General features: G+C 35.7%; 1 protein-coding gene across 4 annotated transcripts; it reads left to right on the top strand.

The window, feature by feature from the left end:
- The first annotated feature begins 74,799 nt into the window (after positions 1–74,799).
- EPHA7 (EPH receptor A7) lies at positions 74,800–240,293 on the top strand. Of its 4 annotated transcripts, XM_027090317.1 has the most exons (19): positions 74,881–75,134; positions 79,517–79,581; positions 83,286–83,955; positions 133,425–133,580; positions 134,402–134,737; positions 208,435–208,559; positions 211,376–211,544; positions 216,399–216,507; positions 217,158–217,213; positions 219,917–219,923; positions 220,843–220,844; positions 221,605–221,730; positions 222,558–222,743; positions 223,325–223,386; positions 224,863–225,072; positions 225,827–225,976; positions 234,397–234,590; positions 236,028–236,183; positions 238,333–238,922. In XM_027090317.1, exons 1-19 carry the CDS (start codon positions 75,038–75,040, stop codon positions 238,445–238,447), a joined length of 2,991 nt encoding a protein of 996 aa, XP_026946118.1. In that variant the 5' UTR covers positions 74,881–75,037; the 3' UTR covers positions 238,448–238,922. The 4 variants fall into 4 exon arrangements, with proteins under 4 accessions (XP_026946109.1, XP_026946090.1, XP_026946118.1 ...); XM_027090308.1 differs by lacking the exons at positions 219,917–219,923; positions 220,843–220,844 and having other exon boundaries at positions 74,800–75,134; XM_027090289.1 differs by lacking the exons at positions 219,917–219,923; positions 220,843–220,844 and having other exon boundaries at positions 74,817–75,134; positions 211,376–211,559; positions 238,333–240,293.
- Positions 240,294–288,358: the final 48,065 nt, after the last annotated feature.

Raw genomic sequence — 288,358 nt, forward strand, 5'->3', positions numbered from 1 at the left:
TATCTTTATCTAGTTTTGATATCAATCAGCGTAATGCTGGTCTGAGAAAATGAGTTTGGAAATGTTCCTTCCTCTTCAACTGTTTTAGAATAATTTGAGAAAAATAGGTATTAACTCTTCTTTAAATGTTTGGTAGAAATCACCTGTGAAGCCATCTGGACCTGAACTTTTATTTGTTGGAAGCTTTTTTGATTATTGATTCAATTTCATTACTAGTAATCAGTCTGTTCATATTTTCTGTTTCTTTATGATTCAGTCTTGAAAGAGTGTTATCCATTTATTCTAGGTTGTCAAATTTGTTGGCATATAATTGTCCACAGCAGTCTCTAATGATTCTTTCTATTTCTGTGGTATGGATTATAATTTCTCCTCTTTCATTTCTGATTTTATTTACTTGTGTCTTTTTTCTTGGTGAGTCTGACTAAACTTTCATCTAGTCTATATTTTCAAAGAACTAGCTCTTAGTATTATTGATCTTTTTCTATTTTTTAGTATCTATTTCATTTATTTCTGCTCTGATTTTTATTATTTCCTTGAGTCTAATAACTTTAGGCTTTATTCTTTTTCTATTTCCTTTAGGTGTGTAGTTTATTTTGAAATTTTCTTGTTTCTTGAGGTAAGGCTGTTCACTATGAAATTCCCTCTTATAACTGCATTTGCTTCATTCCATTGATTTTTTAAAGTTCTGTTTCCATTTTCATTTGTCTCAAGGTATTTTTAAATTTTCTCTTAGATTCTTCCTCTTTGATTACTGAATATGTGATTATTGACAGGTACATACTTGCTGCCATTTTATTGTTTTCTGGTTGTTTATGTAGTTCTTCTCCTTTTCTTTCTTCTTCTGTTAGTCTCTTCCCTTGTGGTTTTATGACTTTTTTAACGTTATGCTTGGTTCCTTTCTCTTTTTTGTGTGTATATTTATTACGTTTTTGGTTTGTGGTTACCATAAGGTTCATGAATATTGACCTATATACATGTGGTTTATTTAGGGCTGCTAATCATTGGTTTGAATGCATTCTAAAAGCACTATTATTTCTATTCACTCCCTCCCACGCTTTACCTTTTTGACGTGATATTTTACATCTTTTCATTTTGTGTATTCCTTAATTGTAGTTACTGTCAATTTTATGACTTTTGTCTTTTAATCTTCATACAAAATTTGTAAGTAGTTGATCCACTGCCTTTACTATATATTTAAATTTACCAATGAGATTTTTTTTTCTTTCACAGATTTTCTTATTTCTATTTATGGCCTTTTCCTTCCTGCTTAAAGAAGACCCTTAAACCTTTCTTGCACAGCTGGTATAGTGGTGATGAACCCTTTAGTTTTTGGGTTTCTGGGAAACTCTGTCTCTTCTCAATTTTGAACGATAATCTTGAAAGGTAGGATATTTTTGGTTGTAAGTCTTTTTTTCCTTCAGTGTTTTAAACACATCATGGCACTCCCTTCTGGCCTGCAGGGTTTCTGCTGAAAATCAGCTGATAATCTTATGAGGGTTTCCTCGCATGTGATTTGTTTTTCTCCTGCTGCCTTAAAATTCCTTATCTTTAAACTTTGTCATTTTAATTATAATATGTCTTGGTGTGGGTCTCTTTGGGTTCATTTGTTTGGGACTCTCCATGATTCCCTAGGTTAGGGAAGCTTTCAGTCCTTATTTCTTCAAGTTTTCTGTTCCTTTCTCTCTCTTCTCCTTCTGGGACCCCCATAATGTAAATGTTAGTATGTCTGATGTTATCCCAAAAAGGTCCCTTATACTACCATAATTAATTTTTTTTTCTATTTCTGCTGTTCTAATTGGGTGCTTGCCACTACTCTGTCTTCCAGATCACTGATCCATTCTTCTGAATCATCTGTCCTGCTGTTGGTTCCCTCTAGTGTATTTTTCATTTCAGTTATATTCTTCAACTCTGATTGGTTCTTTCTTATATTTTCTAACTGTTGAAGTTCTCAACACGTTCCTCCATTCTTCTCTCAGGTTTGGTGAGCACCTTTATGATCATTATTTTAAGCTCTTTATCAGGTAAATTTCTTCATTTCATTAAGTTTTTTCCCTCCCTGTAATTTTGCCTTGTTCTTTAATTTGGAACGTATTTCTCTGTTTCCACATTTTGTTTGACTTTCTGCATTTGTTTCAGTGAATTTGGTGAAATGGCTACCTCTCCCAGTCTTGAAGGCATGGTCTTGTGCATGAGCATCCTCTGTGAGTATTGCATGTGCCAGGCAGGTTTGGCAGGCAGGCTGGAGTGGGTGTGGATGGGGGGAATCCTGGGGTGCACGTGTTGGGGCCACGTTGGCAGAATGGATGGAGCTGGAGAAGATTAAGGCAGTGGGAGTGGAAGGGGGAAGTTCCAGATGCACTGGGCTGGAGCTGCCTCATCAGGACAGGTAGAGCTAAAAGCAAGTGCAGCCAGGGGGATCTGGGGCATGCCATGGCCAGGCTGTCTCGGTGGGATGGCTGGAGCTGGAGTAGGTGTTCTGGAACACCTTAAGGGCATGGGTTATTGTTGGCATGGCCAGGGACATGCTGGGATGGCCTTGGCAAGCTGGTTGGAGCATGTGGACTGGGTTCCTACCTGCACTATCAAAGTGTAGGGGGAAGGCAATAAAAATGGTGTTCTCAGCTGCTTCTGACCCTGGAGAGAGTTCTAGCAGTTCCTTGCTTGTTCAGCAATACCCTAGGATTAGTAAATTTCCTATACATATAATCTAGGTGCCCCTTAAACCACTGGGTTGTTTCTTTTTTTCCGCTGTGCCTCAGGCCAGCCAAGTCTGCACAAGGGTCCCTTAGTGACATCCCTCCTTTCTGCCGGTCAACAGGTCAGTAGTGGTCACTTATCTCTGTCTCTCCTACTTATCTCTGTAGTCACTCTGTTTTTTGTTGTGCAGGAGCTGTTCAATCAGCCCTCCAATCTTCCTCAGTAGGCATTGCTCTATATGCAGATGTAGATTCAGTGTGTCTATGGGAGGAGGTGAATTCAGGGTCTTCCTATGCTGCCATCTTGGACCCACCCAGGAGAAACACTTTAAAATTACAAAGTTTTCTATTAACAGTGTTATGAGAATTTAAACACTCTATAAATATTATAGGCAAACTCAAATTTTCCTTTCACTGGAGATATTCAAATTGAAAATTAACAATTATTTATGAGGAATATTCTAGAGAAATATACTAATACTATTTGAGGAATCTACAGTAACTATTGTCCAAGAATATAATTAAATAATGTTGGCACTGGAGTGGGTCTTATGTAATCTAGTCTACTTAAATCACTCTATAAATGAACAACTGAGACTACGAAATTTTGTAGCCCCAAGGTTAGTTAGTGACAGGACCAGAGCAGAAACACCCTTTAATGAATGCTCCACAAACCTAGAACAGATTACAACACCTACAATGAACAGAGGAACATACTAGTTCACAAGCAGAAACACTGGATAATATTAGTGCTTAATGTCAAAAGCTTTTCTGACAGGCTAAAGCTATGAAGTTTGCCAGAGCACTCTGTTCTGACGTGGGGAAATAGCCTAAGCTGGCATTTTTTCCACTAAGGCTAATAAATATTTATATAGTGTTTAAATGTAAAAATAATATAAAACAAAACAAAAACATGTAGAAAACAGAAGAAAAATCACTGACAGCCCCACTCAAATACAACTATTTTGGTACTATGGTTTATCTAATTCCAATATTTATTACTTTTGAATATGTTTTATGTGGCTTATATACACATACTTTCCATATGTAAAATTCTGCACCTTTATTTTTACTTTTCCTCCTATATATTACCACACACTCTTAAATAGTTCTCTACATTTCCTTTAAAGGAGTTATCAAAGAACAATTTTAAGAAAATATCTTAATGAAGTGATTTTTAAAAGTAGCAGAATACAATTCCATTTTTTCTCATATTATAGCAATGTTCATGTTGTACAATCACCATATGTAACTTGAGAAGATTCTCTAACCAGTTGGGATGAAAGGCTATGTCTTTCCTCCACAGTCATTCTCATCTGTGAATAATTTAAGGCAGAGCAGATTTGTGACTATACTCCCACCAATATCTTAGCCATATTATCACAAGTTCTTTTCATAGGTAATACTCCTCTTCAGAGTGATAGTAATGCTTTTCCTCTCCAGAGGGATACATATGGTGCATTACTCCCCACCCCAGTAAATATTGCGAATGAATGCAAAATATGTTATGTAAACTTGTATGTGCATTTAAAGCCCATATAAGATTCACATATTTTCCTGTTTGGGAAACAAATATCTTTTTGTTTTCAGAGGTGAGCCTGCATTTTTGCCAGAATGTTATCTTTTAAAATTTAATCCCTTGTGATAACTGAGCAAGAAATGTCAGGAAATTGTTATTCTGGCGAAAATGAGCACATGAACTATATGAAGGGCCGTAAGAGTTCAAAATAACCGAAAGAGCATTCAGGTTAAAGTTAGAGAAAGGAAGAAGATGATACAGAAGAAGATTTTTATTTTTAATAGTATTTTTAAGCATACTGGAATACCAACACTAACTGTGGACAAAAATATCCAATCAATCATCCTTTATTAAACATTAACATACGTTAACTATGTGTGTGACAACGACCAAAGCACCTCTCTTACTCTGAGTTCACCCATCAGTGCACTAAATGATACAGCTTGTAAGATTCCTTCCTGTTCTTCAAATCTCACTGCCACCTCCAACAATATATATTAAAACCACAAGATTACCTTAGTGGGAATACAAACGATTATTAAACATTGTCCCTGCTGTCAGTGGGCCTAAATCTATAGTAGTGAAACATAGCTAAATCAGGGATTATAAATAACAATAATACATAAATTAAACATTTTATTTTAACTTCACTTATACAAATGATCACTCATTCATCAAACTTTTCAGGTAAGAACTTTTAAAAATATGGGTCTCATGATTGGAATATATTCTTTATAATTTCTAGTCTCTGTTTCTTTGAAGTAGAGTGAAGTAGAGTGACGATCTATGTGTAAAAAACCTTCCAGTATTGCTTTTCTTTTTCTAATCAGTTATTTTGGTCATACTTATATATGGTCTTACTTATATATAAATTTAAGGATATTTTCCTCTGGTGAACAAATATTGAGTCTTTCCAAAGCACTGGATTTAGTTTGCAGAGTCCAACTCTTGTCACACTTAATAATTAAATAATTACATATATATGATTATATATGTAATTGACATGATATGATATACATATCATATATGTAATTATATATGAAATAGTAATTATATGACTACAATTTTATATGTAAATATAAATATGTAATATTTATGTAATATAAATTATATATGCAATATGTAATATACATAATTACAATTTTAGTTATAACTGTTATAAGCATGTTTGAGAACAAATTCAACTGACTCTTGTTAAGCATACGAGCACCTCATGGGAGCCAAAGTGCACAGGTGCACTAGAGAGAGGCCTACAAGCAATGAATATTCACTACGCCTTGGACAGCAGTCAGTGTCATTTGTAGATGGGTTGTGAGCACCCGTTAATACAGCAGTTATACTCAGTGGAGACTGGGTAAGAAAACTTCTCCTCTATTTGGGGACAACAAATAAGCATATAGAGAAGTGTGTAAAAATATGGTACGAATTACTATAGAACAATGTAGTGAATATATAAATATATATAATCCAACGTCTAACAAATGAATGGAAAGTATATGAGTCCAGAAAGAACTTTTCAGGGTAAAAAGTGTTAGGAGGTAACAGTTGTTTTCCACTCCTGTTCTCTCTCTGCCTCTTTAATCTTCCCATCCCAGGGGAATGCAATGCCTTTTCTCATTGGAAAATTTGAGGTTAACATTTCCCTTCTCTTTCAGGGATGACCTGCTCATCTGGAGTGGGCTTGCTCTCTTAAGACTAGGCTCTGCCCCAGGTTATAGAGGGACCTTGCCCCAGCCCACAGCTGCCAATGGTTTGGAATTTGATATTAAGAAGCACACTTGCCTACAGACATAAGCCACATTTTTCAACCCAGACTTTATCAGTAATAAAGGTGATATTTTGGCTCCCATCTGCTTGTTATTATCTATTTTTTTTTCACTTGGTTCAGAACGTAAATGAAGAAGATAGTTCTAGAGAGTGGCTGGGCACTTCAAAGAACCCAGCAAGAAGATCAAAGAAGGCTTGAGGAAAGGTGTGGAACTTCAGGTGGAGACAGAAATGGAGAGTCCCCAGAACTCACGTTTCACTGAAAATGCCTTTTAATGGGTCTGTCATTCCCAGCTCTCCGCTAATAACTCTTTCCACTCCACTACGAGAATCATCTTTCCTAGAAATGTGCTTGTGATTAAATATCTCAATTACTTCCTTAGCATAACATTCAAGGCCTGTTATTATGAGGGTGACCATTTATCCTGTGTTGCTTAGGGAAGTCCCAGTTTGTTGTTTTGGTGTCATTATTTATAGCACCCCCTTTTACTCTTAAAAGTGTTCCAGTTTCAAAGTTTTATTGTAGCCGTATTTATGATGTACCTGTTACCTAGCCTTTCAGTCTCTTTTCCTACTTCTAACTTGCAATTCTAGCTCTACCCAATATAACCCACTCAGCAATTCCAAATAATGCACGCATGTTGTCTCCTATGGCCCTTTGTCACAGCTGCCCCTTTTCTATGGAATGCCTTTCTTTGCTCCCTCATTTGGTAAAATCCTACTTATTCCTCATGGTCCAGATCCAAGGTCACTGTTTCTATCAAGTCTTCCATGACCCCTCTCTGCTCATCCAAACTCACACTTAGTCTGTGTCTGCCACTGGAATGAAATGTACTTTGAGGCACTAAGGCACCAGTATATTTTGATCGATGTATACAATTTAATTTTTGCTAAAACAGAATATAAAGAATGTTAAACAGTGTCTAAAGAGTGAACACTGCACTGAGAATCCTTTACTGTGGTTCAGAGCTGGGCATAAGACATGCTCTGTAAGAGTCAAGCAGAGTTTAATGTTAAGCAGGTGACAGAGAATAAGCACAGGTCAAGCGGGATGTGTGAGAACTCTCCCTGGTGAGTATATTACTGTGCTTGTTTAGATGGGCAGTAAACAGTCCAGCTCCAATAGTGGCCTGTGCTAGAGAACTGTGGATTATTTTTATAGACACTGGGAGACATTGTTATGCTGTCACAGTGATTGCATTTTCATTATTGCTAACCTGTTTAGTGTTCTTTTGAGACTTTTAACCACTTCAAGTGTACTGTCAAAAATTCTGGTACTCAGAACTGTGCTGTGATGACAAAAAAACTGGAGAGCTACTGGTAAGGTAACTAAGAGCATAGGTGTTTTGAATAAAGAAGACCTGGGGATACATTCTGCACCCTCTAAATGTGACTTTAGACAAATTATTGAAACTCTCTAAACGAAGTTTCTGCATCATTAAAAGAGGGACAACCATATGATCCAGCAATCCCACTCCTGGGCATATATCCAGAGAAAACCATAATTCGGAAAGATATATACACCCCAATGTTCATTGCAGCACTGTTTACAATAGCCAGGACATGGAAGCAACCGAAATATCCATCGATGGAGGAATGGATAAAGAAGATGTGGTACATATATACAATGGAACGTTCTGCCATAAAAACGAATGAAATAATGCCATTTGCAGAAACATGGATGGACCTAGAGATTGTCATACTGGGTGAAGTCAGACACAGAAAGACAAATATCATATGATATCGCTTTTATGTAGAATCTAAACAAATGGTTCAAATGAACTTATTTACAAAACAGTAATAGAGTCACAGATGTAGAAAACAAACTTATGGTTATCAATGGGGAAAGAGGGGATGGATAAATTGGGAGATTGGGATTGACATATACACACTACTATATATAAAATAGATAACTAATAAGAACCTGCTGTATAGCACGGGGAACTCTACTCAACACTCTGTAATGACCTAAATGGGAAAAGAATCTAAAAAAGAGTGGATATATGTATATGGATAACTGATTCACTTTGCTGTACACCTGAAACTAACACAACACTGTAAATCAACTATACTCCAATATAAATTAATTAAAAAATAAAAATAAAAGAATAAAAGAGGGACAAAAATACCTATCCTATAAGGTTTGTTAGGTCAGTTACATAAAATCATGCTTGTAAAGGGCATTTAGATTAAGTACTCAGTAAATGTTAGCCACTCCTACCTAGAACATATTTGTGTACTCATGTAAGTTGTGTCATGATACCATGGGAACTAATCAACTGATGCAACTTTGTGTTTGTGGGGAAAAGTGTGCAGAAGAAAACTAACATGTTTGGTATATGTCTCCCCTAAACAGCTTTGCAGTCAAAACAGACTCTGATCCACCAGCCCCAGTTTTCATAATTTGGCTCAAGCAGGTTGGTCACCGAGGGACTGAGAGAGAAACCAGGTCCTCCTTCAGTGTACTTCCCTGGGGATAGTTTTCAAACTTGAATACCTTTTACGTCATTGCTTTCTCTCCCTCTCCCTCTCTCCCTGTCTTTTTTTCTTTTAAGAAACCCAAGTGTTTACCTGGCAAGGCTCTTTTTCAACCATTTTCCTAACAAAGGCCTCTATATCTTCTGAGTCATAACATGATAGAAAATAATTTCCTGTCTTCTCCCCTCCTCTATTCCTAAACCAAGTACACAACATAGTGAAGGTTTTATTAAAATGCTACTGTTATTAACGATGACAAAAAGAATAGAGGACCTTATTTCTAATGCCCTCCTCCTCACTATACTCTATGAAAAATAAAAATCAAGAATGATGTCCCTCTGTAAGGACTAATGGTAGATTTGGGTAGACAAACAACAGAAATATATCCCGTCCATTTTTGAGAGGAAAATCCTGCTGAGAATATCTGAGCATTTCTTCTACGCTAAGGTTGAGAGTCAGTGCCTGGGAGGGTCTCTGGGTAAAGTGCAGAGGAAAGGAGGGAGGTAACAATGGAGAGACAGCAGTTGTACTGACCAGCAGTAGTAGCAGAAGGTTAATGGAAGATCAAGTTTAGAGAGTTATTTCTCTTTCTTCTATTCTATTGTTCTTGCCCAGATCAATGTTAATCTTGCCTCACAAAATGTTCCTCCATTTTTCTCATGATAGAGATAATATCATCATAGAGTTGTTATGAGAAGTAAACATGATAATAGATGCAAGACACTAAATGCATTGCCCATGAACAAACTCAATGGTGTTAGTCATCATCATTATCATTAATTTTTATTATTGTCCTTATCATAGAGTGACACTAAGGTAGAATGAAATACTGGATACACTCTACTAAGAGGAAAGGGAGGTCTCATATCATTGAACACAGGGATATATATGTTCAGTGTTTGTTTGATTTCAGCCTGGGAGTCAAAAACACATGGGCTGTAACATAGTAAGAGGGCAAAAAGAATAATTGCGCTAGGGTGGAAGTGGAATCAGAGTAAGACGGAAAGCAAGATTGTGCAGAATACCAGGCACAGTGGAAGCTTCATGGAGACGACTCTGGAAATGGGCACAGATAATTAAGACAATTCTAAGTGCCAAGCTCCTAAGATTGAAGGGTGTAAGAGAAAATGGTTCTTCAGTGACAGGAATGTGGTGGCAAAGCAGTAACATCAGTGCAAAGCAAAGACAGTGAACTTAACAGAAGAGATTCAGGTCATCCTAGGAGACTTCAGAAAATTGAAGGAGATTGTGAGCGAAAAAGTATTCAGAGTTCAGTCCATGGGAAATGAATCAAGTTAAAATAAGAGAGAAGTATAACCTCAGTCAAAAGAGGCTAAGACATCAATATTCTTTAGGAACCAATGTGACATGAGCTCATAAAATAATGGGAGCAAGTAATTAGCCTAATTTCCCAGGGAGAGTTTTGAGACAGACCTTTGCCACCCAATCAGGCAGTGAAATGTTTCCAAGAACATCTTATGAGTAAATTAATTAACTGGCCCTTTATCTCCTAAGAAAATGAGCAGGCCATCCTGGGAAAAATAAATATGGAGACCTAGATATATCTGAACATTGCTATAATATGAGAAAATTGCTATTATAGTATACTGCTACTTCCTTTAAAAAATAATTAAGATATTCTTTTCTTAAAATTGTTCTTTGGGCTTCCCTGGTGGTGCAGTGGTTAGGAATCCGCCTGCCAATGCAGGGGACACGGGTTCGAGCCCTGGTCCAAGAAGATCCCACATGCCGCAGAACAACTAAGCCCGTGCACCACAACTACTGAGCCTGTGCTCTAGAGCCCGCAAGCCACAACTACTGAGCCTGCGCACCACAACTACTGAAGCCCACGCACCTAGAGCCCGTGTTCCGCAACAAGAGAAGGCGCCGCAATGAGAAGCCCGCGCACCGCAACAAAGAGTAGCCCCAACTCGCTTCAACTAGAGAAAGCCCGTGCGCAGCAATGAAGACCCAACACAACCAAAAATTTTTTTAAAAATTGTTCTTTGATAGCTCCTTTAAAGGAAAGGTAGAGAACTATTTAAGAGTGGGTGATAATACCTTGGAGAGAAGTAAAAATAAATCCACATACTTGAACGCCCATTTGACCCACTTGATTGGGGCAAAGATAATGAAGTTCCTTTCACACGCTGAAGCATTTACAGTCATAGAAACCCACTTACTGCAATGTTTGTCTGAGTATAAATGCTGAATAAATGTGGCTTGTATCTAAAAGAGTAAGTTTAATTTTTAACAATGTATTTTAATCCAAATATAGAGTACTGAATGATGGAGCGAGTTTCTAGTACATTGGCAGGACTAAGGATGGAGATATTTTGGAGCCAAGAAGTCCTTTGCAACTTTTCAAATCCCCCTAGAAACCTATATGTGCCTAGGACCAGAGTTCAACACAGGCAGTTTTTACACAAGTTTCTAGGAGTTGTGAAGGACACCACAATAAATACTGTCCACATCTCTGGGGAAAGTAAGTCAAATTACTTACTATTTGTGGAAAAAACAGTCTGAAATTGTGAGGGCTTCAGAAAGTCACCAAAGATCTGTCATGGGATCAGGTGAGCTCTCAAAATTTTATAATTTGGGGGCTAGACGATATACTAAAATTCTTATTAGCTAAAATGAGGGCAAAGGAAGTAGGGTGCAGAAATGTATATGTTTATATAGAAATTAAATATATATGCAATTGGGATAACAATACATTTGGAAGAACTTTCAACTTGTGGGAAGTTTAGAAAATGAAGTTCAGGGTTACCTGAGAATAAGGGGCTGGCTATTTTTACGCATCACTGCAATGCAGCCGTCAATATCTTTTCAAATAACCTTAAGTTCTCTGAACTCTTCTGGATTTAACTCAGATTTTTAATGCCATTTTAACATTTTACACAGTGGTTTAATAATACAGAGTCTTCAGCTCAAAAAAAATTAGGAACAGATGGTGAGAATGGACTCATTCCCATTCCTGATGTGCACTTTATTATACTCCTTTCAAAGAGTGACTTAAAGCACATTCCAAAAACGTACAGTAGGTGTGTGGCTTGCGTCTCTTGAGAAATGAATATTTTTGTGCAGTATTCCTTTAACTATTGCTATTCCAAGCTCTGTTTTGGCATGCAATGGGACAATCTTAGAAAACAAAGCAAATTAATAACTAGTGATGCAGATGTCCAACACAACAATTATTCTACAACCTATAAATGAATTTTAGTATTTAAATCTCTCTTTAAAATAAAAACTCTATTCCCTAATATTTAAAAAGGACTTTTTAACAATACTCAGTATCAACCACAATAGGATATTTTCAATTAATTTTATTTTATTATTTATTTATTTGTTTTTGTGGTATAATTGGCATATAACATTATATTAGTTTCAGGTATACAACATAGTGGTTTGATATTTGTATATATTGCAAAATGAGCCTAACAATAAATAGGATATTTTTTAAATTCCTGATTTCAGAAATTAATTATGAAATGGTGACATAAAAATAATAACAGCAGTAGCTAATATTAAGTGTGTGCTTGTTATTTGCCAGTCATTATTTTAAGTGTTATATATTTTAAAATCTCATTTATTGTTCAAGATTACCCCAGTTTCAGGGAATACATTTTTAGGGATAAGTTTATCCCCAATTCATAGATGAGACAAATGAGATACGAAGAAATTAAGTATTTTGCCTTCCCAAGGTTCATAAATAACATACTCTGTTAGATGGCCATTAATAGTAACATTTAATCACCAGTAGAATAGAAAATATTTAAATGTACACCTACAGAGTAAGATAACAATTGATTTTTTAATGTACTTACTACTAGATTACAGTACAGTTTGTTGTCTACCAGAAACATAGATAGCAATAAGTAAGTTTTCTCAAAGTATACCTCTGGCTCAATGTACTCCCACTATATCCCAACAAAGTCCCTAAAAGTGTGATTAAAATTTGATCCTCTGCTTCTTATGTCATAGATGTTTTACTAGAATTATAAACAGAGTGGAGAGGTTGGGAGAGGCTGATGCATTTCTACAGTGGTAACAACTTGCTATGAGCACTTGGCTTGGGAGTGAGGGAAGCTAGATATTGTAGAACATTAATAACAGAAATCTCAATTAAATAGGGTCAAGAGACCAGAAGGGGGAGCTCTCACACCCTATGAAGATAGCAGAGCCCATCAGGAAGACTCCTTTCCTGGCAAGGTCTCAGTCAATGAAAAACCATGGACTTTTTGTTTACTGTAACCCTCCCAACCCTTTGTTTACCCTAATGCCCCTCTGAAAAGGCATTCTCCTTTCTTTGCCATACTGGGACTTGCACGTGGCTCACCATGGTTGCAGACCCCAAATTGCAATTCTCTGCCAATCCTGAATCAACTCGTCTTTGCTAGAGAAATACCTGGCAGTCTATTTGTTTTAGGTCAACAATATATATGAAACAACAGTGATCCAGATCTGATTCTATAAGGAAATTCCCCACAAACGCTACTACAGTGATCTGCTTGGAGTATACTTTGGTGTTCTGGAGTCACACATCCTCTTAGAGAGATTTTCAAAATAACACCTTGTCTTTGATCAGTAAATCTTTTCTTCATATGACTTCCCAAAGATCATGCTTGCTTGAAAATTATGAGAGGAATAATGAAGCAAGAGATTCCTATCTTCATCTTATCAAGTGACCAAAGTTTGGCTTGTACTTCCTCTGGATTTACAAGTTAGGAAGACTGCATTGATTTCGGCTCTGAATTAGTTTTTGCCAATTTTGCATGCTGCATGAAGCAGTGGTTCTCAAACATTAGTGTCTATCAGAATCAACTGGAGGTTCGTAAAATTCATTTTATTGGGGACCCTGTCCCCAAGTTTTGGATTCAATAGGCCTAGGATGGGGCTGAAGAATTTGCATCTCTAACACATTCCCAGGTGATGCTGATGCTGCCAGTTGGGAGATCACACTTTGAGAAGACAAATCAGTGTGTGCTACACGAGTCTTAAAACCAAGCATCGACCATTTTGACTTGCATTAGATTTTTAATGTCTTTGGTTATTTTTTCTGAGCACTAATTGATATTATTTAATACTTTATAGTTGGTTGTTATGCTTAAATTTTATATCTTCCTTTTTTCAAGATGGTTGTTGCCCTATACATTTTTCTCTTCTGGGTACTTGAATTCTAAATCAAAAAAAAAAAAATGAAATTTTGTGAAGGCATACATTCATATATGTAAATCTTCCTTCTTATATTACCATTAGTTTTAGGTGGTGGTTTTGCTCAAATGAAAGGATTTTTTTTTTAATTAAAAGAATGGTAATATGCTTCAAGTTGATCTTCTTTCTAAATGGATAATATTACAAATAATCATCGGTAGTTTTCCAAAGTATATACAAACCATATAAAGTAACTGAGGCACTGTGCTAGATTAGTCCCATTATTTTCTCTTTTATAAAATACTCATTTCTTTAATAGGCTTAGAATATTATAAATAAAGTTTTGCATAGCACAATTCCTATCAGGTTTCAAGAAAAACTTTTTGGTGCTACTTAGATATGCCATCCCTTTTCAAGGAAGATTACCCTACAAACCTAATCTTGGAATTGAAGATGTTTATTGGCTAATAGTATAAAAAGAAAACACTAAAAGCTGGTAAGAAATTACCTTGCTTATTAAATTTTAATTTACAGCCACTCACGTCTGTGGCTTAATGTGGAACTCATTTTACAGACTGTTGACATGTTATTTTTAATGTAACCAATGAGAGATTCTCTATATCTGATAACTCTAAACACAGTTATGTTATTAAGGTACAGTATTTAAAGAAATGCTTACAAACTTAACAAAGTAAAGCCGAACATCTGTTTGCAAAGTAATTTTGCAGTCACTAAGAGTAAAACTATATTACTATTAGGAGACACAAAAGAAGACCAGAGGAGTTGTATTTTCTCAGCTTGTTTGTATTGTGAAGCACTGTTAAACAAATAGCATCTCCCTTTCATGGCTCAGAACCCCAGCCAATAATACAGCTGAGGCTGAAACTATTTGAGAGGGAGACTTGGCTTTTGTTGAGATCTGGCTGGAAGGTATTGCTTAGTAGAAAGCCAAAGTGCTGTTGCTCTACCACAAATACTTTACAAGGCAAGGAACTTTAGAGAGAGACGACAGCAGAAACTATTAGAAGATTAATGAGGAACCCCCTGGCCTGTTCTTTTATGGATTGCCAGGAACTCTTTCATCAACCATATTTATTGGGCAAGTAAATCAACTGCAAAAATATGTATATATGATATGTATCTGTATCTACCTATCCATCCATCTATCTATATTTAAAAGGATTTCTACAAGTCTGCTTTCAGGTAAGAGATCCTAAACAAAAGGTTTAATAACATTTTATCAAAAATGAAAGACTCAAGGAGAAAAAAATAAAAGGAAGGGGAAAAGCTAGGAAAACTTTCACTGTGCATGCCAATTAGACATTTTGCCCTTCAATGCCAACAAGCTTCTTTTGGATTTTCTCACAAACATAAAGAAAGTAATGCAGAATGAAAGTGAAACATACTAACAATGTATTAACGTATGTGTTAAATCATTTTAAAACTGCTTTACCAGTAGTATTTGTTATTTCAACAATCAAATATAGACTTATGAATGAATTCATTACATAAAATTAACAAGAAAAATGGGGATCATGTTTTTTAAAAAATTGCAACAAATTTGATATTAAGTTTATATACCACCCACATAAAACTTAAAAAAATAAACAGACCACAGGTTTTAATCTGCTAATGGTTTAGAGGAGCACAGTAAGTTTAAAACTTCAGATTCCAAGTAAAAATATCAGAACGATCCATGCAGTTCTGGATTAGTTTTAAAATAAACACCACGCCAAGAGAAAGAGCCCCCTTCTTTTGTAGCGCCACCCCTTCCCTTCCTTACTGCCTCTTAACAGGGCAGCATGTAGAGCTCTGGCAGAAAATATGCAAGTTAACCTAAACAGAACATATGATAACTCTCTGCTAAAGAAGGGTGCTCTGTTCCATTGACAGGGACAATTATAACAAAAGCCGAACTACTTTTAGGTAACTGTTTTGGGGAACCAGATTTTATAAAATTCAAATTTTAAATTTGGTATCATGTTGCCTCCAAACTACTTGGCATCACTTTACAACATTCCTAAACAAAACGGTATCCTAAATGTAGATGTATATAGACCCAGAACATAATTCACGTATGGAAAGAAACCAAATTAGAGTAATGGAGTGAGAGGAAATGAAGCAAGAATTATTAGTAGCACCATCAAATCTCACAATGTAACCTCAGCCACATACCCACAGTAAAGAATATCATAGTAAGAGGAATGTGCTGTATTATCATACATAGAAGACCATCACCAATGTCAACTATATAGACTTTGGAACAAAATTAAATACTTACATTTGAATATGAGTATGTTTGATCTTTTCAAAATTTATTTCATTTCAGAAATACTACTGCTTACAACTGTCACATGATATCCATTAGCCTCTGGTTCAACCAAATCCTAAGACCCTCCCATTAGGTGAATGAATAGTATTATTTACCAGATTAATGAAAAGTATAAACCAGCAAATCTGTCCTCTCCCTTTCTGAATCTTTCCTTCTTCAAAACACAGTAATAAATAAAATGTTTAGACTCAAAGACTTTCCCTGTTAGGCAGCAGGCAAAACACAAAAGTAATCACATTTACTAAGAATAATTGAAAGGAAGGTATATCTCTAAAAAATAATAAAGATAAATTTATTTATGGAATTAGAGTCATTTTAAAGATAATTTCTAGTACTGTTTTGGCCTTCTATGTAATAACATACTATACAGTATTTTAGTAAAAATGATTTAACCCCAAAGAGTATATATTCTAATTTTACTGTTAAATTTATGATAAAATATTTTAATGATATGAAAAACTACTAAAATAAGTCCAAGAATTCAACACCTAGATTTAACAGTTTTCAGTTTGGTATATTTGCTTCAGATATCTTTCCTTTCCTCCCTCCTTCCCTCCCTTCCTTCTTTCCCATCTTCCTTCCTTCCTCTAGATTAGTAATAAAAATAGATATTAAATGTATCATTAATAAATTAAAATTGTGATTTGGGCTGTGAAGAAGCTCATTATAATAAATTTTACTAATGATTAAGCAAATAAATTTAAGGATTAAAAAGAGATCTTACAAATATGTAGTCTAACTTCCTCATTTTTACCCAACTCTCAGTTCCCTCTTACTTGTCAAAAATACCATGGAACAAATTTTTTAAACTGAAACTTGTTTGACATATAACATTGTGCAAATATAAGATGTACAACGTGTTAATTTGATACATTAATATACTGTAATATGGTTACCACTGCAGAAATAATTAGCACCTCTGTCACATTACATAATGATCCTTTCTTTTTAGTGGTTGAAATCATTAAGTTCTAGTTTCTTAGCAATTTGATGATTATAATACAGTATTGTTTCTATATCCTCTATATTGTGCACTAGATCTCTAGGGCATATTTATTACTCATTGCAAGTTTGTACACTTAAACAACATCTATCCTATTCCCCACCCCCAATCCCCTGGTAACCACTATGTTACTTTATGTTTTTATGAGTTTGGCGTTTTTATATTCCACATATAAGTGATATTATATAGTACTTTTTCTTCTGTGTCTGACTTATCTCACTTAGCATAATATGCTCAAGGTCTACCCGTTGTCACAAATGGCAGGGGGTCCTTGTTTCTCATGGTTGAATAATACCATAGAACAAATTCTTAAACAGGTGGAGGAAAAAAATGCCTTCTAAGGTCACAATCAACATTAAATTCTATAATTCAAACTGAAATGTTCATAAGTTAGCTCTATTTTGGTGAATAGAAGCCATAATAGTTACCATGTTATACAACTGTGTTGAAATGCAAAGCTAGAGATCATGTAAGGAAACTTGAAAACGTTCATGTATGAACTGGTGGACACTGTTTTGTGGGTTTTTTTCCTTACCACAATCTTTCCTGTACAACCAGAGTTCTTGGCATACTGTAGATTTGTAGATTACAATACAAAAACAAGTATTTGCTGAACTAATAAAGAAAATAATAAAACTGTACATTGATTCTGTCTACCTTCTACTTAGTGGCCCATCCTGCATACATTATCCTTTAAATGCTCAATGAACATCTTACGTCTTGTGTAAATGACACTAGTTGGTCCCCCAAAAGATCTGTCCACTTCCTAACCCTGGAAACCTTTGCATATGACCTGATTTGAAAAATGGTCTTTGCAGGCATAATTAAGGATCAAGACAAAATTATATGGATTGTCCAAGTGGGACCTAAATTCCATGACAAGTGTCCTTATCAGAAACACACAGAAGAGCCACATAAAGAGAGAACAGTATGTGGCCATGCAAAGACAGAGGCAGAGCTGAGAGTTATTTGGCCATGAGTCAAAGAATATATGAAGCTACTAGAAGCTGGAAGAGGCAAGGAAGGCTTGATTCTCCCTTAGAGCCTTCTGAAGGAGTGTGGACCCCTGATTTTGGACTGCTGGCCTCCAGACTTGGGAGTGAATGCATTTCTACTGTTTAAGCCATGTAGTTTGTGGTATTTGTTATGGTAGTCTCAGAAAATAACATAATACAGTGACCAAGCAGCAAGTTCAAGGCTGGAAAGATTTACATTCTAATCCTGCCTTCATTTTTTTATTGGTTCTATGACCTTGAACAAGTGACACAGACCAGTGAACATCAGTTTCCTCATCTCTAGGAGAGGATAACAACAATTACTCTATGCTATTCCCAAATGTCAATGAAATAAAGCATAGAAACAGTAAAACACTATACAAATAGAGGCGTGTTTTAATGTCTCTTATAATCTCCTCTCAAAGATAAATCTCTCTGGGACTTTTACCTTTTTATCATATGGCATAGTTTCAAATCCTTCATCAAAATGGTTATCTTCTTTAAAGATAAAGAGAGGATTCTAAAGGCAGTAAGAGAAAAACAAATAGTTAATTACAAGGGAACTCCCATAAGGCTATTAGGTGATTTCTCTACAGAAACTTTGCAGGCAAGAAGGGAGTGGCAAAATATATTCCAAGTCCTGAAAGGGAAAAATCTGCAAGCTAGGATACTCTACCCAGCAAGATTATCACTTAGAATAGAAAAAGAGAGAAAGAATTTCACAGACAAGCAAAAACTAAAAGAGTACAGCAACACTAAACCTATCCTAAAGGAAATATTGAAAGGTCTTCTCCAAATAGAAAAGTAGCAAGAATCTGTAAGAAAGACAAAATCACAACTGGAAAGTAAATCACTTAAATAAGCCAGTACACAGATTAAAAAAAAAAAATTCTGTGAAAGAAATGATAACCACAATGAACAGCAAAAGGATAAACATGAAGATGTAAAAGAGGAAATCAAAATCATAAAATGTGGGGAGAAGAGTAAGAAAACGTAGATTTTTTGTTTTTCAGAATGCGTTTGAGCCTACATGACTATCAGTGTAAAGTAAGTAGATATACAAAGGGGTTAACATACTTGAAAAACAGGTAATCACAAATCAAAAGCTTACAATAGAGTCACCAAAACCAAAAAGAAAAGAATACAAGCATACTGCAAAAGAAAATCATCAAACCTCAAAAGGAAAAAGAAAAAGAAACAAAGAAGAATACAAAATCAATGGGAAAACAAGATTTAAAATGGCAATAAAGACATATCTATCAATAATTACCTTAAATGTCAATAGACTAAATGCTCCAATTAAAAGACAAAGTGGCAGATTGGATTAAAAAAAAAAAGCCTACACTATGCTGCCTACAAGAGACCCACTTTAGGGCAAAGGACACACTTAGACTGAAAGTGAGAGGATGGAAAAAGATATTTCATGCAAACAGAAATGACAAGAAAGCAGATGGCAATACTTATATCAGAAAAAATAGACTTTAAAACAAAGGCTATAAAGAAAGATAAAGGACACTATGTAATGATAAAAGAATCAATACAAGAAGATATTACACTCATCAACAAATATGTACCCAATATAGGAGCACCTAAATACATAAAACAAATACTGACAGACATAAAGGGAGAAGTTGATGGGAATACAATAATAGTAGGAGACTTTAACACCCCACTCACACCAATGGACAGATCTTCTAGACAGAAAATCAATAAGGCAACAGAGATCCTAAATGATATAATAGAACAGTTAGACTTAATTGATATTTTCAGAACATTACAACCAAAAAACACCCAGAATACACCTTCTGTTCAAGCACACATGGAACATTCTCTAGGACTGACCACATACTAGGGCACAAAACAAGCTTCAACAAAGTTAAGAGTAAAGAGATTATTTCAAGCATCTTTTCTGACCACAACAGCATGAAACTAGAAATCAACCACAGAAAAAGAAACAAGAAAACGATTACATGGAGACTAAATGACATGCTACTAAAAAAACCAATGGGTCAACAATGAAATCAAAGAGCAAATTTAAAAAATATCTTGGGACAAATGACAATGAAAATACAACCATACAAAATCTGTGGAATACAGCAAAACAGTTCTTAGAAGGAAGTTCATAGTGATACAGGCCTTTTTGAAGAAACAAGAAAAATCTCAAGTAAACAACATTACCTATCACCTGAAAGAATTAGAAAAAGAAGGACAAACAAAACCTAAAGTCAGCAGAAGCAAGGAAATGATAAAGATCATACAGGAAATAAACTAGAGACTTTTAAAAAAATGGAAAAAAGTCAGTAAAACCAAGAGCTGGTTCTTTGAAAGGGTAAACAAAATTGACAAATCTCTAGCCAGGCTCACAAAGAAGAAAAGAAAAAGGACCCAAGTAAACAAAACAAAAACTGAAAGAGGAGAAATCGCAACCGATACTGCAGAAATACAAAAAACTCCAAGAGGATACTATGAACAATTATATGCCAACAAATTGGACAACCTAGAAGAAATGGACAAGTTTCTAGAAACATACAGCCCTCCAAAACTGAATCAAGAAGATATAATTTGAACAGACCGATCACTAGAAGTGAAATACAATCTGTAATTTAAAGAACTCCCTACAAACAAAAGTCCAGGACCAGATGGCTTCACAGGCGAATTCTACTAAACATACAAAGAACTTTTACCAATCCTTCTCAAACTCTTCCAAAAGACTGAAGAGGAGGGAACACTCCCAAAGACATTCTATGAAGTCACCATCATACTGATACCAAAACCAGATAAAGACACTACCAAAAAAGAAAATTACAGGCCAATATCTTTGATAAATATAAATGCAAAAATTCTCAACAAAATATTAGCAAACTGAATCCAACAACACATACAAAAGATCACACATCATGACCAAATTGGATTCATCCCAGGTTCACAAGGATGGTTCAACATACACAAATCAATGTGATACACCATATCAACAAAAGAAAAGACAAAAACAACATGATCATCTCAACAGATGCAGGAAAAGGATTTGATAAAAGTCAATATCCATTCATGATAAAAAACATTTGTGAAAGTGGGTATAGAGGGAACATATCTCAACATAATAAAAGCTATTTATGACAAAACCACTGCCAATATAATACTCAATGGTGAAAAGCTGAAAACCTTCCTGCTAAAACCTAGAACAAAACAAGGATGCCCACTCTCACCTCTTCTATTCAACATAGTATTGGAAGTCCTAGCCACAGCAGTCAGACAAGAAAAAGTGTATCCAAGTTGGTAAGGAGGAGAAAATAGTGTTTATATGCAGATGACATGATACTATACATATAGAAAACCCTAAAGACTCCACACAAAAACTACTAGAACTGATAAACAAATTCAGCAAGGTAGCAGGATACAATAATAACATAAAGAAATCAGTTGCATTTCTTTACACTAACAAATATCAGACAGGAAATGTTAAAAAAAAAATCCCTTTTAAAATCACATCAAAAAACAAAATACTTAGGAATAAACCTGACCAAGGAGGTGAAAGACTTATATGCTGAGAACTATAAAACATTAATAAAGGAAACTGAAGATGATTCAAAGAAATGGAAAGATATCCTATGCTCTTGGATTTGAAGATATTGTTAAAATGGCCATACTACCCAAAGCAATATACAGATTTAATGTGATCTCTATCAAATTACCCATGACATTTTTCACAGAACTAGAACAAATAATCCTAAAATTTATATGGAACCATAAAAGACCGAGAGTTGCCAAAGTAATCCTGAGGAAAAAGGACAAAGTAGGTGGCATAGCCCTCCCAGACTTCAGACAATACTACAAAGGTACAGTAATCAAAACAGCAGGGCACACAAACAGATATATGGATCAATGAAACAGAATAGAGAGCCCAGAAATAAACCCACACACCTACAGTCAATTAATCTTTGACAAAGGAGGCAAAAATATACAATGGGGAAAAGACAGCCTCTTCAGCAAGTGGTGCTGGGAAAGTTGGACAACCACGTGTAAATCAATGAAGTTAGAACATCCCCTCACACCAACACAAAAATAAACTTAAAATGGCTTAAAGACTTAAATATAAGGCATGACACCATAAAACTCCTAGAAGAGAACATAGGCAAAACACCATCTGACATAAACTGTACCAATGTTTTCTTAGGTCAGTCCACCAAGGCAACAGAAATAAAAGCAAAAATAAACAAATGGAACCTAATGAAACTTATAAGCTTTTGCACAACAAAGGAAACCATAAAAAAATGAAAAGACAACCTATGGACTGGGAGAAAATATTTGCAAATGATGTGACTGACAAGTGCTTAATTTCCAAAATACACATACAGCGCATACAACTCAATAACAAAAGAACAAACAACCCTGTCAAAAAATGGGTGGAAGATCTAAAGAGACATTTCTCCAAAGAAGACATACAGATGGCCAATAGGCACATGAAAAGATGCTCATTATCGCTAATTATTAGAGAAATGCAAATCAAAACTACAATGAGGTACCACCTCACACGGGTCAGAATGGCCATCATTAAAAAGTCTACGAATAATAAATGCTGGAGAGAGTGTGGAGAAAAGGGAACCCCCCTACACAGTTGGTGGGAATGTAAATTGGTACAGCCCCTATGGAAAACAGTATGGAGGCTCCTCAAAAAAACTAAAAACAGAGTTTCCATATGATCCAGCAATCCCACTCCTGGGCATATAACGAGACAAAACTATAGTTCAAAAAGACACATGCACCCCTATGTTCATAACAGCATTATTTACGATAGCCAAGGCATAAAATCAACCTAAATGTCCATCAACAGATGAACAGATAAACAAGATGTGGTGTGTGTGTGTGTGTGTGTGTATACACACCCACACACATATATATACACACACACAATGGAATACTACTCAGCCACAGAAAAGAATGAAATAATGCCATTTGCACCAACATGGATGGACCTAGAGATTATCACACTAAATGAAGTCAGAAAGAGAAAGACATTTGCCATATGATATCACTTAAATGTGGAATCTAACACATGACACAAATGAACTTACCTAGGAAACAGAAACAGACTCACAGACATAGAGAACAGATTTGTGGTTACCTACCAAGGGAGGGGGTGTGTGAGGGAGGGATGGATTGGGAGTTTGGGACTAGCAGATGCAAACTACTATATATAGGATGGATAAACAACAAGGTCCTACTCTATAGCACAGGGAACTATATTCAATATCCTGTAATAAACCATAATGGAAAAGAATATGAAAAAGAATATATACATATGTATAATTGAATCACTTTGCTTTACAGCAGAAATTAACACAAAATTGTAAATCAACTATACTTCAATAAAATACATTTTTAAAAGCTTAAAAAATGGTTATATTCTTATAGAAGAATAAATTTGACTATTCTGAATATTAACTCTCTTTCTACTTATTAATTGAACAAACTTGGTCTCTTCCATTAGGATGCATAATCCATATTCTTGAATAATATACCTAAATGGCTACTCAGCATCTCTACTTGCATGACCAATATGCATCTCAAAATCAGTAAGTTCAAAACAGAAATCTTCACTCAACCTCGGCCTCAAACTTACCTTACCCCCAAGCCACTTCTCCTTTTAGATTTCCTCATTCATGGTCAATAGTTCCTAGATGAGCACACCTAGGCAATATAAAGTATAAAAGGCAAAATTAATTCCTTTCTTTGGTCACCTCTCACATCCAACCCACCAGAAAGACTTCATGCCTGTACTTCTCACGTATATGCCAAATCTGACCACTTTCATTGAACACTAACCACCTTGTTCAGTACCATCTTCTCTCAACAGGAATATTGCAACAGCCTCCTAACTCATTTCCCAGTTTCCATCATGGGTCTACATGTGGCCCATTTTCTACATGCTAGTCGGGCAAACTTTCAAAAATGTAAATCAAACCATGCTACTCCTCTGATTAAATCTCTCCAATGTCTTCCCATTGCAATTAGAATACAATTGAAATTTATTGTCTTAGCCCACAAAACACAGCTGGATTTGGCCTCTCCCTGCTTGTTTAACCATTCACCACACTCCAACCAAACGGACCTTCCTTGCCAAGCTCATTCTCTCATCAGGGACTTTACATATTCTGCTTAAAATGTCTTTGTTCTAGTTCTTCAAAAACCTGGCCCTTTCTAACAATTAAGGTCCCAGCTCAAAGGTTACCTCCTGAAAGAGATCTTCCGTGGCTATCTCATACAAAGCAGCTCTCCCTCCTGTTTCTATCCTAGCCACCCCTGATCCCAAATTCCAGTTTTCTTATTACAGCACTTATTACCATACAAGAGTGTCTTGTTTAGTTATTTGTGTATGCATTTACATCTGCTCTCTTTTTTGGAAGGTGATACCCACAAGAGAAATTACCTTTTGTGACTTTGTACACCACCTGGTGTCAACTACCAGACATTTCGTGAACACTCAATGAATGTCATTAAACACTTCAAAAAAGCAGATGGCAGCAATAAAACAACAAAAATATGTGACAACTGTGGGAGAATGTGCAAATAGTCACAAATAGATTTAAGTGTTCTGACTGAAATAGAGAAAATAAAGTGAGATAATTACTTTAAAATTCTAAAACTGTGGAAGAAATGTTAGTATTTTGAAGTATTGATTTAATATCCCTATTTTCCTTTCTAAAATCCTCTTTTCTGCACATTGAAAAATAGTACAGAATCTAATTAGCAATAATGAAGATATAATATTAGGCAATGATAATGTAATTATGATGATTTGGTTTACAAAAGAAGAAATATAAGCAAAATAACATCCCCTAATAAAATTTTAACTCACATAAACATTTAAAGATCCAAACAGCCATGCAGTAGGCTGATTCATATGAACAGTATGGAGTAATTCCAGCATTAATAAACTAATAATAGTCATTACCTTTAATGAAGGTCATACAATTTCCTTTTTCAAGTCAACATAATTTTGAAACTTTATACTCAAGGAAAAATTATATGAGGGCTTGAAAACTATTCAAGCAAGTCATGAATAGCAAGGGTACACACTTTACTCCTGGAAACTTTATCAGTGTAAAATGAATATGATTATGATCTGATTTGTGCAGCCTTGTATTTGTGATGACTCCAATGTTGCCTATTAATTCTTAGAATTATATTAAATGTACTCAAGGAAGATTGGTTAATATCTCTTGAGATTTCCATGAGAAATAAATGTCTTTTTCATTTGGCTAGTCAGGTGGGAAAATATGAAGACAAAGTCTATACTAATTTACACCGTATACTGTGTTGTTTCCAAAGGCTCAAGAATATGCATTTTTCCGGAGAGTAATAATCCCTTCCACTTTATAGTTTGCAAATCACACCACATACATTATTACGTTTGAGCCTCATAAAAATAAGTATAACAGTGTATTATTTCATTTTCATATCAACAAATGAGAGAAAACATTTACATAACTTTTCCAAATGGCATGGCTAGAACACGGACAAACCAACAAGAGCCCAGGGTTGAAATTTTCATCCTACCATCCTCCCTTGTTAATTTCTTGACAGGTAGGGCATAAAGTAATTAAAGAAAAGTGCTTTCAGCTACTGCTACCCAAGGAAGTGTCATGACATCCACATTTCCCTGCAACAGGAGAACCAGTTCTGACTCCAAGCAGGAAGTAACTCTTAAAAACAAGGGGCTTAGGGCTTCCCTGGTGGCGCAGTGGTTGAGAGTCCGCCTGCCGATGCAGGGGACACGGGTTCGTGCCCCAATCCGGGAGGATCCCACATGCCGCGGAGCGGCTGGGCTCGTGAGCCATGGCCGCTGAGCCTGCGCGTCCAGAGCCTGTGCTCCGCGACAGGAGAGGCCACAACAGTGAGAGGCCCGAGTACCGCAAAAAAAAAAAAAAGCAAACAAGGGGCTTAAAAACCTCTCTTGCATCACCAAAGTAAAGAAGAAAACAGTAGTTCTACGAAGAGAAAGCAGCTTCCAGCAGACACAAAGGTCTTAGAATAGAAGGGCAGAGAACAGCTGGAAACCACTCCTAGACAGCAGTTTCCAAAACATATTAAAGTGAAGCACCGCTTTCTGTAGAAATCAATTGATAAAAATCCAGTACTTAAAGATTATACTTTGAGGAAGAAAAACAGAAAAAGACTGACACTATTACATTAAGGAGGCTGAAGCTCGGTCAGGCAGATTTGGGCAAGAGAAACTTGAGAAAGATCAGAACCCAGATGGGACCGTATCACATTGTTGAATGAATATTACAAGTCTTATGTGAGGGGAATTTGGAAAAGTCAGAACCTCTGTTATGCCTATTATAGATCTTACCTTACCACACTGTAAATTGTATAACACTTTCCTTTGGCTTATGGGCTCAGTTACTCTAGACAAAGTTGCTACTGTCATTAAGTTTCAGTATGAAGAGACTTCTCTGGATATGTTTATATGAAGATACCTAGACAATGCAGTTCCTATTAGTGTTAAAATTCTGGAGCCCAGATTAGATTAGTCAGTGAACCAACTTTATACCTTTTTTAATGAGGTTATTTCTGTCTTAGGCTGTGTTCATCCACAAATGGTCACTGCTTCTCTCTAGGACAAGATTATACATGACTGTATCCCTCAGGCTCCCCAAACTTCTTCCTCCCTTATTCCTCCTGGGCCTAAGTATGGTAATAGTTTGTTTGCTAATATACCCAAGATTACTGCAACAGTCTTTGTGATTACCATACACCCACACCTTTATAATTAGTATCTCTGTAAATAAATCATTCTAGAATTAACCTATTTCAGGTGTGCCATCTGTTTCCTGTTAGTACTCCAGAAAATACAGATTCACATAGTACAAGACTCTGTTACCTGGTTCTCATCACAACCATGACAGATAATGAATTCCAGTATTTCCTACTGACACCAGTGCAACTCGGGGTTATAAAGTAATTTACCTAATGTCACACAGATAGTAAGGTAGCACCAAAATCTTGAACTAGAATAATCTGAGCCAAAACCTCTGGTATTTCCACGGTACTGCATTGACTCTTGAGTTTATTATATATCTTTCCACATATGTATACCTGATTTCTAACAGAATTTGCTATAAGGTGACAGGATGTTTGAGTGAAAAAGATAGTACAGATAACCTATCTTAAAAGCTTTATAAACAAATGAGGTAAGAAAACTGAGGAAAATGACGTAATTTGCTCAAATTCACAAAGGTACTGACTGCCAACCAAATTTCCCACACATTCTTTAAATAAACAGATATGTGCTATTCAATGACATACTGATATAGACAGGTGACATGACTTGCCAAAGGTGATATACTCAAAGGTTGAGACATGTTTCTTATTCTCAAACATCTCTTATAAGAATTGTAGGGGGCTTCCCTGGTGGTGCAGTGGTTAAGAATCTACCTGCCAATGCAGAGGACGCGGGTTCGAGCCCTGGTCCGGGAAGATCCCACATGCCGCGGAGCGGCTAAGCCCATGCGCCACAACTACTGAGCCTGCACTCTAGAGCCCGTGAGCCACAACTACTGAAGCCCGAGTGCCTGGAGCCCATGATCCACAACAAGAGAGGCCACTGCAATGAGAAGCCCGTGCGCCGCAACAAAGAGTGGCCCTGCTGCCACAATTACAGAAAAGCCCCACACAGCAATGAAGACCCAACACAGCCAAAAATAATAAATTAAATAAATTAATTAATTTTAAAAAAAGAGTTGTAGGGCAGAGTAGGTGCTCATACCTATAATAGAGAGGAAATCAATATTTTTTAAACTGAAATTATCCATCAATTGCTTTATCTAACCATCTTACAGTTTTGATTAGAAATAACGAATCAATTTCTGAAGGAAATGGTAATCTGGGGAACATATTTGACATTTTGAAATGCTATTATTATTATTATTATCCTCATATAGTATTTAGAGAATCACTATCTGGTCAAGTGAGGAATAATTCTGATATTTTAGGCAATTTTGAGTAAACTTTATTACTAGCTTTAAAATATAAAATAAGTTAGCTAAAGCATAGCTAACTCATACTAAATATAAAACACTAATAAAATCAGGGGTAAAAAAAGAATTTCTAGTAAAAATGTTATAATTTTCATGCCTTTGCAAGTTCTAACCAATACAACTTATCAAAAATAGAAGTTAAATAATAGAAGTGAAAATATGGGGAAAGAAACAAAATTATCATTTTTATGGATAATACGATTGTATAGCTAGGAATTTCAAAAGAATGAAGAGAAACTACTAAATTAACACGAAAATTCAATACGGTGGCTAGAAACAAACAAAATGACATAGTTTTCTTGTATATCAGTATTAATTAATTAGAAGTATAATTTAAAAACGTATACTAGTAGTCAAATATAAGGTACTCAGTAAGAAAATGAACGAAAAATATATGAGATCTACATGAAATCAACTACAAAATTCCTGAAAGCCATAAATACATTAAAAGTCATGCACTATTTCTAGATCAAAATACAAATTATATAGATATCTAATTGGTTCCAAACTTCAGTAAACTTATAATACAATTTTAATAAAAACTCTGAAGAGATCTTATCCTAATTAAAAAAAAATGATTATAATGTTCATGAACAGACAAGCAGAAATCAAACAATTTGGGGGAGGAAATTTACACAAAGGAATTAGTTTACATAAAGGAATATATGATATGGAAAACAATGAGGCAAGAACAGATTAATCGATCAATTATCTGGAACAAACGGTCAGCTAATTTTAAAATATCAGCTAAGATTCTATCTTTATAATACATGCAAAAATATAGTATAATTAAAATTTTAAATATAAAATATCAAGCCATAAAAAACAGAAAATATTAAAACTTTCTACTTTTAAAGTCATTGGAAGTAATCATGAAGGATACAGTTAATATACTGGCAAAAAAAAATATAAAACTGAATGTTGAAAGTATTATAAACATTAAAAGATAAACTGAAAAAATATTTGCAATAGAGAAAGGGTTAGTGAGTTTAATACATAGAGTTTAATCAAGCAATTAAGGAAAAATTTGAGACAATACATAAATGAAAAAAGGATATGAGAGAATTCATGAAAAAGAAATTTTATGTAATAAATATATTTTAAAAAGGCTGAATGTCAAAAGTAATGAAAGATATTTTACTTAAAATAAAAATCAACTTTTCGGGCTTCCCTGGTGGTGCAGTGGTTGAGAGACCGCCTGCTGATGCAGGGGACACGGGTTCATGCCCCAGTCCAGGAGGATCCCACATGCAGCAGAGCAGCTAGGCCCGTGACCCATGGCCACTGAGCCTGCGCGTCTGGAGCCTGTGCTCTGCAACAGGAGAGGCCACAACAGTGAGAGGCCGGCATACCGCAAAAAAAGAAAAAAATAAATCAATTTTTCAACAAATAGATTTGCAAAGATTTTTCTAAAAGTTAGTTTTACAAAGTTAAGTTATGTACATAGTACCATGTTTGAAAGTATAATGATATAGCCAGTAATTTCATCCTTGGTAATCCATAACAAGGATATACCCTGAAACACAAATATTTATGCACTAAATTCTTCTACACTGCATTAGAGTAAAAACAGCATTAATTTGCATATGGGATATGATATTAACTATGTTCTACCAGATAGGAAAATAGTAGGAAGTTTTGTAAATTGTGTTTCATGTTGATTCTTTTTTCCCTATTTTATTGAGATATAATTGTCATACAGCACCGTACAAGCTTAAGGTGTAAAGCATAATGATTTGACTTACATACATCATGCAATGATTATCACAATAAGTTTACTGAACATCAACCATCTTATATAGATATAAATTTAGAGAAAAAAATTTCTTTGTGATGAGAACTCCTAGGATTTCCTCCCTTAATAACTGTCATATATAACATACAGCAGTGTCAATTATATTAATCATTTTGTACATCTCTAGTACTTATTTTTTAACCAAAAATTTGTACCTTTATTTTTTTTATGCAATTATAAATTTCTCTAATAGTTTGTTGTTAATGTACAAAAATGCAACAGATTTCTGCATGTTAATTTTGTATCCTGCCAATTTACTGAATTAATTTATTAGTTCTAACAGTTTTTTGGTGGTGTCTTTAGGATTTTCTATATATAGTATCATGTCATCTGCAAGCAGTGAGAGTTTTACTTCTTCTTTTCCAATTTGGATTCCTTTTCTTTCTTGTCTGTTTGCTGTGGCTAGGACTTCCATACTATGTTGAATACAAGTTGTAGGAATGGTCATTATTATCTTATTCTTGGTCTTAGAGGAAATGTTTTAAGCTTTTAACTGTTGAGTATGATGTTGGCTATAGGTTTGTCACATATGGCCTTCATTATTTTGATGTATATTCCCTCTATACTCACTTTATGGACAATATTCTATCACAAAGATGGGTGAATTTTGCTCAAAGATTTTTCTGCATCTATTGAGATGATCATTGGATTTTTATTCTTCAATCTGTTAGCATGGTGCATCACACTGACTGATTTGCAGACACTGAGCCATCCTTGCATACGTGGAATAAATCTCACTTGATCCTGGTATATGATCCTTTTAATGTATTGTTTAATTCAATTTGCTAATATTTTGTTGAGGATTTTTGTTTCTGTGGTCAATAGTGATACTCTCCTGTAATTTTCTTTTCTGTGGTAACAAGAGATGAAGTGGAGTGACAGAGACACTCCAGGCTAGGACTCTGATATATGAATAAAAATATCTATAATAATTTGTATTTCCCTAATGTCTAATGATGCTGAGCATCATTTTGTGCACTTATTTGCCATCAGTATACCTTCTTTAGTGAAGTGTCTTTTCAAAACTTTTCCATGTTCCTATTGAATTATCTGCATTTTTATTACTGAAGTTTGAGTGTTTTAGATACACTCTGAATTATAGGCATATAGTGAAGTACGATTCCACATCTATTAAAAGCTATAATTAAAAAAAACTGACTGGGCTTCCCTGGTGGCGCAGTGGTTGAGAGTCCGCCTGCCAATGCAGGGGACACGGGTTCATGCCCCGGTCCAGGAAGATCCCACATGCCGCGGAGCGGCTGGGCTCGTGAGCCATGGCCGCTGAGCCTGCGCGTCTGGAGCCTGTGCTCCGCAACGGGAGAGGCCACAACAGTGAGAGGCCCGCGTACCGCAAAAAAAAAAACAACAAACCTGACTGTACCAAGTATCGAGAAGATGTGAAGGAATAGAAACTCTCATACACTCTTTTTTTTTTTTTTTTTTTTACTTTCGGCTGCGTTGGGTCTTCATTGCTGTGTGCGGGCTTTCTCTAGTTGCGGTGAGCGGGGGATACTCTTCATTGCGGTGCGTGGGCTTCTCATTGCGGTGGCTTCTTTTGTTGTGGAGCACGGGCTCCAGGCACGCAGGCTTCAGTAGTTGTGGCTCACAGGCTTCAGTAGCTGTGGCTCGTGGGTTCTAGAGCACAGGCTCAGTAGTTGTGGTGCACGGGCTCAGTTGCTCCGTGGCATGTGGGATCTTCCCAGAGCAGGGTTCAAACCCGTATCCCCTGCACTGGCAGGCAGACACCTAACCACTGTGGCACCAGAAAAGTCCTCTCAAACACTTCTGTTGGTAAGATGGTATAACCACTTTGAAAAGCAGCTTGGCAGTTTCTTAAAGTATCTACTATATAATCCATCCATACTACTCCAAGTATCTACCCAAAAGAAACAAAAGTTTATGTCCATACAAAGACCTGAATGTGACTGTTCATAGAAACTTTACTTGTAATACCCCCAAACTAGAAACAACCTAAATGTCCATCAACAGACCAATAGATAAACAAATTGTGGTAATTCCATACAATAAAATACTATTCAGCAAAAGATAGGAATGATACTACTTACTGATACATGCAACAATATGGATGAATCTCAAAATAATATGCTGAGGTGAAAGAAACCAGACAAAAACTATGTATATTCTATGAATCCATTTCTATAAAACTCTAGAAGATTCAAGATAATCCATAGAGAAAGCAGATGAGTGGCATGTGAAAACTGGGAGGGAGAGAGTAAGAGGAGTGTGAAAAGGATGCAAAACTGGAATTACAAAAGGTTATGAGATTAGTTTAGGGAATGAAACTTACCAAAATGTACATTTTGTATATGTAAAATTTAGTGTATGTCATTGTTACCACAATAAAAGCTGTTAAAAATTTACAGTGACCACGTGTTACTTTTCGTATTTAAATTATTTTTATTATTGTGAGTGCATTATTCAATATTCAGATTCTGATCATGTAGTAGTAACCTAGTGGGTGAAGAGTTTCCCTCAAGGGAAAGGTTTATGGAGGGAAGTCCTGTGTGGGCCAGTTAAGCAGGGAATGTTACACAGATATCTCTCTATGGTATAGGAGGGAAGACAGAGAAGCAGGAGGGAGGACGGGCCAGAGGATAAAGAAAGATGAACATAGCCTAGTGGGAGGAAATGGGTTTGAAAAGGTCCAGGAGGGCATGAGGCCAAGGTCAGCAGGTGAAGAGCCAAGAAATTTAGGTGACCAGGCTGGTCACCTAACAGGTACAGTCTAGAGAGTCTACTTAGATTTGGGGGACGAGCCTAGCATATTTCATTAGACTAGGGTAAGACAAGTGACATATCTATTCTAAGCTGGGTAATGAATTCACTGGTTAAACAAAGAAGAGATCTCACAGTGATGCTCTTTCAAAAGAAGAGAAGTCTCCATATTTGACTAGGAAGAACACTTCACATTATGTAAAAAGGACTGTTGATGAAGTTGGATTGTGGCTGGAAAGGAAGATATGTGAACACTTTCATTTCCTACTGTGTATAGAAAATAATTGCTCTTTGAAAAAGTAAAACCTCAATTTAGTGATAATGCTTAGGGATTAAGATGTCCTTGTTAATTGACTTTTTTATTTATACAATCGTTGATGACAATCATAGAATTTCACAGCTGGAAAGGACCTTGGAGATCCTTTAGTCCAACCTCACTTTATAGATTAGGTAACAGAGGACCAAGAGGTTAAGTAAATGGCCCGAGGTGGCAGTCAATTAGTGACAACTGGGATTATAAGAGAAATTTAACTAGAACATGCTTTTGTTTCAATCCTTGTGATTGAAACGTTTTCTTCAAGAATGTGTTCATCTATTTAAATGTTTTAATATGGAAATACAGGAACTCTGAACCTACAAAGAGGTGTGCCTCCAATTTCTACTTTTATCAATTGGTTTAACTAATATTTGTTAAATTCCTACTATGTTCTGGGCACTGATTAAGTTCTGAGACTAAAGAAATAAAATATAAATAAAAAGAGCTCATAGTCTAAGGTGCTGACAGAAAGTAAATGTGATTAATGTTATGGCAGATGTAAGCATAGGGGCTCTCAAACCACACCAGAGGGATGTCTGCTGGGATGGAAAAGAGTTGTGACAAGTATTGCATTAATACAAACAATATATTAATTAGACACAAAAAACATAAGAAAAACAAGGAAATAATTATCACAAAATTTAGAATTGCAATTACCTCCAGGATGGAGTAAAGGGAGGCCATTACCAGAAGCCCATTCAATTATATTGGTCGTGATCTATTTTTTAAACTGGATGGGCACATGTATGCTCATTCTAAGTGATTTTTCTAAGTAATAGTATATAGTTGTTTGTACACAGGCTACATTACATACAGAAAAAATCTTTTAAGCAACTGAGAGCTAGAGAGAACGAGAATAAGTGAAAACTACAGTCCCTCTAATGGTGAAAGGAAGAAAGGAGTTTCTATAGGAGTTCAAGGGGTATGAGGGGGAAAGAAATAAAGTATTTCAGCTTTTCTGCTGGCCAACAAGAAACAGATTGAAAATTACAGAGGACTATATCAATACATATAATTATGAAAATTGGAGAATGTAAGTTTTGCTTGAGAAAAGTGTCAAGCACTTTCTTCTGTCAGACGAAAGAAAAAGGAAAAATAGTTAACTGTGAGAAACATTAGGAGCAAATAAAGGCATTTCCTGAAGCTCCTCTTGAAGGCTCATGGTTTTCTTAGCAAAAGTAAGGATTTTATTCCTTACTTGCCCAGAGAGTAAGGGCAAGAGGTGGTAAGGGAGGGATAGGGGAGTGGAAGGGGTAGAGATGGGGAAGAATTGTTCTTAGAAGCTGGAGGGAAATGAAAAAGTATGAAATGGCCTCTAATGAATACAGACATTACCACTCAAGTCTATCTGAGGAGTAAGAGTAAACCTGCAGTTGATTATATTGGCAGTCTTGTGACTTTTTTTTTTTTGGCAATGATAAGCTGGCTGCAGAAGTAGAGAGCTCAGGTGGCTTAGAATAACATAAAGTGTTCTGTGGACTTGATTGAGGCAGCAAGGAAACATAGGGTGTTGGGACATGTCATACATTGGATTGGGTTATGAGATGTAGAGCTCCAAGCAGGCAAACAAAAGAGTGGAAAGGATGAAGCCATTTGGACCTTCATCTAACCCCACCAGGGCAGAACAGGTATGGAGGTTATGCTTAAGATTTAATAGTTAAGGTTTATTGTGAGTCTAACTACAAAGTGTAGTTGAAAGGGGAAAGGCGTGTAGGAGGTTGTGAGCCATGTACAAAGAATGTCAAGGACTCAATTTGGATTCAGACAAAAGTCAAAAGGGGGTTTGCAAGAGCAGGTGTTAGGTCCCAGCAGGAAGGCAGAGCACAGCTATATAATCTGGTTCATGGCCCAGGAAATTTAGGAAGAAAAAAAAGTCACTATTCAGAACCAGGTCTGTAGATGGAAAATAAAGGCCCATTTAGTAGGTGGGTGTTTACAAGCAACACTTTTGTACTTCTAGAAGGGAGTAGAAAAGGAGACAGGTTAAAAGGAACTAAGTTACTAATTAGCCATGTTCTGGGAACTGGACCCCTAGAGATAAGGGTAAGTGTGACTCTGAAGCCCATATATCAGAGTCTTTGGCTGGAAGAAATAACCAAGGCTAAATGTCTGTTAGATTGGTGCCTTCAGCTGTACAGTCGTTCTTTCATAAGTCAGTTGGTCTTGGAACTGGGGGAAAAGAAAGGTGTACTGAATGTATAAAAGTGGACGCAGTTCCATTAGTGGAGCTTGGAACAGTAGAGTCAAGAGAACTGAGGTGGAAGGATTAATTAGGAGTTTGGCATTAAAATATACACACTACTGTATATAAAATAGATAATCAACAAAGATCTACTGTATAGCACAGGGAACTATACTCAATAACTTGTAATAACCTATAATGGAAAAGAATCTAAAAAAGAATAAATTTGGGGGCTTCCCTGGTGGTGCAGTGGTTAAGAATCTGCCTGCCAGTGCAGGGGACACAGGTTCGAGCCCTGATCCAGGAAGATCTCACATGCCGCGGAGCAACTAAGCCCGTGTGCCACAACTACTGAGCCTGCACTCTAGAACCCGTGAGCCACAACTGCTGAGCCCTCCATGCTGCAAATACTGAAGCCCACATGCCTAGAACCCATGCTCCACAACAAGAGAAGCCACCACAATGAGAAGCCCGTGCACCGCAATGAAGAGTAGCCCCCGCTCGCTGCAACTAGAGAAAGCCCACACTCAGCAACGAAGACCCAACACAGCCAAAAATAAATAAATTTATAAAAAAATGAATAGATTTGTATATATGTATAATTGAATCACTTTGCTGTATACCTGAAACTAACACAACATTGTAAATCAACTATATTTCAATAAACATTTTTAAAAAAGAGAACTGAGGTGGATACTGTCAAAGAGAGCATGGTAAAAAAGGATTAACATCAGGTCTAGGAGACTGGCTGAATCTGGGCCCAGATGCTGATGAGATTTCTCTAGGTGTGATTAATACACTATGTTGGTGGACTTCAGGTTTCCTATTAGTTCATATCTGTACCCAGACCGTACCAAATGATTTAGAGTCACCTGTGTTTCTTCTTATAGATGGACTTCAAGATCACATTCATCAGACTGTCAGAGCATGGGTTAGTGTTTTCAAAGACTCGCGTTATCCTTAGGAAGCTTGAAGTGTTGCCCAAAACACATGAGCACCAGTGCTGTCAAAACTTCTGCAGTATATGGAAGTGCCAAATACACCTATACAACACCCCTGACTTCACAAAAAATTTAATCAATTTCACCCATAAGCCATGCTTAACAGAAAAATGACAAGCCAGAGTTGCCACCCTTGAGATTGTGGAATGTGGTTAATCATTTGGGAAGGTTAAAAAGAGAAGAGTGGGCAGAGGGCAGTAATACTTGTGAAGACAATTCAACGTGAAAAACAAAAGGAATAATGCTAAAGAAACTAGGAACAAATACTCAAACAAAATAGAAAGGTGAAAGGTGGATTTTCACTTTAAAATTTTTTCCTTGTTAAAGGAAAGTTACTTTACTTTAAAGTTACTTTAAATATAAAGGATTGAATCTTAAGGAGCTATGTATGGAAACTTCACTGTGTGACTCTTCACTTGGGAACTCTTCATTATAGAAGATTCAAGTCTATTTGGGTATCAACTGGAGAATGAGTATTCAATAAAATACCCAGAGGATCGCAAAATTATTTCACTAAAGGCAGTCTCAAAACAGGAAACGAGTATAGTGTTTTAGCCAAGTTCCAGTATATATTTGTATTTGTATTATTTCCTTTGGAATAAAAACTAGAATAACTTTCTCAGGAATTAAAACATAGAACTCTAAGAAAAACAGAAATAGACTCACAGACATAGAGAATAAACTTATGATACCAAAGGAGAAAGTGTGAGGAGGAAACTATATGTACTGTATGTATAGTACAGGGAACTATAGTCAAGATATTGTAACAACCTATAATGGGAAAAAATCTGAAAAAGTATTTTTTATATATATATATATATATATATATATATATATATATATGAATCACTTTGCAGTAGAAATACTTTAAATCAACTATACTTCAATTTTAAAAAACCCAAAAAACAAAATATAGTACTTTTAAGAATCTATGATGAGAATGCTAAGAAGAAAAATCTCTATTTTATTTTCCTAAAACATAAGGAATACTTTATAATTATATCACTATGAGTAATATTTTTAATCTTTACTTTTTAAAAACATATGTAAAAATATTTTTAAATTATCCAAACTTTTAATATCTCCCTTACTGTTGATTTTAATTGTTACCCACAGAAAGTTTAAAATTAGGTTTTCTGTGCTTAAAGCACAAAACTTTCATGAAAGCTTTTCTCAACCTTATTTACCCTGAAAAATATGTATCTTAATTTGATTTATGCTCTTGAATAAGTAATTCACTTAATAGGGAATTTTTCTTAAAATGTAAATGCTATTCAACTTCAATACACAAACTTTTAAACTATTGTTCTGCAATAAAGATACATTTTGCAAAAGCATTCCATGCTTATTTTTCAGTTCATTTTTAAATTAATCTTGCGCACACACACACACACACTTGCTTAAGGGTGAACAAAACTTATGGTTGTACAATGTAGGGAAAAAACAAAAGGGAAAAAGTCATCCTTATTCACTTTGAATTTTATCTATAGAATAAGCAATCATAGAAGTAGAAGAGAATTATATCTGTCATGTTCCCAACAAGAAACAGATGTCACACTCAAATTAGGATAATTCAACAGACTACCTGGATATGGGGCTATTTACAGAGATGGGAGTGTAGGGGAACCACAAAGTAGATACAGCAGTGCGGGCTTAGTAGTAACTGTGGAGCTGAGGCCCCTGACCCAAGGGAGAAGGGAGGGAGCGGTTATTGGACCATTGAAGAGAGAGCCAAGAGAACACATATCTGCTTCATCCTCTACCTTCCCCAGTGACCAGACCCAACCCGAAGCCTCTGGGCACAAGAACTCCATGGCTGTAGGGCAAGTTGTTCCCTTTCCTCAGACAGAGAACAAGGTAGAGAAGGGAAGAGAACAGAAAATCCAAAGGAATGAACCAACAATGTCAAAGCCAAAAATATATAACCATAGCAAAAAACTCTTCTCCTAAACTAATAGATAAGATACGTAAATTATAATAATTATTGAATAGTATTAGTAATTACAACCAAGCAGCACATGGTTGAATTGCTTATAGTTTCCATTACCATTAATGACTGGGTTCACAATCTGGCCTAACACAAATCCCATCTCTAAATCATAGTTAGAGGAGACACGGAGACGCACGCGCACACACACACACACACACAATGTAATATATTCAACAGCTAGGTTCATCATTCATTCTTTCAGTCATTAACATGTACTCTGCTAGGCACTAGGGATTAAAAAAGGAGATCTCTGCTCTCCAGAAATTCTCAGTGCAGTGAAAAAGACAAATTTAGCAAGTAATTAGGAGACAATAGAAGTGAAAAGTGGTAAAGACCTCAGAACAGGGAAGCCTTCATAAAATGCTAACTTTTGACCTGAGACTTGAAGGAATAATTACTCTAGACAGGGGATAAAGCTTGTACAAAAGCATGGAGTGAGAGGGTTTGGTATGGTTGGGAAACCAGGAAAAAAAATTCAGAGTGATGGGGAACAGTGTGAGTGGGGATGCAAGATGCATATGAGATAGAAAAGATGAGTTAGGACCAAATTATTAAGGCCCTGTTTGCTATGAAAATAGCATAAATTTCATCCTAAGATAATACTTTTCAAACTTTTCACCATAAAAATAACACAGAGAGAAGACAGTGAACTTATACACCCATAGATCTGTTGGCAACATCTGCAGCAGTTTGTACTTCAAGCAAAAACATTTTTAAAGTCTTAAACCTTACTGTGAAAACTAATGAGAATTTTGCATTCTACTCGTTTGTTTGTAATAACACAAAAGGGATATTTTGACACACTTAAAAATGAGTAAAGTGGATACTACAGTAAGCTCAGCCATGGTTAGTTTGGGGCTTCTAAAACTCCCAGGAATAACCTAAGAAAACACCCTCTCCAGGAAGTTTGAAAAGCAGATTTGAAAAGTCTCATGAGGCAATAGAGAGGCAATGGAGATTTTATATATATATATATAAAATATATAAAAATACAGACAGTGATACTACAGAAAAGAGAATGGATTCAAGAAATGCGAGCTCTAGCGTCTGGCAACACTAGGAGACGAAGAATGAGACAAGGATGATTTCAAGTTTTCTATTTTGGGTAGCTGGTCTCAATGGTAATGATATCTTTGAAAATCACAAAGAGAGGAAAGTTTGTCAGTGAATGTGGCGATTATAGCTTGGGAACATAGTGAGTTTCAAGAGGATGCCATACAGGTAAGTAGAGCTTTCCAGAGGAATGATACAAAATAAGGTCTAGAGTTCTAAAAATGGAGGTTGAGATTAAACGTCAAATATTAGCCACCCTGAAACCAAATCTGGTCTATACAAGTGTTGTGTTTGACGTGCATAGTGTGAAAATATGTTTTTGAACTAACATTCAAACATTTGGAGACTAATTTCAACTATTCTCAAAATACTTCAAATTCAGGGAACCCTGGACCAAATTACCACATGACAAATCTCCCACTTACGAAGTAAAGGCTGCCCCTTTTGAAGAGGTCTGCACCCTCCTCTAATCAAGGAGGCATATACACTTACCTCCATCTGCCTCACTCATGTATAGTGTTACTTGTGAGGCCCTGATGATGTTTATACTTGCAGTGTCTGGTCTAAGTGAAAGCTAAGCTTTTATAGTTAATGAAATCACTTGCATGAGAGAAGAGGAGGGAAAGAGAAAGGAGAAAGGAAAAGAGAAGAGAGACCTCGAAAGGAAAGGGGAGAGGAGAGAAGGAGAATGTTTTCCCTGAGAAACAGTTGAACACTTGCAAAAAGAAGTGCCAGAAAAGGATTGTAAGGATGGTCAAGCCAGTAAGAAAACTGAGACTGTGCTGTCGCGAGAACCCGGGGAGTAGAGATCTCCAATGAAGAAATGAGAGAAGTCCCATGCGGTCGAAAGGTGCAATTCAAATGAATTTGGAATTGTGGAGGTCCTTGTTGTTTCAACGCGAGTCAGACTGCAGTACATTTAGGGGAGTGGAAAGTGAGAAGAGAGATACAAGTAGCCCAAAACATCCTTTTAGTAAATGATTTTTTGTGTGTTCTTTGAAGTTTAATCCACATGACAAAGTGCATTCTAAAATGATTTCTGAGTTATTTTTTATATTTAACGGTTTGCAAAACAGATGAGAAATTAGTGTCCTAAATTATAAAATCTTTCCTAAACTTTAATTTAAATAAATTTTATTTTCAGGATACACATATCACCAGAAAAAAAGGGATTACTGGTAAAGAGAACAATGACTTATACCGTATCTAGAACATTGCTTGAATATGAGGACAGATGAGACTTGAAGTAACCCAACTTCATGGCAAGGCTGTGGTGATTTTTTTTTTTACTTGACCTTGAAACTGACTCTTCTCTATTTTAGAGGAATGAAAAAATATTAATAAAATCATGTATAATGGCCAAGATTTATGCAGATTATCCTCTCACTCAAATACTAACAAGTACATTTGTGGAACAGAAATAAATCCATTTACATCCAATGACCTGTCCTGCAGGTTATGGCAGAAAACCAAAGACACATTCAGAAGGAGTCTGTGATTGAAGAGGATTTATGGAAGGGACTGTCTTACAAAGGCTTTCACACAGTTAAAGGACAGCAATAAAGAATGGTATCAGATCCAAGGGCTCGTGACAGTGGAAAGAAGGCCAGCCCCAGGCCTGAGTAAGTAAGAAGAGGGAATATTTACAAGAACCCAGGTAAACATGTAACTGTAGGAAAAAAAGGACAGGAGCTTCCAGAGAGCAACGGCTACAGCCAACCTGAATGATGCCTGACAGGAAGGGAGCTGGGGGAATAAATATCTCAAACCCATTGTCCTCCAGATCTCCAATTTCCGGCCATTGTCTCCCATTTTCTAAACCCAGTCAGAACATAAGGGAGACCAGTTGACGTGACCATTAACACCAGCCTTCCCACTAGCACAGAGAAGAGGAGAGAAGGGGCAAAAAGATCTCTCTAGCATATCCTCAGAAAGTAAATAGTTTTCCCTCAGGCAGTTGCCTAGACCCTACATTACAGCATTTTCTTCAACCAATGGCGAGTTGGTCCCCTTCTGCAATAATAGTGATGTTTCATTTTCTCACTGTTTGGAAAATTGCCATATAAGGCAGCGTAATGGTTAGCGTAGTGGTTTTTTGTTGTCCGCTTATTTATCGCATCCAACCCCCTTTCTTATTTCCAGAGAATTTGTCATTGTTGACTGTCTCTGTGGGGAGGGGGAGAAAGGTGCTCCCGGCTTTGACTAGGAAAGCTTGAGGGACAGCCCCTTCCCCTTCCTGCCCTCTGCCCACAAAGGCAAGTCCCTGGACCTAAGAGCAGTGAATGAGGTGTGTTCTCCCAAGACCCTAAATTCAGAGGAGGTAAGCAACATTAACTAGAGTTAGAATTTCTTCTAGGCAGAGGAAGCTGTGCTCATTTCCTTAGCAACAGCAGTAGCAGCCTGGCCAGGTTATTCCTGTTAAGAACACTTGTAGTACTTTCTGTACTTTTACTACTGGGAAGCACTTAGTTCAGTCCATTCTGCTAACCTAGGCTTCCAGCTTCTGTGCAATTACCTAAGTTCCAAAGACCCTCCCAATAAACGCTCTTGTTGGCTTCTGTTATGTGTACTCGGAAACACCTTAACATGTATGATTACTGTTTGCAGCACTGAGTGGCCAGTTGGACGACACCAGGTTTTCCCCAGGAGCAGGTTTCCTTCACACCTCTGATGTGGACCTATCTGCATTTGTCCTATCCTCCTTACCCAGCCACTCAGTCCCCATCTCAGTACCTGACCTAGTCATTCCTTTGTCCTGACCCTGTCCTCAACTGGGGCCTTTCTCTCCCTTTATTTTAAAATTAGTACCATTTTTTAATCCTCATCTTCAGAAATATTTTAATTCCAAGTCTTTTGATTCCGATATTTGAATTCATTTAGATGTGTATAACTGATAGAAGCTTGACAGGACAAGCAATAGATTTTCAGATGTCAGAGGTCAGCTGTTAGTTGAGATATCTGAGGAACAGGTAGACTATCCCGGCAGTCTTAAAAGAATCTCAGCAGCTAGATGACTGACTACCCTGCTTAGAAATCTAAATGCAAGAGAAAAAGGGAAAATAACATTTTATATTTGTCTACTAAGTCAACCGCACCGAGCTAGCCACTTTTGGACATTTTCTTTCATTCTCACAATAAAAGAGTTTAGGAAACTTCCCCAAATAACTGCTATTTAGTGACAGAGCTGGGATTTGAACCTGTAACTCCTCCCTCAGCCCCTGCCACACCACCACTCTGCCTAAAAATGACAGCCACCTCTTCAAAGATTCTGACACTCCGAGTGTGAGAAAATAGTGGCAGCAGGCAGTTCAGTGACGAAGGTACAAGAGACTACATGGCATCGTACATTTCAAGATGAATTTCTGACAGCACAGGAAGCGCTTTAGAAGAAGTCATGAATTTGACTGGGTTAAGCTTAGAACATCTACTAGAAAACCATTTCTTAAATTACTATTTTCTATGGTATTGATGGAAAGGAAACTGTATAATTTGCTCATGTGTCAGAGGTAGTCTGCTTGTTTACTGTTAATGATAATCAAAATATCTGACATGTAATAGTGTTCGGGTAACACTTAAATCAACCTGATTATACTGGAAACCTAATAAATAATAACTACAGAGGTTTTTTTTGTTTAATATGCCTCTGGCTGCTGAAGTACTGCCAATCTGTAAAATATTTGAATTCCAAACCACAAATGGATGTGTATTCGATTGTATAATCAAAAGAGAGGAAATAAAAAACACAGCTTTGATGGAGTAGCCTTTTAACATGAAATTAAGGGAAAAAACCTGAAAATCATAAAAGTACACTTCAATTTTGAATGTTAATTTTAGGGAATTAATAATATTTTGTGGCCAAGATGAGTTTCTTTAGCATAATTGAATTCTTTTTGGTAATCGGGTTTCATAGGTGTGACCAGAAGCAGCTGCAAAAGCAAACCAGGTTTTCTCAGAAAGAATATTAATGGCGTTCTGAAATTCCTCATTCCCAAGACGAGAGTAAAACTTTAAGCTAAATACTTGAAAGAATACACATTTTACATGTTTCTTTTATTAGTGATGAGAGTTGCTTATTAATCAATGTTTAACAATGTAATTACAGCTGTTTTAGTCTCACCAGATAACACAGATTAATAAATGACCTGCAACTAGTGAAGTGTGCAGAAAGGGTAATGAATTCTTTCCAACAGCACACTAATATATTAGTAATAAACAAAGACATGATGAATTAGGAGTATTGTAGAGTTTCTGAATATTGAAATCAAATTTCCAGATGAAAGCATTTAATCACTCAGTTTTCCTTCATTTATTTCTCTTCATGTCTGATAATGGGTTGGGATTTGCTTTTCTGGACTGCATTAAATAGTGCATCTAAAGCTCATCTCTTATACTATTTTTGCAAGTTTACACTGATCCAACTCTTATTATTTTATATTAGTTTTACCTAACACTGAAAGTAGTGTAACTCTGATATCAACTAATCGAATTATTACGTTTAGAAAGCTCCTTGTTCCAGCTCAACAAGGCACTACTGGATGAGCCCTGTTTTTCCAAAACTGGCTTTAACTATGCAGAATTCTATTTGAAAAATTTAGTTAACTCAAAGGAGAAAGACACAAACATATGTGTTTTATGATAAATATCACCAAAATATGATGGGGAAGGAAAGTTATTAGTCATACACACACCCAAAAGTAACACTGTACAATGTTTAAGAGTCATTTCAAAATATTTCTTTGTTTTAACTCTAGCCTTTCTTTAACTTCTAGCCCTTGACGTTCTGTAGCAGAGAGTTGTTCGAATATGAACTTTACCTGATGGCATACTTATACTACGTGTTCCTTCAATTACATCCAATTACTACCAAATGCACCTTCCATATCATTTCTGGGGGGAAGACATTCTAAATCTGAGTTACTAAATTAGAAATGCAGTACTGTATTAAAAATAATTAGCAGCATGAGATGCCAAGCATTTTCTTAAACTATTTAAGAAATTATTATGCCTAAAATATATATATATATATATATTTTTCTGCTGAACTGTATTTTAAGATGTAGATTCTGAAAGAAAGGTATAAATCCCATTAAGACACAGGACAAAGAGTGAGCTACAAGTGGGAACAGTCAAAGGATAAGAATTTGAAGCAAAGTAAATTTGTGTACTTTCTGCCCATAATGGAAATGAGTTTAGTAAGAAAATTATTCTCTCCTGCTGATAAAGGCTAAATCATAGGATTTTTCAAAAACCCTGAGGGTTGACACTGCTTCCTGTATCCACATATTGTTGGAGATACCCTGTCTTTTTCTATCTTGACTCTAGCCTGGTGGAACAGAAAGCTTTTTCCTTCATGTAAAGGAGGCAAGTAAGCAGAGGGAGAACTACTTATACATGAGCAGGAGGTAACAGTGCTTTTTCTCCATGAAAACCTCTGAAGAAGGGTGTTAAAAGCTTCAATTTTAAGGCTAGAGAGTGTAGTGGACAATGGCTGGAGAAACTGGAACCATCCTACATTGCTAGAGGGGATATGAAATGGTTCAGGTACTGTTGAAAAGAGTTTGACAATTCCTCAAAAAAATTAAATATAATGTATACAACTGAGCAAATCCACTAAGTATATACCGAAGAGAAATGAAAACCGGTACTCAAATGAATACATATTCACGAATATTCATAGCAGCACTGTTCACAATAGCTGAACAGTGAAAACAACCCATCAAAGGATGAATGGATAGACAAATTATTACAATGGAATGTTATTCAGTAAGAAAAATAAATGAAGTACTGATACATGGTACAACTTGGATGAACCCTGAAAACATGCCGAGTGAAAGAAGTTAATAACAAAACACCACACATTGTATGACTGCATTTATGTGAAATATATGGGACAGGTAAAATCCATGGAGACAGAGCTGATTGATGTTTGTCAGCAGTAGGATGGGGAGTAGCTGATTGATGGGTTTCCTTTTGAGTGAGAAAAATGTTTTAGAACTAGATAAAGTTCATAGTTGCACACATTGTGAATGTACTAAATACCACTGAATTGACATTTAAAATCATCAATTTTATGTTACGGGAATTTCACGTCCATAAAATTAAAAACAAACCAAGAAATAGATAAAATAATAAACGATGGCTAAATAGTATTTATTCCAGAAAGAATGACCAAATCAGGATATCCACTTAAGTAAAAAATTCATATGATTATACGAAGACCAATAAAGTTTAATAGCCAATGCTAATAAAAAAACCTCTAAATAGAAATAGAAGGAAATGATATAATGTTGATAAACATTAATAACAGATATGTAACAAAAACTTACCATTATAGTGAATGGTGAAATGTTAAAATCGTAACACAAAAGTCAAGACAAGAATGCCTATGCCAACTATTGTGATTATGAAAATTATTTTGGACAATTCAGTTAATGCAACTGGACTTTAAAAATGGGAATCTTTTTAAATATTGGAGAAATAAAAACATATTTATTTACAAAACAAATGATACATGCCCAGAAAATCCAAGAGATACCAAACTTCTAGAATTAAAAATAGAATTCAGTAAGTTGGGTGGTATCTGAAAAACATACAAAGTTCCATAAATAATTCCCAATAACAAGTTAGATAATAGGGTTGCAAAATAAATGTCCCTGTTACAACTTTAAAAAAACTACAAAATACAATGCATATTTTTTTAAGTACAGCACCTACATAAAGGAACACGGGGCATTCTCACCACTCTAGCCACCAACACCATTTAGATAAGTTTGTGGTACCAGGCTCCTAGAATGCTGGGGCAGAATGGCACGGATCAACCCACTGTCCATTCCACAGAAACATTCACGGATTGGGCTTCTCAAACCTACCACAGACACATGAGGGTTCCAGCATGGCAAAGATCTGTAACTGGTCCCAAGTGAGAAACCAGGGAGACTGGAGAGGATGAGGCTTTCACTGAGATGTTTGAGATGGAATCAGAACCTGGCAGAGGAAGCTGGACCATGTAGCAAATTGTTCTCCATGTCAATTAGGCTGGTAAGTAATCCACAATAATAAGGAATATATATATATATATATATATATATATATATAATTTGTTAAAAGACTACTGACTTAAGTCTTTTCGCTATAAGACAACTTTTGTAAAATTTGACAAGGCACTGTGGTGAGTTATATTTATAATTTCAAATTGTTACAATTATTCTGGGAGATACATATATTTAATCCTGTTAGACAGATGAGGAAACTGATACTAAACAGCTGGAAGACACCTGCTCTAAATCACAAAACGGAAAAGAATGGGGACTGGGATTTGACCATAGTTGTGCGTGCATATATCATTATGTATCATTCAACAACATAGCCCAGAGTAAGACTGTAGTAATGTCTTTGATGGTGCTTCTTGAACAGTATTTATGTCCAAGATATATGCCTGGCACTAAGAGCTGGACTTACTACAAAGATCACATTCAATTAGTGAAAAGGCACCATCAACTCTTCTCCTTTCATACAATTTTTCTAACAGTGCAGTCTTAGAACTTAGGCCTGAGTTATTGAACCTATACTTATGGAAAACTTTTGAGAAAAATGGATGAAAGCAAATGGTGAGATGTAACAGAAAATTCAATTATCAACTTCTATATGATGGAAACACAGGGAATAGAGCAAGTGCTCAGAAAATTTAATAAGCACGATTTAAGGTCATGTGATGATACAACACATCTGAAAAAGGGACAAAAAGAAAGAGTTATATGGAAGCATCCTTTGAATTGAAAGAACCATCAAACAAACATAGTACTAAGAAATTTACACCAAAAAACCATAAACCAGGAAAGACCCTCTGCTGGGGAATGTCACCTTAAAACATACTTGCTTCCCCAGATTGTCCAGATAGTACACATGGCAGATCATGAGTTGATTTAATAATTCCTTTTATCACAGGTGAAAGTCTCTTTGTCTTTAATAGACAATGATATATTGACAGCATTTTGAAACTTGCCCAGCTGAGTTCAGACAAGGCTATTACAAATAACTCAGAAGCTGTAGGATCTGCAACGTGTGGAGAGAAGCTGTTTATGGGTGGCTTTTGGGGTATAAAGAAGAGGATAACCTGTTACAGTCATGTGGAGTGTGTTTCTCTGGTCAACTGAAGATAGACTGGGGATGGGGATGGCTTCTGTCAAGGCATAAATCTCTGATAAGCTAAAAGAATCTTGCTCCATCAAGCTGTGACAGGAAACGCTACTGGGAACCTCAGCCTCACATTTGTCCTTCTGAGATATTTTCCTTGCAAGAAACTTCAGCCTTGTCATGGCAGATGCAAAGGGAGTTTGTTAGTGGGATCTGACCATCTTACAACTCAAGAAGGGCTTAATTAGGACCTAGGACTTGAGCTTAATGCAATTTAGAATAACAATGTGTTTTTACTTCTGTACCTACTTTTTTTTTTAGTGGGCTGTCTTTTAGCTTCTTTTGTTTTTTGATTTATTCTACTACATGTTTAGAAGAGTGATCAATGAATACATGCATAACACAGTCTATTATGAGAGTAATTGAGCATTAAAGAGTAAAGCCAGATTTACATCACAAAGATATGCAGTCTCCTGAAACAGGTCCCAAATTTGGGCCTTGAACATGTTGCTGTGATTGCTTCATATTAAAAAAAACATTGCCCAGTCCTTTTCAGAGGGAATTCAGGCATGTACTACAACAACCCTGCTATCTGTTTTTCAGAAACACTCAGCATTTCAAACAAAAAAAAAATTAAATGAAACTCCTATTATAAGACATCTAGGGAGACCTTCAAGATGACAGAGGAGTAAGACGTGGAGATCACCTTCCTCCCCACAAATACATCAGAAATTCATCTACATGTGGAACAACTCCTACAGAACACTGGCAGAAGACCTCAGCCTTCCCAAAAGGCAAGAAACTCCCCACGTACCTGGGTAGGGCAAAAGAAAAAACAGAGACAAAAGAATAGGGATGGGACCTGCACCTCGGTGAGGGAGCTGTGAAGGAGGAAAGGTTTCCACACGCTAGGAAGGCCTTTCGCGGGCAGAGATGATGGTGGGGGCGGGGGGGGACAGGCACGGGGAAGCTTTGGAGCCATGGAGGACAGCGCAGCAATAGGGGTGCAGAGGGCAAAGCAGAGAGATTTCCACACAGAGGATCGGTGCCGACCAGCACTCACCAGCCTGAGAGGCTTATCTGCTCACCTGCTGGGGTGGGTGGGGGCTGGGAGCTGAGGCTCAGGCTTCGGAGGTCAGATCCCAGGTGGAGGACTGGGGTTGGGAGCGTGAACACAGCCTGAAGGGGGCAAGTGTACCACAGCTAGCCGGGAGGGAGTCCGGGAAAATGTCTGGACCTGCCTAAGAGGCAAAAGACCATTGTTTCAGTGTGCACAAGGAAAGGGGATTCAGAGCACCGCCTAAATGAGATACAGAGATGGGCACAAGCCGTGGCAACCAGCACGGACTCCAGAAACAGGCATGAGATGCTAAGGCTGCCACTGAAGCCACCAAGAAACCTGTGTGCGAGCACAGGTCACTCTCCACACCTCCCCTCCCGGGAGCCTGTGCAGCCCGCCACTGCCAGGGTCCCATGACCCAGGGACAGCTTCCCCTAGAGAACACATGGCGCACTTCAGACTGTTGCAGCGTCACGCTGGTCTCTGCCGCCACAGGCTCGCCCCGCACTCCATATCCCTCCATTCCCCCCACCTGAGTGAGCAAGAGCCCCCTAATCAGCTGTTCCTTTAACCCCATCCTGCCTGAGCAAAGAATACATGACTTCAGAAGACCTACAAACAGAAACGGTGCCAAATCCAAAGCTGAACCCCAGGAGCTATGTGAACAAGAAAGAAAAAGGGAAATCTCTCCCAGCAGCCTCAGGGAGAGCAGATTAAATCTCCACAATCAACCTGATGTACCCTGCATCTCTGGAATACCTGAATAGACAACGAATCATCCCAAAATTGAGGTGGTGGACTTAGAGAGCAACTGTAGACTTGGGGTTTGCTTTCTGCATCTAATTTGTTTCTGGTTTTATGTTTATTTTAGTTTAATATTTAGTGTTTATTATCACTGGTAGATTTGTTTATTGATTTCGTTGCTCTCTTCCCTTTTTTTTATGTATATATATATATATTTTTTTCCTTTTTCTGTGTTTGGGAGTGTGTATGTGTATGCTTCTTTGTGTAATTTTGACTGTATAGCTTCACTTTTACCATTTGTCCTAGGGTCCAGCTTGTCCTTTTTTTTTATATATATACTTTTAAGCGCTTGTTATCATTGCTGGATTTGTTTTTTGGTTTGGTTGCTATCTTCTTTCCTCTTTTTTCTTTTACTTTATTTTTTACTTTTTAATTTTTTTTAATAATTTAAAAAAAATTATTTTGATTATTTTATTTATTTATTTTTTCTATCTTTTTTCTCCCTTTTCTTCTGAGCTGTGTGGCTGACATGGTCTTGCTGATGTACCCAGATGTAAGCCCTGTGCATGTGACGTGGCAAAGCGGAGTTCAGGACATTGGTCCACCAGAGGCCTCACAGCTCCATGTAATATAAAAAGGCAAAAGTTCTCACAGAAATCTCCATCTCAACGTTAAGACCCAGCTCCACTCAGCGACCAGCAAGCTACAGTGCTGGACACCCTAGGCCAAACAACTAGCGAGACAGGAGCACAACTCCAACCATTAGCAGAGAGGTCACAAACACCCCAAAACACACCACCGGACATAGTCCTGACCACCAGAAAGACAAGATCCAGGCTCATCCACCAGAACACAGGCACCAGTCCCTTCCACCAGGGAGCCTACACAAGCCACTGAACCAACCTTAGTCATTGGGGGCAGACACCAAAAACAACAGGAACTACGCACCTGAACCCTGCAAAAAGAAGACCCCAAACACAGTAAGTTAAGCCAAATGAGTAAACAGAGAAACATATAGCAGATGAAGGAATAAGGTAAAAACCCACCAGACCAAACAAATGAAGAGGAAATAGGCAGTCTACCTGAAAAAGAATTCAGAGTAATTTTCGTAAAGATGACCCAAAATCTTGCAAATAGAATGAATACAAAAAATGATTAACAAGGACCTAGAAGAACTAAAGAGGAAACAAACAATGATGAACAAAACACTTAATGAAATTAAAAATTCTCTAGAAGGAATCAAAAGCAGAATAACTGAGGCAGAAGAACAGAGAAGTGACCTGGAAGATAAAATAGTGGAAATCACTACCGCAGAGCAGAATAAAGAAAAAAGAACGAAAAGAATTCACGACAGTCTCAGAGACCTCTGGGACAACATTAAACACACCAACATTCGAATTACGGGGGTCCCAGAAGAAGAGAGAAAGGAAGGGACTGAGAAAATATTTGAAGAGATTATAGCTGAAAACTTCCCTAATAGGGGAAAGGAAAGAGTCAATCAAGTGCAGGAAGCACAGAGAGTCCCATACACGATAAATCCAAGGAGAAACACGCCAAGACACATATTAATCAAACTATCAAAAATTAAATACAAAGAAAAAATATTAAAAGCAGCAAGGGAAAAACAACAAATAACATACAAGGGAATCCCTGTAAGGTTAATAGCTGGTCTTTCAGCAGAAACTCAGCAAGCCAGAAGGGAGTAGCAGGACATATTTAAAGTGATGAAAGGGAAAAATCTACAACCAAGAGTACTCTACCCAGCAAGGATCTCATTCAGATTTGACACAGAAACTAAAACCTTTACAGACAAGCAAGAGCTAAGAGAATTCAGCACCATCAAAGCAGCTCTACAACAAATGCTAAAGGATCTTCTCTAGGCAGGAAACACAAGAGAAGGAAAAGACCTACAATAACAAACCCAAAACAATTAAGAAAATGGTAATAGGAATATACATATCAATACCTACCTTAAATGTAAATGGATTAAATGCTCCAACCAAAAGACATAGACTGGCTGAATGGATACAAAAACAAAACCCGTATATATGCTGTCTACAAGAGACCCACTTCAGACCTAGGGACACATACAAACTGAAAGTGAGGGGATGGAAAAAGATATTCCATGCAAATGGAATCAAAAGAAAGCTGGAGAAGCAATTCTCATATCAGACAAAAGAGACTTGAAAATAAAGACTATTACAAGAGACAAAGAAGGACACTACATAATGATCAGGGTTCAATCCAAGAAGATATAACAATTGAAAATATTTATGCACCCAACACAGGAGTACCTCAATACATAAGGCAAATGCTAACAGCCATAAAAGGGGAAATTGACAGTAACACAATCATAGTATGGGACTTTAACACCCCCACGTTCACCAATGGACAGATCATCCAAAATGAAAATAAATAAAGAACACATGCTTTAAATAATACATTAAACAAGATGCACTTAATTGATATTTATAGGACATTCCATCCAAAAACAACAGAATACACTTTCTTCGCAAGTGCAAATGGAACATTCTCCAGGAGAGATCATATCTTAGGTCACAAATCAAGCCTTGGTAAACTTAAGAAAACTGAAATCATATCAAGTACCTTTTACAACCACAATGCTATGAGACTAGATATAAATTACAGGAAAAAAATTGTAAAAAATACAAACAAATGGAGGCTAAACAATATGCTACTAAATAACCAAGAGATCACTGAACAAATCAAGGAGGAAATTAAAAAATACCTAGAAACAAATGACAATGAAAAAACGACAACCCAAAACCTATGGAATTCAGCAAAAGCAATTCTAAGAGGAAAGTTTATAGCAATACAATCCTACCTCAAGCAACAAGAAACATCTCATATAAACAACCTAACCTTACACCTAAAGCAATTAGAAAAAGTAGGACAAAAAAGTGCCAAAGTTAGCAGGAGAGAAATCATAACAATCAGATCAGAAATAAGTGAAAAAGAAATGAAGGAAACAATAGCAAAAAAAAAATCAATAAAACTAAAAGCTGGTTCTTTGAGAAGATAAACAAAATTGAAAACCATTAGCCAGACTCATCAAGTAAAAAAGGGAGAAGGCTCACATCAGTTGAATTAGAAATGAAAAAGGAGAAGTAACAACTGACACTGCAGAAATACAAAGGATCATGAGAGATTACAACAAGCAACTATACGCCAATAAAATGGACAACCTGGAAAAAATGGACAAATTCGTAGAAAAGCACAACCTTCTGAGACTGAAGCAAGAAGAAACAGAAAACTATAAACAGACCAATCACAAGCACTGAAATTGAAACTGTGATTAAAAACCTTCCAACAATCAAAAGCCCAGGACAAGATGGCTTCACAGGAGAATTCTATCAAACATTTAGAGAACAGCTAACACCTATCCTTCTCAAACTCTTACAAAATATAGCAGAGGGAGGAACACTCCCAAACTCATTCTATGAGGCCAACCATCACCCTGATACAAAAACCAGACAAAAAGTCACAAAGAAAGAAAACCACAGGCCAGTATCACTGATGAACATAGATGGAAAAATCTTCAACAAAATAATAGCAAACAGAATCCAACAGCACAATAAAAGGATCATACACTATGATCAAGTGGGGTTTATCCCAGGAATGCAAGGATTCAATATACACAATATACACAAATCAATCAATGTGATAAACCACATTTACAAATTGAAGGAGAAAAAGCATATGATCATCTCAAAAGATGCAGAAAAAGCTTTTGACAAAATTCAACACCCATTTATGATAAAAACTCTCCAGAAAGTAGGCATAGAGGGAATTTACCTCAACATGATAAAGGCCATATAAGACAAACTCACAGCCAACATTGTTCTCAATGGTGAAAAACTGAAACCATTTCCTCTAAGATCAGGAACAAGACACAGTTGCTCACTCTCACCACTATTATTCAACATAGTTTTGGAAGTTTTAGCCACAGCAGTCAGAGAAGAAAAAGAAATAAAAGGAATCCAAATCAGAAAAGAAGAAGTAAAACTGTCACTGTTTGCAGATGACATGATACTATACATAGAGAATCCTAAAGATGCTACCAGAAAACTACTAGAGATAATCAATGAATTTGGTAAAGTTGCAGGATACAAAATTAATGCACAGAAATGTCTTGAATTGCTATACACTAATGATGAAAAGTCTGAAACAGAAATTAAGGAAACACTCCCATTTACCACTGCAACAAAAAGAATGAAATACCTAGCAATAAACCTACCTTAGGAGACACAAAACCTGTATGCAAAAACTATAAGACACTGATTAAAGAAATTAAAGATGATACAAACAGATGGAGAGATATACCATGTTCTTGGATTGGAAGAATCAACATTGTGAAAATGACTATACAACCCAAAGCAATCTACAGATTCAATGCAATCCCTATCAAACTACCAATGGCATTTTTCACAAAACTAGAACAAAAAATTTCAAAATTTGTATGGAAACACAAAAGACCCCAAATAGCCAAAGCAATCTTGAGATAGAAAAACGGAGCTGGAGGAATAAGGTTTCCAGACTTCAGACTATACTACAAAGCTACAGTAAACAAGACAGTATGGTACTGGCACAAAAACAGAAATATAGATCAATGGAACAGGATAGAAAGCCCAGAGATAAAACCATGTACATATGGTCACCTTATTTTTCATAAAGGAGGCAAGAATATACAATGGAGAAAAGACAGCCTCTTCAATAAGTGGTGCTGGGAAAACGGGACAGCTACCTGTAAAAGAATGAAATTAGAACACTCTCTAACACCATACACAAAAATAAACTCAGAATGGATTAAAGACCTAAATGTAAGGCCAGACACTATAAAACTCTTAGAGGAAATCATAGGCAGAACACTCCGTGACATAAATCACAGCAAGATCCTTTTTGACCCACCTCCTAGAGAAATGGAAATAAACACAAAAATCAACAAATGGGACCTAATGAAACTTAAAAGCTTTTGCACAGCAAAGGAAACCATAAACAAGATGAAATGACAACCCTCAGAATGGGAGAAAGTATTTGCAAATGAAGAAACTGACAAAGGATTAATCTTCAAAATTTACAAGCAGCTCATGCAGCTCAATATCAAAAAAACAAAGAACCCTATCCCAAAATGGGCAGAAGACCTAAATAGACATTTCTCCAAAGAAGATATACAGATTGCCAACAAACACATGAAAGGATGCTCAACATCACTAATCATTAGAGAAATGCACATCAAAACTACAATGAAGTATCACCTCACACCAGTCAGAATGGCCATCATCAAAAAATCTACAAACAGTAAATGCTGGAAAGGGTATGGAGAAAAGGGAACCCTCTTGCACTGTTGGTGGGAATGTAAATTGATACAGCCCACTGTGGAGAACAGTATGGAGTTTCCTTTAAAAACTAAAAATAGAACTACCATGTGACCCAGCAATCCCACTATTGGGCATATACCATGAGAAAACCATAATTCAAAAAGAGTCATGTACCACAATGTTCATTGCCGCACTATTTACAATAGCCAGGACATGGAAGCAACTTAAGTGCCCATCGACAGATGAATGGATAAAGAAGATGTGGCACATATATACAATGGAATATTACTCAGCCATAAAAAGAAACGAATCTAAGTTATTTGCAGTGAGGTGGATGGACTTAGAGTCTGTCATACAGAGTGAAGTAAGTCAGAAAGAGAAAAAACAAATATCATATGCTAACACATATCTATATATATATAATTTAAAAAACAAAAAATGGTTTTGAAGAACCTAGGGGCCGGACAGGAATAAAGATGCAGATGTAGGGGATGGACTTGAGGATTTGGGGAAGGGGAAGCTGGAACGAAGTGAGAGAGTGGCATGGACATATATACACTACCAAATGTAAAGTAGGTAGCTAGTGGGAAGCAGCCACATAGCACAGGGAGATCAGCTCGGTGCTTTGTGACCACCTAGAGGGGTGGGATAGGGAGGGTGGGAGGGAGACGCAAGAAGAAGGAGATATGGGGATATATGTATATGTATCGATGATTGACTTTGTTATAAAGCAGAAACTAACTCACCATTGTAAAGCAATTATACTCTAATAAAGGTTTTAAAAAAAAAGACATCTATTGTGTGTGCATGCACAAACTTTTTCATATGCCATAAACAATGTTTGAGAGTACATATGAACATTTTTATGTACATGATGAGGATAAAGTCAACTCCCCAGTAATCTTTTCTATGGATGTACAGGGGGAATGACAGTTGACCCTTGAACAACACAGGGATTAGGGGTGCTGACGTTTCTTATGGTCAAAAATCCGAGCATAACTTTACAGTCATCCCTCTTTATTTGTGGTTCTGCATCCCTGGATTCAACCAATGCAGATCGTGTAGTACTGTAGTACCTATTTATTGAAAAAAAATCTGCCTATAAGTGGCAGAACTGCCCATGCAGTTCAAACTTCTGTCCAAGAGTAAACTGTAGTTTATATATGTCAGTCCCAATCTCCCATTTCATCCCACCCACCCACTTCCCCGCTCAGTAACCATAAGTTTATTCTCTACAGCTGTGTCTCTATTTCTATACACACTACTATGTATAAAATAGATAACTAATGAGAACCTACTGAATAGCACAGGGAACTCTACTCAGTGCTCTTGGTGACCTAAATGGGAAGGAAATCCAAAAAACAGTGGATAAATGTATACGCATGACTGATTCACTTTGCTGTACAGCAAGAAGCTAACACAACATTGTAAAGCAACTATACTCCAATAAAAATTAATGTTAAAAAAAAGAGTGAACTGTAGTTGAAGATATATGTTTGTTGAATTAATTAATATTAATTAAAAATTAAAATTAATTAAAATTAATTAATTTAATTAATTAATTGATTGGTTTTATTTAATAAAATTTATTTAATAAAATAAAATTAATTATTAATAAATTAATAAAATAACAAAATAAAATTAATTATTTTTATTTAATAAAATTTATTTTATTTAATAAAATTTATTTAATAAAATTAATCTATAATAAATAAAATAAAATTTTATTTAATAAAATTAATTAATTAAATAAATTAATTAAAATTAAAAATAATTAATATTATCCTGGTTATTATCTCCATCTACTTCTACAGAGCCCCCATCTACTCCAAACTCCCTGCAATCCCCTCTTCCCAGCTACATCCTAGAACCTCCAGAGAATGTGCCACTCTCAGAAATAAGTTCCATCCAACAAACAAGAGGGGTAAAGTAAAGACAGAGGCAGAAAGAAAGCCTTAGGAGTGATTGATTCCCTGGTTCCAGTTAGTCCTAAAACCATCCCCACTCTTCAATTCCTTATATGAACCATATGTTTTTAGCTATTTAAGTTATGCTGCTGTCACTCCCAACCCTACAGATGCTACAGTATTGCAAAACTTATCCTGGAGTCAACTTCTCATCTTCTGCTTCTACTCTTCCTTCAGATGCTAGGCTAAGAGACAGGAGAAATTTCTGCCCTCATATTTCTACCGGCATAAAGTACCTGTGTGTAAAGCTCAGAGCACTTCTCTGTCTTATGCAAAATCTCATTCTGCTTCACCTCTTGTCAGCATTTGGCACAGCTGACCACTTCTTGAAACACATTGCCCTACTGTATTCTAGGACATCACACTCTCCTTTATGCCTTCTTTCTCACTGGTTCTTCTACTCCTTGACAACCCCTATATATTGGGAACCTTGTATGTCCTCTCCTATACCTATATTCTCTCCCGATGGGATTTCATCAAGTTCTAAGGCTTTAATTACTATATGACAAACGTGTGTGTTTATACCTGATCTTTCCCTTGATCTCCAGATTTGGATCTCCATTTGACTACTCAGCATTTCAACTTGGATGTATTGTAAGTATCTCGATATTAACAAGTATAAAACAAACACTGGATACTTAACACCTCCCAAATCTATTTTCCCCTAGTTTTACCCATCTCGTACAATTTCTCCTATCAAAACAGTTATATTTGATTCCTCCTCTCTGAGCTCACTCCATACATCTACTACATTTATAAGTCCTGTTAGCTCTACTCCAAACTGTAGTTGGAATTCGAGCTCTTCTCTTTATCTCCCCTGCTGTCACCCTCACCCTCATCACTATCATCTCTCACTGAGGGCTCTCCAAGAATCCTCTAGTTTGCGTCCTTCCCTTTGATTTCCCCACGTGTGACTTTTTCCACATATTAGCCAATGTGATCATTTAAAAATGTGAATCACATTACTTCCCTGTTTAGAACCCACCAATGTGATCCCATGGAATGAAAATAAAAGGCAAACTTCTCATCTGAGTCTAGAAGAACCCACATGATCTGGCCTCTGCTGGCCAACCCCAAAATGGTACCAAACTATCCTGCCCAACATGAGCCACACTGACCTTCTATGTCTGATTCAAAAAGGATGTATCTCAATGACAACAGGCCTTTGCATCACTGTTCCTTCAACATGGAACACTTTTGCCCCAGATTTTAGCTCAACTGCCTCCTTCTATCTCATTAATTCAGTATTCAAATTAAATAACACTTTCTGAAAAAGAACTTTGCTTACATCTTGATTTAAATTTGTCTTCTCTCCTAATAAACTTGATCATAATACCAGCATTTACTAGTCTCCAAACACGTATTACTCTCTGAGCCTGTATTATTTTTAGTTGTTTACATTATTTGTCTCCCTCATGCAGAGTGTAAGTTCCGTGAAGGTAAGTATAATTTGCAATTGCTACATCCCCAGGTTCTACAACCAAGTCTTGCTAAAAAGGTGAAAGAACAGGAGAAATATAAGAAGAATGAAAGGAAGATGAGGAGGAAGAGAGAGACGAGGGATAGAGGTGAGGTGGAGAAGAAAGTCAAGAAATGTACTGATAAATCTGAACCTCCACTCAGAATACTCAAATTAGCCAAACTCCAAATGTGTTAGTAAGTCTGGTACCTGAAACTCTTGAAACGAACTTCCTAATGACTTGTAGAATGCACCAGAAGAGAGGTAGATGCAAGAGTATTAATCTGCCAAAGTTTGTAGTGGTTTTTAAACTTGACTGGGAAGGTGTCAGCAATTTTTAAACTTTGCTGCAGAAGTGTTTTGAACAAATGGTGCTGGAGCAAGTGGAGCATAGTCCCCCCCCCCCCAAAATAAACCTTTACCTAAACCTCATACCTTATAAGAAAGCATTACTCAGAAGAATCACAGACTTAAATATAAAACTGTTAAACTTTTAGTTAAAAACATATGGAAGTGGGAAGCAGCCACACAGCACAGGGAGATTAGCTCGGTGCTTTGTGACCACCTAGGGGGGTGGGATAGGGAGATGCAAGAGGGAGGGGATATGGGGATATATGTATAGCTGACTCACTTTGTTATGAAGCAGAAACTAACACACCATTGTAAAGCGATTATACTCCAATAAAGATGTTAAAAAAAAAGAAAAAAAAGAAAATATATCAATGTAAAGGGGTCAAATGAGAATATCTTAGGGAAAATAACTATAGACCCTTCGTGAGATCTTTTATTCTCTAATAAGAGCAGAGCATAATCACATAGTTAAAACAACGGTAGGAAAATATATATATATATGGAAAAGTTTTAAGTCTCCAGAACAAGCAAAGAGATTTTAGACTTGATAACAACAGCACAATTCATAAAAGAAGAAAAATGAAAATTTGAACCTCACCAAAATTAAAAACTTTTTCCTTGTGGAATACCTTGTGAAAAGGATGAAAAAACAAGCTACAGATTGAGAGATAATATTTGTAAACCACATATCTATAAAAGGTCTTGCATCTAGAATATATAACACTCAAACTTCAACAGTACAAAAACAAAACAGTATAATTGGAAAATAGACAAAAGATACGAAGAGTCATTTCACCAGAGGAGATTTCACCAGTTGGCAAATAAGCCTATGGTAACATATTCAATATTATTAGATATTAGTGAAACGTAAATTAAAACCACAATGAGATATCACTACATACCTAAATTAGTGGCTAATTTAAACAAATTGTGATAACATCAAATGCTGGCAAGGATGCAGAAAAATTAGATCACTCATGCATTACTGTTCAGAATGTAAAACGGTACAGCCGCTCTGAAAAAGAGTATAGCAGTTTCAGTTTCCCACAAAACTAAACTTGTGCTTACCATATGATCCAATAGTTGTACTCTTGGGCATTTATCGCAAAGAAATGGAAACTTATTGTCATATAAAAACCTGTACATGAATGTTCAAAGCTTTATTTGTAATGGTCAAAATCTGGAAATAATCCAAATGTCCTTCAATGGATGAATGGGTAAATAAACTGTGGTATATTCATATAATAAAATGTTACATCAGCAAAAAGCGTGAACTATTGATATACTCAAAAAACTTGGATGAACTTCATGGATATTATGTTGAGTGAAAACAGCCAATCTCAAAAGCTCACATACTGTATGATTCCATTTGTGTAACATTCCTGAAATAACTAGATGATAGAGATGGAGAAGTTATCAGTGGTTGCCAAGGGTTAGGAATGCTGGGGAGAGGGGTTGAGTGTAACTACAAAAGAGGAGCATGTAATATCTTAGTGATAATGTAACAATTCTGTATCTGGATTATGGTGGTAGCTACATGACTCTACACACAGGATAAAATTGCATAGAACCACACACACACACACACACACACAGACACGAGTGAGTATAAAACTGGTGACATCTCGATATGCTGTGGATCGTACCATTGTCAATTTTATGGTTTTAGTATTGTACAATAGTTTTGCAAAGATGTTAACATTGAAGGAAACTGGGTGAATGGTATGGAGTCCCTCTGTACACTTTGTATACTCTGATTCTGTGAATCAATAATTCTTTAAAAATGAAAAGTTAAAAAATCGACTGAGAATCTTTTTAAAAACTCAAGCCCAGATTTCACCTCGAACCAGTTAAGTCAGAATCTCTAATTAAGCCAGGTAGTAGTATGTTAAAAGCCTCCCAGGTAATCCCAATGAACAGCCAACATTAAAAACCGGTGTGCCAAAGTGTGGTTTTCATGGTGTGATCCCAAAATGAGAAGCAAAAAACTCATCTGGAAATCTGTTAGTCACGCATGTTATCAGGCCCCACCCTAGACCTACCAGCTCAGAAACTGAGCAAGCTGTGTTTTAACAAAACTTCTAGTTAATTTTGATGTATACTATCCAATATGGTAGCCACTAGTCACATGAGCTACTGAGCAAGTTGAAATGTGACTAATGCTACATGTTGAATAATAATATTTTTGACGTATTAGCTTAAATAAAATGTATTATTAAAATGAATTTCACTATTTAAAAAAATTTCCAGCTCTATTGAGATAAAATTGACATATAACATTGTACAAGCTTAAGGTGTACATGGTGATTTGACACACACATATATATTGCAAAATGATTACCACAATCAGGTTAGTTAACACATCCATCATCTCATAAAACTATAATTTGTGTGTGTGTGGTGAGACCATTTAAAATATACTCTCTTAACAACTTTCAAGTATATGATGAAGTATTGTTAACTATGGTCACCATCCTGTGCATTAGATCCCCAGAACATACTGATCTTATAACTGGAAATTTCTACTCTTTGACCAACATCTTCCCTCACCTATTTCTTTTTAATATTTTTAGGGCGGCTACTATAAATTTTAAGTTACATATGGCTTACTTTATATGTCTATTGATCAGCGGTGCTCTACAGCAATTATTCTCAACTCTGTACGTATTCAGTAGACTCACTCAAAGAGCTCAAAAAAAAAAAAAAACCTAGTACCCCATCCCAGATTGATCTATATAAATCAAGTTGCTAATAATGAGAACCTGGGGTCGACCATTTTAGAAAGCTTCTTGGATGATTTTAATGTGTTGCCAGGTATGAGAATCACTGATCTAAAGCTGGGTTCTGAATTTCTGCCGCTTGGATTCCTTCAACAATTGGATTTGGGAAACTTCACCCAGAAAATACACATTCACAGACAATTTACATATATTTTCAAGATACTTCTAGGCATCATATAAAGTCCCCGCTTTAGGACTTTCACATGGTTTACTTTTTTTTTAAGATGTTGGGGGTAGGAGTTTATTAATTAATTTATTTATTTTTGCTGTGTTGGGTCTTCGTTTCTGTGAGAGGGCTTTCTCTAGTTGTGGCAAGCGGGGGTCACTTTTCATCACGGTGCGCGGGCCTCTCACTGTCGCGGCCTCTCTTGTTGCAGAGCACAGGCTCCAGACGCACAGGCTCAGTAGTTGTGGCTCACGGGCCCAGCTGCTCCGCGGCATGTGGGATCCTCCCAGACCAGCTCGAACCCGTGTCCCCTGCATTAGCAGGCAGATTCTCAACCACTGCACCACAAGGGAAGCCCCCACACATGGTTTACTTTTAAGAAATGGGTTTTAGAGAGTAACATTTTTTCATGTCCTTAGATCTAGACATTTGTTAGCACATTTTGCTTCTAAGTAGATAAACTGGCGTGAGGGTGAGCTATCCATCTTAATCTCAGAGATGATTTTTTTTAATTAACTAAGCATGTGTAATGAGAACGTATCCTGCTTAATTCTGGTTTATTTCCCCAATAATTATCTGCTATATTTTATTATGTATAGCTGTCTTTAAAAATGAATAAACATCCTCCGACATATTGTTCCCTCTTTTGAATTTTATATATTAGCTACTCTAATGCTTTTCAAAGATTTGAATTGTTATCATTAATGGCACTGCCAAAAATCTCACCTCCAGAAACTCTAGACTATAAGAAATATCCTTGTAGAACATTTTTCTAGAAATAACTTTACAGAGCTGATTCTAAAACACATGGTCAAGCTAACTGAAAACTATTCATTCACGTATTCAACTATCAAGTACCCAGTATGTATGTAAGCACTGTTCAAGGCACCATCGAAAGAAAATATCCCCACCTTCAGGGGTCTTACATTCGAGTTTGGAATTCCAAAGATAATAAATAAGGTAAGTAAAGACATGATATATGGAGTGATGATAAGATCTGTAGAAAAAGAAAAATGGGCATAGAGAAGTCCAAGGAAAACCTTTGTGAGAAGAGACATGAGTAAACCTAAAGCAGGTGAAGGAATCATAGATATAAATGTCTAGAGGAATCACATTTCAGGCAGAGGGAATTTGAATGCCTTGATGCAGAAACTTGCCTGGCCTGTTAGAAGAGCAAGAAATCAGTGTGATGGAAAAAAGTAAGAAAGGGGAAAAGAGGCGAGAGTGGCAGTCACAGGGGTCATAGTCTGCTGAGACTGCTTGGGTCATTACTGAGCTTGACTCTCATCACAAAGTGCGATGGGAGCCACTAGAGAGTTTCCAGTGGAGGAGTGATGTGTTCTGATACACGTTGTAAAAGGATCACTCTAGCGGAGGGTTGAGAATGAACTGAGGGTATGAGCAATTCAAGTAGAGAGCCCAGGTTAACAGAATCATCCAAATGCTAGGGGGCAGGTGATATATTTTAAACTTAAATGCTGTATTTTACACCTGAAGTTCTAAGTTCCTATAATGACTTTATTTATAATCACTCTCAGCCTGTGTATGTCCCAGGGGGGATAAAGCAGGAAGGGGAAGAACAGGAAGCAGGAGGAATGCATGGCTCCGGGTCCTTTTCTCTCTCTCAGAAAAAAATGGACATGCCTTTAAAAGCTTCTTTATTTTGCCATAATTAATAACATCACTTGTGGCACTGCATGCTACTTCCTGTCCAGTGAAACAGGAAGAATTAAGGCAGATGAAACATCTGTGGGCTTGCCTTAAGTAAGCAATCTATTTTCCAAAGATCAGGGTAAACTTCAAATGGGCAATAACTAGATATTGTCTCAAAGTATAGAGAAAGGTTTTTGAAGTCCTATCAACAAAAATGAGATCTTTGTGAAGCCATGTGATGGCATAGAATTTTAAATAGCACATTTCCCCACTACTCAGAAATAAATATGTAAATATTTATTCAGATTTCTGACTAACATGGTTTCTTTGACAATAGAATTTCACAAAAACTTAGTAGAATCTTCCACACATATAGTCATCCACCAGATTACGATCAAAGCTCTCTTGTACTACAATGCACAAAAGTAGGTCTTTCCAAGAAATGATGCTAGGCCTATTGTATACTCCATGGGAAAAAAAAGCATCTTGACCTCTACCTGCCACCAAAAACAAAACCCAATTCTAGATGGATTACAGATCCCAATATGAAAGGGAAAACAATACAGACTGTAGAGGAACACATAAGGAAATATCTCTGTGGCCTTGAATTCGGCAAGGAACTCTTGAACAGAATACTAATATTACTAATCTCAGAAGAAAATCATGATAAAATGCACCATACTAAAATCAAGAACTTCTTTTTATCAAAAGATTTCATTAACAGAGTAAAAAGGCAAGCCACAAAGTGTGACAAGACATGTATACCCAACAAAGGATGCATATCTAGATATATGAACTCCTATAATCTATAACAAAAAGACAACTCAGACAAAAAGGACAAGAATATTTAACAAACGCTTAACAAATGATGAGATTCAAATGGCCAGTAAACATACAAAGATGTATTCAAGTTCATTAGTCATCAGATAAATACTAAAACCACAATATGATATCACAGAACGGCAAAAATAAAAAAATAGGAAAAATATTAAGTATATGGAGCAACTGAACCCTCATACCTCCGTGCTCTGACAGATGTATGAGGAAACATAAACTGGGCACTTTAAACTGAAGAAACTTAATTGGGAAATTAGATGCCCACAAAAATTGGTGAAAGTCCTTGTATTAGTTTTGTACAATTGCATAACAAATTAGACCCAAAGTCAGCGGCTTAACATAACAACCAACATTTATTATCCCAGTTTCTCTGGGTCGGGAATCTCATGTAACCCAGGTGGACCCTCTGGGCCAGCGTCTTCCACAGGCAGCAATCAAGGTGCTCATCTGCCCTACAATCATCTCAAGGCTCTACTCAGAGGCTTTGCTTCCTAACTCACACCTGAGGCTGTCGTTAGGCCTCATTAAGATCTACTTTCAAGATCGTTCAAATGAAATTTCTTCAGTTTAAAATGTCCACGGAGTTTCTGTTTTTCCAGTAAAATATAACATATATGTACCCTGTTATGCCCTTTACATATTATCTCTGCTCTCTGAAATCTCCATCCCTCCATCACCTTCATGTGGCCAGCTATTCCTTACAACTCAAGACCAATATGAAACACCGGTTACCGCTAGGATGTTCTCCCCATTCTGACTTACTGCTCTGAATACATCTATCAAAGCACCTATCTCATTTAAAAAGCTCCATCTGTTAATTACGTTAATTATGTGTATTTCTGTCACATACTAAAATTTTTTGTGTGATATTTTACAATATATAGAAATATTGAATCATGTTGTACATCTGAAACTAACGTAATTTTTTTATGTTAACTCTACCTCAAAATCATAAACTATGATATGCTAGGAAAAATACAACATCAAAACTAGTTGTAGCTTCTGAAAACAGTTAAAACTTCGCACCATATTTCAATTCTCTCCTCCGCCGTCCCAATTTTTTGTTTGTATCATGCCTACATTCTCAGAACATAAAGCCATCATGAGATAGGCTGGGACCTGGGACCCTTTACCTGAGTGCTTGCACCTGGACAAAGGTCTCCTTGAGCAACAGAATACAAAGGGACTAAAAATAGCCGCACCCCTGGGAAGGCCGGGCAATTACAAACAATAAGATACAAAAAGGCCACAAACCAACTGCCACTTCTGAGGTACTAGGAGCAAAGGAGGGCACTGTGCATGACCCCTACAGACAGCACCACCAAGGGGGTGGGCAGACCACCTAAGGCACCCCTCCAGCCCGACCCACTGACCCACTCACACCCTCAAGCCATTTAAGGAAACAGCCTGCTCTCCTTCAAGAGCGAGCAAGGGCACCTGTTACTTATTTTCACTCCCTCGTGCTACACCAGTCCCAATAAAGCCTTGCCTGAAATCCTCATCAGACTCCAAATGATTCAAGGGTCCAAGAACCCGAATTCGTATCAATTACCTACTATACTCTCTTCTGTTTAACCCTCATTTAATCTTCACACTAATCCTTACTGTAATGTCTCTTTAGTTATTTTGATTTCTGAAGCGGGTTCTTTAGTAGTCCTCAAGGAGGGCTCCTGGAACACTCTCCTGAAAACACTAATAAAGACAGGGTCAGTACTACCGATTTTTCCTTTTGCCTAGGCTCCAGTATGGCTCAGCATCAGACTGTTAATGAGTCTACCTTTAAAAGTTTGATATTTTTCTCATCAAGGATTTTTGGCATTAAATTTGCTATTTGAAAAATTATTACATTAAAATCTCATTTATCTTGATTTCTGAGTTGTTTGGTGCCCCTTAAATTCTGTGCCAGAGACCTGTGCCTGTTTTCTTTTTTTTTTTGCTTCTCCTGGTTCTAGCCCTCAGTTGGAGCTTCTCTGGCTTTTGTCTTTACTGTTCCCATCCTACTTAATTTTGACTCCACTCCTTAGAGGTGATGTCCATTGTGGGGCCTAGTCCCAAGGGAGCCCTGGCAGCCCAGTGTGAGAATTCAAAGACTTTCATGCCTTACTTTAGACTTCTACCTCACTCGCTGGTGGAGTCAGCCAAGCTCCTCCGCGTCTCAACTGCAGGTGCTCGCCCAGCTCCTCCACCGCTCCGGCTTCTCCACGGCTCCGGCTCCTCCATGGCCCCACCTCACAGCTCTGCGTCTGGTCCTCATTTGGCACCTCCACCCGCGCATGCGTGGGGCTCTACCGCTAAGGGGGCGGGACAGGGGCGGGACAGGGGCGGGGTAAGGGCGAGGGTCGGAATCGGGGCAAGGGCGGGGGCGGGGCAAGGGCGGGCTCACTCTGCTGCTGTACTGAGTGTGCTCAGGGCCCTCGGGCATCCAGTTACACTGTTGCTTCCTTCTACTTTCCCCATACTTCTGACATTGGGCAGCTCTCATGGCTGTTTTCCACCCTTTGTATCTTGGGGTAACACGGGGATACCTTGTCATCTACTCTTGTTCTAAATATTGTCCGTGGGTTTTGGTTTTAATATCTTAATTGCTCTGTGTTATGTGGGAATTGTGGAAGACCCAAATTCTACGACCACTGCCATCTTCCCAGAATTCTTAAACTTAATTTATTTTTAAAAGGATACTTTAAAAGAAAACAATGGAGAACCAAAATTATTTTTTATGTACAGAAAGCGTTAAAAAAAAAAAACTACATTAAAAAAACCCCAAGACGATTTTTAGCTCAAGGCCTAGCTATGTTCTCATTGTTAACAAGGGAGACTACAACTGCTGGGCATGTGACAGCTCCTGGTCCAGGCAGGATGTTGAGTAGACAGTCCAAACACCCTTGTGCTACAAACACCCAGGCATGAGATGGCCTGGCCAAGCTCAGAAGAGAGGACGGGAAAGGCCTGGGGAGTGAAGAGGGAAGGGAAACCCAGGTGCAGGCTGTGATCCAAGGTTTCAGCTGCCAGGGTCAGGGTCCTGCTATTGGCCCATGGAGCCAGGTGAGTGAATGAGTTTCACTGCCTTTTGATGGGAGAGAAGGCAGGGATCAGGGATAGAGACACACACACACACATAGCCAGGTCTGCTGGTGGATTGTGCCCCTAATAGAAGGGAAAACATTCTACTCATTGAGGAGGCTTTGTTGGCTGGGCTCTGGTTGAGGAAGAAAGAGACTCCCGTGAGGGGAAAAATTACTAGGTATCTGCTAGGGACTGAATATTTATGTCCCCCCAAATTCATATCTTGCAATCATAACATCTAAGGTGATGATATTAGGAGGTGGGGCCTTTGGGAGGTGATTAGGTCACGAAGGCAGAACCCTTATGAATGAGATGAGTGCCCCTTGTAAAAGAAGCCTGAGAGAGCCCCCCTGCCCCTTCTGACATGTGAGAACACAGAGAAAAGATGGCCATCTATGAACCAGAAAGTGGGCCTTCACCAGACAACGAATCTGCATGCTCCTTGATCTCAGACATCCCAGCGTCTAAAACTGTGAGAAATAATGTTCTGTTGTTTATATGCCACTCAGTCTACGGTACTTGTTAATAGCAGCCCAAATGGAATAAGACAGCCTGGGATTCAGGCAGCCAGTGTCTGATTATAAGTGCTATGGATATAAGTAAAATAGAGGAAGGGGTGGAGGTGGGGAATGGGAGACATTTTGTTTTAACTAGGGTGATAAGTGAAGTTTTGAGTCAGGACGAACATTAAGGAAATGATGTCTAAGGAGAACACTATTTGTCCATCTCTATAGGGCCTGAAAATGCATTTGAGAAATTCAATAGTTACACTGTTGTGTAACTGATTAAAAACCAAAACAACACTTAAAAAAATGGGACCAAAAAAGCATATATATACATCAAAACCCCAAAGCCAGCAAGTATCCACTATCATCAAAACATGCCCTGATCTCACCATGAACAAGAGTCAGCAGATACTACAAACAGGTGGATTAGAACCTCAAGACCTTCATGAAATAGAATAATTTGATAAAACTAAAAAAGAAATTCCTGTAACTTGGTTAAAGACCTAAAAGATCATATTGTAACCCTAAGTGAATAAGATACTATGAAAAAATAACAGGAAACTTAGAAAAACAAAACAAGAAAAAAACAATTTCTAAAACCAAAAAAAGAGTTATGGAAATTAGAATTCTATTGAATGGATTAGATAGCAGATTAACCAAAATTGAGGAGAGAATTAGTGAACCAGAATGTTGCAGAGAGGTAAAGAGATGGAAAATAAAAAGGGGGCAAATACAATGAGACATTAAAGGGGTAAATATAGTGCAATTTTTAAAAACATATTTATTGTATTTTGAGATATCTGAATACATAGAACTCTAACATTGATCCTAAGCTTATCACTGCCTTTTTTTTTTCCTTTTCATTCAGTATCCTTCACCATGCTGTTGTGTAGCCTTAGGAACAAGTATAACTGATTGAATCACAGCCGTTATTCTCTAAAATGTACATAACTACCATTTAAAATGTGATGATCTACTGGACAGTTTCCCTGAAGTATCTGAGGACATGCATGTTATTATAGTATACCTTTATTCAAACTTGGAAGGTAGTTGTTCCCTCAAAAGTTTAACTCAAAGGTATATGTAAATATATGATAAATTGTTAAAATAAAGACAGAGATGTGACTGTATAGAAACATTAAATCCAAGTTGAGATCTGAAAGAACTCTAATGAGGAGTCTCGTCCTTCTTTATTGGAATGCAGGATAAATTTCCTTTCCCTGTACTTGTGAGGTAGGTAAAGTAGGTTTTGCCTTTTAGGGTTATCATCTATCCTTAAATGACGCAAATTTCTGTCATGTTTTTCACTTCTTTAGTTTCACACACTTTACCACCAGAGCTTGCTGGATAAAAGACTGCCGAGAGAGTGACTATCAGATATTAAAATACTTAATTAAACTGAGATAGACCTCAGTCATTTCATCAATCTAAAATCAACTAGAGAATGTGCTAGGTTAACTTTGTAGCTTTAGCTAAATCAATGCATCTGTAAAACCAAACAATGACAATAATAACCTCACAGAATCTGAGATGGAGTATAAATTTTCATGAATTTTTTTTATCTGATCTAAGAGCAGAGAGGGGAAAAGAAAACACCCTTGGACAAGCCAGATGATAAAATCCATATTGTACATTGAATCATCTTGCAATTTATGGCCAAAAGTGTGACTATGAAGATATCATTGTTGAAGTGGCCGAAATCAACACTGAGTAAAACTGGCTAGTTATCTATTTCTCTAAACATATGATTTCTCTGTTTCTAAAAGGAAACATGAGTTACAAAGGAATCCTGATGGTGTTAGGTCTTCTGAATATTGGGCTATGCCTTTTATTCCTCTGAATATGCCCCCAGTGCCTTTCTAAACATTTAATAATACTCGAAAATACTATTTTTAATCAAGGTTTCTATCAGTATTCTTTTTCTGAAATATTATGGTATTTAGATTGTGAACCTGTAATCTATTTGATCCACATCATCGAGGAGAAGCATAGTCACTTATCTCTTTCAATTTGACTAGTTTAACTTAAGGGGAAATCTAGCACCTCCTTCTTGAGGTTTTCTTTTCTCCATAATTGTCTAAGAATTCCTAGTGGTACAATCAGTCCAAAGGGATCAGATTTCTTCCCAATGATTCATATGTTTAGTCCACTAGTGACTTCATTTTCCTTACTGTCATACTGTATAACATTTGAAACCTACCTTTACACAGAATTGCTACAGTGAAACCTTGTTCTGTAGTGTCACTCAACATTTGAGCTATAACAGTATAGCTCTTTTAGTTCACACTTAGATAATTAGTACAAACACCATACCTGCGTTGCTGGGTTCAGAGGGCTTCTGAGCCTCAGGCATATGTGTTCACCCAGCAAATTTTAAGCCCAGAATTTTCATTCCCTCACAATAAGTACTGCTCTGAGGTATTTAGGCTTATTTACTTCTCAGAGCCCTTCTAATATTTTAGAGCTTCTAATATTGTTGAAATTCAAATGGGATTGCGTTAGGGACTTAAGATACCTTTCCTCCCAGGAAGGTCCTTGTCTCATATAAATGTGCCAACTTTCCCCACAGAACACACACTGCGGGCCAAGTTAAGGGGTAGTATAAGGCACCGCCTTTGGCAGTGTGCAGAATTCCACCCTTAGTCAGTGGAGAAAGTACCCACAGCTTTATATTTTACAGCTAGGACACACTATTCATGAATTCTTTTCCCCATAACATAGAAACACTATTTCTAAATTACTTTGATGCATAAAATTACTATTGTTGAGACTTTTCTTAGACCTCCTTGAGAATAGCCAGGCAAATTTTGACAGAATTTCATTTTTAGTATTAACCATGGCAGAAGACCGGGGGAGAAGAGGTCTATAAAATGTTCCTCAAGCTAGAGAGTCCTCGGAACATCACAGGATCCTTAAAAACTCAGAACTGTCAAGTTCAAGGGAATACTCAATCCCAGCCTGGCCCTGTTTCCAGGGTAAAAGACTTTGGGAGTAAAGTGGGTGGAAAGGAAGGAAGAGAATATCTGAGGTCTATCTGGAGACGGAGAGTTGCTCAGATGTTTGGTTTAAAAGAATTGAAGAGAGCTTTTCTGCAATATAATTCACCTTCTAAGGTGCCTTCAGAGCCTCTTCAGTTAAATATGGCCTGAATAGATTGAAATAGGTTATAGAACATCTCACAGATTTTTACAAAGGCCTTTAAGTAAGCTGGCATAGGTACAGAGTATAAGAAACTTAAAAGTGTCAAAGGAACAAATAGGTACCAATTATTATATATAAAGTTATATACAAATATATATATATACATATAATTATATATGTAGATAATTTCATAATTACCTCATTTTTATTCAGTGTGGACTTCGTTGGCTTGGACACCCAGAGGTCCTGATGCCCCCTGGTGGTCACTGAATTATCACAGCTCTCCTTGACACCTGAAAATCCACTGGGTTTGAAGAGCTAAAAAATTGCAAGATGGGAAACCGTGAAAGCATGTAGAAGTAATTTGCATGATTTAAACTAGTTCTTCCTATCAGTGCTGGTGATTTATAGAAAAATGAAGTATAAGTAGTGGAAAAGAAGAGCCTCCCCGGGCAAAATCAAATTTGAAAAAAAAAAAAAAATTCTTAAGCACAATTGGACATGTGTTAAGTGATTTTGAGTACAATGTGTCACATTTCTCTGCTATGTTTAGTAGTTCTCTTAATAATAGTCAAATAATAAAAGTTATTTGATTTAACATCTTTGAATATTTTAAGCGATCAGAAAATTTCAGAGTGACACCTTAGCAATATTCAATTGGACACATAATCTTGATATAAATTGTATTTTTATTTGTTAAGCTCTTTTGAATTAACTCAGCAATTGCAGTTAAAGGATTATAATTTTAATTTTCTAAGCCTCACCAATTTATCTGACCATACAAAAGTGAATGAACTCTTACAGAGGCACAAAATATAGTCTTGACTTATGATTTGATTTCTGAACTCTGACTTCCTATACTGCTAGATAAATCTGAAATTTCGAAGAATAAGTAAAATTATTACTATGTTTTTTATGAGCTTAGTTTATGTACATTTTACATTGGACTGCAAGTACATATTTTATATACACTACATAAATCACGCTAATGTAAATATGTAAGTGATTTTCCTGCACAGCGGAAAGACTATTTACATTTTGACTGACATCACAAATAGAAAACCTAATTTTCTGTAATATCTATTAACTGAGACATAATGTTTCTTTTCTGTTTATAATCAGTTTCTTCTGTATGGTACCTTTTCTAATTCAGTTTAAATTACCCCCTTTTCTGCGATGAACTTGAATTTTCACATTTACCACTTGTGAATGTATTTAGATAGTAAGTTCAAAAGTAGTAGGTTCAGAGACAGCCCTTTGAGTTTGTTGTCGTTGTTAACTACTTAGTTTGGCAGCCTTGGATTTGTAACATATTGAAGTCTCAGGTTCTTCCTTTACCCTCTAAAGGCCTGTTTAACACACACACACACAAAGGCTTTTATTTGAAAATGTATGGAGGTAATTCCCTGAAGTCATTAGAATTTACTCCTAAGTGACTATTTCTCTCTTAAAATCAGAAAATATCTTCCAGAGATAAACAGTGAGGTAAATATTAGTGTTGAAGCAAGTTAAATGAAGATAACAGCTATACCCTCATTTGGAATGTGTGTCTTGAATTTGTACATTTATTTTCATATATGTACAGTTATGTGTGATTATTAGTAATTAGATAGATAAAAATAACATGGTTCATAAATATTGGGCATGTCTTCTTTGCATCTGAAAATAGGCATTTTTCATCTTTCTGCTATACAATTATGACAGATGTTTCAAAAGAGGGTCTATAAATGGTAATATTAAAGTTTTGGTCTCTTTTTTCCATTTATTTAAAACTACCTAAATATAAGTTGGGTATTATATCAACTGCATTTCACAATGAATACATAAAACTGAAAAAACAGTTTTTAAAATTTCTGCTTTGGCTTACACATGTTGGTTATATATACACCATTTGGTATTGTTCAGGAAAATGATTTCTAATTCATTTTATATACACACATACATTTACTTTTCTAAAATTTGCCTTAGAGATAATATGCACAAATCATAGATAAGAAGCTAAAATAAACCATTTTAAAAGTGATATAAAGAAATTACCTATTAAAAGTTATTTTAAAATATGGAAGTTTTGTGAACTGATTATTTTTCATTTCAGTGGCTTCATGTACAAAGAGGTTTACATGCTTTGCTGTTAGTCAAATACAGTCTAATGCCAATTTATATATTATATTTATATATTATACTATATAATACAGTATAATAAACATTCTTTTCTTGACTAGGTCATTCACTTTTTATTTAAATTCCATGACTTCTTCATCACTATACCTAGATCCAAAAGAAAGAAGAAAAGGTTGGTAAACCTAAAAATGAGTATCACTGTGCAACTCTGCAGGAAAAACTGTCAGCAGTCTGGCACATGTGCATTTAATGTGAAGCCTCTTGTCTCTAAAAATAAAAGTGAAGCTGAACATGTCCCTATGTCTGATAGAGAGAGGGGACACAGTAAGGGGACTCCTTATACCACCTACACTCATCAGAGTGAAGGATGTTACTTCTTTAGTCTCCTCGTTTCATGGAAAGGTATTTGTATTCACATCACTGAGTATTAGTCATTCAATAGATGAAAGGAATGTTTTAAACTTTAAAGGCTACCTTGGTGTCATTCTAAGAAGTGGGGATGAGACCCTGGGGAAAGTGTTGAAATCCTGGAGAATTATTTTAACTATTAGAAGTGGTTTAATATCTGTGAGTATGTGAGATTAACAGTTTTATTGCCTATGAGTGGGGATCTATATTTTTAATTCTAATGTTTCACCTTACAATTTTTACTCCTTAAAGCATCTGTTTGTGTCAATACTGTTTGATCTCTGTAACAAGTGCACTCTACATCTTTTTGTCTATTTTCAAGGTTAATCTATTAAGCAGTTTACATTTTCTATGAATCCTCTAAAGGGCACTTAAGATGCTTTTAGATATAATTTCTAAAGTATTTAATAGGGGTAATGGCTAGGAACAAGTAACGTTTAAGAAATAAACTACAGACCCAAAGAGAGGTTATAGGGGAAGGAAATCTCATTTCTCTCTTCTTCGTAATTGCATTAGGCAAGTAAAAACTACAAGAGACAATTTTCCATAAGATAAAAATTTTAAAATTTGGGGATCTGTCATCTCTTTGCTATAAATACCAGAAACAACTCAATTTACTTTTCCAAATAGAAAAGATAGGGAAAGTTTGGAGTCTTAGGCAAAGTCAAACTTTTTGCCTCTCATAAATAGAGGCAAATCGTGAATGACAGATTTTTTTTTTTTACCGGAAGAAATATAGGACAGGAAGAAAATAAAGCTCGTCTTTGACATGTGATCAAGATACTCTGCTTGACCTTTGAATTTGATGATTTGGCAATTAAGGTTTTTAAGTTATTCCTCTTATTGTACTACCCACATCTTGAATTGCAAAGTGTCAGAAGCTGCCTAACGATAAAGGGATTCCTCTAGGCAGTCGTCCTCAATATTTAGTTAGACGAAATCAACTGTCGATATTGGTAACATTTTTTATTCTTAGTTTGCCTTTGAAAGATAATTATTGAATACTTATTGAAAAGTACTCAATATTTGCGAAAGAGGTCTTGATTTTTATTTAATTTTAATTAACTTAATGCATGGTAGCATTCTTTAAAATTAAATGTAATTTATGCAGCGAAATGGAAAACGATCAAAGTGTGGCAATTCCAGGAAAATCTCAGAAAATGATAAACATGTAGGAAAAACCATACGGAACCTTCAGAAGTTTCTCTTAATGTGCTACTTCGTCCAACCAACTATCGTTAAATGATAGGGCGGGAGTGAGAGGGCACATAAAACAAAAGACTTCCTTTCTCCACTCCCTTTTCCTCTGGTTCTTTTGCCAAAGCTTGTTTCAAACTCTTGGAAACATTGTTTGAACATAATACATTTGGTTACTTTTATTCTTCCAGGGATTGTGTTGGGTGGTACCTAGAGCTAACTGCCTTTGGAGTTACAGAAAAAGAGAAGTAGTAACCCTTCAAGAAAGAAAAAGAACAAAGTTACCCAACCCGCGGAGGTTGTGACAACAACAAAAAAGTAAAAGGCACTTTACTTAAAGGCACAGCTCATTTCACTGTCCCGGCTCCGTGCTTGGTAGCTGAGAGATGGCTTGCATCCCCTCTGGTTTCTAAAGATCGCGAGGAGCACCGCTATAAACACGACTGTAAATTGGGAGCGTTATTTTAGGATTGATTTTGCTCCACGAAAGCTGCGGTTGCTAAAAGCAAAGCTCCCACAGCAGCACGCACCTCGCTTGCCCTCCACGTCCTCCTTCTCGGAGCATCCAGCGCCAGCCCGGAGCTCAAAACCTGGAGGGAATCCTGGACCCGCAACCTGACTCCGCTGGCCGCCGATTGGCCCACGCCCCGAACCCCGCCCCCAAGGCCGGGGCGGCCGTTTCGCCGGGACCCGCCCCCAAGCCCTGGGAATCGCCGCCTGGGAGGCCGGCTGCGCCTGCCACTCAGCTCGAGTGGCAGAGGCTCTCGGCTCGGAGCCCCGCCCCCCTCCCCCCTAATTGATATTATTGGAGTGTGGAGCAAGCGGCCGGTCTGCAGTCGGAGACTTGCAGGCAGCAAACACTGTGCGGACCAAAGGAGGGAAAAATTTTTTTAAAAAGCTAAATGTGGAGCAGCCGGCCGTAGATCGAGAAAGGGAATCGATGCGTGGAGCGCAATAATTTTTGTTTTTTAAAAAAGCCCCACATACTCCGGAGCAAACAGCATTTAAAAAGCTGCGACTCAACTGAAACCTAAGATAAAACCTGCTCATGCACCATGGTTTTTCAAACTCGGCACCCTTCATGGATTATTTTATGCTACATCTGGCTGCTCCGCTTTGCACACACCGTGGAAGCGCAGGCTGCAAAGGAAGGTAAGGTGATGGGAAAGCAAAGTTTGTTCTGACATTTATTTAGCTGTCTACCTGCAAGAGCCGGCTGGTCCGCGGGGTTGCCGGCCGCGCCTCCGGAGCCGGGCGAACCTCCCCCGCCGGCTCCCCGCCCCCTCAACGTTCGGGCCGCTCCTGGCGGGCGGGTGGCAAGCGGGCTGCTCCGAGAAGCTTGCAGCCCCGCTCCCGGGGCCGTTCGCCCGACGGGAGCGGGATTTCTGGCGCAGACTGTACAGAGGGCGTGAGCAGCAACGGAGGGCAGGGGGCGGAGGTGTGGGAACGGCCGGCAAGCTCATTCTCCGGGACCCCGGGCGGGTCAGATCTCTTCCTCTAGCCCTCTCCTCTTCCTCCTCTCGCCGTTCGTCTCCCTGGGGGTAAGCTGCGGCCGGAGTTGGTCGGAGACTGGGGAGTGCAGTCTCTAGTATCCTGACCAGCCCGCCGGCGAGCGGCTGGAGTCCGGAGCCTTTCTAGAGGCGCCGTGACTTGGGTGAGCTCCGAACGCTCGGGTTACTAATGAAGTGCTCACTGCGTCCGAGGAGCCGGCGCGGGCCTGCGGCTGGCGCTTGGCCGCCTGCACGGAACAATAACGCCGCGGAGGTGAAGCAGCGGGCGGCGCGCGCTCCGCGCCCCGCGGTCGGGAGACATCTCCATTCAGCGCGCGCCGCGCGGGTCCCGGCGGCCGCAGGGACAGCGGCAGCCCAGAGGGCTCGGCCGGGCCGGGGAGGCAGGGGACGGGCTGGGTCAATGCAACTGATTACGATGCCTCCCGGGCGACCAGAGGCCCCCAAACCTCTGCCCCACAGTCCGGCAGTTAAGGAGTGCTAGTGGTCTAACCTTGAAAAAGACCTGGACCCCGAGGGCTAGCTCTGGTTGACTAGAGCCAGGATTCATTTGGGCAGCCAGATACGCCTGTATATGGCTATTCCCCCCACCCCCTTCTCCTTTGAACCATTAACAGAAAGTAAAATACCTTTCGGTGCCTGTAGTTGGAGCTGGGGAAAAATAAATCCTGTCAATGGAAAGGTCTTGCTTCTGAGCAGTGTCACCATCTACCCGCCCTCCTCCGTATCTTGCAGGCTGTAAGTCTAAGGTTGATTTCCTGATATTTAAAAGCAGACTACTAATAATTACTTGTTCCTAAAGTGTGGAGGATGGAGAAATCTGTTATCAGATTTAGGTCATGGTGGTCGGGAGTGGATACGTACCGGTACTCGCTCCATCTATCCCTGAAAACTTAGTTATTTAGTGCTGCTTTTTAAAATTCTCTTCGTGGACCCTTCTTCGGTCACTCAAAACACCCTCTCCCACAGCCAAACGCCATAGTCTGCTCCTTGATCCAGCCTGACCTTCTGACCCCAGTTTCCGCATCTGCAACCTGTGTTGATGCTGAACCCATTCAGAGAAAACCTTAACTTCCAGCTGTTGGTTTCGCGTTTGCAGATGAACCCACATCTGCTACAAACACACAGCCATACACACCAAAGCCCACACTTCTACTCGCGTGACATTAGCGATTAGGGACATTGAATCCTGGAAACTTGTATTGATGCCCCTGGAAGAGCGGGACCCGAGGAAAAGTTTGCACCGCCGGGGCGAAACCCCGCGCGCGAGCTCGCACAGACCCGGGCTGGAGTTTGAGCTATAAATAACTGCATCACTAGGGGGAGAGGTTCCTGCAGTCAGAATGGCTTGCTCGCCCGCGTTCCTCTTCTGGGTGCGAAATACGTGGAGAGGATTCTGATTCTAGGAGGCCGAATTCTTTACACGCAGAAGTGAGCTGTTTAAAAGGTGGGCGGGGGTGAGGAATGCGCTCCGCTTCTCGGCGGCAACGCACCCGGCGCGCCACGGTGGCCCAGGGCTGCCGTTCTGGGAACGAGCAAGCCCCGAGACGGCGCCGCGGCACCCAGGGGCAAGCGCCGGGAAGCGCCTGGAACAGGTGCCTGGCTCTCCGGAGCGGATGGGGGGTAGTTACAGGAAGAAGGGGCACCCCCCCTTTCTCCCCTTTTCCCGCACACGTTCTATCGGGGAGGTCAGTTCGGCTACTGGGAGCGCGCGTGTAAGTCAGTCTGACGTTTGGAGGCGAAGTGCAGCCGCCGTTTTTCCTTTCGTTAATACCGTCGCCGCGCTCCCTCTGAGGAGACGCTTCCCGATAGCCCCTCTCCTCCTCCCGGTTCCTTCTGGAGCTAGGGCGCCACCGGCTCCCTGGAGTGCCCAAGTCTGGCGGAGGCGTAATGGATGTTTCGGCCTGCGGGCGCGCCAGTCTGGCATCCCCCTCCCCGCCCCGCCCCGCCCCACCGGCGGCCCCGCCCCGGCTCCAGCCGCTGCCAGCCCGGCTCCGGGCTGGCTCCGCCGGGGGCGACCCGCATCTTGCTCCTCACCCTCGCCCCCACCCCCTGCATCCCCCACCCCGGCCCGCGAGGCAGAGCGCAGAGTCCCCGAACTCCGGCCCGCGTGCCCTGGGTCCTGGTTGGCCGTCAGGCTACGCCTCTGCGGGCGCGAAGGGCCGCTGGCGCTCGGTGCTCTGAGCGGGAAGGCAAAAGCGCGCACTTGCGGGCTGGCACAGAGAGCGGACGGCGGAAGGGAGACACGGTGAATCGTTCGAGCTGGTTAAACGCTCAGGGGCCGGTTTCCCTTTTGTTTTATTTGTTCATTTGTTCTCTCTTAACTTGTTTGCCATCATCACCGCACCGCCGGGGTCCCTGGTTCCCACCCCAGGCTGAGCTGAGGGGTAACGGAAAAGGAGTAAACAATCATCACAGTGTTTTAATTCACCCTCAAAAACGACCCAAGAAAGTTTCCAGGGTTTAAAATTCACTTGTCTCTTGTCACTGCGGAAGACCGAAAAAAAAATAATAATAATAAGTAATCTCAAAAGGAAAGTACCTGGAATCCATGTTGTTTGTCCACGTTGAGGACAAAAACAAAATAAACTTTAAAAGTTACTTAATGTAAGTTCAGTAATCTAAACATTTATGACTGTTCCTGGTTCGAAGTACAACTTGGTATTTTAAAAGTGTGGCTTTGAAATTATTATTTGAAAGGGAGTCAAGTGTTTGTAACCAAGGTTTGTGCTGTCATGGTCTCCCTGAGAGTCTTAAGTATAAAACATTTTGGGAAAAATGTGTTTCTATCTCCATTTTCAGTTATAGGGAATAACCTTGACTAGCTTGAAGGAGTTGAACACATAATCAACTGTTTCTTTTCTTAGCGTAACAAATTTTCGTTACCTTTAAAAACACATTTTTTCCCTCTGTTGGTCACTGAAAAGTTTATTTAAGCATGTATTTAATTTAAGTTCAAATTTTAACATTTTGCTGAGGATGATGGTAAGCATATTTACATACTTGAAAATGTATTCACCATTATTTCTGGACAAATTGATACATTTGCTAAAATGCTATAGAATCATAGAAATATTTTTAAAGAATACAAATTCATGTAACTCTGCAACCGGTTTGAGCAAAGAGTGAATGCTTTAGGAGGGGAATCGTCCTAAAAAGCAATAAAATATGTTAAATTGGAAGTATGGTATATATTAATGTATGATATTTGCATGCATTATCTTATATTAATACCATCAGGAGCATTAATTACATTTATATAAATATTAAGTGTATTATGCTTTATGGTAGCATAAAAGCAGAATACAACTGTTTTTTACAAGTCAAGTCAAAGTTTAAATATTCCATTTTGAGAATTACATACTGCTTTGAAATATTAAGAAATTAAAAAAATAGAAATATTGAAAACAAATGTTTGACTAACCCAATAATATATCTTGTAAATGATAGGAAATTTATTTTTCTCATGATAACATTGCTTAATATAGTTTTTAATTGTATTCATTTTGGCTTAAGAGAAGACACTGTGTGTGGAAAGTTTAAAAAAAAAAAGCTCCAATTCTCAAAAGGCACTAGGAAGTACTTTTGGAAGAATAGTACAAATTAATGACTGGCTGAGGAGTAATAGGGAAGTATGCTTTATTATGTTAATGTTATTATATTTGACAAAGTTTAGAGCAGTCAGTGGTTTACAAAATTCTTTACAATACATTATTACTATAGAATCAGTATACTTCACATATCAATTTTTTACCCTTGCTTTCATGCTACTTTTGAGTTTTTTAGTTAATTTTAATATTTTAATTAAAAACTATAATGCTAGTGTTTTAATATCTTTTTTCCCCTAAGAAAGTGGAATATATTTGTAAGAGGTAGGTATACATTTTGTCATTCATTAATGTAAATAACTCTTTATTTTAAATCATAAAATGGTAATTATTTTAAAAATTAGATCGACTTTAATAACTTTTACAAACATGTTTTCATTTTTCATCTGACATTTAGAAATGCAACTTTCTTTTTCAGTACTACTGCTGGATTCTAAAGCACAACAAACAGAGCTGGAATGGATTTCCTCTCCACCCAATGGGGTAAGGGCTTCTCCTCATAAAATATCAACCTTTATTTTTTTTAAGTAAGAAATAAAACCTTTTCCTCCTCCCCCAGTGGAATTATTCACATTCTTCATATTTAAACTGTTTTGATCTCCAATATCTTGTTCAATATTTTGTTGTGCTTATAATGAGGCATTGAGTTCTTTGAGTAGACAAGGTATATTTAGAACATTGGAAAATGGATAAAAAATAAGTTCTTATTGTGAGTGGGACCATACCTCAGGTTCCAGGCTATAACTGTTAACTAATTACAGAGAACATGCTTTTCACGAACTCACTTAAACCTCTTTGCTTTATACTTCCTTAGTATCATCACCAAGTAGGTTGTATGTAGTTCTTTAAAACAGTAGTTCTTTAAAACTGTTTTCCTCTTTTGAAAAACGTTTTAGCATCATTCAAAATATACTTGAAAAGATAACTAAAAATGTAATATGCTCAATATTTTAACATAAAATTTGCTCTAAAATATGATTTGGATTTTCTGAAATTTATATGTTGTGCTATCTGTTGTTATTAATCAGAAGTGATGGCACAGTACGCACATATCAGAGTAAAAATCTGTTATCATAAATGAGTGAAAGCTGTCCAATAAAATTCTATGAAAATATAAGTAGATTCTAAAAAAATTCTGACCGTTATGTTTCATATATCTGATATATTACTTACTTAAGATATATTACTAATATATATAAGATATATTACTTATATTACTTAACATATATTACTAATATATATAAAATATATTACTTATATTACTAATATATATAAGATATATTACTTACTTAAGTTTAGTTCAGTGTCTATGTCTTCAGGTCTTATTTTAATTGTGAGACAGGACACATACTTCATCCTTGACTAAGGAAGGGGGCTCCAAGAAAGGTAAATGTACCCCATTGTTACTTAAGTTAATCTTTGGTACAATAAAAAGTCTGGAGTCAAAGAGCATGAAGTATAAGTGAGGATATAAAAAGTGTAAGAAACTTTGCAAAGACAAGAATGAAAGTCTGAAAGGGATTTTTGAGTATAAGAACATCATAAAATCAATATGTCATAAGCTAGAAGTTAAAGAATGCAAAATGTGAACAATGCAAATCTGTTTAAAGTATTTAGGTTTTTTATTAAATTAATATTTGAGAAACGCTTAAGATCATATTGCAGCTATCTGTATTGGTCAGACAAAGCTATAAAAAATGACAAATATTTACAGATTAAATATAAAAAGTATGCTAAGTTTGAAGTATGAATGTCATACTTTTCTTGAAAGTGGAGTAGTTTCCATGAGTAAAATAATATACACTATAGGAAGACATTCGCAATAAAAAATGAAGCACCTTTCTTGCCAGTGACAGATGTGGCCCATTTTGCACCATCCATCAATTAAAACAAATAGAGATACAGCATGGTTTTTAATCTCTAAGGGGAAGTAAACTGATATATTATTGTAATATTTCATCCATGTAATCCATAAAATGATAAATTATGACTGTCTATGTTATCTTGGACTGAAATGGACATTTTATCAGTCCAAAGTATCTTGAGTTAACCGTTAACCCTACATATCTTTAGGAATCAACAGATAATATTAGAAAATGACGACTGACAATATATTCCATATATGAAATGGATTGGCTTACATGTGGTTAAATATCTAACTGGAAATAAAATGTTATTAAGATATAAGTGTCTAGAAATAACTTTATAAGCATACTATAAAAGCATGCTAGCCAAATTAAGACTTCTTTCCCAATGGTGTTGTTTGTAGAAATCACTGCAGTCTCTTAGAAAGTGAGATAATAAAACAAAAGTTACATTAAATGCATTTATTTCATTTCACTCTTTGTTATTTATGCAACAGTTATCTTGAAATTTTCCCCACAGGAGTAAATTTTTAATTAAACATTAAAATTAACTGAGTTTCATTGGTAGTAAAGTTGATTTTTCATACATTGAACAAAATAATATAATTGTTCTTGGAACTAGAAAAAGGAATTCTTGAGATATATTCCTTTCTCATAATTAGCCTTCGTTTCTTGTAACTAGGGAATTGTTCAAAAGAGCTCATTTATCCATGGAGCTTTTCATTTTTTGGTAGATGCTACTACTAGTTTTACTTATTTTAATAATTTCAACCTAATTAAGAGACTAAAATCTGCTTGTCCAAATGGATGAATTTGGTTATATTTGGCTAAGGGCCATTCAAGCAAATTATAAGCAGCTAACTGAAACAGGAAACTATGTACTCCATCAACTAGTCACAAACTCCAGTTGTGTTGAGTAAAAGCTGAACATGATAATTGGTTGTTTGCTGCATTTGAGGACCTTTGATGATATGTATAATAAAATTGTAGCAAATATATAATATGTCATCATAAGAAATTTCTGAATTACAGTATACTACTAATTTGTCTGTCTTGTTAGTTTTCTAAGAACTGCATTTAAAGTTAGAAATTAATATTTCACAGAGCATTTAAGTAAATTGATTTTTCTGATTGAGTTTTACAAATAAAACTCATTACCACATGCTTATTAGTTTATTTTCCCATCTGCTTTTTTTGAAACGATAGTTTAAATATTTCATGCTATGTGACTTTGGATTAGAATACTAATATAATTTTATATTTGGCATTTCCTGTTTGGGAAATGAATATAAGTAGGTGACAATTTCACTATTAAGGTATCATAAATACAAACTTGGAAATTTTGTAATAATGGTAAGAAAGGACATAAACAACTGTTCTCTTAGGCTTTTAGGTGAAATGAAGTTATTAACTAATGAGCAATATAGATAGATTATACAAGACTTAATCTTTAAATTGTTGCAAATTTGGCTAAGCTTATTGTTTTCCTTTTTTGTGAAAATATATGAGTTTGCTGTAGTGTACATTATATCAGCATATGAATGGACATTTTTAACCATCTGATATTTTTCCTGTCAGAAAGCTTATTACTGAAATATGATCCAGCATGCTGATTTGCCATGTACATTTGATTGTCTGTTGAAAGCAACTTATTTATAAAGATGTATCACACTTTTATAACTACTTATTTATAGTTATATGGCATTATGGATAGTATTGTATATAACACTGCAATAAATAAATAGCTCTGTAAAATGTTCCTCCCTTATATCTCATTTTGCAAAGATCGTAAAAGATTTCTCATTATGAATATCAACATGTTGTGGAATGCTTTTACATTTCAGAGTACTCTTGGCATTTTCTTCCCTGTGTTTTTAGGTACTCTCTAAGTTTAACATCAACACTTAAAATGTCAACGGAGTTATCAAGAATTCTGCCATGTATCTGTATGTATATGCATTAAATGGTAATTTAAGTAATTTTGTTATGTGCTTTAGTCTATAAAAATCCCAAGCTCAGTGGAGACATTGGCATAAGCAAACATTTAAAAAGCAACATTAATACACTTGCAAACAGATACTAAGCAAAATGAAAGATTTATTGTATGCATAAACAATACAAGCAACAAAAATGATGTTCTGACACCGGGATGAAGCTGAACTGAGACTCTGTTCTAAAGGTTGCAGTGTTCGTCAGGGTAGGAATTCACCTAGCTCTTTGAAAGATATGCATTTGTGCTACACTAAAGATTCCTCATGCACTTGCAAAAGCCAAATGTTATTTTTTTGCTGAATGACTGATGACCTTTTCTAAATTTTACAGTGGGAAGAAATTAGTGGTTTGGATGAGAACTATACTCCGATCCGAACATACCAGGTGTGCCAGGTCATGGAGCCCAACCAAAACAACTGGCTGCGGACTAACTGGATTTCGAAAGGCAATGCACAAAGGATTTTTGTAGAATTGAAATTCACCCTGAGGGATTGTAACAGTCTTCCTGGAGTCCTGGGAACTTGCAAGGAAACCTTTAATTTGTACTATTATGAAACAGACTACGACACTGGCAGGAATATAAGAGAAAACCTCTATGTAAAAATAGACACCATTGCTGCAGATGAAAGTTTTACCCAAGGTGACCTTGGTGAAAGAAAGATGAAGCTTAACACTGAGGTGAGAGAGATTGGACCTTTGTCCAAAAAGGGATTCTATCTTGCCTTTCAGGATGTAGGGGCTTGCATAGCTTTGGTTTCGGTCAAAGTGTACTACAAGAAGTGCTGGTCCATTATTGAGAACTTAGCTGTCTTTCCAGATACAGTGACTGGTTCAGAATTTTCCTCTTTAGTCGAGGTCCGAGGGACATGTGTCAGCAGTGCAGAGGAAGAGGCGGAAAACTCCCCCAGGATGCACTGCAGTGCAGAAGGAGAATGGTTAGTGCCCATTGGAAAATGTATCTGCAAAGCAGGCTACCAGCAAAAAGGGGACACTTGTGAACGTAAGTAAAGTGTGCTATTAAAATTTCACTTTGCACTTTCTTCTATATCAGAGATTTTAAGTAATAATGACTATTAAGTAATAATGACTATTTGAACAAGTGAGTCTGCTGTGTACCAGCAGCCCAATTGAGTAGATCTTAAGTAAAGTCACTATTGAACTTATCAATGATTCCCCATAGTGATATCTGCACTAAGGATTCAGTAAATATTGCAATAAATATCGGCGATAATAATATTTGTTACTAAAATTTAATTGGCCCTATGCTTGACATAGAAGACAACAGTTGCACATTGGGCTACGAGCTTTAAGAGAGGAGATTGGGCAGAGTGAGGTGAGATTAATCAGGATTTAATGATGTGTGATTCCTCCTGTCTTGAAACCCATATCCTCTGGCCTTGTAGATAACAGGAAAAGGATGTTAAGGGGTCTGCTAACAAGAGTTCTACTAATAGGCAAGACACATGCAAATAGATTTACAAACTTATAGAATTATTTTTTATAAGTACTAAAATTTTGATTAAAAAATCATCAAATTTCCCTTGCTAACTTTCTGAGGTTGCTTCTGCCAAAGCCATATTTCTTTCCTGGACTAAATAATTAAAGGAGTATTTCTCTGATAAGTCATATTATAGGTAGACCACATTTTTGTGGAAGTGGGCCAAAGTAAGTTTTAGTTATCGGAATACATCAGCTGGATGTTTTCTGTTTGTTTTGAAACAATAATAACATATGAATTAGTGAACCTTTTCCTTTGTATAGTAAAACTGAATTTTCTCTTACATAGCTTTATGTGGTCATAATAATTGGCCAGTATTTTTCTATTTAAAAGTATGTCACAGGGACCTTCAAAATTAATAGATATTTTTCTGTTTGTGGATATCCTGAAAATATAATAAGGTTATATTACTTATAATATAATATAATAAGGTTATATTACTTATGTCTCTTATAACTTAGAAAACATAATACGTTTCCCAAAATAACTTTCATGTATTCTTTGTACCCCTAAGCCAGCTGCATAATTTTAATATTTGTACATCCTAGTTAATTTAGAGGGAATTGTAGCTAACAATGATAACTAAATGTTTTTGCTAATTTACTATATGCAGATACTCTTCTGAGTGCTTTACACATACGAGTTCATTTAATAGATAGATAACATTATCATCTCTATTTTACAGAAAAAAAAATGGGGCTGTCAAGGGTAAGTTGCTGATTGCAGCTACTTTAGTCAGTAGTATTTGTCCTAGCTTAGATTCAAGCTCAGGGTGTTCTGATTCCAGAGCCGGGACTTTTGCAACAGTATTGCCCTGGTTTCCATCAGAAAGCAAGGAGAATCCTGGCAAATATTATTCTGTTTCATTGCTGAACTTAAATGCCTTGGTCCTAGTAGTTTGTTATGTAAATCACATTACTTCCCCATAAAAGTCTCATTCTAGTAGAACATTTCAAGAAATAATTTAACAAATATTTAGATCTGTGTTGTCTAATAAGGTAGCCGGTGGCCACATGTGGCTCTGAGGTTCTAAAAAAGTGGCGATTCTAAATTGATATGTGCTGCACGTATGAATTACATACTGAATTTCAAAGGCTTAGTACAAAAAAAATGTGACAAACATCATTAGTAATTTTCTATGTTACTTAGATATTGAAAGAATCATACATTAGATATATTTGGTTAAATAAAATATTAAAATTATTTCAACTGTTTCTTTTTACTCTTTTTTGATGTGGCTACTAGAAATTTAAGAATTACATATGTGGCTCACATTATATTTCTACTGCACACATTATTTAGGTAGAGTAACTGAGCAAGTATATTTTTTCTGTCCTGGTTGAAGAGTTAAAATACTTCATGTGGATGGTTGCTAGCATATAAAATGCCTATGACCCAGCACTCAATTATCATTCCTGCCATAGCTGACATTGTAAAGTGAACTCTGAGCTAAACAAATAGAGATGCTATAGGTTCTGGTCCCATTGACCAGTTTAGCAGCCTCCTTTGACACTCCCTGTAGGAATCAGACCTGTCTACCCACTGTCCTCTTCTCCTTTCCTTCACTAGTAGCATTTCTTAACAAGTAGAACATCCTGCAGGTTCCACATGTGTGGAAATCAAAAACTGATGGAGATTTATCACTACTAATAGGCAGAATGCTATTCCACTTGGTAAGTATAGAAATATTCTTAATGAACTAATTAAGTCAATGAAAAGGAATGTTTTTATTGACTGGAAATGTTTTTATTGACAAGTACTTGAAAATGACAGTGGATTCAACAGTAACTATTATAAGAACATTTTAACAACACACTATTACACTTCAGCTGTGAAAGCAGCCAGTTTCAGCAGTATGGAGATTTTGATTGTGAAAGTGGAATTTTAGATGTTTGCACAATTAAAAACGGGACACATAAAATTGCATATAAAAGGCCTTATCCACAAGGCCTTTAGACAATTACATTTGTCTAAAAAGAAACTAGGAAATAATATTAAAAGTCCTGTTCTTTTAAGGTTTAAAAAAGTTTAAAGCAAGTTATAGTCTCTTTTCTTTCATTTTGTGGATTTAACTCCATTGATTTCTACATTTACTTGTTAAGAAAAACAAACAGGAACTGTTTGAGTTCTACACTTCCTAAGTATAGAATTTAGTAAGAAAAGCAGTCTTTAACTGCAGTAAAGAGATATATTTACCATGACGACTCCAATTTCTTCCAAATGAACAAAATCATCTCATTAAATGTGGTACTATTAAGATTATTCACATTCATTTATTTTGGTTTCGAGAATTGGAACCACATTTGAGTACCAAAATTATTGTCGCCTGCAAACTGCACCAAGGTGATTAAAAATGAAGTAAAATTAGTTCACTGTCATCTACTTTAATCTGCATTGGAATAGGTAGAATTAGGTATTAACAGTGAGAGTTCATTAAAAATATGTGATTAAAGGACTCAAGATGCCTCCTTATGGTTCAGCCGAAAAAGGATGTGTGCACTAATTCAGGTAAATTGTCTATCGTGTAACGTTCTTAATTTTTAACCTTAGTGATGTTGACAAAGGAATTAAATACCTTATGCTTAACTGTGGCACTATGTTCATTTGCAAAAACACTTCCCTCCTGGGCATAATTCCAACGCATTGCTGTGAGAGTACTTGCCTCTGGAATGAGTTTAGGCCTGCCTTTATAAGTATTTCTCCTGTTTCCTTTCAGTGATCCTGTTAAGAGTTTGAAAATAAACTCCAGTCCCATATAGAGGAAAACTAAAGTGTTTGTGAGAGGATGTTAGTGAGCTCCTAGCCAAATGATGGTGGTTAGCCACTTAATGGCAAGTTTATCTGGGCACTTTCTAGAATGGCAGCCCATTGTGATGTGTTAAAGTATAGTTTGAAATATGAACAACTGTGAAAACTGAACACAGTTTTGATCAGTTGATGGAAAAGCTTTTACTTCTTTGTGATTTTGGAAAAAATAACTCAATTTTGAAAACCACATGTTTGTCAAATCTAATATATAGAGAACTTCTGTCTAATTTTTTAATATAGTGATTTTAAGAAAACATCTCTTGGGCTTCCCTGGTGGCACAATGGTTGAGAGTCCGCCTGCCAATGCAGGGGACACGGGTTCGTGCCCCGGTCCGGGAAGATCCCACATGCTGCGGAGCAACTAAGCCCGTAAGCCATGGCCGCTGGGCCTGCGCATCCGGAACCTGTACTCCGCAACGGGAGAGGCCGCAACAGTGAGAGGCCCGCGTACCGCAAAAAAAAAAAAAAAAGAAAACATCTCTTTACAGTCATTTAAAAATATAATTACAGATAGCATGCTTCGATTGTCAAACAGTCCTTCTGAAAATATTTAGCATATCAGTTACATCACAACTTCTATGCACAGTAACCAATATATTTAGATAAAAAGTGTAGTCATTTTAAAAAAATGAGAGCAGATTTTAGTTTACATATATAAATATTTTTAGACTAATAAATCGTATTCTGAAATATAATTTGAAATTTTTGGAACTTTTGTACAATTTTATTCCATTTTAAAAGTAGAATAGTATTTCTCAAAAGTGGAACTCAGTATTATAACTTGGATTTGTATAAGTTGTTCATAGTTTACACTGAAAAATTATGTTCATTTTTTCTCATTTAATCCTTACCACACCGCTATGAGGTAGAAAGTATTATTTTTTCTTTCTTTCAATTTAGGAAGGAACTGAAGCTCAGGGATATTAATAAGTAACAAAATTGGATGAGAATCCAGGATCCTGTTTATCAGTTCAAGTCTTTTTCCCCACTGCACCACACTGCTCCCTAAAATTTGTCCTGAACTTCAACCAGTGGATTTTAGTTACTGAAGAACTGATGAAACCTTATTCTAAGTAGTGTGACCATAAGTCTAGTTTGCTGGGGATAATTGTTTTACTTATTACACTGTGTCTTTTTGCTTTCAAAAGTGTTCTGATTTGGATGATAGAATATATGGTCAACCTAATTGTAAAAAGTCCAAGGATGTAATGCAGTTTACATGCACATACATCAGAACATAGAGATGTGAGCTGCTTACATTATTTATATTGCTTAATTTTAATTTTCTGGGTTAAAGATTTAGTAATTTTTTTGATGATTTCATGTAAAGGGGGACTCAAATAATCATAGATTTCTAGTTTTTATTATAAGGAATTTCCGTAATAGTTTCTTCTTAATATTTTCTATTATCAAGTTAGCAGATATATCATTAATAGTGTAAAACTTAGACATATAACATGTTATATGTTACTTCAATAATTAAAACATTCAACTTAATAGCATTAATAATATTGAAATCTGTGTGTGTTGATTAGATTTTTGAAAACCATGTGTTTTTTTCACAGAAAAGAAGCATGTAATTTGTACCATTACTTTTCATGATAACAAATGAGTTTTTGTGATATATAGTATTTATAATCAAATATATACAGAAATGTAAGGTACACTATAGGGTTAATAGCTCAGATGCTGGAGTCACAGAGTTTTTAAATTCTGGCTCAACAACATACCAGGTGCATAAACTAGGACAATCTCTCTAAGCCTTAGTTTCCTTAAGTATAAAATGGGGCTAATAAAAATAGTACCTCCCTCATATAGAGTTCTTGTTAGAAGTGAATGAAATAATGCATGTAGAAACCCTAAGAATAGTATCTGGGACATAGCAAATAATCAATGAATGCTTGCTATTTTCTTAGTATTAATAATGCAACAAGGAGTTGGCTAAGTAAAGAAATTTCATGGCAGTGAGTGAATGAACATAGATCTCAAAGGCCACAGATAGTTAAATATCCTTTAAGTCAGTAATTTCATCCCTGGTAATTTACCAGGGAAGATATTTCAGTGAAAGAGAAGAACTTTCTATATAACCTTTTTTCCCCTCCAGCAATGTATATAATTTGAAATATTGAAAATAACCTAAATATCCAAAGTTAAGTGCGTCATCTTGATTGAACTTAGTCCTTAAAGTATCAACAATGTGATATAGGAATTTTAAAACATCTTATTAATAATTTTGAATGAAAAATAAAGAATAAAATGTATACACTGATATTTAGAATTAAGCAAAGTATGCATAGGGAAAAGAATAGATGGGAACATAAATATCGTCACAATGAATGTGTCAGAATGGTGAAATAATGGGTGATCTTCTTTCTCTGTGTTTTTAAACTTTCTTGAGCATTAACCTTTTTTAGCAATATAATTATAAGTTTTATGTAACCTGGTAGCTCATACAAAGACAACTTGAACCATATCTCCAAAATATGGGTTTTTAAATTAAGTTAGCATCTGTATAAAATACAGGGCTCAGGCAATAGAACAGTAGTAAATGGCAGGTATAGTTTAAATGATTTAAAAGTGGGGAGAGTCAAGGCATTCAACAAAAACAGGTCATAGATTTTGTTTGTTTTTAAATTATTAATACATGGCAAGAGCTGTTTTAAGTGTTTCACATGTGTTAATTCATTTATTCTTACAGAGAGGTAAGCACTGTTATTACCCAGTTTAAAGGAGAAAAACATACTTAAAAGTATGTAAAACATAAAAGTGTTACATTTTACATATTAAATCATATTTACATAAATGATATGTATACACATTTTTATGTAAGAAAACTAAAGCACAGAAAGGGATGGCTTAAGTACCCACAATCACCAAGAGCATAGAGTGGCCGACTGCTGTTTAATCAAGGCAGTCTGGCTCCAGAATCCCTGCCCGTAACCAATACAGTGGACCACATCTTTATAGATGAGCATATATCTATCACAAGGAATTTTTAAAAAATAAAGTTTCTTTCAGGATGTCTTCATGGTGATACAAATCTGAGCACTTTCTTTCATTTATAATAATTTCAAAATACTTATATCTCTGTCTTTCCCAACATTCTAAATATTTCATCTGCTTTGCCATTTTCTTTTCTCTTCCGGTTCTTCTTTCATGGGGCGGTCAGAATGCACTTTGTAAAACACAACATAGACCCTGTTACTGTATTATTCAGAAAGCTTCAGGTTCCTGATGACCAATAAAAATTCTCTGTTTCTTAGGGTGGCATTTAAATACCTCCTACTTGACCCTAGTATTCTTTTCTAACTTTGAGTTACGTAATTTATCATCCTTGAGAGCCCTGTTCCCTCTGCTTGGTACTGACTGGTCTCTTGTTCTACCTGAAGCACATCCATAGATGTTTTTATGATGCCCTATCACTTAACCTTTGGTCCCAAATAAACAGAAAAACAAATAAACCATCATGACAAATAAACCATCACAATTACCTATTGTATTTTAATCTCTCACATCCCCAATTTCTTCAGTGACCTCTCTTCCAAATTCTGATGGTAGATACTGACTGTACCGTTCTCCTAGTTTTTCCCTTGCCTTACCTTCTTCTACCAGCAATGCCACCTACCCTATCTCAGGCTGTTGAAATTTTGCCTTTCCTTACATTTCAAATTAAATGGCACTTATACCTTGTTAAAAGATCTCTGTGGGTTCTTAAAAATACTTTGCCCTTTCTCTCTGGGGATCTTCATATGCGATCTGATTTTTATCAATGTTTGTAATTTCCTTTTACAGCTTCTAAAGCTTCTTAACAACCAAAACTTACTTATAGTATTCTACCTACCTACCATGGTACCTAGCACAGTTCCTTGCACCACCCAAGTCTTCCAAATAAATGTTTATCAAATTTCTTAAAGACTTTGAGAAATTTGGTTATACACTACCCACTCCCAAGGCAAATATTTTCTTATTTCAAATTCATATCACTAGTTAATTCCTTGTTGTGTAAGTCCAGTCTCTGTGATTAGTCTTAAACTTTGTAAGAGAACCCTATATTGTATTTCATTTTGCTCATAGCATATAGCAAGTTGATATGCTAAGAATTAGCAAACATGAACAGGAGTCTGCTCCAGATATGAGGAATTTATTTCTATGAGAATAATGTAAATATTTATATTTATTCATTATCATATTCCCATTTTCTATTTGTCCATTGTCTTTATGTGTCTTTCCTTTTAACTACTCCATCTGCCTCTTTTAATGAACAGAAAGCCATTTCCCCCTTTACTAATGTAATATTTATGTCTTGAGAAAGAGAGTTGCAAGAGCCTGATACATTTTCTAAAATAAGGTATTAAAGCTTATTTATCTTATATGGGAAAGTAGCTTTTGTTTTAAGAGTATATTGGTCTTCTTCCAAATTATATATTGTAAATATTATCTTGGTTTGCAAAAAAAAAAAACGAAAAATAAGAGAAAGAAACAAAACTGAGAAATCAGTCCCTAAACTAACATTACACTCTACTCTATAAATTGGAAATTATGTAAATTCAGTATCACATTCAAATATATTTCTGCTGTTTCAGTTATAACTACATTACATTGCAATTTTTATACTCTTCTTTAAATTATTCACTTCAGAAGCTTATAATACTTGTTTTTTTAAGATTTTGTGAATAGGTAATGTGCATAGATTTGGAACAAATGCCATCGCTGTGTGCTGCAGTCTCAAATACCTTTTTCCAAGAACAGCTACTGTTAATCAGTTTCTTCTGTCCTTTGCGAGATATTTGCTCATAATTCCTTAAAAAATATGGAGAGCTTCCCTGGTGGCGCAGTGATTGAGAGTCCGCCTGCCGATGCAGGGGACATGGGTTCGTGCCCCAGTCCAGGAAGATCCCACATGCCCTGGAGCGGCGGGGCCCGTGAGCCATGGCCGCTGAGCCTGCGCATCCGGAGCCTGTGCTCCGCAGCGGGAGAGGCCACAACAGTGAGAGGCCCGCGTACCGCAAAAAAAAAAAAAAAATCATAGCAAAATTTCCTTCTAGAACATTGTAGACTTCATTTAAAAATATACTGCTTTTTACTCATCTTCAATCAACATTGTATGTACCCATAGTACATTGAACATGATACCTATTCAAAAAATAAAGGACAGAAAGAAGGAAGACCTGATGAAAGTTAGGAAAAATGAGGAAAGAAGGAAGGCAATATGAAATTAATATGTGCGATTTAACTTCCTATGATTTAGAAACTCAGTACATGACTTCAGAACATTTCTGATTATCCTAACTTTGGCAAGTATATGGTCACCCTTTTATATTTCTAGTGGAAGTTTAAATTGGCATCAGTTTCTAGAAGATAATGTTAAAATATAAATCAGTGATACCTTAAAATGTTGCAATTCATTTGATTTTTGTTTTTATTGAGCTTCAAGCCATTTTCTCTAAGGTAATTATCACTAATCTACAAAAGCTTTTATTTATGATAATAGTGTGTATAATGTAGTTATTTTGTGCAAATAATGTTATTATTTTAATGGGAGAAATTTAACCCAGCTGTGTATTTGATATTTTTCTCTATGGGCATAAAAATCTGATGCAAGAATCAGAGAGGAAAATTTCTGACAATCCTTTTATTCTAATTTTCCTCACATTTAAGTTAATTCAGGTTATCTCATCCTATGCAAATTATCACAAAAATTTACTTTTATGGAAGCATGTCTTCATTAGGTTATCCACATAGTATTAATTTGTGTTCATTCCTATAGTATTAATACATGGGAAGTAGAAGGGCACATACACACATAAAACAAAAACAACTCAGCATTGAGTTTAGGTCAAATTAATGAGCTAAAGACATTCTTTTTTGTTTTCTACCTATAATATCAACTTCATTAAAAAGTTATAATCTGTGTATACACATCAAATATTAATCCCTAATAATAGCATTTCACAGGAACCCAGAATAATACATACATCAGTTGAAATAAATGTACATTATTTTTCTCGAATTTTGTGGTCTTATAAAGAAGTATGGAAGGTTTATTATTTAGTGTATTTTGTTTAGTCTGGGGTCAATGAATGACATAGAAAAGAGGGGAAAAAAAATTCTGGGGCATAGTAGTTTGAAAAAATTTTAACAGTTTAGGTATTGTGGATTTTGAATTTTTTAGTTTGGTTCTTTCATTTAAATTATTTACTGTTGATACTTATGTTATCTCTTGCTTCCAATATATTAGAAAATTAGGAGGCTTTGAAAGGACACATACTGTGGTTTATTTTTTGTTTCATGTGTCACCCAGTTAGCATCTAGTTTAGCCCCTCACCTACGGTGGTATCAGCCTCAGACCTGCACTGAAGCTATTAACACTGAATACAGAAACCTAGATCCGGGGAAGGGAAGGGAGCACTGTGATGCTTTTATTAATAAAATATAATATTGATCACATATAATTATTAGCTAGATATCTTGTATTTGTCATTTAGTAAAGTTGATTAACAATCTGTTATGTTAATATTACCTATTGTACTTTTTAAGAAGATCATTCTTTCTAAAAGAGAGAGATCAAGGGTGGGAGCAGAAAGATGTAGAATATATCTAAAGAATCACTAGATATAATAAAAGTTTATTCTGAGAAAAATAAATTGATTATTAGTAAGTTCACTATACTAATCTATGTTTTCCAATGATACATATGTTCTGTGTTTATTTTAATAGTAGTTTATTATTTTAGCTAAACCAGCTCCCATATAGGCAATGACACTTAATGGCATTAACTTACCTATGACATTAATTAATGACATTAATTTAAACTAGTAGATAGGATAAATAAGTAAACTTGATGATTTCAAAAAGTGTTTCTTTATATCTTCTATTTTTAAAAGTTGAAATAATTATACCACATAGTGTTCCTATGTTAGTTGACATTTTCCAGTAAAGTAGTTTTATCCTTGAAAAGAGATGTGAGATATGTATCTTACCCACTCAAATGTATAAATTCATTATAACATAAATGTTCTGTGGACATTCTTATACTCCTTGAGGGTACAATCTCTTCCTAGACAATTAGAATCATAAATTCTTGAAGGTTGAGTGTACCTTAAATTTTGTTGAAGATAAATTAGAAGGTCTTGGGGGGCTTGTAATAAATGGGACAACTAAGGACCTCATTTATAGTTCTAACAGTTTATTTATGACAGATTCCAAAGTAAAATCAGAACTTAACTGTTTCCTGTTTTCTTTCCACTTCAACATCACACACACACAATACATATACATATACACACATGTATGTATATACACATATGCACACATACAGATATAAGTACACACACAGACACACTGCCCACCTCTACTCCCACCAAAAAGAAAACATGCAAGTGAACACAATGGAACCAAAAATTAAGTTTATTGTTCTCCTTGATCCATTTTTAGATTGCTAAATTGCTGTGCACTAATCTCTTAATATATAAGTGCAGAAAGTTAAGGGTTTTTTTCTCTGTGGAAATCTCAGGTGACAATTATAAAGAGGCTGAATACTCATACAGGATATTCTTGGATTATTGCATATTTTAAAAAGAAAAAACAAGACAAAATAAAGCTCAGTAATGTCTTTAAATTTTGCTTCACAAAGCAAACAATTTATAAACAGATTTTTGCTTCCTTATTTTCAAGTAGATTGTTTATATTTCCTCTACTATAAGGGAAGATAAATTTCACTTTTTTTTTTACTTACTTTAAATTCTTGTAGTATTTTACCAAATCCTAAGAAGGTAAATTTTTGCAATTAGCGTGTTTTGGATATTGTGACTATTGTAGGTAAATGTGTTTTAACATGAGAACAGCGAACACCTCTGACATTATCAGAAACCTAGGATTTGGGAGGGAGCAGAAACTCCACTGTTTAACTTTGCAGTTTCAGTCTAGATCTCCCTCTGAGAAACCTACAGACTTCAGCTTTTCAGTCTTTTCAAGGACAGAGGGACAGTCAGACTTCAGTAAAATCTGTTTCTCAAACTGACCTCTTAAATTAACACATGCTAAGCTTAGACATTCAGCTGTGATCTGAAACTGGGAGAACCTGTGGCTCAGTATTTTAGTTTGCAAGAAAAACCTGATCGGAACTTTTAAAAAAATTGCTCTTTGGGCCATGCTTCTTGCTGTGTCTAATGTTTATTCTGCACAAACATTATGTACTTGAGCACTGTGTTTTTCAAGGTTGAACGTAGTGGTTTGATCATTTTACCCCTTTGTAAATCTTTCCAATATGATGACATTGCTACTCACTTCAAATTCAGACAGCCGTCTCATTGATTTTCAAGATTATTCACCAGGCCATCACTGTACGTGTAGTCATCCTTCTTTCTAATATACTTCATTCATCCTTCAGCGTGGTAAAGTGGATGTTCTTTCCCATCCCAGCTCCCTCTGGTTTCTCCTTTTCTTTCCCCCCTGCATCATTTCCTATAGTGGTATAGACTTGGCAATAGCTTTTCATTTACCTTTCAGAAAATTCTACAGTATTCCCAAGTTTAAAACTCTTTAGAACATACTTTCCCATCTATTAAGTGGACTAAAATAGTGAAAGTACATTTTCCTTCCCTACTCTGTCTTTATTGATGAAATATAATATAGCTGGCAACGTTTTGCCCTTTTGCCTTTCTGACATGACAGTAATTCTATATAACTCAGTATTATGCATATTAATAGGCAGTTAATAAAAAGTTTGAACCTTATTAATAACACTTTACTTGTTTTCATTGCCAAGTTTTGGTCTAATGATGGTATATCTTTCTGTTTTGAACTATTATCCATCCTTTCACATTGCCGGTAGAATTCTTCTTTTTTTAATATATTTATTTATTTTATTTTATTTTTTGGCTGTGTCAGGTCTTAGTTGCAGCACACGGGATCTTCGTTGTGGCATGCAGGATCTTTCACTGTGGTGTGTGGGCTTCTCTCTAGTTGCGGCGCATGGGCTCTGTAGTTGCGGCGTGAGGGCTTAGTTGCCCTGTGGCATGTGAGATCTTCCCAGACCAGGGATCAAACCCGTGTCCCCTGCATTGGAAGGTGGCTTCTTAACCACTGGACCACCAGGGAAGTCCCGCTGGTAGAATTCTTAATTAGGTGTAACAGGAAATCTAGTTTTTACCTCTTCTGTCATTGATGATGTTAATTATTTGCAAAAAGTATAAAATTAAGCTTGTACTATTGACCAGAGAAGGAGTTTCATAATGGAAAGGTAAAGTGGTAAATTAAAAATTAAAACCACAAATCATAATATATGGCAAAACGTTCGCAATTTGTATCCTAACTTGTTGAGTTAAGAACATAAACCACACTTTGATCAATGTTGAAGGTTATAGCCCCTCTTGTAATATTTAGACTGTGAGTATCTAATTCTAGAATTACCACTGACAGTACCAAAAAGGAACTCAGTCAAGATGTGTATATGAATGCTTAATCACTTAAAAGTTCTCAATCCTTATTTTTTTCAAAAAACTGTAACAGTTTCTGTTATGGTATGTTTAAATCTGAGAGAGAGAGATGGAGACTTAACAACAGAGTGTGTAGTAATAATTTAAATAGTTTTTCCTGCCAGGAAGGCAGATTAAGGGTGAATAACAAAAGAGGAGCAAGGTTAGGATACTGACACAACTTCTTCTGATATTTGGTTTTTTAAGGATTTTCTGTCCTATAATACTCTATTGTGGAGACAACAAACTATGTGTTAGGTCTGTAAAAGACAGCATAAATATTCAGGAGCCTGTGAATACAGCTCATTTAAGCTCATATGATACAAGCTGAGACAGGGTTGATTTGTCGAAAAGCAAAACAGTAATGTATACCAGAGATCACATTTAGCACATCTTTTATTGCAGCCACTTTTTTTTTTTTAACCAATTCCTAATATATGAGATGCAAAAACCAAGTCTGCTTTTGCATATAGGCTAATCTACACTGAAAACAGTATACATTTTATTCACATAAATCGAAAGGGCATGGTTATTTATTATTCATTAATGTCAACAGATAACTGACTATCACTTGCTGTCAGAGTGGAGTCTGATAGAATGCTGACATTGATTGATGGACATGGTCCTGAGAATCTGCATAGACAGACTGTTTAAGTCAGTTCAACATAAAACCCAGACTGGGCATGAGGAATCCTGTTAGTATTTTTATTTATTTTTTAAAAAGACATTGCCTAGTATCCAGAGCTCATTTGATTTTTAAAATTAATTTTAGATCTTTAGCACCATCATTATAAAATAAGCGTAATAACTGATTTGATTTTAAAAATAATTCAGGTTCCTGGTGCTTCTGGCTCACATCTTGGAGGAATAATTTTGATTTTGTTCAGTCTGTCTTATAGAAAGAGAAATCAATAAATAAAAATTGATAGTTGCTTTGCATATGCATACCTGAAATTACTGGAATTTGGGGGAGGAGATACTATTTACTTAAGACAATAAAAGTTTAGAGTCATCGATGTACCATGTATATGATATTAAAAATAAAAGGGAATTGTGTTCTTGAATTTCCCCTTGAATACCTGTCAGCTTATACATTTTAAAAGCGATTCCTCACCCTAATAGGTATACTTCCTATAGTGATAGTTGTTAACAATATTTAGAACAAAATGTTTGGCTGCAGAGATTTTAATTGATGGTTATTTTTAAGTATATTTTCTCAACTTGAGTGAAAGCACTAACACTAAAAAATAATATGCAGAATTAATAGTTTTTATTTCAAAGTATGGGAAAATGATTATATTATATTTTGTCTGCAATTTCACAGAAGGGTTAACTTGAGTTTGAATTGGTACATCCTTATCTTCATTGTTGTGAAATTTTCTTTTATTCTAAGTTTTCTCTTTTAGTACTGAGATTGGTATAGTTTATATATACATATATTTATTAGCTAACTGTACAATTCCAGATATGCAAATATGTTAAATTATATTTTGCATGGAATAATGTTGACAGTTATGTATAATAATATTTTAGAGCCTCTGAGTCATAAATCCATACATACTCAAAACAATTATTTTTCATAAAATGTGTTGCATGTAAATCTGCTTGTAAGAACTTTTCATCATTTATCATATATGTTTTGAACATTTGAATTTGAGGTAAGGTAATTTCTTTCAAATTATTCAAATATCAATAACAAATCTCCAACTTATTAAAATAGCTCACAGGCAGGATCTCAAAGAAACATGTAATTTATTACATCGTATAGCATCTTTGTTAGGTATCAAATATTTTAATGTGTTTTTTAGTCAGGGAAGGACATATTTCACAGTGTCAACCACTGGTAGAAGGCAAAATAGAGTTCTGAAAATTATGTAGAATATTTTCAGGTACATTTGTTCTAAAATATGGTTGTCAATAACTGCTTATATAAAATGACTGGGAAGCCCTTTTTTCCTACCCACTGAATAGTTCTGTGTAACATATATTACATACTAGTTAGTCATCAAAATGACAGAAGATTTTGATTTTCCATTTAGAAGTATACTATGAGATTATCTAAGGGTTAATTTCTTCAGACAAACGCCATATCACTTACATTAAAATGACTTTGGGAAACAGAGATAAATAGTTCAGCACTTTCTGTGCTGACATGAAGTTTGCCTGTCTGACTGCATCCTTTCCAATAGACAGCAGAGATGCAATTACAAAAAAAGACATCTGTGCCAAGGTTTAGCTAGCCAAAAAGGGCAAGCTCTTGTGCTTAAAAGGTAGAGAATCTAATCAATGAGAATGTCTGGACCTGTTATCACCAATAAAACTGAAGGCTACTGGGAAGCTCAGAGAGGGCCTTTTGTTGTAGAGCTAGAAAGAGACCCAAACTATGACACTTTAGGGGAGCAAGGTCAGCAAGGAAGATCATCCATCTTCTTCAGTGGCAGCTTTCTGTCAGATTCTAACCCTGTTCAGTGCAGGAACTAAGTCTCTACTGTTGACATCAACCAATTCTCAGCCAAGTGTAAATGAAGCTAATATTCACTGACCCTATGCATAGCAAATGAAGCCCTGTGTGTCACTTAAGAAATAATGTTATCTGACACTTCAAAAAGTGAATGATGGACAGAGTGTGTGTGTGTGTGTGTGTGTGTGTGTGTGTGTGTGTGTGCGTGTGCGCTTGTTGGTCAAGTAAACAAATGTATATCCCATAACCACTCCGTATTTTTAGTTGATTTTCACAGTAGCCACAGATTTGCCATTTTGACCCTGATTTACCTTTGTATTATTTTCACTTACATGTCATGAAATTTTACATGCAGATATTCACTGTGCTGCAGAACAAACTCTTATTTGGCTTACTTTAGTTTCTGATACAGTACCTAGTCACAGAAAGAGAAGACTCAGTTTTCACTAATAAAAGGTAAAATTTCAAAGAGAATTCTGAGTTACTCGTTCACATTCAAAACATGATGAAGTAGAATATATGTCTTCATGATTGTAAAAAATGGACTGGTCTCATTATAGTACAGCAAGACAAAATGGGTATACTTTGTTTATCATTTCTAAAGCATTGTCTAAAACCTCTTTTCTTTCGAGTTAGCAATATTTGTTACAACCTAATAGTCTTTCTTAGTCTATAAATCAAGACGTTCTTATATTATGCTTACTGAGGATTATATTTAAATTGCATTTTGTGCACTTCTCATTCTGAAAGATTTTTCATGGTACTTAAAAAAAATTCTCACAAAAGTGAGGGCTAAAATGTACCAGTGCTCATAAATATCCATTACATCAACAATATTATGTAGGCAGTGTGCTTTGTAAATAAAACAATACCACTAAAAAACTGAAAAAATAGCTGTGATAAATATGAAACAGTTTTAAAGAATGTGTGGAATTCAAAGATTTAAGGGAAAGATGAGTTAAAGCATGGTGTTGAATTTTCAGAGTTCCATGGAAGGTGATTTATCTGACATGGATTTCATGAGAATCACCAGGACAGATCTGCATCTAATTGACTTCAATCATGTTCGAACTGAAAATAAACAGTTGTAAAATATCTGGGATCTGTGTATTGATTTTCGTTCACCTCATCAGTCTTGTTTATTTGTACTTATTAAAGGAGTGAACATGTTTTTTGTTCTACCAAGCTTAAAAAGGTAGCATCTGATCAGTAAGGTATTTTTTTCTTCTTTTTTGACAAGTAACTAAAATCAGATGACATCATACACAAAGTTTTCTCCTGGCAGTGTTCCTGAATCTAATCACGCAAAGACACTAAACATGTGTTTAGTCAATTCTTATTTCTTTTTCCCCATATTTATCTTAATCTAAGCACCCTTGTAAGTAAAATGAAAGACCAAAGAGAAAATACCCTTGTTGAGAGTAACTTCACTGAGTTAGGACAACTCTTTCTCTGCAATCAGTTTTTTATCCTCTGCAGGATTCAACAATGATGTACATATAAAACACAAGTATTAGAGTTGTAGCTTGTTTATGAATGATATGTGATAGCTGCACATATAGATGGTAAATTTGGTCAGTGACAATTATTTTCAAAGCAGTGCTCTGACAAAGAGTAGCTTCATAAGTTTTGTTGTTAGCTGTGTTGGGGGGTTGGGGGTGGGTTAGGGGTTAGAGTTAGGGTTAGGGAGTGGGCTAAACTGAGCTGATTTTCATATATTTTGGATTGCATGTGTTTGTACAAAGGGTCTTTAAGATAAATCCAGGGGCTGTAAATACATACACACTTACTCCAGAAATGACAGGAGCCTCCTATTCTGGATATGTTTGTCGGAAGCAATCTATAAAAATTTGTGAAAAGCTCTCTGGAGTACAAATATAATTTTGCTTAAATTTTCTACATTAGTTTGTTATAGATTTTCTTGATTTCTTCAGAAATGTCCTTCAAAGAATTTTCATAATAGAAGAAAGCAAGGGCGAACTTGTTAAAAGCCAGTACATTTTGCTTCACAGAAGCGCTGTTTAATGGATTTAGCCAGGTGTTTGAATCTACGTTGAAAAGGCCAATTGTACTTTATGATCTGTACAAGTCAGATTGGATTAGTAACACTGAAGTTTAGAAACCAAAGTGTCATTTCGTGCTGCAAAGTAAGTCTCAGCCCCTTTGCCCTGAGAGTTTACAAAGTCCAATTCAGTTCCATCCTGCTAGCCCAGTAGTGGGTTTTTTATACGCGTATCAGTGTATTATGGTATCATAAAGACTTCTGGTAATTTTCCAAAATGCTTCCTTGTTGAAGCATTTGAACTCGCAGTGTCATCTCACAGAACTGCTTGGCTGCTTCTTAGAGGCATTGTTTGAATTGGAAACTGAGACAAAGAAGGTACTAAACATCTTTCCTGTACTGATTTAACAGTCATTGATGGAGCTGCATCACTCAGCATTATACTAGGTAGCATATTAACATACAATACTGATTTGTATTTCAGATTTTTGGGATCCAAACAATGCCTGAAATAATTGGGATCCCTGGTTTCCTGTCAGAAAGCTGTAATAGTTGAGCGCTGTGGTTTGAGAAAAGATGCCATAGAGGGTTATTAAAGATGCCTAAAAAAAAATCACACTACTTCAGTATGATTTATAATTTGCTAGAGCAGGTCTTAAAATGAGTTTCAAAGATCTTTACATTCACTCAAACTGTAGAATCAAGGCAACCTTTTCCAGAGTTGATTATATTTATTGCCATATATTATTATTAAATGAAATGAGATATTTTATCCAACTAGTATTAATTTCATGATTTTCTCTAAAGTAAGGGTTGCTGTAATTTATTTAAATAAGTATGTTTGCTTAAATGTTAAACAATAATTCCCAATAAAATTTTTGTTTCCATTTATTTTCAAGGAAAAATTGAAATATATTTCAAGTAAATTAGTTCTTAATTTTACATTTTATGCTTTAGGACCTCACCTGGGAAATATATATATATATATATATATATGTATATATATACACATATATATATATAAATAAATAGGCATTATGTCTATTGTTTTAAAATAATAAATGGTGCTTTACTTTGTAAAGGACAGGCTTGACATGCTTATGTTTTTCAATAAGAAAGAAATTACTCTGGATTCAAAATCCCCCCTCCCCCAAAGTCAGTCTTTTCCATGATATTAATTTTATATGATGTGTTAATATATATTAAATGTTTCTTTTTTTATCTTCAAAGAACAATTTATGGAGAAATCAGGTAAATGGGTAGTATTCAGTTTTAAATGCTGTTTGTTTATTCTTCCTGTTTAAAAAGTGAGGGAAAAAAATGGGATGGGTTATTTGTAGTATAATCAGTTGGAGACTCATCACGTGAATAGTGACATCTCTGAGAGCTATGGAAGTTGTTTTTTCCTTTGTGTCAAACTGGAGGGAAAAATAAACAGGGAGTTCCAATACCGGGTCTCATATTTCCCATCTTTTCTTATTGAGGCAGCCGGGCAAAAGCACACACAGCAGCGGAAAAGGTAACTATCCCTTTGAGGGCATGGTTGATTTTTCTTCTGATTCTTATTGTGCTATAGGGGTCAAGGATTTCTGGAGAAGCTTGACCTATGTTTGCTGTCAGGAAAAGTGGGTGATTTTCACTCTCTATACCTGCAGGTCTCTGAAGTTATGTGTAGATTGGACTTTGCACTGCTTTGTCAGCATAGCTGTGGCTTTTTTTTTTTTTTTTTTTTTTTTTGACAGTTGTAAGAGAATCCTGAGATGGAAGGAATTGAGTGTAAAAATTGCTTTCTTCTGTAGAGTGGGAGACTCCTATATAATTTATAGAAATTTAGATTGTAACATGTACATTTTTAAAAAATTTTAGATTGTGCCATTTTATATTTAAGAAAATTGTGTCTAATGCTGACTGATAATGCTCCAAAGTATAAACATTATAATGAGTGAAATCCAACTACAATTCAGTTCTTAGATTTTTTTGTCTTAGATTTTCTGTCTCCTAAACCATGAAGGGTTTAATTTTTAATTGTTTTTAAGTAGCTGGAAGTTTAATGAGGAAGTAATAGGTTAGAAAAGTAGATTATTTTATTCCATTGTCCTTATCTTTTAGCTTAACTAAATAACTAACCATTGTTATTCCTTGAGTTTTTCCCTATTCATGCTAATTCCCTTAGGCCCTCCTCTGACTTGTTCAACCAAGACATAAACGTTGACATGAGGCGGTCAAGGTGCTATATTTTCTTCTTGGTAACACCATATAATTATTTTGCACCATTTGAATATTCTGAAATGTTTTCTAGTTGTTTTTTTTTTTCTCTGTTATCAGTTGTCTGTTTTTGTTTATCTCTTGGACAGTGGTATGTTTGTAGCTTATCAAGTGAAGATGATGCTGAAGTTTCCATTCACATTTTTACACCTATAATGACCTTTCTTGCTCTCAAGGTAGAGGTGCATGTTTTGGCATCTGTTTGAACCTCTGGAGGGCTAGTATGTAGCATAAAATTCCAGAGGGATTGCTTTCATTAGAATATACTCATAGTAAGGCTACAAGTACTAGTAGACTAGATTTAAATATGTGTTGACAACTTAAATTATTGCTAAAATTTAATTTTATTGAGGAGAATGAAACTGACAGGAATATAAGGAGGATTAGAGATTCTTCAGTGCTGCCTGGAGAGTAGAAGATCAAACAAAAGAAAAATATTGGCATTAACAGGAATTCAGTACTAAAAGGACGGCTGGGGAAAGGTGTTTGGAATATAAAACCAATTCAGTTTAGTTCAACAAGTATTTCTTTTGTTTTCATTTTTTATTTATTTTTCTTCATTTTTAATTTTTTTTACATCTTTATTGGAGTATAATTGCTTTACAATGTTTTGTTAGTTTCTGCTTTATAACAGAGTGAATCAGCTGTATGTATATGTATATTTATATATATTTATATATATATATATATATATATATATATATCTCCCCATATCCCCTCCTTCTTGCTTCTCCCTCCCACCCTCCCTGTCCCACCCCTCTAGGTGGTCACAAGGCACCGAGCTGATCTCCCTGGGCTATGCGGCTGCTTCCACTAGCTATCTACCTTACATTTGGTAGTGTATATATGTCCATGCCACTCTCTCACTTAGTCCCAGCTTACCCTTCCTCTTCTCCGTGTCCTCAAGTCCATTCTCTACATGTGCGTCTTTATTCCTGTCCTGCCTCTAGGTGCTTCAGAACCATTTTTTTTTTAGATTCCATATATATATGTGTTAGCATATGGTATTTGTTTTTCTCTTTCTGCCTTACTTCACTCTGTATGACAGGTTCTAGGTCCATCCACCTCACTACAAATAACTCAATTTCTTGAGTGCTTTCTGTTTATAGATAACTGATAAATTTGTTAGGCAGAGATAAACTTACATGAGTTTATAGATTGTCAAAAGCACTCAAAATTAATAATGTTAACAATCCAGCAGTGAATATTTATCTCTTTAATTTCTACCTTATAATATTTTTCTTTTGAAAATGCCTAACCAATGGTAAAAGAAAGAATAGTATGATGTACACCCTAATGGTTTTCAATCTCTCCAATTTTTAAAATACTGCCACATTTGTATTTGTTTTCCCCTCCCCACCCCTATCTGAGTGTGTGTGTGTGTGTGTGTGTAAGTTCTTTTGGGGTCTGAACCATTTGAAAATAAGTTGCTGTCATCATTATACTTAACTTCTAAGTATAAGAAGTTAACATACTTTAACATATTTCTCCAAAACAAAGACATTCTGCTACATAATGCTACATTTCAAACCCCCCAAATTTAACATTTATTTAAAAGTTTATCTGGTAAATAGTACATGTGCCAATTTCCCAGTTGCCTCAAACTGTTCTTTATACCTTAATTTTTTTAAATCCGTGATTCAATTAAGGGTCCCCTATATGTTTGGTTGTCATATTTCTTTTTTTTCTCTTTAATCTGGAACTTTCCCTCAACACTTTTTTTTTTTTCATTTTACTGACAGTTTTTTTTAAGACTCCAGACCCGTTACCTTTAGAATAATGCCACATTCTATATTTGCCTGGCTATCTCCTCATTATTAGATTCAAGTTAAATTTTTTGATAAGGATACAATATAGTTGTTTTGGTTTATTTTCCATTGCATCACATCATGTCACATTGTCCCCTTATTTGTGATGCTGTTTGATGACTTGGTTCAGGTTATGTATACCATATCCTTCTATTGTAGTAGCCTGTTTTCCTTTCGTAATTAATCAGCCATCTATGCAGTAATACTTGGAGACACTATAATTTTCTAATTCCTTGACAATCTTTCACCCAGTGTTTTATCATCCATTGATAATGGCAAGTGGAACCATTTATTACATTGGTAGTTGCAAAATGTCAGTTTTCTAATTTTCTTATTTCTTTTACATTTGGTCATTTGTTTTATTCCATAAGAAAGAGTTGTTCCTTCTCTGGCCCCAATTTTATTTTTTGAATAGTGCTATGGACTCATAGAATCTAATAAAATAATACTTGTTTAAAGTGAGTTTTTACTTAAAGAAGAATGATTTCTATTTAATGAAGAAAGAAATTGAATATTAACAGTATTCACTTTAATGTCAGTTCATCATTTTTCAGACTGATATTCTAACCCACATCTTCCAGCCTTTGTTCTATTATTTTTTTACATGTTTTCCCTCTGAAGAGGAGTTTAATGCATGTTTATTGTTGTGCATCCTTTGTAACTGAGTGAATAAGTATTTCATTTTCAGAGACTTTTTGAAACATCTTTCAGAATGGCAGCATAACCCTATTAAAGTAATTAAATAATGGCTTAAAAGTATCTCTTCTAGACTAAAGATACATAGAGGTGCCAATCCAGAAACCAACACCAGCTAGCTGTATGAATGGGCAGGCTAGTTAATCTCTTAAGACCTTGGTCTCCTACATTCAGAGAGGGAGATACTAACACTATGTTATTTCAAGAGATTGTGTGTGGACCAAATGATCTAATATACATAAAACGCTTACACAAGGAAAGTGGACAGTAAATGTGCATAAAAATGAGGTGACGCTTGTAAAGCACTTAGCACACTAACACATGGTAAGCAATCCATACATGTTTAGCCACAATTGTTATTATTCTAAGAATTTCTGTCTGTGTTTCTATTTTGGTAAATGGGCCTGGGAATGATCCAGAAGCCTTATTGATTCTACCGCCATAAAATCTCTCTGATCTATCTAATCGATTTTTCCCTATCTTAATGCCACTATCTTAGTTTAAGTCCTTTCCATAGCTACCTTAGAGAATATCAGTAGCCTCTTTATTTATTTATTCACATTTGGTTTTACTCCCCGTCAGTATTTTTCTACTTATCCTCCGGAGTCATTTTTTTTAAATACAAATTCAGTCATGCCACAACTTCCTTCAAAAGGTATAATTGCCTCACGTAGTTTCCAAGTTATTCTTTAACATCCTATTCAAAATCCTTTTAACTTGCCTCTGCATATCTTTTTGCCCATTGCTCATCTATACTGAATAATTTGAGGTATCCTAAATATTGAATTTCTCCTTCTGATTTTCATATATTGTAATTTTCTGCCTAGATTGCCATCTCTTTTTGGAAGTATTTTCTAATCTCATCATTCTCCACTCTCCTCCCTGCCCCCTTCCTCACAAATCCATAGCCATACTGGTCAGGCAGGCTTTCAATGTGCATCACCTTTATTGTATGCTCCCCATTAGATTAGAGGTTACTACAGAATAATGGCATTTCCTTATATTCTTCACAACTAGCACCCTACCTGAAGGCTTAAACATATAAAGGAAGTTATTTAGTTAATCTCTGTACTGCAGGACACAAAGATTACGTATCATATCCAATATTCAGTTGTGCCAACAAGTAATTTTGGTGATAAGAATTATGTTGATAATAGGGATTCTCCTCCAAAGCAAGAAAAAGAACTTTGACTCTTGAAAAGGAAATACCAACCTAAATGTCCAAGAATAGGAGACCCAGGCTATTATGAAATATCCCCAAGTTGAGATATCATATAGAGTCTCAAATCATGTCATTGAATTATAATGTTTATATGGGAAAGTGTTCACAATATTAGGTTAAGTAAAAGAGCAGTGAGCAGAGTAGTGTGACATCATTGTTAGGAGAGACTGGAAAAATATACACGAAGTTGCTAACATGGATCGTCTGCGGCCAGTGGAGATATAGGTTATATTTGGTTTTCTTTGGATTATTCTATGTTCTTTACGTTTCCTGCACTGATCATGTGTTACTATGTATGTATATATGTATGTGTGTGTGTATATGAATATATGTGTACATATACTCATATATGTATGCATTTATCAATCTATCTATGTAATCTGTCTATCTGTAATTTTACAAAGAAAAAAGGATCAGGGAAGTAAAACATGACAAAATTAACCCATCCTTGCCTTGTTTTTCACTGTCATTAACATGTGCAGTGCAAATACGTTTTTTGATTGTTGTTTAAAAATATGGGACACCACTCTAGTTAATAAATATGGGGTCCCTTATTTTCAGAAATATTTTAGTATTAAAAAATACAATCTAGACCAATTTAATAAATGCACCGCCATTAAATGTAGAAGGAAAACAGACTTTTGGGGGTTTAAAAAGTTATGAAGTGTTTAAGTTTTATGATTCCTTTCTGATTACTGGATGACACAGTAGATTATTTAAGTACACTGTATATATAAAATACATAAAACTATCTCTGCCTCCCTATCTCTCTCTCTCACATGTATATATCTGTGTATATATATACACATACACACACACACACACATATATATATATATATATACACAATACACACGTATATTTTGCTCTTATAGATTACTAGTCCTTGAACTGTAGCTGTTACTAATAAGCTATTATACATTTACAGTCAATTGCATTGTTTTGTGGCATTAACTATCACTTATAGAATAAGGTGCAAATGGGTAACATGAGTTCTAGTAGGTTTTATGTATTAATTCCCCAAAAGTAAATGTGTCTTTTTGTGTAAGGAAGAAATTGATATATAACTGCATATTAATTCCAAAAAGGAAACCAAATTAATTATAAACTTAACTACTAAAAGGAAGTAAATACACTGTAACAATCATTTTCAATAGCAAGTTGAATCTTGCCATATTCTGCATATTACACATACATTTGTATTTGTACTGCAAGTAATTTTTTTGCCTCTCACTGTTGTGGCTTCTCTCATCGCGGAGCACAGGCTCCGGACGTGCAGGCTCAGTGGCCATGGCTCACGGGCCCAGCCGCTCCACGGCATGTGGGATCTTCCCGGCGGGGCACGAAACCGTGTCCCCTGCATCGGCAGGCCAACTCTCAACCACTGTGCACCAGGGAAGCCTGCAACTAATTTTTGGTTGTCTGATATCATATCCAAAATTTCTGGGTTTCTTAGTTCAAACGAAAAATACAGTTTTTAATTTTCATGCCATTCAGTAGGTCTATTTTAAGGACGCCTCACTAATTTTCATATTAGACTACAGAAAATATTTTAGGGAGATAAATTATCTGGGAATCATATGATAGAGTATAATTTATAAGAGTTTTTTTAAAGATATATAAACTTGTGGCCTCTAGCTCTGCATAGTCCTATATATTTTTTGGTAGATCAGCCTTCTCCACTCAGATGTTTAGGAGGTAGATATCATGTCAGAATCCCAATCTTAGAAGCTTCTGCAGCACCAGGAAACTTGATTTGTAGAGTAGGTGGAAAAGGCTGCCCACAGCTTGTGTTTTCCCATCACAGCAGCTGTTGCCCAGCCTAAGACTTACATCAGGAAAATTTTCGTCCCTGCTGACAGTTTCCTCCCAAATTATCTCCCCATCCATTAGTTGAAAAAACAAGCCAGAAAAACAAACAAACAAAAATCTGTACTGAGTATCTATTCTGTGTACCATAGGTAAACTTTCTATTTTCATCAAAGTATGAAGGTTTAAATAACTAGTTACAATATAAGTCAGAAAATGGTAAATTATATATAAATTCTAATTAAGTGAGAAAATAAATTTCAACTTTATTAAAATAAAAGCTTTTAGGAGATGGTATGTACATTGAGATTTTTTTTTTCATCATGAATATGCACAGAAACTTTATTTATTTATTTACATCTTTATTGGAGTATAATTGCTTTACAATGGTGTGTTAGTTTCTGCTTTATAACAAAGTGAATCAGTTATACATATACATATGTTCCCATATCTCTTCCCTCTTGCATCTCCCTCCCTCCCACCCTCCCTATCCCACCCCTCTAGGTGGTCACAAAGCACCGAGCTGATCTCCCTGTGCCATGCGGCTGCTTCCCACTAGCTATCTATTTTACGTTTGGATTGAGTTTTAATAGACAGATGTGAAATCATATAAAGGCACTTCCAGGCGCCGTGAACATGATGAACAAAGGTGGGGCATGTATGAAATTGCAGGTCATATTTGTTGATCAGATAGCTGGGGTGTGTGTGTAAAGGATTATAGTGATAAAGCTAGGAAAATAGAAGATAAGTTGGATTGAGTCTTGGTGAGGGCTTTCTATGTTGTACTAAGGAATTTGTACTACGTTTGTAGTTATGGAGAAATCATCACAAATTTTTAAGTAGGGTATATAATCAAAGTTGTGCTGTGGTGATAACTTGAAGGGAAGTTGAAGACTGGATTAGAGATGAGAGAAACCAAAAGCAACAGCTTTTGGAGTGACTAGAAAAAAATCTCTGAACGAAGACCCTGTTACTGAGAATGCGAAGGAAGGGGTGTGTTAGGGACACATTAGGAAATAAAACTAATGCTCAGAAAAGGAACAAAATGTTAAGGGTGACACATGACATTAGAGTTTTAGCTTATCTTTTACTACTGTCTTGTTTAAGCCCACTTCACTTCAGTCAAACTAACTTCGTTTGTCAATAGTTTCTAAATGCAGTCCTTAATTTTTGGTTTCAGTGTTTTCTATTGTGCTTGTTTCACTTTCCTGATACTCCTTTCCTCCACATCTACGTAAAATATGTATATATTGTGTATCCTTCAAAACTCAAGTGTTAACTCCTCCAGGTAGCCCTCTCTGATTTTCATGGTCAAAATGAATCTCTTCTCTCCTGAAGTCCCAGAATATCTTATTTGTATATTCTTTATGAAAAATATATTATTGCCTAAGATGCTACATTTCACTGGTAAAGAGCAAGAGCTTTGGAGTCAAATTCTTACTCTACTACTTACTAGTTGTGAACTTGCACATGTTACTTAATCTCACATAATCTGTTTCCTCGTCTTAAATTATGGATTCATGGTAGAATCCATGGAATCTGAATGATAGCTGATATTATTATTAATACTAAATCGTGTAATGCATATATATTACTGAGTAACATCCCAGGAACAAAATAAGTGCTTAGTAAATTTAGTGTAGCTAAAGATAGTATGTGAATTGATGGGAATTACCTAAAAGCTTTAAGGCAGTAGGGAATGAGGCTCTCCCATCAAATGATGGGCCAGTCAGATTGAGTACTCTTAATGCCACGCTCTTAAAATTGGATAAAGACTTTGGGTACAATGGACAAACCAGGAAAGAATAGTTTTCCAATACCCAGTTTTGCTAAAGTCTCATCCTTGGTCAGGTCAGAAAACCAGGTAGTCTGGGCTTCTGCCTTAAAATGAATGTGGCTGTGGATGGTGGCTGCATGCAGTGTTAGAAGCCTCTTGCAAATGACTTGGATAAGCTAGGACCTTGTCAGAGATATTGTGGTAGTAGTACCAAAAGCTGGGAAGACAAGCTAGATTAAATCCAAGTGGGAGAGTTTTTCAGGAAGAACCATATGGGGGTAAGTAACGTCTCATTCCATCATCTAGATAGTTGTGAGGGCAGAAACCAAATTCAAGTGAGCCAAGAAATGAATGGTCAAGTGAGAAAATGGCTGTTGTGCAGAAAAGAAAACCAGGACAAAGTAAGCTTGTTAGCAGAATGGATAAAAGTTCATCTGTTTAGTTACTTGGATGGTCCACGTTAAAAGGGTTCTTATTCTCTGCTGGAGAGTTAATGATATGAGACAAAAAGCTTTGAGAGGTTGGCATTAAAGACTTTTTCTATCCAAAGTTTCCTAAACTTATTTGATTGATCGAATGTGCAAAGCTGACTTTAAGATAAATCCTTATTGTGTAATTCTTAGTAATGTTTGGAACAATGTTTCCAAATGCAGTGGGAAATGATTGTCTAGGGTCCTTGAAGGAGAAGGACATAGAAAGCAGGATTAATGTAGGAAAGGAAGAAGATTCAAGGCTGAGATCAAAGTGGGAAATATCAGAGTTAGTGACTGGGAAATGAAAAATTCTGATTGATGATGATGGCTTAAGTATGGCTGTGCTTGTTGACAGATGGAGAGATGCTATCAGTTTATCTCTCCAAAAGATGGAGCAGAAGAATTGGGATGAGAGGGTCACAGGGTATAAGGAAAAAGGACAGGGATGGGGAGAGGGGAGGGGGAAGGGGTACAGAGTACCCTGTCTCAGAATCCCAGAATGTAATTATCTTTTCTCCTGACTTATTAGCTCATTAGTTCCAACAACCTTTGATATAAAGTTTCTAAGTTTTTTAATTTGTGATTTAATTTGTGATTAATTCAATTTAATTTGTAATTAATTTGCTAATATTTATTAATTAACCAGTTGTTAGAATTACTAAATACATGTGTTAATAATCACAGTACCAAAAGAAGCAGCTTTATTTGCCCTACAAAATAAATCAGACTGAAAGGTCCTACTTTTTAAGGACATATTTTGAAACGAAAAGGATTTTCTAAAATAAAAATCTCTAGTTTGTTTCAGAGAAGGTACTAAAACACAATATGATCTTTTAAAGGCATATTATATTAGGTCTTACCTGTGTTCCCCACCATTTACGTTCAGTTCTCGACTTGTGAAAATGAGATATGTATCATTTAACTATCTAATAACTTAAAATAGTAACTTGTTTTATTGCTTATTTTACTTTTAACTTAAAAGTTATCACCTTAGAATTTTCTCAATTTGTAGTTATGTTGTCAAAGACAGTTATGCATGAAGCACTGAAAGTAGATGAATTTGTAAGTAATAAATATGATCCTTTGAAATGAATATACCTGTGACTAGAACAGTAAAAATTTTCAGAAAAATCAGCTATGTGTTTTTGCTAAAGAGGATTTCATTATATTTAAGAGGATGCTCTGAAAATGTTCAGGAGGCAATGCTTTAATGTTAACCAAAACACATGAAAAGCAAATGGAAACAAGGCAGTCACCTTCCGCAGAGCTTTTAATAGTTACAGTGAAAAATTAAGGACCACCTGCCACGTTGAATTTTGTAAGTATGAATGATGTAGCAGTACTTGCCAATACATTCAGGAATAAGTGAAAAAAGAGGGGTTTTATATAGTAACACAAACCTTCAAATGGAGTTAATAAAAGACAAGGCTTTTCTTTACTGGGTGGAAAGTTATCTGCTATATAGAAAGGCCTACTGAATGAAACATTTGTCCTCAAATTCCTTTTAATCTGCTCTGAGGTTCTGCCTGTTACCTCACTTGGAATAATGTGCCAATTTTGTAAGGATAAAGAGAATTTTATCCTTTTTTCATTCCTTTAGCTTCTTGATGTAACATTTCCTTGAATTTCACAGTACCTACCTGTTTTTAGCAGCTCTAATTTCAGACTATCACTTTCCCGGACTAAAGTGTAAAAACTGATATTCTAATCTCCTTGACGGAGAATATTCAAGAAATGCAATCCCAGTGAGAATGCTGCTTACTAATGGATATTTCTTTCTCCAGCCATCTTTAAAAATTCAGTTTCTGTTTCAACTCTTTAATACCTCCTGTTCTTTGCAGAGATGGATTAAAATGTCTAGTATCTGTGGAGGAATGCTTTTGTGGTAGCATATTGCTTTTGTGTTATATATTGTAAGTGGTTATTGTTCATAGCTCACACCTTAATAGTTCGAGTTAAAGTATTTTTCTTTGCTCCTACCAAAATATTTGCTTTGTCCTGTGACAGTTTGGAACTGAAGTGCAAGAATTATGAGAAGGTATAATAGGGTTTGATTAGTTTGGCAACCAAGCTTTGCCTTTCAAAGTTAATGGGGTACCGTTCTTATAGATTGAAAAGACTTAAGTGGAAATGATAATAGATTTTAAAAATGTTATTGAAGATTGAAATCTGTTTGGCAACTGTGGCAAGATATTCAGTTTCTTAGCACTAAACAAGGGTGCTGTAGTTAGTGTGCAGGAAGGTTAAACATGAACAGCAACAAAAACTTCTTACAGATTTAAACTCAGTTTTGAGCAGGTTGTTATTGTGAAATATATTGATTCTAACTTCTAAAAATATTGGTAAATATAAAATAAAATTTTAAAAAATAAAACATAGAATTTCTTTAAAAAAATATAAAATAAAAAATATTGGTAGAGGAGCTGACGGTTATAATTTCCAGAATCTCCAGGTTTCAGAACCTTGAAGTAAGTCTAGGTTATTTAGTTATTTTAGTTGGATACAAAAGTGAATTTTACTGAGCGTCTCATCATTGTAATTTCAGGAACTCTTAGAAAGGCCATTTCCCTTTGTTGTCATCTCATTCTAGTGATTAAGGTGACACTCATTCTGTTGTTATTAATAGCTCCCTTTTCACTCTTAAAAATGTCCTGGATTGGATGATAAATAATATAGTCACCTTCCATATAAAGTGTTTGACTTCCTCCTTTTCACACATTTTATATGTTTCTAAAATGATCACTTTTTAAAATGTATTCTTTTATCTTTTAGATTTTTTAAAATATAAGGCTATTATTGCCTACCATATCCAAAGTAAAATTTATATATGTGTAACTGGTAGTTATATTCACTAAGAAAAGTAATTATTATGCCCTAACATTAAGTTATTAAACTATGACTCAAGTCTTCATATTTCATGATAGAAATTGACTAATTATAGTTTTTGGAGTTAAATTTAGGGCTGAAAATGTAGAGCATCTTATAGGATTACTTGTCAAATGCAACTAAATGGAAAGAAAAATCATGTTTTGGAGAAAGAGGCAATTCAACGTTTTTTGCTTCTCCGGAGTTAATGTGCGTTTAGAGTGAACTTGCATGAAGGAAAATTTGATTTTTATAATTCATTAAATATTTATGTTCTAATCATGCCAGCCAACCCATGTGAAACATAATTTTAGCCTGGACAATGCTAATAGTTATCGTCTTCCCATATTACTTATATTAATATAGATGTCTATTTATGATTTTATTCATCCAGTTGTGTTCAATATAATAAGAGTTTATGCTCTTATTTTCATTTCTGTTTGTAATGGTTAGTGAATATACATATACACTAATGAAATGATTAGAAAATTATACTTGACAGTAATCATATGCCAGAATGAGTAGTATACACCAAGCAGCACACGACTTTGGCAGAGGTCTAGATCCAGGAAAAACACTCTGCTAGAAACAGAACTGGATTCAGAAACTGATGGCTGTGTTCTAAGCCCACTTTTACTCTTTAGTAACATTATAAATTTGCATGTTACTTAATGTCTCTGAGCCTTCACTTTCATCTCCTGTCCAATGAGGGAGATTTGCTTACCTACTTATTTCATACAATGTCGTGAGGACCCTTTTACCTCTTATAAATCAAATTGCATTTTAATTACCAACATTTTAATATTGAATCTGCTGGCATGTGCTAGACAGTTGGAAAGTGTAAGCGTAGAGAATGGGGACTATCTAGTAAAAATCTCTTGATTCTACCTCCCAAAGATCTACTGAATGTCCAGCTCTCTATGAACAAACTCGTGCATCCTCTTCCAGGCCACCATTACCTTTCACCTGTTTTACTGCAGCAGCCTTCTCTCTGTTCTGTTTTTATGCCTCCTGCTAATCCATTGTAGTTAGAGTGATCTTTCTAAGTGCGAGCCTTGACAGAGCACTCTCTTCTTAAAATTCTTCAATGGCTTTCTCTTCCTCTTAGAATAAAATAATAATTCTTAACTTTTACCCCTGCTTCTTTCTTCCAGCTTCATCTCTTGCTTCTCTTCCGCTTGTATTCTACGTTTCAGCCCATTGACATTCTGTCATTGCCTCAAATGCGCCATCATCTTTTCCCTCTCTGCTCTTTCTTTCCTTGTGAATAATCTCTTTCCACGCTCCTTTGAATATTTCTTCCTGAGTCTGCAGGTTTCAGTTATACCAGAAGAACTGTCACTTATCTGTGTTCCTACAGTGATCCCCTTTCTGAACACATCATGAGTTGGGAGAATTGCTTCTTTAATTATTGGTCTTCTGCTGGACTGAGAGCTCTGTGAGGGCAGGAATTTGTCTGTCTTTCTTCCCACAATGTCTACTGTTCTTCGCATAAACAGTACATAAGAAGTATTGAAAATATTTGTTGAATGAATGAATAAGTGAATGGCTACACAGCAAGACAGTGCAGTAAACAAGATGTACCGTGATAAACATTTGACACAGTGTTGCTGTGATCAGAGTGTCGAAAGAATAGCAGACAGGAGTTAACTTGATAAGAGAAGTAGCAGAAAGTAGAAACTCCAAGTTTCCTGCTGCTGAAGGAATGACAAGTTCAGGGTTTGTTTTCTTTTATTTTGTTTTTCCCTTTTGAATTTTAGGTTTGGGTAGGCTTTATAAGTGGAGACACTTATATGTAGCTGGAAATTCGAAATAGGGGGCACTGATACGATCGAAGAGATAAATAGTGGTAATAACAATAGTTCTGTCAACTGCAATCTATACAGCCCTTTTTTTAGTTTTTTAAAAACTTTTTTTAACAGAAGTTTCAAATGAGGTTAATTTCTAAGCAAATCATCTAGAGCTGTAGCTGGAGAACTTTGAAGAGAAATTAAGTTTGTAACAAAATTATGTTCTGTTTTTGTATAAATATGAAAAAAAAAATCTAGCCATGATCCTTTCTTTATTTTGCCTAGTTAGGACATGAGCTTCATTAACACGGAGATGCCTGGGACTCAGAGTGAAACTGACAGATACCTGTCTGTAGTAAAGCAAGGTTTCTCAACAGCAACACTACTGATGTTTTGTGCCAGATAATCCTCTGTCTTGGAGAGCCCTGTAGGAGATTTAGCAGCATCTCTGGTGCCTGCCTACTAGATGCCAGTAACAGCACCACCCCCTTATAGTTATAATAAAAAAATATCTGCAGACGTTGTGAAATGTTCCCCGGGGGCAAATTCCCCCCACTTGAGAAGTATTGCACTGGAGAATTAAAAATTACATCCCTATGCCATAGATAGGAAAACTTGGTAATATCCTGGAGCCTTGTAATTCCCAAGTAAATTATTTCCAGATATTTATTTGGTGATTATTAGCAAAATGCAAAGGACTGATGTCACTACTCTCAGGTATTGCTAGGAATGTAGAAGTGGTGAGGACTCTGGACTACTTTTCTCAGAAAGCAAAGACGTCTAAGGAATAAAGGATGGGAACATAAGAAAGGGAAGGATAATTAATTTGTGTTTTGAGGATCTGCCTCAAAGATGGAAGGAGAGAATGTATGAGTCGGCCTGAATCTTTCACTTTATCTTATAATGGAAGGACACGATTTTCCAGAAAATCAGCCACATATGTTCCTACAGGTGAGAAAAACATCTTAGGCCTTCTGTTCTCATACATCATGATAGGTTGTGTTTTCTCAAAGATCTCATGTCAGTTGTTTGGCTGCAGACTACCAGTGTTGTGTTATTATGTGAAAATGAAACCACAGTTTGTTACTTGAGTACTGCTCCTGATGGTACGGCCTGCTTTCTGGAGTGTGTCCTCTCTCTCTTTGCCTTGTTATCATCAGACTTGTTGTTAATTATGAGGAGACCCCACCTCCTTCTCCCCAACTTGCCCTATATCCATAGATCACAAATCTCTTATAATGAAGGTTCTATTGGGCATATGGGCTAAGAGAATGAACAACAGAAGTTCTAAAACACTGTGGGTTTTTTTCGTTTTGTAGTCATGAAGGAAGAGAATGGTAGCTTTCATTTTTCTCAGTTTTAGAAAAACATTGGCAGATGTGGGTGGAAAGCAGACTAATATCAAGTTGTATATCAATAACTTACATCACTGTTAACGGTAGCAAAGAAACCCCTTCAACTGACCTGAAAAATAAGTTGTATGATTATAGCAATCTGTTTTTTCATTACGTTCCCCTTTCCTTCTCTTTCTCTTTTTTTACAATGAGTGTTGCTTCTATGATAGCTGCCTATGAGATAGCAGAACCTTTCAAATCTCAGTTTTTATCAGTCTGTCTTATGTTGTTTTCTTTTGGTATTACATGGCAAGTTACACAGATTGAACTGTGTGTTTGGTATATTTCCTTTCATTGTAGAGTATAGTGTAGAGTTGTATCTCCACCTAAATAACATACTAAACAAAGTAAGTTTATCTAGACCAAAACAAACAGAAGGGGAAATAGGTTAATTTTCAAATGAAGAATTTTTTAGAATAATGTCATTTTAAAGAATCTAATATACCTGATTTCTTTAGTTGTTGAAACTATTAAAAGAATTGCTAAGTTGAAACTTTCACACATTAAGCTACTGGATTTATATAGTGATGCAGTTAAACAGATAGTTTGCAAAAATGTTGGAGAATATTCCAAAAGTTTTTATATGTTTTAGTGGAAGCAAAATTATCTTAATTAAAAAAAGACAGTTGTCTTTACTATGTTAACATAATGATGATAATTATATTAACTGACATGTATAGAGTACTGAGTATGTACTAGATATTGTTATAAGTTCTTTAATTTAGCCCATACAGCATTCGTATTAGGAAAAATCTATTACTATTCCTAGGCAGTTTTCTATTCAGTGGTCTAGTGGTAGGTCTAGCGTTTGAACCTCGGGTTTGAACTCAAGGTGTTTGTCTTCATAGCCTGCATTTTTAAAGACTGCCTTCTACTGTTCTATAAACTTTTCCTTATCCATCAATACACATTCACATATACAAATATTTTCTATTTTGGCAAAGAAAATTACAATCTACATAAATATACATAAAACAGCAACATCCTGGGTGGTATTAGAGACTTGCTTAGTGAGGCATGATGCTCAGAAGGAAAACTTCAAAGGACCAAACTGCTGTGAAATGTAAAGGAAATAAAGTTAACACTGTTACATTTATTTGGAAGAATATGATAACTATCTTGTAAGATTGTGGTGATGGTATAATAATACCCAGCATGAGATAGGTAGATAGATAGATAGATAGATAGATAGATAGATAGATAGATAGATAAAAGATAGAGATTGAATCTACAGTGCTTAATTTTAGGAAGGGTAAGAGAGAGGAGGGGCTCAGTTGTCTAAACCAGAGGTCAAATATGGCTTCACTAACGAGGTGTGGGTTGAAATTTTAGCAAATATATTTGTAATGAATCTCCTTTAGGAGTTCAGCACCACAGAGCTTACTCCATAGTATAAATATCTCTAAATATGAGCGTGAATCTAAGAAAAAAATAGTGCTCTATTTTAATACCTTTTGTGAGACTCCATGTTATTTTAGTGCTTTCTGTTGGTTGGGAATTCAGTAGTCTACTATTTATTATTTCTTCTGATATTTGATAAAATCTTCTTTATTTATTGTTATGCTGTTTCTCTCTGAAAGTTAATAATAGGAGTACTTATGAAACACCGAGGTGTGCTATAAAAGGATTTATTCCTTCATATGTTAGTCTAATATGTAAAATGAGATTTGTAGTAACTTTTTTTATCTTTTGTAAAACCACACACAACAGTATATTAATCCATAGTAAATGATGTGCTTATGTTAAGCTCATGATTCTTCAGAAGGGACTGCACCAGAAGAAAAGAGAGAATAACAGATATAGCATAACCCTTTGTCATTCTAGAGAAATGACTTTGGAGACGTTGGCGAATACTGAGAGCTAAAAATACCACTAATTTTGATACTGTCATTCACGCTCACTAATTAAATTATCTCCATAACACTGTGGGATAATGCTATGTGGTGGTAAACAGCTGACAAATCAGTGTTATATCAGATTCCAGAGAATCAAGAATCAAGTATCCTTGATTAATTGTTGGCATGATTGAAAAACTATTCCATAGTATTTCCACAAATTATATTGAATAAAAGAAATATGATTTTAAAGTACTTTACTACATACAAGGTTTCCTGTCCTACTAAAGCATTGATTGAAGAAATTTAACTGTAGGATTCAGCATTTCCAAAAAGTTAGGGCTTCTGTTTTCTACTTGATACAAATCTGTTTTCCACTTCACCAAATTCTTAAAAATCTAATATGGAGCATCTGGATTTTAAGAAAAGCTAAGGGTTATTGCTTTTAGAATTTTCTGTTAAATTTGTTATTTTTGATATTTAAGCAACAAAGTAGAATTTTTGGATTATATTAATAAAATTAAATGTGATATATAGAGAAAATATGTCTGCTATTACATTTTGAATATAAATTATTGTAAGTACTTATTGACTATGTCAAAATACATAGATATTGTTCATTTTATTATTATGTATCACAACCAAATATTTGAATGGAAACAAATATATAAACCCTAATCTAGACAGCTATTTTGACAATTCTTTTAAGAAACAGCACACTCTAAATTATAAGTCTGTATACTAAAATTTAGAAGAGAGTAGTATATTTTGAGAATTCTCTATTCCCTTTGGAAATATAACTTTATTTCAGAGTAATCAAAGAATTAATTTAATAAAAATTAATAAATTTGTGATACAGATATTAAGACAATGCCAACATATGAACTTACTCAACTATCATAATTACATGTAAAAAAATAGAATGTATAAATAGCACTCAAGTTGTTAGAACTACAAGCATAGTACTTTGCAGTTAGGTATTCAACACTTTTCATGAACAACAGAAAACTACTTAGAAGTTTGGACAAACTGCATTCCATTTGGGGATATAACTTAAATGGAAAATTTGTAAAGCAGAGATACAATAAAGATAACAGGTAAAGAGCAATGTACCTTCTCTTAATAAAAAACTGTTTCCTCCAAATTCTAATTTTGCAAGATATTTTATAGCACTCAATACTGTCTATTTGTATGGTAAGAGAAGAATTTCATTTTGGGAAAATCCTAGAACTTTATTGGCACTGTGGCCAGACGTTATCCTTTAACATCTGCAGCTTGAAAAGCTTAACCTTTTAGCCCCTTACTTAAAGGACTACTAATTTAAACTATAAAATAACCATCTTCAAAAATTGCAAAAGGAATAGTCCTATTCTTACAAGGTTTGGACTTCCTCTTGTAATTTTTGGCATTTGGCAAGGATCACCCTTGGTCTAATCATGCCATAGGTTTTATGTTCATTATGGTGACATGAAATAGAAGCACATGAAAATTTTCAACCATCAGATACCTCGTTTTTCCATTGGCATACATCTACTCACAAAGATTTTTATGTCATAAATTCTTATACAGTACTTGATTATCCCTAAATTACATAGGACTGAGTCAATAACACCTTAGCTTTTAGATATTCTGTTTATTTAAACATACATACAACTACTATTCTTATCAGTCTTTTGTTGAACATTTACCCAAAAGGTAATTCAACTTAAATATTGAAAAAAAAGTCTATTCTAAAAATATTGTCTGATCTATTCCACCTGGTTTCCATCTGTGACAGTGTGTCTTCACAATGTCATGTGCTTTTCTTTTGTATGTTCTTTACCATTTGTCTTGGATGTAATCTTTGAACTGATGTTTTTTCTTCCTTATTTTCTGTATTCTGATTAGCGTAAATTGAAACTTCCAAACCTTTATGTAGGTTTTGAGATGATTTGATTCTAATTAATTAGGAAGATTTAATGGATTATAAGCTCTCTGTATAAAATATTATAATGGCATTAGTATAGCAATAGAATCAAGCGTTATATTCTTTTTTATTCTTTTCTTTGTAAGAACTTTCAACAGATTTTTCATTTACATTTTTATCCTTTTCTGTGAGAAAGCAGTATTTCACTTCTGAGTTTCTCAGTTATTTCAAATTGACATATGTGGGCGTATATGTGTTGAGTTTGATACTTTGTAGTGTTGACATTACATTTCCTGAGATCACCATTAATGTTAAGGTACTTTATGTTTTTATCCAGTTTTTCTGTTAAATTTAAGTTTTGACTTGAAAACAGATATTATATGTGCATATAAACAGGCTTTAACCCTTAGTTTTGTCATGCCCCTCCTCCCATTGGTCATAGGCAAAACAAATTAATTTGAGACATATGAAACTGAATGGAATAATACAAATGTACAGAAGGGTGTGTGGATATATGTGTGTGTTTGTGATCATAATAAAAGAAGACAAAAGATGTAATAGCCCATTGTATTTAAAGTAGTTCTTTTGTTTACTCTACAGTCATTGTTTTTAAAATTTAAAAGAGAGCCAGTTAGAAATAAATTGAAATCATTTTTCATAATGTAAGAAATATCAGTAATATTTCTGTGTTTTCCAATAGAAATGTTAATTACAAGAATTTATTTAAAAGGTGGCCTGTCTAGTTCCAAATTGCTAACAGAAATGAAAGCATTTCTGTACTCTCTAGAATATGGCAATTCTAGATTACCTAAAACTAGAATATTCTTGGTTTTGAGTTTGGATAGATCATATATTTAAAGAAAAATGGTCTTGTTTAGGAATATGAGGAGGACTATTATTCTTTAGATTTTTGTCTTGGAAAAGAGCCCTACACTGAAAGTTTTGTTATGATTTATAATTCACTACTTAGTAGTTTCTCTTTCTTGGACCTTCCTTCTCCCATGTTCAAAGAAAATGTTCTCAATTATACTCATAAAATATTTTACATCTCATTCATACACTTATTCATATTACTATGTTAAGGATTCTCATAGAATCATTTTAGAAATCATCTAGAGCATTAATCTAAACATGGCTGTGCAGTTATTTCCCTGTACAGCATAACAGGGAACTCCTTAGGAGTCTGAGCTCCTGAACTGTCTCTCCTTTAACTGTCAGTACTGTACCACATTCTACTAAGAACGTACCACGTCATTTCCATTGATCTGATTACTATGAAAAATTTACTAAGTGGTGTCAGTGAATTAACCTTTGGTAAGTGGGATGGCTATTACCAGGTGCATACTGCTGTAGGATGAATAAATGTTCTTTCATTCAATAAATGTAGGTTAACCTCCTGCTGTATGCTAGACATTGTGCTGTGGTTTTGGGATCCATGGATAATATCATAATCCCTGTCCTTGAGGTGCTCACAGTGGGCTGGAGGAGACACACATGAAGAAATAATTATGACAGTGTTAATGCCACAATCGTGACCAGTTTGTACTGCCTTCTGCGTAGGAGTTAAGCTTCTGATTGATTGATTCACAAAGGATGAGTCAGTTATTCTTAAAAAAAAGGAACTAAACTAGTTAAGATGTCTTTTTACATGTGTAACACAGCTTCTTCTAAAGCTAAAGACTTTATTAAGAAACATATTAAATAATATTCTGTTAGTACCAAGATTGTCTTTTTGCAAAATACTGTGGCTGCAAAGTAGATAGGATATGATAGAACTATATCAGATTATTGGCTTGGTGTGGAGATAAAAATTAACAACTAACTGGTTTTCTATTATTAAGAAGTGGAAAGTATGGGTATCCAGTTAGAGAATTCTTTTGTTTCTCTCTAACCATTCTGTTTATCTAACCATTCTGTTTATCTCACATATATGTATATGTATGTATCTATTCACTTTGTGTGTGTGTGTATGTCTGTTTTGAAAAAAAGATTGAGCTCAACAACATCATTTGTTGTAAGGACTTATTCTGCCTGTTATTTTCTTTTATTTCTGAGAATTAAGGATTGAGTGAATCTCCTCATTGTCCTGATGCATCTTTTTAAGATGTCTTCCTTCCGGGTAAACTGATTTCTTTATGATCTTTAGAAAATTTTCCTCTAACATAACAGAAATGATTATTTATTTCCCCACATGTTCAAACTGCCTTCAACTGCTTTAGGGTAATTTGCTTCACAAGAGTTAGTATTGATCCATATATTATAACTGACTAAATAAGAAAAAAAGAGTCTCCACAAAATAGCTAGAAAGATTGCCTTAACTGATGATTTCGTTTTAATCATTTTTGAAATGATTGCAGAAAACTGGTGGTGAAAAGCCCAGATCTTAGACCGCTTGAAATGAAAGGTCTGCCCTTTATGTTAAGAAATTAAGATGAAATTAATTCTTTTCTTTTGGGCTGTGGATCTTGCAGACTTTTTCTACATATGTGTAGTTTTAAATAGATTGTAGGAGAAAACCAATTATTGATGAGCCACAAAGTAATCTGATTTTTAATTCTTTGAATTTAACTAAAAATGTTCACTTTATTAAATATAACAAAATCTCCAACATTTTTACTTATATACATATTTCTTGTCCAGCTGAAGTCTTTTGAACTTGAAATAACCTGCCCTTACAGAGTATTCTGATATTGCCAGATCCACTATTAGCCTCATTGAAAAACAAGCCAATAACTGCCACAAATAGCTCTCCAGTTTAAATATAATTGGTCAATAATATGTACCTACACACATTTCCTGCATGTCTACCTACACTGAGTAGTTTTTTCACTTCACATTGATGAAATGCTACAGCTTTGGCAGGAAAGGTGACTTCTGAGTCTATGTTCAACACTGAAATAGGAGATAATTAAGTGCATTGTAAAAGATACAAATTAAGGTACAATATTTATAATTTATGTAAGTAATTTCTTATGAAAAATCAAAAATTTAATTAGCTTAAGCACATAATTATCCACACGATTTGATGCTAGGTCGAAAGGTAATATAGTATTGAGAGATCATCATATTTGTCTTTCAGCAGTTATAGCTTTGGTCTATTGCCTGGCACAATGCAAAGAGTAGGCAAACAATAATTACTTAGTCAGAGAATGAATGCATAATATGGCCATATTTGCCTAATAATTAATTTGTGTTTCTTATTTGCATACACCTCTGGTAATGGGGAAGTAGCTCAGTGTTTATCAGGGGTAGAAACCAGAGTGGGATCAAAACTTTGCATGGAAATTGACACTGTGAAATAATCATAATAGTTTACTATTTATTGAGTGCTTATTCTCCACCAGACATTGTGCTAAGTTCTTCACATGAATCATACACTTTAATTCACAATAATCTTTGGAAGTAGTCTTATTAGGTTTTTCTATTTTAGGTATGGAAAAACTAGGCTCAGAGAACTTAAGCAATTTTACAAAGGTCACACAGCTGGTACATGCTGGAGGGAAGTCAGATTCATAATTTATATAAAGGACAAGTTGTATTGTCTTTTTGAGATTGTTGGAGTGAGACCTTAGATGATGAAATTAACCATGTCTGTAATTCAGAATATGAACTTTATCTTTTAAGAACTATTGTTTTTAATATGATTATGTTAAAACAAGAATCTTAATCTTTCAAAACAGGAATTCTCACTAATATATTTTACATTATGTTTTGAATATAGAGCTTATATTATCTGACCTTTCTTGCTGTTTTCAAAACTGTGAGGATAATTTAGCATAAGAAGAATGAATAATAAAAACAAATTACAGAAAGTATGTTATTATAATAACTATAAGGGAAATATTTGAAAATACACTTGACAGTGGCCTAAATGCTAGAGTAAATCGTATCCCCCGTCTGAAATCTTCCTAACACCAGTTACTGTTTAAGAACTTACTGCATCCTCTTGTTCATAATGACATGCCCTCAAGGAAATCTTTTAGTAAAATAAAATAATACTCTGTCATAAATGTCACATTTTTTTAGTTACCACAAATAAATAATATAATATTCGAGTTTGGTTAGCTGGCTTCCCCTAATTTAAATGTTTTTCACCCATGGGAACCCCATAATTATGTTATTTTGCTATAGACATGAATTAAGGTTAAGGTTACTTTAGTTCATTTCCAGTGGGGTTACTAAATTCTGAGACTTCATAGTTAATTTATGTTTTTTATCTGTAGGTTGATCTCAAAGTAGACCTTTGAGGACAATATTGAATGAGATCCAGAAGGGTCTGATTTCATTTTGAATCTTTCCTTTTATGGGAGTTGACTATTAAGTAATTTACATAATTAAAAATTCCATTTCTGGATCCTTACCTGCATGAACCAAAATGGATATGCACATCTCTGAGAACACACACAGGGTTTGGCAACAATGGCACAGGGAGAGATCGAGGTGAATGGCTGAGCAGAGGAATCCTTGACACAGTGCCTGTCACTGCCAGTCAGGGATGCACGCAGAGACAGGATGGCCCTTCCAGAACCTGTCTTTCACACTCTTGCTGAGGCACCACTGAAAGACTAAGTGGGTGTGAGTTAGCATGTACCGTTTTGGGGTGGTGATGGTGATCGAAATATACGTGTTTTTACAGATAGCATTTCAACGAAAACAATCGTGCTAGAGTTTAACAGCTAGATAACCAGTTACTGTGTTGTTAAAACAACCTTTTGAAAATTGAAATAAAAAAAAAAACTAGTGTCTCTAGCTCTTAGTAATTAATAACAAGGAAACAAGGACATCGAAGCCGAGAATGTGAAAAGGCTTTGTCCAAATTGCATGCCAGTAAGTGGTGGTGTGGATTTGAACAGAGTTCTTTAAGTTAAAATCCAGTTCTCTTTTGAGAATAAGAGAATAAGAGGAAAAAAGATTTTGAATATTCTAACTTGATATTTTTCTCCTCTTTTAATCATTTTGGTAATGAGGTCAGGCTTATGATGAGGTTCTGGTACAGTAGAGAGTGTTTAAATGCCAGACTTCAGCAAAATTCCTAGCGTATTTCAAACATAATTTAACAAAGAAGAAAAAACTGTTGACACAGTGCTTTGTTTTATTTCCTTTTACAGTCTAAATCCTGAAAATAAAACTTTTAAATCCTTGTTATTTTACATCTGTTTCTTTTCCACTGTATAGTATCATAAAACATGAAGTACTCAATTAAATAACACAAATAAATAACATATATTTATAATGCCCCCAAATTAGTTTTTCTTTTTAGTTTTAAAAATCCCAAAATTATTTTCAGCACTTGAGCACCTGTTATCAAACTTTATATTTCTGCATCATTTCTTTTCTAAACTCTTACAAGTTAGTTATGGGATAACATGGATGGTGCTTCACAAACTGTAATATACTCGTTACATCATGTTGTTTTTATCCTCCCTGCCCGCTGTTCATTCTCAATGTGAACAATCATAACATGTCAATGACAGGAGGTCTGGCTTTCAGGCCGACTTCTTTAATTATTCCCACTGAGGAACTGTCAATAGGATTAAAATACAGATTCTGGATCTGTCCATTCCAGATGAGGTCAGCACTCTGAGCAATGGGAATACTATTTCTGCAATCTGTGTTTTCCCCTTTGCATGCAGAAGCATAGACATTAATATGACACAAATATTTGAAAGCTCCTATGGAAACAGGCTAGCTTTGCCTAAATTAAGTCAGTTGTCCATCTGCAATAAATAAAATAACAGCATTCATTAGAATCCGTAGCTATGTATGTGTGTAGATTCTACAATAATATTAAAGCCCAGAAAGTTTCAATTACAGAACAATCCACTTATAGTTCATAATTAATAAACTCTTTGCAGCTGTGTAACTGTGGCCGGAAACATCTGCAAAGCCTCATATTTTACACACAGACACATACACATAATTCCTTCAGAAAAAGTTTAATTGTGCTTAAAATCACAGGTCTGGAAACAGAGTAAGACCTGAGGAAGCTGAGTCTACTTGTATTCAGTTAGCTTCTTGGAGGAGGAGTTGGGGGAGGGGGGGAAGGAAACCTGCCCTTGTCTGGCACAGGTGATGTAGGTAAAAAATAAGAATGTTTAAGGTCTATTCATATATTCACTGAAAACTAACTTTGTGTATTATCTCCCCTACATATAACTTGGTATTGATAAGCATCTATTTAAGTTATAAAATTACTCAGTAAAATGCTAGTCCTTGGATAAAAGATAAATTATTATTTATAAAACTCTAAAATTAGAAATGGGTAAAAAGAATATATTGATTATATATTTTCCTTTGTTTTGGAATTTATAGTTAATTTTTTACACCTAAATGTAGCTTTATAAAAATAGATGAATATAGAGCATATGTGTTAGAAAGGCAAACTAACATACTTTCGACAGATAAAATTTGGTATTTTTTCCTAATGTTGGCTAACTTAAATGTTCAGTTTGAAGTTGCATCATCAATGGATTTTATTATACATGACAACTTACTGAGGTAAAATTCACATACCATACAATTCACCCATGACAGTTAACAATCTAGTGTTTTGTTAGTATAGTTATAGAGTTGTACAATCATCACTACCAATCAATTTTTGAACATTTTCATCGCCCCAGAAAAAAACCCTGCACCCATTAACAGTCACTTGCTATTCCTCTCACTGCCCCAGCTCTTAGCAAGCACTAATCTACTTTCTGTCTCTGTAGATTTGCCTATTCCGGATATTTCATATAAACAGAAGTATATAGTATGTGATCTTTTGTGACTGGATTCTTTCACATGGCACAATGTTTTCAGAATGTATCAGAATTTAACTTCTTTTGATTGCTGAATAGTATTCCATCGTGTGTATTCATTTATTAGTTGATGGACATTTTGGTTGTTTCTACACTTTGGGCTATTATGAATAATTCTGTTATAAACATTTAGTTATGTTCAAGTTTTTGTGTCAGTAAATGTTTTCATTTCTCCTGGGTACATACTGAGGAGTGGAATTGTTGGGTAACATGATAACTATGTTTAAACTTTTGAGGAATTGCCAGTTTTTTTCAAAGTGGCTGCACCATTTTACATTCCCAACAGCAGTGTATGAGAGTTCTAATTCCTCCATATTCTTATCAGACTTCTTTTATCTGTCTTTTTTAATAGTCTTCCTACTGGGTATAAGTGGTTTATCATTGTAGGTTTGAGTTTCATTTCCCTGATGACTAATGATCTTGAGCAACGTTTTGTGTGTTTATTGGCCATTTGTATATGTTCCATATAGAAATATCTATTCAGATTCTTTGCCTGTTTTTTGATTGGCTTATTAAGAAATTTTAATTTGTTGATTATTTTAAAATTCTAACTTATTATAATTCTCAATAATATCTAATCTTATCTCCCTCATCAATTTTATGGTGGACATATCTTTTATCATGCATTCTTTACAGACTTTGACAGTCCAAGAAAAGACCTAGAACCTCCAGGATGATGATTCTAAACACCTGGAAAGCTTTTAAAATATAGATATATCCGAACCTTAATAATGACTCAGTTATCTTTAATAGGGCCAAGACAGTAGTCTCTTTTCAAAGCATCCTTCATGTGCAGTCATGGGGGACAGCCCACTAAGATATGGAGTTTCAGTGCCTTAATGTTCAGGATGGGTCAGTTATGTCTGAAAGTAAAGATGGAGTTTAAGATTTCTAAAAAAAATGTGCCCATTATGGCTGAGGGAATCTTTCTTGGCTGTAGAGAAATTCTAGAAGTATGTGGATTTTCTGGGATAACCAGTTTGTGGGAGAAGGTCCTTAGAAGTATAATCAGATAGGATATCCCCCAAGCTTACCCTTGTAGGTCATAAACCTAAAGCACCAGGGTAAGTGTGGGTATCTACACCCTTGATCAGAAAAAAAGAGGTATTCCACTTCATCCAACTGCTTAGCCTAAAGAGTGGAAATTTGTCTGCGGATTTTACAGTGGCCTTTAGGATTGTTCATTGAGAACACAGAGTTGTTACACCAGCACCCTGATTGTTCCACAGACTGCCTCATGCAAGTATATACTCAAAGGCCTGGCACCCCATTGCTTAAACACTTGAAATCCATTGAAGACAGCTATGGAATATGCTAATGTTAGGAGAGTTTGAGAATCAGGATACAAGGCTTTTGTATCAGCTCTCTTATGTATTTAAATATCTTTGTGTTCAGAATTTTGTTGCTCTTAAGTAATTTACTTATAAATGGGAAACCCTGTTGCACTTTGTGTGTGTGTGTGTGTTTTAAGAATTTAAATCCCACATATTATTTGAACCAATTTTGTTACATAAGACAATCTTCTTATTTAAAAATAGTTGAAATTAAATATAATATTACAATTACTTCATTGCAGTAAACAATATAGCAGATCTTGGAATATAGTATATTTTGTAATATAATTTAGTAGGTATATTACAGTAGATAATCTTGTTACTGTCCAGTAAAAAGAAGTTTCATGTGCTTCCTAGATTTTCTTTTTCTTTGGTGCTTTTCCATTTAAACAACTGGCTAAGTGAAAACTTGCTCAGTGTATGAAATCTGACAAGATTATGGCTCTTAGCTCTAGGATAATGAACTTATGTTATTTTATTCATTAAGGCCCTGAGGGCTAGAAAAAAAAGAGTCCAAAGAATCAGTCCCAGGCCTTTGTGGTAACACTGAAAAATACTGTTACTAAACTCATTGGTGAAATATTATTTTTACAAAAGTAAATATTGAAAACAAATTTTATACATATTCCCAGTCTTCATCAGTCCAGTGAAATATTACCTTAAAACAATGTTCAGTTAAAAAAACAAAGTCATCGAAAGGCAGGAGATTAAAATGGTATGTTTCTTATTGTAACTAATTTTACCATAAGTGCATACAGTATATTAATTAAAGTTTGCTTTAAGTTCAAATGCTGTTGAACAAATTGAGAAATAAAGCAAAGGAAGAAAAAAGTTTTAAAACTGCTATTATTGCATGATTCCTAGAAAGTTATTCTTATATACTTCATCATTATGTATAAAGGGAATTTATCTTTGATTGAGGTTTCAGAAGGCATTTACCATGAAAAAATTTTTTACTAGTACCTGTTTGGAAAACCAGCTGCATTTATAGAGAGAAGAAATTGCCCTTATTTCCATGTAGGCTTTTGGGAGCAGCTGGAGGGCTCACTGAAGTCTTCCTTAAGTGGTTAAATCTCAGGTATAACACTTCACCCCAGTTTCTCTCACTGAGTATTTTACTCAAGCTATTTCATCTAGATATCTCATCTAAAATTTTAATTTTATGAGCATCTGTTACTTCCTTCCTAAACATTTTACTACGCAATTGCTCACTGCTGTCCTGAGAGATACAGGTTACGTCTTCTCGTGTTCTTGGCTTTACTCTTCACACCATAGCTCCCAAGATTTTGCCCTTATTTTTAGTAAATCTAAATTAATAGCTTCCTTAGATGTTAAATGAAAACTCTCTTGTTACAACTTATTATTTTCAATATTAACTGAACTGAAACAGAATAGTACTTCAAAGAAAAACTGTTAAGACTTTTATGACCACATTTTTTTGAGATTGCTTCTCTCATCATTTAATGATGGCCATACATGTACTCCATCATTTTGCAGGCATCTACAATGCCAAAACTCATGGTGAAATTGAGGAGATCTATTTCATATCTCTTCTGTAAGGTGTACTAGGATATCATTTCACCGTTTTCTAAGTTAAAGTAATAGCTTTAAATTAGTCAAAGGGTAGAATAAAAGGCAAGAGGGGCCCATTGAAAATTCATTTTGGGGGTTGCTAAAGCCTCGAGACCCGTTGAACAGATGCCAGACTTTGGCTCATTCAGCAGTCAAGGCTGGTGCAATAGCATATGGTTGAGTCTCAGCCGTCCTGTGTTCTAAATCCAGTTTTAGCCTAGACAAACAGAATTATTTGAAGAACTCAGGTTAATTTTGCTTCAAATCTGCTTTCCCATCTGCTAAAATGGTAACAGAATTTAATGAAATTTGAAAGTTGAATGATAAGGGTTTTAAATTTCTCTACATTAGGTACTGTTATATATTCTACAAATCATGTAAGTGGAGCAAGAAATGGACCTACTTATTTGTGGGAAAAGTGGAAGTAAGCCTTTGGTTAGAAGCCCTTATTTGCAACAGGCGGGTGAGAATTGCGAGAGATTCCACTAGGTAGTTTGCTGCCTACAGTTCTGGAAGCCTTACCTAGTGGATGTTAAATCGTGTTGCCATTCCTCCCCCATTTCCTTGCTCTCCAACTCCTCTCCCTGTAAAAAGTGAGTAAATACACATAATATCATCAAAGACTCTCAGCATACACCTCTTCTCTCTGTCTCTCTCTCTCTCTTTTTCTTTGTTAATTCTCTGGGCCTTAATGTTATCAAGCTGCAGGTTGTGAGTAAAGCATTGCCTTCTCTGTGTTACGGATGTTCTATCTGATCACTGAATTACAGATGATACATGGGGCAAGATACAGTGCATACTTAAAGAAAGGAATTTCCAGCCTGAGAAATCCATGCTAAATCCTTTATCCTACTAGTTAACCATTCTTTTATGTGGCAAGATTGTATCTTTAGAAACATTTTAAAGTGTTATTTTGTTTCATATTATTTCAAAATCGAGGTCGTTTTTCTCTCTGTGTCTTAGATTTGTAGTAATTGCTACAAGAACATGTGAAGATGCTTTAAGCTTCGTTGCCTAATATGTTTGTGAGTGCGTCCCTCTTGTATGAATTGAGGAGGCCAACTAAAGGCAGACTGGCTTCTGAGGGCAGCAGTGGATCATAATTTACAAAGAGATGGTAGTAGTTCTGTTCACAAATCTATAACTTATCTATCACAATATGACCTATCTTTAAGTTTCTGACTTATCTAAAATACCTGTCTTGTTCATATAAAACACCCTTATATTCTTGAAGCTTAAAAGATAATTTGGAGTTCTCAGTTGTACCAGATTATGTGTTAAGTATTCAGCATGTGAACAAAAGCACAGAATGACTTGACTCTTTTCTGGAGAATATACTATCTTAATAAGATAGGATTGTTTTTCCCACCCAAGAGTGAAAATGTGCTTACACTCCTGAATAATGCTCAAGTTGAGAACATTAAACAAACTTGAATCTAATACATTAAAAGTTATAATTGAATTTATGTTAAATATTCACTTATTTTTCTTTGTAGATATGACATTAATTTCTATTAAATTTGAAGGTCACTAAAACTTAAACAGATATTCATTTAATAAAGATGGAGGGTAAATTGAATCTATTTAATATATTCAATGTATAGTACCATCAATTAATTTAAAAATTGTTGAGATAATGAAAATTGAACTTGCTAAATTTTAGTTGAAGATAAATATGTAAAATGTCTGGGGATAGTAAATAGTTCCAGGTTACTTGATTTAATAACAAGTAGTCTCTAAGTGAGTTAGGGCAACTTCACTGGAAGGTGATAGAGATGTCTATTCATTGCTGAGAGCAGTTGCTGTGTTAGTGTGACTATCTTAACCTCTCCCAGCAGAGGAGAAACAGTTATCACCTGTTTGTAGTTGATGGCTTTCTCCTTATTTCTGGCAGAATAGGTTTCTTCTATTCATAGGATTTCATTATTTTTAGTAACAAGGAAGTTCGCTTCATGGAAAGCAGCCTGCCTTGGAGCTTAAACTGGTTGAAATATCTTGAAGTTTTCTGAAAATTGCAGGGTGTGAGGGGGAATACATTTCTATCATTTTCCGATGACAGTTTTTACATCACTATTATTTCTAGTCAGGTAATAAAATTAGTTTAATATTTTTCACTATGAACCAAATTCACACATAAAAACTTAATTTATAGCTATACTAGATTAAGAAAACATAACTTTGAAGTGTGTTAATGCAAATCAACAAGCAAGTTAATTATTACTGAAATCAAAGTTCCCCTGAATTAACTCTCCTGAGATTGTATCTAAATAAATTATGCTTGTGTTTAGTTTTGGGCGCTAGACTTTGGACTGATGCCAACTACAGGTGCAAGTTTGCTGTATCATTTGGTTTTTATTATTCTGTTTTAAAATACAGTATTATACAATTGGGTTATTGATATACACTAAACAGAATTTTACCATAAAGGGCATGTTTTTCCCTTCTTTTTTCATATAATTAGAGACTTACGGTTTATAATTAGTTCCCAGGAAACATGACAACAGATATAAAAAGAATATGTTAGAAATTTCTTATTGGAATCTAGGTTTCTGTTGAGTCTGGTGATAGCAAATTTGGAAACCAAAGTTCACATTTTATTCTTTGCTAAATATGACTAAAATTTAAAGAAGGTCTGTTTGTTCTCATGTTTCTATTTTCACTTTGTTCTGCATTCCCAGCCTGTGGCCGTGGGTTCTACAAATCCTCCTCTCAAGATCTTCAATGCTCTCGTTGTCCAACCCACAGTTTTTCTGATAAAGAAGGCTCCTCAAGGTGTGACTGTGATGATGGGTATTACAGGGCTCCATCTGACCCACCGTATGTGGCATGCACAAGTAAGTTCATAATTGTAAAATGAGGACTTTCAAATCCCTTCCATTTGTTTGTAGTATTGTGACATCATTGAGATAGGCCTGAAATTTATGAGTACATTCCACAAACCGATGAGGCTAAACAGTAATATAAAAGAGATACATCTTACATCATCATCAGTGTAATTTTCATGTCTGCCAGATCAAAATGCATTTTAATCATATTTTACACATGTATTCAATAGGAGTAATAAATAAAATGTAAAAGTTATTTGAGTCTTGCATGGCTGTGAAATGTTATTAAAAAGTAATGGTTTCTGAATTAAAATTTTCCATCACTAAATAGGGCAAATCTTATATCTTGGTGCTTCAATTAATGAATGTTTGAGAGACTCAAATCCAAAGCCAGTTCCAGACATTACTATAAATCATTCTTGAGCAGATTAAGAATGAATGGATGTATTCTCTGTTATACGGTTAAAAGGCAAAGTATTTTTAAACAACTGCACAACTGTTTTTTTAAGTGCATTAACTGTTCTTTTTTAATAGCTTGGAAGAAAAATAAATAAAGACCGTGGCAAAATGACAAAGACAGTTGTTATCCTGTTTTCATTTTGACATATTAAATAGAAAATAAATAAGGCCTCTTGCCAAGTGAATTCAAGAAGGCTTTTATTCAGTTTCTCTAGGAAAGGTAATGAAATGTTTATGTGCAAGAGAGCATTTCAAGTAGTTTTCTGTATGGTGATTGAGCCACTAGCTTAATGCCCCACGTGGATCCTTTAGTTCATTTTTGTTTGTTTTTTGTCTATTTTTGTTTATTTGCTTATTTTTGGTTTCCAAAGGGCCTCCATCTGCCCCACAGAACCTCATTTTCAATATCAACCAAACCACAGTGAGCTTGGAATGGAGTCCACCTGCAGACAATGGGGGAAGAAACGATGTGACCTACAGAATACTGTGTAAGCGGTGCAGCTGGGAGCAGGGCGAATGCGTTCCCTGTGGGAGTAGCATTGGCTACATGCCCCAGCAGACTGGATTAGAGGATAACTACGTCACTGTCATGGACCTGCTGGCCCACGCTAATTATACTTTTGAAGTTGAAGCTGTAAATGGAGTTTCTGACTTAAGTCGATCCCAGAGGCTCTTTGCGGCTGTCAGTGTCACCACAGGTCAAGCAGGTATGTTTTTGTGTTTGTCTTGACTAAGTGAAAAATGTGACTACATAAGTGAGGTCTCTCGCTTAAATATCTCGTTAACTTGGCTCTACAGAACTTGATTATTCCAGCTTGTTGATTATTCACACCTTTAGCTTTTCTTTGCTATTTCTTCTGTTGCCTGTTAAACCATTACTAGACTCATTAACGTCTCCTCCAGAGATCTGGCAGGAGAAAGAAAAGGGGATAAATTGTAAACCAATTAAGACTGCTCTAAGAGGACCAACTCTATTAAGATCTAGGGGAGGAGAGGGAAAATATTGGACAAAATAAGATGTAGGATATTTCTTGCATTTTTTATTTACCTTTTTGTGTGCTACGTGCTTATGATTAAAATCTACAGGATAATCAGGAATGAAGGAGTTGGGTTCAGTGTCTCACATGGTGTTAACCAGTTTTTTGCCACATAAAATGTTATATTTGTAATAGATGGCAAGTCTGCCTTAAAATTTGCATGAGGGAATTTTACATTCCTCACTAGATTTGTGATCATTTGGATGTCTATAGTATTGGAATAAGTACTTGAGAGATCTCATGAGGCTTTCAAAATAAATGAAGTAAGAAATATAATAATCATGATGATTGTGAACTGGTAGCTTAGCCTAAAAGCAGTTTTCGCTTATTTTCTTATTGGCATTTAAGATGCCCTGCTTGGTCATTCTTTGCTATGGTAAGTAGGTTTTGGAAAATATAAATTGGGAAGGAAGCTTCAAAAGTTGGAGACTTTCTAAACCTTTAGAGAAATATTATTATTGGGGGAAGTTCCAGAAACTGAGGGCTTTTTCAAACTTTTGAAAGTTCTTGCTGCTGAAGGATGATGCTATGTAGTCAGAGTAGCCAAGTGCTATGTCATCGTCATTAATAAAATTGGACCTGCACTGGAGTACTGAGTTGTGTAAGCATCGTAATAAGCTTATAACAAGGTCTTCTTGATCTTTGGCTAGCTGTCAACAGTCAATATTATCCCAAATTCCTGGACATAGTCTAATCTATTCTTCATATCTATGCCAATTTTAATAAAATGTTACCTATTTAAATCATATCTGCACAATGAAGCCTATGCATATAGTCTCATGCTTACCATTTTGAACAGATTAGTGGGTTCCTATTCCAAAGGTTTTATTTTGATGTTTCTTTAAAAGGCTATTGCAAATCAGATTTCTTACGTAAAAGCTGAAGTCTGGAGGTAAAACCACATAGAAACTTTTAGATCTTCAAAAAATGGACGAAAGGAAGCAACTCATAACTGATATTTGGATTGATTCATTTTATTTAGCCTTACACCATTTGCCATTCTTTTATAATGCTGTTGTTAGTAGGTGTTTTTACTTGTTTTGCTTTATATTGAAATTTGTCATCGTAACGTTACAGTGAGTGGGTTTGAAACATTTTAGGTTCATGATTATGACACTAGAGCTATCTTTGGAGCCATTAATAAAAACTCTTAGGTCTGCTGAGCTAGAATAACTGCTTTATTCTTGCTGATAAGAAGTAAAAGAAGGGATATTTTTATTTATTTTTTTAATACAACCTAAAGATACTGAACTGATACCACAAGTAGAGTTTGCCAGGTAGGCCACTTTGGGGATCTGTTTCCATCATCTTTAAATGTCCATTGTTTAATTGTTCAGGTTAATACTACACAGCCTAAATAGGTCATAGATATTCCATAAGGTCCTGAATCAACTATCTTATAGTAGTTGCGTAAAATGGCTTTGTCCCCTTGATTCTCTTCCGGTTAAGAGCAAACCAGGTTTGTTTGGTTTTGGGGGGGAGGTAATTTAAATGTACAAAAATTAGATTGCTATGATTACACAACTATGTAAATATACCAAAAATTATTGAATTGTGTGCTTAAAATGAGTAAATTTTATGGTATGAAAATGATACCTCAGTAAAGCTATTAACATTTTTAAAAGAATAAATATAATAGAGTTAAAAAGCAAACTAGGTTTGTACTTTTATATTAAAATATTAATTCACAATTGCCTGGTCCCAACTACATCTCAAATACTAAAAACCCATTTACACTCAGCTTTTTCTGCTTTCAAAAAGAAAAGCATTAATAAGGCAGCAAACTGTGGTAATTTTTAAAGTTTTAATTTATTTTTTAACAGAGGAAATTTAGGATATGTTAGTGACTATTGTTCAGTTAAATTTGTACCCATTCCCCCCACCCCATCGTCAATATTTTTGCTTTTTCTAAGGGGGGAATGATTTGAAACTTTGTCCATGTTTATGACTACCCGTGGAAACCTGCCATGGTCCTTAAAATTCTCATTCTGTGTTAATCAAACAGCATCACCTCCCACCTAGTTTATGCTGCAGTCACTTCAATAATGAATTTAAGGATCTCTGGTCAGTTATCAGTTATCGCTCATCAGTAATCCACTGATGCCTAGTACAAAAAGAATCTGCAGGTGTCTGGGCAAGAAGAGAGAGTAAGGATGGAAAATCATCAGGCAGTGTTTGAAAGGTAGTGTGTACTTTGTAGTTCCTTTTCTATTAAGTTTGGAGTCTGGAGCTCAGGACCCCCCCATACCAGTGTTTGTGGAAATGGAAGTACATTGAAGACCCCCTTGTCCTTTCCTCAGGGTAGCAGTAGGGTTATTGGTGTTTAAGGACCTGTACCCCAACCCCTGTTGCCACTTACGAGGTATGTGCTGTTGGGTGGACCGCAAAAGTTCTACATGAGTAAGATGGAGATAAGATGGTATCTATCTTCCTGCATTATCCTGTTAAATGAGATATTGGAGAAAACTTAAAAACTTTTTATTGTCATAAAAATGTTATTGCAGTGAGTAGCGTAATGAGTGCTGATTAATCCTCTTTTTACGTAACTATGAACCTGTCAAGGCAAAACACACTAAAATCTTTACCTATTGCCATGTGTCCAGGGTGGGGTGTATAATCGAGGCAATTATGTGTTATAACATTGCAGGAGGGAGAAATTAATTTTTTTATCTAGTCACAAGTTATCTTAAGACTGAGGTTCTTATTTAAACCAATAATTAGCTTTAAAATGAGATGTTTATAGAGAAGCCTAATACGTGATATTCATATTTATATAGTTTTCGTATTTACTTATCGGGAACATATTACCTACACAAGCTGGCTGGAATGTATTCTTTTTGTTTTTGTTTTGTTAGGAATGATATTGACCTATTAAGGGTGAAGTCACACAGATCAAACTTAGGTACATTGGAGATATTAAATATATATATATATATATATATATATATATATATATATATATATATATGTAAGATGGAAAGCACATGCATTTGATTTATGGCATTATGATCCTCATTCTTCCTTACAGTGGAAGGCTCCGGGTAATTACACAAGTGTTCTGAAGAGGTAACTAAATTCTACTTTTCAAAACATTAACCCAGCCAACTGTACTGAGTAGTATATGTTAAGCACTGTGCAGGATGCTGAAGATAGGAAGGCAAAGAATGGTCCTATCCTTATGAGGAGCTGTTACTATAGCAGATATATATTAATTTATACAACTAATGATAGGACACTTGAATATAATGTGATGCATGCTATAGAACAAAATTAGGAACAAAATACAGAACCCCAAAGAAGGAATGATTCATTCCATCTGTGGAAAAAAGGGGAGTCCTCACAGAAAAGATGTCAATCAATCTAGAACTTTAGAATGGATATGGTTTTGCCAGAAGGAGGGCAAGTAAGTCATATTCTAGGCCCTCAGGCGGACCTGTCCCATGAAAACATAATCGTTACCACTGCATTCCTTCCACAGATCAAGTGCATTAACACACCAAAATGGGCTGCAGAAAAGTTAGTAAAAACGGGTCACCCGAAAATTACTGTCTCTGTCTGTAATACCTTCATTCACTGGGGGATCATTTAGACAACTAGATAATTTTTAACTTTTTTAGAAAACATAACATAAAATTATAATATGTGATCTTTCCCACAGACTTAAAAGACTTAGTCATTATTCTTCAGGTCAGTAATCATGTTATGTTTTTGTCTTTACCGTCTAACACAGTTCTTTCTCTGTTCCTAATGTCGTGTAATTAATTCCAGTAAGGAAACTAGTCACACACAAGAAAAGTTAAATGATTTTACGGGAGTGAAAACACTCAGACGTGAATGGAAAAGGCATAGGATTTGATATTTGATGACGTGATAGCTTCGTGTTAGACAAATTATTTCACCTCTTTAACTTGAATTTTCTCCTGAAATAGGATCATGTTACTTGACTCCTCATATTGTGGAAAAAAAAAACTGAGCTTTTAGCTTAATACCTGTTATACTTGTTAGAATAAAAACAAAGTGTTTTTGTTTTTGTAAGTGTGTTATTGTACTACAACAATGATAATAATAGAAGTAATGATAAGGGTTACAAGTGATCGAACACAATACAGTTTTGTTACTTTTTAAATGTACCAGGTACACGGAAAGTGTGTCAAGTTGAGTCACTTAATGTCTGTGGACTCATGTAGTCCTCCTAAATAACGGAGAGGTCTGGGACAGAAGACCTCTAAGAGCCCATCTTATGTCCATAATTAAATGGACAATCATAATACAGTACAAACTATACATTGCACAGTGCAGGGTTGACTGCAAATTATTGATAGCTGAGTAATATGTGTACAGATACTATCATTTTTGATGGGATCCATGACTTACAATGCTGTAGAAAGCACTGGGAAGGAATTAAGGATGAAAACTGGAACCTCTTGAAAGAGGATATGATTTTCCAAATTGGGCTCCCTAGAAAGCAGACACTTTGATTCAGATTCCTTGCAGGAGTTGTGTTAGGGCATGTACTTGGCATCAGCACCATCTGAAGAGAAAGGAAAGGAGCAGGACTGAGCAGAAGGGAAATTGAGCCATAATGCAGTCTCATTGGGATTCTCGGCCAGCTCCATGACAAGCTCTCCACCCATAAGGGACCTTCAGATTGTCCCAAGTTGAAGAGGTAGTGGCAGGCTTTTTTACCTCTTTGTCATACAGACACTGGCTGCAGACTCCTCTAGCAGGCTCCTCTAGGAAGGTGTCATTTTTCAGACAAGGAAATTCTAAAGGGCAGCAGGGAACTGAGGTTTGCTTTTGCGCAGCTAGCAAATATGTTCTTCATTCCTTCACCAAGGGTAATGGGGACCATCCATCATTACATCCATTACATAGAGTTAAATCATGCCAAAGGATACAAGGGGCAAAGTTCAGAGTGTGTTTAGAGAATAAGTGGTAGCAACTGGATGAATAAAGATTTGTGGGAAGAACTAATGGGAAAGTTTACTTTTAGGAAAGAAGAACTTTCTAATGGAGGGAGGAGATAGTGGGAACTGGATGTTTTTGAACAGAAAAGTTACGTAACTGACCCTGGTTTACATCTTAAACTTTTGTGTATCTTCCACAGAACATTTGACGTATTCCATATAGCAGTTTGTTTTAAAAAAAAATTCTCCTGCTTAGCCTTGATTCCTCTGGAAAAGAGATATATAGAAAACATTTTCTGAAAATATGAGAAAGTATCAGCAAAGTTGCCATTTGGAGGCAAAATTTCTTAATTTCTCTACAAAGATATCATATAGAATCTCTCTCAAAAAGAACTATTTTCTTTTTCTCATCATCAATTTTGTTGTATATGGGTGAATGGTTTATATAGCACTTATATACATATTATATCATTAAAATTTGAAGTAAATTTATAAAGTTGGTAAAACAAGTATTAATACCATTTACAGGTAAAAAGTTGAAGCTTAAACTTACCAGTGTCACATGGTAAGTTATAAAGTGGCGACCCAAATTATTGTAATCAAGTATACCCCTTACCTCAGAATTATTATGCTCTGTAATCTTCTCATGGACTGCTATCTTAAAGAATTTAGCTCTACAGTCCTTTACATGGGAATTTGCAGATTGATTTAATGGTCTGGTCATAAATTACTCTTCAATGAAAAGGGGACCTCCTAAGAAGTTTTGTTTCCCGAGGATATTAATAACACATATAATCTCTGAGAGGGAGCATTGGTAACTATAGTATTTGCCTCCTGGCTTTGATTTTATTACCCTTCTTTAAGAAACTTCAGAAACATCCCTTCATATCTTAATGGACTAATTTCCCTTATGTTTTCAAATCATATTTGAAATCATATTTCAAATCTTATTTCTCTGTCAAAATTAAGATTGGCTTTCAGTATTCCCTTTACTTAGATTTATGCTGTTTACATAATGTTCCGAATGAAATATAATCATAGAGTTATATGATATAACATTATACATAAGCAAAATTCTACAAAAAAAGAGACAATACCAAAAGTCATTTCCTGTATTTGTTTGAAATATCTTCACTCACATTTATTAATGTGACTCAGCTGTGATGATTTTTCTCATAAGTTAACTCAGATCATCTCTTTTCAATGATTTTAAATAGTAGGCCATCAAATTATGTGTCCTTTAAGAAAAAACAATTAATTCCATTTAAGTTTATATATTTTGAGATTTCTTAATTTTTTAAGGGAACATAATGTTAAGAAAATAATATTTTCTTGTTTGAGAGCATTTACTGAGTAATATTAAAAGCAGCTATTGCCATAAGGTGAAACAAGATATAAATGCAAAAAAAACCCAACAATGACAAAAAATTTGTGGAAATAGTGTCAATGTTATTAAAACATGCATACATACATACACACACTTACGCAGTCTGCAGCAGAAAAATCAACTGAATGTGATTCCTTTAACAGTAAACCATTCAAAAATGCATTTCTGTTTCTAGTTATTTTATAAATCTGATGTATCTGAATGGCATAGCAGAATTCAGTCATGCTAATTTATACCAGAGGGCATGACATTTTAGAAATTTTATGCTTTGCTTTGCAAGTAGGAGCTTTAGACTATGATACTGAAATTTAATTCTTTATAAAATATTTTTGTGACACCACTAATTTAAAAATATACATGTAGATCCATTTACAGTTTTTCTTCAGTGATCAGTAATTAAAATATATATATAAAAGATTTTTTTGGATCCTATTTTAATAAAATTTTCATTATAGGAAATGCAACCATGTGATATAAGTACTGATAACAAGTATTAGTGACTACTTGTTGACTATTTAGTATGTGCTGATCACTTTACGTGTAAAGACCCATATGCCTACACAGTATCTTCACATCCCAAATTCAAAATGAAAATTTGGGAGAAAATTATGTCTTTTTGTGATCTGATCTTACAATAAGTAACTCATGCATTTCCTTATAATATTTTTCACATATTATGTGTGAAATGTTTGTCTTCCCTGTTAGAATTCACAGTGTAAAGAAACAGTGGCATCTTTGGTCTTATTCTCTAGCCTCTGTAACATATTGGGCCCAGGGTACATGCTTAGTAAACTTGTTGAATTAAATTCATAAATTCATCGCTTATTGTCATGTAAAGAGACTTTCTAAGATTATCAAGATTAATACATAAAGGATTAGTTAAATTCAAATGCATTATAATTTTATTTAAATTATGCAATGAATATATAAGATAATGATTTGAAGTATAAAAATTTTGTGATTTGTTCTTAAAGCTATAGATATACTTAAAATCTTAAACTGAGTTTTTATCCATAACTTGGTATTTAAGTAGAGATTTAGAAAAAAAGCTTAATCTTATTATGAAATATTAAGATACAAGTCACATTCAATTTTGAAAACTTTTATAATTCTTCATATTTTGAAAACCTGCAGAAGGTCAAATTAAGTTTTTTCTTTTTGGACTACTATTTTAAGCACATGACACCAGCTTTTTATAGCTTATTTTAATAGCTTTTTCCTTTCTGTAGTTTTGTAACTGCTTAAGACTATAGCACATCACTGTTCTATGATTTTTCTTGATTAAAATATATGTAAGGAAATGCCTGTAAGCACCCGTGTTCTCACCCCACACCTTCATCTTCATCCCTCCTTCTTGTTCTCCAATCTCAGTATCTTTGTAAGTTGTCATATCCACCCTTTTCTGATTTTATAAATATTTGTAGTGAACTATCTATGCTTATGTTGTCAGGGTGACAAGTTGATCTGCATACTATTGAATGGAAAGACTCTGTTAACGTTTGAAAGAAATCTAGTATGTTTTAAGAGTTTCTTGTGTTTTCGTTTCAATATATCTTAATCTTTTCTCAAACTCTTTGATCTCAAAATTGCTGTTTTGTGGGTAATGATATTTAAGTGGGAAGAAAGAGTTGATTTGTGCAATAACTCAGTTATAATACTGCTGTGGACTGAACTGTGTCTTTCCCCAAATTTTTATGTTGAAGCTTTAACCTCAGTGTGACTATATTTGAAGATAGGGACTAAAATGAGGTAGTTAAGGTTAAATGAGGTCATAAGTTTGAGGCCCTGATCCTACAGGATTAGTGTCCTTACAGTAAAAGACACCAGAGAACTGGCTCTCTCTCCATGCACATGCAGTGAAGAGAGGTCAGTGAGTACATAGCCAGAAGGTGGCTATCTACAAGCCACAAAGAGAGGCCTCATTAGAACCTGAACCCTACTGGACCTTGATCTGGGACTTTCAGCTTCCAGAACTGTGAGAAAACTAATTTCTTTTTTTTAAAATACCAAACCTATGGTATCTTATTATAGAAGCCTGAGTAGAATAATACAAATACTCATCCCTGAGATAGTTTAGTTCCATCCTATTATTTTGAAGGAAAGTATTTATTTTCCATATGCATGAAGACAGCTAAGGCATGAACACGTTTTTGTGAATAGGTCAAGGAGTGGGAGTTGTAGGCATTTTATGCATTTCTGTGATTTTGCTCCATCAAAAAGTACTAAATTTATTTAGTGCAATGCATTAGTAAGTTCCAGAAAGACCAATAGTAATATTTTGCTTTTGACATTAAAAACATTCTGTTTTTTAAACCAGAGCCAATTCATTATCTCATAAATTGTAGAAGGTGCTACACTGATGGTAGCAGAACATTCAATACAAAATAAGTTATGAGTTTTGTCCCTGAATATTCAAGCTTGAGCAAGTTTGTCGTATTCTTGGCAATTTTAAACTAGCAATTTCTACATGATTAAGAAGTGACTGCAGTTTCAGGATTTTCTAGTGAAAATAATTTTATAACTCTATGTTTTGGATATTTAAATTTGTAACTTGTTAAATTTAAGTTTCCTCTAAAGAGACTCTTCAAAAAATATGACTACCCATTAGGATCATTATCCTGGAATAGTCCATAATGACGGAATTATGTAAAGTAATTCTTATTATATAGGCATTGTCCTTAATAGGAGATCCTTCATTTTGCTACTGTCAGTTTGTAGAGATTATAGATAATTGAAAATATAGCCACTAGAATATTATTTATAAAGAAATAGCTACTTTACTTTTAAAGTCAAGAAGTTTGTTCAAGTGAGATATAGAAAAATCTGTTTTAACTGAAATGTGACTAACCAGACCACCTGCTCTTTACTTTTAGGGAGCAAAAGATACAAAAAACAAGTTAACAGTATGGACTGTTGTAAAATACGCAAAATTTTTTCAGGTTACAGTCCTGGGTCAATATATATTGAATCCATTCTCTTTTTCTGGAGGTATTACATAATCATAAATAATAAAACAGCAAAATATATGTAGTATAGTAAGATTACTCTGCTAAGAATACAAACTAACACGTTTGTGAAAGATTTTCAATATGAATTGAATCAAGAAGTGATTTTTGGTTGATCCTTAGTTGACCAAAACTGGTTACCTGATTTACTTGGTGGTGTTCCACAATACAAGAAGGTTTTGATCTGTGAGTTGTTTGCTTAGTTCTTATAGAGAAAACTGTCATAACCATTGTCCCAGAGGAATAGCATTATGAAGACAGGCACAGTTTCAGAAAAACTTCATTTAAGAGCAAGAAATCAATAAGCTGCATTTCGGAGAATGAAAAGTCAGTGGATGGTAATTTCATACATTATTCATGTATAGATGAGTATATATAATGTGAATTGGTAGTGGTGATGATGATGATGATATTGATGATAAACATTCAGTGAAACTAATATAATGTTGTATGTCAATTATACCTCAATTAAAAAAAAAAACGGATTTGAAGTACATAAATAGGTTCCACCCAGTCCCATCTCCTACGCTGTGCTACACCCAACTATACACACCATTTTAAGCCATGGATGAGCTGAGGGGCATAGCTTTGAGACAGGTAGGAGATAGTTTTTAAATTGACAAGGATTTAGCTCTGTTTTCAGTACCAGTGTTAAGAGAGAGTAAATGTTGATTATTTTATTCCTTGCTTCGCTGGTGATGAATTGAAGCAAATTTGATTCAGACAAGCAACCTGGTGGAATGATGCAGAACCATCCACAAAAACATCTGTACTAATCAACCAATGCAGTAAATTAGAGCTACAAGGAAAAGACATTGATCCAAGAGAATCATTAACAGTTTTAACCAACCGGTCTAAGTTATAGAGTAAAGGAGAGAACACTATCAAGATCTTGCTTTTCGCATCTGTCAATTACTACTGCAAAAACCTGATTGCTACTTGTTTCAATTCAAACTGTTTTATGACTCTGGTTCCCTTTATGCTATTGTAAGCAAGAAACAAGGATTAAGAAGTAAAAACCCAGGAAAAATTATCCAAATTTCCTGCACTCCATTTACAAAGGAGTCAGTCACAAAGGGAGAGATAATTGCTGCAACTTAACAAAATAATCAGGGAGAAGGCAGAATGGATGATATATGTTCTGTGACAAAGCACGGGGCAGAGATGTGCATGCAGTCCTGTGGTCGCTTGCCTTATTTTAAGACACAAGGACTAGAGAAGATCCATGAAAAACAATTAGCGTAACTTTAACGCACACAGTTCTTAATTATCCACAGCATGTTGACATCAGATAATTATTGTCCCAAATTTTAATAATATTTGATCATAACCTCAGCATATAGAAAAATGAAGAACACTGAGCATAGCATTCATAATGGCAGTCATGTATTATAGGATACTGGTTAAGCCGTATCCCTATTGTATAGTTTACTCAAATGTTGCTAATACTCTTAAACACAACACCCTTAGCTCCGGTTACATTAGGCTGTTACATGTGATCTGATGTATCTACAGACATGTATATGGACAATGATAACTATATGTATGTTTTAACTTCATACATTTTATGAGCATATATACATTCCTAAATGAATGGATTTTAGGATGTTGGTGAGACTTAAAAGTTATAGGTTTGGGAATCATAATCATAGATGGCGAGTTAATGAATAGCCTTTTGGGGGAAAGAGGAGGTGGAGCTAGAATTTAAAAGTTTGAGAGAGAACTGGCAGAATATCCAAAGCACATGACAAAAATCAAAAAGGAGTACCCAGACCATTTGGATAGGAGGGCTGTCACAGTAACCAAAGAAGGAAAATTTCCTGAGTCAGTTGAACATAGAATCAAATGTCACAGGAGGTCAGTGGAATGGAGACAGAAGAAAGTCCATTGGATTTAACAGTTTCAAGCCATGAGACAATTTTGATAGACAACTTGGGGTAGAGAATGTCATGATCATATTTGTCATGGTTCAAAACAAAGCCTCACAATATGACATATGGGGCGTAAGTGCTCGGTGTTGGCTGAATTGAAATGTAATTACTTTTTATGCTGATATTCCTACAACATTTATCAGACTGGTAAAGACTCTAAGATAGGGGTTTCCCTAGTGGCGCAGTGGTTGAGAGTCCGCCTGCCGATGCAGGGGACACGGGTTCGTGCCCTGGTTCGGGAAGATCCCACATGCCGCGGAGCCTGTGCTCCGCAACAGGAGAGGCCACAGCAGTGAGAGGCTCACGTACCGCAAAAAAAAAAAAAAAAGACTCTAAGATAGATGATGAGTCTGAATTTTGTTTGAAAAAAAGACTGCCTTTGTTCTTTTCTAATACATTATTGTAACCTTGTTTTCTCCTTGTTTTGACATCTCATCCTGTTTTCACACATCCCTGACATCACTAAGAACCCAGATTTGGCCTCACATAAATTTCATTGTTGAGAACTCGATAATCTCAGAAATAGAGGTCATAAGAGAAAAGATGTTAATTCTGTTAAGATAAACTATGCATTTATCATTCTTAATATAAAATGTTGCTTAATTATTATACTAATATATATTTTCTTCATATAAAATAAAGTATATATAGGTATAGATATAGTTACATTTTATGTTACGCTTTTTGTTTTCTTAGTTCTTTTTCTCCGTAGTTTCTTTGCTTTCCTCAGACATTTTAAATTATGCTCCATATCATGTGTTCATCTATAAAAATGTAGAACTACCTAAAAGTTTGGAAGCTTTATTCTTACTATTTTTCTGTATGATAATACTAAGCCTTCACCTTTTATTTTGAGTCACATTTCCTTTATCTTTAAAAATTGCATAAACAACAAACAGAAAGCCATGATGCTATTTCACCAAACCTTGGGAATTATTATGATTTGTAAGTCACTTCTCATGCACCTGCTGCATTAAATACTGGTGTTATGTTTGAAAAGATACTAACTGACCTCCTTTAGACTGCTGTCTGACTACTTTGATGTTTCATTATTTTCTTCAATCCAGGGATGAAATGGATGAATGGATCTTAATTATAGTGTCCTGGTGACTCTTTTTTCAGACCATTTTTCTGGACAAGCATCAGCTAATCTGACAAATCATGAACAGTTTACTTTATAGTTTGGCTGGGATTAAGTTACTAACTGGAACCTGCAGGGAACATAAAGAACAGTGTCTCCTGATAAAATGCATTGGATGTTTACCATGCCTGTCTTCAATTTTAATCAGTAACCTTTAGGAATGGAGAGCTATAAACAGATAATTCTCTGACAGATGTATTTTTATATGTTCACCTATAGCACTTCAAACAAAAACAGGCCCTGTGTATCAAATTTACATATCTAAAATCTTATTGTGTCTTTGCCTATGAAGGCTACATAATTATTTGCGGGTTTTTAATAGTAAATCAATATTTACATTATTATTTAAAGATTTTCATACACCAGAAATCTTTCAACTTTTATGCTGTTTTTTATTTTTTCTGAGACAGTGATTGGTTGTTTTTGTGAATTTCATATGCAGTCTACTAGATGACATGGTTTTCTTGTTCAGCATTAAGTTTGTTTTTGTAGACAAGAAAACTATTATGCGTTTTCTTTATACAGGTCAGTAAAAGCAAGATGTGTTCATTAGTTAAACAAATGAGTAACATGTAAAACCATATTTTCCAATAACTATCATTTAACTGGACATTTTGCTTCATCTGTCTTCTGTTAGGTGTGTAATAAACATACCTGAAAGAACTCAACATAGAAATTAGATGTAATATCCCTCTAGGTAACTGAAATTACCCTGATGTTGTTATAAAACAGTTTTTAAATTGTTCTTAGATTGTAAATAAATGTATTGACAGTAAAGAATTAACAACACATCCAGGAAGACTTTATATAATGATGATGTAAAATACGTCTTATGCCATTCAGTTTATCTAATTTATAACTCTGTTTGATTACCCCAGCAAGCCTTTCATCTATAGAATTGCACCCTGAGGGCTAGTCAGTTTATTAATTCATCACTTGTTCTTTTATGGTTGCATCCCTATTACAGTATGAACATAGGATGATATTCTCTTCTGAAAGCTGCCAGCCAACTGGTTCCAGTCTAGCTGACCTTTTGTTTGTAACTATGATCCTAATAGTTTTTCTGTTGGCTTCTGTTTCTAATAGGTTGCATTACAATCTACCTTTTTGTCTTATGGTATCATGATGAGGATAGGCCAGCAAGAGTGAATTCCACACCTGTAATTACAGAGTTTTATAAAGAGGAAAGACCTGCTTCAAGTTAACCTGTAGTCTTTTTTAAAATGCCTTTTGATTTATCTGTCACCTGATCCATCAGCAATGAATAATTTTCATGGAAGGTGCACTTTAATTACATTCCCATTTGACTTGCATTATCAAGCCCTATCTAGGTAATTAATCTCACCAAGTATCCAATTTCGGCCTTTATTGCTGGCAGGCAGGCCTCTTGAATTATGTGTGCTTGAATGGGTCTTGGGTCATTTTAACCAGGCAGACCCTGAAAGAGATCTGGGGCCTTCCAAATCCTGGAACCGTGACTCAGAAAGTTTTTTTTTTTTTTCTTAGATATTGTGATTAAATTATATTTGACATCAAAAGTACACTTCCATCTTTAATGAGGCCTATAGATTACTGTAATCATGAAAGCCTTCACTTTTAGGTACAGCCAATCTGTACGTAATTTTGTATGTGGGGAGCTGTGCTCAGTTGTTAACTGTAGCTAACATCTGTATCAACCTGCTGATATAAATTTGCCACAGTTCACCACCTACACTTAAGCGTGTTCCTTTAGTTCAGGATTTAAGATTTATATGAATTTAGGTGAATATTTGAGAGTTAAAAGACGGTTAGATCAAAATTAGAATCACAATTATCCTGCTTTATATCTAGTCATATACTTTTCAAAAGTTTTCTTTGTTCTGAATTAACAAATAACTCACCTTTTATGTTTTCCCTATCTTTTCATGATTTTCATTAAGGAATTACTGATACCAATTAATGCCAAAGTTCAATGATCTTACCAAGTTAGCTTACACCCATATGTACCATAATTCTGAAATATATAACTTGCCTTTCTGTTTTAGTGTTGTTTTAAATCTAGTGCAAAAATTTCAGTGTGCTTTGTGATTTTCTAATTTGGAAATTATGCTTATAAGGAATATAGTTTTTACTTCTCTATTCTGAAGACATTTCAAAAAACACTGGGAGCTTCTTGAAAATCAAATTAAAATATAGTGTAAATAGATCAGTTGCCTGTGAAAGTGCTCTTAATATCTGTCAATTTTTTAAGCCTTAGATTGCCTGATTAGTAGAAGAGAAGGCTGTCCAATCTTTTGTAGACTAAATAGGCTATAATGTTTACACAGTAAGATATTTTGGAAAATATGGACTGGTGATACTGAAAAAAAAGGATGAGTACTTCTCCACCTTCTACTATCACCCTTGCATGGTTAATCGTGTACATCTCCGCCGCTTACTCTGACCCCTCTCACAAATTCATGCCGTGTATCTCCACAAGGCCGTAGGTTATGATTGAATTTATTAGTATTCCGCCATCAAACCAAATGCTACACAGAAAAAAGTCTAACTAGTTTTTTAAAAATCTCTTAATATGTAACTTTAATTTTTGACCCTTTGTTTTTTAGACAAATAGTTCAACACATTTTAATGGGATACATATTATGGATTCCAAAAGCATTTAACACAAGTTTGTAAGAATCACATAGTATTTTTTTATCCAAGTATTAGTTTCCCTTGTCATTTAGAAATGAGTCTTCTATTTTTTTCACAGTGGTTTAATTGCAAGAATATATAGAAATGTTTTACCATTCATAATATTTCTAGAATGGAGATGCAATAATTCAATTTAATCTATTTTGACTAGATATGTTCATAATTATTGCTTACAAGCTACAAGATAGCTTAACTCAGAATTTAATTTGGCCAGGGCTATTTGCTACTGAATGGTTCACTATTGTGAATTCCTCAGTAAAGTGTGTGTGCACACACATCTGTATATATACACACATGCACATCCAGATATGTACATACCATGTTGTATGAATATGTATGAATTCATATTAGACATTTTGAAAGGAATTATTTCCTTTATGAATACACTATTAACATATATGCCCCTGATATTAGATATATAGTATCTCTTAGTTATACTTCCTCTTAAATGTTAATAGCCAAACAAGGAGCTTATGACTTTTCAACATCTGTCCCTACATTTAGCTTCTTTTTGACATTTCTGATTCATGACGGTTTGTATTTTTCAGTAATTGTTATTGTTCCCTGTAATATCATTTTGAATTGGAATATAACAAATATAATTAATGTTCACAGATAAAGGAATTGAGACTTAAATGAGAAAGACTGCTTATATAGCATCATATAGTAAATCAGTAGAATCTAGTTTAGAATTTAGGAATGGTTTGTTAACTAGAAACATTCTATCAGTTATTTTGCTTTTCTTCCATATATTCTTTGATGTTGATCTTTTTCAGTGTATTGACTTGCCAAAAATATTTATTGCTTAGGCTGTTTACAGAGCCCATAAATATATCAAAATAAAATCAGTTTCTACATAATAGTGCATGGAGAGATAGATAGACTTAAAAGACACATTAGATAAGTTTGACTTAGAATGCTGGATTTGGAATCAGTGTTTGAATCCATGCTATACGAGTTGTTTTTTGACCTTGGGCAGTTAATGCAATCTCTATATCTTACTAGTTAAGTAGGTATGACATAAAGCAATACATGAAAAAGTTTTATAAAATAAAAACACTTTGCAGTTGTCATTTGGTGGTATTGATATACTAGAATGGAAATTTGAACAGCTGTGCTATAAATTTGACTGTAGCAAAAGCACTGTCTTGGAAAAATTAGCAAAATAATACTGATTATAGCAAAAATTAATATTGACCTCATTCTCCCAATATGTAGTCTTCTCAATAACCAGGCCTATGAAAGTAAAGGCATTTCTAAAAACCTATTTCTGGGTAAAACCATCATAATTCAGAGAATTCCAGGAATTAATAACAGGTGTATTAGATATAATCGATTTCATAAAATGAACTTTGAATTCTTAAGACCCTATCCCACAATAAATTAAAAACCTATTTTTATTGCCAGTTTTCATATTATTTTACTTTTAGAAAATGATGCTCAGTATCAATGTTAAAATTTAATATTTTTTAGGATTTAATTCAACATAAAGTTTAATTTTCTAGATATAGGGAGATATTATAGCTATATACAATTTTCTTTACTACTCCATCAGAATATAAGGATCTTCCACTTTTAGGCTCAATCTATATTGTATTTTGAGGGTACAACAATATAAATCTAGAAGAAAATGATTTTATAGAAACAAATTGGAAGTATTCTAAAGATCAATAATCTTTAGTTATGCTTTTAAAAGATATCCTAGTATCCATCTCATTAAATAATAAGAGAATTAAAATGACCTATTTTTGTTTTGATTATTATTTAATATCCAGATATAGCTGAAAGCTTTGAAGAAATTTTAAATACCTGGGAACATCTATATTTGTAAGTTAAGCCCATTTATGGCAAACTGGGAGTAGGAGAAATATGGTTTATTGAAATAACGGTTTAGAGAGAAAGTTGAATTTCAGTGGTTCAGATATGGTATAGGATCACAAGCAGAGTATTCCATTTTGTAACTCTGTACAAGCTTACTTAGTACCTGGAAACTGTTCTCTTGTTTGGTATATTTGATTGGTTTCTGCTTTTCCAATGGTTTTTTTTTCTGTTGGCTAAAACATGAGCCACTGAATACACATTCTTGCACACACACCCTGCTTAGATTACTTCAAACGATTGGGGGAAAAAATGCAAGAATTAGGAAGCCAAAAGATGTAAAAAAAGAAAGAGGGAGGAGAGCATGACTTTGCACATGCATTCTAGTTTTGGATGGAATAATATATGACAGCTGTTCCAGACTGACCTTTACCTCAGAAAGTCCTCATCTGCCTTTTACATTTCTACCCCCAGGGGCTGTTGATGGGGACTTTTGGCAACATGACAATATTCTTGGGCCTCCTGTCCTGGAGTTTTATACTGTTTGACATGTCATCTCTTTCTCTTTTCTTTTCTTTTCTTTTCTTTCCTTCCTCCCTCCCTCCTCCCCCCCTCACCTTTTCTCTCTCCTTTCTGCCTTTCCTACCTTCCTGTTTGATTTGGTGGTGAGCAGCAACTAGGTACAGAAAATAAACATGCTACAATATGAAACCACTATTCCAGTGCCACAAGAGTCATATAAATGGTAAACAAAGAACAGGTGTTCCCTGAGAATTCATTTCTTTGCCTCCAGTATGCTGCTGCTTTTCCATCCTGTGATATTTACTTCTCTTTCTTAGGTACATCTGACCTGAGAGCTGCAGGTATGAGATCAGTGGTGAGAATAACAACAGATTTGTCTCTGATACTGTCCTGTTTGATATGGAAAAATTTTGGAATATTTTCTTTTCCTGCTAGCTTTCTATGAGAGAAATTTCTCAGTTATTGACTGAATGCATTTATACAAATCTGCATGAGTGGTTTTTAAAACTAGGTGTTTGAGACCTTTTGAAAACAGGATTTTCTTTCCTTTGGGTGCTTCAAAATTCTCTTCAATAAAAAGCAGCACTATGTCTAGACTGATTTTATATTTGTAAAAGTAGCTTTTTCTAAGGGTAGACTTGGTCAGAGAACTACCCACAGAAAAGTAGGTCTCATTTCTAATCTGTATTCCAAAGAATAAAAATAGAGTCTTTTATTACAGCCTTATTCAAACCAGTGTGTAAATACATTCACTTACTACAAGATCTTGTGATTCTGACCTTTTAGAAATGGTGTGTGGTCACTGGAAGCTTGCTTTTGATCACAGGTAGTCTTTGACATTATTGAGCAATCTTATCCTTGAGGATCTTTCTCTAGTGTTCTGGGTCAGTCTCCCATGGGAGAAAAGTGAGGTTTTTGTAGAGTTGAAAACAAAGCAGAAGTACACTCTTCTATTGTTTAAGGTACTTTTCTGTGAAGATTCTCACTGTAGTTAATGTGCCTTCAGCCAAACACAGCAAAACCACACCATCAGTCACTTTTAATTACTCCTTTAAACTTCGCTCATGCCTTTTTCTTAACCACTTCTAGCCCCCATCCCTAAGGATGCCGAACAAAAGGAACAAGTTAGCTGATATAAGCTTCTTTGGTTTTTTTCTTCCTTTTCTATAGTGTTTAATAAAGGAGATCCAATTTATATCACTCTAAGCACCATCCAAATTTACGGTAAAATTGTTAAATTGGAAGAAGGATGCCATGCAAACAAAGCAAGAGAGATTACTCTTGGCTGCTTGAGGGGTAGCTGCTGTTGGAGCTGGTTATGGGGAAAACTGCTTCTCCTGTTCTTAGAAGGTGTAAAAGGCGTTGTACGCCTTACATTTGACTCCCCATTAGGCTTTCAAAGTGGTGGGCTCACTATATCAAAACAGTTTGTAATAAACAGCATGTGAGTAGAATCTGAAACTTTATGCATGTTTTGCACTTGCACGGTTTACTGATGCTAAACTCATTGAAGAGAGTACAAGGAATATTCCTCTGAGCCATCTTAAGACAAGAGCAATGTTGTAAATGAAGTTACACAATGGTTATACGTTATTTTTCTCTCTTGTGTTAAAAAGCCTCATAGTAGTTGAAAGGCTTGAAAGTTTTGGTATTCAGTACTCTACATAAACTTTTTAAGTTTTTTCCCTTTTATGATACTATTTTAAGTGTGCTTTTAAAAATGTATAAATTACAAGTAGACCTTATCCAATTTATATTGTGTAACAAGGATAATACCTGTGCCTCTTTTCTAGAGATAAAGCTGCATCATACATCTCTCATATCCTGTATAAATGTTTGGATCTCTATCCTACCAACTCTGTAGACTATCAAGAGATGAATAAGGGAGTTCTTTATTAAATAGCTAAATAACTTCTTTCTCTCTGTTTAAGTTTTCACCAAATACAAAGGAAAATGATGTAATTTACAGTGATTCGTATTTCAGTAAGAAATTATTGTTATAAGAATTCAGAAACTATAACTAAGTTCCAGGTCTCCATTTTACTTCTTATAGATAACATGGGATTTAAAATTAAAAAACAAAAACTGTGGATGATTATCATAATGTCACTAAATTATGGGTTAACTTATGGGTCCAATAGGTTTTTTGCCTTTTGCCCCTTTCTTTGTCTTCGTACTCTGTATCTTTTCTGGTGGTCTCCTTCACAAAGCACAGGTGCTTTTTTAATTACAATTATTTCACTGCTTTTTGTTTAAGTAATTCCTTATGTCCCTAATGACAGCCAGAGCTTTAACTAATCCTTTGGAATTATAATGTAAATACCAATGAAATTGTAAAATTTTAAATAGAATTCATGTCCCAGGTTTGGTCAGGCCAAAAAGCTTATATTACAATCCTAGACAGATAATATATCACACATGTAGATGATTACGCTTTACATTGGATGAAAAGTCTCATTTCGTTCTAATACTAAAAACAGAAGTAGAGAGAATTTTTATATTACTTGAGTACCCCCTTATATTTTAAGAAACAGAAAAAGTAAGACTAAAAAGTAGTTAGTGATTCAGTCCTGCCTACTAACATTTTATTGACTCCCTAGTTTTGTGAGGAATATGTTATTATTAAGAACGCTGGGGAAAGTTAAGCAAATTGCCCCAGGTGATGAGTGTCTGGGTGAGCTGACCAGTGAGGTCAGACTGGCCCATCTGCTTATCTCCTAGGTTATATTACTTCTTCCTGTTCTTGATTTTTGTAGTTGTGTTGTCTTATTTCTGGAGAAAAAGTCCATCCTAATAAACATGTGATGCATACGCAAACTGGAATATTTCTAAATACAGTCTACACCTCACAAATCTATGCCACTTTTGGATTAAGTGTAAAAGTATAACATGCAATTATATTCATGGAATTCAGGGGATAAAACGGATTTGCATCACACTTTTAACCTTAATATTTGTGGATTTGATTCAGAATACCCCAGTTATCATGCATGGAAAACCCACAAGGATGTAGATTTCTACCCAGTGTATCAGCCATGGTAACATTTAACATACTTCTTTGGACACTTTTCCAACATTATATGTTAAGTTTGCTCTCTAGTAATGGAAAGTATTTCAAATTGTAGGTGTTGTATATGCAGGTTAGAGAATTATCTCTAGAAATACCAAATTAATGTAAGTAGAAATATAAAATTAGTTTCTATTATTTTGATAATTTTGAACCAGCATTTTTCATGTTTAAATTAAAACTTTACACAATTTTATTGCTTTAACTCTTTGCCAGACCACATTGTTCATCACATCAGTTTCTTTGAAAATTTGAAATTCAAAAACATCCTGAATAATATTTTCTACTTAACTGTATTGAAAATTTAAGGCATATTTCTAAAACATCTGTGGCTTTTGCCTTCAGGTGTATTAATAGGATGTGCACATAACCAATATTAATGTTTATATGAACTTGATTACTTTTGCCATGAACAAGAATATTATAATGTAGCACAGAAGTTTAACTTCATTAAAGTTATAATTGAGTTCCTGTGTAAACACTGCATATAATAAAAATATAAGCCACTTAGCAAAGAAAGAAATGGAATTTGCAATGTTTATAAAAGTTCATATCAGATTAAAGATTACAAATATACAAAGCTCACACTCTATAAATAACTGTTCGTTGTTTATAGTATGTTCTCTTCATAGTCAGAGCCAGTTAGCAGAAGTGAAACTTGCCAATGAAAGTAAGAAGAGTTAAAATATCTGTTGTTGTATATATTTTATGAACACTGTTATTCATTTATTAATCTTCCAAAAAGGCTTTTTATGCGTTTATTTTAATTTTTTGCTTGATTCAGTTCCACTCCTCAGCCCCCAGGTCCATGGAGCTTCACTGTAAACATTCTGTGAATACAGTTCTGTGAGAATATTCTTAAACAGGTGCTCTTATTCAACATGTTTTCTGTGGTCACACACCTAAAAATGTAAGGTGCATAGTTAAGTGCAAAATACATACTTCTTGAGAAAGTAGATTTACTTTCTTCCAGTTTTATTGAGATATAATTGACATACAGCACTGTATAAGTTTAAGGTGTACAGCAGCTTAATGATTTGACTTATAAACATCATGAAATGATTGCCAGTCAGTTTAGTGAACATTCATCACCTCATATATATTCAAAAGAAAAAGAAAAAGAAAACAGTTTTTCCATGTGAAGAGCTCTTAAGATTTCCTCTCTTTACAACTGTCATATATAACATACAGCTGTGTTAATTATATTTATCATGTTGTACATTACATCCCTAGTACTTATTTACCTTGTAACCAGAAGTTTGTACCATTGGACAACCTTCATCACCATACAAAGATACCACATTATTATTAACTGTTTTCCCCACACTGTACATTTCATTCCTGTGACTCATTTATTTTGTAACTGGAAGTTTGTACCTCTTAATTTCCCTCGCTATTTCACTAATAAAATATATTTTTCTATTTTATTTATATATTAAAATAGATACTGCTAATTAATTAGATTTTAATACATTATTTCTATTGAATTGAACTATGTGAGTAAATATGACTTAGAGTTGTCTGTGTTCCTCTTAAGGCAGAGTTGATATAATGGACTCCTTTTCATTCAGTAGTGGCTTGTGGATACTTTGGGACAGACAGAAATACATAGTGGTTTACACTAGCAGCTGAAAAGTGAAAAATACATACCACTGAAGAAATAATTGATAAACTAAACAATGTATAAAGAGTTGTTGATATTTGTCACATATACACAAATAACATTGAGAAATTTATTAGGTGAAAAAGCACTGTTGCCTCAATTGTTTGTATATTTCAAATGAAAAAATTATTTGTCCTCAGTTATATAAATTATTTCTTTAACTTTGTGATCGTTTCTTTGAAAAAGTTTATGTGCATACATAAACAAATCTAGTGTGTATTCTAGAAGGAATCTCTTTCTTGAAGTAAGTTCTAAAAGAAAAAAAAGAGACCTATGTCTGTATTTGATTTGAGGGAGCTCCAGAGCATGCCCTTTATATATATTTTTTTGGATAAAGATGTAACTCATATTTCAGGAAGGCATGTATTCAAGAGTTGCAGAATTTGGAAAGGGTTTATGGGTGGAGAAAACTGAGAAAGACATTTGGATTTAGCTAGAAGGATATCAATGGAAACCTTAGAAAACATGGTTTTATTATAGTGGTGTTACTATATGAGAAAGAAACGGGAGGAGAAACTCTGTTTTTAGGCCATCGCTGTTTACTGCTTCTCCTAAAGTACAGTGATATTCCTTATTTATAGTATTCTGATTTATACATTCTTTGCCAAAAGTTATACCTAAAATCTTATAGTTTTACCACATTACCATGTTGCTAATTTATATTTCAACATTGCAAACTTCTCTTCAAATAGCCATGGTTTATTGAAATGTTTGATCACTCTTAAATGTGAATATGATCAAACAAATCTTCTACTGTAAAGCCATTTAAGAAATCCTCAATATTGTAGTTAAGTGTGTGTGTTCTCCATAAAGAAAAGTCCTAAGATCAGTTCCAGGGTAAGTCAATAAATGCTTGACACCTAATGCCCAAGCTAACAAGGAAGAGAGGGAATAATATTTTGGGGGGGGGGGGGCTTTGAAGAAAATGCTGTTGATTGCCTTGGATAAACAGTTTATCCATGATTACCACTTTATGCATTATTTGGAAAAATTTAATTACTGTGTTTACCATTGTATACAAGGACTATTCCAAGCTTCCCTTAGCCATCTCCTCCCCTTATCCCACTGATTGTGACATTTTTCTCCACTCCACCAAAAATGTAGTTTTTATTTTGACCGGTGTAAAATGATGGATCTGGTTATACTTTGGGTGAGAGTTTACATTGCTAATGATTTAATTCAACAATATCATTGCTCAGTATCTTCTACTCCAAGACTAGGTCTTTGTTTTTGATTTCACTTCAGCTGTTGAGCATAGTAGAAAAAAGATGGAGCCCTCAAGCAAGAGAGACATGGTTTTACTTTCTAGTTCTGCCACATTGTATGAAGTAAACAATATATAAAGCGAGATTATTTTATATATGACATTATCAAAAGTTCTTGAGAAAATGACAAAAAATATTTGAGAAAATCCAAGAAGTCCTAAATTTACTTAACCTCAGTCATACTTTCTAAGGTATGGAATGTATACTTTGGGAAATGTCCCCTTATTTTCAATTCTACAGAGAACAACTATATTGGAAAAGTACTTGAAAAATCAAATATATCAGGATTCATAGTTCATGGTATAGCACTCACATTCTTTATCAGGTGTGGAGTAAAATTCTTGGAAGAGCTCTTGGACCAAATGCTGTTGCTGTGTTAGTGTGTCTAAAAATGACAATTTAATTTCATATATGTGTTAATATTGCTTATGGTCTGGCTTGGACGTTAATTGATAAAACCTTTCAAACTTTTTGTCTGAAATAAAAACTGCTGATAATTGGCTATTAAAAATTTCAGTTATTTCTGCTTAGAAGGTAAATGGTAATTGTTTAGTGGCCAATGTCTCCTTTAGAACTTGAGGGACAAGCTCTGTAGTTGTTTATCTTAGGCATATATTACTTATATCATTACAATACAGATCTGGAGAAAGATGATATTTGTTCAGTCTGACACTAAATATGAAATTTCTAAAGGAGACAAAAGTTGAAAGTTAATGGTAATTTAAAAAACTAAATAACTTCATTAATCTCAGTTTCATGAGGAGTTCGTTATCTGCATGTATTTAAATGATGAGACTTTCACTGTTATGATGTCATCATTACAAGCTGATTTTGATCATGAAAGGTGGTTTCGAACATGGATTTTATAATGCAGTTTTGGTGTTCTTTGTCTACAAAATATTTCCTTTCTTCTTTTCCTTTCTTAATTTTGTTATCTTTAAGAACTTAGAACTTTTCCTATTTTGTTTACTTTATTGTTAACTCAGAGTATTATTTTGTTCATGGTGTGTATGTAGTTTGCTTAAGGAGACCACGCCATCTTTCCCCCCTATATCCCCCAGTGAATCTTTCTCCTATTATTTAAGTTTTGTGCTTTGAGGGGCACATTGATTACATAGAGCTTTCATGGGCGTTCTCTAATGAGAATATATTATTACCCAGAGTGAATAGTGACCCTATAATCCTTTTCAGTTGCTATAACTCAGGAACCAATGTCCTAGGAGAAATCTTGGTATCCAAAAATAATAAAGTTGGATAAGACCAGCTTACCTCTATTTTGAGTTAGGAAAAAAATCAATAAAGTGTGATGTATGGTGCACTTCTAGGAAGGTGAGGATTCCATCACACCAGACCTCTTCTCAGCTGGCTGATTGTTGATAATTCACTGGTGACATGCTTTCCCTTAAAACTTTCATTCATGGAATTCCCTGGCGGTCCAGTATTTAGGATTCTGCGCTTTCACTGCCAGGGCCCGGGTTCGATCCCTGGTCGAGGAACTAAGATCCCACAAGCCGTGTGGCATGGCCAAAAAAAACCCTTTTATTCATTCTTTTATTATGCAAAAATATTTATTCAGTATATCATAAATTTTATACATATTTCTAGGTGCTGGGAGAAAGAACTAGACAAAAAAAAATCCGCTCTTAAGAAACTGCTAGTAGGAGTGAGATGCAGGGTGGAACAGACAGAAGTCGATTAAATGTGTGACGTATTTAAAAACTAGATGATGTTGTCCAAATAGTGTAGGAAAGGTATGAACAGAGTGTCAGAGGGGTCGCAGTTTTTAAAATGTTGTCAGAAAATGTTTCTTGAGAAGATGACATTTGAATAAAAGCCTGAGTAAGATATGAAAGCAAAACCAAGGGTAGGAAGAATGTTCCAGTCAGAGAGAACCCTCTGTGCGAGGTCCTGAGGAAGGAGCATGGTGGGCGTGTTGGGCGGGGAGGAGGGGGTAGATGGTGTGGGGAGATAGAAGAGAGTAGAGTGGGTGCCAGAGATTTAATGGGATTGGAGGATATTGTGTTGGTGCTTGTAGGTCATTGTAACCACTGGCTTTAGATGGAGATGGAAAGTTCCAACAGAGGAGTGACATCAGTCCACTTCCATTTTAACAATATAATTTGGCTGCTGTGTTAAAAATGGATAAGAAGGGCTCAAGGGTGGAAGTGGGAAATTAGTTCCGGAGGTTATTGCAATAATCTAGAAGGGAGATGAAGTTGGACTGTGTTCGACTACTGGCAATGGAATGGTAAGGAGTGGTGGTCAGAGTCTGGATACATTTTGAATATGGAGTCCACAAGATGAGTTGACTGTTGGAATGAGGGCTGTGAGAGAAAGAGCAATATCAAGGGTAATTCTGAGCATTTTAACCTGAGCAACTGAAAAGATGAAATTGCTAGTAACTCAGATGCAGGAGATTATGAGAGGGAAAGGTATGAAGGAGAAAATTAGGAACTCAGTTTTGGATATGCTAAGTTTAAGATGCCTATAGTTGGATATACAAATCTGGAATTCATGTGTGAGGTCTGTGATAGTGAAATAAATCTGGAATTATCAGCAAAATATGGAATTTAAAGTAATGAAACTGAATGTGATCATACATGGAGTGAGTATAGCTGAAATCACAAAGAGGGTTCAGATCGAAGTGCCAGGGCAATGGGAGATGAGGAACATTCAGAAAAAAATGACAGAGCATGAATGGCCAGTGAGATAGGAGGAAAATTCAGAGTTTAATGCTCTGAAAACAAAGAAAGTCTTTTAAGGAGAAGGCAGTGATCTGTGTCAAATGTTAAAAGCCCTGCAAGGTGAGCAGTGAGAACTGAACTTTGGATGCAGTCAACTCAGCATGAGTCTGCTGGCCATCGGAACATCTCATATGCCTTTGATTGCACTAATCTATCGTCTGAGGATGTCTGACATTCAGCTCTGCTCTACACTTGTCACCTCCAACTGGGAGTATTGTGTCCAGTTATGATGCAACTCACAATCCTGCCACATGAATACCAGTCAAAAGAATGGGTTTGGCTCACTTGGAGAAAACAGAGGACATAATAATCTTCAAAAAACTATGAAGCTTTATATCTAAGAAAATGTTTTTCTTATATTTGGTTATAATTTGTCTCTTTGTGGTTTCAGCCCATTCATTCATTTATTCATTAAATATTAAGTGCCTATGATATGTCAAACACTCTGCTGGCCACTGGAGACCAAGAAATGTGCAAGGAAGGCAAGATCCCTATGTTCGTGGAGTAGATTGTCTGAAGAATTTTAGTCCAAAACTGTGATATGCCTTGTTGAGATTCCAGCTCTGTGGGTATTCTGCATTAGCAGGAAACTCACTCACTGAAAGTGAAAAGGGAAGAGAAAGTATAATCTCACCTTAAAAATTCAAGGAACAAATTATTTCTGTTTTAAAAATTGCTTTTTTTTTTGCTTGTTTCTGCTTATAATTTCCAGTGAATTACTGAAAATCATCACATATGGTGGATTTAGATCACATGCTAGTCAGCCTTTCTTCTAAGGAAGTTCTAGTTGTACTATTCATTAAACATTTAATACTCATATTAAATTCATTTAAAATCACTTCTTACACATGTTTAAATGACTCAGTGTTTTGTCAGTGTTGTATTCTGATTTGCCTTGCGTTTTTACTCGTTTGTCAAACAAATATTTAGTGAGAGCTTACTGTATGTCAGGTAGTTTGCTGAGGGCTGGGAATTCTGTGGTAAAATGGGCATAGTGTCCCATGGAACCTAGACTATTGGGGGAGATAGGTATCAATCTCTTTTCCTTTTTGCTTCTACTTTCTGCATAACATTATTCTTGAGTGTTCTTATGAGATTTTCATTAATAAGCTCTAGCCTATTAATAGGATTATCTGCTGTGTGGCTGTTTGGTGAAGACATCAGGCAGTTTATAAGTCTAGAATTATTGTTCTTGAATAGGTGATGGATCTCACTGATGGCAAAGACAGGATGTTATGTCATTTTTTTCAGTAAGCGTAGGCATCAGCATTACATCTATCTTGAGCCAGCAAAGAAAACAGATAATTATTTAATCTCATGTGTTTGATGATAACCGTTTTTCTTGGCAAATGTTTGAATTAAGCAAGTTTTCTTCATTGGTATTTCTATGATTCAAAGTCCTTTTTTCAGCCAATTAAATATATTCAGAGTCTTCAAAGTGTATCTGAGTATATATAAAATATTAAAGGTACACCAGTATGTTCAAAACAATTTTTCTACTGCAAGCAGAATTGGTTCACTGTATACCTATTTTCAATATTAAAAAGGTGATAGTTTGGGCTTCCCTAGTGGCGCAGTGGTTGAGAGTCTGCCTGCCGATGCAGGGGACACGGGTCCGTGCCCCGGTCCGGGAAGATCCCACATGCTGCGGAGCGGCTAGGCCCGTGAGCCATGGCCACTGAGCCTGCGCGTCCGGAGCCTGTGCTCCGCAGCGGGAGAGGCCACAACAGTGAGAGGCCCGCGTACCGCAAACAACAACAACAAAAAAAAAAAAATTAAAAAAGGTGGTAGTTCATTTTGTTGGAATATTTTAAAAATTCCTTTTACTTATTTTATCTTTTATTTTTCTCCTGGGTGCCCTAGTACATGTATTTGGCAGGGATAGGAATAGGTGTGAAGGGTAGGAAGCAGTAGTAAATAGTAGGATGTTGTATCTTCACTTTTACCAATTTAACCGAAGCTTGAAATTATAGAAAATTTTAGACAATAGATCCTAACAGATGCTTGGATCTTGTGAGTCAGTTACACATCACTGGTTTGGCCCATGTTATCGTGCAGCTGAATGGGCCTGGCAGTTGCTTTGATGAAGGGGCATACTATCTCTTTTAGAAGAATATGGTGAAGAGTTTTTTTACTTAGAGTTTTGATGATTAAAAGGAGATCGAAGAAGTAAGATAATGTTGACATTTCTATTAAATAAAAACCAGGCAGGACTAATTCTTTCTAAATTCCATTGGTCCTCTGCTTTGAACTGTATTTTATACAAGTATTTCCCAATGTTTATAGATTGCTCTTGGCAATTCTAATTTTTTTTCCTTCCCTTAAAAAACCTTTTGGTCTACACCATAGGTATTTATATGCATTGTGATTCGGATCTTTTTTTCTTTCCTGCACTTTCTTTTCACTTGGGGAGGTGCAGAGATGGAGGCTAACAGGTGTTTTTCTCATAAAGATATTTAACTGAGGAAAATCTCCCTCTTTATGTGCTCCCTCCCTTTCCATCTCACTGTCCTCCCACCCATTCCCATATTTTTAGCCTACATAAACCCCAGTCCTAGAAAAGGTGTATTTATGGGAAAGAATGCTTTTTTTCAGGATCATTATTAATTAAGTAGAAAATAAGATAGTGAGTTTACATAAGTTTAAGGCGTACAGCATTATGATTTGACTTACTGATACTGAGAAATGATTACCACAATAAGTGTAGTTAACATGGTTCGGTTCTTTCTTTTCTTGGCCCTGTTTCTCAGAATCTAAGAGTGGGTCTTCCTATTTGCCACAGCATACTTGCAGACATATTTCTAAAGCACGACCATCAATGTTATCTAGAAGTAATGTACACGGTTCGGAGAATACGCAGTTTTCTGTTTCCAGACTTTTCCTTTTATTCACTAATATGTTGTATGAATTTTCTGATCCCATTTTTGCCTCAGTGACAATCCTGTTATATTTTTGTACTTCATACCTTTCATTTGCTCTTGGGTCTCCCAAAATCTAATAATGGTTTATAGATATTTCTTCCCCAAACTGAAAAACCTTCTAGCCGCTGAGGTTTATGGAATATTCTTTAACACCACCTGAAGTTAATCTCATTTTCAGGTAGAAACTTTAAAAAGTTACTTGAGGGCTTCCCTGGTGGTGCAGTGGTTGAGAGTCCGCCTGCCGATGCAGGGGACACGGGTTCGTGCCCCAGTCTGGGAGGATCCCACATGCCGCGGAGCGGCTGGGCCCGTGAGCCATGGCCGCTGAGTCTGCGCGTCCGGACCCTGTACTCCGCAGCGCGAGAGGCCGCGGCAGTGAGAGGCCCGCGTACCGAAAAAACAAAAAAAAAGTTACTTGAGATTTAATTGACCACTCTACATAACTGAGGCCCAAGAAAAAACATTCTCATAAATATTATAAGGATTCAATCATAAGAATAATTCTTGTTAGTTAATAAATTCATATGCAGGTAAAGAAAGTTATCCCAGGACAAACTTAATGCAGATTTGGAAAAAATCATATTGCTACTATCCATTAACATTAATGTTGTGGCTTTTTTTCTAAGCCAACAGATCAAAAGATAGTAGCAATACTCCTATGAAAAATCTCCAAAATATTTCCTGTGCTCAAAAAGTCCATCTCCCCCTTCATGGATGGTTTAAGATAACTTTTGGCAACGAAGAGCAGACCACTGATAATACTTGGAGGTAGTTTTGTATTTGTGATTAAATGCATGTGAAATGTATAAGTGGAAGGACTCCTGGAGTTAAGATGTTAATATTTCAGTGATAGATAACTCTCTTTGAAAACATAGCTTTTTATACAGATTTGGTGTGAAAATGTTTAGTCGAGCAGATGGAGATCCAGCTGGTGGAGTATATGTTTGTCAGGGTATCTGGCATTTAGCTACATCCAAAAATGATATCAAACCGAAAGATGCCAACAAGCAGCACTGTATGAAAGCCAGTACGATCAGTTAGGGGTAGCATTCCCTCAGTTTTGATTTTCTAACCTTGTAGGAAGATATTGTAATCCAGATGGAATTTTCCACTTCAAAAATAAAACCTGAGAAAATAGAAATAAAATTGTCAAACAGCTGCCTTTCCAAAATCATGATTATAGTAGGCCAGGAAACACATGCTGCTTCATGTGTTGGAAGTTGGTACCTAGTGAATAGTATGTATCTGTAAGCATACAAAATCATACATATTTCCCGGAACTTTATATTCTATACACTTAAAGTCATTATTTTGGTTTCATGAGCTAAACTGTAAGAAGTGGCAGAGGATAATGAGTAGAATAGTGCAAGAAAGATGGAAAGCATTTGGGGAAGAATGACAGGAGCCCCAAATATATTTGAAAACATTGTACCCTGTGGGATGCCAGTATGTAAGCCCACACTGAAGTGGATAAAAGGCCAGCCTAGTAAGGAAGAATAGTATGTTTACTCCTAAGTTTTATAACATGTATATTTGGTTGCTTAATATAGTCAACTTATTCATTTCTTTCCCAAAAAGATGAATTATTAGAAATAAATTATTTTGTCAAAATGTACATGTACATCAAGAAGTCCTATAGTGCACATTTGAAATTGTTTGAATTGAGAGCAATAAACAAAAGTCATAATTGTAGTTAATGAAAAATTTTATGTTGTGTTTTTTGTTTGGTTCCCCTTAGGATACTGTATTAGTAAAATAGAAATTCAAACTTTAAGTTCACTGAAAATGACCAATTTGATTGATGTTTTATATGAGACCTCCATAGCATCAATTAATATATTTATTCATAGAACCGTTAACACACACACAAGCGTGCACATACACAGAGTGGGGGATGGAATGTCCCCTGAATACTCGGAACCGCTTACCACAGTGAGTACAGGTATCTGCAGGTGACTTTTGGAAGGTTTACCGTAGAGATTTAAATGAATCACTGACTCCAAAGAGAATTTTTTATCCTAATTTGATTTAATGAACTCATGAATTTGGGATCCCTGTTTTATAAGCATAAAATCAGAATAAGATAGTCACTAATATGCCTCCCTGATTCTGCCTCTGATATATCAAGAGCTAACTATACTACTTTAAAATATCTCCTTACCAAACACTTGGGCAGGGAAAAGCATGTTTCCTGCCACGATTTAGTTAGTTCAGATTTAGAAATTGTTAAGGAAGCATGTGTATCTGCAAAACTCTAGTGTATTTATCAGAAAACACACCTCTGTGAAATAAAAAATTATTTGGCCTCTCCAGGGAGCTTCATATTTTATAAAACAAGACCAAAAAAAAAAAAAAAAAGAATTGCTATGAGTAGACAATAAAAGATATTTGCTTTTTATTTCCATGTAGTTCTTTATTGCAGTATATCTTCCTAAATTTTAAAAAGAATGGTAATGAATACTATATTTCCTCTCTTCAAATATTCCTCTTAAACTTTACTTATTTAAATCACTTCCCTATAGTATAAATTATATATATGTATATAATATATAACTTAGAGTATAAATTATGCATGTGTATATGTGTGTGTATATATATGTATGTATCTATTATATATATAAATAAAATGTGTGAGTGTGTGCATCTGTGTGGTGTAAAAACCTGATTGCTTAATTTACTTTATACTGAGTCCTGTGTTAGGTTCTGTGCATACATCATTTCAGTGAATCCTCATAGTATCCTATAAGGCAATGTTAATTTCTCCATTTTACAGATGACAAAATACAGGTGTAGAAAGTTTGATAACCTGAAGTTGTACAGAGGCAGGAATCAAACCCCAGTTCATGCTCTTTATCACTATGCCTTAATGCCCTGTCCTAATTTTCTAGTCCTTTTAAGATCCAAAATTAAGTCTTAAAGGGCATAGTTTAGATATTAACCTGAGTAACTGACCAATTCCTTTAAACAAATTCCTAAGCAATTAACCTATCAATGTTGAGGCAATTAATGTTGAGGTCCCCATGGAGCCACGTGGACCTTGGTGACCTGGAGAGGGGATGACTCCTTTCAGGTGGCAGTGCCTCCCACCTCTCACTGAAGATGGAGACATTCCCAGGGAGGCCAGGTCTGGCAATTCCAGGAGGCAAGCCAGAAACAGATTTTGTCAGTGAAATCTCAAGATTTTACAGTTCTTGTGGAATAATTCAATTTTAAAACAAACAATACCCACACTGGGTCAACAAAACAGAAAAATAGGAAGGAAAGAAGTGCATTAATTTGTGAGCTCAGCAGGAGAGGCAGGTTGAATTCTAGGAGTAAACAGAGTCTGAGACAGGGATGTGCACACAGGAAGTTTCTTGGGGACTGCTCTTGAGATCAACACCTCTAGGGTGCAAAAGTAGCAGGACTGAGCAGAGAGACTCCCTGAGCTAAGATGCAACTGCAACAGTGGCCTCAGTCAATCCCACAGAGCACCTTGGCACTGGGCAGGTATTACAGAGTTGTCCTGATTGGGGCAAGGAGCCAGGCCTTTATGCTGTCTGTCCTCCCTTTTACCATTAAGTAGTCATTGGATATGCACCCACTTGGGAGTATGAACTTGGGCCATGTGGCTCTTATTAGTCTAGAAAAGTTTTCAGAGGGCCACTCAGCCAGTATCAACACAGTTAGTACTAAAGAGGAGGAGCTAGGGAGTCTGGGTGGTACACCACAGCCAGTATGGCAGCCTGTCATCCACAGTCTAGCCCCGGCCACTTTTACCGCCTAAGTCATCTAGTAACTGTTTTCTAACTATTCCCTAATAATCTAGCCATCTCACCAGAAACACCTACCTTCCACCTCTACACATTCAAATTCTATCCATCCTTAAAGAACTTCTCAAACCTCCCTTTTTCTATGACTCTTTATAGATCATGTCATATATATATATATATATATATATATATATATATATATATATATATCTGTGCCACTGTGAGATAGATATATAGATGTATGTAATCAACAAATAGTATATTGATGTTGCCCATTCTTTGATTCTCAAAATTTTATGTTCCCAAACTTCATGTCAGGTACTTGTTACAAATGCAGACAGTGGTACCTAAGCTCAGGAAGTCCTGATTCTGTAAGTGACTGGGTTGGAGCCCAGTTATGTGCATGTATATGTGTATGCAGGTGATCCTTAATTTAAATGCATATGCCAGATGTTTATATAGCAGTTTGAGATATACTGATTTAAAAGATACATAAAAATAGAAGTTCATATATCTTCTTCAGGGCGTGGGTTGTGTTTTTGTAAGCCTTCCTCATAGCACTTACGGTAAGTAAGTAAAAGTTACTGCTATTTTATTTATCTGTTATTAGATGAGAACAAAATACATAAAATATACAAATTCTTTTGTAAACATGAGACATATTGTGAGTGAAATTATATTTTAACTAATCAAAATTATTCTGGAAAACTTCTGACTTGGTAAGCTCCCTACATTCCCATATTTCAGGATTTTAATGCTGCCTCAGAACTTGGCTAATTGTGTTGGGCCATCTTGTCTCTAAAGCATTAAATACTAGTAAAGCTGTGTACGCTTTAAATATAATTTGCCAAATTATATTTTCTGACTAGTGCTTATGAAATTTCATTTATTATCAAAAATGCAACACATTTTTTATTGTAAAATGTATGCACTTCCCTCAGTTGTAATTGCACATCTGACCTGTGTCTAATAGCACCTTTTTAAAACCATGGAAGAGAAAAGTAAGCATTATACTTCTACAGAACCTGGTTTTTCTAGCTACATTCTTAAATATATTTACTAACTATGAAAGGGAATTGTTTTTCTCCCAAGTGAAGCAAAATTGCGCTACAAATCATTTTGTGCTAATGATTGTAGTCTTTTAAAATGGCGAAGAATATTCAGTCTCTAATCACTTTACCTATCATGGCAATATAATGTTAATTTTAAAGAATTCTCTTTTGAAATGAAAGAACTAGTATACCGAATCTTTATTCGAATTTTCCTTATGTATCAAAATGTTTCGCTAAGCTTTTGTTAAATCTGCAGAATATTCCAACATGCTGAATCTTCTTAGTATTAAAATACAACATTTATTAAAGCACTTCTGAGTAAAATAAAACCAGGCATGAAAATATAATATCAGATAAAATTTCTACAGTTTCACAAGGAGGTTAATTAATCAATGAAATGGATCAGTGATTTCTCTTCCTTAAATGAGTAACCCATTAATACTAGCACACAAGACATGCCATGGATTTTACCACTAGGTCACATCTTTAATTATCTAACATACTTATTGTAACATATTACCCAATTTAACACACAGTCCATTGTTCAAATATCTAGTAAATATGTACCAGTAAAGAGGGATCCTCAGTATGGAAAATTTATTTTTCAGCTTACCACATAAATTGAAAAAAATTTATAAAATGAACGATTTCATTGCCTTATAGATATTATTTTCTATGTGAATTTAAAATGATCAGTTATGGGTTACTAAATAAAGATTATTATAATACTTGACTGTTAATATAGCCAGTCTCTCAGGAAATCCTGTTGACTTTATCCTCAACATATTTATATATTTACAAAATATCTATGTAGAATCTGACCACTTTTTTCACTTCCATGGCTATTTGGCTGTTTCAGGCCACCAGTAATTTCTTACCTGGATGACTGCAAAACTTCCTAACAGGTCTCTTGTTCTACCTTGGGCCCCTTATTGTCAGTTCTCAACACAGCAACTAGAGTCTTCTTAAAGCATACACGATTTTATTCCTCTGCCCGGAAAGCTGTTATAACACCCTGTCTCACTCAGAGCACGAGCAAAAGTACACTAGGCTTTCTGTGCTTCCTACCTCACCTCCTTAACCTTTCTGGTCTCATCCCCTACCATTACCCGCCTCACTCACTCCAGCCATATCGGTCTCTTTGCTGTTCCTAAAACACACCAGAAATGCTCCCACCTTTGGGCCTTTGTTCTTGGTATTCTTACTATCTTAGTGTTGTCTTCACTTGGATATCAGTTTGGCTAACTCATCTCCCACACATCCTTGTTCAGAGCCTACCTTCTCAATGCGGTCTATCCTGACAACCTACTTAATGTGACAACTTTTAAATTCTCAGTACCCTGACACTCTGACCCTGCTGTATTGTGTCTTTATGTCAGAGCACTTTTCACCTTCCACACTATATAATTTCTTTTTTTTTTTTTTTTTTTGCGGTACGCGGGCCTCTCACTGTCGTGGCCTCTCCCGTCGCGGAGCACAGGCTCCGGATGTGCAGGCTCAGCGGCCATGGCTCACAGGCCCAGCCGCTCCGCGGCATGTGGAACCCGTGTCCCCTGCATCGGCAGGCGGACCCTCAACCACTGTGCCACCAGCAAAGCCCCAGACTATATAATTTTTTTAGTTGTTAAGTTTATTGTCTGTCTTTCTTCTGCAGAATATAAGCTGCAGTGGGGTAGAGAACTTTATTTTCTTTGATTTTATTTCCCTAACAGAAGAGTTGTGTGAACATAGTAAACCCTTAGTAAATATTTGTTAAATTGAGTTGAATTGTGACATTAGTAAGAAGGTGAACTATTAAACGCATATTATGTGTTAAATGTGTTACGAGTTATTTGTGTTAAGAATTGAAATCTAAATTTAAATGCCTGCAAAGATTAAGTAGAAACACCAGAAAAATTAGTTATATTGGTCAGAAAAGACCACCATTTTTTTCTGTCAGCCGCAAATAATATTTTCCTGATTCTAGAATTTCAGGAAACTTTAAAATTAAGAAAAAAAAAATGAAAGGCTGACAGACAAGGAAGACTTCAGGAAGCTTTAGCAACTAATCGCATTATGATGTCATCACCATAAGATAATGACATAGACTACAAAGCAAAAAGACAAAAAAAAAAAGGACTGTATAGCTTTATCTCCACTATTTCTTAAAAGCAATTGTGTTTAAAAACTGTATGAGCAAAACATAAAATTGCATGATTAATGGCATCTTTTAAATTAAATACATTTGTCTTTATTTAAAATGCACTGATTTTTAGTATTATCTGTCTTTTTCTCATTTCTAGTGAAAACTGCATAAGGGATAGCACTAGTCCACAAACCTGCACTTAGATACTGTGAACCAGTGAACTCATTGCCTTCAAAATGCCTGATTCCAAGTAGTTTCTTTCTATCGATACATGTATCTTTCTCTTTCTCACCAAGCAGATGGTAGCATAGTGGCAAGCTACAGAGACATGCAGGCCAATTTATTCTGCCATGCAGTGAAAACTAGAATTTGTGCTAGAATGTGTAGGCAAAATAGAAGCAAGAGAAAGAAACTAACATTTTTGAGAGCCATATTATATACCAAGCACTATGTTAGTGTTTTTGCATATATATATATTATATATATATATATATATAATTTCATTTAAGAAATCCATGAATTAGCGAGAGAGATATTAACACATAGGAAAACAGTATGTCTTATAAGAACAACATTTTTCTTCTGAGAAGAGTAGTGCCATAATTGGATTAGCTCTTCATGCAGTGTAATATTTTGATCTGAAGGAAATGGTAGAGCATTCCAGATACAGAACATGATTATGAAGAAGGTATAGAGGTGAGAACAAGAGCTGTGGTTATTGGATGGCTGACTTGAAGGAGGATGAAGAGTTCCAACTCATATTGTAACCTCGTTAGATAAACTATTTCATCTCTTTCTGTAGCTAATGACTCTCCAAGGGGTTCTTAAGCCAGCTGTGATGGCAGCAGGAGCCAGCTTCACATATTGAGGTGCTAGACAGGGTCAAGGATTTCTGCTTTTATAACAGCTGAAGGGATTGGGTGGGAGGTGATGTGAAGGAAGGACATAACTTAGCTCTGTTTTATTCTTGCAAAGTTGGTTCTGCCCAAGCAATCAATATTTATACTTGTCATTCTGTATAACTCTGTGACAGAGTACAAATGCTGCTTAAAATTAAACCTTCATATGACAAGACCTTATTAAAGAAAGTTCATAGTTGGATTAATCACTTTGCTAGTGTTAAAACAGAATATCCTGAAAAATGTGTCAGGGAATCCACTATGGTCCATAATTCATACATAAAAAGTATCAAAACCAGCACAAAACTGGGTCTTATATAAACATGCCCCCCAGGTTAGCACCTTTCCTTTCTGAACACCTTTGTTTCTAGGCTGGTTCCTATTGCTGTTTATACCATACATTCCTAGGACATGCCTCCAAGTATCATGCATGGAGAAATGTCAATTCATTTTCACATTAGCTTATTTAAAATATAATTAAGAAAGTAAATCGTCTTTAAAATCCCTATAATAAATTCCAAAGCCAGAAAGTTACGGGTTTTCTGTGAGACTGTTTTATAGGCTACCCAGGCGAACATACAACTTACACAGTAGAGAATAAAGCCCTCAAGGGCTTCTGCCCTTAAGCTTGCTTTCATCCTAGCAGAAAGAAGAAGAAGGGAAGAGAGGAAATTCAAAGTGTCCAGCATGTTTGGCAAAGAGCAGCTAGGGAGGAATGACCCTAGTAAATGCAGGAGGTAGTGTTACTAAATGTGCAATATGAAATTATGACATTCCATCTTAAGAGTGTGGTTTAGTATTCTATTGTCAAGGCTAATTACTAGTTTCCTTCTGACTTCTAAACCTTTTCAATATTTGTTCTTATAGCTCCATCACTTACACATTTAGAAGCCATACATATAAGGAAATATATCTGAGAACCTTGAAATGAGCACCATCTGTTTACATAATGTAGAAACTCAGTAATCAACAGGAAGTTCCTGAAAATATATAATTCTTCTATTTTAGAAGTGAAGTGAAAATCTATGCCTTAGGTTTGCATAGTCATTTTTACCAACTGATATAGAAAGTAATTATTTATCTCAATTAGTAGTTTATGTGTAAATTATAAATTGCATATCAAAAAAAAAGCAACTTGGGACCTGATAGGTAGTCATTTAAAAGAGTAGGTATTGCTTTAAAAGTGTAGATGTTTGCAATGAACTTGTATTACACACAACCTAAAAATTCTGTAAATGTAATACATAATCAGATACAAACTATAGCTTTCAAGGTCTCTAAAAATATCTCTAGCTCCACAGGGAAAAACCCTAAATATTTTCAGGCCGATTCTGTAAGAGTAAATCCTAATGTTATAAGCTACTTGACATGTTCAAGAAATGAAAAACTTACAAGGATTTAGTTTTCACATTATTTAGGAAGCTAGAAAGGGGACGTTACACTCTCAGACTTAAACACAGAAAATCTGCTACATATTCGTTATTAAATAGAAAAGATTTTTAGAAATCAACTCCTGCACCTGCCATACCAATTGCGGTTTGAGAGAGTAGACTCATCTAATTATCTGTTGCCTTCCCTCTATTATTATCATAACTACGACAGTTCAGAACCTTCCTGTGATAGGATAACTCAGTCATATGCTTCCTTTTACATCGTGTCTTCTCACTGTAGCCTCTCAACACGTTCAAAAAAGGTAGGAGCTAGAAAGACAAATATATAATATCGCTCATATGTGGAATCTAAAAGAATGGTACAAATGAACTTATTTACAAAACAGGAATAGAATCACAGATGTAGAAAATAAACATGATTATTGGGGGCATAGGAGGGGAGGGATAAATTGGGAGATTGGGATTGACATGTATACACTACTATATATAAAATAGAACCTACCGTATAGCACAGGGGACTCTACTCAGTACTCTGTAATGGCCTACATGGGAAAAGAATCTAAAAAAGAGTTATATATGTATAACTAATTCACTTTGCTGTATACCTGAAACTAACACAACATTGTAAATCAATATACTCCAATAAAATTTTGTTTTTAAATAAATGCAATATGGGATCCTGGAACAGAAAAGGACATTAGTTGAAAAACAAATAAAATTTGAATGAAGCCTAAAAAAAGAAAAGTAGGAGCTTAGCCATTTCTTCTTTGACTCAGAGGAAGTTTAGGTCCAATGAAATCAACTTTTTCATAAAGCATTACCGGTATATTTTATGGTACCCATTCCAGGAGGCCTAGTCTTCCAGTGGGGCTCTTATAAGAAAACATAAACTGCTTCTTAGGGAGGATAAAACTGAGTGAATTATCAGCACTTGGTTTATCATAAGTAAAATACACATTGAGAGAAACCTAAATAGCTTCATAGGCCATGAAATTGGTAAGACAAAAGCATGGTGCACTGTAGTAAAAAGTTGAACAAGGGAAGATCAGCAGATACTCAAGGTGTTGCCTTTTAAAAGATTGGCACATGTATTCTTCTGAGTAATGTTCACTAACGTGGTTTTCAGGTTGTGGTTCTAATTAATGCTTGGTCATTGTTGTGGGTCATGTCCGTAAGGTGGACTTGCTACTCTGTTGGTTGAATGAAGATCTCTAAATGCTCAGTAGATGCATGTTATAACTGATGATTGTGAAGTAGGTTAGGAGATATGATGGAGCTGGGCGGGTCTGGGGAAGTGTCTCTGCCCTTAGCAGTCAGATGTCTTTATGCTACCTTGTTAAATCTTCCTCCAGGCCTAAAATTCTTCATCTTCGAAACTGAATCACCATAGCAGTTATTAGGATGGTTACCGTGCCAATTAAATAATAGATAATTAATATTAGACAACATAATAGGAGTAGTGGTAATTGGGTGTATTATATAGGATTTTTTCCCATGTAACACCTCTTAAAAATAAAGCAACTTACTCATTTAACTGAAACTTCTCAACGTTTTTTTTTTAAGATTTTTTTGATGTGGACTATTTTTAAAGTCTTTATTGAATTTGTTACAATATTGCTTCTGTTTTCTGTTTTGGTTTTTTGGCCACAAGGCATGTGGGATCTCAGCTCCCCCACCAGAGATCAAACCTGCACCCCCTGCATTGGAAGGTGAAATCTTAACCCCTGGACTGCCAGGGAAGTCCCCTCAACATTTATTTTTTCATGTAATTTATTTTTATATATAGTTTTTTAAAAGTTAGATATTTCCCTCAATGAAAAGAAATATTTCCTATGGGATATGCTTGTTTAGCCTCAAGGGGAAAAATGTGAACCCAGTAAGATTGTCTCAGTATGACTATTTCTCAGAACACTCTAAATAGCCTCTGTCGTGCATGTTGAGACAGCTGTTGTCAAATGAAACTAACATCTTATAGAAACCAGACAATGGAATAAACAGATGAAGACAGGGATGAAGTGGTTGATGGAACAGAAAAATAATGGAGAAAAAAGTATAGACTACAATACAGAAGCAAAAGAATTGAAAAGAGAAGAGAGATAAAAGGACTGGGAATATAACATAGAACGCAGGACCAATAGAAAAGATGAAGAGAAAGGCCATCCCTAAACTCTTCATTTTCTGTAATGTATTTTCTACCCTCTGTGTCTGGCTGCCAATTAGTGCTAGGTATGGAACTGTTGCCTCAAATTTCCCCCTCTCCCAGCCTGAAACCGTCTTCCTTAGTCTGGCCCTCTTCCTTATTACAAGGTGAGGAAATCTCTGCTTGAGTCTTTATACTGCCTGTACCATCTCTTTAAGGAATACTTAACTCTGATGATTAATACATATTTTTAAAAATTTTGTCTCTTTAAAACCAGAAATCATATGAGAAATACCTTGGGTTTAATTTTGCAATCTTAAAATTTTCATATTTGGTAATTATTTAAAAAAGAAAATATGTCTTATTCTGCTTAAGTATGTATATTAAATTTTGTTTGTACCTCTGATTATACCAAATAAGAATGGTTTACTATATGAGGTTCTCTAATAATAACATTTATTGTCTCTGGCTATAAAAGCAACATGTGTTTGTTATAGAAAATAGGAAGTCCAGATATGTACAGTGTTCAAACAGGAAAGAAAATGATCACCAACAGTTAAAATTTTCCCAGATTTTCATTAGTAGTGTTTATTTGATTCTATATGCTACTTTTTCCTCAATACCACATAGGATCATTTTCTCTTGAAATGAAATATTTCTTGAAAACATTACTTTCAGTGGTTTTATAATATTAACATATGCAGGATATTTAGATTGTTTTCCAATCTTCACCACAATTGATAATGCCTTCCTATTTCTCTCAAGATATACCTTTTAGCATCTATTTAGGATACGTTACAGAAATAAGATTGCCCAGTCAAAGATTTTGTGCTTATTGTTAAATTGCTTTTCACAGGGTTTATTTCAGCGTACACGGTATCTAACAATATAGGAGAGAACTTGCCTTGAGTTTTGAGTTTTGTTTTGAACTTTTATGAGACTACAAAGTGAAACATCATGTAAAAAAATTGATGTCATCTACCGGGGGGCTTTCCATTGCTGATTTTCATTCAATTTTCAATATCTTCCACGATGAAACTGAAAAGTTACTTGGGGGTTGGAGAGTATAACTTTCTCCATTGAGGCCATAACCAAAATTTATATGAACTTGACTCATGTCATAGGCCAAGTAATTTATTCCAAAACTCAGCACCATGAAAATGCAAATTAACTATAATAATTCATCTTTATTGAGAGTATTCAAAAACATAGCCCTTTTTAGTCTTTTTAAATGTACTTGTTAGATGCCTGATAAAGTAATAAGACTGTCAAGGACTCCGAGCCAAGTATAAAGTGACTAAAATGGTTAAAATTCACCTCTAAACTTGCTTTCCATAACCCTGACCTCACTTTCTTTGTTTACCTTTTAAAAAGTAAAAACTGAAGAATGTTATTTTCTGATGTAAGTGAGATTAACAGAACATCTATCTACATTGTTTATTTAGTTGTGCAACTACTCATGTTCATTAATATCAGAAGTTATAAAAAATATATATATAGATATCAGAAGTTATGTTAATGCAAATTTTAATTGCTAGTCTCTACATGAACATTTATTTTGTTCTTTACTTACATGTAACTCAAGAATAAAACATCTTAGTATAAAATATTTTAATAGTATCATGATACTTGGGTAGGTATGTATTCATTTTCTCATATACTTACGTTTAATTAAACAAATTATATAAGACCATAATTTATGAAATTTGAAAAATGTATTTTATTTGAATAGCATATATAATAAAGACATCTCTGATTAACCTTATTGGGCACCAGGAATTTTTGGCATTGTTTCAATAAAAGTGATAATTTCTTTATAAGCCATTATTTTTTAAATAAATACTAGCTTTTCAATTGATGTAGTAATGTGGTGAATGCTGGAAAAAAGTTTTGACCAGAAAAATTTTATAACTTTGATGACTACAATGATTTCTTATTATCAGCATTTCATATTATAAAGTATTTAATACAGAATATTTTTAAAGTGGCCAACATTTCAAGAGGAATTTCATAAGTTAAGGTTATTCCATTTGTACCCTTCAAGGAAATATCTCTGAAATTAAAAGATAGTTGAATTATTTATAAAAATTGTCATATTAATTGGATTTTAAAAATCCGCATGTTAGTATTCAACTATGAATTTTTAACTATTAGCAGAATTAATAGTGCATTGATTGTACTACTTATAACAGCAAAAAAAAAAGAATAAGAGTATTTTTCCTCTTGTGTACTGAAATCTGTTACATGGTAGCCAGAGCAGGTGTTGAAGGGCCTGTGTGCTCAGCTCAGTGAGCCCCAGAGAAAAGATTCTAGTATCCTAAGCAAGAGGAATGGTCAGAGCCTGAGACGGAGTTCTCATGTAGCGTATCACTCATTAGTGATTAAACCTCAAAAGATTAAAAACGGGCAGCATACAAAGAATATGCTTCCTACTTGGACAGTGTCAGGTTTCTGTGACTCCGATACTGTTTGTCTGTTACTGTTAGCTTATTCTGCTCAAACACATCTCTCCCACCCTACACTCTTCACCAGGGAACATTGCCAGTGGGAGAGCTCAGGATAATGTTCTCACTTTATTCTGAGAGTGCTGACATCTGAACAAAAACACTCACATCCATATTCATCGTAAAGAAATATTGATATCTGAGAAACAGGTAGATATTGTTTACTACTTTCACTATTTTATAGTAACCATAGAAGGTATTTTTGTTATTAGTAAATCTTCCTGGTTTCATCTGGACTCAAAGCCTGGATGAGAGCTTTCCCCAGAAGGAGGAGGACAAGATGTGATCAAATAGTCGTCAGGGGATAAGTTATAAAGATTGGTCTGTATTAATATGTAGTATAAGTGCACACACATTTTACCATAATTGTCCTTATTTTTCCAGGGTCTTCTAACTGCTTGATCTGAATGCCATGAAATTCTATTTGTACTAATCAGCCTAATAGGAGTACAAATAAGCTTGACTCAAAAATTGTATACTTTACAGCATAAAATTTAAAAACAGTTTTTTAGCTTTCATTGAACAGATTCAGCTCCTTAAAGAAACTTTTTATTATAGGAAGAAAAAAATGGGTGAGGTTAAAAACTCTTCTTTCCGTAATATCTATTTGCTAAGGTAGTGTGGGAATAATTTAGTCCAGAAAAAGCTGAAAATGGTAGCAAAAAAAACGGTTATTTAAAATTTGTTAGCAGAGTCAGAACAACTCAGTTCACTAGCTGAGTTCATTAAAGGTTTATTATCTTTGCTTTAATTCTGCTACATGGGATAGAGAGTGCCTTAACTAGAATTTTATGTTTATATTTGTCATCATGGTGAATTTTTTTCCTATACCACGTATTGTCACACTGGTTGGTTTTCTAACATAGAAAATATAGAGAAATGTAACATTTGGTTGATACAATGATAGCATCATTAAGTATTTTCTTTGTAAGGAGATACAATTTAGGTAGGCTTGATAATTTATAGTCTGATTTCATTTTTCTAGCAGTTACATTAAAATCCTATGTTCAAATATAGTATTATTTGTAATTATACTTTTTTATATTAGATTATTCTGTTACAATTAAATTGAGGTATGAACAATTCTAAGTGTATCAATCTACTCTGATATTTTCTGTTAAAATAAATAATAATTGCTATTAAAAGAATTAGGTTATTTGTTTTATTTTTATAGAGAGACTTTTCACTCATTTAAGAGGGAATTTATTTCTCTCACCTGATGAACCAAAACATCAGTGAGAACCTAGCATTCCCACTGTAGGTCATAGAATTCAGTTCAAATCTTATCCTAGCTGGAAATAAACTGAGGGCTGACATTCTCATGCTTTAGAGAATGTAGTTAGATTTTTAGAGGGTCTGTATTATTTACGTATTTCATGAATATATGAAATGATTTGAGCTGCACATGAATTTAGCTTAAAAGTCAAGGAAAGAAAAAGCAACTTATTTGCACTGAGTTTTGTTAAACATTGGAATTAATTTCACATAAAAAATGACTATATTCAGTTCAGTATAACATAGGTTACATGAAATACTATCTAGCTTAGGTGTCTGTTTTGATCTAATGCCTCTGGTTTTATAATTTTTAAGTCCGTAGATCTGTGCCATGCACACATTACTGGGTTGGGTATATCATCAGGAATTACTATTTAATTAAATCCAGTTGAGTAGTTGAAAAATATATTCCTAAAACTTCTTGGTACTTTGTAGGAACCTAATACTTGGCAGACTCCCTGAGGGCATTTTTTATATTTTCATTCCCACAGAAGCAAACATTTACGGTTTCCTTATCCCATTAAATGAGATAAAATATAAAGTTTTCAATCTCTGGCATGTCAGCAAAACAAAGAGTCTTCCAACTGGGATTCCTGGAAGGATTTATGAGAGTAGAGAAGAATTGCAGGCTGCTTCCACAATTCTCCAGTCAAATCATATTTTTTAAAGTTTTTTTAAAGTAAGAGATATGTTTGGACTTGGTTGAGAGAAGTATGATTCTAGCATAAATAGTGATGACCACACTAGTTTTTCTTTTGGATATCTGTTAATGAGCATAATGGTGACTATTTTAAATATCATTACCTCTGTGAGAACATTCAGGATATATGGGGTCAATACATTTTTTTTTAGTCTTTCAACTAGTTTGCAAAGATGGCACTAATGGAGGTGTTGACAATGGGGGGGAAAGGATTTACTTAGTTCCCAGTATTTATTCCCATAAGTAATAGAATAAATTAATGACTTTGATTTTCATCTGCTTGGCAGTTTATAGTCTGTGTTTTTCACCGTAACCTAAATATGTCTAATAAGTCTAAATTAGCATTAAAATTTATGAAGAATTAGAAGGAAAGCCACTTTCAGAATCAGTAGTTATTGGTCACTTAATTGCTTAGTATTATGTATTGTGTTTTGTTCGTGACCAGAGAAGTATTTGTCTCTTACATGGGCATTTTAGGTTGGAATTGCCCATGTGGTTTTTGGTGGTTATAGAAAAATTGCAGGAGAAAATATTCCTTACAAAAATTGATTTGTAAACCACAGAGAGCGTATCAGGGCATTATTAGGAGATTTCAGTCCACTAAATTCTGTAGAGCAGAACTGCTTCAACCTCTCATATGATTCCTTGGACATTTACTTGCATAATTTCTCTTTTCACTATCATCACCTCTTACTTTCCTTTTTCTCTGCTTAATCAAATCTTCTCCCATCTTTTAAGGTCCAGTTTATGCTTTTCTTTCACGAACTCTTTCAATTGTTCAATGATTCCATACATATGTATTTTATATCAGGAAGCAACAGAAATAGTATAGAAATAGAAACTATAGAAATAGTTGTGAAAAAAACACAAAAACTGAAGCCCTCTTTGGAGCTTCAGTTTATGTTCTAAATAACTTTTTAAAATAAAATCGTAGGATTTATTTTCAAATTCTAGAGAAATGAGGGGGATAATCAACAAAATTAATAAGCTATATGGTGATTTAGAAGGTCATAAATAGGAATAGGGAGTAGGAATGTGTAGTAAGGCAGAGGCTGATTGAACAAGTTTAAATAACAGGGTAACATTAATAACATGGAGGAGGAAAGGGAGCAAACCATGTGCATATCTAAGGGAAGAATGTTCCAAACAGATGGAACACCATATGTGAAGCCATGAGGCTAGAGCATGCCGTGAGTTCTGGTCACAGCAAGACTATTACTAAAAAGCAAGGGAGAAAGTAGTGGGCAGTGAAGTTACGTTGCTACTCTGAGGACTTGGGCTTTTTCACTGATGTAGTTGGAAAGCCATTGGAGAGTTTCAGCAGAGGAGTGACATAATCTGACTTAGGGTTTTAAAGAATCCTCTTCTAGGGGCTTCCCTAGTGGCGCAGTGGTTGAGAGTCCACCTACTGATGCAGGGGACGCGGGTTCGTGCCCCGGTGCGGGAAGATCCCACGTGCTGCGGAGCGGCTGGGCCCGTGAGTCACGGCCGCTGAGCCTGCGCGTCGGGAACCTGTGCTCCGCAGCGGGAGAAGCCACAACAGTGAGAGGCCTGCATACTGCAAAAAAAAAAAAAAAGAATCCTTTTCTAAATCCACAGCATTTTTTAAGGCATGTATCTTATTTTTTACACTTGCATCTTACTTTCTTAACATGATTATATTCCCCTTTAAATCAAGGACATAAGGTATAATCAATCATTTTATACCCCCTGGAGCATTGGGGGTGAGGTATATGGTATAGTGGCATTAAGTAAATGATCGTTGATTTGGTTTGGAAGGCTGGAGTAGAATGGATAAAATAAGCATTACAACCAGCATTGGCAGCCCTGGAAATCTTTTCTACACAGATTTGTTAGTTTACCTTTAAATAAAGCAGCCCGATAGAAACTGTTTTTCTATCTTCAATCTAGAACCAAGAACAAATCACAAACCCTTAGGTTACCTCCATATTGCCTTTCAAAAGACGTAGTTTGAGCAAGTATCCAAAATTTAGGACTTAACGTGTTACAACCCCTCCATCCTAGAATGCCTGTTAGGTCTTTACACTTTTCTTTACTGGATCCTGTGATTTAATCAGAAATTTCTCCTGTGTTCTTTTCATTTGCGGGCAATGAAGGCTGTCTTAAACAGTAAATGCACAACCATCTTCCTCCTATTCATTTCTCAGACATTTATATCTTGCAGCATGTGAGAAGAATATTAAGTGGCTGTTAGGTGAAAGTAGAAAGGTTTCCACAAATAATGCCTGACAATTCAATCAAAGAAAATCAGGAGGAACAATTCATGGAGAAAGGTGACATAGAAGATAGGTGGGGTTCCTGGGGACATTCACAGAATAGAGTGGTCCTTTGCCTTGCTTTTTCATACTCCAAAAATACAACTTCACCTCCCATTTTTACAGAATCAGAAATCACCTATCTACTGATAAAATTACAAAATTAAAAATCTCCAGTTCAAGCTTATTTAATTTCAGTTTAAAATGCAGAGTGTATACTATGCTGATTCATATGATTATGTGTACGATTTTGTCTCCATTTATTTCCATTTTGTTTCTTAAAAAGGAATGAATGGTAAGGTTTTACTACTCAAGGAGGTGATCTGTATGCTAGATCTAAAATTGCAGCCATCAACAATATTTGCCATCTTTCTACCCTGCCTTATTTTTTCTTCTTAGCACCTCTCACTGTTATCATAGTATATATTTTACTTATTCATGTTATTTCCTATATATCTGCTTCCCACTCCCATTAGGATGTAAGCTCCTTGGAAATATACATATATACATATATAATCTATTTTATTCATTGCTTAATACACTTAAGAGAGTGCCTAAAACATATTAAACACTAAAATATTTGTTGATTGAGTGAATGAAATAATTATTATTACAAGTTTATATATAATTTGGTATGTATTTTTATATATATGTCTGTATATACACACACCAAATGATTCCAGTTTTTTGTGTTTCAATTTTATATATGCCACTCTTTGACACAGAGAAGTTTACATTTTTATAAGTCTATCTTTTGCTTAATGGTTTATATCAGTATTAATTATGCTTTGAAAAACCTTACCCATAACAAATTTACAAAAATACTTATTCAACTATTCTTCTTTTATTAAATGGCTTAGATTTTATATTAAGATTTTAATTTATCAACAATATATCTCATATGCAATGTGATGTTTTTAACTTTCTCCTTTCACTAATCTTTTCAGTTTCTTTGATACTATTTACTCTAAAATTCATCCTTCTCATCTCATCCTTCTCCTTTAAAATTAGTATTTTAAAACACTAATATTTTATACCAAGGCCATGTAGAGACTAGAGCCTGTTTCTGGACTTTTTAATCTTATTTAATTCTTCATTGTTTATTTTGTTGGCTAATATGACATTATTTTACTTAATACAGATTTAGATTTTTATATTTTGTAATTTGTGCCACCTAATTATAATTACCCTAATTTTATTCATTCTAAAGTATTTACTTGTCCAACCAAATATTAGTTTCTTTGTGTTGAGCTTTTTAAAAAGCCTCTTGGAATTTTCATTGAGTTGTCATTTTATTAAATTTTTGGATTAATTTGAATAAAATAGAGATCTGTCCAACATTGTGTCTTCCCATCTCACAACATATTCTATTCCTTTATTTAATTGCATTATGTGTCTGTGTAGCTGAGTAAAGGATTATTATTTTCTTCATATAAGTCCTGTTGATTTCTTAGGTTTATTCCTAGGTGATTATTCTTAATGAATTTTTATGCCTGAAGGAAAATAAAATCACTGTTGACTTTCAGAGCTGTAAGATTAAATCTACCATAAGAAAGCCAACTTTTCAATTCATAAAATTTACAGATATGTGCTGCATTTTAAAGGTTATGAAATAGTACACTATGAATGATAGACCGTGCACTCTTTCTTAGTCAATTTACTCAACAGAGCATTTCTGGAAGGTGCTTCACACCATGCCCGTTGGTCCACCTCTTTAAACTCTGTAGCAAAAGGTACCTAAAAGTGGGAGTTTTTTGTCTTCTTTGTGGTTCTAATACATGGATCAGAGAGTACTGTCTTGTGGCTGCCCAATTAGTAACAATTTGACATACTGGAAAACCTGCTGACCATAATACAAGAAAAACTGAATTCTAATCTACTGATCTATTAAGTTACCATTTACCCTTGACAAGTCACTTCACTTCTTGGAGTCTCAGTGTCCTCAGCTATAAAATTCAAGATATTGAATTGGAAAAGATATTTTAATTTATTGACTCTGTTCCCACTGTGACCCTACTACTGTTCTGTTTGCTGTCTCTGTGTCAGTGAATAAGGCAAAGTCTGCGTCCCCATGGAAATTAGATTCTAGTGCACCTAGAACCGTTCTCAGTCTAATGTTCTCTGTGTCTGTATTACAAATTGTGATGGAGTCTGGGGGAGAACTAAGCCTTAAGTTATAATCAAGAAAGATATAGCCACTGGAATTCAAGTACAGTTGGCCCTCTGTATCTGCAGATTCCACATCCACCAATTCAACTGGCAAAACTTGAATTTGCCACATGCAGGCAACTATTTACATGGCATTTACATTGTATTTACAACTATTTACATAGCATTTACATTGTATTAGGTTTTTATAGGTAAAGATGATTAAAAGTATGCACACCCACCCACCCAAAGGGCCAAAGAATAGTTCCTGTGACATTCCGCCTCCCTCCATTTAGTCCCTCTTGGAAATCCTTCATCAAGCTTGGGGACTTCACCCCAACAAAATTGTAAGCATTGTTAGGTTTTCGTGTAAGACTCTTGCTGTCGTTTGAATGCTGTGATTGGTGAATCAACTGTCTGTGGCTACCAGTTGCACTGAGATTGAAACAGCATTTTTACTTTCTGCACAACAAAGAAGTTTTGTAAATAAAATCTTAACATTTTGGGTCTGTATAAGAAGAAAAGTATACGATGTATGTAGGTTATATGTAAATACTACCCCATTTTATATAAATAGCATTGAAGATATTGGTATCATTGGGGATCCTGGAACCAGTCCCTCGTGGATACCAAGAAATGACTGTACAGTAAATTCTCTAGTGACTATCACTAAAACCAAGAAGCTCAGGAAATAGCATCAGGTAATATACTAGGCTTTATAACCTGCATATTTTTATATAAATTTAGTTCAACCAGCTCCTGCATGTGTCTGTGGATAAGCTTCCTTACCTTTACCTTTCTAAACTTCAAAATGCTTATTTGTACAAAGGCTACAATAATAGCCTCCTCAATGGTTTATTTTGAGGAGTGAGTGAAATAACATATGTGAACATTTTAGTATAAAGCCTTAGAAAACCTCTGCTTAATAAATCTTAATTTTCGTCCCTGTTCAACATACTCTGAAATTGGAACTTTTCTTCACCTGTGAATTATATTAGGTTGAGGTCAATGTAAAGATCACAGTAGGTCAAAAACAGAGGATGTATAAGTCACAGAAGCAGCTTTTCTGTTTAACAACATGCTGATCTACCAAATGCCTCCTGGAAAGAGAATTTCTGAAATGACACAGATCTAAAAGCTAAAGCTAATTTTGTTCCCACCCAAACTAAGGATAATTCCAACTCTAATAAATGAGGAATTAGATATAAAATATCATCATGGAAATAAGGGTCAGCCAGAGTATTTTTGGCAGAGACGTGCTGAAGTAGAAATTTTAGTGGCTTAAAAAGCATTTAGCTCAAACCTTTGTAGTATGTTTTGGTGCAGACTTGGAGATATAGTATATAGGGGCCTCAATTACTGAGTTTCTGTTTTTAGTAAATAGCTGTCCTGTAGGTCACTAAGTGCTATTGCTGACAAGGTTATATATGAGAAAGCTTTTATTTTAATAACCAGTGACAACTTTACACTTATAAAGAACCTTCCATTTCTCAAAATCCTTTGGTTCAGGATAGCTAAACAGAATTGCAGTCACCTCTAGAATGGGGGACCTAAACCGAGTATTAACACGGTTTAGAATAAATGGGACATCAAAGAAAAGGAGATTTTTGAGTAGAAACAGAGCACCAAAATGAATTCTTATAAAATGTGGCTTGGAGTCTTTATGGCCACGTTGAACAAAATGCTTTTCTCAAGATCCATATGCAGTAACCTGCAAGTAATTAGGCTCACTTTCCTCAGAAAGAAAAAGTAAGTTAAACCTACATCATGTGGACTCTACATTGTAGTCGTCAGCTCTTGGTGTTGTAGGTTTAGTGACCTTGGGAAAGTGACTTAAATTCTCCTATCTACTTCCTATTTGTAAAATGGTGAAAATGCCTTTATCCAAGGACTTTTGATGATTAAATTAGGTAATTATATAGCACACCTTTTTCAGTGAACAGCACACAGTAGTTGGAAAATTAATGAATAGTGGCCAATGAAAAAGCCTAATTTTAAAAATGGAATTGGCAGTTGTAAACACAAAAATCTGTAAGGGGCCATGTGTTATGCAAGATTTTATAGAAAAAACTACAAAACATTTTCAAATGACATAAAAACGACCCCAAGGTAGAGAAAGGCTGACAATATTTATTGCTTGGAAGTCTTCATACCATAAATATATCAAGACTTCATAAATGAATTTTTATATTCAATATGATTATAATCAAATTTCCCATATAATGTGGGAACTTTTTAATACATCAGAATGGAGTTTGTTTTCTTACCTATAATTGTCACTTGATTTAAAGTTAGCTTAATTTAGCATGTTGCCCCTGATGCATTGCCCATTTAAGAGGGTAAGGAAAATCTTATTACTACATGGAAAAAAATTTAGTATATTCTATTCAGAGTCCAAAGTTAAAACCCAGGGTATATTGTCATCTCCACATTCAAAATCATAGTGTATTAAGACTTTTTCCACAGCTAACATCCTTGAGGTTGACACCTTCTTGTGACTGAGTAGATAGCAGTAAGAAATTCAATTACAGCAAGTCGGCTCTGTCATTGCACCTGTCTGCTTGCGCAGGAAATGATTTGTAAATTGGGCTTTATCTTTCCCATCCCATAAATCTCCTGTCCATAATTGACACTTGTCACCATAGATGAATAGTGGGAGAAAGGAAACAGAAAGTAAATGAGTAGCCCACCTGGGAAAACAATGTCTTGTTGCCTTTGGGAGTCATTTACAAACAGCAGTACATACGGGCCAGAGTTTTTATCCACAAGCAGGTGGCAAACATTTTGCAACTGAAAAATACAATGCCTGAGCTGAATCACAATGCAGACAAGAACAAAGGAACGATAATTAATATATAACATTTTTCCTGAACATATAAACATGTCTTCCAAGGAAATAGAAGCTTTTCTTTACTATTTGTGATGCTCGCTTATTGCTGCTGCACATTTGTAAGCATCGGGTTGGTGTCGACCTGTCAAAATGCATTCATGAAGCAAGCGTCTCATCTGTCTTGGGAGTTGATATTGTCACTTGTTACACAACTCAACATCAGTTCAAAGTTGTTTGATACCAGTGTCGACAGATTGGTTTAAAAAAGACAAGAATGATGATGTTTTCTTTCAAATGTCAAAGAAAGAAGGGATTTCATAAAGATGATCTTGGGAGCAAGCACTAACCGTAAACATATGACAGACAAACCTTCATATCTAATTTTCCTAAATGACTTATTTAATTTTGTGTTTCTTTCTGAAGCTTATCTCATATTGTGAAACACTCATATATTAAAACAAACGAAAAAGCATTTCAGAAATTATTAATAATCTCTTGATACTAAAATAGCTGAGTATTCTAAAAAAACATTCTTAAGTTGTCACCAAAATTTTGATTAATAAAATATAACCACACGGGCTTCCCTGGTGGCGCAGTGGTTGAGAGTCCGCCTGCCGATGCAGGGAACACGGGTTCGTGCCCCGGCCCGGGAAGATCCCACATGCTGCGGATTGGCTGGGCCCGTGAGCCATGGCCGCTGAGCCTGCGCGTCCGGAGCCTGTGCTCCGCACTGGGAGAGGCCACAACAGTGAGAGGCCCGCGTACCTAAAAAAATAAATAAATAAATAAATAAATAAATAAATATATATATATATATATATATATATATATATAACCACAAGTGCAAATAAATTTAAATAACAAATCAAATATTTTACAAACTAAATTGTGAATTACAAAAATCATTATTTATGAATCATGTATGGCTTGCATAGTCTTTTCTACATATTACCTGATTTTTTAATAATTCTTTAGTGTATAAAATTTTTATCAATAATTTTAGAAATCTACAACTTATTATTAGGAAAACAGAAATTATCATTTCTTTTGAATATTTGCAAGATCCAGAATTATTTCTTTCACTTTATGTTTTAAAAATATATTCTAACTTAAAAGGATAAGAACGTCATCATTCTCTTTGCTCCCACAGATCAGCACGAATATAAAGAGTTATTTCCTCTAAAATAAGAGCAGAAGATTAGAAGTGGAGCAATGGCAGAAGCATAGACTTAACTTGAATACCTCTCCACTATCTGCTCCTATCATCTGTGGTTCAAAGGGTTGTTTGCCTATCTACCTAGCATTTAAAGAAGTTGTCAGCATTCTGTTATTTTTGTACTACAAAATGAAAGCTTGAGTGAGGAAGTTAAGTTGCTTCTCTGTAGGTTATTGTTAGTATAAAAAAAATGATTTACTTATGCTGACTTTAGTATGCTGGGCTTGTAAACACAGTGGGGAATTTATTGGATATTGATCTAAAGCGATAGGTGTTTACAGCGTAATACAGTGGTACTCCACAACTCTTTATCACGGTCAACTTTGTCACTTGGCAACTTAAACTAAGAACAAAGAAAAACCTTTTAACACAAGTTAAGAGTGCTGTCTTTTACCTGCCTTTTCTTAAATCATCAGTTTTCCAATAACAAGTATATGTGCTATTGTTTATCTAATGAGTGTATCAATCTGGCCATACATATTTAAAATACTAAGGTAATATCAACAATATTAGGCAACATGGAAAACAGAGATGTGGATATTGTTGTAAATTTATTTTAAAGCATCTTTAAGTAGATGCATTGCTTGTCCAAATGTCAAAAAAACCTTTAAATTTGTTCCACAAACACGTATGAAGTACCTGCTTTGTGTTTGGTTCTGTGCAGTGTCTGGGGATGTAACCAGGAACACATACAGTCCCCACCCCAGTGGAGCTCATGTACTGTAAGGGAAGAAGGCATATAAACAGGTAATTCCCCTAGTTGAAATATACACCAAGTACAGAGAAGCTGAGCCTTCAGTTGTCTTGAAGTTGTGGGCCGGAGCTTACCAGCAGGCTAGGACATGGGTTTCCATGTAGAAGAAATTAAGTAGCCATAACTATGGAGTCATAAAATAGCACAAACTGTTAAACAAGAGAGAGATTTCCCTGTTAAACAAATTTGAAGGCATTTTACAATCCTGGCAGATAGGTGTGAGAAGGAAATGACAGGTAAGTGATGCTGGAGAAGTAAACAGAGACCAACCAGGACAGGCCTTGTATGCTGTGCTCATTTTATGACGGCTATCGTTTATTCTATACTTAGTTGCTAAGCACTTCCTATCTTTTCTCATTTAATACTTTAGTTATCTCCTTAAAACTTGATATTATTACTTTGGAGAGATGAAAAAACTGAGGCACGATGAAATGAAATAATATGCCCAAAGTCACAGAGCTTAAGTACCCAGCACTATGATTCTTAATTGGGAGAGATTAAAAGCACTTAGAAGCATCAGAATAATAAAATCAGAATATTTTTCAGTGGTTATAATAGGTGTTATCAAGAAGTGTTAAGGCCATCCATTCACATAATTTAAAATAATAACAAATCAGTGTATTAGCAAAGACAATTCCCTCTTATCAGAAAATATTACAGTTTATAATTAATATTCAGAATTTAACATATAATAATTTATTTAGTAAATATCATCCTTACATTAGAATTTGTTTGCATGGATGATGTCACATTTTGTAGAGCATTTACCAAGTCATATCCTTTATTAACACACAAAATTTAAAAAATGAAGATATAATAATCAAGTAAGATTGTGCATCTCTGCACCTGAGCTGTGCATCTCTGCACCTGATGCCTGAATAGAGTATATCCCCTTGGATCTAAAATAAAATACTCAAGGTTTCAAATATATTGTATTTAGAATAATTACATTAAATTATAAAATGACAGTTTGCACTAGAAGAAAATAATGTCAGTGAACCGAATAGAAATGTTTTTTGTTGTGCTGTTTTGTAAAGTTGATTTGGCATGCTTATTTCCTCTTTAATTTCTTTCTTTCATAATAATACTAACAGTTATTGAAAGATTGCTAATTGCTAAACGTGATGTATGTGATTCACATTTATTATCCTTTAAAATCTCTGCAGCACCCGTATCATTTCAATTTTGCAGATGAAAAATTATGTAGTTCAGAGCAGTTTAGCAACTTGAGCAAGATGACATAACTAATAAGTGGCAGAGCTGGGATCAAATATTTTCTGTGTGACTTCAAAGCTTGTGAAGTTCAGAGGTGGAGCATTTTTATCAACACATTTTCTTTCCATTTACTCGAATTACTCATATATACATATAAAACGGTGCCCAGTTGTATGTTGTGTTGAGGGTGGAGGTTAATTTCAAGCATGAGAAATCAAATTTAGACTGATTTGAAAATACTTTTCCTTCTAAATCTGGGGCATAATGAAGTTACATGCCATGCATGTGTGTATGTATGCACACGCGTGTATGTGTGTGTGTGTGTATGTGTGTGTGTGTCTTCAGTGGCCCAGTGTCCTTTTGCACTGTAGCTAAGGAATAATCTACAGTTCTTTTTAAATGGACCAATGGGCAGCTAACAAATGATTCTTGTTCCTTGCACATATAACCTGGTACTCCGGCACCAGAAAATTATTCCTTGTCTGTTATGTAGTGGTAAAATATTAATGTATTCTGAAACTTTTATCAAATACTTTATTTGGGTATGTGGTTAGATGCTTAATGATAATTCTTTTTTGTCTTTGACTAAAAAAACAAACAAACAAAAAAACCCAAACCATAGAACACTAGAACTCTGTTAAACTCAAATGTTCTTATTTTAAAATACTGTAGAAGGAACCTTCCATTCAAAATAAATTCTTCATAAGCACAAACCACACAGAATCTGTCTCTCACTCTTCATTGATATGTAACACAATATATGTTAGACAATTGCTTTTGTTTGTTATCCAAGACAATTTACAGCAGAAATAGGGATGTGTTCAGGAATATGATGGAGAAGTGAAGTGTGCCGCTGGACAAATTTTATTACTGGACAAAAGAGAAAATGCACTCATCTTAAAGAGCATTTAAGCATTTATTGGTCAGTGACTTGCACTTCTAAGTGAGCATCAGCAGGTTAATACTTGCAACATAGACAGTTAGAATACATTTCAATGTTACATTCTCTGCCTGCAGTTGTACTTTTTGTTTTCTTTTGTTTTATGATGGTGAAAAGTCAGATTTGTATTAACCGGGAAGTAGGATTACCTTAAATGGATTATTCATGCGACTTTCTGCCAGGCTCCTAGTCATAAGATACCAGGTCACTGGGCATACTGAAGAGCCTGGCTCTAGCATTGAGTGAGGAAAGATTGTTATGTGAACATGTAATGGAAGGTGCTCAGAACCCGGCATTGCTTCACTTCTCAGAAAACAGAAGTTGCTGTTGAGCCTCGGTGCTGGTTTGTAGGTCGTCTGTTGATTTAAGACAAAAGAGACCTACAACTGCATAACTAACCTAAAACTAAGAGAGAGAGAGAGTAGGGAGAGAGAAGAGAAGAAAGAAATTCTGCGTCAGAGGAAAATTTTAGATCAGAATTTTCTTTTCTTTTCTTTTTTTTTGTGGTACGCGGCCCTCTCACTGTTGTGGCCTCTCCCGTTGCGGAGCACAGGCTCCGGATGCGCAGGCTCAGCGGCCATGGCTCACGGGCCCAGCCGCTCCGCGGCATGTGGGATCTTCCCGGACCGGGGCACGAACCCGTGTCCCCTGCATCGGCAGGCGGACTCTCAACCACTGCGCCACCAGGGAAGCCCAGATCAGAATTTTCTTATCAGAATTTTGAAAGCAAAATGGACCATGATGACAATAGTCCCTTGAAGTTAGACCCACAGAGTTGAGGAAACGCCTAATGCTATTTCTCATGTACTGGCGATTGTTTGAATAGAAAGCTGAAGAGTTATCAATTTCATACCTTTATTAAATATAGAGTTTATTTTTAGAGAATATGCACCAATAAAATTTCTGAGACTGCCTTATATCATTGAGAAATATCTTTAATGTACAAGTCATTTATTTCACATTACTTTTCTGTAGTTACCACATTTAGAAATCAGTAGTGATAAAATTACCAAAATATGTTGGTCATAAAGTGCTTTTACTTACAGATATGAAAAGTTTGTCTATGAGTATCATGATATATATGTGTATATGTATGCACATGTTCATATATAGGATACATATGTATTTATATTTAGGGACTGTAGATGAAGAACTATAGTATTTTCTTACATGAAAAATTACTTCAAATAAATATTAAGAGGATATATTTTATATATGTATATAAATATAACGTGTGTATCAATTTTTATAAAAGTAATTTGTTCTTTTATAATTTTCAAATATTTTGCTTTTTTATCCCAAGCAGTTTTAAGGCCAAAAGACTAGGTATTAACTAACTTAATGATGACCATTTAAATAAAAATTCAGGGAATTGAAACTAATATTTTGATGGGCTTTGTTTTATTAACAAGTATATTATATATAACCAATGTTTTTATGTCTGGTGATTTTATATATCTCCAAAATCCTGTGCAGACACACAGAACAAGATGTAATGAGAGAACTTGGTTGTATTTGGAAATTATTTTAATAAAATAAAATAACACCTCAGAATACCATAAGCAAAATTATGCTTATTTGAAAGAATTGTTTGAATTCATTGGTATCAGAATTTATCTTACTGATATTGATATATTGAAAATTACCAAAAATTAATAACTGACTTTTAAGTTACTCTAATATAGGATGGTTTCACTAGTTTGTTTGTCTTTTTTTTTTTATCATTTGGCATTTTGTGATGGTTCTCCCTTAGAGAATTGCAATAGATATTGCAAGCAGTAGTCAAAAAAAACCCAGTCTGATCTTAAGGTATGTATTCAACTTCACAAAGTTCTGAAAGATACTTTCACACTTTAATTTGAGAGAATAATTATCCTGGAACAACAACAAAAAAATTTGCATCCTAGAGGAAATTTTTAGATAATTGAGAGTTGTACTTTATCCGTTAAACCAGAATTTAATATGTACCTAAAGGCTGGGAACTGTGATAAATAGGACATTTTGTTGTCAAAACCAAGCATATCCCTCCAACCTTATGGAGCATACAGTGGGGGAGACAGACATTCATCAAATGATTATACTAGGGCTTCCCTGGTGGCGCAGTGGTTAAGAGTCCGCCTGCCGATGCAGGGGACGCGGGTTCGTACCCCAGTCCGGGAAGATCCCACGTGCCGCGGGGCGGCTGGGCCCGTGAGCCGTGGCCGCTGAGCCTGCGCGTCCGGAGCCTGTGCTCCGCAACGGGAGAGGTCACAACGGTGAGAGGCCCGCGTACCGCAAAAAAATAATAATAATTATTATTATTATTATTATTATTATTATTATACTAACGCATGTCAATTTCCACCTCTAAACTGCTGTAAATGGAAGTTTTCTAATTCCATGAGAACACAAATAGATTGGGTTGTATTCAGTCAGAGAAGTTGGAAAAGATACTCTAAGAGGAAAAGTCAGAATGATGTTTCACCTCAGTGTGAACAGGAGTTTGTCACAGCTGAGGAACAAAAGGAATATAGGTTGCACAGAATGGGGGGATATTTATACATGGTGAGGCCGGAAAGATAGATGGAGGTCAAACAGTAAGTTATGTTAAGGTTTCGGTCCTTATTCTAAAGTCATGGAAAGCCAATTTTTAACAGCTGTCATTAGATATAATTTGCATACTATAAAATTTACCCATTTCAAGTGTATAATTCAATGATTTTTGGTAAATTTAAAGAGTTGTGTAATCATCACAATAAAATATTAAAATTTTAGTATTAAAATATTACCATTACCCTAGTAAGAACCCTCCTGCCCATTTTCAGTCACTCCCCATTCCTACCCCCAGACCTAGCCAGCTACGAATCTAATTTTCATCTCTATAGCAGCGGTTCCCAACCTTTTTGGCACCAGGGACCAGTTTCATGGAAGACAATTTTTCCACCAACAGTAGGGGATGGGGATGGTTCTGGCAGTAATGTGAGCAATGGGGAGCAGCAAATGAAGCTTCCATTCACTAGCCTGCTGCTCACCTCCTGCTGTGCGTCCCAGTTCCTAACAGGCCTCTGACCGGTACTGGTCCTCGGCCCGGAGGTTGGGGACCACTGCTCTGTCTTTCTAAACATTTTATATAAATAGAGTCATACAATGTGGGTCTTATGCATCTGACGTCTTTCAGTTAGCACAATGTTTTTTGAGGTTCATTTATGTTGTACCATATAACAAGTCCATTCATTTTTATGAATTGAATATATACTGAATATATACTGTTCCCTTGTATATATTCCATTTTATTTGTTTACCAGTTGATGGATCTTTAGGTTGTTTCCACTTTTTGGCTATATGAATAACATTGCTATAAACTTTCATGTTAATGTCTTCGTGTGGACCTATGTTTTCATTTCTCCAGCGTAGACAACTAAGAGTGGAATTACAGGGTCATATGGTAACTTTATATCTGACTATTAAAAGAATTGTCGAACTGCTTATCGAAAGTGGCTGTTCTATTTTACATTTCCACCAACAGTGTATGAGAGTTCTAGATTTTCCCACATCCTTTCCAACACTTGTTATTATCTGTCTTGTTGACTGTAGCCATTCTAGTTGATATCAAGTATATAGTATCTTAATGTGTTTTTAATTTGCATTTCCTTAATGACTAATGAAAATAAGCATCTTTTTATACAACCTTCAGGAAATTTGACTTTTGAATGAGGAGAAGTGGCTTGCAAAAGGAAAGAAAAGAATTAGCCAGACAGATAGAGAAAAACTAGAAGAATGTGTCATGCGAGCCAAGGATAAAATGAGGAAAAGTTAACAATATTAATGCTGTTGAGAATACAAGAAAGATGAGGATTGAGAAAAGTACTTCACTGTGGTTAGATGAGGGCATCAGTGGCTTATCCAACCAACTGGATGGAATGAGATGGACTGAAGCCAGACTAGAGAAGGTTGGAGCATGAATGGGTTTTGAAGAAAGGGAGAAAAAGAATCTAGACAAGTTTTTTGGCATATTTGGCTGTAAAGGGAAGAAGAGTGATTCCCTGGCAGATGAAAGGGGATATAGGCTTGAGAAATAATTTTATTTGCACGGGAGAAATCTGTAAAGTCTATTAGGCAGAATCCAGTGGAGAGGAAGAGATTGGTTATGTAAAAGAGAAAGGGTAATTTGTATGTAATAAATGTATCCATTTACTTAGCATGTACTAAGTGGCTAAAATATGCAGGTGGTGTGTTCCTTGCTAGTACTGTCAATCAATTTGAGACTCTCTATTTCACCTAGGAATTCCTCGTGTCAAATGGCTAAATAAAATAATGTCATTAAAAGGTGTTGTTATAAAAAATTCTCTTTAGTTAACATGTTATTCATGCTGTCTAGTAAATGGCTTTTCTCCAGGAAAATCTGTTTAAATCACCTGATATGACCTTTTCAGACCTGACCATTGTACTGTTCAGGTTTTCTACAACTATCTGGTCCTATAAGAAAAAGCCTTACCTGGGCTTCCCTGGTGATGCAGTGGTTGAGAGTCCGCCTGCCGATGCAAGGGACACGGGTTCGTGCCCCGGTCCGGGAGGATCCCACATGCCGTGGAGTGGCTGGGCCCGTGAGCCATGGCTGCTGAGCCTGCGCGTCCAGAGCCTGTGCTCCACAACGCACAACGGGAGAGGACACAGCAGTGAGAGGCCCGCGTAAAAAAAAAAAAAAAAAAAGCCTTACCTGAAATAGCTCCCCGATGTGACCAAACAAAGAAAAAAATTTTTCTCATTTCACTCTTTTTTTTTTTTTGTGGTACGCGGGCCTCTCACTGTTGTGGCCTTTCCCATTGCGGAGCCCAGGCTCCAGACGCGCAGGCTCAGCGGCCACGGTCCACGGGCGCAGCCGCTCCGCGGCATGTGGGATCTTCCCAGACCGGGGCACGAACCTGTGTCGCCTGCATCGGCAGGCGGACTCTCAACCACTGCGCCACCAGGGAAGCCCTCTCACTTCACTCTTAAAGTTGCCAGATAAAGATTTAGTGATATCATAAATATCTCTCAAGTCCCAGTTTATATAACCTTACTTTTTATCCATGATCTGGTGCCTTCACTTAGGAATCAGGATCACTTTCCTTCATCCTTTCTGTTCTATATTCAGAAGAGAAATTAACTGAGGAGGTTGGAAGTGTAGGAATCAAGTTAAGTCAATGATCTCCCTTTCTCTTGCTATTGGGAAGATGAGGGTGGCAGACACTGCCGGTTTCCTCCCTAATATCAAGTTCTATCTTCTTATTTACTATCGTTTTTTTAGGGCAGCAGTACACCCAGCTTAAATTTTAGAAATCCATGTCCAACCTAGAGAATAAGATGAATGAGACAAAAGCAAAAGGCTGCTAGAGCTTGCTGGAATAGTTGGCTTTCCTTATTTAGACCCGGAGCATTCCACACTGCCTTTTCATTGCAAACCTGCAACAAGGATATGATTGCTGTAGCAGCGGCAATCGCAACGCGTTGCAACCATGAGGGAAAGGCCAGGAGAATCATCTTTACACCCTTGAGCCACTGGACAAAATAGAGCAACTGCTCACCTGTGAAGTATATTCCTTTTTGCATGAGAAAAGTAAAAAACAATGAAACCCTTGTTTATTGGGGTTTACTTACTTGCAACAAAACAAACGCTAACTTAGAAGTGAGCAAACTTTTTCTGAAAAGGACAAGATAATAAAAATTTCCTGCTTTATAGGCCATATTTTCTCTGTTACAATTCCTCACCTCTGATATTTTAGCACAAATAGCACCCATAAGCCATATGTAAACAGATGGATGCAGCTGTGTTCTAGTGAAATTTTATTTACAAAAACAGGTAACTAGCCAGATTTGGCCCAAGGCCGTAGACCCCTGCTTTAACTGATAAAAGGTGAAACTAGGGACGTATTGTCCTTGTATTTATGTTCTAGTTAGTTATTGAGATGGTTATTTCCTGGTGGCTGGAGACTATGTAGGAATAAAGTCAAAACTCCCTATAAGGAAGATGAGGGCAGTGGCAGAAGCCTAGCAAATACTGATCAGTTTCTGTCTCTGGCTAAGAGACATCAGAATTTTGGCAGGATTCTGGAAGATTTTAATTCTTGTATTGAAGCACCTGTATTAAATACTAATAGCAAAAACATTTTTTTCATCCTATTGGTTTTTCTGTTTTCCGTAGTTACCAGTATTGAAGCAGAATTGTTTTTAACTCATTTTCTGAACAAATGTACAATATTTTAACAACATTCTGGGTCAAAATGTGTTTGTTGGCTAACCTGGCAATCTAAATGCTTTTTTTTGATACTGATTCTATGGAAAATGAAGTCCAAGTTACAAACAACTAAACTACAAATTAACTTTTGAAACCAAACTTATTCATAAATTGGTAACTCTCCCTATATATAACTATTTAATTATAAGCCGGATTTTCCCAATGTATAAAAGTGACTCTTTGGGTATTAATTGGCTACTTTAGGAAACTGCTTTAATTTTCTCTTGGTACTAAAATATTATTTAGTAAATTACTGCCACGTGGCACCATCGGCATTATACAAGTTTAGGAAATTTAAGGCAGTTTTCATTTATGCCTGACTTCCTAGGCAATAGCAACAACTTTCAAATACAAGCTGCAAAGCTAGTTGAAATGTATTTAGGAGACTCTATTAAACTACGTACTTAGTTTGTAGTAGGTTCTTGAAATAAAGTAATAAATCTTGACTGGTGTTGAGAACTTATTATTAAGCAATGTGAATCTCTTAAGTTTATGCACTTCAGAGATGAAATGTATTCAGAGTACCTGGAGCAATTGGGATGATAACATTTTTTAATTGCACATTTTAAGTGAGATAATTTTAGTGAGGTTTTTTTTTTTGTTTTTTTTGCGGTAACGCAGACCTCTCACTGTTGTGGCCTCTCCTGTTGTGGAGCACAGGCTCCGGACGCACAGGCTCAGCAGCCATGGCTCACGGGCCCAGCCGCTCCGCGGCATGTGGGGATTTTCCCAGACCGGGGCACGAACCCGTGTCCTTTGCATCGGTAGGCGGACTCTCAACCACTGCGCCACCAGGGAAGCCCTATCTTAGTGAGCTTTGAGATACTTTAGGTTTCCTTCTTTTTCTGCTCCTCCACCTTCTCCTTCTTCTCCTCTTCCTCCTCGTTACATTCTTCTTCCTCCTTCTTTTCCTTCTTGAATAATCAAACTTATAATAGAACAGAGAATTAAAATCAAATTAGTTGCAAGGAGCACTAGAGTGATGATTTCTGCAAAAAATGTAAAAAAATAAGATAAAACCACTAATGAAGAACAATAGCTGGAAAACAATATTGTTAGATAATATTTAAGAAAATAGATTGATTTGGATACATACAAGTTTTAGGTAGGCCTAGAAAAAATACAGTCGAAAATAATTCATACCAGAGTAGAAGACACAAGCAGGAAAAGTAAAATAAAAAGAAACTGTAAAGTGGAAAAGGATGAAATTGATAGCAGCCAGAATATAATGAAATTGGCTGTTCTCTTCAACCGTTATCAAGAACTTGGGATAGAGTAAAAGAATGGTGTAACAGGGAACTGTCACACTTACTTTTGCTGTATTATGTTTTGTATTGTATCACTTTAAACACATTCATATCTCTTTGTAAACAGATATACCCTCAATTATATATCATGTAATAAAGTAGCTTTCAAAAAATTTTTAATGTGTTTATTAGAAGTAATTCATAGGGCTTCCCTGGTGGCGCAGTTGTTGAGAGTCCGCCTGCTGATGCAGGGGACACGGGTTCGTACCCCGGTCCAGGAAGATCCCACATGCTGTGGAGCAGCTGGGCCCGTGAGCCATGGCCGCTGAGCCTGCGCGTCCGGAGCTTGTACTCCGCAAAGGGAGAGGCCACAACAGTGAGAGGCCTGCGTACCGCAAAAAAAAAAAAAAGTAATTCATAGATGCACGTTGTATATCTGTACTTTGGTATATTTATACACAAACACACATGTGAAACCAACATTTTATGAAACCATATCACTATATGCAGTAAACTCAATTTTTATGGTTTCATTCATTTTTTTAAAAACTTTGGTTGTAACACATTATACTCATTTTATGATGATGAGAAATGGTGGTGTACTGGAAAAGGACTTGGGAGTTAAAAATGCAGTGTAGTCACATAGTAAGCACACAGCTGGCATTCAGTAATGTAAGTTTATTCTAATGGGAATTCTGAATATACATTATTAATGTCCTGCTTCAAGGCAAATCTCATGTCTCCTCTTTCTTTAATATTCTTTCTATTAACAATGTTCCTCTTAATAAACAACCTACATGTTATTTAAATAAACGCTATACTGCCTCTGAAAAGTAAATGGAATCTTTGGAATTCCAGAATGTTATAATATACAGAATAATATTTTAAACATTGTGTAGATATTTAGCAAGAGGAGCTAATGAGCTTACTTAGCCACATAGTTATATATGTAAATATTAGTATATGTTATTACATAATTTAAGAATCATTCATATGTGTTCATGATACATATAATAGTATATAAATTAAAATTATTTATCTAAATGAGGGACTACATTCATCTCATATTGTAAGGAAGTATAGTTACAGTATATTGAATTAAAAATTTAGACAGTCTGTGTTTAATATAAATTAATGGAAAGAATATTCATGTTGTAAAGAATGTAAATAGATAACTATGAAAATTATAATTAAAGATAGCCATAACACAAGGATTTGGACTAAATCAACATTTCAAAAATTGTCGACTGCTATTACAATATTTTTGTGATTGAAATACAACATGATTCTCTATTTATAATAAAACATGTTCCAAGGTCAAAGAAAATGCTCACAACTGAAAAGCTTATTCTGATGACATGTAAAGGAGGTTTTGGTCATTAACAAATGTGTATACACACACATGTATATCTTATTCTTAATAAAGGTTTATTTTCATTATTGAAAATGTCTGATTGTGGGCTATAGCTATCCCATACTTCCTTATAAATCACTTCTATAAATAGTTCATCATTAAAGTGAGACTATAGTCACGTAGTTGACCTTATAAATAGGTAGCCTTTAGCTCTAGATTCATGGAAAATTAGAGATGGAGTCAAATTACTTGATAGACCACATGTGAAAGTATGTGTTATTTTCTAAAGCAATCAAAATATTAATTTCCCCACCATCCAAAATAGAAGAGATTGCTTCATCTGTATTTTTCTCTCAACTTAATATGTAATATTTTTAAAAGAATGTGTGTTGTTGGACCTCTTCCCATTTTGGTAGTTATTTCATTTTTTTACAATGATACGTTCCTTCTAAATTACTTAACCTTAATGTCTTTCTGTTTAGCTGGTGTATATAAAATAGAGAGTATAAATTATGGAAATTGGTCATTTCTAAATGATTGAAATTGAATAAAACCTGTCAATATTTAAAAGCCTAACGTTTGCCAGCATTTATTATAGACAGCCCTGGAATTCCACATTGAAATGACAATTTATGTTCCTGCCAAAGCTTCAGAGGAATTGATCTCAGGCTAGCTGTACAGCAGCTTCATCTCAGGACCATTTGAAAAATAATGATGCCTGAATCTGATCTCAGGATCAGAGTATTCTGGAATGAGTCCCAGGCATCAGTAAGTCTAATACAGACAAACTAAGTATAGGATAATAATAAATATACATATATATATATATATATATATATGTATGTATTTCTTACCATGTCGCAGGAGTGGTTTTAAGTATTTAAATACTGATTTCCAGAACAATTCTATTTATGAAGTATGCACTCTGATTAAAGCTATTTTAAAGCTGAGAAAACTGATGCTCAAGAAGTTTGTTTCCTTGTTCAAGATTGCACAATTTGCAAATAAACGCTGGAACCTAGGTGCACACCCACTAGACTAGCTCATGAGCCCACGCTCTTCAGTCCTTGGCTCTATTGCTTCTCCAAATGTCCTTCCTTCAAGGAGCATCAGAATAGCTGAGGAGATAAACAACTATGAAATAATTAAACATTACATTGTGTAGTACTGTCAGCAAGGGAAATAGGATTTGGGGGAAAAAATAATAAAATAATTCTGTATTAGCCGAAGCAGAGGAAGAATGATTCAGTGAGTTGTAACTTTTTTGTGGAGGCCACTACAAAATAATGGATCCAATCTTGAACCTGGCTTTCTTATTATTTAAGATAATGGGAGAGGACTATAGTTATTTATAAGCATCTGGTCAAATATATCAGTCGTACATCCACAGAATGGAATACAACAGCTGATTAAAGAGTGATACAGATATGTATATGTTGAATGATACAAGTTATAAAATACAAGACAAATGAAAAAATCAGGGTTTTGAACTATTAGAATAATATCATCCCTGTTTTTAAAATATACATACTTTCATATATAGCTAGACTATTTTTGTGAGGATACCAAAGAAACTACTAAAAGTAGTTGCTTTAGGGAAGGGTAACTTTGTGACATGGGAACCAGGTTCAGAGGAAATCTCCCTTTTCAGTATATTCTCTTTTGTACCGTTTGAATTTTGTTGCATATAATATGCATTTGCCATTTTTAAAAAAGTAATTTTAAAAATCGCTGCTCAGATTGACCTCTTCTGGTATCTGCAGGTTCTAGGACTCCTACCTATTGAATGGATCCCTAAGGGTCTTTTCATCATTATGGCCCATCATGGATTCTCAACAAAAGCTAAGTGTGTGACTTAGCTTTCCTGCTTCTAGTGCCTACTCTCAAGAAGTGCCAGCACCTAGAATTATTGCAGCGTAGTTGACAAAAAATAGGGATTAGAATTTGAAAAACGTGATTGAATCCAAAATCTGCCCCTTTCTGAGTGGATGCTACTTAATTTCTGTAACCCTTAGCTTTTCCACCAATGAATAGAACAACACTACCTACGTGCACGGTTGCAGTAGGGAAGAAAGGAGGTATATATATATATATTTTTTAATTAATTAATTTATTTATAGCAAACTGTAAGTTTCTATAGAAATGCCACTATGCCCTGCATCGAGTAAATGCCAAACAAACATTTGTTGAGTAGAACTGAGCTAGTAAAAGAGTATTAACTGTTGATTGAAAAGATAGGTGACATGTATGACTCAGTATCAAGGGCTCCTTAACCCTGCTGGATTGTCATGTTCGTTACCATTTAGTTATTCCTCTGTGGGTAGGACTGGTGTGAATAGTACAGCTAGTTCTGGGCAGCTGCCTAATTTATACCTACTGTTTTTACAATATTCTATTCTGTTTACATTGATAGTTACAATTACATTGTAATTCTATGAAAATGCAAATGCACCTGGAGTTACAAATTAACGGCCTCGTCAATTCACATTTTAGTCAGTACTTAAGCAGAGATGAGCAGAAGTCCAGATATGTTTTTAGAACCAATTGCCACAGTGGCTTTCTCCACAACCTTCAGCTCTTTGCTCTTTAAAGCTCTTTACATAGACTTTCCAGGAAGTGCGAACTCCTATTGTAATTAATTAAACATCCAAACAATTGGTTACTAATCATCTGATGATGACAGAGGAAACTTTATTTTCAGAAAGATGTATTAGCAGATAATTTTTGCAAAGATGTTGTGACTGTTGCTTTAAAGAACAGCGCTATCCTTAGTTGATCAAGTAGCAGAGTAGTGACGTTTGTTGTTCTGTGAGGAGTGTTATTACCCTACTGAAACGATATTGACTTTACTCACAATATATACTTGACTTGGCACCCCAATCACGATGCTTTCTTTTTCCTGCTTTGTCAGTTCAATATCATTCATTTTTTGTTACAGAACTTTCAGATCTTATTTTTTAGCTCTTATTCAAGTTGTCTTTTCAGTAATTGTTCTTAAATATATTTAGAAATCCATTCTGTGATATGTCATGTATTATATTGTGTATTTTACATTTTTGAATAAAACATCATCATTCTAATTGGTAGGTCATAGCTGGCAATGCAAAGAGCATAATTTAATTTTGAGAAAGATCAATTCATTTCCCACTGATTTTTTCAACTGCTTATTATAGAATGAGATTTATGTTTGTTTTAGCCACAAATCATCTTTCTCTCCAACCAAAAACAGTTTGATGGGTACGTATTGCAAATGGATTGCTCATAATTCCTGCAGACTCAATTGCCCTTAATCCCTGTGCTTTAATTTTTAGATAAAATTTTATATTTATTGCTCATGATGTTATTACTGACCCTTTTTTGTTCACAGCCAGTAAATTGAAGTTTAGTGAAATCACGTTAGAATTTTTTACTTATTCCTAAATACCCTAAAAATTGAATTGATATGTTACATGATACTCCACTGGATCATGTATACTTTTGGTCTACTCTTTTGTTATTGGAATAAATTTACATGTGTTTTTATACGTTTGTCCTGTAGTGCAAAAGTGAAACACCTATGGGGAAGAGTAAGAAAGCTAAAAGTTGTGTATTATAAAATCCTAAACTCCTAATAATACACACATTTGTTATTTCAAAGGATGACAAAAATGAACTCCATACTATAAAGCAGCAAAAGTGTTCAATAAAAGTCTATTATTCTATAATTGTCAGATTTGCATTTGATTGTGTTCTAAAGATTTCTTCATTTTCACTTTTTGTATTTACCTAATGGAAACCTAACAAGTGTCAATAGATGTAACAATTTGAGGTGTGGTAAAAGGTCATTTCATACTTCTTGACCTATCTTTCCTGATTGTATTATTTAGAAATACAAATATTATTTTTCCACTTACCATTCTTTGTTGAAATTTAGTGGGAGAATTTGTGTAGTGAAAATAATGACTAGTATAAATAAATTACTTTTAAAATCCAAAATCAAATTCATGAACTTCATTGAAGTATTACCACCAAAAAAAAAAAAAAATTCTTCCAGATGTATGATGGAGAGTTCTTTTTTATAAGGCATTGTGTTTTGAGTCTTAATCAAGATCAAAATTCCTTGATTCCATGTTATTTCAACATAAATTTCAACATATCGCATTATTAAACTATCCTATCACTAACCTTTTTTCATAGACTTTGTTAAAATTCCAGTAAGTCTATTCTTTCTTTACTGTATGTATTAGTTTTCTATTGCTACCATAGTTACCACAAAAACTTCAAAACAACACTAATTTCTTATCTCCCAGTTCTGTGGGTCAGAGGTCTGGGCATGGCGGGGCTCAGCTGGAGCCTCAATTGCCAGCCTCTTGGGCTGAAGTCAAGTTGTCAGATGGGCTGGGCTCTTATCTGGAGCCTCTGGGGAAGATCCACTTCCAACCTCATTGATGTCAGAATTCCAGGCCTTTGTGCTGGTAGCATTGAGGTCTCCATTTCTCTGCCTCTGTCACCTAGGGCATGTCTTTGATCCTTAAAAGCTGCCCCCATACCTTATGTTCCCCAAGTGACTCCTCCAGCAGTGGCGGGTTGATTCCTTCTCATGCTTCAGATCTCTCTGGCTTCACCTTTCGCAAAATCTGTCTAGCCCTGGCTGGAGAAATCTCTCTGCTCATAAGGACTGATGTGATTAGATTGGGCCCGCTTGAAAAAGTCCGAAATAATATCTTTATTGTAAGGTCTATCACCTTAATTACATCTGCAGTGTCCCTTTTGCCTTGTAATGTTGCATATTCATACATTCCAGAGATTAGAGTATGGAGTTTGGAGGGCCATTCGCTTACTATATTATGTTTTAAAATTGTCTTTTCCTCACTTTGTGCTAGGAAATGTTTCCATACATATAGGTAAGCTTAACATTTTGGAGGGCATAGGGTGAGGGGGATGGAGCCCTTATGAGTACATTTCATCTTGTAACTTAAATATAATTTTTGTACTTGGATTTTAATTAAAAATTGATTAAGATCAAAACTCATGCATGAGTGCTTGAAGCTCAAAATCTCGAAAATGTTGACTGGCTCAGGTCTGTACATAAACCCACCATTCTTACTGATTATTTTTTAGTTCAGAGCCTCATACTAAACGATCCTAGCCCCAAATTTACATTTTAGCCTGTTATTTGACTTTTGCTTTTCTGTTGCATCAACTTTGTTTTTATACTGTTGAGATTTACCACTTTAAACCACAGAAACCATTTCTGTATTTCCTAAGATCGTCTTTCACTGTCATTTGTATAGACTCCAGATATGTCCCCAATAATTCTTGAAAATATTTAAGGGCAAAACGTTCCATCTGTTTCTTCAGTTGAAATTAATTTTTATATCGGAATATTTCTAGAAACTTAGGTGAGAAATTAATCTGTTAATCACTTTTTAGAAACCCTACTACAAATTCATGTTTAAAAGCTTGCCTCTCTGAATTTGTTTTCTTACATTTTCCAGTGCAGGGAATTTACTATTGTCGGTTACTATTTATTAGCTTCACATTAATTCCAATTACAAAAGATTTTATTTAACTTTGATAATTATGAAAATTATAAATGTCATAATACCTTATGGGTTGTTAAGTATGTATATGATTTAATTAGTTGTATGCATATTCTTTTCAAAATGAATTCAGATTGTAGCTAATTGAATATTTTGGTGTAAGAGCATATTCTTAGTGAAATTGTTACAGTGGGATTAATTTAGCAGATCAAATATATTAACCATAGAAATCAATGTTTTTTAATATTTCTTTCAATTTTACTTTTATGTATAACTTTATCTGCAAATCATGACTGTTAGAATCTGATTAGCTTTAGAGATATTTTTGTTTATAAACTGTATATCTTATGAGTTATATATTCTCTATGCCTGAGATATTGAAACTCAAGGGAAAATATTATCAATTTTTATGTACCAAAGTGTTGTATTTGAAGGACATAGGTAGGGAAAGATTTTTCCTATCATGCAATTTACCTATTCTCAAGGGCCATGTGCTAGTACTTCTGTTTCTGACTCTTCTAAAAGTGTGGCTTGATACAGTATTAGCAAGGGATACATTTTTAAAAATAAGAAATACACAGGAAATCAGGAGTATAGTCACTGACAGATATGGCTCTTTGTACAAAAGAGGGAAAATACATTGTAGAGTACTGCACTGCTAGTGCTGTGTTACGGGCTTCAAAATACTGTACATTTCAAATGTGTTTTTTGGCATCTTTCCCCCCATTTCCCAATTACCATCATTTTATTGGTAAAAGTTCTTTTTCCAGGATGAGATAATGAGTTTAATGTTAATGTGTAACTTGCAGAAATCATGTCTCATTTTACACTTAGATCTTGCTGCGACATATTAGAACTAAATGAGGTACATTTATACCCCAAGTCTCTGCCATATTTTGGAGGATTCAGTGTCTCGTCTCTCTCATCTTGCTGTTTAGGGATAGGAACTAAGCAAAGTGTTTTATAGTTTGACTTACACTGAAAATCACATTAAGCTATGTGTGTGTTTAAAGAAGACCTAGAGGTTGGCACCTAATAGTGCTCCCACCTATTTCCATTTAACCTGTTTCCAAATGGCACACCTCATGCCGTAAACCCTGATCGGAGACCCAGCAGCCTTACTGAGTAATTTATGTATTGACTATTGTAGTATTCTCACCTGTGCTGCATTCTGTTTTTTACTAATTAAAATTAAAATACAGATTTTACGAATGGCGTTAAGTAAATTAGACTATTAGAGATTCCTGGCTAAGTAGAATCTCATCTCACCATTAGCCGGGGAATGTGTTTCCCAAGGCTATGGCTTGGGGATGCAGCTTCTTAAACCACACAGTTGGCTGAGATGCTAAAAATGTTATGGGTGGAGAGATAAATTACTTTAGAAACAAGTTCTTCTTCACTGCACATACCCAGGTTTTAAAAGTCATGGCAAAAATAAGATTCCTTATTAGAAATTGGTTTCATTGGAAACATATCAGAAACGCATTTAGTCTGTAAACACAGTCTGTTGAGTACTTCAGCTGCATGCCCCTAAAGGGAAAGTTGTTCCACTTAATCCGCCCTAGTTATGCTTTTGTTAGTAATCTGAGAGGAAATGGGAGTCCTGCATCTTCCAGGTCCTTCCCTCAAAATCGTCAAGCCAGACAGCAGTGACAAATGTTTTTTCTAGATATTGATATAAGAAAATATTAAGAAGTAGAAGAAACAAAATAAAGCCAAAGGGATAAACATCAGAAGCTTGCTTCAACAGCTTTAGACCCATATAATTGCTTTTCTGTCAGCAGGATTATTAACAATTTTGGACATCTGAAAATTAAATTAACAGCCTGAAAACATTTTACAGAATGAGATAGAGCATGATACATGAAACATAATGACCCCACTGAAATGCAGCCAAGCCAGTGCAGCTACTCATTTAGACAGAGAAGACAACTAGTTAATCGTCACTGAACAAATTAGACAGAACAGATTAGTTTGCTACATTCCACAGTCTTAGCTACCAAAAAGAGTATATGCCACTAATTAGGATGAAAGAACTCTAGCATGTTATTATCTGTATATAGAGAGAAAGCAAAACTGTAGCTTGAATTGCTTCTATCAAAGCTTGAAGCCTAGGTTACGTAGGTATAAATTACATGTGGAAGAGTCTGTGTGTGTATGTGTGATCACGCACATATTTCAGTAACAGAAGCCTTAGCATTTTCTTGCACCTTAACCTAATGAAGTATGAAACACCCACACGCACACACATGCACAGACACACACGTGAAACATAAAAACATTTTTTTAAAGTTTGATTCCTTTAATTGAAAATGAAAGTAGCCATTTCATATACTTTATCTGGCACAGTATTAAGTTATTTGTTTCTTGTAGAAAGTGTATTGCTGTTGCATGTGAAATAAATATTTGGACTTAGAAATCATATTTTGTAGCCTTAATTAGCATTCCTTTGCTTAATTGTCATTCTCAGCCCCATCATTTCCATTTTTCACTAACTTGAACAATGCTATCTTCTGCTGTTTGCACTTTAATTTAAATTTCTATTAAGGTTTATGAACAGTAATAAGGTCCTGTTTGAATATTCATTAGCTTCTGAATTGTGAGCTATGAAAAGGTGCTTTCTTTTACCTTAATGAAACCGGCACAGCATGGGACTGATCAGTTGTGACATTTGATTTGAGGCATCCAGTGAATTTTCTCATTGTTTATTGACACATCTTGTCCAAACAGCTCCCTCGCAAGTGAGCGGAGTAATGAAGGAGAGAGTGCTGCAGCGGAGTGTGGAGCTTTCCTGGCAGGAACCGGAGCATCCCAATGGAGTCATCACCGAATATGAAATCAAGTATTACGAGAAAGTAAGTGCTAAGAACAGCTGAAATGTACAACCATGTACGACACTCGATGTGTCTTGTGTCATCCTACTGCACTGTCGACTAAAGCTGGCCATTGTAACAGCTATTTGGAGCTACTTCAAAATAGATAGTTAATTTTAGCCACTTTTAATAACCTTCTCCCTGAATCTCTGGTTCATTATTATAATGATAGTTTCTGTGTATTAAGTTTTTGTGTTACACAGATGAAAATATTCCACTAGTAGTATGTTTAGGTATTCAAGTTTTGATGTCCTAATGATTAGTTGTAGGATGTTTAGTACCACAGAAACCACAGAACCCAATGTGGTATTTTTTTTTCCCTCTGTGTTTTTGAAAATGTTTCTTTTAGGGTGTCTGTTTGAGCCCTTGATGATTTATTTTATGTATGTGGTTTCAGTGATAATGACGTGGCCTCAAATAATTTTGTAATTTGAAAAAAATAAGAATATTTTCTGTAATAAATGTGTAGTGTTCTCCAAACTTCAGAGTCAGGTGATAATATTTCACTCCTTTAAATTCCTCCTGAAATTTATTTCATATATCTTATACTAATTATGTCTACTACTTCTTTATACCCTTCTCTCCATGAAAAAAAATAGCATGGCTAAAACTCAAGTACTGCCCCTTTAATTCCCTATAAGGGCTAAATTTTAGTAAATAATGACATATCTCAGTGTATGAGTGCATTTATTTCTGACCCGTCTAGAGAAAGATAGACAGACAGACACAACCCTGTTCACAAATTATTTTCTAGGCTCTACCTCTCAGAAAGACCTGATTCAAGGTTTGAAACATGGAAACTATTATTATTACTAATAGTAATAATAATGATGTGTTACTATTATTGACTTAATTAGCTGAAGTACTCTAATATACATAACCATTTTAACCATTTAGACAGAATTTCAAAATGGAAACCTAAAGCTTTGGAAATATTTGGGGACTGAATTGACTTGATTGAATCACTTAAATGCATACAGTGCCTTGGCAATAGACACTTTTTTTTCACTTTGATGGAAAAACAGATAGTTTAAGATTAGTTTCAACGTTCAGATTGAGTTTACAATATTTTTACTTATTATTTCCTTTATGAATGCGTAACTTCCATAGCCAAAGTTACATTGTAAATACCTCATTTTTGTACCAGAGAATACATTTCTTGTCTCATCAAATGTATTTCTAAGGAGATCCTTGTTTTTAGCGTTGGGTTTGTTATGTCTGTTTTCCAGTGAACTCTGACAGTTATAAGTCCCTTCTGAAATTTCATCAGATTTCAAAAGCAATGAAAAATACATTTTAAAAATATAAGTTAGGTGGTAAGTGAGAGTAAAGTTTCTTACAATGCAACACAATATTTTGCAAATCCTTGCTCTGGAATAAATTTGTTCAAATAGTTACTTTTCTATTTTACATGACAGAAACAGTTTATCTACATTCACTGAATTTTACAAATTACAAAAAATCTTTAAAATAATACTATTGCTTTATAATGTATGTAAGCCTGTGATTTAATGTATATGTCATTATGTCTTCTAATATCAGTTATGCCTAGTTCTTTTATTTGAGATAAATATACATTTATAATATCAACTTTCATTTTTATAAATGATTATAATGAAGACAATTACAAGTCAGCTTCACTAAATCCAGTTTAAGTATACATTTATTTACGCTTTTGCAAATATCATCGTGAAGGTAAATCAAACAACCAAACCAACATTTTCAGATTTCACTGAATAGTTTTATTTCTAGACACAGTTGATCACAGGTATTTATTATTGAACAAGTAAGAACCCATCTAGAATTGTATATTTTGATGAGTAGTTTTTATAACTTTTTTCATAAACAACACATTAGAATCATATCAACTAAGCTTTAAATTTTTATTCATTTAACTATTGTTTTGATGGCATGTTTTATATTCTTGATTTTTTAATTATTCCATTCTTAAGCTTATCATATGTAATATGATAAACACATTTTTAAACTCTACAAGCCTCAGTTTTCATATCTGAAAAATGGGGAAATTGAACTGAGATGTTTAAAATATTGCCAAATCATAAATTATATGACACTTTAAGTTTTATATTTAAGACATTAACTTTTATATTAATAGTTTTAACTTCAAATATTCCATCAAATGCTATTTTGTAAAAGTGGTTTTATTCTGCGAGAAATACATTTTTTTTTTAGCTGCACCGTGCGGCATGCACAACCAGGGATCGAACCCGTGCCCCCTGCAGTGAAAGCACAGAGTCTTAACCACTGGACCGCCAGGGAAGTCCCCTGAAAAATGCAATTTTTAATGAAAACAATTGATATGTCACTATGCTGGTGGTATTAGCTAAGTTTCTTGATTTTATAGATTTCTTCATTTTTAGCCTGTGGCTTTTTGCTTGTTGAATAACATTCAGGAACAGTATTAAGCGAACCACATTATGAAGTGAAGACCTCTACTAAACTGTAGATTTTACAAGTGTACTTATGTTTTGGTCAAAAGAACATTTGATTATATTTATGGCTAAATAGTTCTTGCCACTGTGCCCTCTACCAACAAAGCAAAGGCTCAAAACATCATAAATGTTTTAAAAAAATTATTTCTCTTTGAAATTTATAGAACAAAGGCATGTGCTCACATTATTTTATATTATCTGAGAAACAACTCAGTGTTCCAATATTCCACAGGGTACAATGTAGCCTTTATAAAAACAATGCAGCAAATTGAAGTAAATTGCAAGAATTGGCTGTCAAATTGCCTGGTTGCAATCACAATTAAATATTCCCTGTATTGTTTCTAGGATCAAAGGGAACGGACCTACTCGACATTAAAAACCAAGTCCACTTCGGCCTCCATTAACAACCTGAAGCCAGGAACAGTGTATGTTTTCCAGATTCGGGCTTTTACTGCTGCTGGTTATGGAAATTACAGTCCCAGACTTGACGTTGCTACACTAGAGGAAGCTACAGGTAAAATGTTTGAAGGTAATTACCATCTTTGGTTTGGATTCTTACTCTCTATAACTCTGGCATATTTTTTTTCAGTACTGGGGGCGATGATTTAGTTCAAGATGATTTTTACTTTTAAAGGTGAATGTATATGCATATGTATATATATATTCTTTGTAAAGGTTATTCAGAATAATAATTTAAAATTTGCAGTTTTGTTTTGTGATGTTATACCCTTGTGACTTAAATTAGTTTCTTTAATACAGACTGGGTTTATTTTGAAAAGATAAAGTCAGAAACAGAAGCAGGACTTGTTCAAATGTGTATTGATACAGACTGTTTTGATACACCCCAAAATGATCTTACTCTAGTTGTCAGTCAAAGCTGCCCCCAAAATGAAGCCAAATGAAGCCAGGAGAACCCCCAAATGAAGCCAGGATGTACACCAGGGTGGGCCAGAGAAAGGTGGTTTATAATAATCATGGTTAATTCAAGCTACTTACCTTTTAGCAATGATTTCAAAATTTGCCATTCAAGAAGAAGATCTTAGACCTTGTCATTCTTTTTATTTTTGTCATCTTTTTTCATTTTTATGAAATATTTCCAACATACTAAATGCCATATTTAAGGTATATGTGAAATATTAAGAAGAATAATTAATTGAATATCTCTGTATCTACCACTCAGCTTAAAAATAGAACATTAGCAATATCTCGAATCCCCTTTATCCCTTTGTGTTTTATAAGGCAGCATAGGAACATAACAAAAATACATGTGTCTATAGTGTATCACAAATAAGCAGATGTATCTTAGGATGCACGTCCCAGTCTATTGTCAGAGTGCAAGTTTAGAACAGCTTGAGTACCACTGCTGGTTGTTATTTAGCTAGGTTGAAGCCTCAGGGTGTGTTTCTGTGTTTTGGAAGTTTTTGATTTCTTTTGATATTACTCAGACTCAAGGTTCACCCAGCTGTTACCTCCTCCTCTCCTTACCAATCTAGTGTTCCTGTGGAATTCTACACAAATATTAGCTAAAAACTATTATATGATTTTCTTTTCTCAATTTTTAATAGAAAATTTTTTTAATAAATTAAATCAATACAATTTTGATCAAAGAGTTATTTTGACTTCGGGAGAATATTTTTCTAGCTCTTTTAAAAGGTAGAATAAATTGGTAAATTCTTTTGCATTAGCTAATGCTTATTAAGTCTGCTAACAGTAGTCTTTTTTCAAAATATTTTGTTATATTTTTAAATTAAGCAGTAACTCTCAGAGCCTCAAATAATAACACATATGTTGAAATAAATTTGAAATATAAATTGTTTATATAGAATTATAGACACAAAAGTCATCAATTGAAAAAGATTTCACATAATATGATGTGATAAACTTATTATCATTATTCTTTGTCATCTTTTTAAAATGGAGTGTGTAAGAGTAAGATTAAAACTGAGAATAAGTTCAATGGCCCCCAAAAATTACAGTGTTTTACACTAATATTTCAACATTTAAACATTTTGAGTGGTCTTTTGTTAAATGTGTTGCAGTAGTTTTTCCATTTAGACTGATCTCTTGATATTTTACTTTGTAATTTCTAATATAATAAAACAATTCAAAATATGGTTTTTTTCATATTCTAATGAATAGTTCAAACTTAAAGAACCATCAATCAGCTATACTTACCCAAACATTCATTATCAGTTAAAAGTTTAGGTTTGAAAACTTTCCAAAATGAGTTTGTACATTTTCCTGACTTCGTAAATTAAGAATATTGGGTCAAACTATTATTTATTAGTGCTGAGGTTCATAGATGTTATTTTCATTATTTAAAAATGAAGTAACTAACCCTCAGAGAGATGGAGATGAAGTAGTAGAACATGAATGAGCACATGAAATTCATGTTAAAAATGAATTTTGCATTAGAAAGGATTTGGTGATTTTTTTATCATCAGAATATTCTCTCCACTGGAAGGTAAAGTTGATGAAAGAACAATCCATATCTCTTTTTCTTACTTTAGTCTTGCCAGTGCCTAATATAGTGCTTGATGCATAGAAGGCAGTCAGTAAGTAAGCAAGAAATGAATACCTCACAGTCATCAAAAAAACAGATTATCAGGATCAGTTGGAGCTAGTAGACGTATTCCTGGTTTCACATTTCAGCTCTGCCATGTCCATTTGTGTGACTTTGGATGAGCTACTTCTCTGTGCAAAAGTTGCTAGGATACCAGTACCCAACTCTCAGAGTAGTTTGAGGATTAAATAAGTTGATGTACACAAAAGTGCCAAGTACAGTGCCTAGCACACAGACAGTCTTGAATGTCAGCTTTTCTTATTTAGGACAGCCATTCTCAAGCCTTTAGGTCACAGGAACCCTTACAAGCTATTAAAAACTATTGAAGATCCCCAAATAGATTTTGACTATTTGGGTTATATTTCTTTATGTTCACCACTTTAGAAATTAAAACTGAGAAATTTTAAAAACACAAGTATACACAACACACATTTCATTAGCCATCAGAGTGATATTATCACGTGTCATGTAAGTTCTTGGGAAACTCAACTGTGCACTTGTAAGCATGTGAGAGTGAAAAAGGCAAATAACATTAAATGAAAATAGTGTTGACCTTGCAGATTCCCTGGAATGTTCCTGAGGAACCCTTAGGGTTTCCCAGACACCTTTTAAGAACTACTGATTTAGCACACGTTACTGTGCTAAGAATCTGGGATGTACAGAAACACATGACACATTTGATGCTCTCAGTTAGTGAAAGAGAGAAACTTGTACACAAGTTCTGACCGTACAATTGAGCACTGGTAGAGTGCATGACCCAGTGCTATCAGAGTGTCAGGAAACAGTGATCCTCTGTGCTAGGAAGGAGGGCAAGAAGGAAGATGCCACCAAAGAGAAGTTACCTGAGCACTGTTTGGAAAGAGAACTCAGATTATTCCATTGCACATACATCCAAAAATCCACTTCTGCGCAGAGCCAACGCTACAGTTTTCACAATTTTTAAATCATGGTGTAGTGATTATGACACATATAAATTACTTTTAAAATGTATTATCCATGAATTAGATGAAAATATGAACCATAAATTTTGACTATGTTAAGATAAAAGTGTGACCCTGAATATATATAAAAACATGTAAGTAAATATTCACAAACTCTAATTCATCATTCACCTGAGTTCAGTTTTCTCATTGGAGATCTGTTTCTGAAGCTATGGGCAGAACAGAGCCTAAGACAAGCAAAAAATTAGACCCATGGGACAGATTAAATGAAAACAATTTCTACACATAACGTGTTTAATTTTTTTCTTTCTCATGAACAAAACTACTCCATTCTTTTTCCTCTCTTAATATATATTAAAAGACAGATAAAAACAAAAACAACCAAACCAAGAAAAATACTTGAAGGCATCTTTTCTCTGTTTGATCATAATAGGCTGTAATTCAGAAATTAAAGCTGTAAAGTTGCTTTCTTTTTCTTCTTTTTCTTTTTCCCTTGTTTCATTCCCTCAGGGAGCAAATCAGCAGGTGCTGAATTACAGAGTGTGTATAATACCTCTTTTCAGAAACCAATACACCAGAGCTATTTTTACTGTTTTTCAACGTAAGACCTATCTATAGTTAGCATAGGTATACAAAATTAAGAGATGAGTTGTCAAAGGAGGGAGACGTAGATAAAGTAGAGAAAGGCCAATCAGAAAAATGTATGCTTCCTGTTGGGGCAAGACACACTCTGCCTACATAAAATTTACTGCTCTGGAGACTGAGTCCCTTGCCACACCAAGAAGGAGTAGTATTTTCCATCCTACCTTAAAGATTACAGCTGTTGATTTTTTCAGAAATAAGCAAACTATATTAGTTTGATATTATATAATTATCAATTTGCAACTGGATCAGCGATTGGAATATATATTTTCATTGTGTTGCATTCTTTTGATTATTTTATGAAGTCTATACTGATATTGAAAATATAATGCTCTGGGGAAAATGTGACACTTGTGAATTGCCAGATAAGTAAAACTTCACTAATTTGGAAAAATCCAAGTGAGAAGGCCGTGTAACTCGATGAAGAATCAGAATCAGAGGCTGCTTTAAAGGACATGTAAACATATACTGTTCCCAAAGAGACTCTCAGGAAGGTTCAGCTGGGCTTGCCTTAATGAGCGTAGAAGAATCACTTAGCATTGTACAGGAAGCGACTACAATTAGATAATACAAAAATGTTTTTTACAGTGCTTGCAGAAAGTTGGCTCTTTCATAAATAGCCTAGCTCTTAAACTCTCAAATGTGTATATTGCCTACTTTGTCAAATTAATACCAGTAATTCTGTTCGTTTTCCTTAATTAAGGTGGATTATAAATTCATAATGATTTACTATGATTACATGATGATTTTTATTCTATATTGATGATATGAGAGATAAATCATTTAAGGTGCTTTGAAAAATGCTGAGAGTATGTATTTGGGTTCCTTTTTTACACACCAGGAAAACAGACACAGAGAGATCAAATACCTCACTGAGGGAAAAATAGGGATTTAATAGCAATTGTAGATGAAAGATCATAATTTATCTCTTGATTTATAACTAAGTTTCCAACAATTAAGCAGGGGATAGCCATTCAATAAGGCATTTTGTAGGGATCTTTTCTAGCTGAAGAATATAAAATAGATGAAAGTATTGTCCTTACCACTGATTTAAAATGCAAAAATAAATGGTTATTTAAATTTATGTTACAATAGAATGCATTTAAATTAAAGGTGAATGTAATAGCATAGCTGTCTTGTTTATAAGATTTTGTTTAACCTCAAGTGCTTGCAAGATATTGAGTGTTTTATTGAGCCTTTTTTTTTTTTTTTCTGTTTATAGCTACGGCGGTCTCCAGTGAACAGAACCCTGTTATTATAATTGCTGTGGTTGCAGTGGCCGGGACCATCATTTTGGTGTTCATGGTCTTTGGATTCATCATTGGAAGAAGGTAGAAGACAAAATTTGTTCTAATCTCTAACATAAAATGTGTTGATTTTTCAGAATTATGTCAGCCTATTACTTATTGTTTAGTTTAGAATGTTAAATAGTAAATGCAGACATTTGTTGTCTCATATGAAACATTGAAGGTCAATAAATTTCCATTCTCCCAATGTCAGAATGTCGTGTGAGCTTGATCATTGCCTTTAGTTTAAGAGGAATGAGTATTGTAATTTCTATTGGGTGACTTTTTATTAGCTATTTTCAGAGTTAGATTTTTGTAATAAATAGAGAAAACACCTGGGGAAAGATTTACTCTTTTAGTTAATGGTTTGTGGAAACCATTTAAAATCTGTTGTTGTTGTTGTTTTTTCAGGAAAAAATATAAGCATATATTCACTCATTGATAAATCTAATCTATGAAATATGTCCCTTCCACAATGTCTCACACAAAGACTTTATATTCTCTGCTTTTTTTAAATCATGTGAATTGCTATATTACTATTGAGTTCAGAACTATGGACAGAAAGTTTATGTATTTTGTTTATAGCTCTAACTAGCATGTTGTTAAGTAATTAAGGTATATGATACTGAATTTTAAATATGTAAAGTGAGATTATTGGCTGAAAATAATCATCAAATACCTGAATTTTTTTCCAGGCACTGTGGTTATAGCAAAGCTGACCAAGAAGGGGATGAAGAGCTTTACTTTCATTGTAAGTGTTTGGCTTTTCTTTATTATTATTTACCCCAATTAACACAGAAACCTGGTTGTTAATATTGGCATGAAAAAATTCCTAATGCATCAGGCTTGAAAATATATCATGAGCTCAAAATGTTACTTTAAAACATTTGAACAAGATATGCAGAATGAAGATCATATGATGTGAATTTTTAAAAAATATATTCAGACATGTAATCTCTCATAAGAAATTTTAATATAAGTGCAAGGATATTCAGTAGCTTTTATGTCACAATTGTTCCTTTTGCAAACTTTGCCCAAGTGTTTCATATCATTCTAATAATGATTCATTAAATGTTGCATGTACCCATGTTGTAGCTCAGGAATTCGTTTCAAGTTAGAAGGATAGGCCCTTTTTTTTCTACCCAATGAGAGATGATATAATGAAAGACTAAGCTAAGGAGCCTCTTTCTCTCCATCTACTGTAAAATGTCCATCACAGATGATATTTCAAGGGACGTAAATAGTATAATAATAGGATTCAATCCTCTGATGTTTTCCTGTGGATCTGGGCTACCTGATTCTTAAAAGTTCATTTTAGAAATAATATCAGAAGAAAGCTCAGGGAACCAAAGAAAATAGATGCCCGACTGCATTAATCTTATCGTTGTTGCATGTGGATGGCAAGTGAAAAACTGAGAGCCATGCAAGTAAATGTTGACTTCTTGCAATCAAAGTAAAATCCTAACAGGGAAATGATTTTAGCTCTGATAATTGATGATGCTCTTATCCAAACCCATTATTCCTATTTTTAATCCTTGAAACTATTGAAAAATAATTTTATTTATTATTTTTCTTAGTAACCATAATCTTTATGAAAATTTCTCATGGGGAGATAAATTTCCTGTAAATGGCATAAGAATTACATCTATTTTTTTGTTATTTATCAAACTCTTATGTCAGTTTCTAAGAAGATATTGTCATATACCCCTTCTAAAGTCACAGGAATATGGAAGCATCAATCAGGGAAATGTGTGGTTGAAAAAACACAAATTGTGAACACCATTATTATCATTCCTAAGTTTCTTCAGTGTGTTATTAATTGTTGAACCAATAGTTCCCTTAACTTTAGTTTCCAAAAGAAAAGTGGCTTTACATATTACATATCCAAATTGATGATGAAACTCTGTAAAATTTCAACCACTGATGGCAGGAAGGGTATTGGGACACTAGAAATTATAGTGAAAGGTATGACCAAAGGGCGCTTTATCATGAAGTTTAAGTTTCAAGGCCCCTCACTTTCACAGACTCCTTTCAAGGCCCTGGAAGAGTCCTAGCAAGTTAGTGTGTAGAATATTTTTTCTTAAAGAAAGTATCCCAAATTGTAGACGGTTCAAGCCCCACAAAACTTAAATCTGCCCCTAATTATGACTGAATACATGTGATTCTGCCCCCTCCCCCTGGGATGATTTGATATGCTCCCAGTGTCAGTGCGTCCTCTTGCTAATCTGGAGGCGATTTTGTGACAAGTCCCAGTAATGAGAGTACCATAGGCCGTTTACACCTAGAGGATATACAGAAAAAGTGGAAGTTACATTTTTTTTCTCTTTCATGACATGAGAGAATACTTTTAACACTTCCCCAGACAGAAAGGAGAGAATCAAAACTTGAATGCATTAATTTTTGTATCTAGTTTAAAATGTATATAGAAGAGTGACATAAGACTATTGTTGCTGGAATCCTTGACTCTATCTATATGTGAATAATTGGATGGCAAAATCATTTAATACTACCTTAATCAGTATGTCACTTTTCTTTTCTTTATTGAGGGTATCTGAGACATCCCCAAATGAGCAAATGCTGCCTCTTAGTTTTTTTACTTTTAGCGTGAAGGTTAATGCTGAAGGTAAATTAAAACATGGCTTACCTAAAACATGATGTATAGCCTAATGCTTAATTGTCATCACTCAGTTTTGATATTTTGATGCCATTCCCTTTTTTTACACTTGACATCCAGTTTGTAATTAGAAAAAAATAAAGCTGCATGTGTTACCTGCTAACATAGAAAAGATAAACTTGAGGTATATATAAACAGTTTTCATCTCTAGAGCAAAATATCAGTGGTGGTTTTAAGATGTTTAACATTCATGAGAAATGTAAATGAGATATTAAAACACAGAAAAGCTCCTACTCTTAAATCAGGAAAAACAATAGACCAAAATATTCAGAAATTACATCAAAATTTTTCTTATTTTAAAGCATCCATTTTGAAACGAATAATGAAAAAAAAAAGTACACTTAAGATATCCTATCTTGGTAAATCCTTGATATTTTTGAATTACCCTTTTTACAAGGATATCTTTTCTTGTCATTTGTTGAGAACCAGGCATTTTATTTGATTTTATGACTGTATTTACAATACGTAAAGTACAAAACTGTGGTCACCAGCTATTTACAAGTTGGTGTCCTTTTATTCCTTTAGTATACAAACAATTTCCTTAGGTGCTAAGACACCAGATTGAATTTTTACAGAAACATGAAAGCAACCATTTTAGTAGCTTTTAGAGCACTGAATTTAATAGAATGTCCAGTCATTTGTATCAGGTGCCCTCCACTCTCCATGGCCCCAAGTGTTACATTTAAAGATATAAACACGATGGAGGAGTTTAGTGAAGCAATTCCAATTTACATTTTGTTTCCTCCTACCATTTCTTCTAACAATGTCTTTGAATCCAAGCCGGGCAGTATTTCATGTTTTTATGCCAAAATTGCTCTGGCCTGTCAAAATGTTTTATGACAGCTTGAATAAAGAACCATCAGAGACCCGTTTGAGATGCAGAAGGCTACCTCCAATCCAGCTCCCTTATCACAAAACCAAACCAAAAAGAAAGAAAAAAAAAAAAAAAAAAAACAATGAAAGAAAGGAAGAGAATAAAAAGGGAGAAGATGGCTCATTCTCCATCTGCCTACCAATCTAGGAGGTTAACCTATTGTTTTCTTCCCTTCTCTCTTTTTCTCTTCCCCCCCTTTCCCTGTACTCCTTTTTCTCTCTTTTCTCTTTCTATCCCCTCTCTCTTTTCTTCTTGTGTTTTTTTTTTTCATGTTCAGCTTTAGTAACAAATGAGCATCTGTCAGTTTTATAGACTGCAACAGTAATTGTTTAAGACAATCAATTTTGGATAAACAATCAACTACAGCAGAATAATTCAAGATTTTTAAATCCCATTTTTCCTTTATACATTCTGCTTTTTTTTGTTTGTTATATGCTTATTTTAAAAATATAATTTCAATTTGATGTGATGACATAAGCACAGTTAGGCTGCAGTGTAATACATAAAGAAATATATTGTTCTCCAAATAGTAAGATTTAATGAAAAGATTGTTCAGTGGCTTTGTTAAAAACAATAAAGTTTTTTTGAGGATATAGTGTATCTTTTCATTGCATTAATATAACCAAATATATGCCTATCTATCTTATCTTTGTCTTTAACCAAATGATTAGATTTGGAATACATTATTGTAATTGATTTAAAGTTGACATAGCATTATCTGTTACCTGCATGCTTCTGGGTGCATTTTAAGAAGTTTTTAACTTTTAAGATGATTCTATGTTGTTTGAATTTTGACTACCTTTTCTGAGGCATATTGGCTACCTCCTCATAGCAGTTAAGATCTTCCAGAGCCTTATAATTGAAAGTTCATATAAACCATTCCTCTTTCAAATTACTGTCATACATGGTTAGCAGATCCCAGGAATATTGTAAATTTTCTAACTTTACCCTGCACTTTGTACATCTGGCCTCTATTGCCCTTCAAGGTGAAGAAGAAACTGTGTCATAGTAGATTTCTCTCTGGTTCTGTGATAGCAGTCCCTCACATCTTGTATTAATTTATATGTCTATGTCAATGGTGGTTGGTCTTTAAAAAAATAAATCAAAAGAATAAGTAACATGTCTAACTGTTTTTAATATTGCTGTCAGTGTAGTAGGCTACCTGTAAATGAAATGTCTTCTTTTCCCAGTGTATTAATTTGATTGATTGACTGAATGATAGATTTACAAATGTGTTTCCAAGTCCATTACAAACCTCAGTATGGCTTGAACTATGCCATGATAGCAGTGAATTTAATTAAACCTCCAGTCTGATAAGAGTCATGTCAGAGAATTTCGGTGATGTCTTTTGTTGATTTACTGGAAAAGCAATTCAGTTAGTAAACTATGAACTGGATCCTATGTTACCTATAGAAGCTTGCAGATAATACCTATACGCCCGCAGACTGAAGTAGTCTGTTAAAACTGCTGTGAATCAGGTGATGTGGAAGCAAGTTCACTGTTCCAAGGAGCACTCTGCATAATGAAATTCCTGGGCTGACTGCACAATAAGTGCTTTGCTTCATCACAGTCATGCTTTCTTACATCATTACAGTTAAATTTCCAGGCACCAAAACCTACATTGACCCTGAAACCTATGAGGACCCAAATAGAGCTGTCCATCAATTCGCCAAGGAGCTAGATGCCTCCTGTATTAAAATTGAGCGTGTGATTGGAGCAGGTAAGGCTGTTGTAGCTTCCTTGTTCAGCTGTTCCACTTAGCCAAGATCGAAAGTCATACATCATAATGACAGGCAAATAATTATAACTCAAGTATAGAACCTTTGCATTTACCTGAACTGTTAGAAGCAATGAGCCTGTACTTGTTTATGAAATCTTAAGAAAAAAGTGAAAAAGAAGCACGTGGTGCAGAGAATCGTGTATCTTTTGTCTTCTGTTGGATTTTTAAGATATCGTTCTATTATAATCTATTTCGTAATAGTTCTGGCCTGTCCAAGAAATGACTTCGTATTTAAAATAATTAGAATGTCCCGAATTTTGCTGGAATATACATCTCCCCTGACTTGATTTACCATCTTCCTGCTAAGCTTTAGGTATTAGCCGTTGTGCTGTGTAATTCCATGTAGAAAATTAATATGTATGAATTATTTAAAAGGAGCATTATTTTCTATGGACACAATGTATCTTCAGAATAATTATACATTTTTGGATCAAGTCCATTCAATCTAGCAGACATAAGTAGATATGAATTCCAGATTTTTAAATCTTTGAGAAGTATTTGCTTCTCAAGCTGTGAAAACAACAGCAATGTTTAGAATTTGCTAATGTGCCCTTATACTCTAGTAAGCAGTGTACGTTATGCAGCGTATTTCAAACCTGAATGTTGTTTCTGAAAGAGTTTTTGTTAACCCAGTTAAAAAAAATAATAGTTTGTGTAACAGATAGTTTAGGAAAGTTTAAAAGTGCTTTTAAAGAATTTAATGCATTTACTTTGAGAGAGGAAATATTTCTGAAATTAAAATACACCTGCCTGTTCTGTTACTTCAGGAGAATTTGGAGAAGTCTGCAGTGGTCGTTTGAAACTTCCAGGGAAAAGAGATGTTGCGGTAGCCATAAAAACCCTGAAAGTTGGTTACACAGAAAAACAAAGGAGAGACTTTTTATGTGAAGCCAGCATCATGGGGCAGTTTGACCACCCAAATGTTGTCCATTTGGAAGGGGTTGTTACAAGAGGTAGATATTGATTCTATATTTCATTTATCCAGCGAACTGTCAGAAATTAGTGTTATTTCATAGATACTAAAAAATCAAATTGTAAATACATTGCATATTCTTAATGAATTTTTTTTTCTTGATATGTAACTGACTAAATTTTCTTTTGTGTCACCATCTCAGAAAAAAAATCAGGATAAATGAATGCAGGTTTAGAGCTAAAGAATATATCTGAAAGATAGATGGAGTGACAGATATTTTCATTTAGCTTCAAAGCCACAAAAGTAATACAGTTTAGTCTTCGCATTTTCTGTAAAGTGTCATTTTCTCTGAGTTTTGTTCACAAGGCAGGAGTCAGAAGAACACATTGACTTTTACTGTTTAATTTTGTGAATCGTGACCACATTCCAAACAGACAGTTAATGACTCTTTGCATTTTGCAGCACTAAAAGCGTTAGAAATACTCACCACTCACCCAGTCAGTCTTTCAAAAGAGCACCATGTGTTTTATCCGGAGTGAGAAAGAGGATAAATACGAAGTTTAGATTACAGTTTTGGAAGCAACACTGTTTTTTCTTATGTATATATTTTTGTAATTTTAGGGAAACCGGTCATGATTGTAATAGAATTCATGGAAAATGGAGCCCTAGATGCATTTCTCAGGGTAAGTAACAAAGTTATTCTCCCATTCTAAATATACATGCTACCAATGTAATTTTCTGAACTTTTCTTTGCAGTGTAAAATGTGAACAGTGTAAACTTTAACAGGTCACAAAATTGTCTTTGAAAAACAGATTAAAAGAGTCTTAGACTGGATTGAACGAGAATATTTTTGAGCATTTAAGTGATACAATGTAGTTAAAAAATAGTTTCCATTGACATATTACCACAAGTATGGAGGATACCTGAAGCCCTGTAATTTGAATACCTGTTGTAGTGTAGCATTTTACTTTTTCAGTACAATTATAAATGAAATACAGACATAATACAGAGAAGACTGAGAAGTGAGATAGCCATTCAATGTTGGTAGGATGATCCCAGCTCTGCTCTGTGGAACCATTTCTGTTATATTGTTATGTGAACACCAAGCCTAAAATAAAGAATTATGAACCTTTTTAGAGTTACAAGTATGTTATTTTTATAAATAATAAATTCTAAATGTAAAAACATACGTATTTTTACATTCATAGACTTTCCACCTAAGAACGTGAACACATGTTAACATTTTTTCAAACGGCAAAGAGAAAATAATGAGAACATACATGATCTAGAACGATAAGTTCAACCCATTTTAATAAGAATTCAGAGGATTTCGAGAGGTCTTTATTGCTGCATCTTGATGATATGCAAGATGCAAATGTCATCTTGCATATGACGTGCAAGATGATATGTATAACTGTCAACTCTCTGGAAGAAAGCGTCACCTAGCAAGCTCATCTGCTCAATCCACGGTCCTCCTGCACCATATCTGCAATTCAGTTGGAGAAATCTGTGGGTTAAAAATATATGGTGGCCAGTTGGTTGCAAAGAGTGCTCAATTCTACTTGCTAGTACATGTATTTTAGAGAATCTTGGTTATAAGTAATGTACCTACGGATAGCAATGAAAAGTATAAAGTGAAAACCAAGTCAGCCAGTATAATCCTTTTCTACCTCTTAGTTTCTCTCCATCTTTACTCAAAAGTTTTTTCACCTTTACATTTTTTACCATTTGGAGACAGAAAGCTAATATATGTATCTTTATCCCTTTTATATTTTTAGATTATTTGTGTAATTTTTGCAAGTGAGGAAAACATTTAGCTGTCAGGGATCATTTTTTTTTTATATTCCATTCCCTAACTTTGATTTAAAAATTAGCATATACTTTTGTATTTGCACAATCTGAAATTATTATTAGTTAATGTTAACAACACATCCATATAAATAACTAAATGATTATCAGAACTCTATTTTATATTACCTGACTATCAAGTTAAATCAGCACCTGTTATGTTTTTCACAAGTGTCTACACTACATAGAAAATTAACTGGTGATTCCTAGTATACAATAGAAAATGACTAGGGTGCAGACATTTTTCATGGTGATTTTTTTTCCCTTTCAAAGTATAGCTAACTGGACTTTCATTTTTGTCTTCCTGTAGAAACACGATGGGCAATTTACAGTCATTCAGTTAGTAGGAATGCTGAGAGGAATTGCTGCTGGAATGAGATATTTGGCCGATATGGGATACGTTCACAGGGACCTTGCAGCTCGTAATATTCTTGTCAACAGCAATCTTGTTTGTAAAGTGTCAGATTTCGGCCTGTCCCGGGTTATAGAGGACGATCCAGAAGCTGTCTATACAACGACTGTAAGAAAAAGTCTATTACTGCACCTTTTCATATTCCTGCAATTTTCCTACCAAGAAAGCAGGGCCTAATAATACAAAGCTAAATGGGAGAAAAGAGGCAAATTGATCTCAGCTTTTAGTTGTTGCTATTTTTTTCCTTTTGGAAGAATCTTTGTTGCTTTTACAATCTACATATAGGCTAAGATGAGAAGTAATGATAAAAATGAGAACAGCTCATTTTATATTGGGATGTTCATATAAATAATATACACATACAACATTTGGTTACTAGCAGTCATAATTGTAGCAGAAAAATATAATCCCATTTTAATAAAGGTTTTAATAAAAGATTAACTATGCTAATTCCTATAACTTTTGTAAGATTAGAAAAAGGGAAAATATGAGGATTTACTTATATACTATTAATATTATTCCAATATTTCATTCCATTTTAGTAGCTGTTTTGTCTAATTTGTCATCTTCCTTTCGACTAGACTCTTGCCCTACAGCCACATAGGTCCATTATTGATTTGCCTTAAAAATGAAACTTTAACTGTGACATTTTAAAAAACAGATTAGTAACTTTAAATGCACTTAGAGAAATTCAAGATGAATAGACCTGATACTGCTGAATTGCCAACCAAATACACAAGTGTTTAACTGTAGCTTTATGGTTCTGCTATAAATGTTTTATACATTATTATACATACTTAAAAAGTATTATACATACTTAAAATGTCATACTTAAAAATACATACTTAAAATACTTATACAGGGTGGAAAAATTCCAGTGAGGTGGACAGCACCTGAAGCCATCCAATACCGGAAATTCACATCAGCCAGTGACGTATGGAGCTATGGAATAGTCATGTGGGAAGTTATGTCTTATGGAGAAAGACCTTACTGGGACATGTCAAATCAAGATGTAGGTATTACACTACTTAAACAAAAAGGATTTATTTAATACATTAATATTCATATTATGGGACGTGTAGGTAATGGCTCATATGAAGAAACTTTTATAGAATCATAAAAAGATGATTGCTGAGTTTTCACAATTATTACCACAAATTACCACAATAATTACCATAAATTAATGGTTCAATTAATTTCATTTTGTCTTCATTTTGAAGAATTGCTTTTTCTTTTTTTATTTAAATTCTCTGGACATAATAGAAGCCTGCAAAGGATATTTCTCCTTATTAAAGGTAATCATGCTGAGCTTGCACACCTGTAGTGGGAGAGTCACATGAATAAAAGAGTTATTTGCAGAGGGGAGGGTGAGGAAGGTTGTGTTTGATTTTGTTGTTACAGCTTGTCTTTCTTTTTTTTAATTTCCTGATAAAATCTGTTTAAATTATCTATTGTTGATTGATTTACTTAAATTTTAATTTCATGAGATAACCTAGATTTTATGATCAATATTGGTGTTTCATAGTGATATTTTAGAATGTAATCACAATGGGACTATCTTTGGAAATTTCTTCTAAAAATACAACTTATTAAATATGTATCTTGTTACTAAGGCATAAGATACGTCGTTATCCTTTAAGAAGCTGATGATAGTTCTTGAGCGTATACATCTCACACAAAGAAACCATTTATAAAACAATATAGCATAAGTGCAAGTAAATATTTGCTTCTCTAAGTTGAATTTTACGAAATTAACATTTCTGTAAGCCAGAAGCTTTCAAGTACTGGCAGATTCATGTGGCTTAATTTATTGAAAATATGAGTGAAATTTAGATAAAAGTAGAGCAAATGTAAAGTCTAGGAAGGTACCCTGGATTTGAAGGTGACTTCCAGGACTTTGAAGGTGACTTCCAGGACTTTGAAGGTGACCCTGGATTAGAAATATGGAGAAGACCTTGGCTCATAGTTGATTAGAGAATTTGCCAAGGGAGCCCTTTGGAAAGTCCAGAAATAAAGGCTTAGTGAAGTGTTTGGGGACCAACCAAATAGACTCCTGTGCATCTCCTATAAGGGAGATGCATACATCGTTAGTGATTTGAAATGAAGGTTAGGTTGAGGCAAATTGATGAAAGCTTTTTTTTGAAGGAATTTGGAAATGGTAAAAATGCATGCTCTTGAAGAATAGAGTAAAAAACTAAGTGCTGCTTGAAGAAATTCTATATTACCATTGAAAAGAAGGATGTGACAAGCAAACCGGTTTGGAGTAGTCAATTCTCGAGGTACTATAAACATAGACAGCAATAGATGCTGACTAACATTAAAGTTGAGTTATTTTTCAAAAACAGATCATGATCATTGTTATATAAAATTAGTATCCTTTTTTATTTTAGAATTTTCCACATCAAGTTCCTATGGTTCTTAAAATTTATAAGTAGCTATTTTTAGACAACTAAAATGAGACTGCTTGTTGGTAAGGTAATTTTCAATACATTTTTTAACAAATTTTTGAATTGGCTGAAAAATTCACAGCCTAAAGAGGGGGAGCTTTGAAATCAGTGAAATCTTTTGCTATTTCGAATTGAATAATGACATAAAATTTTTTTATTTGGGGTTTTTTTTTTTGATTTTGGTTTTGGTTTTTCAAAGATAAAAGTCTGAATGATGAGTCTGTTTGGCAGAGGCAAAGTTGTTAATATTTGACAGGTCTCAGTGTCAAAGATTTCATGGACTGTCAAAATGTGGGCAAACAAATCCTTGGGGCAGAGAAAGAGAAATATTTACATTTCCCTAGACACTCGGTAGCGTTTCATTTCTTTTGACACCTTCCTTCTGTACTAGATTCAAACATAAAGGGAATGACAGGAATATAAGATGACCTAAATTCAAAGTTCCCTTAACTTCTAAAAATAAATAATAGAAATGGTTAAGAAGAAAAAAAATCTTCAATTTAGTTTTTAGTATTCCCTATTGTTTTTCTTGAAAATTAAATATCATAAATGTATATTTAGTCTATCAAGCATTAATAAATATTTTTACTGATCAAATGAAATTTTTATAGGCACAATGAAGTTTACTTCTGACCTAGAATATTTTAACACCATCTTTCTTCTTTTTTTAATCACAAAGGTGGGAATTATTAAATTATTAAATTCAAACACAAGAAATTACCTATGCAGTTCAGTTTTTATAGTGAAATTGATATTAATATTCTTCTTAAAGCATAATATTCATTATTTTATACTTATGTTAAACTGGTATTTGAGCAATTATATGTTTAATCTTCAATATACAAATGGTGGAAAAAACTGGATAATTTAAAATAATGAATTCCATTCTAGCAAAAAAATTCTCTAGAGAAAAGCTTTTTTCTTGGAGTCTCTGGGTAGGAGACCATGGAGAGACTTAAGTGACCTGCCAACTCCCTGATGCATATGGAAATCCTCTGTATATGTGAATATATGTTATTTTTCTGGGAATGTTGCTTTCATCAGATATTCAGAGACACTAATGTTTTAAGAATCAGTCTAGATTGATCGAGAGAATCACCCTTGATTGAATCAACTCACTTTATATTGTTTAAACTTAGTTGCTAGAAATTTGTTAGGGATTTTAGAAAGCCCTCAAATTTCAATACTCGGATTACAAGAGACTTTGCTTAAGTCACCATGAGAACAAGATCTAAGTTGATAGTTAATATTTGTCAGGAACTCCACAGAATTCTAGGCTGAAAGCTAAATAAAGTGAGGTTTCTGTGATCACTCTGAAGAAATAAAAAAGAGGTACACTAGTCCCTTAGTATCCATGGGACATTGGTTCCAGGACTTTGGCAGATACCAAAATCTGAGGATGCTCAAGTCCCTTATACAAAATGACATTGTATTTGCACTAAACTTGTGCCCATCCTCCTGTATACTTTAAATTATCTCTAGACTACTTATGATACCCAATACAATATAAATACTATGTAAATAGATATGAATACAATGTAAATGCAGTGCAAATAATTACTGGTGTGTGGCGAATTCAAGTTTTGCTTTTTTGGAATTTTCTGGTTTCCCTTTTTCTTTTGATATGTTTTCATCCATGGCTGCCGAATCTGAAGATGTAGAATCCTCCCAGGATATGGAGGGCTGACTGTATTGTAAAATCAATGAGGTAGATAGTGCCAGGAGGCTTTAGTTGCACTATAAAGCAGGGAATAAGCAAGAAAATCTTGGGAAAAGATAATATGCGTATGTATGAAGTTCCCCACACCCAAATAGGTTTATCACAGGATTACTCCTCACTGTTTTTCATGTGCCCATAAATTTCCTGAGTTTTAACTGCAATGGAATCAGTTAGAATCTAGGTATTTGCAGTTAAAACCAAAAGGGTAGGCTTTCCCAATAAATTTCCAACTTTCATTCTTCTGTAAAATCTGTAGGTGTTTAGCCCTTTCCATTAATGACCTTTCAAAGACAGAACTTATATGTATAAATGCAGTCAAATATAATACATAATACACAAATTGGAAATACTTATATTCGGCATTCACAGCAGCTGTCTTTTAATTGAATTTATGTCTTAATTAGTCCGAATATAATTTTCATAGTCAATTTATGAAATTTTAAAATTCTTCATTATATGGATTACTTTTTTTCCTGTTTATAGTACTCAACAAAGTCATTTCTTCTTACCTTAAGGTAGGCCAATAAATCATCCAATTTACTGGTAGGTAGTCACAAGGATGGTAAAAAATTAAGCACCCATAAAGAAAGGAGACATAAAGATAATTCTTTAAAGTGGTCCATGAAAAGACATTTAAGAGCTTTGAAAATAGAATATGCTTGTAACTAAGTTTATCCTCAGCTAAACTGTGAGCCCTCAACTTTTCCTTTTAAAAGTCACCACTGATTTATTACTTTTTTATATTAAAATATAAAAAATTGTGGATTTTTTGGTAAAACTTTGCTGTAATCCTGCAGGTGGGGTCCAAAATATTTAATTGCCTAAAATGTGGGTCATGTTATTGTGAGGTTAATGAGATGAAAATGGGCATAAGTGGAGAACAGAAGCCAATCATGTTATCTCCCATTTTGAGGTATTATAGGCCCATTATCATGGGGTCTCTCTGTGCTCCTTTTTCTCTTAACTACTGTCATACTGTAGTAATACTGAAATACATCTCGGCAAGCAAATGTGTGTTTTCCAAGTATTTCTCTGCAGTCTAAGAAGTGTCCCTTGTTGGATCCCAGTGTTCTTTTAAAACGTCATTTACCCTAGTCACTTCCTATCCCTCTGGGAATGATCTAGAATTAGAAATTGCTATGAATATTTTCCTTTTTTTCTTTGACTTTTATTATAATGCTAAGGCTAGACCTCAACAGGCAAATCCAAGGGGTTTCTAGTAATTTCACAAAAAGATGTTTTAAATGAATTCCATGGATAATTACGTAATGCTTTTAGAAGTGTAGGATCAGTCATCTTACTGTGTGTTTTGTTGCTTCTGAGAACGTGTAACTATTTGCACAGCACACTTTTTGTTTTCCCAGTTGGAAATATAATGCAGCTCTCAACAGCATGGGCTCTGGTCAGACAGCCTCCATCAAATTCTGTCTCTTCTACTGACAGCTGTGTGATGTTTTCCCGGTGCTTAACTTCTCAGCACCTCTGATTCTTTGTCTCTAGAATCAATATAAAAATACCTGCCTAATAAGGTTTTTGTAAAGATTAAATGAGATAATTAAAACAATGCTAATCGTATAGTAAGTATTCAATAAATATTTACTATGATTATTGTATCCTTAAAAGATAACTTGTTTCTCTGGCAGCCTAACAGATAAAACCTGCGGAACCTCAAGTCTCAGTTCCTGGCTGAATCATCCCTTGAAGGCGGGTTTATCCTCAACAGGCTTGCCTTGAATTATGCCAAACTATGCCCTATAGAGACCAAGGTCACCAGCACGTATCTTTGGTGCCCCTGTAGGTAGGAGCGTGATTGTTAATGGCAGCTTTGGAGTCCCAAAGTCCATTCCCAGTCCAGAGCGTCTCTTATTTTAATTATACTTTGCTGCTGCTCCTTTAAAAATTTGTAAACCTCTGCGTTTTTTGTTTTTTGTTTTTTTTGCGGTACGCGGGCCTCTCACTGTCGTGGCCTCTCCCGTTGCGGAGCACAGGCTCCGGACGCGCAGGCTCAGCGGCCATGGCTCACGAGCCCAGCCGCTCCGCTGCATGTGGGATCTTCCCGGACCGGGGTACGAACCCGTGTCCCCTGCATCAGCAGGCGGACTCTCAACCACTGCGCCACCAGGGAAGCCCAACCACTGTGTTTTTGAGAGCTAGAAGTTTCATTTTGTGTTGATAAATGTTCTCTGTTCTAATACTAGGAATCGTCAAATTTCTGTAGTGCAATAGGATAACTACAGAAGTTTACTAACTCTTTCATTCCTGTAAGAGTTATTTCATGTTACTTTATTCATTGGCACAAAGATTTAAGAATATATTGTGCTCAAAGCCAAAGAATTCTAATTGGAGAGCTGTTGAAGGGTATTTTGTCAAGAGGATCATGATAAGGTTTAGATGGACGTTTCAAAGATTATTTAGAGAGAAATAAAAAAGGAAAGATTTCTCAACCTGCATTGTTCCTTTCAGAACTTCTGAGAAAAAGGTACAAGTGGGGAAATAGGAGGTGGTAGAAAATAGTAAGCATTGCCCCAATCTTATGAGCATGGGGGTGGAGTCCCATCAATTCAGAAAAGTACTGCATATGTTCAGATACAAGCAACCTCAAGATAGAGGAAAGCCACTCTTTTCCCCGTAAAAAAAAATGTTTACTATTTGGTCATTTTGAATATATAAAGTTTTACCAGTTATTAATTTACTTATTCACAACTTGAGCCACTGTTTAAATAACTTAATGCAGCTTTCCAAAGCACATTATTTTTAGTTTTATCTAACTTGTTTAACATAGAGCACTTTTGAATCCTAAAATAGCGCTGTGCTGTCCCTGGAGTGTTATACAAAGCCACATGAAATTCTTTGCATTTAAAAGTTTTTTTTTTAATTTAATTCCTCCTGTAGTTATATGTTGATGATCTTTACAGAGGTCCCATTTGTGTATGTTTTCTTGTGTGCTTTTTAAAGGGATATTATTATAGAGGAATGTTTACAGTGATATCCAACATTTGTAGTTACAGAGTCATAAACAGGAAAATTTTAAAACTCTCATACGACTTTCACTAGCATTCAATACCAACACTGATTAAAGTCACTTAACGCTAAAGTGTTTTCTCCCTAGCTGTTATTCAAAATAAAGTACTGAAGGAAAGATCCCATAGTGTGAGACTTTGTAAAGACATAACTACATAACTATGGGATAATGGCTCCATTACTGCAAAAATAAATATATATTTATGTGTTGTACTTTAATCTATTATGTTCATGGTATTTTCTACCACACTTCCCCCCACCCCACACCAATTTAATAAAACAAATATAAAGGTAACATTTTAAAAATTGTTGTATTCAAAATTAATAATAAACTTTAGGGTAAATAAGCTTTAAAACAAAAGTACATAAGCAAAAATAAATAATTTTCACCAATCCACTAACCTAATTTTCAGAGTAAAGCCATTTCCAATTACAGCACTGTGTATGTGTATATATATACACACACACACACACACACACACACACACAGAGATAGAGAGATATCCATATACAAAAATATATTTCTACCATTTGAGTATATTGTATTTAGGAAGTAGTATCATCAGAAAGTGGTGACTAATTGTGCATGTAAGAGAGTCTAGATTGTTCTCATTTCAGCTCTCTGGATGGGATGACTGGAAGTGTCATTAAATGAAAGAGTAAGAGCTTTGGGGAAAGGTAAAAAAATTCAATTTTAAATAAAGTATGAAGTTCCTATGGAAAATCCAGGGGAAGATATCTAGTAAACGAATGGACTTACAGCCTAGTGATCAGGGGAGATTTGGGGCTGAAGATTTTATACTTATGAAATTTTTCAAAAATTATTCTATTTAAGTTTATCTCTTTACCTTTTAAACTTTATCAATTTGCATATATAAATTTTCCTTAAAGAAAAGTGGACACGGTTTTTCTTATACAGAGGATTTTGTCTAAAAATTGTTGATGCTAGCTACTTTATTTATTCCATCCTACAACCTTTCACATTTTAATGTGCTATTCTTGAACGTCAGCAAGCATCTTAAGGATATGTTTCCCTACAAATATTAAGTTCATCGACATTTCTTAGAGCCAGCTTTTGTCTGCCTACTTTAGTCCTGTTTTCTTCAAAAACTCAAGGTTACCTCTTTTTTTTTCCAGAGAGCCATTTTTTCCTACATTTCTATTACTATTATGTTAGTATCAAAGGATTTGTTAATCCCTCTTGAATAATATTTTGATGTTTTACAAGTCCTTCTTATTTGTGTTTTTTTGCTTTCCTGTTATTTTCCCTGTGCTGCTCAGATTTGTAACAATGTCTGATTTTAAAATCTTTTTTTGCTTTCCATATAAATAAAAAACCCAAGTCTAAATAAGTAATTTTTGGACTTTCTGATTGCCGTGTACAAATGTTTATGGAGGCCTAGTGTGCATTAACATTCAAAGATTGATACAAATAGCCTCTTAGGCTGTTAACAGATATAAATGGGTAGTGATGTGCTGATAAAAATTTAACAGCCAGCACTCTGAGTGGGAAACTGATTTGTAACCTTTCCCAATTTCCTGGTATAACACTTTCCTCCCTCCATCCCCCAAGGCTGGTTTCAGTCTGCCTGTGTGAGGTCACGGGATTTGGAGTTGGGAAGTGATCCAATCACCTTTATGAACAGTACAAATTGGTTCTAACACAATACTGTATCTTGTAACACTATACACTTCATCAGTATATAAGCTTCATATTGTTTAAAATAATAGTGTGCTTGGTAACATTTTCTGTCATAGTACATTCACATATTTGGATATCTTGCTGAAAAGTATCATTTGAACTCTTCAAATAGTGAAACTTTGTGGTAGGGGCTAATTCTGGGTAACTCAGACCTTCTTTTTACAACTTGAGGAATTCATACATAAATGTATGGGAAGATATGTACATGCACAGCTATATACAATAAAATGGTTCTGTTAACATCTTCCCTTTTGAAAACCTCTGGGATGACATTAAAAAAGTTTCCATCTGTTGCGCCCTGGGTGAGCTTAATTGCTGCTCCCTATCGCCGAATTAACTAGGAAATGTCATCATACCCTGCGCTTCACGCACCCCTTAACAGCATGCTTAACATCCATGGATGTTTTGGAAAAAATAAATAAGTCTTTTGCATAGCAGTGTACTTTACTCTTACATGGATAAATCACTTTGCCTCCTGGGCAATCCGTTTGATTATAATTGAATCTCAGTCAGTAATATTTTAATGTCCTTTTGGCTATTAGGTTATAAAAGCAATAGAAGAAGGTTATCGCTTACCAGCGCCCATGGACTGCCCAGCTGGGCTTCACCAGCTGATGCTGGATTGTTGGCAGAAGGAACGTGCGGAAAGGCCAAAGTTTGAACAGATAGTTGGAATTCTAGACAAAATGATTCGAAACCCAAATAGTCTGAAGACACCCCTGGGAACGTGTAGTAGGTAAGAAATAGCTAAAGAAATGAAATCTGGGAGAAATTCAAACTTCATATGAACCATGTATCTCCTCAGCCCCACCCCAATGGCAAATCGACATTTGTGTTGTTATTAAAGTCCATATTAAATTTCTTATCTTTATAGAAGTTTTTTTTTTCTTTTCAGATGGCTTGCCTTAGTTAAATCAGTGTTTAAAGAGATCTATTCATTGTTATTGCCTTAAATAAAATTTATGATCAATATCACTGGCTGTCATTTTAGAAAAATTTCTCAAGTGGATTTGTGTGATTAGGTGGCATTTCACATTATCAATATTACATGGATTTTTATTGCTGTTGCCCTAGTTTTTTATTATATCCATTTTATCTATTGGATTGTTTTGCTTTGAGTTTCATAGTAAAATGATTCCATGAAGTTAAAGATTATTAAGGTAATTCAATATATGATTTAAGAGGTATACCCATTAAAAAGAACCTAACCGAACCGCCCCATGCATGCTTCATGGTAATGGTAATGTAGATTAGTAGTTATTCGGCTTCATCTGCCAGGTAGACCTGTTGCTCTGTCGTCTGTACTGTAGTCAGGCCCTTGCGGAGGTGTATGAACTCACAAGGTGCACAAGGGGTGCCATTAGTACAGTGGGTGCATTATGTTCTCAAAAGCATCCTCTGAACAAGTTAGTCCACAGCCAGATGTGCTTTCTGTACTCCCAGTTACTTTCAGAGAAGCAAATGAACAGATATTTACTGATTACAAATATTGTTGGCCATACTCTGAAAAGTACATGGAAGATGCAATCTGCTGGTTATCATATCTAAATAAAATAGAAATTTTGTAGTTAGTAGGGTTTTGGGGTGGTTTTGTTTGTTTGTTTGTTTTTGCGGTATGCGGGCTCTCACTGTTGTGGCCTCTCCCGTTGCGGGGCACAGCCTCCGGATGCGCAGGCTCAGCGGCCATGGCTCACGGGCCCAGCCGCTCCGCGGCATGTGGGATCTTCCCGGACCGAGGCACGAACCCGCGTCCCCTGCATCGGCAGGCGGACTCTCAACCACTGCGCCACCAGGGAAACCCTAGGTGTTTTTTTTAAACTTCTTTTATTGAGGTATGGGTGATTTACAATGTGTTAATTTCTGCTGTACAACAAAGTGATTCAGTTATCCGTATATATACATTCTTTTTCATATTCTTTTCCATTATGGTTTATCACAGGATATTGAATATAGTTCTCTGTGCTCTACAGTAGGACCTTGTTGTTTATGCATTTGGAATTTGGAATTATTGGGCAAATTTTACACATTAGATTTTTATTAGCATATCTGTTTGTTATTACAATATAATTAAATATGTAATTTTATTTTTTATATCCTTATTTTTGTGGGGCTAAGGCATGCTTTCTTTCGTAATTCATGAAAAAATTTGCTTTTCTGTATTATTCTCACCCAGGCCAATAAGCCCTCTTTTGGATCAAAACACTCCTGACTTCACTGCCTTTTGTTCAGTTGGAGAATGGCTACAAGCTATTAAGATGGAAAGATATAAAGATAACTTCACAGCAGCCGGCTACAACTCCCTTGAATCAGTCGCCAGGATGACTATCGAGTAAGCTTAAACCTGCAAAATTATGTTGAAGAATGTATCAGGTGCAATCCAAACGTTAGACTTTAGGTCATCTTCCATATATTAAAGAGGTATGAGCCCTAAAATCAGGGAGAAAATTGTCTCTTTAATAAGTGCCTACCGTGTCCCAGGCATTTTGCTAAACAGACTTCTGAACATACAATATCTTTTTTAACCTTCATGGCAACAATTTTATTAAGTCAGTAGTTTTATGTATGACAAGGCTAAGGCTCAGAGAATTTAAATATTTGCCCTAAACTGACTCAATCGTAAGTGGTAGCTAATTTGTCTCCATAGCCAGTGTTCAAAACACCACCCAGTGAGACTTCCTCTTTCATTAACCGCTGTATTATCTATCTTTTAAAATTTTTATTTTATACTGGAGTAGAATTGATTAACAATGTTGTGTTAGTTTCAGGTGTACAGCAAAGTAATTCAGTTATACATGTATAACTATTCTTTTTCAAATTCTTTTCACATTTAGGTTATTACAGAGTATTGAGCAGAGTTCCCTGTGCTATACAGTAGGTCCTTGTTGGTTATCTATTTTAAATATAGCAGTATATTCATATCAATCCCAAACTCCTGCTGTATTGTTTAGATTCCTAGTCACTGGGGAAACTTTCTCCATTGCAAAAGAGGATTTCTTTCACCATGTTTGTATCAGACATTAAAAATCTCGAAATTTTAATACCAAAATGCATTATGAAATCCAGTATGAGCACTTTCTGAAGAGGTCAAAGGACGCCTAATTCAATTAAACGTAATAAGAATTTAACTTAAGTTTTGGAAGGTTTGTGATTGATTGATTTTTTTTTTTTTTAATTGAAGAATGACCTGATAAAACAGTTTTTGAAATTGCTCTGAACTGGAGGTAAAAAGAAGTAAATATTTCTTTCCGGCTCTATAACTGATGATGTGGTCTTAGGAAATATATTTAGTATCTCTGGACCTCAGCTTCCTTGGCTGCAGCATAACTCTTACAGGCAATGCAGTTCCTCTCAGTCAGTGTGTTTGAAAATGGGAAACAATTATCAAGGTTCTATTAGTGGGATGCTATTTATGTACTGTTGGGAGAAGTGTTTCACATTTTTCAGATGAGAAGAAAGCCAGCAATCACGTACTCTTTCCTGGCATGTCAGGAAATGGCATATACACGAATTTCGGCATGTGCATGCTCTCTCGTTTGGTTTTCTGCTAGACACCACATGGGTAGAGCTGATGTAATTACACCTGTCTCTGCAAAGTAATCTACTCCCCTGAAAAACCGTGCTTCGCAAGGTCTCATTAGACCACGGCTATGAAATATCACAGTACTCTACTGTGGCTATATTTTAGCTACTTGTAAATACCTAAGCTCAGTCTTTTTGGCTAATAGATACAGCTGGCGTATGGCAAATTTAGGCTATTAAACATAGGTATTGCACACTTTAAGGAATTTTTTTTTTCCAAAATGTGGTCAAATGATTGTACTAAACTGAAGTATACAACCAATAATATGCTCAGGATTACCACACGTTGATTAAACTCAGTATAATACTTTGTATGATCCTTGATGATTCTTGATCTACTAGAGCCATGCAATGTTTCCATTCATACTACATCCTATTTAAACAATGAAATATTTTTAACTTTCCTTAGATTCAAGAATACTACATTTCAAGTAACGTTTCCTAGCTGTACCTTAAGTTAATAATAATTTTAAGGCTTTGATAATTTCTTAAATAAAATGTCAAATCAAAGAATTCCCTGGCGGTCCAGTGGTTAGGACTCAGTGCCTTCACTGCCTAGGGCCCGGGTTTGATCCCTGGTCTCGGGGAGCAACCCCACAAGTCGCGCATAGCGGCTAAAAAATAAAGTCACATCACCCTGTTAAAAAAAAAAGGTCAAATAGTTTAAAAATAACTGATCACGACAAATTGAGATCCTGAGTAGCAGGGTTTTACAAAGGATAATGTTGATGCAGGTTGCCAATCCGACCCACTGTGGGAATAGGATCTTAATGTCCAAGAACACCAAGATAAGATCTGTGTGCCTAAGAGAAACAGATTAATTAAAGAGTTGATGACAGTTTAGTACCAAATAAAATGTTTGCAAGGTAACTAATAAAAACTGCATTTGTCTTTTTCAGGGATGTGATGAGTTTAGGGATCACACTGGTGGGCCATCAAAAGAAAATCATGAGCAGCATTCAGACTATGAGAGCACAAATGCTCCATTTACATGGAACCGGCATTCAAGTGTGATAAGCGTTTCTCCCTTATGAGGGAGACTATGGACCACGAGAGAACAGTACTGGCCTTCAGTATATGCGTAGAATGCTGCTAGCAGACAGTTGATATCCTGGGTCCTTCCTACAGTGAAGAGAAGATTTAAGAAGCACCTATAGACTTGAACTCCTAAGTGCCACCAGAATATATAAAAAGGGAATTTAGGATCCACCACTGGTGGCCAGGAAAACAGCAGTGACAATAAACAAAGTACTACCTGAAAAAACATCCAAACACCTTGAGCTCTCTAACCTCCTTTTTATCTGATAGACTTTTTAAAATGTACATAAAGAATTTAAGAAAGAATATATTTGTCAAATAAAATCATGATCTTATTGTTAAAATCAATGAAATATTTTCCTTAAATACGTGATTTCAGACTATTCCTTTTTAAAATCATTTGTGTTTATTCTTCATAAGGACTTTGTTTTAGAAAGTTGTTTATAGCTTTGGACCTTTGTAGTGTTAATTGATGACACATTACTACACTGGGTACCTTTGAAAGAATCTCCAATTAAAAAAAAAAGCATAGCATGATTGAAGATATATCTCTGTCAGAACATTGGTATCCCTTTTGTGCTATTTAATTTTGTTTAATCAGTGCTGTTTTGATATTGTTTGCTAATTGGCAGGTAGTCAAGAAAATGCACGTTGCCAAGCGCTCTGATATTTTTTAAAAAGAAACTTTTTTTGTAAAGATCTGACAACACACTATCTTTTCAATGAAAAAAGCAATAATGATCCATAAATACTATAAGGCACTTTTAACAGATTGTTTATAGAGTGATTTTACTAGACAGAACTTAATAAAAACTCAAATTGTAGGTTTATGATTATAAAAAGAAAGATGAGTCACTTCATCTAAAGAATGTTGGTGGAGGCAAGTCTCTGAAAGCAAGACTATCCAGTGTTATCTAAAATTTAATCTGAGCACATCACGATTTTTTCAATATCGAGACATTAGGAAATTTAGGAGAAATAGTTGACATATATTTTATATCCTATTCTGTTTAATGCAGTCCAAACATGAAAGGAAAGAATTAAGTTTTATATTAGAACTCTGAAGCATGATAAAAGGGGCAGTTCACAATTTTCACCTTTCAAAAACAAATTTGCTGCACAGAATATCACCACTGCAGTTTTTAAAAAAAAAAGTCTTTTTATACGTGAACGCTGATGGGAGAAGCTTTTTAAATGAAAGAACGCATTTTACCATGTAAGGAAGAGGTGAAGGGTCTGGCTTTTTCTTTAAGCTTTATTAAACAAGATTATTTGATTACTGTGTTAGAATTTCATAAGCAATAATTAAATGTGTCTTTATAGCTATTTCAGGAATGTATACATATCGTGAGTAATGCTTTCAAAAGTAACGAAAATCATGAACTACCCCAGAATTGAACTGTTGTATTTCCAAAGAGAATTGGGCTGTTTCTAATGATTTTAATAGAGAAAGATCCCAGGGATCGGTCCTAATTGGTCTTGTTTGATAATGTGGGCACCCACAAACAAACGATCAAATAACAGAAACAAAACCTGTAAATGTTCCTTTGTAAAACTTGTAAATTTTATTTATACTGTCTTGTTTTGTACACACATTTCTCTGTAGTGGGCTCTGAATACATTGAAAATGCACTATATTTTTCTATTTTACTTGCAGAGTATCACAAAAGAACAGGTATTTTCAGTGCTACATAACGTGTTTTCCCACATTTAGGACCAAAGATGGCTATAGAAAAACTCAAAAGGATTGCGTCCCAACCCCTCCCCACCCCTTTTGTTTCTTTTAAATCACTGTACAGTGTTGTTTGATATTTTAATTTATTTTTTGATTGACTAGAAAAATCATTTTAATTTCACTAAAATGTTTTTTGTCCCTAAGGAGAAATAATCTGTAAAATAATTTTAGTTAGCATAATATAGTCACCTAGACACTTCCATTTGTAATCTTTGTAATAGACTGTAAATATATTTTTGGAACTATAACACAATGTGCTTGAGGGTTATTTTTCAGTGTCTGCAGTGTATACAAGTGTTTATACTAAGTACAGCACTTTACAATTCTAATCAGTAGCATTGGCCTTTGTGAGAATGAGTGAAAGAGTTTGAGTGAGTGTTCTTAATTCCGTTTGGATTCTAGACTCACTAAGAATGAAGTTCTTTTCTTGTTCATAGCTTAAGGTGCTTATTTTTTCTATTAAAATTAAATTAACAAAAAGCCATTCTAGAAATAGAAGACATAGTAGGGTACATGCAAACGGTGTCTTTCCTGCTTTTTTCTAGCACTAGATTTATAGTTGAGTAGTCTTTCTTGAGTAGAAGGGCAGAATAAAAGTTTTTTTGAGTTTTTTTTCAAAAATAACTTTTTCCTTCAGCAATATACCTCATCTGCCTTAAATTTTTTACAGCTCTTTACAGGGAAAGGGAGAAGGGATGGGAAAGACACAGCACAATAGGAAGGGTATGACGCATCACTCTCTCGTCGGTAGGTTTCTTTTCCCAATCAACATTATGATTTTGAAATACATGTATGTGAAACAGATATTCAGAGAAAAGTAATTAACCTTGTAATGCTGATTGTAATACTGTCTTCCAGAAAGAGATGAAACGCTATAACGATAAGAATGTACAACTTGCACCTTGAAATCCTTTTTTGTTTTGTTTTGTTTTGTTTCTTTGATAAATTAGTGCTCAGGGGAGGAAGGATAGAGAAAGCAAATGTCAGAAAGAGAATTCAAACGTAATAAAAATGCAAAAGGAATCGGCCTCCTTGCTTAAACAGAGCCACCTTTTTTAGAATGCTGTCTTCACACGTGACTTGTGTTTTGCATTCAGGACTGAAATAAAAGTAACTTTTGTTACATCTGAATCTAACATTTTCTCGGCAGTTGATCTGGGCCTTGTTTACTAGGACTGGTGGTTTATGCTTGTCAGAGCACTCTGAGTTGAATCATATTGTATACTTATGTAATCTACATTAGCTAGTACTATTTAGGATGCTATTTTAATTGCTCCTCTTATCCGTGTTTTTAAGACAATTAAAATGGTGTAAGTCACCTCTCTTTTTTATTTAGGTAATGCTGATATTCTCCCTTTTGTTTCCTGAGTAGCCTGGAACTGTGCTACTCACTGATGTGCATGTTCAAATAAATTACTGATGTGTATTTTTTTGCTATATGTGGAGAAATCATGGGGAACTCGGGGCGAGATGTGCTTTTTGTTGGTTGAATTTGTCCCTCCTTGCCTAAGAATTACTACAGGGGTCATCCTTTTATAAGGACAAAATGCTTTTGAACAGTGTCTTCAATGTATCAAGCACAAATAACTCTTTCTTCAACACGAAGCATAAGTCTCTTTTTACCAGCTTACAATAATAAACGAGTCTATTAGACAATGTAAAGAAAATCCTGTCTCCAATCATTGGCGGATTCCTTTATGTCCCGTACTCGTTCTTTATTTTCTTACACAATATCATGAAAGGAGATGTTTAGAGTAAAGGTTTTATTTAAATATTTCAGGGAGCCAATCAGAATATGAAGAAAATTATTATCCTTTTCATCCCCTCCTTCTGCACACAGACTTAATTCCACTCTAATTATTACAGAATAACAAGTTAAGACTATGTCTTCAAAGAGCTGAACTGTCAAATATTTTAATTAAAACCTCTTTTGTTCTTTTTTGAATCTACAACTACATGGTACTAACAAGAATATTTGCATGGGAAAGGTAATACTTTGTCATGAAACCCTGACAAGTATTTCTTACATTTAGTATAATACAGCAACTTGGAGAGTCTCTGTGTTTAAGATGCTGCAGGATGCAAACAGAGTCCAGAGAAAATGGGAAAAGTGATAAATCTGGTTATCTGATTGTTTATCAATGACACTGACTTAGATCAGACCAACTTGCACCTGAAATAAACTAAACACTCCCTTTTCTCCAGCATCACCATTGTAAGCTCTACAAACTCTGAACAAATATCCAAACATGTTTCAAAAAATGAGACTAGGCAGATACCAGGTGACATGCTATCACTAGTTATCACACTCCTGATGCTGAGGCTCGGGGTAGGCTGAACTGAAGTTGAAAGATAATCTTGAAGTCTTGGCTGTCCCTGACTCTTCCACAAGCAACGCCCTTCCGAAGTTCACACAGTGATTATTACATAGCCTGAAACACTGACGCACAGTCAAACGGTCTCTTAAAGTACTGGATTTATAAGTGGTACAAAAATACACTATTCTACCAGCACTCGTTTTCCTCCAAAAGTATAAAGCTGTTATGAAGGATACACAAGTTCTATCACTAAGTAAGAATTAGATTTTAATACTTTCAGTGATCATCAGTAACAAGTTTTTGCTGAAGTATTTTTATCTTCTATTGTTACCCTTTGTTTTATGTTGTTAGCTACAGTAAAAACTATCAATTTTGAGAGAAGCTTCTGAGAGGATCAAAGAGGTGATCAAATTCCTAAATTCAATTCAAAAGATTGTAACTACTGATATTAACAAATGATAAAAGATAGTGCATGGTGACTGGCAAACCTGCAACCTGCTCTGAAGGGAAAAGCATGCTCTTGGCTTTGTGGCAGTGGCCCTTCAATAGCCCCTACCCAGCTGCTCTACTGTTCTGTCTAATGCATCTCAGCGTAGCTTGAAGAATACGAACAAGAGAATAAAATATTTCAATAGGATGCTTCTGTGAACCTCATTAGAGTTAAGTGCTGTAGGGGGGTATTTTTTTCAAGTTCAGTGATTGAATGTAATTAAATCTATTATTAAACAATAAAAGACCTCTTCTGATTGACCTTGAGGTTAAAATAAATGTAATTAATTGATTTAATTTAATTGGACCTCTCTCCCAAAGTTTGGTAAGTAGCAATAAGTAGATCTAGTCTAGTGTTCCATGGGTCTGTGACAGCACTAGAAATCCCTTAGGTATGTAACGGTAGCAGGGATTCTCAAATTGCTGGCGTTTGATGATTTGGGCACAGTAACAAGTGAGGTGTTGTCTATTCTAAACCTCCATGAATAACAAGCAAAGCTCCATAAGAAATAACCTGCAACATGTATTTCATTATTTCAGATATCCCAGGTTTCCACTACTGAAGGTTATCTTTGTTTCCCTTTTGAAATTCATAGACTTTAATTAAGTATATTTGTAGTTTTATATATAACTTAAGAACGCACAGGGGCTTCCCTGGTGGCGCAGTGGTTGAGAGTCCGCCTGCCGATGCAGGGGACGTGGGTTCGTGCCCCGGTCCGGGAGGATCCCACATGCCGCGGAGCGGCTAGGCCCGTGAGCCATGGTCGCTGAGCCTGCGCGTCCGGAGCCTGTGCTCCGCAATGGAAGAGGCCACAGCAGTGAGAGGCCCGCGTACCGCAAAAAAAAAAAAGAAAGAAAGAATGCACAGTATATTTTTAATGAATGATTAATCATAGATCTTAAAGATGCTCAGAGGAAGAAACAACAGGCACATTTGTTTTGGGTAATGTTGGTTCTAGTTTAGCAGAAGACAAACACATACTGTTCAAGTCTCACCATTTCATTATGGAACCAAAATTAAATAAAATGAATGACTGGACAGCTAACTCGAGAAAAACAAATAGAGAAAATTAAGCTACATATGCAGAACTGTGTTCATATAAATCACATTTCTAAAATATTTCACAATTCACAGAAAGGAGGCAAACAACTCACACATACTTTTTTAAAGGGACGTGAATTTGCAGACACTTATTAAACAGATCGTTAGACCTATAGTAAAATACAAGAGAACGTTCTAAATTTAACCTGGTGTCCCCCTGTCAGTTAGCTAGAGATAAGCACTGTTAAGATTGAAAACCAGACAGAATATGTGGCTAAAATGTTCTCTTTCTAAATGAAAGAGACCCACAGCTTTCTTCAGCTCTGACATGTGCACGAGTGTTTTAGGGATCTACTGGGCAGGGGGTCTGCTGGTCATATGTTATTGTAATTCCATGTTTCCACTTAGATCGTCACCCCTTGCACGCTGAGCTCCAAGTGTATTCACCGGAACCCAACTTAACAGAAACCACACGAATCTGACTTTACAAACATACGTGCTTAGCTTGACCTGAGAAATAGACAGGAGTTAATGCATGGGCTCCTGCTGCTATTTCAATGGCTCTGCTTCTCATAAAGGAATACCTGTTAGCTTAGCTGTGGTGCAGGACCAGCAGACACGGAGCAATTAAACTTCTTCTGATCTACCTGAAAAACAAAACCAGCAAACACCAAAGAATGCCATCCTTCAGATTTGCAAAGGAACAAGTAATACTGTTTATTAAAGTGTATACAAAAGCGTATATAAAAGGAGCAAGTAATATTATATATTAAAGTGTATATAAAAGGCAGGGATGAATTGCAGGAAATCTGGAGAGTCCGCTAGGAGAAGCTGAGTGTAATGGAAGAGGCCATAAAGAGCTACTGGCAATTCTGACCAGAAAAAAAAAGGATGTGGTGGGAATAGAGTTTACAGAACCAAGGTCTGGCCCTGATGCTTGAAGAATGAATTAATTACTCTCCATTTCTGGATCAGAGCAATAGAATCACCTTCTGTGCTACCACAGCATTGCTCTCTGTTCTCACATTCTCTCTCACTTTTCTACACGAGGGAAATCCCCGTCTTCAATACACAACTCACAGTTGTTTCCTCCAAGCCTTCACTGACACTCAGGAGGTAGACTTCTCTCTTCCGTGCTTTGCTTCTGCTGCTGGTGCTGTGATTCCCCTATTGTGTTCTGTCAGATTATGTGTGTGTGTGTGTCTCTCCCACTAGATCAAGGGCTCTTGGAGGGCAGAAGCCAAATGGAAATCTTTGCTTTATGTCCTTTGGGATTTAGCTGTTTCTGGTATTCGGTAGACACTCTATAAATATTTTAGAATGCTTGAAGTGCAAATTAATTCAAATTGGTTTTTTTTTTTTTTTCTTAAAGGATAGTGTAGATCAGGTGCTCTGAAGGATAAATGGGGTAGAGTGAAGGTGGTAGTAAAATGGATGTTGAGGGAGAAACTAATTGCAGAGAAAGGATGGATGCTTCTGTGATAGGCTGGGGCAGCTGGAAAGCCCGGGAGACTGAGTCAATGAACACAGTGATGGGGCCCCCTGGGTAAAAGGGAGGTGGGGAGGAGATAATTCGTAAACAAGACCAAATAGCAGCATCTTCCTGATGTTGAAAAAAGTAGGAGGTATCACTGGTTGTAAATAACAGAGCAAGATTAAAGAAGAACTTGAAATCAAGTAGAAGAAATTGGACTTGATGAGAGAGACAACGAAGAGCTATTTACCAATATCTTGTCTGACAAGGCAAAGACATGGGGAGAATGTTTTGGGTTTTTTTGCGGTACACGGGCCTCTCACTGCTGTAGCCTCTCCCGTTGCGGAGCACAGGCTCCAGACGCGCTAGGCTCAGCGGCCATGGCTCACGGGCCCAGCCGCTCCACGGCATGTGGGATCCTCCCGGACCGGGGCACGAACCCCCGTCCCCTGCATCGGCAGGCGGACCCTCAACCACTACGCCACCAGGGAAGCCCGAGAATGTTTTTTAAGGAACAGTAATCTGCAGAAAGATGTGAGCTGTGATTGTGAATATTTTAAAATTAAACCTAGGCAAGGGAAAAGAATATTTTTCTTCTTCTGGAATGAAAAATTCTCTCACTCCAGCTCTCAATCTCAGGATTCTATCAGTAATTCTATAGTTAAGTAAGAATAGAATGAAGTGGAATTTTGTGGGCTTACTTGTGAGTCTAGTTACCATTTACATCTTGAAGAGGCAGCAGAGTGTGGTGGGTGATGGCAGAGGGTTTGAATACAGACCATGTGGGACTAATTCTTGTCACCACATGGGTAATACAGAGGAGACAACTTAATTTCCCTGTATCCTTTCTCCTATCTTACCTGTAAAATGGGACTAAATAGTACCCGCTTCAAGAGTTGTTAAATTTGTTAATTGATACTTGGAAAGTACTCAAAACAGTAGTAAGTGCCCAGTACAAGTTAGCTCTTATTATTTCCCTGGGAAATATTTTTGTCTACATTTCTTTCTAACTATCTATTTGACACACACTTATAAACACACCTTTGTGAATTCTGAAATAACTCACTTACAAATACATTTTAGAATATTAATTATACATTTTCCTCCTAAATTTCAACCTTATCTTTTTCTCAGTTTTTACAAAATCACTACTGATCCTATCTCTCAAAAACGATGGTTCACTATGTCCAACTGATTTTAGCTTTTCGTTATCACTGGAACCTAGCACCTTTTTCACAGCCACTGCCCTAAACTACGTTTTCATCATCTCTCACCTAGACTAATGTTACATCCTCCAGTGTGTTTGTCTTTCTCTAATCCTTTTTAATTATGACCTTCAGAGTCATTTCTCTAACACGTATCTGATCTGGGTTTCCCCCAGTTTAAAGGACTTTAATGGCCTCTCACTGATCAGAGAACTGCACTCAACATAGCAACAACAGTTGGGATCCTGCCTTTCTGATATTCACCATTATCCCCACCTGCTGGACTAAACCACTTGTGATTTTGGAATACAAAGTTCTTTCATGCTCCCTGTCGTTATGAGTTTTCTGAGAGAAGCAAGTGAGTCTATTTTATTCCTCCTAGTATCTATGGAGCCCAGCACAGATTTAAAGGCTAGTGGTAGCTTCTATGCCTATACCATGAAGCAAGAATATGGAATTACCTTTAAAACAAATACTGGATAAAAATTTAAATTTGAGGAAAAATACACAATCCCCCTCAATTCATAACTGGTATCACAATGTCATTTTTTCACTTTCTAAGCATCTTCTTTACTGACTTGGACACACCTCTAGGAGCTATACAACAAAACAGATCATTTGTTAATAAGCATAGCATTCTGAGTTATAATAGAAAATTATATCTATGTGCTTATGTGCAAATTTACATTTTCTCTCATCTAAATATATGTTTTAAATTTTATCTTTCATTGCTACTTATTGGAGAAGTGGTGGAGAGAATTCTGCATGACTTTATTCTGCCATCTAATCAAGGAATCAGAAAATCTCTAATTTTCCATTACCCAGTAATGTTATATAATATTTTATATTATTTCTTTATCAGTCAATTACTTCACCTCACAGATAGGAAGCAGAATTTTTGTGCAACTCACATTTCTATTCCAAAGCATGGCACAGTTCCTAGCACCCTGCAGATTCCTAATTGGTGTGTGTTGAGTGATTGAGAGTCATGTGACCCCCAAGCTCTTCACTGCCTCAAAGACTCTGATACAGCAGCAGTAGGTCCTAACCTAATGCATGAAGACCATTCTCCAAAACTGAGCCTCTTAACCACTCTTCTTCTATTGAAGTGTCTCTTTTCAATGTCACAGAAGTTTCCCAGATGCTGCACTATGCCATGCTTCACATGGTCCTCATCTTCATTGACCTGAGAGATATGCATAAACCCATCTGAAGCCTCCAGACCACAGCATCACAAAGATCTACACATCTTTTTTTTTTTTTGCGGTACGCGGGCCTCTCACTGTTGTGGCCTCTCCCGTCGCGGAGCACAGGCTCCGGACGCGTAGGCTCAGCGGCCATGGCTCACGGGCCCAGCCGCTTCGCGGCATGTGGGATCCTCCCAGACCGGGGCACGAACCCGTGTTCCCTGCATCGGCAGGCGGACTCTCAACCACTGCGCCACCAGGGAAGCCCAAGAGCTACACATCTTGTCCAAACATATACTCCAAATGACATCAGCAACTTATGATCACATCTTAATTTCTGATTGGATAAAATCATCATATTTATATTCAATTAGCTGCTCACAAACTCTTTTGAATGAAAAACAAACATGGAACTATAACTTCATCCTTCCAAAATACCATTCTGACTAGTTAAAATATCACCACTGCCATGACATATATTCTTCTCCCCATCTTTTTCCAAATAATCAAGCTAACAACTTTACGTATTTTCCTAACCTTATAGCTACTCCTCTCCTTTAGTAAGAGGTCTATATGGCCTTAGCACAGGTGATGTCACATTTAGTATTTAGCCTGTTATCTTGACTTTAACATTCTTAAGATGCATACCTTCATGCTTTATCATGTAGGTATGCCGGGTTAAATAAGCAAAACACCTGCTTCTGTAATTCTCACTCTACCTCTATTCTCTGCTCCCAAAGCAGCAGCAGACCCTGCTCCCTGCCTGTGTAACATGTTTGGGAAGAGGGCTGAAGAGGTTTCCCATCTACTGCTGCAACAGAGCAGCACCCTGTGGTCCTTGTCCCCCACCACCACGTCTTCCACCTGCCTCGTGTCTGTGGAAAAACTTTAGCCAAAGAATAAGTTTAATCAGAGAAGTGAGAAAATGCAGAAACAAAGGAAAACAGTCAAAGGAGACCAAATAATAATAGTTTAGTATTAAGCATAGTCCAGGACCTTTAGTTCCTTCTCAAGGGCTATAGATAATATTCTGAGCCATATCCTGTGAGCTGTCTTATAGATTCTGAAACCCCAGAATGTGGAAGAAGTTAACTACATGATGACCCAACTGTAGCCATGACAAAAGCTGCCACAACTCCGAGAACTGGCCTCAAGGAAATGGGACAAAACCAGCCCTGGAACTGAAGATTAACTGTACTCAATGCAATCAAGATGACGCTGGTCAGACCACCACATGACCAATTTCAAGAGGACGGTCAGAGCTGACTGTGCTCTTTCTGCATGGAGCCCCTCCCTTCACCTATAAAAGCTCTTGCCCACTGGTTGTCAGCTGGGTTGGGGTCGGGGGGAGTGAGACTTTGGACAGAAGTCCACCCTCCCCTCCTCCCTGCCTAGTTGCCAGCACTGAAATAAAGCAAACTTTCCTTTCCACCAACCTGGCCTCTTTATTGGCTTTTGAGCCGTGAGCAGCCAGACCCCACTTTCGGTTACACTGCCATCACCCATTCAATGTGTTAATGATAAGAGCCAACATCTGCTGTTAGAGATATGCATTTTGCCATCTTTCAGGAGTAAATATATCATCATGGCTTTTACTTTCTTTCTTTTTATAAATAAAGATTTCATTTTCCATTATAGTAGTACAAATGTCCTCTATGCATGAGCTGTGGCCATGGAGTTATTGCAAGGAATTTTTCTTTCCATGTATTCACCTAGCACTGCATTTGGGCTGTCTTGCACATGGTAGGTTCATAATCTATCATTTTGACTGAACAACTGTGTCACCACAACTGAAGCTAAATAAATACATTTCACATATAACTAAAATACAATCTTTCGCTTACAAGGTAGACTCTCAATTTTGAGTGCTAAGTTTTAACAACCATCATGGGTATCTCCATATACATTTACTATCATAGAAAAATCTTTACACTTAGAGAGAATACAAATAACTAAGGTAGAGGAAAAAGTTAGAAGCTCTCAGTATTAGAAGTTCCCAGCTATAGAGGTATTAGTCCTGGTTCCACCATTTACTAATTCCTTGACATTGGGAGAACAATTTAACTCTATAAAACTCAGTTTTCTGGTCTATCATATTGGAGATATCTACCTTGCTTTTTTAAAACAGTAACTTTATGAAGAACACATGAAATTAAACAGACAAATGAACTTTAAAAAATATAGAGCAAATTGATGACTATTTTTCTTTGAAATGGAATTTCAGATGTTATCTTCTTGCCAATTGCTTTTCCATAGTTTCAGTTGAACCTGGTAAAATTCAAATATATTGTAGGGAAGGATTTGATGCTTTCTTATTTTCAGTGATTATGGTATATGTGCTTCTGATCTGGGTTGGTATTTCCCAATTTCCTTGTGGCCTTTCAAGCTTCATGGCTTGGATGGCCCCTCGTCCAAGAATTTCCCTGCTTTCCTTTCTTTCACTTTGGTGGTCTCCAGTCAAGCACAGTCTCAAATTCAAGGTTTTTCTTTGTAGATGCTAAAGCTTCCTACAATCTTGCAGCATGTAACCTGCAAGGTCTCTTAATCCCATAAACTCTAAATCACATCCCGTATTCTTCAAACTACATACGATTTATCTGCTCTTACAGCCCCACCTGGAAAGAGCCCCACCTGGAGTTTCGTGGCCGTTGTGAATTCTCTGTGTTGGCCCCTAGGTTACAAGTGGTGGGTGTTGCTCAGCACATGAGCAAGCTGCCTGAATTAAAGACCTGAAACTTCTGCATGAATAAGTGCTGTTTGCTCTCTCTGTAGTGCTCCAGGGTATAGTAAATTTTGATTTCTTTATTTTAATCTTGTTTGTACGCATATCTAATTATGCTTGTTGGTTTAGCGCTGTGTTGAGAGTGTTGTGTGATATTACTATCCATCCTGAAATGCCAGCCAGAGGACTAGAATTGAAACAACATGACTAAGGTTGGGTCAGCATTGCTGTTAGGGTCTGTATAATTTTAGAGATTTATACGTTGGATGTAAATATTCACATCGGACTCAAGAAGGACAGACATTTTCTCACCTGGTTTCAGATGATTTGAAAATCAGATAAGAAGATGTCTGGCATTTCTGAAGACTTTTTTTTTTTATTCTTAGGATTTTTAAAATTTTAGTGAAGTATAATTGATTTACAATGTTGGGTTAATTTCGGCTGTGCAAAAATTCTTTGGATTTTTAAATGACTCACCCCCTTTAAAATAAAACAGATTGCATTAGTATTTTTTGATTTTAATATATTTCAGACAGGTAGAAATATGTATGCAGATGTAGAAATAGCAATGCTTTAAAGCTAACCACTTCAAAACTATTATGACTGAATAAATTAATACATAAATGTTATTGAGACTAAAGAAATACATTTCAAAGAGTTACTGAAATAAACTCTGACTTGCTTGGTAGTTTCTCCACCTTTGACTATAAAATGATAGCTATTATCATGTGTAAATGCATATAATTTTTGATAATATATGGCACATTGTATCTTGATTTGCATTTTACTATTTCCCAAAACTCCCGCAATTCTGGTTCTCCAAACTCACTCTTTTTGTTATCAAGTTTGCAGCATCTTTTCTTAATTTAATTTTCAAAATCTGATGGCAAAAGGTGAGAGTAGTCCCTGTTTCCATTTCAGAAGTAGATGTGTAAAATTGTAAATGTACACAATTTACAATTGTGTAAAATTGTTACCTTCGTGGGATTCCGAGGTATGACAATTAAGACTCTTCTGTCCTCAGGAAAACTACAAGTGTGAGCAAGGTAGGCATCTACAAATACTTGAACTTGGCTGGAGGAAAAGGTGAGTAATGTTTGTTTCTTCCTTCAAATCCCAGTTCTACCAATTACAGGTGGCGTGACCTTGGGCAAGTTACATAAATGCATTTTGCCTCATTTTCTCCTTTGTTAAATGGGAATGATAAATACTACCTGTTTTATAAGGTTGCTCTTAGAATTAAATAAATAAATATATATAAAGATCTTAGAATAGCCCCTGGCTATCATTATTTCAATCATTAAGCTCTGTGACGAAGAACCCCTCAGTGTAAGTTAAGTGGCAGTAACACATTAGAGGATGGTATGCCTCATTTTAAACTTCCAAAAAGATTTGCTGAAAGCAACTTAAACATCAAGCATTTTGCTAGACCTCTGAGCCCTATGATTATTCAAGAGTAAATGATAAAAAATGTAGAGAACTCAGAAAATAGCTTTAGAGAAGTTTTGAAAGAAAGATCTATACCTGAACATGCAGATTCAGAGCAAAGCAAGGAATCCAGAAAGAATGGAAGAAAACCTGCTTAGGCTCTGCCTTAGGGCACAAATGTGAACTGTGGATTTCTTAAATCTCTTTCTAATCAGCTGCAGATGAGACAATTGCACAGATATGGAAGAAAGACAGACTTTGCTTATAGTACCGATTGGGCCCCTCACTAATTATGACATTGAGGAAAACACTCAACTTTTTTAACCTGTTTCATCACCAGTCAAATGAGGCTAAAATAATTGCTTCATATCTGTGAGTCTGTTTCTGTTTTGTTATATTTATTCATTTTTTGTATTTTTTAGATTCCACTCATAAGTGATATCATGCAATATTTGTCTTTCTCTGACTTATTTCACTTAGCATAATACTCTCTAGGTCTAATGGTTACCAGTGGGGAGAATGGAGGGAGGAGGGGCAAGATAGGGGTATGGGATTAAGAGACAAAAACTACTATGTATAAAATAAGTAAGCAACAGGATATATTGTACAGCACAGGAAAACATAGCCATTACTTTGTAACACCTTAAGTGGAGTATGATCTATAAAAATATTGAATCACTATGTTGTACACCTGAAACTAATATAATATTGTAAATCACCTATACTTCAAGAAAAAATAAAATAAAATAGAATACTTGCTTCAAAGTGCTGTTTTGAGAAAAAAGAGAGAGAGAGAGAAAACACAGGACGCTATCTGCTCATATAAGACAATGTTTACTTCCCTCCCCTTGACCACGCCAAGGGCGCACCAGGACACACTGAGATAGTGTGCCTTTCCCTTGGTCTTCCAGGATCTGTCCCCAAGGACAGAAACGCTAGCAGCCCAGGCAAGCGTAGTAGTGACTTATCTCCACAGTGTATATAGAAACCCTGGCTACTCTCTTTTTCCCAAGAAAATTGAGGGATCAAATTTTTTCAATCTGTCTCCACCCAAATTAGCCTCCCTAGTAAGGAGCAGACAAGGTGTGACACAGGCAAAATCGCTTACCATTGTTACCATGTCTAACTTTCGCTCTGGTTAACAGAAATCTTTATGGAGAGAAGTGGAAACAAAACATCCAGTCTCCACCAATAGCCCCCAAACCCAAGGTATAATCAGGCTACCAAAATTTTAAAGATGTAGCAAAAATATTTGAATTAGCCAGAATTACCACTTAGTATATTTTAAAACTCAGCTGACACCACAAACCACAAATGTATGGAATCTATGTAGAAAAAGAGAAGAAAAGTCAAGGTGAAAGAGATTAAAGAGCTAATTGGTTGTTGAAGCAGAGGTATACACACACACACACACACACACACACACAAGAAATACCCTCATTGAATGGAGCATTTATGAGTACATATGATAGCCCGATGCTTATAATCATAAGCCAATCTGCTATCACAGGTAGGGTAGATAACATAGTTTAACTCTCAAAACTTGATGGTACTTAATAGTGAAGAAATGCAAGCCAAAGAAAGAGAAATACCTAATTAGTATTTTTATAACTTAATTTCCTCTTTTGCCCAAATTCCCTTTCCTTCCACTACCACAACCTACTGAAAGTTAATTTTTTTAAGAAAGTATACCAGCAGCCTACCTTTCTAAAACTGCATAGGTTTACAAAACCCATTTCTTTCCTATTTTCTAAATAGCTGTAGGCAGAATCATAAAAATTACAGAAAAACACAGTCTTCCTCTACTTTATCTTGATATGCATTTTATACTGTGTCACCAGTGGGAGAAATAATATCTCACCTTCATGCACAGTTCAGCATATAAAAGGCAATCTATTTGAATAACTATGCAAAGAGCCTCAGCTAAGCAACAAAATGCAAGTCAAGAAAGTTATCTTACACCCCATCCTTTTACGAATGTTTTAAAATGGGAACATGTAGACTTCTAGTTTGATCGCAGGCCATCATTAAAGTTACAGTCCTAGCCAGGCTCATGTTGTGCTGGGCAAAATGCACATTTGAAATATTGGGAAAAAGCTTAAAAGTTGTCTTTCAACTTCCAATAGGTGACCTTCTCAGCTGTACTAAGTAATATGATACAAAGTGTTGTCATGACTTCTATATTGTAGAATTCCAAAGGTGAGTTCCTATTTATTTGGAAGCATTTCCACCTATTTATCAAACTTTCATTACTGCGTGTTATCTAACACCTTTCTTTCATTTGTAGGGTAGAGGTTGAGGTTGGCTTGAAACGTTTTTATAAAGCTGTTAGTGTCTTAAATAATTCTCAGGGAATATCCATTTCCATGCTAATTTAGCTGTAGGGATCTTAAAGATGAAAAATAAAGAAAAGCCAGTCTTGTGTTTTTAATAAACAAAAATAGTCACACAAAACAAAGAAATTACATAGTATTAGATAACCTAAGACTATCTTGAAAGAAGTACAAAATTTTCATGGCACTCTCAAGAAGCATTTACAAATTGCTTATCAGTCTTTAGAAATAAATAGAAACATGATTGGTCCAAACTCCTCTGATAAGTAGCACTTTCTCCCACCATCATCAGATTAGGAATCATTTGTCAAAAGCCTTGAGGCACCGTGGAATGTAAAACACGAAACAATTTTACTTCAAAAGAAATCTAAGTAGAATAGCTTTTTGGGTGTATTTGGAAACAGAGTTCCCATTGCTTAATAAGCTGTAAGTTAGAAATATTTTATATGACTATCAATGTAAGGCCTACTTTTCCCAGGCACAATCTGAACCCACTCATTCTAATTCTCTTTTTATTTGTTATTATTTATTTATTTTTTTAGGCTGCACCCTGTGGCATATGGGATCTTAGTTCCCTGACCAGGGATCAAACCCATGCCCCCTGCATTGGGAGCACAGAGTCTTAACCACTGGACCGCCAGGGAAGTCTCTAATTCTCTTTTTAGTCCCATAACCGCTGACATCCCAACCCCTCTGAAGCAGCACTGCTTGTCTTACTCGCAAAGTTTGAAATCTTGCCAGATATACTGGTATCTTTTTTTTTTTTAATTTCCCACTTTACTTAAGTATTACTTCATAGAAAAGCCAAAATTCATGGACCTGAGCCAACCCCAAATCGTTTTGCCTAAGTATTTGCTTTAGTGTAAAACTCTTTAGTTAGCAAAATGATGTTCTACGTAAGAAAAGAGAGCAGGGTCTACGGCAGAGGTCTCCAAGCTCACACTTAAATCACTGATTGGTTTAAACTCGGACACACAGAGGAATGCATTGGGAGTCTTTTAGAAATACTGATGCTTTGCTCCCACCTGCAGCATTTTGATATATTTAGTCTGGGGTGCAATCTGTACATAGTCTGGGGTGCAATCTGTACATCAGGACTTTTCTTAAATCCAGGTGATTTAATTGTGCAGCAACTTTGGGGAACCACTAACTTGGCCCATGGATTTACAGGCTTTGGGATCGACCCAAATAACACTCTTCTAGCTCTTTCCTCACTTAAAGAAATTTTATAAAAGAGGATTCCTTGCAAGTCTGCTTTCCACCCCCAGCCCTCATAACCTCAGGAAAAATGAAACAGTTGCCTCTGTCTCATGATTTTTCATAAAGCTTCAGACATGTCTACAATAGGGAAATGTACAGGGAAGGATATTCATCTTAATTATGTTAATCCTCCTTAGCCAAGAAATGGGAAGTTGAGATCGTCCCTCTGGATCAACAGAGATATGTTTATCATTGCCTTAAAATTGTTTGGGGGTAATTTGAATACATCCTTCGGGTTTGTAAAAGATTCATGAAATAGCACTATATTTCCCTGTGGGTCACTCTATACCATCTAGAATACCAAAGGCTATGACTTTGTTATTTATTTTTCCAAATGCTATTATTTCAGAGTTCTCAGTGTTTCAGTATGAGTGCACCAATTTAACTCTATAATAATCATCATGGTTTTCTGCCTCCTCCTGGAAAATGTTTCTGGCTGTCTCTCTTCAGCAAGACTTTGAAATAAATGGTAATTTTCAAACACGTAATAATAGTGCTTTGTAACATCTTCACAAGAAAAACTTAGAAAATGCTTACGAAGTTTGATTGATTTTTATTGGACACCTGTGACGTAAATAAATATGTTCGGGGCCATTTTGCATGGGCTAAAATGAGGCAAGAGATATTTCCAGAGATTTCATATATCTTTTGATGAGAGAATAAAAAAGAATATAAGTCTGATACCTAAACTTTGATGTGTGTTTACTGCTGTCAGTGCATTATAGCCATTGATATGAATGACATTGTTAGAATCAATATGTGGTATCTTTTTATTCATCATGATAATTCTGTGAAGTGGATATTATTATCATCCTCCATCCACAAATGGGAAAGCCAAGTTCAAGGGCAGTTGAGCAATATATCCAATGTTTTACAGCCTTGATGGCTATGTTTGACTCTGAAACACCAGATGCTTCCCTACATACCACATTAACTAAAATTAGTTGCCTTTTTTTTTTTTCTTTCCTGGTTTTAAATGTTCTCCTGCCTGAACAGTGGAGAAATACAGGTATATATCTCTAGACTCTTGTCATAAAAGCTTTCCAGAACCATAGAAAATGACTGTCTTACATTCGCTGTTATATGGTTAAACAAATGGTAAGTTAAGAAATTATCTTATTCAAAATGACCTTTATTTCAGGTTTGTTTAGTGATGGGTATATTTTTTTTCAATAACTTCCAATTATAAATAAAGGTAAGTAGCTTGCAGTTCTCAAATTAGAAGTATAGCTTTAAAATACTGAAAGAAAACTTCAATAAAATTCAATCAGAGGCATAAAAATATTTTGAAAAGTGAATAATCAATAAAAATGACTATCTTCTCAGTATATGTTGCAAAAACCTTCGAGACAGTCTTTCAGGTGCTGGGAGGCATGATGCTTTATTACATTTGGGGAAAAAAAGCATAAGTGGCATAAAATATGAGAAAAATTACAAGCAACTTAAAAGTTTAGAGAGTAGAAAAGACGATAACAATTTTATAATCATGAATTACAAACAGCAAACGTTAATTTTATTGTTGCCCTAATGCTGAAACAGAATGCTGGGTCTGTAAGATCCTCATAATGATTCCAGGCTGAAACCCTAAAGAAAAACACGATCCTGAGACTGTGGTTCTGCCTCTCTGCTTCCGCCCTGAAGGCTTGTCATGCCCCTTTTTTTAAAAAAAAAAATATTTATTTTATTTTTTTTATTTTCGGCTGTGTTGGGTCTTCGTTGCTGCACGCAGGCTTTCTCTAGTTGTGGCGAGCGGGGTCTACTCTTCGTTTCTGTGTGAGGGCTTCTCATTGTGGTGGCTTCTCTTGTTGCAGAGCACAGGCTCTAGAGCACAGGCTCAGTAGTTGTGGCGTATGGGCTCAGTAGTTGTGGCTCATGGGCTCTAGAGTGCAGGCTCGGTAGTTGTGGCGCACGGGCTTAGTTGCTCCGCGGCATGTGGGATCTTCCTGGGCCAGGGATCGAACCCGTGTCCCCTGTATTGGCAGGTGGATTCTTAACCACTGCGCCCCCAGGGAAGCCCCTTGTCACACCTCTTTACGTTTTCACTGCTTTTCCTTAAAGAAAATGATTGCTTAATTCATAATTTAGGTTCAGATTTTAAGTAAATGCTTAGAGATGAAAGGGATAGATAGCACTAGCAAAAGAAACTTGGTTTCTAATCCCACCTTGTGACCAGTAATGACTCTGGTAACTCTCTGAGCCTTAGTTTCCTCATTGGCCAAGTCAAGACCTTGAATGAGATCAGTGGGTCTCAAACTCTAGTGGGTGTCACAATCACCAGGCGGGCTTGTCAATCACACACTGCTAGACTCCACCCTGTGCTTCTGATTCTCTGAGTTTGAGGTCAGGTGGGGACATTTACATGTCTCCCAAGTTCCCAAAGGAGCCTGATGCTGCTGGTCTAGGACCCACACTGTGGGAACTACTGAATTGGATGAACTCTAAGGTCCCTATTATGTCTAACATTTTGATTTTTCTATGTGAAGATTTCAAAATATTTTCCCCAAATTTCCTGCAACAATATTGTAATACTGACCTCTTCACATTTCTATACACAAATAATAGAATAAACATATCCTTACACTGGACACTCATAGCTAGGCTTCAGCATTTTCTAAGATTTTTTAAGGAGAATGAAACCTACACTGTACCTAACCTATTGTCTTTTGTCTATCGTTCTTATTATTGACATTTTAACAGATACGAAGACAGAGAAGTTAACTTTCTCAAAAGATCGCTAGTGAGGAAAACCTCAAGTTTAACTCAAGTTCTTTTCTCCTGGGTCACTAAATTATGCTTTAGTTCAATCTTGCTTTAGAGATGTGCCTGATATTATATCTTCTACTGAGGAAGGGTATTGAAATTATTTTGGTATCTCTCTATGCTCTAGATATGAATAGATTAAAATCTGAATCGACACAACAATCGCAAGGTGCAATGTTTCTGGGTAATAGTGTGAACACAATGATACCAACAGTTAGAATAATTATTATCACAGCCCAGCATAGTAGTTTGAATGTGTATCTGATATGTCAGCTTTGATATGAGTTCTGGGTATACATATCAGTTCCATAATGCTTTTTTTTTTCTTTCAGAAAGACAAGTTCAACAAGAGCTCTTTAGCAGTCATGAGGCTGGGACAAGGTTATATAGTTGCCTGATATTTCAGCCGCTCTCCTGTCACCCGGCCCTTGCTGCAATACTTAGCAAATAATTGTCAGCAAGGAGCCAGAGGGGCAATCCAAGGGCAGACCTATATACCAGGAGTGTTATTCTCTCACCACAGCTACAGAGCTCAGGATGCTCTGGTCACAGCAGATCCAAATTAGTTTTTCCACATAGGTCAGTATGAAAAGATTGCAATGCATTTTGCCCCTTTTATAATCAATCCACACAAATTACTGATGTCTAAATTTAGACCATGTCTTTTCTACATGGGGAACACAGGTGTAATTTAAGACACCTTCTCATCCGGGCAAGAGTCTTTCTTATCTCCTAGTTTCCTGAAGCAGCTGTGAGACTTAGCTTGTCCGGCCCTACATCCTGGGCTGGCCTCACATTCTGAGTTGGCCCTGCCGACAGGGCTGAGTGGTGAGGGGTGACACCCTCCCAGGAAGTCAGAAAGTAAGAAAGCCTTGTTCTCTCAACCAGTCTTCATGTTGCCCTTGTACTTGATTTGACATTGCTGAGTACTCCTGAGTACTGGCTTGGACCTTTATTCTTACAGTTTGGTGTCCATGATTTTCCATCTGGCCTTTGCCATAATTATCTGCTTCTGGGCAATTTGGTAGAATTCCTTATTATAAATAATGTTCTAATGAATAATGAAAACTGAAAAGTAAGAAGTGTCTGATTGCTGGCAATTTCAGACACACCAGAATAGAGTTTAGGAGGGGGGACATGTAGGTCTCTAAATGTCTCTCAGTAACCAATAAATAGGTTCTGACCTCAGAATGGTGGCACAAATTGCAAAGAGCCAAGGGTAATGACAGTTCCACTCATGTTGCTCAGTGTCAGGATATACTCCTATTAGATTATCATCACATGAGTAAAAACACACTAATTGTCTGGCATGGAGCAAATGTTTAATAAGTGAGGCCAAGTACCATGCTCTCCAATTAGGTATATAAACTTATTTGCGATGAAAGTCCTCTATAATCAGGCTAAATATCACCTCAGGGCACAGCCCATGCTTCAGCCAATCGTGCTTCCTGCAAAGAGCCCCTAGACTAGAATGCTCCCTTTCCCTTCGTGGTTGTCATATGCATCCTGTATACTCTGGTCCTGCAAAAATGCTTCCTACTTCTTAACTGGACAGCTCTCTTCCTCCTGTCATACCCCCACGACATTTTGTTCTTCTCTTACAGGCATTTAAATAGGGTTTTTTGGAGCTGACTAGTTCAAATCTCAACTCTACCACAAACTAGCTACGTGACTTTGAGAAATTCATTTAGCGCTTCTTCTGAGTCGAAGTTTTCTTATCTAAAAAATGGGATAGTAATACCTGCCTCACAAAGTGGTTGAGAGGAACTAAGGTTTATAAAGGCAGATAGCACAATAAATAGATGTCTTTTATTATTAAGAAAAACATAGTAAGGCTTGATTATAAAGGTTATCATAGAGAATGTTAATACTAAATAGAGTACAGAATTGGTTGAGTGAATCTTCTAATTTAAAACCCTTTGCAGATTCTCCTTCATGTCTGGACTGTAGTCAGTATATCAAAGGTAAATCTAGTCACATGTGCATGTGTATGTGTACATACATATGAATATTCTAACAGTTACTTTAAGAGGGGTAGACATTCAGTCTACAACTTCAAATAAGGTTTACAATTCCAAGCACTGAGCTAACAAGCACATACGTACCTGTGGTCCATCGTTAGAGCCTTTCCCTGAGCAGCTTTTCACAGAGAGATGGCTGAGGGAGAAAGCATGATGACAGAGTACATGTAGGCTTGGGACAAAGGAGGCAATGGTCCAACATTAACACACTTCAAATTTTGTCCTTAAATGCTCCAATTTCCCTTGTGAGGATAATATCCTGCCATGTTGAGTATTTGCCAATTGCTTCATCCTCCTGGCACTCAGTTTCCAAGAGGAAAGCCCTATTTTCTTAAACTTTTCAATTTTATTTTATTATTTGAACTTTAGGTACACAGGTTTGGCTTAATGGCCCTTGACTTTTGATGCACTAGTTTCATCAGTCTAAGCATGGTCCACATTTATATATTTAGTTAGTTAAATAGCCTAATACTGTAATAAGAACCCATGAACCCCAAATCTCAAAAGTCTAATTACGAATCTGTTATAATGTTGGTCGTTATCACTTATATTGATTTTGCCAAAGGTTAAATAAATATAGGTATTACACCATGACCACCTGATAAAATAGGTGGACAAAATGGCTTATGTTTTCCTACTGCCCACAGCCCTCCTTTGGGGAACTGACCCCTATCTGCTTCCTGTGATTCTGTGGTCTGCCAATCCGAAGACCCCACCTTGGTTCTCAGTGACCTCAAACCATGCACTGATATTTTCCCTTGTTGTCACTTATCCACCTTTTGACTTTGGCTGCACTCCGACCACCTACTGAAACATGTATCCAGGAGCGGGATGATGGAGGCTTGGAGCGGGTTGCAGTGGTGGAGCTGGTAAGTAGAATTAGATTATGGATATATTTTGAAGGTAGAGACAACACAGTTTACACTGACTGGAGGAAGGAAGTGTAAAGAGGCAGAAAGGTAAAGGGTGATTCGAAGCACTGAGCAATTAAAAAAGAGGAATGCCCTATTAACAGATGGAGATAATAATACTGGAAGAGGAGCCTGTTTGGGGTAGGTGGAAATCGGTTGTTTTTTGGAGATGTTAACTTTGGGGGCTATTAGATATCCAAATGGAGGTGGCAAGTAGTTGATCAATGGGTCTGTGGTTTAGAGCACACAGAGGCTGGGATATAAGTTCAGAGGTGTCAGCATGTAGATGGCAGGCTGAGCCATGAAGCTGGATGAGGTCATCAGGAACGAATGGAGTTAGAGAAGTGGACCAAGGACAAACATGGGGCACTCCTGAGTCCAGAGAGAGAAAGAGGAGCCACTGAAGGAGATCAGAGTAGGAAGAAGAGGGTGTTGTCCTAGGGGACAGGGGAAGAAGGGGCTTCATGCAGGAAGGAGCGAACAACTGTCCAATGTCACTGATGAGTCAAATAACATGAGAACTGGGAATCGACCAAGGGTGACCTTGACAGTAGCTGTTTGACAAAATCAACATAAGTAATAATGACCAACATTGTACATAGTTAGATTGTACATTGTTTCATACTTAGATCTTTGAGAGTTGGGGTTCATGGGTGACGGGGTGAAATATTTACTGGCGTAGATTCAAGGGAGAATGAGAGAAGAGAAATTGATGATAGCGAGTATTGATGTTAGGTTTCCCCCGTTGAAATGTACATCTTAATCTTTTGCAAAGATTTACTTGCTGTGAGACATTTTACTAAATGTAAAACTTACATAGCAATTAATTTAATAAATTCCTTCTTAACATCTAATAAAACATCTGTGCCTTTTTGTCCACTGTGATGACTGAGATGTATGGCATGCAATAAAATTATTAATAATGTTATCCTTTCAAGTGAGAAGCTAATCCTTGATTCACACCATTAAATAACTTTCTAATCTTTGAGCCAAAATGTCAACCAATACCTTGGACTGGGTCCTAAGGATATTGGTGGGTAAAGAAGAACACTTCTTATCTGGTTTATTTTTCTTTAGTATTAGTGCTAGCTTGACTCATTTCAACGTCTGTAGTAAATTGCTGTTTACCGAGGAATTTGAAAATAATTTAGCCGGAGCATTTCTAACCAGATGTATATATATATTTCTTATTAAATTCTGGTTTGAATCCATCAGCTCTGGAGCTGTATTGTTTTATAGATTTCGTGACTGTTTTGTCACAGAGAGTAGAACAAAATCCAATCTTTTTCTTTGTTTCTGGGTATCCGTTTCTCTTGGCAATGCTAGTATTTCACTAGCATCTAAAAGATGCCTGATGCCGGGTCATGGCTGAGGCTGAGGCATTGTGATAACACACACTCATAAGCCTGAACCCAGTGTATCACCAGACAAACCAGAAAAGGTCAGCTTTTCTGAGCAATATGTCCCTAGCAATCTACTTTGTTTCAACGTCCATACAAACAGATAGATTTCAATAACATACACAAAACAAACCTACAACTTGGGGATGAATATTTACTTTTTTCCCTAAACTGTTCTGGTTGAGCATTAATTTTTTCCACTTAAAATGATTAGTAAGGATAGACAAATTTATAATTACATAGGTTGTAAGAATTTTAACACAGCTATTTTAAATATGTGTATCTGGTGATGTCAAACTATATGATAGCTCCATTATTTATTTCTAGGGATTTCTAGATGCAGGCATAGATAATTTAAATAGAAGTAACATTCATATAGTACATAATTTTTAAAATATCAGATTTTAGGTATTTATAACTTATAAGTATAGTTATAAAAAAAGGAAATCAATGACTATTAAAAATTAAGGACACATTTATGTAGAATTGTACAGAAATCTGTATAATCTTCTATATTAGTTTGCTAGGGTTGCCATAACAAATGCCACAGACTAAGTGGCTTAAACAACAGAAATTTATTTCCTCACACTCCTGGAGGCCAGAAGTCTGAGATCAAGGTGTTGACAGGGTTGGTTTCTTCTGTGGTCTTTCTCCTCTGCTTGTAGATAATCATCTTCTCCCTATGTCTTCACACAGTCTTCCCTCTATGTTTTAGTTTTCTCTTCTTTAAGAACACCAGTCATACTTAATTATTTTAACTTAATTACCTCTTTAAAAACCATATTGCTGAATACAGTCATATTCTGAGGTACTGGAGGTTAATAATTCAACATATCAATAGGGTAGGGGGGAGATTCAATTTAGCACTTAACATTTTCTATCATATTAAACAATTTAAAATTTATTTCTAGAGCAGTGGTCACCAACAGGGGTTCTCAACACATACCCCCTGCGTATATGTGTACACACACACACACACACACACACACACACGTTTTATATATATATATATATATATATATATATTTTTTTTTTTTTTTGCGGTACGCGGGCCTCTCACTGTTGTGGCCTCTCCCGTTGCGGAGCACAGGCTCCGGACGCGCAGGCTCAGCGGCCATGGCTCACGGGCCCAGCCGCTCCACGGCATGTGGGATCTTCCCGGACCGGGGCACGAACCCGTGTCCCCTGCATCGGCAGGTGGACTCCCAACCACTGCGCCACCAGGGAAGCCCAGCGTTATATATTTATATACATATTATGTATTTTATACATATTATATAATATGTTTATTTATTTATAAATTGAGACATCCAAACATAACAAATATGGACAGTTCTAAAAAGTATCTGACGTTGCAATTTATTAAATGTTTTCTCTTTTTCATAGCTTCATACTATCATTATCTAATTTCTCAAAGAGTAATATGCATTTAGGAGGCGGTCTATCATGTCAATAATGAATATAATTTTATATTTCAAATAACCTTGTTTCTTTAATTCTAGGGGAGAGAAACAAATTGTCATTGTTTTCCCATCATAATGTGGCTGGAGACGATCCCAGCTCTAGGGGAAATTCACTGCTCTAGTAACTGGCAATTCAGACAAAATCTCTGGCTTCATGAATCCTACCTTCTAGCAGGAATACAGACAAAACAATAAACAAATCCATATACAGTCGACCCTTGAACAGTGTGAGGGTTAGGGGCGCTGACCCTCAGCAGAGTCGAAAATCCGAGTATAACTTGTGGTCAGTGGGACGCATGCATTCGCGATTTCTCAGTATCCGCGGTTCTGCATCTGCGGATTTAACCAACCCCAGGGTGTGTGGTACTGTAGTATTTACTATTGAAATAAATCCGTGTATAAGTAGACCCATGCAGTTCAAACCTGTGTTGTTCAAGGATCAATTGTAATTTTTTAAGCAATACGTATAACGAAGAAAGACTCAGCGAGATCAAGCGAAAGAGCTGTTTGCCTTGGGATATGCTTGGAGGGCCTCTATAAGATGACGTTAGACCAGAGTATAAAAAGTGAAGGACAAAGCTTGGGGAAGGTTCGAGCAGTGCTCCAGGATGGCAGTTGGTTTGCTTGTTGTCTGTCTCCCTCAGGAAAATGTAAGCATCACAAATGCAGGACATCTTGGCTGTCAGGCTCAATGCAGATACCTCAGTACCTTAGCAGTGCCTGGTACAGAGTAAAAGTTCAATACATAGTTGATTAAATAACTCCACTTTATTTATCTTTTGAAAAATAGTTTAGTTTGATAGTAAGTTAGGGAAGAATTGTAAAAATGCAGTGGACAAATGTGTTTCAATAATAAACCTGTCAAGATTCTATGTGAGCAATGATGTGAAAACAAGTCCAATATAAGCCACGAGAAATATGCAGAAAATGGTATGTGGAATGTTGATGATTAAAGGTACAAGGAAACAAAAAGTAGGCAACTAAATAAGCAAAAAAAAAAAAAAAAAAAGGGGGGGGAACAGATACCCTATTCATTCAGTTTCTATGGAAACCTAATTTCCACGTCCCAGGTTTCAGTTTTTAATCATTTTCCAGAGATAACTTCTATGTCATTTGAGTTCTCCAGGAAGCAGAAGCTGAGCTGGAGTTAGGGGTTCACAAGCTTTATTGGGAGGTAAGTCCTGTGAAAGGTAAAGAAGAATGAAGCAAGACAGCGAAGAAAGCCTTCAGACCTCAGTGCCTCAGTGCCAGGCTGACTTCTAGGACAGGGAAGGCAGAGGTGGGGGGACAGAGGTGGGGAGAAGCAGGATTGTGCAGGAGTGCCTCTGGCTGAGTTGCACATCTGGAGGTGTCTCCACCACCCCACGGGGTGCTCCAGAGCAAAGATCACCCTCGGAGGGGTCCTATATTGGGCAGAAATGGCCAGGCCCTCTCCCCCGGCTGTGCTCGGTCACTGCTGGGGGCCCCAGGGGAGAGCAGAGGCAGACAGCTCGTTGCAGCCCCACTGCAAGCTCTTCCTTGAGGGGAGATCAGAGACGTGCCCCATGCCTGCCACTCTGACAGAAGTAGCAGCAGCCACACTGGCACATTGGGTGGCCTTCCAGGGGACTCACAGTAGGGGTCTCATCCCCATCATTTTTGTTGTTCTCTTGCGCTGGCCTGATTAATTTTATTAAAAGTTAGACTTCTTTGTCAGACATCTTTTTTTTTTTTTTTTTTTTGTCAGACATCTTTTTAAGCTCTCTATTTTGTGAGTGTTATTTTGTTAAATTCAAAAATTCATGCAGTTGTTCACAGGTAAGCTGCAAATACTACAAGCGGCTAAAAGCAAGAGGACTAGTGGCTAGTGACGGTGTCACATCCCACCTTACCCTTTTCTCAAATTCCTCATAGAATCTCCATTACGTGTGCTCCTCCTATGACTGAAACAAACTTGGGTCCACTTGCCCACGTGCAGTAAAACCAATCTACTGACACCAGGTTGTGGTGAAAGAAAGTGCAGCACTTACTGCTGGGCGCCAAGCAAGGAGTCCAGGGAACTAGTGCTTAAAAGGCCCAAATTCCCCAAAGGATTTCAGGGAAAGGTTTTTAAAGACAGGGTGAAGGGGAGGGCTGTGGGGTGTGTGATCAGCTTGTGACATTCTTCTGATTGGTTGGTGGTGAGGTAATCAGGAGTCAACATCACCAGACTTCTGGTTCCAACTGGTCTGGGGTCTACAAGCTTGTGGGCAGCATACCGTTGATTTCTTCCACTTGGTAAGGTTTTGGTATCTGCAAAACAGCTCCAAGGATATGTCTCAGAATATTATCTATAGCCCTTGAGGACGAATTAAAAGTCCATGACTTTGTTTAATGGCTAAACTATTATTATTTTGTCTTGCTTGACTGTTTTCCTTTCTTTCTGCATTTTCTTGCTTCTCTAATTAAATATACTCTGTGGAAATCAGAGAAGGCCTAGGAGGCTAAAGTTTTTCTATAGAAAAGAGGCAGGAGGAGGACGTGGGATGCGGGGTCGTTTCAGGAAGGCCCCATAGGGTCCTGCTAGGTTACACTTTCAAATTAGTGAGGGGGTCAGTTCAAGACTGTATGGATATTAGCAGAGCCTACTTTCTTTTGTTTTTTTCTTTTCTTTCTTTTTTTATACATCTTTATTGGAGGATAATTGCTTCACAATGCTGTGTTAGTTTGTTGTACAACAAAATGAATCAGCCGTATACATACATGTATCCCCATGTCCCCTCCCTCTTCAGCCTCCCCCCCACCCTCCCTATCCCACCCCTCTAGGTGGTCACAAAGCACCGAGCTGATCTCCCTGTGCTATGTGGCTGCTTCCCACTAGCTATCTCTTTTACGTTTGGTAGTGTATATATGTCCGTGCCACTCTCTCACTTTGCCCCAGCTTCCCCCTCCCCCCACCCCATGTCCTCAAGATCATTCTCTATGTCTGTGTCTTTATTCCTGCCCTGCCACTAAGTACATCAGTACCATTTTTTTTTTAGATTCCATATATATGTGTTAGCATACAGTATTTGTTTTTCTCTTTCTGACTTACTTCACTCTGTATGATAGACTCTAGGTACTTCCACCTCACTACAAATAACTCAGTTTTGTTTGTTTTTATGGCTGAGTACTATTCCATTGTATGTATGTGCCACATCTTCTTTATTCCCCCTCCCAGGCACCCCTCAGGGGCACCGGTCCTGTCTGGCCTCCACTTCTCCTCCCCTCTCAATACCCCCATATCCTACCTGTTCGCTTGGGAGTTCCTCCTATCTCCTTGGGCGTTGAGGTCCCCCACCAGCCTCCAGCAGGCACCCTAGTTGTGGGGAGACGCGAACTCCATGTCTTCCCATGCCACCGTCTTCTTGTAGAGATCCTGCTTCCTTTGTCTTTGTCTTATTCATTAAGATGTACACACATGCAACTGGAAATTTTATTTCCTCTCGGTGCCCATTTGGAGAGTGGGAACTATCTATGACATGTAATGAGGAGATGCAGGAGATACAGAAGAGAGGGAACAGGTCTTCCAAAGACAGGATTCTGTGAGGGGTTTTGTTTCCTGCACCCACCGACTGCTGATATCAAGGGGAATCCACACAGTTCAGAAGCTACCCTTACCACTGGCTCAGGTAACTCTTTATATGGCAACTTAATTACCAGTTTTTCAGGGCTTAGTGTATGTTGGAAGCTTCTTATGTATTATTTTTTTGACCTGAAGTATAGTAATAACATTTCTTCCATTTTGTAGATGGAAAAATTGAGATAGAAAAAGTGATTAAATATCTCCTGCAAATTCATGCAGCTAGCATGTGACAGAGGTGAGACACAATCAAGGGTGGATTCCAAATTTCAAATGCTACCCACTAATTATTTCTCAGATGAGAAATTACATGGCTTACTAAACTATTATGTTAAAAAAAATGGAAAGAAGAGTATTACTTTTTGTGCATAGACAGCATATGAGGAAATATGCATGTATTTTTCTTTGCTTGGAGTTTTTTTCTACCTCATTACTTCAGTTCTTGCTTGCTATGGGCAGCTCCCCTCTCTAGGTCCTATTTATATTTCAAAACCTCTCAATTGCTGTGATACTGAGAACAGGTTTCTCATTAGTATTCAGGTGACAACGAGAGGAAGCTACCAAACAATGCACATGATGGAGGCAAAGCTCTCATTATAAACTGAGCTTATGAGAAATGGCAGTCAGTGCTGGTTGCTTGTAGGTTTTTCATTCTTTCTTTCTTTTTTTTAAACAAGGGCATCGTTTGGAAGCAGCCTCTGCCTACATGGCAACATGCCGTGAGCAATGGTAGTATCTGGGTGGGTTGAAACCAGAGTAGAGAGCTTAAAAGAGATTCAGGGAGCGTGCCAGGTCCACAGAGCCAGCCTCTGAATCAGGTGGGGGTACAGTTGACCTTCCATGGAGGGCAACAAGTTCTGGTCTCTTTGTTCTTGGCAAAATTACTCAGCATGCCAGGTTCATGTCAAAAATTCGTGGAGAAAGTTCTGCTTTGACACCCTAATAAGAGCAGGCATCTCTAACCAGCTCAGCATTCACTGAGGGGGCAGGACCCAGAGCAGCAGTAGCTCTCCGCTGGGTGGTGGGGATCCTCGTGTGTTGAGGTGTGTGATTTCCCGACGCTGTGCAGTGAGCACTCTCCCGGAGCAGGGATCTTGTGTTGGCTTCCACCGGCTCCTTGGTGTGCTCCTATAGTGGGCGAGGATTCCTTTGCCATCCATTTAGAAACTATTGAGTGGCCATCTCGAGATGAGACAAAGGCAGGTGGAATGGCCCCCTGAATTGGGGGCAACTGTCACAGCCCCAGAAGAACTCTCTTTGCCCACCCTCGAGCATCTGTGTAACCCTGCATGGCTGGTGATAGGCACACAACTCAGTACTTCTGCCCTAGAATGTAAGTTCTGTGAAGGGAATAACTGGGTCAGTCTAGGTATGTCTATATCCCCAACACCCTGGCACTGAGTTCATCATAGGCAGATGATAGATACTTCTTTTTATGAATAGATGGACCGAGGGAAGAGCTTTCTATCTGTGTTGGCTGATGAACTGGCATTACCCACATGACAGACTACTTCCAGACCTGCCCAGGAACTCCTGCAGATCCATCTCCACCGCTAGCTTGGCTTTCACCACCCTCCTGGCTTGTTTCCTGTCCACATATTACTGGTTCTCTGTCACTATTTAAGTCTCCTCTGGCTCTGCCTGACCCTCCAGGCTCTGTGTTCCTGCTTCCTCTAAACTGTCAGTCCTGCACGTTTCTCAACAATCTGACCTCTGCTTCCATGATCTTCGCTTTCTAGGGCCTCCCAGGCCTTTCCATGACATCTTGTGACTTTAAAGCTGAGTGACCAAACCCATCTTTCCCTTGAACAATGACCTTCCTGTCACTTCTCCTTCCCTAACCTTCATTCGTGTCCTTTAGGTGGAATGATGTCACGGACACCGGGGATTTTCTTTGAAAGCAGTGATGCTTGCTAAAGTGCCATGCTTCTCCAGGAACAGAGACTAACAGGTAAGCACAAGTAAAGAACCCTTGCCCAAGGTAGAGATAAAATGCAGCGTGACTCTCCATTCTCTGTACTTTGAAGATATGCTCTTGTTCAGCTGACATCGGAACAGCTATTTTGAGTGCATCACTAGGCCAAGTTCTGGGAGGAATACAAAGAAGCAGGTTCCTCGTCGTTCAGTGGTTTGCAGGAAGAGCTGTGTAGTTGGGCATACACGACTAATGCTGGGAAAAATAACAGGATGTGGCGTGCATGTGAGCACTACCAGTGTAGCAGGAGTTTTAGGAGCAAGAGGATTGCTAAGAATCCCAAAGACCACAAATAAATGCTTTACCACGGGCTGGTCTGGTTTCACTCCTAAAGAACTGCAATCATCCTGGGAGAGTTTTCATAAGCTGGAAACCTCCAGTGGGACAAATCCTAAAACCTTTTATCTATCGTATTTCAAAAGGAGATAATGGAAAGTGTTTCTTTTAAAATGTGTGCATCGCTGCGTAGCACAGGGAGATCAGCTCGGTGCTTTGTGACCACCTGGAGGGGTGGGATAGGGAGGGTGGGAGGGAGGGAGACGCAAGAGGGAAGAGATATGGGGACATATGTATATGTATAGCTGATTCACTTTGTTGTAGAGCAGAGGCTAACACACCATTGTAAAGCAATCATACTCCAATAAAGATGCTAAAAAAACCACAAAGTGTTATCCATCAGTAACGAAAATTCAAAATTTTTATTAAAACTGGTAAACAGGTCTGTTAAAATGTTAAAAATACAATTTGTAGATTTTGTAACTATTGTATAATGAGCTGGTTTGCTGGCAGATGAATCATTTGATTTTGCTTGCTTCCGTGGAAAGGAAGATAAAGAGAAATACAAGACCTGAGCCATATTTAGAAGATACATTGGATAGGAATCTGTGATTGACTAAAATGTGAAGGTTAAGGGATAAGAGATGTTATAGATTACACCTAACTTTCTGTTTTAGACAACTGAATGAACTGGCAATGCCATTCATTTCATTAAAGCAGGAGGAGGTGTGTGCATGCAATAGGACAGGACCTCAGGGTTTAGGCAGAGGACTGTCAGGGAAAACGATAAGTTTATGGAATCTGAGAAGTCTGAGATGTTTTGTAGGCATTTGCATAAATGGGGCTAAACTTCATGTAGAAGATCTGGGTTGAAGACATTGATTTTGGGGTGCTATGCTTGACATTATTTATTAACCACCCACCAACCATACCCTCCCATCTTCCTTGCTAACAGAACTCCAATTTTATTCAGGCAGTGATGTACCCAGTTCAAAAAAGAATGAATAAAAATTGGTTAAGTCAAAAAAATAGATAAAATAAAATTTTTCAAGTAAATAAAAAATAAAATGTGTGCATTCAAATATTTGCCTTTCCAACAACTTATCCCGAAAATATTTTCCCCATGTGTTTTCCATACATATCTCACTTTAAAATAAAAACTGAGGAAAGTGACCTTCAAATATATTATTGTTATTTTTAGGAATATTGAATATGCAAATATTTGCCCAACCCAGACCACAAGTCATGTGAATTATTCACAATTTTTCTTCTTCTTCTTTTTTTTTTGCATCCCGAGAGAGTGTTGTCTTCCACACTCTAAGTAGCAAAGGATTTGGCTCCTTAGTCAATGATGTTATGCAAAGGGAATGGAGGAACATGGGGTGATCTCCAGGGTCTATTATAATTTGAGAGGTGGACATCTCTGCCACATCTCTGAAGTAACAATTCCTGTCTTCTGACAAAACAAAAACCTTTTTGTATAGGCTACCTACTGTTGTGTGAGAAACTATCCCAAACCTCAGTAACTTAAAACAATGTATTCTTATCTCTCACTCAGAGTCTCTCATGTCGCAGGCAGATGGGGACTGAAGCTACAGTCCTCTGAAGTCCCAACTGGGTTGCATATCCAAGATGGCTCCCTCACATCTCCCAGGACTGGCGGTTTAGGCTGGCTGTCGGCAGAGGGCTCCTCCAGGGTCTTGACGGGAACACATACACGTGGATTTTGGATGTGGCTTTGGGGCTCCCAATAGCATGGCTCCTAGGTTCTGGGAGGGATTATAGCCATTACATATATGATTGTTATATATATATGATATATATTATATGTATTATATTATATAGTATATTGTAACCACCATTGTCCTTTGCTCCCAACTTCGTACATCAGGAACTTAGGAAGAGCTTGGGCGGGAGGTTTGTCTCTGATCCATGCGATGCCATGTGGGGCTGATTCCAAGAGGCTCCAGTAGCACTGAAAAGCTTCTTCTGTTCTAGCCTCAGGAGCCCCAGAATGTCATTTCCACTATCCTCTATTAGTCAATTCAGCCACTGGGATTAGGCTACCATATTCAAAGAGTGGGGCGTTAGACTCCACCTCTTGATATGAGAAGCAGCCTGCATTTAGGGAGAGAGACTACCTACCAGTCTGCCCCTGGCCGTTACCCTTCACGCTTCTGCCACATGCAAAATACACCCCTGCCCATCTCAAGGCCCATATGTTCTCATTCTAGAATGACAGTAGCTCAGAGTCCAGGAGCTCCCCATCTAAATCAGGTCCAGGTGCGGCAGAGGTTTCTCAAGTGCAGTTACTCTCAATTTGAGACCTGTGAACCGAGGGGCAAGTTATCTGCCTTCCTCACACCCAACATACAATGCCGATGTAAGAGTAGGATAAAGTAATGAATGGTCCAGCGCCCGAAGTGGGGGAGTGTGAGATGACATGTGTGTAGCAGCATTGTCCTAAAGCATTTCTGAGATCTAGCCAGGCACACGTTGGCTTTTCCCTGACCCAGGCTCTGATTCCGCTCCCTGGGAGACATTCTCTGTGTATCTAGACTCTGCTCTCTGGGCTTTTGCTCTACGTTTGCAGTTGTGTTGTTTTCTCAGCCTGCTTCCAGCCCTGGAAGACTGGGGACCCAGAGGTCTTTTTTTTTTTTTTTGCGGTATGCGGGCCTCTCACTGTTGTGGCCTCTCCCGTTGCGGAGCACAGGCTCCGGACGCGCAGGCTCAGCGGCCATGGCTCACGGGCCCAGCTGCTCCGCGGCATGTGGGATCTTCCCGGACCGGGGCACAAACCCGTGTCCCCTGCATCGGCAGGCGGACTCTCAACCACTGCGCCACCAGGGAAGGCCCCCAGAGGTCTTTTTTTATACTGAACTGTCCTTTTCAATCCAAGCTAACAAGTAAAATTCTCTTAGAAACTATGAGTTGCCTATAAACTACATCAGCGTTTACTCTGTTAGACAAAAGCCAGATCTGTCCATCTCTTAGATGCAGGTTCCTTTATCTCGAGAGTCAGGGTGCCGTTGGACAACACACTTAGGATCCATAAAAATCCTTTCAGCTAGCTGAGTATCTAACAGCCTTATCCTCAAGATTCTTAGAAGCCTCATTGTTTATTTCCTGGAGAATCTTTGAGGAGACTCTTAAATCTTCCTGAATTCTCAACAAAGGCTTACTGTTGTACCTTTTTTTCAAGGCCTAAGCATTTTATTTTTGATTTTATTTTTGTTTTTTTAATTGAAGTATAGTTGATCTACAATGTTGTGTTAGTTTCAGGTGTACAGCAAACTGATTCAGTCATACATATACCTGTATCTATTCTTTTTCAAATTCTTCTCCCATTTAGGTTATTACAGAATATTGAGCAGAGTTCCCAGTGCTATACAGTAGGTCCTTGTTGGTATCTATTTTAAATATAGTAGGAGTACATGTCAATCCCAAACTCCCAATCTGTCTCTCCCCTCAACGCTTCCCCCCGGTAACTATGTTTGTTCTCTTAAGTCTGTGACTCTGTTTCTGTTTCGTAAATAAGTTCATTTGTATCATTTTTTTTAAGATTTCGCATGTAAGTGATACCATGATATTCATCTTTCTCTGTCTGACTTACTTCACTTAGTATAATAATCTCTAGGTCCATCCATGTTGCTGCAAATGACATTATTTCATTCTTTTTAACGGCTGAGTAATATTCCATCATATATATGTACCACAACTTCTTTCTCCATTCATCTGTTGATGGACATTTAGGTTGCTTCTATGTCTTGGCTATTGTAAATAGTGCTGCAGTGGACACTGGGGTGCGTGAATCCTTGGGAACCATGTTTTTCTCTGGATGTGTGCCCAGTAGTGGGATTGCTGGATCATATGGTAGCTCTATTTTTAGTTTTTTAAGGAACCTCCCTACTGTTCTCCATAGTGGCTGTACCAATTTACATTCCCATCAACAGTGTAGGAGGGTTCCCTTCTTTCCACACCCTCACCAAACAGCATTTACTGTTTGTAGATTTTTTGGTGATGGCCATTCTGACTGGTGTGAGGTGATACCTCATTGTAGTTTTGATTTGCATTTCTCTAATAATTAGCACTATTGAACATCTTTTCATGTGCCTCTTGGCCATCTGTATGTCTTCTTTGGAGAAATGTCTATTTAGGTCTTCTGCCCATTTTTTGATTGAGTTTTTGGTTTTTTGATATTGAGCCGCATGAACTGTTTATAAATTTTGGAGACTAATCCCTTTTTGGTCTAATCATCTGCAAGTATTTTCTCCCATTCTGTGGGTTGTCTGACTTGGGCTTTTTCTAGCATGGTGCTCTTTGGTAGTGCCACTTGTCACATGGCACATGGCTTCCAAGAGAAAGGAAACAGAAGCTCCCAGGCCAGATAAGGTCAAAGCCTGGAACTGGCACGTCATTATTTCTACAATTATTTCTATCTGTCAAAGAAGTCACAGGACCCACCATGTTCTATGAAGTGGAGAAATAAACTCTACTCTTTGATGGGCAGTGTCAAGGTGGCATTGCCTGAGAGCATGCGGGTTGGGAAATAGAGCTGTGAGCATACCTGAAAGTACAGTCTGCCACTCTCTTTGGTGTTCCTGCCAAAACTTCACTTCATAGCACCTCATGGCCATATTCTTCCACTGTCTACCCCTCTCGATGCCATACAGAAAAATTGATGTTATCTTACCCCTATTTGCATGAAAGCTAGCCTTTAATGTCAAATTGACACTTTATTGTACTTAAAATCGTATTTTTAAGAATAAAATTTAGATGTTAAAAGTAGGTTCTGTGCTCCATCAAATACTTGCTCATCTGTAATTCTTCCCAAATGTGATGAAACATCAAGAAAGCACAAGGATTTTCAGGTTAAATGAGATGAGATCAGGTTCTTCCTTGACCTTAGATGTATGCAGCGTTATTGTGAGATGTAAAACAGTATTTACAGACTTTTGTATGAAAGAGAAATGCACAAATTCTTTGATAAAATTTGGTCATCTACATTTATTTCTGAAGAAATTTTAACAGCAGAAGATTGCCAAGGAATCTGTGAAATGCACAGTATTCAGCATATATCTACATATTTTATTGTAACTTCACATCATGGTTTTTAATTTTTCTCAACTTGTGATCTTAAGAATAATTTCTTTAAACAATGATACAAACTTGCCATAGAAACGAAATACAATTTTGGGTTTGAAGAGGATGTTACTATGAAGTGGACACAAATAAACTAACTTCCCTCTGTTTAAACTATAATATTTTGATAACATCTCACAGCAACCAAAGAATGAAAGAAAATGTGTTTAAGCTTTTGTCTTTTGTCCATTGATCAGGATTCATTTACACTTGCAGCAATGTCTAAATAGTATATATGGTTTTCCTTATTTTATATTTGCTATTCCCATAACTCAATATTCTTCTGGGCCACTTTCTTCTGAGAACTGCATTTTTGATGTTATCTAAAGAAAATCAGAATGTGTAAGGTATGTTGATTGGAATTTGCTTCTTTAACATAGCCCCCATTTGTAAGAATAATTTATATACAAAAATGCTAGAATAATGTGCACCATCTAGACCAGGCTGTTATAATTAGAAGACCAGGCTATTATAATTTTAGGGAGTAAAACTTCATAGAGGATTTAGTAGATTGCAGGACCCACTAACAGTATGGGAGTGAGGGATCAGATAGCTAGCTCTGTGTGTAGCAAAAGTGAAGACCATCTGGGATTTGGAAAACATAATGCCAGACATTCTACCCTTTATCTTACTGAGTTAGGAGTATTTTTTAAGATCTTTTCTCCTCCTCTCTTCTTCTTCCTCCTTCTTCTTTTAAAATTTAAAAAATTTTGTTTAAAAGCAGTTGAATTAGTGCATAATTTGCATACAATAATTTGTACCTATAGAAATAATAAACATTGCATTACTCCAAATTTTTCCCCATGTACCTTCGTAATCCCTCCAAAACCCCACCTATCCTCCTATCCCAGGCAACTACTGATCTGATGTTGCTATGATTAATTTGTATTTTCTAGAATTTCATTAAAATGGAAACACATAAAGGTGGCCAAGATGTTACAGTAGGAAGACCCTGAGCTCACCTCATCCCAGGGCAAACCAAAATTGTAACTACTTACAGAGCAACTATCAATGAGAACAATGTGAAGACTAGCAGAAAAGATCTTCTATAACTAAAGATATAAAGAAGGAACCACAATGGGATGGGTATGAGGGGGGGAGACGTGGTATAGTCAAAATCCATACTGTTAGGTAGATGGCCCCCAAAGAGGAGGATAATTACAATCGTGGATGTTCTCCGCAAGGAGTGAAGGGTCTGAGCCCCACGTTGGGCTCCCCAGCCCAGGAGCCCTGCACCAGGAAGGTGAAAGCCTAGAACGCTTGGTTCTGAAGGCCAGTGGTGCTTACTTTGGGGGAGACAGAGAGCTGTGGGAAATAGAGGCTCCACTCCTAAAGGGCTCACACAAAATCTCACACTTTCCAGGACCCAGGGCAGAAGCAGTAATCTAAGCAAAGCCTGGGTCAGACACACTTACTGATCTTGGAATGTTTCCCTGAGAAGCGGGAGGCAATTAGGGCTCACCCTGAGGACATAGACACTGGAAGCAGCCATTTCAGGGAGTTCATCCTACCATGGGGACACTGGTGCTAGCAAGTCCCATTTTGGAATCCTCCCTCTAGGTTATTAATGCCTGGACCCTGCCCTGTTCGCCAGCCAGTCTACACCAGTCCTGGGACATCCCAGGTCAAGTGGCCACCTGGACAGGCACACAGGCCCATCCACCAGCGGGTTGGAGGTCACAGAATCCCCTGACCCCCAGCCACCCTGAGACGCAGCCCCACCCACCAGAGGGTCCAGGACCTGGCCCCAGCACCCAGTGTGCAAATACTAGCCCCAAGACTTCTGGAGTCTTGCAGCCGGTCATCAGACTCAGCCGTCAAGTGTACAAATATTTACATTATAGGCTCCCAGAAAGAGAAGAGAGAAAGGGTCAGAGAACAAATTTAAATACATAACAGCTGAAAACTTCCCTAACTTGGGAAAGGAAACAGACATCCAGGTCCAGGCAGCACAGAGAGTTCAGGAAAGGATAAATCGAAAGAGTGCCACCCCAAAACACACTGTAATTAAAATGGCAAACATTAAAAATAAAGAGCGAATATTAAAAGCAGCAAAGGAAAAGCAACAAGCTACACACAAGGAAACTCCCATAAGATTGTCAGGTGACTTCTCAGCAGAAACTTTGCAGGCCAGAAGTGAGTGGCGTGATTATTTTAAAGTGATGAACGGGAAAAACCTACAACCAAGAATACTCTACCTGGCAAGGCTCTCATTCAGATTTGAAGGAGAGATCAAAAGTTTTACAGACAAGCAAAAGCTCAAAGCGTTCAGCACCGCTAAACCAGCTTTACAAGAAATGTTAAAGGGACTTCTCTAAGTGGAAAAGAAAACTCTACAACTAGAAATATGAAAATTGCAAAAGGAAAGATCTCCTAGGTAAAGGCAAATATACAGTAAAGGTAGTAGATCAACCGCTTATAAAGCTAGTAGGAAGATTAAAAGACAAAACCAAGTTTGTATGAGCATCGGGTACTGTGCTCTCTAATCTTTTTGTGTGTTTCTTTCTCTGGTATTGGGGAGTTTCCTTGCTCAGGTGTATTAATACTGTGTTGAGTAATCAAGAATGCCCCTGTTTAGATCTCCAGAATTCTCTTCTGTGCAGCACTCTCTTATCCACCAACTCTGTCTGGCTCCAGCTTGGTCTCTTCAACTCAGGGAGTCTGCCAGGGTCTGCCTGCATTCCCCTCCCTGAACGGCAACCTGGAACTTTCTAAAGCAGAAAACTGAGGTAGGGTTCACCTCACTTATTTCCATCTCTCAGAGATCACTGTTCCTTTGTAGCCTGATGTCCAGTGTCTCGAGATCCATTGTTTCATATATTTTCCACTTTGGGGGTTTGCTTCAGTAGAAATATAAATCTGTTCCCTGCTGTTCTATTTCGGCTGGAGTGGAAGTCTTTGCTTTTTCTTTTATAAGTTAGACAACAACACCCACCTCTATCCAGCCCAGGCAGATTGTCATGTGTTGTTTTAGATTAAGAAAACAAATTTATATAAACCTTAATATTATCTCATGTTTAAAGGAGTTTGGAAACATTCTGAGCATTTTGCAGAGAGATGTAGGAGGTACCAGACAAGAATTCCATTCATGACCGACTTATCTCCTTGAAGTCTCCCTTTGGCTGGACCCCAACCCCCCCACCCCCAGCACTGGTTCTGCCCTGGAACCATCTGCAAACCCAGCCTGAGCAGGATCTTCTCTTTCTCTCCCCACCTAGCTGTTTGATGTATCTGTCTTTCTAATGTAAAATCAATGAAGACTTTCCAGTCTTCTTTCAAAATTCTCTCTACCACCTCATTGATATAGATTAAAAAGACCTGCCTCCAGAAGAGGTAAAAACAGAAATCTCCTGATAAAGTGCTGTGTGTCTATGTCTGTATGTTCATGAGTTTGTGAGAGAAATGTTATTAATATATCTTCTCTAATTTTTTTTAATGTATCACATAACTTAAGCTTGGAAGAGTAATAGGCTTAATTAATCACTCTTGTAATTAAACAAATAAAAGGTCTGTCTGGTCCTAGTTTCCTGACTGCTAAGATTCTCCCAGATTTAAACTTTTTTTTTCCCCCATTAGATGTCTTCCAATCCTTCTGTGTGGTTCTCAAGGCATTTTTCAAGGACTGGAAATCTGGAGTGACAGGAAGTATTTCTGTGGGGCATGACAGGAGGCAGGAGTCCTGAAAGACCACTGCATATTTTCCCCTAGAATCACCTTACCTGGGAGAGGTGCACCTGTGTTCATGGCCGCAAGAGCTCTCTAGTTTAAAGGTAAGGCAAGAGTCAGCAGGGGAAGTGTAACTTTGCACTTTCCTGACGGTCTGTGAAATAAATGGCCCTGGCCTGTTCTCTGACACTGAACTCAGCAGGGAGAAAAACCTACTTGGAATAAACAGTCACACGCAGCTATGGAGGCGAGAAACCTTTCCTGGGAGGAACACCTAAGAAGGCAAACAGGGTTGTCATCCTGAAAGCTCTCACATGATTTCATTTTTGTCTTAATGTCTGTGTCACGTCTTTTCTACAAAAGAGAATCTTCAAACGTGAAAGAGTAAAACAGACAGTGTTAAGAGTAAATTTAAATTCAGAACGGGAAAGAAAACTATTATGCATGATAGTAAGACAGCACTTAAATATTTTAAATTCATGTCTTTAGGCAGAAACAAATTAAATTCCAGTTTAGTTGTAACAATTCATTCATTGATTCAGGAAACAGTTATTGAGTGCCTACCAAGTACCAGCCCTGTTCTGTGCATATGTTCATGCAGCTGGGAGAAAAAGAGATAAAGATCCTGCCCTCTAAGTGCTTTTATTTGTAAATGTGATTGCAAAAACCTTACCTCCACTCTTTGAAATGTCATAGGGAACAAGAAACTGCCAGTTGAGAGGAGATGCCAAATTCCTTCTTAATTTTCAAAGAAACGGCAGAAGCAGAATTCAGAAACTGTGCCACTGAACACCTTAGGTAAAATTAGAAAATAAATTTGAGTCCCTAAGACAAGAAAAAGGAACTACCACGTACCCAGTTATACAAAGTCATGTGAAAGAGCCTTGCTTCACTTTGTCATTGAGTTTTTAGACAGGTAAGTCAGGAGAATTCTATGTGCAAAGTATACCTTGATTTCCATAAGACATTTCTTAGCTGTTTCATATCACTTTGCAGAGTGGTTAGAAGGGTATGGACTGGCTGAGTAAACACTCTCTAAGAATCTAGATTTAATGGATTGATATAAAGTTGGAAGGAGATTTAAAATTTCAGCTGATATAAATATACTTACTTTCCTGTAATACAACAGGGACTCTTGACATTAAAAAAATAAAAAGAATATTAGAATATTTAATTGTGAACCATGGGCACAGGTATGAAGTGAAATAAAAACATCTACTTCAAAAGTTTATATGAAGATTAAGAATTCATGGTCTTGCCACATAATAGGAACTCCATAAATATCACTCTGATCCCTCACTCCCTGGCTCAAAATGTAGTGTTTACTTTTCATCCTGTTCCTGAAGATATGCTTAGATATCACCATTTCTAAAACAAAATATATGCATACTATGATTTGAACTTTGGTAATATCTGGTGTTCTGTTACCTTAAAAATGACCTAAAACCACTCTCCATATATTATACTATATAATATTATTTACATTTTGAATGTTGGATATACACTTATTTTGAAACACAAATAACTTAATAACTTTTAATAATTAATATTTAGGCTTTTTGATGAGTTAAAATACATAAACTACTCACTCTTTTAAGTACCTACATTTTCTCATAAAATGAAAATAGAAAGCATACTTGACCATGTTCTCATCAAAATCTATGTCCTTGGTTTCTTTTCCTGTTAAGGTTAACAGCAGAATGATGGCCCCATAACAATAAATGTACAAGAATGCTTTTTACAGCACTATTTGAAATTGGAAAAAGAAAATAAAATTGTCCTTTTAGGGGAGTGGTTATATAAGTTATAATACATCTATACCATGGCATTAATTATATGCAATGATAAACAATAAGGAGGTGGACCTATAAATATTGACTTGGAGAGATCTCAAGACAACTAAGAAAATAAATAAAGCCTTAGTACAGTATACTTCCAACAATGTAAGCAAAAGGACAATGGATGTGTGTGAGTGTGAGTGCATAGGAATAAGGGTTAGAAGATGGTACTTAATCTTTGTAAAATTTTATTTTACTTTTTAAAATTTTTACTGAAGTATAGCTGATTTACAATGTTGTGTTAGCTTCTGGTGTACAGCAAATTGATTCCATTATATATATATTCTTTTCCATTATGGTTTATTACAGGATATTGAATATAGTTCCCTGTGCTATACAGAAGTACCCTGTTGTTGATTTTATATACAGTAGTTTGTATCTGCTAATCACAAACTCTTAATTTATCCGTCTCCCCACTTTCCCCTTTGGTAACCATAAATTTATCTTCTATGTCTGTGAGTCTGTTTCTGTTTTGTAAATTAGTTCATTCAGTACTTAATCTTTTGATAGCAGCGATCTCTGATGAGGGAATAGGGAATCAGTACAAATGAAATGAATGGGACATTTATATTTTATTCTTGTTATTCCTGTATTGATCAAGACTTTTAAACAAAAATGCATGAATATGTTTCTAGTATAAAAATAATAAATAATGAAAAATAACACTGATATTATTTATGGAGATTTAAAGTAAAAGATTGACAAACACTCAGTCATTCGTCAAGAGAAGGATTTTTCTTTAAGCCAGGTCTCAAAGAGCACAATAATAACCAGAAGAAAAATTAAGGACTCAAATCCAATTTGCAATTTGTTTGTTTAAAGAGAATAATAAAATAATATTCTGATGATTAAAATTTTCTTTAAAAGTCTAATTTGCCTGTACAGAAAAGCAATTTTACCATTTGCAATTAGTCTTCCTTACACACTAAGAGCAAATATAATTACCATACTTTCTTTTTTTGCAACTATTCACATAAAAGATCTAAACCTACAATATAAAAGAGGGAGATTCATTAGCTTGATTTTATTCTATATTATCATTTTAATCAATTTGTCTAGATTGACCCCCAAAACAGTAAGAGCTCATGTCCTACTTTTGATATTCACAAGAGGGATTCAGATGCTCTAACACTGATTGTGATCAAGATGCTCTCCTCCTCCTCCTCCAGTCCCTCTTCTGCTTTTTCCCTTTGTCCTCCTCCTTCTCTTCCTCCCCCTCCACTTCCTCCTGCTTCTCTTTCTTCCCCTTCCTCATTTTCAAGTGGCACTTCTTTCGTTCATTTAGTTACCAAATCAGAACGTGTAGAATGGATTTGCCTGTTACCTGTATTAAATGAATCAGCATCAATGAAAACATTTCTAAACATTCTTTCAAAGAAATCTTTGGAGAGACCATCCTCAAGCCCAGTGTCCCCAGCAATACCTCAACCACATATTCCAACATCTACTTTTTCCATTTTTGACCCATACAATTTCAGGGATGTAAAATAAGAGGTCTGGTGCCAATCAGTCATTGTGCTTGTATTTAGGTATGTTCCAGAGAACTAAAACTAATTGGTCTTTTTTTAGGGCAATGCCTTTGATGTTGTTTGTGTCAAAAATGTCATCCCCTCCTGCTAGAGACCTGTATGCTTCTGAACAGGTCGTAACTTTTCTGTCTATCTTGGCAAGTTATATCTGCTTTTAAAGAGGCTGTCAGTTTGGTCATAGGTCACTTAAAGCACTTATTTTGTAAATTGTGGGTGTTTGGTTCTCTCAGAGGTGTCAGAGCACTTTGTTCTTATTCCTTTCTAAATTTTGCCATGAAGAAAAAGAGCTGTCATAAATCACCTTCTTTGACTTTCACTGGGCAAGAACTGTGTCCTTCAACTTCAAGAAACAGTTACTGCTACATAGATTTCTTTGTCCTGCCTATTATAAAGAAATAGACAAATATTTGTAAAATCATATGTAAACATCTGTGTGATAAGCGCATAGTACAGTAATTGTGTAGCCATCCATGCCAGCCTACATGGAGAAGGCCACCCCGCCCCATTCAATACGGGTGGGAACAAGGCTTCTCCATTTTCAACATGCCATCCGTGAAGACTCCACCAAGGTTCTTAATCTGTTTGCAACACTTTTCCCATGAATCCAAAAGTAGAGTGGAGGGAGAGAGATTCTAGATTTGAACTTGACATGTATTCATCTTTAGTTGAGTTCCACGGTAAACACGTGCCTGTCTAAAAATTGTTCTTATGTTAGTTCAGCCAAAAACCCATACCTTGGCTCAGCATAGATCTTTATGCCTTGAATCTGTCTGAATTCCAGCCCCTTGACACAAATGCAGTGAAAGAGAAGTGCTAAGCATGATGGAGGCTAAATTTTCAGCCATCTCATTTGAAATCAGAATTTAGTGAAGTTAGAGAAGAGAACCTGATGCTTTATGCACTCAGCAAATATTTATTGAGTGTCTCCTCTGTTGCAAGCACTTTTCAAAGCTTTTGAGAAACCAGATAGAACTTTTTTGCAGGGTTCCTGAGAACTGGCTGCCATAGCAAAGGAATTCCAGTATCCTAGGCAGCGGGTGTGCTCCTTCATGTGCCATGTATGTGTTGGCCAAAGGCCAGGATAAGATTAGGCTGAACATTAGCCCATAACCAAGAATCATCAACCTCACAAAGAAGATCAATATCATGAAAAAGACATTAACAATTCCATAGAATGCCCCATGAAACAGAGTTAATATGTTAAGCACCTCATTAAACAGACCTAATTGACCAAATATTGAATAAAAAGGAGAAATAACCTTAGGTAAAATGCAAAAATATTATGTAGAATTACATGTCAATAAAATTGAAAATATGGGTAAATTTGGGAGAAATAATAAAATGTTCAAGTTGGTGCAAGGAAAAAATAATAAACATGAATAGATTGATAACCGATAAAGAAATTTTAATGTAATAAAAAGGCATCCTCCTCAAATAGTTCTAGGCCTAGAGAGTATTACAGGTAAATATTGTCAAAATATCAATGAGCAGGGACTTCCCTGGTGGTCCAGTGGTTAAGACTCCACGCTTCCAATGCAGGGGACCCGGGTTGGATCCCTGGTCAGGGAACTAGATCTCGCATGCTGCAACTAAGACCTAGTGCAGCCAAAAAAATAAATATTTAAAAAATGTCAATGAGCAGATTCTATCTCAACATGCTTCTGTAAATTAAATCCATATATTAAGTTGTGAAAGTGTCCAATTCATTTAATTATGTATGTATAACCTTGATACTAAACTATCTATGAAAACAAAATTATAGACAAATTTCAAAATATAGATACAAAAGTTCTAAATTAACATTAGCTGATCTACATTATAATTGAGTGTATTTTTTCTTGGAAATGCAAGGGTAATTAAATAGCTGAGTATTTCCCAATATTTTTCACCACATTAATGGGAAAAAAATCACATACTTTTTCATACATGCAGAAAAGTCATTTGAAACATTTCTGCACTTGTTTATGCTTATAGAAATTAGGCTTATAGAAAGCAGGAATAGACAAGAAATTCTTTAACTTAATAAATGTTGTCTCCACAAAACCCAAAGCAAATGACAAGGAATTTTAGAAATATTATCTAAGGTTTGGAAGAAGGCATGGATTCTTGGTATTGCCACTATTGTACAATGTATTATGGAAGGTCTGGCAAAGGTAGTATGAAAACCAGTATGCAATAGAAAAGATTGTATTGTCATTATTTCCAGAAAATTTGGTAGTTTACCGAGAAACCAAAGGGGATAAACAGAAAAGCTATTAAAACCAATAAAATACGTCAGCAAGATTGTTGGATTCAAAAAAGTAGCCCAAAGTCAGCAGTATCCCCCTACACCAGCAATAATCAAAGATAATATAATAGAAAAGGTACAATAAACATGTGGCGATTAATCAAACAAAATTCTATTAAAACACACCATATAAGGCCTGAATAAATGGAGAATTACATTATGTTCGTAAACTGGCCAATTTAACATCATGAAGAAGTGAATTTTTTTGGAAGTAGGGAAGTTTTTTAAAACAAGTCCCAAGAGTACAAGCAATGAAAAATCTACATTTATTCTACAATACCAAACAAAATGCCCCACTTAAAGAAAAAAATCTAAAGATAAGTGACAGCTAGAAAATATCTGTAACATAGATGACACAAAGAGTCAATATCAATAAACTATAAAAATTCTAATAAATAAATAAGTAAAAGAAAGCAACCCATTAGAAATCTGGTCATGTGATACAAAGAGGCAACTGCAGAAGTCATTATAATGCCAATAAACATGAAACTATGGTAAACCTCACTAATAATTAGAGATACTAATTTTAAAAACACCTATGATTTTTTCACCTATCAGATCACTAAAAATTGTAAATTCTGACATTATTAATGTGTTGGCAAAGCTATAGGGCACTATTTCTCAAACATTGCTGTACATTGTAATCACCTGTGGATCTTTGAAACATTCTAATGCCTGGCTCCCACCCCAGTATTCTGATTTAATTTGAATAGACTTTCAAAATCGTGCCTATGATTTTAGAAAAATATCATGTGGGATGTGCTATAAAATTTCAAATATTCAAAGGGATGTTAAAAGATTGGATTGCCTAATGTGAGTCTAATAGGAAGAACAGTTATTCATAAATGGTGTTTGCAGAAATACATTAGGAAAAACTTTTAGCAATAGTGTCCAAAGAATGAAGGAGCTGCCTCATGAAATAGAAAGCTATATGTCAGTGGAAGTATTAAAGCACATGTTGGACAATAACTTGGTAGGGTTTGTAGAGAAAAATTCAGGTTATTAGATTGGTAGATGGAATAGGTGACCTTAAAATGACCTATAAAATGTGATAGTAGAAAAGCTGGTAAGAGTCCAACCTGAATCTTCCCTTTTCCCTTTTTTTTTTTCTTTTTACCTCCAAGAATTCCTGACTCAAGGCTTTCTCCTGGGGGGGAAAAAAAAAAAAAAAAAAGCATAACCCAGAACGTGGCTGTGATTTCCTCCATGGTTTTATTGGTCTCTCCAAGTATGGAGTTAGATGGAGAATAGGAATATCACACCGTTCAGGGTACATTTAACAAAATACTTCCCATCTTGGAAGTGAGTGAAGATTTTCCTCCACTTTGTAGATTATGCTTTAGAGCTTCTGCTTTAGAACTCAGGCATTTAGTGATTCCTCTGCTGTTCAGATGCTTTGGAACACTGAGGCACGTCCTCATACAAGACATGAGGTTTGGCAATATGAAGCTAAAAAAGCCCCGCATTTCTGATGCTTCAATTGTTTACTAAGAACAAAGGTGACTAAATCCTCTGACGCTATATGCTGAAACTTTTACTTAGGGTCTGGCAAGAACAGAGGTTTCAAGGTAAATAAGCATATACCACCATTCAAACAACCCCTTGTATTATATATATAATATATTGTATGTATATATATATTTCAATGATTATATAAATAATGATTTTCTTGCTAAGGACATGGAAAATTCCTTATAATATTTAGTGAAAAAAAAGACTACATTTGGTCCACTTATGTGCATGTATATTAACATATGTATAATACTCTGTACACATACCTTTCCTTCTGATAATTTACTCCAGGTGGTTATAAATATAATTACAGGCAGCAGAAAGAAAATAAGATATCTGTGACTACCAAAAGAACAGTACTCAGGCTTCTGAAATAGTTTATGAATCGGTACACAGTGAAGTTGAGTTGATTTGTGACTTTTGACTATCATCTTGACTTCTTCATCTATTTGATCATTTTTAATACCTAGTTTTACTAAATTTCCCAGTGTCCTTGTTTTTAAAGAAATTAACCTCAAGTTCTTGGCTAGGTGAAGAAGTGAAGCAGGCAGAAGAAGAGAAGGACTAATTGGAGAGTTAGCATTCAGTGTGAATTATGGTATGGTGGGCATTTGCAAAATACTTCCCACCAATAGTTTATTGGAGCCTCACAACTCCTCCGTCAAGTGTTACTATTATCTTCCTTTTACATGAGGAAAATGAAGCTTAGAGAGATTAAATAATTTGCCCAAGATCACATGGGGTGTGACGGAACTGTGGCTTGAATCCAAAAGATCTGACTTTGCCGTGAATCTATTAGTCTGTAGGAACTTGTTAAACACTGGTAGGAGAGAACTTCCAAAAAACTCCATATTACATATAAAAAGAGATAGAACCAGGTATTTTTCAAATCAATTCAGTTTTATGTGAAAATATTTTATAAAGGAACTTTTATTGAATTTTATAAAATACTCAGCAGTGACATAAACCTGAACTCAAATGCTGAAAGATATCACAGATTTTTAATACCTTAATTCAGAATTTGTAATTAATTATACCTAAGCTAGATAAAATTTACCTGTGCACATTTTTAAGAAAAGAGCACTGTATGTAAAATAACCATAAGTGATATTTTAAACAAAGTTAAAGAATAAATTCTTCCTGTGTGTTTTAACATATTCATTTGCCACTAAACGGCACTGCTAAATTTAACGCATCTTATTAAATTTAAGCCTGATATGATCTTCTTTTAGAAATATATAACAACTAGTTCAAATTAGGCTACGTACTTTAAAGTAAAAAAATATATAATTCATTCAAAAATATTTAATAGTTCAGACATTTTTCAAAATCAAACGAAAGTTCCATTCAGTAATTTCAGATTAATGAGGTTTTATTGTCTATTTGAATGAATGCCTATGATATCTATTACTTTTGAAGAGATACTGGAGTTGTTAGGATGTTTCAATTGTAGGATACAGTAAATGTTCATTTTCCTTTTAATAAGCATTTGCTTTTATTAGTTAAAGATAATGTTACAGTATTTCCTCATTTTCCGTTTTATATTCAAATTGGTTTTAAGTCCAAACACCTGAGACCAAAGTTACCTAGTATTCTTGAACTCCAAATTATACAGAAGTTTCTAAATTTAGAAGGTGTTGTTCTCCCTCCCATTTGGGGGATTCTGTTTTATAGATAAGTAATAACTTGTCACAGCACTTGAACAAAATTACTGATGCCATACCCAGTGATGTTCCTATTATGTTATACCCCTGACACCAAAAGTAAGGGCTAAAGCGCAGCATAGGTGCTTGTTCTCAGCCTGATCAAACAAGCTTAATTATGACCTCCAGATAAAGGTACTGCCATTAAGCCATTGAATTATCACAGATAAGGCTGAGTCTCTGTTACTGTCTGATGATAAATCACAGCTCACAACGGTGAAGGAGTCAGAGCTCACACAGCTAATCTTTCGAGGGCTTGGATGGACCGGTTCTCCTACTGTTTTGCATCTATTTATATTGTACTCAGATCCCCCAAATGGCCTCTGCTTATCTGCAGCTTTAGATAATTTATGTTTTTTGGTGTGTCACCTCACTGCTGAAGCTGTTATCAGGAATGAGGAGGTTTAGGGAATCGGATCCAGTAAAATACTAATCCTCCTGCCAATTGCTACACAAAAACAAGTTTTCTTTGCTGATTTGCTTTTGTTTATTTGATACTGCAAATGTGGATTTTATGATTACAGTTTAGGACAATTGTTTAGCTCCAAAACAAGCGTTTAATTTGTCTAGCTTCCTCTTTTCACAAGAGTGGTTGGGCAATTTACACTGATTCAAATGGCCAGATGGTTTC

This window comes from Aethalodelphis obliquidens, unplaced genomic scaffold (genome assembly GCF_003676395.1).
Source record: "Aethalodelphis obliquidens isolate GAN/ISIS:26980383/991018 unplaced genomic scaffold, ASM367639v1 scaffold3, whole genome shotgun sequence".
In the NCBI taxonomy this organism is placed as follows: domain Eukaryota; kingdom Metazoa; phylum Chordata; class Mammalia; order Artiodactyla; family Delphinidae; genus Aethalodelphis; species Aethalodelphis obliquidens.

What these genes read in the sequence shown, in the direction of transcription:
- EPHA7 (XM_027090289.1), top strand. Translation starts at nt 75,038, where the DNA reads ATGGTTTTTCAAACTCGGCACCCTTCATGGATTATTTTATGCTACATC. An exon ending in AGCGCAGGCTGCAAAGGAAG is followed by an intron (nt 75,135 to 79,516) that starts GTAAGGTGATGG and finishes TTTCTTTTTCAG; the next exon opens with TACTACTGCTGGATTCTAAA. An exon ending in GGAAGGGGTTGTTACAAGAG is followed by an intron (nt 222,744 to 223,324) that starts GTAGATATTGAT and finishes TTGTAATTTTAG; the next exon opens with GGAAACCGGTCATGATTGTA.